Below are 278,286 nucleotides of genomic sequence, written 5' to 3'. Positions count from 1 at the left end.
AAGCCAGTAAAATGATACTGTTTTTTTTTTTACCCTCTTCAGCCCCCCCTGGTTATCACTTCTGGCCATGTCATGTAGGCTTTGTATGCTCCTTCCAACAATTTGTCTATCATCACCTGAAGTCCCCTCCACCTTCTGTAATTCGCACTTAACATCTGGAGCACTCAAGGTAGTCACTGGGATTTTCAGCTGACAACCGATGAATATCATAAATTATGCCCACATTTCCTGTTTAGGGAGGGCAATCTGCAACGCAGTGACAATAATATATTGAAAACCTTTAAGGTACAGACCAAGGACCTTCCTTCCTTTTAGTAGCATTGCCTACCAGATGCCCCTCCTCCGTTATTAAAAAGACATCCAGCATGGCTTGAAGGTCTGCCTAGTTAGTGGACAGAACCAATGCAGAATATTTGTGTGGGGTGTCAGTGTAAAAGCCCAGTCGGTCCTCCCATGCATAAAGATCAGATGTGGAGAAGGGGGTATAAACAAGGACCATATTAGTGTCCCCCCTCCCAACAGCTACCTGCCCTGTGAGGGAGTAGATCCCCTCATGGGTGGTGGAGCAGAAGCTAAAGCAGGAAAAGGCGGTGCCGTGGAAGGTCACCACAGCCCACAGTCTCTAAGCACCTGCTTATTCACATGTAAGGTCCAGAAAAACAAAAAACAAAACAAAAGAGCATATGAAGTGTGATGATCATGATCCATGCCTCTTTAAGCACAGTCTCCATGATTTCAAAAACTCCCAAATTTATGGATTCCCCTGTGGGCCAAACAGTGGGTATGTCCTGGTGACAGAGCGCATTGTACTTAATCAGAGTTTCAATTTCATATCCCGATGGGTTTTAAGCTTACCAAAGTTCCTTATGATACAGTCAAGAGGGCTGAGGACACATCCCTTCCTTTTATTCATTCTAACTGGTCAACGGTGGGAAATAATTCAAGGAAACAGACACATGTTTACACATACACACACACTCCCCAAGCAAGCCGGTGCAACAAAGTAATGCATATCCGTGTGTCCTACCTTATCTTCAGCCCTCCTGAGTATGCAGGAACCAAGTAAAAGGCAACCAAAAAGAAGAAGAAAAAACTGGTTCCTGTTAAAACCACAATAATGAGTCAAGAAGGGAGGCGCCTCCAAGAAATCCTGGAGTGCGCTCGGTGCCTTCCCCCTTCCTGAGCCTCCCTAGGACCAACCAAGCACCTCTCCTGCCTGGTTCGCCAAAAATGATATGCAGGTTCTGAGGTTTTGCTGGTAAAAAATACAGGAAACGAGAAGTTGCCTTCAAGCTTTACATTTTTATTCAGCTGAACAAAAAGACGGGCTCCTCTAAATGAGAGCAGCTCCGAAAGACAAGAAATCCTTGTATTTATTCTTTCTGGTTACATAAGCAAGCCATCCAGCAAAGCTGACATGCATATAGGAGCCGTGGCCAGGGGGGCTTTTGCCCAGTTACGGCCTTATCTGGACCGAGATGCCCTATGCACAGTCACCCATGTGCTCGTGACCTCCCGGCTAGACTACTGCAATGCTCTCTACATGGGGCTGCCCCTGAGGACTACTCGGAGGCTTCAGCTGGTGCAGAATGCAGCCGCGCGAGTTGTGATGGGAGTCTCCCGATACTCCCATGTAACACCTCTTCTCCGCAAGCTGCATTGGCTTCCAGTTGCCCTCCGGGTGAGATTCAAGGTGCTAGTGATGACCTATAAAGCCCTAAATGGCATGGGCCCGGATTATCTAAGGGAGCACTTGCTGCCAGCGTCAATTTCCCATCGTCCTGTGCGCTCCCACAGGGAGGGCCTCCTCAGGGTACCGCCGGTCAAGGATTGCCGACGGGCGATCCACAGGGGGAGGGTGTTCTCTGTGGGCGCACCTGCCCTATGGAATCAACTGCCAATGGAACTCCGGACTGCCCCCGACCTTCGTTCATTTCGCCGGGACCTAAAAACCTGGCTCTTTGAGCTATCTGGTCTGGACTGAGGGGTTTAATGTTTTTAAATTGTGATTTTAATTTTTGTGGCTAGACTTAATTTAATTTATTTTAATTTTATATTGGATTGTTTTTAAATTTTGCCTTGTAAACCGCCCTGAGTCCTTTGGGAATAGGGCGGTATATAAACCGAATAAATAAATAAATAAATAAATAAATAAATAAATAAATAAATAAATAAATAAATAAATAAATATGATAAAGATTTCACCCAGTAAGTCTAGCATACAGAAGTAACAAACATGTTCCCTTTTGGGTGTTTCCCTAAAGATATCGTATGTTCTTGGGTGGGTTAGGACATTGGGTATTTTCCTTGCTAGCCTTTCATGACCCTCCATCCAGGACTTTGCAAGACCCCAAAGACAGTAGGGCCATCTGCACATTCACAATTGATATTTCCGACACTGTCCCCTAATTCCGGGTCAACAAGTTCAGTTTGAACTGCTAGTTTAGCGTCTTTGATAGAATAAAAATCATCATGCTGGATGATATACAGTGGGACAAAAAAGTATTTAGTCAGCCACCAATTGTGCAAGTTCTCCCACTTAAAAAGATGAGAGAGGCCTGTAATTTTCATCATAGGTATACCTCAACTATGAGAGACAAAATGGGGGGAAAGAATCCAGGAAATCACATTGTAGGATTTCTAATGAATTAATTCGTACATTCCTCGGTAAAATAAGTATTTGGTCACCTACAAACAAGCAAGATTTCTGGCTCTCACAGACCTGTAACTTCTTCTTTAAGAGGCTCCTCTGTCCTCCACTCGTTACCTGTATGAATGGCACCTGGTTGAACTTGTTATCAGTATAAAAGACACCAGTCCACAACCTCAAACAGTCACACTCCAAACTCCACTATGGCCAAGACCAAAGAGCTGTCGAAGGACACCAGAAACAAAATTGTAGACCTGCACCATGCAGGGAAGACTGAATTTGCAATAGGCAAGCAGCTTGGTGTGAAGAAATCAACTGTGGGAGCAATTATTAGAAAATGGAAGACATACAAGACCACTGATAATCTCCCTCGTTCTGGGGCTCCACGCAAGATCTCACCCTGTGGGGTCAAAATGATCACAAGAACGGTGAGCAAAAATCCCAGAACCACACGGGAGGACCTAGTGAATGACCTGCAGAGAGCTGGGACCAAAGTAACAAAGGCTACCATCAGTAACACACTATGTTGCCAGGGACTCAAATCCTGCAGTACCAGACGTGTTCCCCTGCTTAAGCCAGTACATGTTCGGGCCCGTCTGGAGTTTGCTAAAGAGCATTTGGATGATCCAGAACAGGATTGGGAGAATGTCATATGGTCAGATGAAACCAAAGTAGAACTTTTTGGTAAAAACTCAACTCGGCGTGTTTGGAGGAGAAAGAATGCTGAGTTGCATCCAAAGAACACCATACCTACTGTGAAGCATGGGGGTGGAAACATCATGCTTTCGGGCTATTTTTCTGCAAAGGGACCAGGACGACTGATTCATGTAAAGGAAAGAATGAATGGGGCCATGTAGCATGAGATTTTGAGTGAAAACCTCCTTCCATCAGCAAAGGCATTGAAGATGAAATGTGGCTGGGTCTTTCAGCATGACAATGATCCCAAACACACCGCCCGGGCAACAACGGAGTGGCTTCGTAAGAAGCATTTCAAGATCCTGGAGCGGCCTAGCCAGTCTCCAGATCTCAACCCCATAGAAAACCTTTGGAGGGCATTGAAAGTCCGTGTTGCCCAGCGACAGCCCCAAAACATCACTGCTCTAGAGGAGATCTGCATGGAGGAATGGACCAAAATACCAGCAACAGTGTGTGCAAACCCTGTGAAGACTTACAGAAAACGTTTGACCTCTGTCATTGCCAACAAAGGGTATATAAGAAAGTATTGAGATGAACTTTTGTTATTGACCAAATATTTATTTTCCACCATAAGTTGCAAATAAATTCGTTAGAAATCCTACAATGTGATTTCCTGGATTCTTTCCCCCCATTTTGTCTCTCATAGTTGAGGTATACAGTACCTATGATGAAAATTACAGGCCTCTCTCATCTTTTTAAGTGGGAGAACTTGCACAATTGGTGGCTGACTAAATACTTTTTTGTCCCACTGTAACTGCAGCTAAATCCTTTATTCAGGTATTATTAGATTGTTTTCAAAGGAGATAAAGTCTAGAAAAACCAAAGCAGATTGTATTCATTCTGTGAGTAGATTCTTATAGTGAGATGTCATATCTTCAGAATGCTGAAACCCACAAAATTATATGTCAATATTATCCATAGATTTCAAAGGACAATACCATGTGTCATGATAGAATATACTTTGTTAGATATTAATAAACAGATTTAAAAATCCAATGATTCTATGTTTCAGTACCCAAGGTTGTTCAAGTACAGGTTCATAGTGTGTTTTGTTCCATATATAATTTGTATCAGAATGTACTGCAATCAGCTTGTGTTTTCTGTATACCTCATCCAGTATTTTTTTATCTTTTAGAGGATATAGCCATGTTTTGCAGTGAAACAGTCAATGCTTCATGGTAACCTTTCCAAAATGTGATTTAAGCATACAGCACTTTATTAGGGGGTATGGCTCATAAGACAATACCTGCACTGAAACATGAATTTTTATGATGTGTAGGAATTGCATTAAAAAAGTACTGCTTCAAGCCAGTTATACATTTCCTAAAAATATTGCAAATATGTAATATTCAAACAGATATCCAGAATTTGTTGTATTTCCAGGGAACTAGAAAGACAAAAGAGATTGCAAAATCCTGTATTTACATTGCTGAGTGTTAAATAGAAAAAGATAAATAGAAAAGGCAAATAGAAAGGCAGTTTTGAAACTTTGTATGAAACTATGGTGACTTTCATGGGTGTATGTTTATATTGGAACCAAGAAACCTTGTTGAAAGTGGCAGGCTCTTAACACTAAATATAATAAATGTAGTTTGAAAGAAAAAAAAAGAAAGAGAATGCAACTAACAGCAAAATCAGTATGAAGAATTTTACAGTTTTGTGAAAAGTTTCTTTGAGAAACTTTGAGTAACTTTTCACTTCACACCTCCACTGACATTTTTGTAAACTCTCCACCCCCAGTCATTTTAATATATTTGAAACTTTTATATATCCAAATTGCAGTACAGCCAAATCAGTGAAAGTAAGACAAGCTAGCTTTTTCTATTTAATCTCGCAAGCAGCAACATAACAAATTTCCTGTTCTAACCCCAATTCTATAATTGTTTCCCTCTTTTCTCTTAGCCGGGTGCTAGACATTTAATTATTAATATATATCCCTCCCTTATGCCTAAACCTGCACCCAACTCTGGGAGTGAAGTGTTTGAAGGGTTATAAAATTTGCCCAGGAAAAGCAATTTCTTGATCAATCACATCCATGGATTGCATACAGTACTTCCCCGCAACTCAGATTCGCTGTAATGCCCTTGGGGGGTTAGTCTCCAAAACTGTTAGGACCATTTTAATATATCGTTATTAATTATAAGAGTCCTGACAATTTTCTTGGTGATCTCATTTTTTTGGAATTTTCCTCACAGCAGCATAGCCAGCAACAAAGTCTTTAATCATTTATTCAGTAAATTATTAACTGACTGATTTACTTGTATGCTACCCATTCCCACAGGCTCTAGGCAGTTCACAATACAAACATATAAACACTACCCTAGATATCCCCAAATACATTTAAGCGAAAAATAATTAAAAAACTAACCATCAAAAAATACATGCATTTGCAACCTCACCTTCAAATCACAGATTACTTTCCTTCTGTGCAAGACTGAACAGGTAAATCTCAAAGTTTTTCTGAAGCCTCGGAGACATGATGCTGACTGAATTTCTACTAGGAGGAAGCTATAAAGAGTGAGGACAGCTACTGAAAATGTATGCTTCCAGGACTCCCTCAAGTGATTAGAAATGGGCAGTGCTTTTTTTGTAAAAGAAAAAGGTGCCGGAACTCACACATGTCATACAACCTGCCTTGCCTACCCTTACAAGGTTCCATCCAAAAAAGGTGCCGGAACTCCGTTCTGAGCGTTCTATGACAAAAGAAGCCCTGGAGATGGGATATGGAGGTGGTTGACCCTATTTGATCTGATTAGATAGGCAGATGAATACAGGAGAAATTGGCCCCTAAAAACAGTCATTTATGGTCTTAAATATGACAATCAACACCTTGAATCATCTCAGAAACCAACTGGTAACCAGTACAGTTTCCAAAGCAGTGAGTTACACGGCTTGGGACTTTTCATTCTGCAATCACTGTAATTTCTTCATGTTCCTCAAGACAGCTCCATGTAGCTTGCCTTACACATGGGAAATTATTAGGGCCTGGGTAACTGTGAGCAGGGCTTTGTAGTTCAGGAAGGGTAACAATTGGTGCACAAGATGTTACTATGCAAATCCCTCCTGGCTACTGTTGCTATTTGCATTTCAAGCAGGATCTGTGAGTCTAGGAGACCTCCCAAATTGCAGACTTCCTCTGAAGGGGGAACTATAAGTCTTCAGAGTCAAAGATGAAATTTTCCAGGAATTGTTAGGCTCCCAAACTCCCCAATCACTTCATTTTGGAAAGATCCAATCCCTTGACTTGTGATGTTATGCTAGATAGCATTCACTCTTTCTTATTAATTATATAGGATTCAGATGTTTCTGGTGGAAAAAAAGTTTACTAAAGGAAAACAACATATAACATTTAAACAGATAGAAAGAGAACTAATACAGGTAGTCCTCCACTTACAACCATTTGTTTAGTGACTGTTCAAAGTTACAACGGCACTAAAAAAAGTGACTTATGATCATTTTTCACTTCTGACCATGGCGGCATCCTCATGGTCATGTGATTTGCACTCAGATGCTTGACAACTGGTTCATATTTATGATGGTTGCAATGTCCCAGGGTCACCTTTTGTGACTTTCTGACAAGCAAAGTCATTGGGAAAGCCAGATTCATTTAACATCGGAGTTATAACAATTGCAGTGATTCACTTAACAAATGTGGCAAGAAAAGTTGTAAAGTGGAGCAAAACTCAACAAATTTCTCACTTAGCAACACAACTTTGGGGCTCAATTGTGGTCGGATGTCGAGGACTACTTGTGTAGGGTTCTAAACAATATAGTAGGAAAGAAAAAAGAACAAAAGGAAGGAAGGATAACCAAGAAAAGATATTTTCAGAAATTAGAGAAACATATTTACCTGGGAATCAACTCTACTGAATTCAATGAGATTTATAGTTGAGAATATGTGCAGAAGTGGGTTGATGATGATGATGATGATGTCCATTCAGCATATCCAATTCTTGGTGATTCTATGGGCCAGCTCTCTCCATGTCTTCTGATCTTGCACTACTTCTTTGAGTTATTCTATGCTCTGGCTGGTTCACCTTTGATGGTGAGAAATGGGTTACAAATACTCAAAATGAAAGAGGAAGAAAAAGCACATGGTGAAGCAAATGAGAGAGGAAAAAAATAATAAGAAGATGAAGCAAGAACAAGAGGTGGCAAGTTCTGCAATTCTGACAATGGCTCATCTTGCTTCTGTAAACAGAAGTGTACCAGGCACCTGGCAAGTGGGACAACTGGCATGGGCAGGGAGGAGTGGCTGTAGACATGGATGAACAGAAATTTTAACAATTACTTCTCTCAACGTTCATACTGTATCTACCAGTTGGGTTTGACACAGTAAGGTAAATTATAATCATTGTTTACTAATAAACCAGTTTCTTCACTAAAGCAAAAAATGATGGTTTACCAAGCAATTGAATAGGTTACACAGCATACTAAACTAAAACTAAGTAAACCATAAATAAATAAAGGGGGAGAAATCAATGTCTTGGTAAACCTGCAACAATGTGTATTTGTCTCCAGATTGCATTACTATTCTGTGCTCATATATTAAGTGCAATGTCTTTCCACGTTGACAAGTCAAATTATTCATTATACCAAGAACAGTTTAAATTAATATCAGAGATCCAAGCTTCAACTTGAGGTTCACTCCAGGCTTTGAATGGCACATCAGAGTTCACACACTGAAAATGGGTGGAGACATTAGAACTTCAAAGACTGAAAAAGGATGCCTTAACATCTGCAAATCTTAATGTAACCATTTCCCCTTAACTCCTTCAATTCTTAAAAATGCAAAAGGACCACTGAATTTTGGCCCACACATTTTGAGAAAGCTGTGAAGTCACCAAGGGATGCTGGGGCGTAGGCATATTTCCTTGCTTGTATTTCAGATTTGGTCACCTAACGTCAGCACTGCTAACATTGGATGTTTTTGCATTGACAACAGATGGAAATGTAGCTATCTTTTCCCTTTTGCTATTAGAGTCAGATGATGCAGGGAGGGGGGATGTGAATGAGAGTCCAGCTAGACATAACAACACTAAACCTAGCGTGAGAATCAAGGTTATTGAGCCCAGAGTTGATAAAGAATTGGTGAGCTGGAGAGGAAGCCTGTGCTTCAAGCTAATTGGGGAATGTGATTTATGACTGTTAATTGGAGGAGGGAATTGTGCTTTGATACTATGTGCCCAGGGGAGGGGAATTCAGTTTTTGGCTTTGATTATGTAGTGGCTGATATTATGCTACTTGAATAAAAGGTCCTTCAAGGTAAACAGTGCCTCAAAGTTCTTTTGAAGAGTTTCATCTGTCGGAACCATGACACCAAAACTGACATATAAATTAATCAGCTAGCATTCAAAGACTTTTGGTAGAGTTTTTAGCATGAGTAGGCAAATCGTAGGAAATGCAACTAACTGTGGACCAACTGATGAATAATGAGAAGTACTCTGTAGTAGGAGTTGCTTGTCTCCTATTCTTAAGAATATAAGATTTCTTTCCATTTTTTTCTTAACATGTTCAGTTAGCAGTCTCCTCTCCTCATCTCCCTTCCCTTCCCTTCCTATCAATTAGACAGTTCCTCTTACATCCAGATTCCCCCTTCCTTTTCCCTCCTCCTGCTGGGAAGAGAAAAGGAAGTAGATAGTTGTGTACACTTGAGTGAGCCTGTGTGTAGAATGGATTGAGTGTGAAAGAGACAGTAGCATCTGCAGGAAATGTTTTTTAAAAAGTTAAGATGGTGGCCATAATATTACCATAAAAGCAGACACTCCCAGAGAGAAAGAATAACTAGTATATTTTGATAGGAATCAGTTACTGGGATAGCTAACATCCCTCATCTTACACACAGCTAGTTATATTTATTTTAATCAGTAGTTATTTAATATTAGTGGGCAATTGTCCAGGCCCTGTCCTTTTTTACATTGCTCATATAGTTGTTGTGAAATGAATTAAAAATAAATAGTTCACATAAACACATACTTATATGCATGTAAATATAGAATAATACATGTATTGGGGGGGTGGAATCTTTAAGAATTTGTTGCATCTGGAATATGTAATCCTAGATTGAAAGACCACTGAACTCTCACTTCTTGGTATCAAGAGAGATGTGTAATAAAATTAACGAATTTTAAACATTGGCAGTCATAAAAGTCAGATCCTATATTGTACCGTGAAGCACAATCTTATGTAAGTCCTAGATTTATACAATGCCTGGAAAAGAGCTTGTGAATGGACGAGTTCTGGCTAGCATATTAGAATACATTTCTAAGGGGTAATCCGTTTATTATTTTCCATTACTTTTAACAATGTTACATTTAGCACCTAAAGGATGGACCAATTTATTATTGTATAACATTTTGTGATTATAGAGTGCTTTGTCAGATAATACAGTACAGCAGACATGTCAAACACAAGGCCCGGAGGCCAGATCCAGCCCGTGAAGTGGTTTCATGCGGCCCACGAAGCCATCCTGGAAACAGTGAGGGAACAGTCCCCACTGCCTTGGCCCTGGCCCAGAGACTCTCCTTCTGCCAGAGACCCTCAGATCTGTCCCATTCCTGCACAGGCCCCCATAGGCACCCTAAATGCGAACGATGTAGAGCTGGCCATGCCCACCCAGTAAGCCATATGCACTTTAGCCACGCCCACCCAGTAGGCCACACCCACCCAGGCCACACCCACCCAGCCCCCTGAGGGCAACCGCAATGCTGATGCGGCCCTCAATGAAATTGAGTTTGACACCCCTGCAGTACAGTATAATCCCCATGAAGTGGACTACATTAAAGCTTGTGCAAAATTTCTGTTAGTTTTTATAGTGTTGTAAGTTTATTTATTCATTAACATACATCAACAGTAGTACAGCAAAATGCTTTCACAAATCAACCTTTTTTTATCCTGCTATCACTTCTATTGCCCCTTGGGATTTTATATATTTATAATGCAATGGCCATTAGCTAAAAGGAAGAACAATTCTAGTAACATTTCTACAGGCAGTTTACAAGGCAAATTAAATTCACATTCTTCCTATTGCCTGAATGTTCTGTAATGCATTTACAAAGCCTGTTAATAGTAATGTACATTTAAAAAGCAATTTTCTAGTTTTTCTTTAGCATGAAAGAGAACATATTTTAGTGTGTCCAAAAGCCTAAATAAACACTTAACTGGGGAAAAGTGAAGTGTTATAATTCTATACTTTCAATAGCCTGATAAAATCTATTGATAGCAAAATTATTCCAGAAGATTCTTCAGGAAAAACTCAATCTTACATAGATGCACATCACAATGCACTAATTAGTGTGCAGCTTGTTAATGAGACAAATTGAAAAAAGGTTTGCAATATACTCACTTGTGCTGAAAGCTGCACTTCCTAAATGGAGACCTCATGCCAACAAATAGTATTTTTGTTTCTATGAATGTTTAAGCCCTTTCTTATTTATTTGCCTTTTCTTAGTAAAAATCTTAATCTTCCCCAGCCATAGGCTACAATTTACAGATTCTGGTAAGACGGAGGAGAAAATTTGCAAAAAGATTTAACAGTCTAACTGATCTGTTTTTTTCCTTTTTGAAAATGTGCATTCTCTTCCTAAAACAGATCAGCTTAAGCAATAAAAAAGGAAATGTGTTTGAAACATACTGTAATTAGAAGTGGTTTCCTGTAGCTGTTTGCAGATGTGACACAACAAGTAGATGCTCTGTGATTAAGTTGTTGGTTGACCATGACACAGTTTGTTGTTATTAATTTGGCAATTGTATTCCTTTTGCAAATGAGGCCATAAAATTTGGCTACAGCACGAAGAATCTGCCCATACTGCTGTTTTTGTATTACATTCTTCAGGGACATCATTCACTGAAGTTTAGTAATGAGAGTTAGATTTCTCGCCATTGTTGATCTTTTCTTGAAATAGTAAGTTATGCTAGATGACTTTTCAGGGCCTTTTCCAACTTCTGGTATAAGGGACTTTCTATTACTCAGGTCAGCAGAAAACCATACCCACAATACTGTCTCTGTTTCCAGACCCTACCCTGCATTGATTGTGAGTCCTGATTTTGATGTCCTGATTTTGTGTGTGCAATGTGTGGTAGGCAAACTGATAGGCTGAGTCCTTCAACTTTCTTCAGCACATCATTAACAGTTGTCCTGTTAAGAGATTTTTCTCAGAATCATTTATAGTATAGTTTTTTTAGCTTCTTATAAATTGTATTTAAAATTAGAGATTATTATTATTTTTTATGTTATTGCAGTATGCATGTGAGGATGCAAATACTCAGGTAAGAGTCAAATAAATAAAGTCACAATCATCAATTTTATGCATATGTACATACATGCCCATTACATCATGTCAAGTATAGATTGCAAGTAAAAATAATGTCAAAGAAATTAATGGTATGAGTTTTTAAAAAAAGAAAACAAATCTGGTTTACACCCAAACCAGTCACTATATCTCTCCATACATGTCTGCAAACCATTTTTACTTCTATCATGTACGTATACTACTTCATATGCTGCCTTTTGTTCATTAAAATTCCCACTTCTCTCTTTTTGAGGAACTAAATAGCTCCCTCCAATCATAATCTTTTGTTCTCCCTCTTTACCCATTTACTCTTCCTTTGATTTTGTTTTTCTGTTTTGTTTTGTTTTGCAATTGATCCTAATTCATTTCCTCTATATGTCTGAACTATTTCAGTGTACTCCTTTTATATTGCTTACTCATTGGCATTCTGGTTTTTAAATTTTAGTTTTATTTATTAAATTTCAGTAACATTAAAATTGCGGGTCAAATCCCGGGTCGGCCACATGACCACGGAGACGTCCTCGGACAAACGCTGGCTTTTTGGATTTGAAACGGAGATGAGCACCGTCCCCTAGAGTTGGAAACGACTAGCACGCATGTGCGGGGGAACCTTTACCCTTACCTAATATTAAAATTACATAGTAGTTTGTATTCATGTTGCTATTTAGAATTAGCATTCCTGCTTGCATCTCATTCAGAAACACTTTACTACCCTAGTATAATTTATGTAAATGAAAGGAGAAATATATGGGTTCCATAAACAGTTATATTAAGGTTATTTCTCTTTTTCTTTTTCAGTGTATGACCACTTCCCAGTTCTATTTTTGAGAATATTTCCTTTTTATACTGGAAACAACACAGCAAAGATATATATGAAAAAACCAAGATCAAAGCAGAGTAGCATTCAAAAAATATTTGTATGGGGAAGGGGATAAATAAAAATAGGATTCTTCTATTATATTAACAACTTATGACTTACCAAAATACTGTTATAAAGGAGGACAGAGATAATTTTTGACAATGAATTTGAACAAAAATAAAAAATTCAAAGACATGAAATAAATAGTATATAGTTCTGCCCTTTTCAGTGTCAACATTTTGTAATCTTATCAGTGAAGTAGACATTGATAAGAGAAATAATTATGAGCTATATTCAGTTCAGAAACAAGGAACAAAATTGTTATTGAAGATGGAATATCACATTATCAGTAAATAGAAGTACTATAATATAAAGCACCATTAAGACATTTGGAGTACTGTATTTATTTTAGTAACATAATAGCAACTAAAGGAATTCTGCATTAATAGCATTATTTTGCATTATTAGAAACAGTTTTGGAGATTTAAAAGAACTGTTGTTAACTTGGGGAAAATGAAATTTCAGTATACCATATTTATTCTAAGACTTTATTATGAATAGTAGAAGAACGCATCTAACTGGAAAATTTAAAAGACTTTAAAATTTAAAAGTTTATGTATTATTTTCTTTCTCTAATAAACAATGTTTTTAAGAAAGGATTGGGTGGGTTTGCAGAAACTGAAATATATTTTGTGATTTCTATTTTTTGATATATTTTAGATGCAAGTAAGTTTCTCCCATTCTTATTCATCCTTTAGTAGGAGTCCTTATGGAATACATTGCACATGCAGATTTACAAACAGTCAAATCAGACATAACATGATTATTTTACTTCAAAAACTAAAGGTGCTTTTTCAAAAGGCAACTGGACTTTGTTTTTCTTTAAAATGAAGACATTTCTTGTATAAGAAGCGAAATGTCTTCAAGGAAAAACAAAGTCCACTTGCCTTTTGAAAAAGCACCTTTGGGACAACCATGATCTGGATGACTGAGAATCTCCATAGACATCCTAAAGCATTATTTCTGAAAATGTTTCCCTTCATGTTTCATGAATACAGGGAAGAGAAGAATAAAGAAACACTATACATTTGCATTTTTTCTCATGTATTTCTGACATTTAGAAATATGCAGTAGGCATAGGCATTATCTTCTTATGACATGTTTGATATTTAGAAATAAACAATAGACACAGGCATTATCTTCTTATGACATGTTTGATTAATTTCTTCTCTTTATCTCTTATTATTGTGAATTATATTATTATATATACTGATAAATTTTGGAACAGTGAAGTCTTTTTGCTTAAATCATTCTCTAGTCTAAGAGATGGATGACAGAGGCATTTGAAAGGTACCCACGTACCGCTTGCATTCATGCACGAACAGTGACAGCAAGAAATTGCACTATTCCCACAGGTATGTTTGATGAGTTCATCAAAAAGCTCTTGCAGTTCAGGTATCGTTTTTTTAAAAAAAATTCAATGGACTTCTTGCCAATGACTTGTGGAGGAGATGTTTGTCCTCTGTATGACATTTCAGTGCCAAAGAATTGTATTTAATTCCAATAAGTGTTTCTGAACAACTATTGACTGCAGATTAATGCGCGTGTTTTGAGAGGACAGGAGGCCCTTTTACAGTAGAGTGGATTGTACTTTGCGTGAATTAGATGTATTCTTATTCAGGTAGTATATAAACAAATGACACCGGGAAGACGCCTTTTCTGTGAGGGTATCCTTCAATCCTGCCATGCTGAAAAAATAAAAGAAAAGCCAAGACTTTTAACAGACAGCAGGAACAGTGCACAATAATTAGAAGCTCCTTAGGAAGATATACATGCTTATCAGTATTTCTGATTCCATCATTTTCCACATATCGGAATAGAGATATATTGGATCAGGGGTCCCCAACCTAGTGGACCATGAGGAAATTGCAAACGGGCCGTGGAAAAGGCCAGTGAGCCCATGAGCACACGCACATATCCTCACTTGACCGAGCAGAGGGCAAGTGCGTACATGTGTGCTTCATTTGTGTGAGCGACAGGTGCACATGCACATCGCTCATGCAAATGGAGCTGTTTGCGCATGTGCTGCCGGCTGCTCACTCAGAACCATCCCCTCTCCTCCTCCCCCCCCCCACTGGTCCACAAACCCGGAAACATTGGGGAACTCTGCATTAGATGGGATGAGTCTGTACCTAAGATTTTAATGTTATTTTGAGCTCCATTGTACCTTTTTTTTTGTAGCAGACCAAGAATTCTGAATACTGCCAGGCAACGAAATCTATTTAACATTTTTAGTTTCTCACAAGGGTTCTAATATAACATTATTCTAAGGCATAACTGAAAATTAATATAATTGTTGGAAGACTTTTTGAAAATACAGTACACCATCTAAAATAGATGCTAAATACTCAGAATATTCCATTGCCTGTTGGTGCCTGATATACACCAGCCATGCTATCCATTGCCAAAAATAGGCCCAATGACTTAGTAGGAAAATTCTTATAGGCTCCTTCACAGAGTCTTTGTCCCAAACCTGAAACAGGTCTTATGGGATGTGTTCCGTGCTCAATAAGGAATTCCCAATAATAATAATAGAGAATCAAATTGACACTTACCCACCAGTTGGAATCCTCTTGTCCTTCTACTATAATGATTTCTCCAGCCTTGAAAGTGAGCTCATCTTCATGGTCAGCCTGACAATCATAAAGGGCTCTGACACGATGTAGACAGGATGTATTCTGCCATAAGCAAACAGTTTACCATAACCAAAAAGCTTAAGTGTGTGGATATTGTATATCACACAGAATTGCAAAAGCTAATCATAAGGCAAATAAAAAGAAGAAATATTCAGAACAGTAAATATCTTTGGGTTTTTAAAGATAATTTATATATTTCTGCATGTGTCTCATGCATCCATGAAATTCCATGGATTTTTATTGATACCGGTTTATGAAATGAAATCTCAATCCTATTGTGAAGAAGACCTAAATATGTAAAATGAGACCATCACACAATGAATTACCTAATTGCTAAATATTTCAGTGCACATAATCATACACTGTGGTATTATCTATTTTTTAACTGAAGTATTGAACAGTTAATTGCCCCCAAGCCTGTCTGAATATGGGTTCGTATATATTTAGATAGTATCTAGGATATTTTGTATCAGAAGAAGATAGTTACCTTAGTCCATAAATGTGTATTCTAAGCAAAAATAACCTCAGGATATTAAGTTTAAGAACATACCATGTATCCCCTTTTTGGTAGTGGTGGAGGAATGTCATCTGATGACTCAGGAGATTGAGAAGAAGACCAGTGGTTCTCTCTTGAGTTTTGGTTTGGCTCAGAAGTAATCTTCATTCCTTCTGAGGCAGCTGCAATGTAAAAAGATATGTCATTTTCATTTTTTGGACAATCTAAGTAATTATGCAGAATGCATGTTGGTGTATTTAATGCTGTGCAATTTTCACTCTAATTCAATACTATTTGTACAGCATATGCTTCCCATACAATATAGGACACATAATGGATCACTTCTGAAAGAGTGGATTCTTCTGAAAGGAGAAAAGAGAATGAACAGTTTATCCACTCCTGAATTATAGAACCAGTGTTGTTGGTTGAACATCCTGGTGCCCTTAACAGTTGCTGTATCATTGCTGAGTTCCTGATAAATAGAAAGATATTGTTTGCAAACAACAGAAAATCATAACTTTCTTCCATTCTTCACTGGTCAGGTTCTTGCTTGTGTTCGGTTCTAGGCATATTTAAATAAAGATTGAGAGAAACTGGAGCAGCTTTAAGGAAGGGGAGAGAGGGGAGGAGGAGGAAGGAGAGGGAGAAAGAGAGAGGGGGCAATGTATATTGGGATGTATTAGGATGTCGCCCAGAAATGGGCACTTGAAGCTTGACAGAATGCAAGATTAAATTTTAGTTGCCTCATTTTATGGTAAGCTTATTTGTCACAATGTATGAACCTAATGCCAGTATCTATTCCCTTCGTGATAGTGTGCTCTGTAATATAAAGTTATAACTTTACATTTTCTGGGAGGATCAGAGCCCACATTTATTCTTTCTCTCTGAAGTTTGCTGTTTGTGCCAAAAAAGCTGATACTTGTTATGATGAGAAGACATAATTCTAGAATATTTTGAGACCATAAATCAATCATAGTTGAAAACCAGTTCTAGTGGCCCAAAAGTGAGTAGCTGGCAGGAGAACTAATTCTGAAGAAGATGGGATGCAAACCAGTCCCATGAACCTCAAATAACCACAAGCTACTTAGGATGCTGGCAGATACAGAATATAATAAATCAGACTGGAGAAAGCAAAAACACACTTTGTGCTGGAGGATTTATTGTGGCTTTATGCAGATCAGATATTTGCAGTGGCTTGCCCACCAGACTCTATAGTGTAATGATCCAAAGGCATTCATAGTTTGCAGCCCATCCCTCCAGGAGCAAATTACATGCATCCAAACAACACAGGAAATAGAACTACCCAGTAGACCAGGACTTTTCAACCGGTGGTACCACCGGTGGTACATTGATACTTGGCAGGTGATATGCGGCCCTGCCCAGGCTAGCCAAGTGTAGTGGGGGAGGGAATGAGCCAAAGCGGTGCAGTGCAGGATTTGCCATGAGAGTCCTCAGGAGCTGCAGGGCTGGGGTGAGACAAAGTCCCCAGGATCAGCACTTCTGGCTCACTGGGAAGAGAAAGGAAGAGGGGGGCAGAGACAGGAAGGGATATAAAAGGAGGCAGTTTTGGCGGGAGAGGGAGAGGAAAAAAGGTGCTGGAGAAAGAGGCAGAAGAGAAAAGGCTTTTGTCAGAGAAGTGGTGTGTGTGTGTGTGTGTGTGTGAGAGAGAGAGAGAGAGAGAGAGAGAGAGAGAGGAGGGGAAAATGGTTTTTGGAGAGGTGTGTGCATGATAATGGGGAGGATTTTGGAGGGACATGTGCGTGAGAATGGGGAGGATTTTGGAGAGGCATGTGTGTGAGAATAAGGAGGATTTTGGAGGGACGTGTGCGTGAGAAAGAGAGAAAAGGCTTTTTGTGAGAGAAGCCGTGAGGAGAAAGGGAGAAGAGAAAAGAAGAGAAAGAGAGAGATGTGAATGAGAAAGAGGGAGGGAGGGAAGGAGCCTAACCCTAAGCCCCTCCAACAGAGACCCCTGGATCCCCCCCACAGGTGCCCCCAACCTGAATGATGTAGAATTGGCCACACAGCTCCACTCCCCCCACCAACAGTAACCACAATGCTGATGTGGCCCTCAATGAAATCAAGTTTGACACCCCAGATATAAAAGGATATGGGAAGGAGAGGAGAGGATATAAAAGGAGAAGGGGTGAGAAATTTGTTAAATGAGATTTGCCCCATTTTATGACTTTTCTTGCCACATTTGTTACATGAATCACTGTAGTTGTTAAATTAGTAACGTGGTTGTTAAGTGAATCTGCTTTCCCCATTGACTTTGCTTGTCAAAAGGTTGCAAATGGGGATCATGTGATCCCAGGACACTGCAACCATCATAAATATGAATCAGTTGCCAATGCAAATGTAAATCATGTGACCCTGGGGATGCTGCAATGGTCATAAGTGTGAAAAATTGTCATAAATCACTTTTTCCAATGCCGTTGTAACTTCAAACAGTCACTAAGCAAACTGTTGTAAGTCAAGGACTCCCTGTACTTTATCACTTTTTTCCTCTTTTTTCGGTCATCAGGTTTGTGACACCTTGCTAGGCGACTGGTGGTACTTGAATATTGCCATATTCTAAAAGTGGTACAATTGGTGAAAAGGTTGAAAAGTCCTGCTCTAGACTACCAACTTCAGGGCAAGGGCCATTAATAGATAAAGGAGCAATTCAATAATTCTAAGTGAAACCTCTATGCTTATCCCCTCCAATATTTAACCTATATTAACTGAGCATGCATCCTCATTAGAATAGGAGGTCAATGTCATATTTCTATTAGCCCCAGTTAGGACACAGATGCCTCCCTGTTTATCTCAGTGAAACAGCAGTATGATTAATTGTACATATCTCTGGGCAGCTTGTGATAAAACTAATGAGTGTATGAAAGGGACAAGTGTATTGATAATTTGGAATCACTACTGTAGTACCTAGGGACGCGGTGGCTCAGTGGATTAGGACGCTGAGCTTGTCGATCAGAAGGTCGGCAGTTTGGCGGGTCGAATCCCGAGTGCCGCATAACAGAGTGAGCGCCTGTTACTCGTCCCAGCTTCTGCCAACCTAGCAGTTCGAAAGCACGTAAAAATGCAAGTAGAAAAATAGGGACCACTCCGGTGGGAAGGTAACAGTGTTCCGTGTGCCTTTGGCGTCTAGTCATGCCGGCCACATGACCACGGAGACGTCCTCGGACAAGCGCTGGCTCTTCGGCTTTGAAACGGAGATGAGCACCAGCCCCTAGAGTTGGAAACGACTAGCACACATGTGCGGGGGAACCTTTACCTTTACCTTTACCTGGCCATTTCCTATTGACCTCTGAAGTTGATGTGCTACATAGATTTTAATATGTATTTTGAGCAGACTCTTCCAGTACTGAAGAAAATGACCAAGGAGAAACAGAACAGCACTTTTCAGTATCTTTAGAGATTTCACAAAGAGGATAACAGTCTGTTATTCTTAAATGGGAGAACTTGGAATAGTGATTTTGCTTAAGACAAATACTGTCTGAATGTGATAAAAATGTCCAGTTTGATAGTGTTTACCTAGATTCCTCTTCACTGAACACATTCAAGAATAACTGTGCAGCCATTTCCCAAGATTGCTATAATTTGGATTGTTGTATAGAGCTATGGTCTTCCCAGTTGCAATGTATGGCAATGAAAGTTGGACCATAAGAAAGGTTGAGCACCAAAGAATTGAGGAGAAGACTCCTGCGAGTCCCTTGGACTGCAAGGCGATCAAACCGGTCAGTCCTAGAGGAGATCAACCCTGACTGCTCTTTAGAAGGCCAGATCCTAAAGTTGAAACTCAAATACTTTGGCCACCTAATGAGAAGGAAGGACTCACTGGAGAAGAGCCTAATGCTGGGAAAGATTGAGGGCAAATGAAGAAGGGGATGACAGAGAATGAGGTGGCTGGATGGAGTCACTGAAGCAGTAGGCATGAGCTTAAAGGGACCCTGGAAGATGGTAGAGGACAGGAAGGCCTGGAGGAACGTTGTCCATGGGGTCACAATGAGTCAGACACGACTTCGCAGCTAACAACACATAGAGCATTGGTTCATAGCCAAAATGGTTTCTTTTGAGCCACAGAAGTATGCTATAAAAGGTGTCTCTTCCAACACAGATTAGCGTAGGCAACCTTTGTCATCCTGTAGACCAGTGTTTCTCAATCTTGGCAATTTTATGTGGATTGACAGCCAGAAATCCCAGCTGAAGTCCACATATCTTAAAGTTCCTGAGGTTAAGAAAGTTGTTGGACACCATAATCTCAGTGTCCTCATAGCTGGTGGGCCTCAAGAGATATTACAGTGATTGTTTTGCTTTTATTGTTTTGGGGATTGCTGGTTTTAAAGATGGGAATGACTTTATACAAGAAATCAAAAGTATTTATTGTGACTGAAAGAAATCAGATTTGAAGTGCAAAATGTGTTTTGGTAGGAATATGTAGCATCTGTCAGAATGCTTTAAAGCAGTTAAATTACCTTTATATGGCAGCAGCCACTTTATCCCAGGAAAAAAACGTTCATTGATATGTTCCACCTGTAACTACTCAATTTCCAAATCAGAGATTTTGATCAAAATTAGTTATCAAATAAATAGTTTATAACATTATTATTTTTGGATAAACTGTGAAGTAGGTGACCTTCTGTGTTTAAATAATTTGATAAATATTTCTGAGCTTGGATGGGAAAACTTTTCCCTATTAAATTCTACCTGCTAGCTTTGCAGAGTTTATAGCATTCATATAATTGCACTTTCGATAGCACTTATTTTCATAATGATAAAACTTGAAAAAAGTATTTTTTTCCCCATCTTCCTCCCCCACCCAACTATTGCAGGCAGTTATGTAAATTGACTTTTTTTCACAACTGAAATGCCTCTCTGAAGAAAGAGATAACAATTCTCAGTTACAACTAAATAGTATATTTAAAAGAAACTCTCTTACCTTGCTGCCAGGAATCCACCCCTTCAGAGAGTTCAGATGGCTGAGAACTGAGGGAAATAATGTAGGTGGAGAGGAAGAGGGAGAGGAAAATTATATACATGCATACATACATATGTACATATGTTGAATAATCCTCTACTTATTACTTGCTACTGAACGTCTCTAAATGATTGCCTCTGTCTAAATATTCCCAGTCTAGTGCAAAGTAGCTTAAATTTGCATTCACAAAATACCCGTAAGAGATTTCCAAAGTCCCAGCTGGTAAAAAAAAAAGATCAGTGATAATGACTATTTTGGCCAGAGTAACTTTTATATTCCCGTTAACTCATGCACAAACAACGTAAGACTCTTAGTCTCTATTCAAAACTAGGATGTATCCTCAGAGCAAACCCAGCTTCAGGCAGGTAGCATTATTATTCAGTTCTGCATATCACATGTACACAATTACCTCAAACTCCTAGGAGAAGCTCCTTCTGGAGAGTAGCGACTTGGAAGTGAGAAAGATCTAGAATCTAATAAAAAAATAGAATCAAAGCTATTTTTCTCTGTTATGAAGTGAACTTTGTCTAATGAGTCAGAAACATAGTAAAACCAGTGTCAAAAGCATAAGGAATCAGTTATCTGAATCAGTATATATATCAGAGTAGATTTTCCACTTGAGAAGTGATTCAGTAGGCTCTCTTACCATCAGAAGGACTGTGATTCAGTGGTGTAGAGGGCAGAGGCTCTGAGGAGGTCCGCTTATGCCTAATGGTCAGAGGAGGCGGCACAGCTCTTTTAGCCGCTGTATCTACAGGATAGACAGAGTTGCTGGTTGGGGGTGATGGAGGAGAGAAGCTGGGGGCTCAGAAACAAATTCAATTACAGCAATATTAATAAACTGTAAGATGCAAATAAGGAGAATAGGTTAATCATATCCTCAGATTCATCTACTGTATTTATATTAAAGCATAAGTGTGTGGTTTTACAAAGATTGCATTAAATATTAAAATAGATTAGTACTATTAGTACTATTACTATTAGTACTATTAGTACTAAAATAGATTAGTACTAATCTATTTTAAATATTAAAATAGATTATATATTAATATAATATATATATATATATATATATATATATATATATATATATATATATATATATATATATATATATATATATATATATATATATATATATATATATATATATATATATATATATATATATATATATATATATATATATATATATATATATATATATATATATATATATATATATATATATATATATATATATATATAAAATTTTTAAAATGGTATAATTTCAAGACTAAACAAAAGTGTACCAAAAAACCATTGTCTTGCCTCTGGGGGTATTACGTGGTGGCAATGGAGGGCCTGGACAGGCAGAAGTGGGAGGTGATGCTGTTGCGGCAGATCTACAGCCATGTGGTATGGCATATAAGTCATGGCACTTGTCCTGGGATGCTGGACTGGTTCCTCTGAAAAAGTCAGCTGGATTCTTCCATGACTGAGAGGCTGGCCCAGGAAGATTGTAGCAGCTTTGTGGGCGATGAAAGCGATCTTTTTTCACCAGCCAGGGCTGAAACATACAAGCAGACTACATTACTGGAAAAGTGAAGTTAAAGATAGTATTCTTTATATTTGTATATTTGGAAAACTGCTACATTTATCATCACATTTGGGACCATTGTATTAGGAAAAATATCCTCTTTAAAATGGTGACTTAAATACATAGTAACAGGTAGTCTATCTGGAGCACAACGTTTGGATGAAAATCTGTGAGTGGCATCTTAACCACAGAATGAAATATGCTTAAGGCCCCTGATATTCAATAACAAAAATAATGCAAGACTATGGCCTTAGAATATCAAAATAGTTTAAGAAATTAGGCAGGACCTCATTGATTTTATTCAGTGACTGTGATAAATATCTGTGTAGTTTTCATGGAATTGGTATCAGAAAATATATCCAATAAAAGGTCAGTAATCTGTTAATAAGGTACCAAATCCATACCATACCAATTAAATAATAATAGTTACACATTTCAGCCTGACCAGAAGTGATGAGATCTTACCTTTTCATCTAGTTCATCATCACTTTCAAATATCTCCTCTTGGCCTGGCTGCCACTCATATTCAACATGGGCACGCATATTGAACTGATTATTTTCAGCCTGCAATAGCTGGAAGATACAGAACATCTCTGCTCATAATGATATTGCGTGGGGAAAATTCCAAGCATTTCTAACGCCACTGGACTAACATCTGTTTTCTTTGGTATTTGGGACTTTCAATGGAAATTAGGAAGCAGCAGAAAACAAAGGGAAGGAATGTTTAGATATGTAATCACACTACTATAAAATACTGTGCTATGTACTCAGAATAGTCTTACGTAGAACAATTGTTCTGCTTTTTCAGTTTTAGCTCAATTCAGTAGAAGAGAAGGTGTTTTGAAATTTCAAAGAAGAATTTCACAGAAATTCTCAAGGTGATTTTTATTTTGCATTTGTTAGATAAAATCAAAGGATATAAGTGAATACCCTTTCAATCATCTCTCTATCAGTGGTTCAGCCTTCCTTCCTTCCACTTCCATTCAGTCCCAAAGATAGACATCATAAGTGAACTCTTTCCACTGAGCTTTTTCAGATTGTATTGGTAGACAGAAAGCTACAGCTGTAGTCCTAGAAGAAACACTTTCTACAGTATTATGTCCAGCTCCATTGCATAAGGCCAATGTTTCTCAGCCTCAGCAATTTTAAGATGTGTGGATGTTAACTCCCACAATTCTCTGATGCCTGGGGAATTCTGGAATTTGAAATCCACATATCTTGAGGTTGGTGAGATTAGAAACACTGGCTTAGGCAATATCACCTTGTGGGACTTCAGAGACATGCTTTCTCTATTGCTGCCTTTACAACAGCATCCCCTGATAGTTGATTGGCCCTGATTTTGCCTATCTTTCAAAATGCATTGAAGACTTGGGTTTTCCCCCAGACATTAAGTTAGGGAATGTTTAAAAAGTAATTCTTAAATACTCAAAACTAAGCTAAACAAGAATAAGAACAAAAACTGAAAAATCTCACAGGGAAAAATAGATTTAGAAATCAAAAGACTAACTTCAGCACAGGATGAATTCGGGGCTGAGGACTGAATATTTTGAGATTTCAACCACATCATTTCTGAACTATGAAAACCTACCTATTATAGCTGATTTTAAAAAATAGTGTGTGGGGGGGATGGGGGGGCAGCGGGGAAAGCTGCATATGATATTGGGCTTGTATCCAAACCATGGCATTTCAGTTCTTTCCTTAATATTATGAACAAAATTATAATGTGTAAGAAGGCATTGCATGGTTTGTCTATGATTAAGAAATCTTAATAGAGCTTTCTATTAAGATAATAGAGGTTATCTTAATAGAGGTTACTAGATGCCTAGCAAGGGGAAGATATGTCTCTTTTTGTCTTCATGTTCTTTGTCTTTTATATATTTGTGTGTGTGTGTGTATGTGAATACACACCTAACTTTTCACTAATTCTCACTAATTCAAAAGAAAAAGAAACACATTCCACAGGCTTTTGTTTGCAAGTGAGTAGAATCTGTTATTCTATCCTCTTTATACAAAGATCATGCACATAAATCATATAAAAACAGAAACACTTTAATTGAAGTAGTTGTGGTTATGACTCAATATATTTCAGCTTTTATTTTTACTTAACATGGTTCTGCTGTTATAATTTACAGTTAAGTGCTATGCTAAATAAAGCTGAACACCTATTAGAGAAGAGAAGAGATTCTGATAAAAGCTGCGGGAAAAAGATACATGTACAGCAGAGCTGTAATAGCTTCAGCATACTTTGCATTTTGAAAACATACTGCCTATAGCTATGTCTGGAGCACATTATCCAGACACCACTTGTCAAGGTCTTGGGACAACGCTAGACATATGTGTTGAACCTGCTGTTTCTTACCAGATCTTCACATGTAGTGTGATTCAGTAGCCTAGCAATATCAAGGGCTGTCTCTCCAGCTTCATTAGCTGTTGGAGAATATTAGATGTCACCAAATGAATAATAATTAAATAAATTGTCCACTTATATAAATCATATTGTCAACCACAGAAGGGACCTCAGAATGACATTTAAAGATTGTGGGTACATTATTTGTATTTCCAGTTTGAAACTTTTTTTCTAACAAAGGGTTGTTTTCACACCGTGATTGTTTAGCATGGCTGAAATATTACTTTTTTTAATCATCATCTATGCAAAGAAAGAACAGCAGTGCAAGACTGCAGGTAGGTCAAAAAAGTCAATATGGAAGCCACAACCAAGCAAGCAAAGCCCTGCTCATTTTTCTATGTATTATGCTCACAAAAAAACGGTGAGGCTTCAATCACATGGATGTGGCCCTCATATTAACTTTTTGACTCCCTCCGTGGAGAGCTCCCTGAAAGAGAAAGATCTGCAAAAGACAGAAAAAAGCAATATATAAAACACTGATGCAATGCTCTGACAACTGCCTCATCTAGAGCCTTTGTGAAAAGCATTTTTAAAAGGGTTTTCTACTCTGGATTAAGCAAGTAATGAATGTGGAAGGAATCAGGAAGTATGAGTAAAGTTCCCCTAACAGGAAAATATGTGGTGTAGGAAAATTCATGTTTGAGCATCCTTATACCGGGGCTTGAGCCATACTGAAACACTATACTACTGTATGATTTTGATGATTCAGGTGAAGTGAAGAACAGCATAAAAAAATTCAGTATTAGGCATTGTATTAACTCAGAGTATTGTGATGGTAATGCATTTTACTTTCTTTTGTTTTTAATTAAACTTTGTTGTGTTAGAATAAGACCTCTGGTGCCGAAAGGTTGCTGGAAATGAACCAGTTAGACCGCAGTATATAAAGTTGCTGTTTTAAACACAGTTTTTAAAATATTAATTCTTAAGTTATTCTCCAAGTTACATATGGAACATAAGAGCTAACACTATGTAAATTTAAATATTATATACAATAAGATACAAAACATGCAATTAAAGCTGTTCTGTTATTTTCACAACTACAGTCATTATACTATAGAAGGATGTATGTCATTTGAGAATAAAATCTTGCCAAAATGACTGGTTGGGGTTTAACATTTTAATATTTAGTATTAAGAAGTGTCAAATTAATATTTGTCTTAGCTGGAAGAGCAAACAAGATTTATTTGTTGTATCTAAGATATATGACTCCTTGCAGCTCAAGGAAGGCATAATTACAAGATTAGCTAGACATCAGCTTATGAACGCACTGCTAAATTATGGTTAATCAATATTAAACATGAAACCTAATTTCTTTCTATAGTTGCATCAAAGAAGGAAAGGGGAAGTGAATTACTCATGACTGCAGAGAAGATAGATTTGTTTTATCACAATAAATTGTAAAATGTAGTGAAACTGTAAGCTTCTGCTAAATGAATGTACTAAGGGCAAAACATTACAGTGCTATTCTCCAGCAGTAAAGTATGCCAAGCCAGCATAAAACATGCTGCTCTCGTTGCCAATTTCTATTCTGCCACAGAAGGAGGCTGCAACTGGTCCTCTTGTCACTACTGATTTAATGTGGCCTGTTAAGGAAAGTGATTGGTGGGTTCCCATGGCTTTGTTTCCCATCTCACTAATCATTGCCTCTGGATAGAGGGGGGAAAATATCACCCATTACTATGCCTGCAAGGACTGTAGTTGTCAGAGCTGGAAAGAAAACAGCCTGAAGCCAGATAAGACCATTATCAAACCCCTTTGCAGATGCCTTCTACATCTGAGGTCATAACGTGAATGGCACAAATGTCCAAAACCAAGTAAAGGCAGGATAAATTGATGCAGGACTTCAACACTATATCTGATGTGTATCAGCTACTACATATAAGTATCTAGATTTGGTAGTAGCTGATTTTCTTTGTTAATTTTCTTATCAATTATAAAAGCAATTTGCCTATTCAAGCTTTGTCCTTGGCTCTTGTGCTTATGCTCATGAGTGTAAGTTTTTGTTGCTAGGATGAGATTTACTGCCTTGTCCTGGGTAAATTGCTGGCACCTATTGGCTTAGGCGAGTGTTGGCAGATGCCTGGGACAGCATGTTTAGCTGCCAATCAAGTTACTAACTGTTGGGTTTGACAGATATGAAGATACACCTAAAATAACATGTCCAATCACTGTAGGATGTTATTTTCTCCCATGGTTCTATGGAATTTAGTAATTATTGTTGTTTAAGAGCACTTGCCTATAAAGTTGCCAAGAGTTGGAGATGACTGAATGGGTAAAACTAACTATTCTTAAATGGCTTGCAATTAAATACTGTGTACTGAAAAAGACTAACCCAATGCAGTAACATCAATGGGAATGGGTTAAATGTTCAGGTATGCAGTATTAAAATCAAATTTACAGTGATACAAATATTCAAGTATGTTTTCTTAAACTGAACATCCATCCATTACTACTAAGTAAACCTACAATTAAAAAACTACAGAAGAGACAGAGAAAGGAAAAATAAATATAGTACAGAGTATAAAATACAGCAGCATTATAATCTTCACTACAGATTTTGTAGCACTACAGTGAAATTGACATTTTGCCTTCTCATTCAGAACACTCATTTTATTTCATGATCACTTACTGATTGTGATGTTGGCTTTTGCTCGCAGAAGAAGTTTTATGCATTCAGGTTTATTATGAAGGCTACAATAATGAAGGGGAGTATTTCCCTTGGATGTCTGTTTCAGCAGGCTCTCACTAGAAGAGAGAAATTATTCATCATACAAAAATCCTCCACTTATGGAACCACATTTATTGATTGATTGATTGATTAACTGATCAAATTTATTTGGCATCCATCTCACTGATCAGGGCGACTCTGAGTGACGTACGATGATAAAACACACAGACATTCAATTATTATAAATATAAAAATGGATTAAAGCTACAAAAATTAAAACAAACTAAAAAAACAAGGATTTGGAGGGGAGAGGTAAGGGTGCCTTCTCCATTAGTGTGCCAGCCACCTCCAGCCAACAGCTTCTACTTCAGGACCCCATGCGAATTGACAGAACCAGGTTTTAAGGCTTTTCCTGAAAGCTAAAAGAGAGGGGGCAGATCTTACCTCCTGTGACAAGATGTTCGAAAGGGCAAGAGCTGTGGCAGAAAATGCTCTTCTCCTGGATCCCAGCAGCCAAAATTCCTTGGTTGATGGGATCCGCAGTAGGCCCCTTCTGCTAGCATGAGTGGAGCAGGTCATTCCCAGTGGGGAAAGATGGTTCTGCAGATATCTTAGACCCGTGCAATAAAGACTTTTAAAGGTAGTAACCAACTTGAATTGCACCCAGAAGCCAATTGGGAGCCAGTGCAGCTCATGTAACAGTGGTGTTACCTGGGCCACCTTAGGGACTTCCAAAACTGTCTGTGCTGCTGCATTCTGGACCAATTATAGCTTCTGAATATTCCTCAAGCATACCCCCATGTAGAGCATGTTGCAATAATCCAAATGGGAAATGACCAGGGCATGAGTGACTGAACGCAAGGCCTCGCAATCCAATAAAGGGCACAATTGATGCACCACATGAAGTTGTGTGAAACATCTCCTAGCCACGATTGCCACCTGCTTTTTGAGCAGGAGTCGTGAATCTAGAAAAAAACCCAAGTTGTGCACCAGATCTGTCTGTGGTAGTGCCATCCCATCCAGAACTAAAAATGATAAATGTCTGGATCCAGAGGCTCCGTATACCCATATCCAGTCCATCTTACCAGGGTTCAGTTGAAGCCTATTGTCCCCCACCCATGCTCCCACAGCTTGAGGCACCATGAAAGAGCATCCACAGCATCATTTGGGTCACCAGGGGCAGAGATGTAAAGTTGTGTATCATCAGCATATTGATGATATCTCCCCCCCCCCATGATATCGAATGATCTATCCTATATGGAGTATGTCAATTTTTGTTCCACTGAAGTGAAGAAAACCCAGAGCTAATAGCTCAGAATCTATTAGTACTCTCACTTTATTTGGTGTGCATGTGAAAAAAAAACCACAAGAACATTTGCTATTTACTAATTCTGTTAGGCCTATCAAATCAACTCACCTATTCTGCACCAGGAAATCTACAATATGCAAAGAGGTTCGGTCACTAACTAGGACTGCCAGATGAAGAAGTGTCTCTCTAGATTCCTTTGAAACAAGAAACAAGCTGATTATTTAAGAAAATGGATTGCCATGATAATTCATGAGGAACTAGCATCATAGGAATGATTTCTTCAATTTCTGCTAATTTACAATCGAAAAAACATCAGAAGAAAGTTTATGGAATTACTTGCCTAAACTTAGATTACAAATTGGTCTCTGATCAAAGTGCAAATGAACAACCCATGGGTGGCTAATAGTTTACTGGAGAATCGGGCCGCATAATCCTGTCTATGAAATGAATTCCTCCCAACTGTTCCTATTGTCAGTATCCATTTTTTAAAACTTTAGCGTTAACATTAAAAGGTCCCCTCAGGTGGAAGCAGAATCACAGAACTTTCCTGTGAAATCTTAATATTTAGGCTATAATTACTATTAGTAAAGAAGGGCTATTTGTTTATTTTATTAATTACATTTAAGGGAAAATGTAGGGCACTGACAAAATGAGAGGCCAACAGAGACAGTGGTGGAAAGAAATATGTCAGCATTATCCTTCATGGTGGCCTCCAAATGAATAGGAAATTGGAATCTATCAGCACTACTGACAACAGGAATAACAATCCAACACATCTTGAGGACACCAAATAGTAGAAAATGGATATATAAAAAAACCTGTGTCAAATTGTATCAAGTTTTTTTCCACTGACATTCAGTAGATTTTGACTCAAATAAAGGAAAGGAAAGTTAATGAGTTTCCTTACTGAGCAAGCTATTGCCATGAAGAAAAAGACCAGAACATTATTGCTGAATCACTTTAGGTCAGACATGTCAAACACAAGGCCCGGGGGCCGGATCCGTCCCGCGAAGTGGTTTCATGCGGCCCACGAAGCCATCCTGGAAACAGCGAGGGAACGGCCCCCACTGCCTTGGCCCTGGCCCAGAGACCCTCCTTCTGCCAGAGACCCTTAGATCTGTCCCACTCCTGCCCAGGCCCCCATAGGCACCCTTGATGCGAACAATGTAGAGCTGGCCATGCCCACCCAGTAGGCCATATGCACTCTAGCCACGCCCACCCAGTAGGCCATGCCCACCCTGACCACACCCACCCGGCCCCCTGAGGGCAACTGCAATGCTGATGCGGCCCTCAATGAAATTGAGTTTGACACCCCTGCTTTAGGTAGATTATCTTTCCTAGCACATAGTACAAAAACCAATTTTTTCTTATACTCTTCAATAAAAAGAGTGTATTGCATGTTCCACATTTTGGTATTAATGTACCATCTCTGCTAAAGTGTCCATATATCCCTCAGCTTTTAACAGGAAGAAGTCTCACCTGGCTAGATTCCAAAACAGGCTCACTTAAATCCATTTTTTCTGCATATGCCTGTAGCAAAATAAATATATCCTTCTCTTTGACAGCATTCTCCAAATTCTTGAGCTTGGCAACTGGACTCCTCATGATCCTTGGAACAACATACTTCCTATCAACATACTTTGAAATTATGAAATGTTTCCGATGAGTCCTATATTGGTACATGGAAAGACAGAAACGACAGATTTAAAAGGTGCATGATAATGATCTGCTAGCTGAAACAATGAACTCTCTTCCAATAAGCAGAGAAGTGCAAATCATAAGGCTCCAAAAGAAAGAGAAAATGGAAGAAAGACATCCTTTACCGGTTCCATTGTACTTAACAGATTACCTTTTAGGGTAGGGGGAAAAAAGAATTTATGATTTAATTTATTTGTTAAATGTATTTGCTGCCCATCTTACTGTGAGGCTACTCTGGGCACCTTACAAACAGTAAAGCAGAAATGAAAATGATAAAAATGTAAAGATAACAAAAACAAAGCAATGAAAAATAAACAATAAAAGGAGAATAATATGAATTTAAAAGGTGGATAGAGGGGGAGTAGAAAGCATGGGGGGGAATGGGCCAGCTAATTAGTCTAGTAGCCACCTATAAATTACTTAAATAACACAATAAATAACTTTGTATTGAAATTGGTCTTGCAATTTCTCAAAATATTTATTTTCCCTTGCAAAATTCAGTGGCACCTCAGTACTCGTCCAGGATTCCTTCTGGGAGGCACGATGACTACTAAAAACAACCAGTACTGAGCAAATCACGTGACTTATGTGATCGTTTATTTCAGCCAGAAGGAATAGCGAGTCATGAGGCAGCTGACGCCAGCAAGTTCTACCTTGTGCATCAAATACCGGGAAAAAGAGGAGTACTGGGACAAGGTTTTTGCTTCAAAACGCATCAAGAACTGAATTTGATGAGTTTTGAAGCACTCAAGTACTGAGATATGACTGTACTACTAACCATTTTATTAACAAAAGCCTGGGCAGCTTTCAACAATGGTATAAACATTCCCAAACCATAAATCCATTAAAAAACCTTCCTGTACCCTCAAACCAAACACTTCTCCATACATCAAAGTTGAATTCTTCATCTGCATCCTCAGAATATTTGGAGGGTTTTAAAAATAGTTTATTGTTGGAGAAAATTAATATAATGCTGTTGTTGATTTTTGCTTTCCATGGCAATCAAGCAGAAATCAAGGAGCTAGTACAGGGAAAACCAGACCTTCACCAACAGTGGCATGCAAGCTATTTTATATAAAACCCAATCATGAAAGGTCTACAGGCAAACTACCAAGCTCAGATAACACCAAGGACTTCAAGTCTACTCACAATAAAATCACCCTGTCCTATTATTTTTTCTTCTTCTATATAACCAGTCACAATTGTTAAAAAAATATATTTTATAGGGAAAAAAGATTAGTGCCTATAAACCTTGTTGTATTCTCAGAAGCAAATGAAAATCACTACAGGATACTGGACTTCATGGTCCTTTAATCTGATCTAACAGGGAACTTCTTATAATGATAAAGTAATTACAATTGCTGAAATTTCAGTTGCTTTTATTTTTATTTTCCAATTTACTTTTAAATTGCCAAATTTCACACTGACTGTAACCACTTGTTCAACCCTATATTCTGAGCTTTTTAAAGTTTGTTTTATGGAATTGTGATAATTCTGCCCCGCCCCATCCCCTTCTCATGATCATAAAAAAATGAATGTTCCTTACATTGCACTGTCCTTTGTTGGCTTTGAAGATGAATTGGGAAGGTTAGCTTCTAATATGTCATTAAATCGTGAGTTTCCAATATTTTTAGCCAACTACAAAAGAAATAAGAATATAAAAAGGATTTTATAACATAGTGAAACATATCAAATCTATTCCAATGCTATACTTGTGAAAAAATGGTGATGGTGCAAAACAAAATTGGTTCTTACCAGAAGCTCTGAGGTGGCCAGCTTGTCCAAGGTTAATGATTGGATGCGGGAGTGATGAACACCCATCTCCCGGTGAATCCCAGAACATTCAATGCAAATTAAGATCCCCAAATTAATGGAGAGCCATGCTGGATCTATGCAAGGAGGAAGCATAGGGATATAGCGTTATCTTGCTGGAAATAATGAATAATACAGGAAATGTTCCCATTTTTTGACATTGTGAAGGTACAGTGTTTCCTAAAATATTAATAGTAGAGATAAACCATTTGCTATAGAATAATTTGTTTCAAAACAAAAAAATAAAATAAGGGGAAACAAAGTCTATAGTCAAATTTAACAGCCTCTGTGCAAGGAAGAGGGCAGATGTTTTACTTAAAAAGGGGGGGGAGGCAAACCCTCTTTGGAGAATTAAGGTTTAAACATGTTTGCGTTTCTTTGCACTCTTGTGAGGTCCCCCTTTCTTGAGGAGAAATCTCATTCTCATTTGTTTCTGTGTTTTGGCAGCAGTGAGATCTACTGCCAAAACATACGTAGTTGTTTCTCATGGGCTGTGTCAGAACTCTCTCATCTTGGGAAATGATGCAATGCCATTTTTTAAAATTCTTATATTGGTCTGCTGGACAAAGCAATTAATGGTTTGTGGTTTTTCCCAATTTTTTAAGGACAGGTAGCAGTGAAGACAACTGTAGTTAGCTTCAAACTGAAGACTTGAGATACCGGTATATGGTGGAGAATCAGAAGCTATTTTTGTGTGAAGCCTAGCACAGACCTCCTAGGCATCCACAGCTAGGCATCCACAGCTAGTGCAATGACAGAAAATGATAGCACATGTACAGTGAGGCTGTAATGCATTTTTTTCGTATTCTGCCCCCTGCTAGCAGCAAATATTTAACTCCTGTTTTGTAACTTTGCCCCTGTTACAGATTCCTATATATATAAAGCATAAAGTGTTAATACCACACTTGGAATACTGCATCCAGTTTTGGTCAACACAATGTAAAAACGATATTGAGACTCTAGAAAGAGTACAGGAAAGAGCAACAAAGATGATCAGGGGACTGGAGGCTACACCATATAAGGAATGGTTGCTGGATTTGGGTATGTCTAGTTTACTGAAGAGAAGGACGAGGGGTGACATGATAGTAGTGTTCCAATATCTCAGAGGCTGCCACAAAGAAGAGGGAGTCAAGCTATTCTCCAAAGCGCCCGAAGGCAGGACAAGAAGCAATGGATGGAAACTAACCAAGGAAAGAAGCAACCTAGAGCTAAGGAGAAACTTCTCGACAGAACAATTAATCAGTGGGACAACCTGTGACTGCTCCAACACTGGAAGTTTTTAAGAAGAGACTGGACATCCATTTGTCTGAAATGGCATAGGGTTTTCTGCCTGAGCAGGGGGTTGGACTAGATAACCTCCAAGTTCCCTTCCAACTTTATTATTATTATTATTATTATTATTATTATTATTATTATTATTATTATTATTATTATTATTATTATTATTATTATTATTATTATTATTATTATTATTATTATTATTACCAAATGAACACAATAGACAAATAGGGAAAAAACAATTAACTGGATGGGTGAGAAATCTGCTTTCAAATCACCTATTACTCAAGCCTTCCCCACTCTGGTGTCTTTCAGGTATGTTGGATTACTTTTCTAAAATTCCCTGCTGGCACAACCAGCAGGTATGTGATTGGAAATAGTGAGAATTGTTGACTAGATTGAAGTGGACTGGTTAAGAAGACTGCCTTATTTCAGTTCCTGGAGAAGACATACACACACCACACACCCTATATATTGTATAAGAAGGGCTATATCACTCCTTTCTACAATTTAACATAATCATTTGCTGAGATCTTAAATTGTTTCTCAGAGATATAGCGAGAAGTAGCAGCAATCTCTTTTTGTACCTGGTGTTGAGCAATCACAGCACACATTGTTTCCTGGCATGTGCTTTATTTCCTCAATGATTGTTCCAGTCAGATTCTCCATGTTGTATCCGTCCTTGTGAGTTTGTTTGAAGGCCATATTCAAAGCTTCTTCTTTACTGTTACTCAAAACAGAGATCCATCTGTAATATAGAAGGACAGTGTCATTAGATAAATGAATGCCTTCATCCTGTTTGTTAGAGCACCACAGATTAAGGGGATCTATAAAATTTTACTGTGTACACCACTTCCTTCACATTAAACAATGGAGAAAGATAAAAATGGAGTCTGCATAATTGACATTGATGATTGTACACTTCCCTGACATGGGAAAAAGATATATAGTCTTATGCTCTCCACTTATTCATTTCATGCATCTATGAAGGGCAGAGTTTTCAAAAGCCAAATTAAATATGTTGCCATAAAACACACTAAAAGGTAGATTTCAAAAACTCCCCATCTTTTAAAGATTTTGTCCTTGTAAATGGTATTGATCTTTGTCACATTTTATTGTACTGTGAATTTTATAGGAGTCTTTGGCAGGAAGTTATCTGGCCTATTTTAAGCAAGAAATATTTCTGAATATGTTAAAAATTTACTTGCAAACAAAAATCCTAAAATTACAGAAGCCATGGACAGATTTTTGTTATAAAACCAAGATTTTTAGTAACACCTCAGTGACTTGGGGTTTTAAGTGTATTATGTAATTTTTAAAAATATTATACGTCTTGGTGGAGCCAAGAGCCTTGGTGGAGCAGTGGGCTGATGCCTCCTTAAGTAACACCAGCTGCCTGCAATTATTGCAGGTTCGCATCCCACCAGGCTCAAGGTTGACTCAGCCTTCCATCCTTCCGAGGTAGGTAAAATGAGGACCCAGATTGTTGGGGGCAATTTTATTTATTTATTTATTTTATTTATTTATTTGCATTTATATACCGCCCTATTCCCTGAGGACTCAGGGCGGTTTACAGGGAATTAAAAATCCACCATACAAAAGTTAAAAAACCAATTAAAAGATATTAAATTACCCTGTATACATTAAAACCCGAATTAAAAATTTCTCCTCAGCCTGGGCCTGAGAGCTCAAAGAGCCAGGTCTTCAGGCCCCGGCGGAATGATCGGAGGTCGGGGGCAGTCCTCAGCTCCACCGGCAGCTGGTTCCAGAGGGCAGGCGCTCCCACAGAGAAGGCCCTATCCCTGGGTGTCACCCGCCGGCAATCTCTCACCGGCGGCACCCTGAGCAGACCCTCCCTGTGGGAGCGCACTGGGCGAAGGGCGTTTGATGCCGGCAGCAGGTGTTCCCTCAAATAGCCCGGACCCAGGCCATGTAGGGCTTTATAGGTAATAACCAGCACCTTGAATTTCACCCGGAGGGCAACCGGAAGCCAATGCAGCTCGCGGAGTAGAGGTGTCACATGGGAGTATCGGGAAACCCCCATTACAACTCGCGCGGCCGCATTCTGCACCAGTTGAAGCCTCCGAGTGGTCTTCAAGGGCAGCCCCATGTAGAGAGCGTTACAGTAGTCCAAACGGGAGGTCACAAGCGCATGAGTAACTGTGCGTAGGGCGTCTCGGTCCAGATAGGGACGCAACTGGCGCACCAGGCGAACCTGTGCAAAAGCCCCCCTGGTCACGGCTCCTATGTGGTCTTCAAAATTGAGCCGTGAATCCAGGAGGACGCCCAAGTTGCGAGCCCTATCAACGGGGGGTAACACCTCACCCCCCATCGTTAGAGGTGGAATAACTTGGTTAACCCGAGATGCCGATATGCACAGCCACTCAGTCTTGGCGGGATTGAGACGAAGCCTGTTTCTCCCCATCCAGACCTGAACCGCCTCCAGGCACCGGGACATCACGGAGAGGGCATCGCTGGGTTGGTTCGGGGTGGAAAGAAAAAGTTGGGTATCATCAGCGTACTGGTGATACCCCACCCCGAAACCACGAATGATCTCGCCCAGCGGCTTCATATAGATGTTGAACAGGAGAGGTGAGAGGACCGACCCCTGAGGAACTCCACAAATGAGAGACCTCGGGGTGGATCTCTGCCCTCCTGTCAACACCGACTGCGAGCGGCCCTGGAGGTAGGAGGAGAACCACCGTAAAACGGTGCCTCCCACTCCCAACCCCCTGAGACGCCGCAGCAGGATACCATGGTCGATGGTATCGAAAGCCGCTGAGAGATCTAATAGGACCAGGACAGAGGAACAACCCCTGTCCCTAGCCCTCCAGAGATCATTCACCAGCGCGACCAATGCCGTCTCCGTGCTGTATCCGGGCCTGAAGCCCGATTGGTACGGGTCCAGATAATCAGTTTCCTCCAGGAACAGAGGGAGCTGATGCGCCACCACACTCTCAACAACCTTCGCCAGAAAGCGAAGGTTGGAGACTGGACGATAGTTGTTTAAAACAGCCGGGTCCAAAGCAGGCTTCTTGAGAAGGGGCCTCACCACCGCCTCCTTCAAGGCGGCAGGGAAGACACCCTCCTTCAAAGAAGCAGTTATTACTGCATGGAACCAGCCTCGTGTTCCCTCCCGAGCCGCATAAGCTAGCCAGGAGGGGCACGGATCCAACAAACAGGTGGTGGTGCTCAGTCTCCCCATGATCCTGTCCACATCATCAGGGGAAACAGGGTCGAACTCAGTCCAGATAACATGCTCAAGACCGCCTGATTCCTCCACGTCAGACTCTGCCCAGTCAGAGTCCAAGCCGGTCCGGATCAGAGCGATTTTGTCCGCCAGATGATGACTAAACTCCTCGGCTCGTCCCTGCAAGGGATCCTCTCTCACCTCCTGGTTAAGGAGGGAGCGAGTCACCCTAAACAGGGCGGCCGGGCGATTATCTGCGGACGCGATAAGGGAGGCAAAGTAGTTAGACTTTGCCGTCCTTATCGCCGCAAGATAAGACCTTATAAAGGTTCTTAACTGCAATCGGTCGGATTCGGATCGGCTGGATCTCCAACCGCTCTCTAGACCTCGTCTCCGACGCTTCATCTCCCGGAGCTCCACAGAGAACCATGGGGCCCAACGGGATCTGCGCCGAGTCAGAGGTCGCGAGGGTACAACGCAGTCGAGTGCCCTGGTGGCAGCCGTTTCCCAGGCCTCCACCAGAGCATCGACTGGGCTGTGGGTAAGGGTGATAGGTATAGGCCCAAGCGCCCTCTGGAACCGGTCCGGGTCCATTAGGCGCCTGGGGCGGAACCACCTGGTCGGTTCCGCCGCCCAGCGGCGGGGGATGGCATGACGGAAAACCAGCCTCAGGAGGTGATGATCTGACCATGACAGAGGGGTGATGGATGGAGAACCCCCTCCCAGATCATCCAACCACTGTCCAGACAGGAACACCAGGTCGAGAGTATGATCCCCCTCGTGAGTAGGGCCCTCAATAACCTGGGTCAGGCCCATGGCTGTCATGGAGGCCATGAACTCCCGAGCTAACTCCGACGACCCCCCCAGTGATGGCAGGTTGAAGTCACCCAGGACTATAAGCCTGGGGAACTCCACCGCCAACCCTGAGAGGGTGTCGAGCAGCTCAGGCAGGGCTGTTGCCACACAGCTGGGCGCCAGGTATGTGAGCAACAAGCCCAACTGAACCCGAGGACCACATCTCAAGAGGAGGGATTCACTCCCGGCCATCTGGACAATGGTGGCCTCCCGGGGACACAAAGTCTCCCGAATAACCACTGCCACCCCACCACCCCTGCCCTGAGCCCGCGGCTGGTGCAGCACCCGGAAACCCGGCGGGCATATCTCGGTGAGAGGCACCCCTCCCTCCGAGCCCAGCCAAGTTTCCGTGATGCACGCTAGATCCGCACGTTCCTCCTCGATCAGATCACGGATGAGGGGAGCTTTGTTAACTACGGATCTAGCGTTAAAATAGACCAACCTGAGCTCAGGGGCCTGATCACCCTCATCCCCGGGTAGGAGGGCGCTAACCGGAGGGTCGGAGCGCGCCACCGCTCGGAGATAGCGGGGGCGCGATCCCAGATGTTGATATGGCCCTCCGCGCAAACACCTGCTGCCATTCCCTATCGCCGTGGGGATTTGAAGCCCCACCCCCACATTCCCAGAACCAGCAGCCACCTCCCCCGACCCCGTCCCGTCAGGACCTCTAACAGGACCAGACTGAGTGCCGGTTAAAGATTCCCTCCCTACCCCCCCCTCCCTCCCCCTCCCTAACCTCTTAAAATTAAGCTGACTTTGTAATAATGCCGCTTGGGTGTGTGTGTGAAAGCCCTAATAAGCAGGCATATACATAGAATGAAGGCTATTGCTAAGCACATTGATTTGTGCTTAGATTGTAAGCCGCCCTGAGTCTTCGGAGAAGGGCGGGATATAAATGGGATTAAAATAAAATAAAATAAAATAAATAAAAATCTTAAACAGTTTTATCTAATGCTAAATTTTAGATTATATTTGAAACCTACTATTTGGACTTTTTGTGGCTATTTGGTGGCTGGACACCATCAAAGCTAATATCAGCCAGAGCATAAAATAATTGGAAGAAGTTGTGTAAGATCAGATAATGTGGAGAGAGCTGGTCCATAGAATAGCTGAGAATTGGACACAATTGAACAGATGCTATCTTTTCAGCCTTATGGCTATAAATAAATTGAAATTGAAAGAACAAAAATAAGACTTTCAATTAGTAGGAAAAGAATAATAAAATCTTACATTTAAAAGGGACCAGTCAGGCCCTTGAGATAAAACTTTCTTCAGCACAGAGATAAAAAAATCTATTCAGATTTTCTTTGAAGAAATTTATTTATTTATTTATTTATTTTATTGGATTTATATACCAAATCCAGTGAAGAGGCACTTATTTTTCCTCCCTGGTACTTACATATGACATTCTTGTTCATCCTCTGCCAGGAAGTGATATGTCCGATTATCTGAAAAGAAACCCCCCCACAAAAACAGAATAACAGAATTGTACTTGAATATTAGCAAACCAGAAAATGACAGAGATAAAGCTATCATATCCCATATGCAAATTTGGAAACAACTGAATATTAGTAAAGAAATATAAAAAATAAAGCAACTGGAGTCATTAACAAAAAATATTGTAGGATGACAGCCATGGTAGCCACGATAGTAAAAAATCAGGAAGGGTCTGGTAATACTTTTTCACAATTAAAAATATATATTAATGAACTTTAGCTCACTTTATCAGATGTATGTATGATTTAAATTGGAATGGGGAGAGGGAAGAGAAGACAGGGTGGTTACCCAGATTCAGGTTACTTGTGAGATAAATTACAAGTACCTAATAATCATTACATCAGCATCAAGCAACCAGGTGAATTCTAGATACTTTGGGCAGCAATTCCCCTAATCCCTTATCATTGGCATGTTTACTGAGACTGGTGGGAAATAAAATCAAATATCTGGATGATACTTAGTTAACAACTCCAGTCTAAGATGAATTTAACAGAACTCACGTGAAATAAGATCAAAACATTTCTTGTCATCTGCATTTGGTTTAACTTGACAAGTGAGCAAATTCAGCTTCACCGGAAGACGATTTAACTAATTAGCCATAGAAAAAGAAAATGAACATCAGTTTCAATAGCATTTAATTAGTATCCTAAGCAGTATTATTTGGGTTAAATCCTGATGTTACAGAGCTGTTGTTACTACTTCATAAAGAGGATCAGGTGAAGTGTGTTGGAATATAACAAGAAAAAGAGAGAAAATCTCTATGTGTGATGTGTACAGAGTGTCCGGAAAGAAAAATTTGGGAAAGAAGTTGAATATGCAGAGCAATTGTCACTTCCTAGTTGGAAAGGGAGAGGAAAGGTCCTCAGGAGGCAGCCCTGAAAAAAAGGGAAATAAGGACCCAAAGGGATGAGAACTCTCAAGATCTAAGAATGGGAAGGAGAGATCCAGCTGGCGGCAGCTTCATCCAAACCTCAAGAGGGGAAGGAAGGGTTTCTGGGGAAAGACTGAGCAGAAGACCAATGGAGAAGCAATAAGTGTTAGGCTGAACAGTTCCAGGAGGAGGAAAATACTGTAAAGGTCTCAAGTAAGGTTGCAAATGACACACTACTAAAACTGGGCAAAACCCTGATTGGCCACATCCTCCATCTGCTGATCCATGAGTCCAGGCAGACCCAACTTGTGGGCCGGCCTTTTCAGGGCCTCCAAAAACAAAATAAGGGCATAGAGGAAGTCCAATGTATAAACAGTGCAGTGTATGCCTCCCAGCATACACAAAGGACAGCACAGCAGGAGGCTGATGGTGCAGATCAGCAGAGGGGCTGGACAGCTCTGAGCGATGACTGCTCACTCAGGATAAGCCTAATCACTTAAGCTGTTGACAGCCCCAGGCATGGTCAGCCTGGTGGGAAGCCAGGATCTACACCCATTGTCACCTGCACTGGCAGGAAGCCCAGGTTTGAACTGATTGGATGCCATCCACCTGGGCAGGTACAAATAGACGCCAGGCTTCCCTGTTTCCCCAGTTCGTTCTGTTCAGAATAAACTCATCTTTACCCCAGCTCTGTGTCCTTCTCTATGTGAAGCACGCGACTTTACAAACAGTAGCTCCATTTTGTTAAGAGTTTTGTTTTAAGAGAAACACCCCGATACTGGAAGTAAAATGCATACTGTACTGTGTGAAATGGTAAGATAGCCATTCCTGACTGTGCACTTTCTCTTCTGCCAGACTTTCCTTAAGCTGAAATATAAAAATAGCATATTTTTATTTAAAAGTTAAAAGATAACATTTTAAATTATTGGAGAACTAACCAGTTACATATACAGTATTAATTCCAACCCCATGGCATAAGAATACCATTAGATGGTCAGATCAAACAAAAGGCATTCATGTTTGGAACATAACTATAATTTAAATGAACTTAAAAGTATTCATGGAAATAATGTTTTCCACTATTTCCTTTCTTCCTAATGAAGCCATCTGCATCTCTACAGGGTCTGTCTGGAAAGAGGCCTTCTTCAGCTCTGCAGAGCATGGAATTGCTTAGAGAAAAGGGTGGACCTTCTACCATTGGGCTGAGATATTATAATAAAAGGATTTATTTAGTTCCCTTGTACTTTCTCTTTCTACTCAGGCAAAGTAGAAAGGACAGACAGCCCATTTTAAAAACAAAGCAATATATACAAAATGACATTATTACGGTATATTAGTAGAAAGAAATTAAGTCAATAAGCATATTCTGGATACTGAGAATGCATTCCAAAATCTGGGAGCAAAGCAGGAGGTCCTGTCTCCCGCTATGCCAGAAAGACGGCAGCTACAAAAAGGCCCATCTTACAAATCAATGAGTCAGATGGGTTCATTGTAGGAGAGGAAGACTTAAGATTTAATTTAATTTAATTTAATTTAATAATATTTCTATACCGCCCTTCTCCCGAAGGACTCAGGGCGGTGAACAGGGCAAGAATAAAAATACAGGATTACAAAAGTTAAAACAAGATTAAATAAATGCCCATATACTAAAATACATCTTAAAAACCCAATAAAATAACAATAACAACCCCCCCAATCCCCTCATCAGGTCAGGCCAGCTTGTTCAAAAAAGTATGTTTACTTTTTAAGCTAGTTAGGCCTTGAAATGTACTTTGGGCCATCAGATATCCGAACAGGCAAGGGAGGACATGGGCAATTGGAAAGGAGGGCACGCTAACTGTTTAACTTTCTTGGCACCCACACTCAAAATTACAGTGAAAAACTGCAATTTTTTTTACTTAGGTCTAGATGCATATGAAATCATATTTTTGTAATATTTTTACAACAAATTTTAATTTCCATAACATCTGCTAGCAATAACATAGAATCTGCAGTGATGCCCCATTCAGATTTCACAGAGAAATGTATGATGAGTCGTGTGATCTACAGACTAGAGCGATCATCGATTTGAAGTCAGTTGCTGACTTCGGGAAATAAATAATGTAATTCTAGACAGATAGATAGATAGGGAAATAAATAATGTAATTCTAGACAGACAGATAGATAGATAGATAGATAGGGACGCGGTGGCTCAGTGGGTTAGGACGCTGAGCTTGTCGATCAGAAGGTTGGCAGTTTGGCGGGTCGAATCCCGAGTGTCGCGTAACAGAGTGAGCGCCTGTTACTCGTCCCAGCTTCTGCCAACCTAGCAGTTCGAAAGCACGTAAAAATGCAAGTAGAAAAATAGGGACCACTCCGGTGGGAAGGTAACAGCGTTCTGTGCGCCTTTGGCGTCTAGTCATGCCGGCCACATGACCACAGAGACGTCCTCGGACAAGCGCTGGCTCTTCGGCTTTGAAATGGAGATGAGCACCGGCCCCTAGAGTTGGAAACGACTAGCACACATGTGCGGGGGAAACTTTACCTTTTTAGACTTTTGAATCTACCAATAATCAAGGTAAAGAAAGAAGCAAACAATTTACAAAGTCACAATATATGAAAATTTGAATGACTATGGCTGTGAAACAATCCAAAATAATAATTAAAAAATCAAAAGATTAAAAAAGGCAGACAATATTTTATTTTAAAGCTATGCCTGCTGGAGAAAAAAACATGCGGCCAAGAAGGACACATCCTCCTTTTTGCCAGACATCTGGTAACCCCAAATATACCCAATAAACAACTTTAATAATTTCAACACCAAAAGTTTGCCTGAAAAACAATTGATGTTTTCTTTTCAGTAATTCATACTCTGCTTTCAAAATACAATATTTCCAAGGCAACTTACAAGAGAAATAGTCACAGCCCTGCATTCAACAGAGAAAATCAGGCAGCAATTAAATAGTTCTATTGCTTTAAGTTTTATTGTTTTTAAATTATATTTGCAGTTGCCAAGGATGAAATCATTGCATTACTTACCCATCACTTTTCTTAAAGAGGCTCCCAGATCTCTCTGTGCCATACTGCTTATTTCCCTGGAGCTGATGCATGCTATACCTCATTGGCTTGCTCATAGAATTCTGCTAGAAAACAAATATACATTTTTAAAATGTAATTATATACACCAATAAGCAAGGATGTCAAAAATTCAACGTCCATTAGAATATGATCTCAAAATTAGAAATGTTGAGTTGGAAGTAGTTAGATGGACATTGATTCCACCTTTCTGCTCAATCCAATACGGAGCTATAGAATCCCTCACAATCATCCAGCCATTGAGTAAGGAGAATCCACCATATTGCAAAATACTCTTAAAATATAACCTTTGCTTCCTTGCCATTTTCACCCATTGATTCTTGGTCTGCTCTCTAGATCAACAGATAATGTAATCCATTTGCTGCACAAATCCTTTCAACTATTCAATCATATGATGTATCTTCTTTTTTCCCACTGATTCATATTTTTTAAAATTGCTTTGGGCACAAGTTCAGAACATTTACTTAGAAAATGCTAAGCCCGCAATAGCAATGAATTATCTGCAGAAATACTGTTGAAGCATAGAAAGATCAATCTAGTATAGTGTTTCTGAACCTTAGCAACTTTAAGAACTGTAGAATTGGATTTTTGGAAGTTGAAATCCATACATTTTAAAGTTAACAAGGTTAAGAAACACTGATTTGATATAATGGCCTGATTTTGCTGGCATCCAACTTTTCTTTTGGTCAGAACTCCTCCAACGTTAGCAGATGAAATTTGAAAACAGTTATTATCCTTGCCAAATATTTTTTGTCCCTGTGATAGGCTACCTTGGCACCTTTTCTTACTAATAACCTTCCTCTTAAAACAATGTAATGGGCATTATATTTCATGTCAAAGCACAAAATATCATTGGGCCCAGAAGACTTTGTGAAATTCTATACTAAATTTTGGAATAAACATATTGGATGAGGGGCTTTTTTGAATTTCCCCATGGAAAGAAAAATTTTTCAACATTTTCTCATGAGCACAACTTTCCCTTAGGTGGGACAGCACAACTGCTGCTACTACTATTATTTTTTAAAAAAAGGCTTGTGGGAGTAGCTCCTTCATATTGTCTTCCTTTGAGATTTAATTGAAGGGAGGATAAAGCACATAGGAGAGAAAAGTGTACAATGAATACAAGAGACATGACCCCATCCATCCATCCATCCATCCATCCATCCATCCATCCATCCATCCATCCATCCATCCATCCATCCATCTATCTATCTATCTATCTATCTATCTATCTATCTATCTATCTATCTATCTATCTATCTATCTATCTATCTATCTATCTATCTATCTATCTATCTATCTATCCATCTATCTCTATCTCTATCTCTATCTCTATCTCTATCTCTATCTCTATCTCTATCTATCCAGCTCCCTTGTAATTAAATAAATACAGAAACACTCCACCTGTATTTCCTGAAGCTCTCTTCTCCTTTGAAGGAATTTTGAAACCAAATTCGCTTCCATAAAACTGAAGAATTGACAGAAGCAAAGACAGATTGGCAGAAACTGTGCTCATACACATGGTAACTTGCCTTTCCCCCAATTAATTCTTCCTTTTAGTCCTTAGCAAAAGATTTCTAAGAATATTTCATCAGGTACCTGCTGGTCTTTATAGCAAAATTGGTTATACTGTCCCTAGTTTTACCTCTCTGGGCTCCAACTGCAGTGCTACTTTGAGCTGATCCCGAAGGGAACACAACTGTTTCTTCTCCTCCTCCTGCTTTGACTTCATCTAAAAAGCATCACAAAAACATTCCACCAAACAGATCAGTTGTTTTTGTGTTTGCTGCAAAATACCTTCAGTTGGCATTTCCAATCTCCAGGGAGTCTCCAGCCAACATTATTAATAGCAATTTTAACACCAGTTAAGTTAATGAATTTAATCACAACACCATTTGTTTCAGGTCTGACTGGTACGTGTTCAGATGCTTGCAATTTGAAATTATGTATACTTCTCTTCGATTCTTCTTCATTGTCACATATACTTGAAAGGGATTAATTTAAAATTAAAGTGAGATGTTCAGACTACACAACACAGCATATAAAATCTGACCAGAAGGAAAAGGAAGTTTATTTATTAGTTATTAAATTTATATGCCACCCACCTCCCCAATAAGGTGACTCTGGGCAGCTTACAAATTATAAAAAGATGAATAGAAAAACAAATTAAAATTTTAAAACTACACAAAAAATTAAAACCAAGGAGATGGACATCAGGGAGATGAGGTCTTACTCCATCAACCAACTCTTCCAGCACCTAAGCCAATTGGCAAAACCAAGCTTTAATACCCGTCTGAAAGGCCACAAGGTCTTTCCATGGAACCATTTTATCTTTTCTGCTGAACTTAATTATTAAGTTGGAAATTTTATTATGGTTGTGCCCTGCAAACCATCCAATTAGTATTTGAAAACATATGCACTTCCTTAAAGATATATTCAAGAAACAGGTTTAGGGTAGAGGACTTTTTGGAACCCTCAGCCTGTTGCTGAAAGTTTGCCTCACCTGTTTTCAGGCACAATCAAGTCCACACATATAGTGTTCCAAGCTAACTACTTTATTTTATTCCACTTATAATGCAGGACTCTCGCTAGTCTGCTTGCTTTCTCTTGGGAACACATTGATAAGGTACATGGAACTTAGAGGGGAGGTTAGAGTTAGGTATTTTGTAGCTGAGTAACAACTCAAGGCTAACTCCCAACTTGTTTCCCCCCTCCTTGACTGGCTGGCTGTTTCCCAACATCAGTGTTGCATATCTGCATGGTATAACATGGTACATGTAGTACAAAACTCTACATATTTAGCATGGCCACTCTGGAACATGAGTGACATGCTAGAGGCTGCACAAAATGGATGCATTAGGACAGAAGTTAGATTTTATTTCATTTTATATTAAAAATAAACATAACCAATCATAATTGTTCAGTAATTCTCTTCTTCTCGGTGGCTTCTGTAAGTTCTTTGAATTTAAAGTTACAAGCTAGAATCCCTTTACACATGTGAAACCTCCAAGTTTTTACTGTGGAGGGTGCATGCTCAGGACTTCAGGTTTTGTGAAACTGTTCTAATGCAGCTTGCATGAGAATGAAAAGCCAGAAGGAGAATGAAAACCCGCTTCAGGCTAAGTTGGTCAAGCTCTTTCCTACACTATTTACAAGGGAAGAAGGATTTTAGAAGTGTAAGCTTTTGTTTTTATTATGTTGTCTAGAACAATTTTCTCAACCTCAGCAACTTTAAGATGTGTGGACTTCAACTGCCAGAATTCCCCATCCAAACTGCTATTAATATTAGTTATATTATGTTCAAACAAACTAGCTTCAAAATATGATTTCTGGAGATGGCTTGTTAAATACAAACCTTAGTAATGCCAAATACAACAAAGAATCTGGTTAAGTAAAAGTAGAGTGAAAACTGTGAACTTCTCTTTGGAAAGTGTGTGTAAGCTTAAGACTTGATAGGACTTGAGTCTGTTTATGTATTTCACGCTGTCTTTTAACCTGATATAAAATTTTGGCCTATCAATTTCATATTATATACTCACACTCTGAAGCTCAGGAGTTAGTTTCTCTATAAATTGCTTGTGCTTCTCTGTTGCCTTTAAACATTTCTGGAAGAAACTGATGGAGAAATACAAAAATACAATGAAACAAAAGTAAAGAATTATTTGTTCAGTTCACACCATAAGACACTTTCACATCCATACTATTTTCAGTGAAGTCTTTCCACAATCATCATCACAATTGCTAACCTCAATATGTTGTAAATGATGCTTCAGCGGCAGAAAGAAGACGGGAAGGGGGAGGAGATGAGGATACCTTCCCATCAGTGGGTGAGTAAAGCAAGATTGGGTAACTGATTGTTCCAGAAGGTCTCCAATGCTGCAAGATTGGGTAACTGATTGTTCCAGAAGGTCTCCAATGCTCAAGTGAAACTATTTAATTTGTTGCTATGTTGCATGCACTATAGAGCTAGTAAGAAATCAAGTCAACGCCAGATGCAGCCATGAGAATGATGAGGTCCAGGTTCTGAATTGCTGTAAGGACCTCATCTGGAAGAGTCCTTTTCAACCTCAGTACCCAAGTATAGCTACTAGCCTGAATGGCTTTAAGGCTAGAAATGTATCTCTTCAGAGCTTTCAAGATGGTGGCTGAAAAATCTATGGACATATTTCTGTTGCCTTACCTGTGTTTTATTGGATTACTTCAATTGTTACACATTCTTGTTGGTGGAGGGACAGTTTTTACATGAAACAGAATGAAATGATAGAATAGGCAAGGCCATTTGAAACTGGAGGTGGGGAAGCACACTTTCAAATGTTTCATTTTGTTAACACTGCATGCATAGTAGGCAAAGCCCTATTGACCTATGTACATATCCATCATACAATTTCCTTTCAGGAGAAGCAACATTGCTACTTTTTATGAGTGACATTACAATTTTTATTATTGTTTGCAGCATTGAAATATAGTATCCCCCACATTCTTTTTGAAATGGACACTGCATTCCACTCCTCTACTGTCTTCACAACTCATTTTGAAACTGATGGAAATTCAAACAGAGCAACTGGTTACGCTGAATTTTGAGTGGATGCCCTTTGCAATTGTTCTGGCATAGTTTTAAAATAATTGCTCTATTTAATGCAGTAGTAAAAACAAAAGGTAAACATTTTAAAATTAAAATATGTATTTGTATCCTGTTTTTCATTTGTGTTAATCCCAAACAATTTACAGCACTACCCCTTCCCTCCCAGAAGGTAGAAAAATTAACAGGGATGGCAAAAGCCAACATAAAAATAGGAGTTATGAGGAGGGCCTAACCTGGCAGTTTTGCAACTTGCTATATTCTGTGTTTCAGAGTTCAGACAATTATAAGAAAAGAATTGGAAATGAAGCTTTGCAAGGATAAGATTACTTACCTGTAAAAGAGTAAAATGTACACTATAGAATAAAATATATTTATGCCATAGAGTCACATTAACAAAAGTTCATGCAACAAGAAATTTGTATTCAAACTGCCCTAATATTTTTGCTTCCAAGAGAATTGTGAAGAATGAAAAGGTAGAAAATGGATGGCACTTACTTGAACTGGGAGTTGCAGTGATTGATGTTATTCTGCAGCAAGTCAACTCCTTTCTTGGTTTTAAGCTCGTTCACTTTAATTAGGTACTGGAGGGAAAGGTTACATAGCTGACTTTTTAAGCTACATTCTCATTTGTTTGCTTAGCCCTCCTCTGTTCTTGAGTGCTAAGTTACACTTTGCAGTTCTTTTTATATTACGCACAGAGTATATAATAATCTTTGCTTTACATAAACTCAAAAACAATTGTACTTGGATTGAGGTAATTTAAATTTATTTTTATGGTTTGTCTTTTAAATTCTATGAAAGGCAAAATTTACATAGCTATTTACACTAACTAAACCAAATGTTACATTTATATTTTTCCAAGTATAAGATACACTTATTTCTAATAGCTTGCAGCAAAAAAGTTAATTGCTACATAGTGGTAATTATGGTACTATGGTAGAATTAAGATCTGAATAATTATAACTGAATTTTACCAAATAGTGGAAATATTATATATTCTCAGAGACTGAATGATGCTTTAAAAATGAAGGTCCTAATATTAGAGGAATCATCTTGAAGGATATGTATCAACCAATTAAAAACAAACATAATTTATTGGAAAAAATTAAGAGTTGGATCCAGATTCTCCTAAATGAACTGGAGAGATTCCTTCAATTTGAAGAGGAGATTAGGCACAAAACAGGCAGTGATTTTGCCACTTCGCTTCTTCGTTGCAACTCTATATTAGCTCTCCTGCTTTTTGAGGCCCACTACAGATGGTCCTCACTATATGACCACAATTGAACCCAGAAATATGGTCACACATTGTGGAGGTTATTGAGTAAGATGCCCACATGATTGGCTTGCTTAATGACCACAACTCTAGCTCTCCCCACGGTGGTCATTAAGTGACTGCAGTTCATTAAGTGGAGCATGGGGTGCCTCAGGGAGGGAGACCTGGCACAGACCAGATCCACAGTATAGCACCTCCTGAGCTCATCCACTTGCTCATCCATTTGCCAGGGTCTCCCTAGTTTCCTGAGGGTCTCCTTGCAAACTTCCCATGCCCTTGGGTCTCTTCCCCCCGAATCACGTCTCAGTTCACTTACCTTTTCTAAGATTATCTTTTGGAAAAAGAACCATCCAATTTGCTATGCAGCTTTCCTATACTATATAGAGGCCAGATGGTGCTGTCCTGGAAGGGGGCACCAGTTTGGAGGAAGGCACAATTCTCACAACCCAAGAATTTTGTTTCTGGGATGGCACCATTAGGTATAGTATAGGTATAATATAGCAAGGCCACATGGCAGATAGGCCATTTCTCTTTCCTACAGGCAATCTTTGGAAAAAATAAATGAAGTAAGAAGCAAGAGAGCGAGAAGAGCCAAGGATGTGGGACCCAGTGGAGATATGAGCCCATTCCCATCTGGCACTGAAGATATTACCTCATTGGGTACTGAAACATCCAAAACTCCCAACCTCTGAAAGCACCAAGGATTCCACAGGATGGAGTTAATAGATTCTCAACCATTTCAGAGGTATCGTGCTTAGGATCCTGCCTAAGCTGAAAGAAAGACAGGCTCAGGACCTCCTTTCTGAGAAGAAACCTCACCATCTGCCTGCCTTACCTCACACATGTGTAACTGGAACATCCTTCGCTCTTTTTCCATCTCCTCAGCAATCTCTCCTCCAGCAACCTCTGTCCTCACCATTCCGTACTGTTTTGCCAGTTCACGCTTTTCTTTCTCTATCTTTGCACTCAAGTAGAGAAAAAGCAATGTTAGGTAAGTGCTTTGATAAAATCAGCTCAAAATAAAGTAGGGTTAGTTTTGTAAAGAAGATAATATCAAAACAACTTACAGTTTGCTTTCATAGTCCTTCCAAGCTTTTTCAAAAGGCTTTTTAAAATCCTATTGAGAGATGAAGCAACACTTTAATGCTGCATTTTGTCTTTTGTTCTATTTTTCTACCCCCAAATAATTTTACATTGCTAAACTGTTCTGTTAGCATGTGTGTATTTGTGTGTCAAGCATTTCAATTTACCTTCAGTTATTATCAGATCAATCTGATTCTACTTTTCTGAATATTGCTAAATACAGTTATACTGTTTGTATAATAATCTTTAATAATGCAGAAAATTAGCTATTGAAATTAATCTGTTTAACATTATAGTGTTTAAGTCATAATTCCCCTTTATATAATACTTTACAGTATACTATATCATTATGCTTCTTTAGGCACAATATTAATACTAAATAAAGTTTTGTTTCAACTGATCAGTTACTAAAATAGACATTTGAAATGATTAATCCTCAACTTGTCTGTACTCATCAGACCTAATTAGTACCTCTCTGGTACTCTCTGATAGAAGCAACACCTTCTTGATCCTTTCAACTTGGACTATCAGGGATAAAATCTGAGGCTACATACTTGCAAAAGCTCCTGCGCTATGGTTCCTTCTTCTAACTGTGGTATTGGAAACAATATACAGAAAAAGAGCCATTACATTTCCAAAGAGTTTGAAAACAAATAAAATAAATATATTTTCAAAAAAAGTTTTTAGTGTGTGGCATCATAGAGAGTGAATTCTTTCAGCTTTTCCATCTCCTAATTCTCTTTTCCAGAGAGCTATATTAAAGTGTTATCCACCAGTAGTTGAACTGACATAAAAGTAAGCTGGAATGCATTGTTCTGCCCCAATCATTAATCAGCTCCAAAGCAATCTTCAATGGATCCTGCCCCAACTGGCAGCAGCAATGAAGTTGGTGATAGGTACCATCTTTATACACTTATTGCAGAAAGTAAGGAGGGAGATTAGTGGATTCCTCTAACATTACTTCCCCTCCAACCTGTTGGATGGAAAAAAGAAGTGCAGGTAGATGCTAACAGAGTAGGTTTATCTACTTATTGGGTTCCCCAACTAATAGTATGCAAGTATAGAAAGATGCATAGCATGAAAAAGGAACCCATATCTTGCTCAGCAAAATGCTTGCTCCACACCTCTGGCCTAAAGTATAAAAAGAAGCTGGGCAGATCCCAAGCTGAAGACTGCATTAGCATCCCATTGATGAGATATGCTAGATTGTATTCACAGCCCAGCAGAGCAGAGAAATGCTACTTTAAAACTGAAACAGCTAAGGACAACTTTAAGCAGCCTCTACTGGGGATGAGTGTGGAAGAAAAACTTCAAAGCTGCCAATGTGAGTTTTCCTTCCTTGTGGTTTTGTATCCCCTGGGATTTTCTGAAAATAAATGACCACACTTGTGCTGCAGAGAGATAAAAGAAAAATGCTGAATGGAAGTAGAAGAAAGAAAGTTGAGTCAAAGCTGAAAAAGCAGCCAGCTGGGCCTGGAGGAGGTGAAACGGAACATAGGTTTGGTGGAGTGAGCAATGAAATGCTGAAGCTGATAACTGGAGTGAGAAGTAACGGAGCCTAACAGCCTCACAAGCTTCTATTGATGCAGACTGCTATAGCCAGCCAGCAGCAAGTAATTGTTTCCCACCCCACACCGATAAGGACCAAGACACTGAAAGGTAACTCAGTAAAAAAATAAATAAATTATCAAGCAACTCCAATCTGCAACAAGACCTATGGAGGTATGGGGCTGGAGGGTGGAGAAAATATAGGATTCTCAATCCCTACAGGAAAGGGCTAGAGAAAAAAAATGTGTTTAATGGTATGTGGGAATGACCTTGGGAGACAGAGGGAAGAGCCAGGTCAGATATGAGGCAGCTCAGCCTGCAAAAGGAATGTGGGTGAAGCTGAAGGGACCCTCCTTACCCTCCTTAAATATGAGATGGGAAGCATTCAGACACATGGTCTGTGGGTTCTACAATACTTTAAATGTAAACCTGCCACAATGAGACAATGGCAAATTCATGAAGATGGGACAGAAGGTAATAAACAGTTATTAATGCACATTTGTGTTGCTATTAGACCATAAGGAAAACCCTTATAGTCACATTCAGCAGTATTGGATATGCTACTTCCTTTCTCTTTCTCCCTATTGTGCCAACATCTAATCTTCAGTCTGGTTTGCTAGCATCTTTGAGTGTTCCCATTAACAAGTATCAAATTCCATCTTATGTTGCTGAATTATCCATTTGGTGAAACAATTGAAATAAATGAGAATTGCCTGCCTGCAGCAACAAGCCCCCATTGCAATATCATTGGATTGCAAGGAAGCTCATCAAAATTAGGCTACAGTTTCTTTTAATAATCCCCCTTATTTCTGCCACACAAATTGCTTTTATATAGGCATAAGGCAAGAAATGCAGCCTACTAGCTGCTCTGTTTAAAATGAAAGTTAATGCAATACACCAATGTATAGTCTTGGAAGTGGTATGTAAATGCTGAAAAAGTCATTTTTCATTGCACTGAAGTAGTAAAAGACTACAAATATTCTCCTGTTTGTTGAGTTGATTGCTTGAGATCATGCAGGCCTGAACAAAAAACTTAAGTTTAAAAGTAATTTTAATTTATTGACATACTAGCTGCTCTGAGAAGGTCCATTCTTTCCAGCCCAATTGTGTGTCTTAAAAATGAACTTAATCTCTTGACATTTTCAAATTATTCATAGAAAACAACTTTAGTTCTGCTTATTTAGGAATTATGCAGTTTTTCCTATCACTTCCTCACAAATGAAATTGATAACACTACAGCGTTGATACCACCTCAGAAAACAAAAACAAAAACACTGTTCACAACTGCCCAAAAGAATTATCAGAAAAATAGTCTGTGTAAAAGGCTTTGCAATAAAATAACTTCAGGGTGAGGAATTTGAGCGTGTATTATTGTCATTCATAAATGAAATAGTATGAAAAGAGCTGTCCCTAATAAGGAGTGTTTCCTTCAACATAGAAACTACAGAGTGACTCCTTTAAAGATCATGAAATCACATTTTGAAAATTAACAGATGACTGGCTTTAATACACATTCTACAATCTAATTCCAGCATCAACTCACCCCTTTGAAATCTCCCTTGACCAGTGAATCCAGAGAAAAATGAATGTTGTGATAGAGGCTCAGCAACTGAAAAACAAAGTTTATTATGTAATTGGCACATAATAAGTGCTCTTTCCTAATGAAAGAAGAGAACATTGAAAACTTGTAATAGCTTAAATTATGCAGTATAGTATGGGCTATTATGTGGAATGCTTTCAGACAGCCAATGTTTATAGACATTAATAAGAGTCGAGCAGCTGTTCTCTTATAATGTCTGGTCCCCATAACTCTATTTATGAGGCAGGGCAGGTGATATAAGAACCTCCCCTAAAAGCAAACAGATCCAGCAGTACTGCAGGAATTCAAAAACAATGATAGAAGCAGGTAATGCCGGTCCCAGAGCAATATTATGTATAACATTCAGAAATCTCATCTATAGCAGGTCTAAACTTGCTGTTTTGCAAAAAAAAACAAAACACAAAGTCCTACTACTCTTCTGAGAGAGCAGTCATTCTGAATCCAAACAGCTGATTGTTCACGGCTGTAGATAACTGGTATGGTATGAAATGAGAAGAAGCAATTGATAATAATTGAACTTTACCCTTGCTTAGCAAAGGGATGGCAGTGCTGGCAATAAAGGGTCATGACAAGCAGCATCTAGAAGAACCTTGTGGAACAAACAAAATGGGATGTGCCTGCTACCCCAGTATTACAATCAATGGCCACATGAAACCCCTACTGAGCAGAAACACCAGAAAACTTTTAACACCCTCATCAGGCACAGAACTAGCAATGCGCAGCTGGCAAACTCCGCTATTTTTCCTGGATCAAATATTTTATGCAGTGTAAACCAGTCTTCTTTAAGGACGGCTCCATGCTCTTTCAAAAGAGTACTAAATCAGTGCATATAGAGAGCCTGTGTAAGATGAAACAAGCACTTCAGAATGGATTGATCAGCACTTGAGGGCAGATGCCTCTGCAGAAGCCAATTATCCTGTCTCTTCTGCAGCCAGGCTAACAAAACCAATAGAAAGTCAGCTGATCCTCAACCTAGATTACATCAGCAGCCAAGTGGTTGGTGTAGTATGAAAGATTTTTTCTTCTTCCATTCAATCATATCTAATTCTTGGAAACTATCTGGACAAGTCCCTGCAGTTTTCTTCAGAAGCAGTTTGTCATTGCTTCTTTCCTAGGGCTGAGAGGAAATGACTGCCCCAAAGTCACCCAGCTGGCACTAGAACCCAAGCTACCATTAGAAACCACAGTCTCCTGGTTTCTACTCTGATGTCTTATTGTTACAGCTACACCAAATTAGCTTTCATGACAGATTATAATGCAAAAATTGGATCATGAGAACATTACTTCAAAGCTGGAACAGCTAAAGGTGCCTTTAAGCGTCTATCCTCTGGGCTGGAATTAAGATAAAGGGAAAGTCTTGAGGGCATATCTTTAAAACCAGGACTGAGTTGCAGTCCAATGGAACTTTAGGATAAAAAACTGGTAGGAATTGTGGAATAATCTTAAAGTACATTGCAGTTAGAATTCTCAAACATTTGTCCCCAACCTTACTCCTATCTCAGGCTCCCCAAATGCTGAGCATGGGCTTTGGTCCACACACAAAAAAAATGACTACTGATATACGGAAAGCATCAAAATGTTCTGCTGCCCCCTCTGATTAATAAATGGATTAAGCACATTTTCCATTTTTATAACTAGGAGATTATTTAATCATGTGAATTTCTTGACACCTGTAGTCAGATTTTGCACAGGTCAGGGAAATTTCAACTGATTTCCTAAAATGAAATTAATACAAACGGTCATGACAAAGAACAGGAAAGTCCTTTCCGTAGCCCTCCAGATGCTGTCGGACAACAATGCCCAGCAAACCCAACAGTAGGGCATCGGAACACTTTCCCCAGAAAATGGGAGGTCAGATGAATGGGGCAGTACCAGACTCTTGATGGCTTCTAGCAGCTCTTGTGAAAATGAAGCAAAGGTGGCAAAAGCTTCAGACAGCTTTTCATCTCCAGTGTTGTGATAGTTTCCTGAAAATTTCTCCAGGGCAGCAATATGAGCTTCTAAGTGGCTAATGAGATCTGCAGAAATAAAAAGGTATTTGAATGTTCTTGCACATCTTTTTCTGAGGCAAGCAAAGCTGTATTATAAAAGGAATCTGAAAACATTGGCAGGAAGCCATTTCATTTATTTTAATGGCCCTAAAACCAACATGAATACAAATAGCATTGGCACACTGTGGAAATTAGGATATGGCAATGTACTTTGAGAAGAACATAGAATGCCGCATGAAGGTAAGGACCTCAGATAACTAATCTGAGGTTTGTTAAGATTGCACAGCGGAAGAGAATATGTGGTCTTCTAGTTCTTGGGTCCTCCTGTCCATGCTGGTAAGGGCAGATAAGGGCTGGAGTTCCATGCCAAATGAGGAATGACAGATTGCAAATGGTAAGCCTTTACAAGGAAGACTGCTTTATAATAAGATACGATCCCTCAGTCTTTTCTCATCTGGAGCTAATGATTTCCAAATGTATCCTGAATGGGAAATTTATCTACAAGAGGTATCCAAAGAAAAGAAAGGAGGTGTAATGACAAAGGGGTCACAGAGAGATAGCTGGTCAGGAGTGAAGGAAGCACTTTTGGAATATATTTTCTCTTTGAGAAATTGATGTCACCATGGTAATGTCCATGATTATGCTGTTTGTTTTTTGAATCAATTTGTTCACAAAAGTACTTGTCTGATCTAATTTCTTTCACGGAATATTACAGTTTGGCTGGATTCACACTGTGGGATGTCTGCAGGGGAGCAGGACAGCAAGTGATACCACAGTGTTATGGCATCGTCATGCAAATAATGCAAATTATATAATTTCTGTCCGTTGTAGACATGTGATGCCTATGATTGTATAAATAAAGTTTGATTCTGGTTAATTGTAGTCTATCAATCTGGCCATTCTGACTCCTAAGCCATGGTTTATGGTTAATGTGCAAAACAGGATATATGGTTTATTTAATAATCCTTAGTTAAAACAAACTGTTGCACAGTGTAATGTGTGAATCCAGCTTTTTTCTTGCATACACAGATTATTAAGCAGAGTGCATATATTTAGTCTGCTGCACCCAAATGTCTGTTCATGTGTAAAAAAGTAGTACACAACATCAGTGAACAGCCAATTTCCATGGGGTTTAACAAAATTGCCTGTAGTGGGCAGCATTTGCATCTACAGCTTGACATGGAATTCTAGAGTGTCTGTCTGCAGGGAAACCAGCTTTTCATGGATTAAATGAAAAGGATTTAATATAAAGGAGAGTTGCTTAGTGCTAGGCATGTACTGAATTGAACAAGTATATTTGTCAGGTAGCCGTCCTGTGCATCCTACCTGAAAATGGCAGTTTGTGCAATACATTTACTGAGTGTGATCATAACAATCAACTTTTCTTTCTTTGCATGACATGGACTTGGCTTATAGATCATGTTGCCTAATTTGTGGTTCATTGTAAGCTGCCTCCCCTCCTTCCCCCCTTTTTTGGTTCCTTTGAGGAAGTATTGACATCCTGGACAAGTCCCTGCAGTTTTCTTGGCAAAGCCTTTCAGAAATGTTTTGCCATTGCCTGCTTTTTAGAGCTGAGAGGGAATGACTAGGCCAGGGGTCAGCAACCTGAAATAGTGAAAGAGCCACTCAGAACCGTTTCCCTCACAAAAGGAAAAACTGGGAGCCTCAAAAAATGTGTGCACGTGTGCGTACATGCGCGCATGCGCAGAACAAGGTTTGACTGAAGAGTGGAGCCAAGGCGAGATATGCACCTACCCTGCATATTTGAATTGATTGGTTGAAATTTTTTAGTCCCCCTTTTTTTTTTTGGACTGCACATGGCAGAGGACTGGGAGCCGCAGGAGATGGCTGAAAGAGCCGCATGCGGCTCCGGAGCCGCAGGTTGCAGACCTGTGGACTAGGCCAAGGTCCCCCCCAGCTGGCTTCGTGCCTAAGCTGGAACTAGAACTCAGAGTCTCCCAGGTTCTTGCCTGATGCCTTTACCACTACACCAAACTAGTTCTCTAAACAGCTTTACTAAATTCACCATTCTTGCTAAAGTTTAGTAGGATCTATTTCTGGATACCTGTATTTTTAAGAATTAAGAGAAGGAAGTAAATGAATTAGTCCTTTTTTTAAAAAAAAACTCCTTAAAGATATAAAGATACAGAAATATTCTGGCCCACCAGATTTGGCTCCCTTGGCTACGTTCTATTTCTTGTTGCAGTCTGACCTTGTCCAGTCGTGTGCTTTGCTTTGACTGATTTCCTCATTTTTTGCAGAACGGTTCGATCTGAATCCAAATCCTAAAAGCATTGAAAAAGAAAGACTAAACATATGTTCTCTTTTGCCCACAACCACAGCAATTGGGAAAAGTATGTTATTGCAGAGTTACCAACATACTATTACTTTAATTTTGCAGTTCATTAGGATTAGCTTTTATAGCAAATCATAAGGACACTAAAATGGTCACAGGCTTGGAATGAACTTATTATACAAAGGTTATGGTTATATCCTAGCATCATGATATCAGACACAACTTTATAAGTGGTGGCATTTGCATGATGACATCATATTGCATATATTGTCATCCCCTCCCCACAAAACCTATGTTCACAGAAGCTTTTAAGACAACAATGATGCAGGCTGTTTCTGGAAGATTTCAGTGGTTTTGTTCAGATTTATTACAATCTACTATTTAAACTTACCTTCATAACTAACCTATTTGGATTACTGCAATATACACTATGCAGTATGCCCTTGATGACCACCCAGAAGTTATAACTGGTCCAGAATGCAGTGACATGAACTGTATTGGGCGCCCTGAGGCTTGCCTGTTCCATGAGTTGCATTGGCTCTCAATTTTCTTCCAGGGTCAATCCAAGGTGCTGATATCGTTAAAGCGCTATATAGCTTGGGACAAAATTACCTGCAGGACTGCCTTGCTTGCCATAAACATTCCCATCTTGTGGGTCCTTGGAAGCTTGCCTTTTCTGTTGCAAGCCTTACGCTATGGTACTCCTTCCTCTCAGATCAAGCTGCTCCTATCCTTTTATCCCTCTGGAGAGCTTTCAAGACTTGACTATATTGCAAGCACTGGAATAGGGTGAGGTGAGATGAGAATGTGGGGCTGTAGTGCCAGGTTTTTCTGTTTTATTATTTTCAGCGTTATGTATTTATTGGATGCAAGCCACCCAGAGTTGGTTTTAAGATGGGCAGCTATACAAATGCTGTAAATAAATAAAATACTGTTCAGATTTTTGCAGATCATCCAATGCTGGAATTTTCTCCCCTACACCCCAAGATAAGAATAACCTCATCAGTTCTCAGCTTGTGAAGGTCCTTCGAGATCTGGTTTTGCCAGCAGACCTGGGGATGTCAGGGGACAGATGAACTAGTGAGGTGGCTCCATTGCTATTAATGTCCCTTCGTCTAAAAAAACTATACAAACTACTAAAACAAGTATAATGTTTTTAATACTTGTTAATGAAAATGATTTTAGATATTTATTATTTTAGTTTGTTGTAAACGTCCCAGAATAACTTGCTTGTGAAGTGGCTGATAATATAAATTATGTAAATAAATAAATACACTCAAATACATACAGTATACTGGAAAGCATGGTGAAGATTGCTAGCCATTTATTACCCTTTTTGTGTGGAATGAAGATAGAGAGGTTTGTCACTGTACAGCTGGTGGAAGTTCAAGGTGTGAACTAACTAGACAAGGTTTTTTTATTTTATTTTTCTATTGGTCAAACGGACAAAACTGAAATCATTACCTATATGATATACAATGCAATCATATACAATATACAGATGGAGTACTATGGAAAAGTACTATGCAACCAGCACAAATAAGACTTACTGCTTCTTGTGGCTTAAGATTACACATTCTTTACCAAATTAAACCTTAAACTAAAGAAAATAAATAAAATAGACCAAAATAAAAGCTCAGCAATGTTTCACATGTGACAAATGTGAAAAATATCTTTAATAGAATAGTTATTACAGAGTGCCTCGCAGAACTCTACACTGAAAACTGACACATAATTAAAAATGAAGCAAACAAAAAATATTCAGAAATGCAAAAAGTAAAAGAAAAACGACAGTCTGCTGACGTGCTGAATGGCAACAGAGACAGGAAAATTTGTGCAGCTAAACTCTAAAATTCGGCAGATGCCTTAGTGGAAGCCTGGGAAAGGGCAGCCACGGAGGCACTTGACCGAGTTGTACCCCTGCGGCCCCTGACCCGGCGCAGATCCCAGCGAGCCCCATGGTTCACCGCGGAGCTCCGGGAGATGAAGCGTCGGAGACGGGGCCTAGAGAGCCGTTGGAGATCCAGTCGATCTGAATCCGACCGGTTGCGACTAAGAATCCTCACCAGGTCTTATCTCGCAGCGATGAGGGTGGCGAGATCCAATTATTTTTCCACCCTCATCGCATCCGCAGATAATCGCCCGGCTGCTCTGTTCAGAGTGACTCGCTCCCTTCTGAACCAAGAGGTGAGAGAGGAACCCTTACAGGGTCGAGCCGAGGAATTCGGCCAATATCTGTTGGATAAAATCACTCGGATTCGAACCGGCCTGGACTCCAACTGGGCAGACTCTGAGGAACAGGACATGGACAGTCTTGTCGACGTCATCTGGGAGGAATTTGATCCTGTGACTCCAAGGGAAGTGGACAGGATTATGAAGAGGTTGAGCTCCTCCACATGCTTACTGGACCCATGCCCTTCCTGGCTGGCTTATGCAGCCCGAGAGGGGACACGAGGCTGGTTTCAGGCGGTCATCTCTGCTTCTCTGAGTGAGGGTTGTCGCGTCGTCGGCACCTAGCCTCAACGCTCTTTTATCATATTACCACACCCTAACCCCACCCCTTCAAAGCAAACCGGCATCCGCCCGCCTCCCCATAAATGCCCCACCCTTCACCGTGCATAGCCACCACCCATCGCGTGCACTGCTGCAGCCCGTCAAGCCCCCTCCCAGGTGAGTTCTGTCCTTCCGCAGTGACTCCAGGAACAACCCGACGTCAGCTAGCTCCCGGGCATGCTCGCCATACAGGTCAGCCGCCCATGCCGCGGCCTCTCCCTGCAAGCTTGCTGTGATAGCCACCACCATGGCCCATTGGGAGGTATAGGCTGCACCGTACTGGTCCAGGTGGTGAATGGTGTGGCTTAGGAACATGGCAAGCCGGTCAGGGTGGCCGTCGTACGTAACCGGCAGCGGTGGAGGGCCCCAGATCACCCCCGGGCCCCAGGGGCCCCCCTGGGCCCTGGGCCCCCTTGTACCTGGCGCTTGGTGCCGCCCGCTCCATGGCCGTGCGGAAGCCCCGGCCGTTGTTGCCCACCTGGTGGCCTCTGCCTGGTCTGACACCCCGGGGCGTTGTCGTTCGGCCTGAACAGCTCCCATCTCCGTCAGCCGTGATGGCGGGCCCCGAAACCTTGGGCCTGCCAGGCGGGAACTGGGCTGGCCCGACTGGCCGGGTGTCAGCCTCTGTAGTGGCCACCGCCGCGACTCCTGAGCCGGTCCCGCAGGTGACCAAGGTGCAGTGTCCTGAAGGCCGAACTCCCCAAAACGGTCCCGCAACACGTCCATCGTGTAGGCCCCTGGGGCCGTCGAGTAGCTCCACTCCTCACCTTCCTCCTCCGTCAACCGCCGTTCCCTCCAAGCCGACACACCAGCCCGTGGACGGCCCTCACCACGGTCTTGGTCCCAACGCTCCGAGGAAGGGCTTTGCCACCCTCCCCCACTTTGAGCCAGAGACCCCACCTCCCAACTGTCACCGACTTCAGCCGAGGCTATAACCCCCTTGGTCTTCGGCCGCACTGCTGGCCCCTCCGGCTCGCCAGGATCAGGGGGAGTTGCAACTGCAGCCCCGACAGCCCCTTCCTCTTTGGCTGCCAGATCAAGCCCCGATGGATCCTCTGCCATGCCCAAAGCGTGGGTAACAGCAGTAGGTATCCTAGAAGAACGCTGACTTACTGTCGCGTCGTCCTCTCCCAGGAAACAAAAGCACTTCGAAAGGAACGAGTAACAAGGTTTATTCTTCTCCAAAGCAAACCGCGGTAAAGTCAGCGTTGAGGCACCTAGCCTCAACGCTCTTTTATCATATTACCACACCCTAACCCCACCCCTTCAAAGCAAACCGGCATCCGCCCGCCTCCCCATAAATGCCCCACCCTTCACCGTGCATAGCCACCACCCATCGCGTGCACTGCTGCAGCCCGTCAAGCCCCCTCCCAGGTGAGTTCTGTCCTTCCGCTCCCTCACGCGCCCCAGTCCGTGCTGGCGTTGCGGACGTTAATCCCCCCCCGAGTCCAGTAACAGAGGGTGGCAAAACGGGCACAGCCACACACCCCTCCACAGTCTGCTGGGGCGAGTCCAATTGCTGGGGCGAGTCCAACTGTCTGCTTGGTTCAGCCCGTTGCTGCCCGGGCGCCATCCGCAGTTCAGTGTCCAGCTGCCGGGAAGCATACGTCAGCGCCAGACCGGTGGGCGCCCGGCGCCGTCCCCGCTGACGAGGCGAGCGCGCGCCCGCCGGCCGTCTGGGAGCGGGCGCACCGATCAGCTGAGCGCCGGCCAGCTGCTCGGCGGGATTGCGGCGGCGCGCTCCGCGGCGTCCGGGCGAAGCCATGCCCTCCAAACGAGCGTCCGGGGCCCGGGGAAGGTGCCGTCCGGGCGCGCCGATCAGCTGGGCACCGGCCAGCTGCTCGGCGGGGCTGCGGCGGCGTGCTCTGCAAGAACCAGGCGAGGGTCCGGAGTCCGGCCGTGAGAAAGCGGGCGCGCTGCTCAGCTGGGAACCGGTCAGCTGCTCAGCGGGGCTGCGGCGGCACGCTGCGGCGGCAGACGAAGCCACGCCCACCATCCGGGAGTCCGGGGCTCAACGGAGGCGATGTCGAGGCCCGAGCGGACGGGAGGCCGGCGGGGCTTGACAAGGGTCACTTCCCCGCCTCCTTGAAGGAGGCGGTGGTGAGACCTCTCCTCAAGAAGCCCACCTTAGACCCAGCTTCATTGAATAACTTTCGTCCAGTCTCCAACCTTCGCTTCCTTGCGAAGGTTGTTGAGAGTGTGGTGGCGCATCAGCTTCCTCAGGTCCTGGAGGAAGCGGATTATCTAGACCCGTGCCAATCGGGCTTCAGGCCGGGCTACAGCACGGAGACGGCATTGGTCGCTCTGATGAATGATCTCTGGAGGGCCCGGGACAGGGGCCATTCCTCTGTCCTAGTCTTATTAGACCTTTCGGCGGCTTTCGATACCATCGACCATGGTATCTTGCTGCGGCGCCTCAGGGGATTGGGAGTGGGAGGCACGGTTCTGCGGTGGTTCTCCTTTCTCCTGGGACGCTCGCAGTCGGTGTTGGCAGGAGGACAGAGGTCGACTCCGAGGCCTCTCGTTTGTGGAGTCCCTCTGGGGTCGGTTCTCTCGCCTCTCCTGTTCAACATCTACATGAAACCGCTAGGTGAGATCATTCGTGGTTTTGGAGTAGGGTACCATCAGTATGCTGATGACACCCAGCTTTTCATCTCAACTCCAAACAGCATCAGTGATGCCCTCGACGTGATGTCCCGTTGCCTGGAAGCGGTCTGGGAATGGATGGGGAGGAACAGGCTTCAACTCAACCCGGACAAGACTGAATGGCTGTACATACTGGCATGCCAGGATACTCAGAACGTTCCATCCCTTAACATCGGGGATGAGTTATTACCCCCTGTTAATAGGGCCCGCAACCTGGGTGTCCTCCTAGACTCACAGCTATCCTTGGAAGACCACATAGGAGCTGTGGCCAAGGGGGCCTTCACTCGGGTTCGACTGGTGCGCCAACTACGACCTTATCTGGACCTGGATGCCTTACGTACAGTCACCCATGCACTTGTGACCTCCCGCCTTGACTACTGTAACGCTCTCTACATGGGGCTGCCCTTGAGAGCCACTCGGAAGCTTCAACTAGTGCAGAGTGCAGCTGCACGAACACTTTTGGGGGCCTCCTGATACTCCCATATCACACCTCTCCTCCGTGAGCTGCACTGGCTTCCGGTTGCCTCCCGAGTGAAATTCAAGGTGCTAACAAAGCCCTACATAGCATGGGTCCGGATTACCTACGGGAGCACCTTCTGCCAACGTCAACACCTCTCCGTCCTGTGCGCTCCCACAGAGAGGGCCTCCTCAGGGTGCCACCGCTCAAAGAATGACGGCTGGTGGCCCCCAGGGGGAGGGCATTCTCAGTGGGTGCGCCAACCCTCTGGAACTGCTTGCCTACCGAAATCCGGATGGCCCCCGACCTTCGCACCTTCCGGCGCGACTTAAAAACTTACCTGTTCCAGCAGTCCGGCCTGGCCTGATAGCTCTTGGGGTTTCATTTGTTTTTACTATCGTTTTTTACTATTGTTTAACTGTATACCTACCTTACTCTGTACACCGCCCCGAGTCCCTCGGGAGAAGGGCGGTATATAAAAACAAACAAACAAACAAACAAATAAATAAATAAATAAATAAATAAATAAATAAATAAATTTTAGATAAAACAGGGAGACACAAAGAGTTCTGTCTGAATAACCAATTCAAAGAAATTAAGTACAAAAAAATAGAAAAATAGATGGATAAAAAATAGTTTAAAAAAATAAGAAAATTACAAAAATCAAAGGGATATAGAAAGGAAAATATAAAGAGGTGGCACAACCATAGAGAAAAAATGAACAAAAGAGATTGTCAGAGCAGAAATTCATGAAAAGATTTTATCACAGAACTACAATCAGACATTCTGGAAAATAAAGTTAACTGGGCCCTACAAAATATTGCTAATAACAGGCCAGCAGGAACTGATGACATTCTAGCAGAATTATTTAAAATCTGACAAGATGATGAAATTAAAGTTCTACGTGCAGATATGGAATGCAGTGTCCAAAGGATTGGGAATATCAATGTATTTCCCAGTATCAAAAATTAACAGTGCTAACACACTAAAGTAGTAAGATAATGCCAGATGAAATAATGTCAGAATGCTAATTAGAAGCACTAATAATGAAGATAAACCTTTGGACTTATAATGTGAACTTCACCAACATTTCCTTTTCCTGATGCTACAAGGTTTTTTCCTCCAAACTATTAATATTCTTCAATGGTTTCCTGCTACCAATTTTAAATTCAATGTTACATCCTGTCCCTAACTCTTAAAGGACTTTTGATAGCTTTCAGGATCTGCTCAGCTCTTTACAAAACTTAACTAGCTGTCCATTTCTAGAACCTTCTTCACAATAAGTGTGGTTATTGGGAAATCAAAATGAAAGATGTGCAACACATTTTAAAAGAGGAAATGAAAAAGTAAGAGACAGAAATGGTTCTAAAAATTATAATCAACAAATATTTATTGCAAATGATCTCTTCCGTAGCTGTATAAAAGGTACCCCACCTTATTGTTTTAAAAATATAAATTTTGCATGTGTCAGTTGTTTTCTTAGAATGAAGCCTCATTTATTTTCATGTGATTCATTCCAACATAATATTGTGAGAAGACCATAAATTGTATATAAACAGTTGTTGAAGTGCTGACACAGGATGAGAGTAATAACTCAAGAAACATGCAGAATTCACTACGCCAAAGAGGCATATCAACCTCTTTCAGATTGTGCCCATAGGAACTCTGCAGTTATTAGATAGGACTAATTCATGGTATATTCACCAATGTTAAGGCTCAGAGAAATTTTGTGCCACTGTAAAGTCCTGTGATGGTCTGGCTCTAAAGAGCATAGCTGTACTTATGGCATTTTAGGGAGTAACACATTTATTATGGTCAAACTCTTTTTGTCAGCTTGGCTGGAAAGTTTTAAATGGATTGTCAACCGCTGTGAGCATCTGGATGTATGGATGTCATTCATACTTTAAAATAGAAATATAATATTAGATTTTTCACTTTTTCAGGAACTTAATTTTTAATTAACAATTGCATTTTATTATGTAAACTGCTTCGAGCTTCTGCTTTTGAAAGAGTAAAGTTCACATTATTTCACAAATAATAATTGGTTACATGTTAATAGGATGTGGTGAAATTTCCTGATTCTTGTTTACCAAACACCCCTCCCCCCAATAAATCCTCAGCAACTAATTCAATCCAGTTGTGTTGGCTTAAATCCTCTTTGCCTGCTCCTCCCTTACCTCCTCTAAGCTGCAAACTGTGTTCCTGCATTTGCCCATGTGGCTAGCAAAGGAGGAGGTTGTTGGAGAACTCAGGTCCTCTTGGGTTTGGGAGATGAAGTCTTGGACAGAAATCAGGTCCGGCATTCTTGTGTCTGAGGCGGGTGGACGTAGCAAAGAAGGACACAGCCTTGGGCTATCCAGCAAAGTCAAAGAGGTGGAATATCAGGCCACAGAAAAAAGGGGAACAGGATTGAGAGGAAGCAGCTAAGGGTAGCTGAGAAGACCACAAACCTCTGAAAAGCAGAGCAGCAGCTTGCTCACTCTCCTTCTGTAATTCTGCTTTCCTGTCCAAGTTATGCACAGAGACAATAGTACTTAAAGAAGTGCTCAGGCTGGTGCACTTTTCTACCACCCAGTAATTGCCTATCTTGTGACTTTCCTGGGCTGTAGAGTGACTTGGAGAGGAGCGTTTGGCCACCAATTCTCTGAGTATTTAGGAAAACGGCAAAAATGCCTTTCTTCTGCCAAGCTTTTAAATTTTATTTTTTTGTATTTTTAAAATATTCAACAATCTCAAATATTTTCATAAACAGAAAGAGTATACATTCATAATAAATAAATAAATAAAATTATGTTAAAAATACTTTTTTCACTGTTAATTTTTTTGAAAATTCCTGGATGCTGATTACTATTTGTACAAAGAAATACATATGGCAGACAAAAAAGGCACAAAGGATAATGTAATTTTGGTTCGGCACTGGACTTTCCAAATATTCAAAACCAAATCGAAGCTATCTCCCACTGAACTCCAAATAGTTTTCTAGTACTGTTTGTAGTCTGATCATTGAAAGGAATTTTGTGTTCATATGTGTTCAAATCACTTCATTTAGTGTAGTACTAGTTGCCTACATATTGCTTATGACACACTTTGGCACATATTTAGGAGCCAGTTGGTCCTTTGGAAACGAAAGATTAGTCAATAACATGATTTGCAGAGCAACCAGAGTTCCTAAAAGTTTAGTGTTGATAGCTATAAACTGATTTTTGATACCTTATTTTTTTTTACAAATTCTGCAATATTGCATTGCAGATTCCCCACTTACTGTGCTGTGACTCATACAACAAAAATCTGCAGCAGAATACAGTGTACTCATTTCATGTAATTGTTTATCAAAGTGCACTGGCTCCTTATAAGCTTTCGGGTGCAATTTCAGATGCTGACTATCTCCTAAAAGACCCTTTATGGCACAGCTCCTGGGACAGCCTGACTCTAATTATCCCTGCTCAGCCCAGGAGCTCCAGCTGAGTGGACACATTTTGAGTAGTGTTTTGGTAGTAGGCTGATTACCCAGAATAAGGACCAAACTAAAAGTAGAGAACTTCCTTGGAGCTTAGAACAAATGATGGGGAACAATTTCTCCAGTCTTTTGGTTATAAAACCAATGCTTTCTTTGGCCATGTCCACCATAGCAGCCATTTCACGAATAGATGACCCACATACTCCATATTATGAAAGCACTTCAATATGCTCTCACAATTGCCCAAATATCCAAAGCCCATACAAGTTACTTTACTTAATAGAATCTAAGGTACTGAAAAGCTATATAACCCTACTAATTATCTTTCCCGTTTATGAGTGTTTCTTATGAAGATGAATGTGGTTTGGTATTCCAGCAGTCTAAGTGGTCTATTCCACAAACAGCAGTACATCTCTACCTCTCTCAAACTGGATATTATGTTATTACCTATTTGGTAGGCATGGTTGGAGAGAGAAAATCACTCTGATTGATTATCTAAAAAAGTTAGTATAGTTTGCACCTGCAAAACCTTTGTGCACTTCCATTGCAAAACTCACAAAGGATTTGATACACTTAATTCTTCTAAAGATTCAACTAGACCTTAATAGTTTTTTGTGTCCTCAATGCACCACCATAGGATTTTATTCAGTGTGGTACAACACAACCCAGGATATAGTAAGTATATGAGGAAACAAAGGTATAAATGTAATTAAGTTGATCGAATCATTTTCTAAAGTTTTTCCCCCCATGGTTAAAATTGGTCTATTTGCATGGTACAGTACACAGTGTATTTTTCCTATGTACTGTTATATAAACACAAAATACTAACAATGACAAGTGATATTTTTTCTATCAATAAAGTGCGTCCCACTACTGCTTACCATCTCTTGCTCTATAATATTGGGATTTTTTTCTCCATAGCATGTGTTTTGACTAATTGAAATTCATTTTCCCACAGACATTTGATCTGGGAACACAAACAGCACCAGCATAAAACTGTTAGTCTTCTTTGTATGACTAAGTTTAGTGCTTCTACATCTCCTCTACTTTCTTTTATTTATTTTATCCATAAATATTTTTCAATAAAACTTTATCTTTAGAACTATTGATGGGTAAAAAATGTATTTCAAAGACTGTTATGAATCCTATATGTGAGCAGGCTGTCTGCTCAGATAGAGGCAGCATTTCTTTTCCACTGGCAGATGCATTTTTAAAATGCTGTACAAATAATTAGGCAGCTATATTCCATGTTCTTTAAGATCTTTGATAGAAAGTCACTGTTATCTCCCTTCTGTTCCTTTTGTTAAATCCTTATTTGCTGGGGAGGAAGAGTAATTCTTTAGCCATTTATTATCTTCTCACTGATGTATCCAGGCATTGTGTAGAGAATAAGAACCAAGAATATGGTCACAATTGCAATGATCAGCAATGCAATGATGTACTTCTTGTACCGTTTCCAAATGAAGAAGACGAATGTTTTTATGGGGTTCACAAACCAGTTGAAGGATGTTTTGGGACGACTGGAGGAGAAAGAACATGTTTTAGATAGGTGTGTGTGTGGGGGGGTGAAGCTAAGGAAGGATTCAAATGCTAAAATTTAAAATATACAAACCACATGCTCTGTATCTGATGTAACATGGGTGACTATATAAATGTATTAAAGAAATAAAATTTGACTCCCACTGAGTGTACAGATGCTTGGATTCTCATAAGGAGGCACCTTCTCAAGCATAAAATTTCACTATTCATCATCCTATCTTCTTTAAAGGAAGCCCAGAAGCAAAACACAAGGACAACAACTGTAACATTCTGTTAGCCAAGAGTGAGTGATATTCAGAGAAAAATTGCTTCTCATTCTGGAGGCAGGATATAGTCATCACAAGTATAGTTCATGAATAGCCTTATTCTCCTTAAGCCAGTGGTGGTGAACCTATGGCATGTGTGCCAGAGGTGGCACTCAGACACCTCTCTGTGGGCACATGCGCCATGCCCTGGAGATCACAACCGTCCATCTTCAATCAGCCGCCCGCTAACTTAGATGCATCCCAGCATGGCTTGTTTCTCTCCCACCCACCCCCGTCCCATCCTTCCTGGCCTCGCATGCTCTCCTTTTCCTGTGCATGACCCACTGCATCGCCTCCTCAGCTGTCGGCCATCCATCCAGCTCAAAGGTGGCTTCTCTGAACCACTGGCAGTGGGCTGCAGAGCCCCAGAGTGTGCTGGTCTAGGAGCCAGCAGGCTGTGGCTGCTAATGGACACTGTTGGCCCCCATGCACTCACTGGCCTCTGTGTGCAGGGGCCAATGGTGTCAGGCAGCAGCCCCCTGGTCCCTGCCTCACCTTGCCCTACAACAATGGCACCCCCGCCCTGCCTTGTCTTGTCTCACCTCACCCTGCAGGACAAGCCTCCTGCCCACTGCCCCACCTGCCAGAGTCCCCCTGGATCTCCCCCAACCTTGCCCGGCCCACACAGGCGTCCCTCCCCACGAGCAACATCGAGGTGACCACGCCTACCTTGGCCCCACCCAACCAGTCTGCCATGTCCACTACAGCCACGCCCACCCATTGGGCCACGCCCACCTGGCACCTGGCGATAAATAAGTGGGTTTTGGGTTGCAGTTTGGGCACTCGGTCTCTAAAAGGTTCGCCATCACTGCCTTAAGCCAATGTTCTTTGCTTTAGCCTCATAATCTGAAAAACTAAAGATCTTTCAAACCATGTTGCCAATTTTTAGCTGAATATGTTCCAGTTCAATTACATAAAGAGGCAATTTTAGCAGTATGATAATTTTGGATATAAATTGATTCTTGGTAAATTTAGGCTCTCTTTCTCTTACTACTTTCCAGCTATCTGGACCTGGAAATGATAGTAAAAAAATAAGAAAATACAGTGGAAAACAGAGTTTCAGGACATTTAACTGGAAGTGGGCCACATTCATATAAAATTATCCTAACTTTACATTCAGCCAACTGCTCATACAAATAAACAGGAGGATTCTAGAGCAGGGGTTCCCAACCTATGGGCCGCAGCCCAGGACTGGGCTGTGGGCTCTTGGTCAGCAGGCCACGGAAATGGCTGGCCGTTGTGTGCACATGTGGGTGTGCATTCCCCACCACTCATGCTAGAGCCCACGGCCCCATTTGCGATGTGCGCAGGCACAAACGGGGACACTAGTGTGGAGCGGGTGTCCGCAACCCTTTTTTTTTAATCGCATTTATATCCCGCCCTTCTCCGAAGACTCAGGGCGGCTTACAATCTAAGCACAAATCAATGTGCTTAGCAATTTTCACATGTGCCGCTAGCCGAGGTGGGTTGCACGGCCCTGTTTGCGCATGTGCAAATGGGCTGCTAGCTGCCATAGGGGGTGTGAAGCATGCGCATGGCACCAGCGCATACCTCATGCCACGAACAGGGCTGCTAGTGCCGTGCCAGTGTGCGTGGCCCCGTGCACCCACGCACCAATTTTGAAGCTGTTCCGCGAGCCTGGAAAGGTTGGAGGCCTCTGTTCTAGAGAACCCTTTACTATATCACTGTCACCATTCTGAGTGGGAGAGCAAGGGCAGATATGGTTGGATCTATGACTGGGGCATTTGTATGATAATTAGCAAACATTTATCAGCACTTACTTGGGTTTTTCCAAAGGTTCTGGCTCCTTTCTCCCCAGACCAACGGGATTTTTTTCAGCTTCCTCTATAGTCAACAACTGAAATTCAGCTTCTACTTTTCCCTGGAAAAAAGGCACCCTATGAAATAGCAGCTGACATTTTCAAGTGTTTGCTTATTAAAGAAAATACAATGTAACGAAACAAAACTTTTCCTCCAAGAAACACAATTTCCAGAACAGTGGTGGGATTCAAATAGGTGAACAACCAGTTCTCTGTGTGGATGCTGTTTCTGGAAGTCCGTTCTGGGCCCGGGGAACAAAAAATTAGCTACCGGTTCTGCCGAAGCGGTGCGAACTGGCTGAATCCCACCACTGAGTTGAAAGCAAATTAAACATAAAATTAATCAATCAAATTCAAGAGTAAAAATCCATGTCTGTAGAATCAGTCATCAGAGAAATGGCAGAAGTCAGTTGATCGTCTTTAAGGACAACTGCTCTGATACCTAGAAAAGGTGGTGGCTTCTGATAATATAGGAGGCACACATTATTTTATGTTCTGTGTTTTATGTTATGTGTGACAACATATCTTTCTTTAAACACATTTCCTAGCAAGATAAAGATATTTTGACTGCGCTCAGAGTAGCGCAGATCCCATTTAATTCTAGATTGGGATCTTCTTGTAGGGTCACATCTATCCACCTATTTCCTCTGCCCAGGGCATGGGGTTGGCAAGAAGTTTTTCGGATTATGAAGTTCATCTTTTTAAATTTCCTGTCTCTGGAGACTGGTTTGTTCTTTTCCCTGAAGCAAAACAAATTGGCATCAGCCCTTTGAAGTTTTTCTTTTTCTTTTGAATTCTTCTTTTACCCTGCCAGGTTTTGGTTTTATACTGATAGCCAACACAAATATATAAGTTCCAAAATATAGTCTAATGAAATTCAAAGCTTTTTTCGTAATATCTGGAAACTGAAGATGGATTCACCCTGGTGACTTTCTGTAAAAGGCAATTTCAAAAGAAAGCATCACAACTGTCAGAAAAGTAGGGTCTGCCAGATTCATCTCAGATAAAGAGGGAAGTAGGAATAAGAAGACCAGGAAAATAGACATGTTTTAAAGGAATGGGAACCCTAAAATAAAAACTGGGTTTGAGACCGCACATTTATATCTTAGCCTTTCAGGCACCACTTCAATATTGCTGCATGTTTTCTTACAGTTAAGATGAAGATGTTCCCACTAGGATCTGAAAACTCAACATCTTCTGGCTTAACTGATCTCCTCCATTTCTTCTTCTTCTTCTTCTTCTGCTTAGCCTCCCTCTCTTCCCTTTCAATGTCTTCCTGACTTTTCAATTTAATGAAGGGCCACCACCCTTTCATTCGTTTGTTTCGGAAGATAGAAAACCGTGGCACGGCCTTTTCCTTGGCCATCTTGATAGTGCACTGCTCTGAACTCTTGGCAGCTCTCACCATATCATTCAGCTTTAACTCAATGGCTCCTAGAAAGGTGCAAAAAGCAGAGAATCTCAGGCACTCACCCACTTATATAATATGCAATAATATATGCAATAATATAATATATGCAATAATTGCTAAACCGGTAAGAATTGGGTGTTTTAAAATTGTTCTGGGAATTATATTAATTTTGATCACAGTTAGCATGGCATCAAATCTTGATAGCCTGAAACATTATTGCAGAAATTACAATATGACATCTTAATGTCATCTTGTTGAATCCTGCTCAAGGCAGGACCTTCTAACCATCAGCCTCCCGATAGCATGGCATAAGTAGAAAGATGCTTGTAAGATGTTTTGACCAAGTCACATACAGAAAAAGAGGGCACAGCAATCTGGCTTGAGAAAAAAAAAAGTGAACCTCCTTTTCTTCAAACTTCCTCTTAAAGATAGTACAAGAGGTCTATATTCTGAGGCTGAATAAATATTCTTTAATCAATTCTTGAACAAAGTCCATCTACTACTAATCTTATGGAACTATCATTTGATACAATTATGCACCATTATCACAGATGGCTAAATCTGGTGCTACTGATGAAATACAGACTGTAGGTAGATATAATAACTGCAGCACGTGACCTAACCCAATTGATCAGGCTGATCACTGGGTTCTCCTGGGAAAGAAGAAATATAAAATGGCTTCCTTTTCTAATCTTCTCCGATTTTGTTGTTTTACTGTATCCCTGCATAACTCTCATAGCTGGTGAAGTTCATTTCAGGGAACTTCCCACCTTCAAGCTTCACTCAGTTTGTTACTCAGAGCAGAGAATAAACTCATTTATAACCTTGTTTGATTAAAGATGCTGCAGAAAACTTGCAGTTGCCAACTATATATACACACAATGTACCAACCCACATTGGACTTAGCTTTATAGAATCTATCTGTGGTCTTCATCTTTGCACTCCCAATGGACTATCTGGTTTCAGGTTTCATCTGTCCTTGGTTCTTCTAGCTCTGATACCCACAGCTCTACACTGGCAACACAAAACATTCTGACCTCTTTGTAAAGCAGTTCCTGATGTTCATATAGATCTTCCTATTTAGCTAAGAAAACCTACCCAGGGATACCAGAAATTGTTTAAACTTAAGGGACCCTCAACTGAAGCTTGTTTGGATATATCCAAATAGTTACCCTGGTAATAGTAGCAAAGTGGCTTGCCATTTTCTTCTTCCACAATGTTTCTTGACTTTTTAGCCTATTCTGTTTCCCTGGAATTTCTGGTGATCACCCAGAAAGAATTAATTAGACCTAATCTTGCTTGGCTTCTTGGCAGAGGCATCTGGTATTTTACTTGCTAAATAATTAGGCAAGTAATACAGGTCTTCCTCAACTTACAACAACTCATTTGGTGACCATTGAAAGTTACAAGGACACCAAACAAAGGAACTTGCAACTCACACTGACAACTGTTGTAACATTCCCATAGTCCTGTGATTAAAATTCAGGCACTTGGCAATCAGCATGCATTTACGATAGTTGTAGCATCCCAGGATCATAGCACTGAGACCTTCGCAGCCAGCTTCAGATGAGCAAATTCAATGGGGAAAGCCAGTTTCATTTAAGGACTGCATGATTCACTTAACAACCGCAGTGCTTTGCTTAACAACTATGGCAAAAGAACATAAAAGCTGGCATGATTCACTGAACAACCTCCTTAGTTAGCAGTGGAAATTCTGATCCGAATTGTGGTTGTAAGTTAAGGACTGTCTGTAAATAAATGTGACTGAGAGCCAAAGAGACTTGATCAATGCTTCTGAACTCATAAACTCACCCTGACATTCTAGAGCAGGGGTCTTCAAACTTGGCCCTTTTATGACTTGTGGACTTCAACTCCCAGAATTCCTCAGCCAGTGTGCCTGGCCAAGGAATTCTGGGAGATGAGGTCCACAGGTCATAAAAGGGCCAAGTTTGAAGACCCCTGTTCTAGAGTCTAGACCTTATATTGTAATATCTTGGTAACCACTGGGTGGTGCTGTATATTCATTTTTCTCCTTTACTGCTTTTGCTACCTATAGCTGCATAAAACATTCAAAACTGAACAAGGAGAAGAGGCTCTTGCTAAATTGTCCCTGGCATTCTGGGACATGTCCTCTAAATAATAGTGGGAATTGAAATAGTTGTTTTTCCTGTTTCTGGCTCCCTTTTTATTTCATATTAACCAGCTTAGTAGAAGAACAGAACACCTTTAAGTAGCAGATCAATTTCGTATAATTGCAAACAAAATTATATAAGATCTTTTTCTCTTAAATTTTCTCCTATTTGCATGCACTAAAACAAGCTAACATTATCAAGAGAATATGGATAAAGATCAGAGAAAATCCTTTTTATGTTGAAATCAATACATGAAACCATTCTTTCAGCATGTAACAAAATAAGAAGCAACATAAAGGAACAAGATGCCAGCTTAGATATACAAACCCAGATCTTGACTACAACCAAAGAACTAACAATGCAGCAAGTGACAGGAGAAGTGGAACAACTAAATACTAAGACAGAAGACCCAACTGACCAACAGATCCTGCCAACGGGAAAATTAGAAAAGAGAGTGATAACACTGAAAATGGAAAAAACTTTTTACATAAATCAGAAGAAATTTGAGGAAAAGGAAGAAGAACAGACTGAATGGAAGATAAATTTATCAGGACAATTGTGGAAAATTGGAGTAATAGAGAGGAGATTAAATGAATATAATTGGGCTAGTCCTTCCCATAAAACTGTAATTAAATGGTCTTTCTTATTTCAAATAATGTATATAACAATAGAGGGAGAACTGTTAGCAAAGGAAAAAAGCCAGAGTAAGGCTGAAAGAAACTAGGGTTTTGATCTAGTAGAGGGGATTTTATGCTATTGATTAGTGGGTTGAATATGGTGGAAAATACATAATTTTTAGAAAATAAAGTAACATTATAATTGAATAGGTAAGATGTGTAATAAATTTAATAGACTTTTAGTTTAATATGGTGAAAAATAGATAACTTTTAGAAAACAGAATAAGATTATATGCAAATAGACAAGATGTGTATTTAGAATTTTAGATTTTGTTAGAAAAAAGGGGAAAAAGTAGAAGTTGAGATAAGGGAAACGCTAAAGCTTGGAAATTATAATAAACCAAATGTTAACTTGAATAATGAGGGGAAATTAAAGCCTGGGGGAGAAAAAAGCAAAAACAGGACATTGATGGTATATAAGGATTGAATGCAAACCCAATTAAGATATGTATAAGCTAAAAACTATTGATAAATGTAACAAAGATGGTTTTACTTAGTTGATAACAATAAGAACTATATTAGCTCAATATGAGAGAGTAAATATTAAGGGAAAAAGAGAGGAAATATTTGACGTTGTAACTTGAGATTTGTGCTAAAGATTTATGTATGTTATTGAATTATTGACTACCTGGCCACCACGTTGCTTTTTAAATGTTTAATTGTAAAATTAGAAAACTAATAAAATTTTACACACACACACACACACACACACACACACACACACACAAACTAACATTCAAATTCTGTACATTTATTTATTTATTTATTTATTTATTTTATTTTATTCGATTTATTTTAGAAGAATACCTAGGAAATCATTTGCTGAAATCCTGTCGTAGTCCCAGACCTGAAGGACTAGGACAGCTGGTTCACGGAATTCTGACTCCTCCAGAGAAAAAATAGAATCCTTCTTTTTATAAGTTATCTCTTTCTCAGTTGGAAGATAATCAAAGTGGAACACAAACCGCCAGTTGAAGTTGCCTTCCCCCGTCAAAGAATTAAAATGAACATCTGTTTCTTGCTTGTCTTTCTCCAGTCCTTTGATCCAGCTGCAGGAGAAATTTTCATTAGCATCTAGCAACATTTTAACATAAGGATGATTCAGAATACAGGTAGTCCTCGACTTACAACAGTTCTTTTAGTGACAGTTCAAAGTTACGGCACTGAAAAAGGTGACTTATGAGCATTTTTCACACTATCTTTGTAGTGTTTCCCATGATCATGTGATCAAAATTCAGATGCTTGGCAACTGGTTCATACTTATGACAGTTGCTGTGTCCCAGGCTCATGTAATCACCTTTTGCAACCTTTGGACAAGCAAAATTAATAGGGAAGCCAGATTCAGTTAACAGCCATGTTAATAACTTATCAACTGCAGTGATTCACTTAACAACTGTGGCAAGAAAGGTCGTAAAATGGGGGGGGGGAATTCACTTAATAAATGTCTCATTTAACAATGGAAAAGTTAGGTTCAATTGTAGTCATAAGTCAAAGACTACCTGTACATCCTAAATAAGGTAACAGTGGAGGAAGGAATGGAGATTTGCTCATTCAAGCCCAAAGGTTAGATGTCTCAGCTGCACCCTCACTAGCCTCCATCACATTATAAATGTCCACATTTTTATATACAGGTAGTCCTCGACTTACAACCATTTGTTTAGTGACCATTCAAAGTTATAGCGACCCTGAAAATAAGTGATTTATGACTGGTTTTCACACTAAAACCATTGCAGCATCTCCATGGTCACATGGAGTCATGTGATTTGTAACCTTCCCAGCTGGCTTCCGACAAGCAAAGTCATTGAGGTAGCTGGATTCACTTAACAACCGCATGATTTATTTAAAAACTGCGGTCATTCTCTTAACAACTGTGGCAAAAATGGCCCTAAAATGGGGGATAATTCAGTTAACAACTATCTTGTTTTGCATTTTCATATGTAAGTTTGAAGAAAAGCAGCAGCAGCCTTATTTAGGTGCCCCAAGCCAAAGTCTATATCAGTAGAGTAATATTTGCTACAAACATGAAAAATCATGCTAAACTGATTAACTCCCAAATAGCAAAAGAAAATCCAAAAATATATTAAGCTCCAATTCGCACACTTAATGAAATGGAAAGAATGGCCCAGGGACAGATTTCTGGTTGTTTTAACCTATCCCAGCAAATGCACCTTTTGACATATATGTCACTGGAAATTTCTCCTGTTATTGGATTGACATCATCAAGAATCACATCATCTGTATTCCAGATAATAACACGTAGTTCATAACTGGGAAAGAAGGAAAAAACCAAAGAGAATAATTATTTTCTTGCAAATCCTGAGTAATTGGTTGGTTGATCTGTTAATTAATTGCAAAGATGCATACAAGATGGGTGGTAGTGAAGACCCTTGCTAGTGGCCTTGGTACAAACAAACCCTTAGAGCAATTGCAGATTCTCTGAATTTGGTTTTATGCTAAAATAGCACGAATTCAATATGATTTCCATGGTTTCCATAATAGAATTACAGATTCTTCTTGTATACCATTGAGTTAGTCTAAATTTGGCTCTAGCCAGTCTCTTCATTAATATCTAGGCAAGCTACAGCTTCATTAATATCTAGGCAAGCTACATTCCTCTTGATTTATTATACATACATTACTTTCCATTCTTAACAGCATATTACCCACAAGTGTGCACTTTTCCACTTGAAACGCATCCAGATGAAATTAACTGTACTGATTCTATTATTCTGCAAACCTTTTTCCAGAATATTAAATGCACTTTTCATTCATATGCAATGTGATGCAATTTGCCATTAGAAAGTAGATAAAAGGTTAGATGTTTGCAGCATCAGAGAATTTCAAATTACAGATCTTTTCCCAGTGCACAATATACACAACAAATTCTATAAAGATAAAATAAGTACTGATTCACATTCCTGTTCATAGAGGTCCCCCCCCCACCTGATTGGCAGTCGTGGTTTGATGTTGACAGGTGGTGGTGCAGGGACATCATTTGGAAACATGTCGATCCACATGTGGAGAGAACCCTGGAGAAATAAGAACAACAAAAAGTCACTTGATAAAGTTCTCTCCTTTGTTGGTCAATAGCCTAAGTTGCTTGGTATTATTCCGTGCATCTGTATTTTTACACTGCAACTTGGGATGTGTTGTCTAGGCAACTAAACAGCATTTTTCATTCATCCTTTCATTTATGCCCAGGAGAGTCAGGTCAGGTCCAAGAACATTAATCCTTGTTTCCCCAACATTTTTCATGTTCCTTGCTCACACCTGCCCTGAAAAATGGAAGATGAATTCAGCAGAAAGTTGTACCAGGAATATACTTGCTGGTTGGAACAGAATTCTTCCTTCAACCCCAGTTCATCCCTTTGCAAAGTAGGGAAGAACTGGAGATTCTCAGTATGACTTTGGGGCATCTGCTAGCCCTGAATCAGTCTTGTCAAGTTGTGTAAAAAAAAGAAAAAAACAGTTTGTAGATATCAAACCAAGCTGGCTAAATAACATCCTGTTTGGGGAATGTCCAGAAAGATTGAATCAGAAGGAATTGTCCCCTCCCCATTTCCTCTAAATTCAGGACTAAAACAGATCGGGTAACTGAAATCACAACAGACTAAAAAGATTAGAAAAATATTTACAAAGATGCTCCTGGAGGAAAGAAATCAGCATAATACCTCTTTGTTTGTTGGTTTCATTTCTATTTTTCTGGTTCTATATTTGTACAAACCATTCCATTGACCCAAATGCAGATATTTTCCTAGATTCACATGTGAAAAGAAATAAGTCACTCTATAATTTGGTTCAAAATAAATTAAAACAGGCCAATTTTTGCAAGTTATGTGAAGTGTAATCAGGCTCTAAGTATAGTCCAGTGGTGGCAAACCTATAGCACGCATGCTAGAAGTGGCATTGAGAGCCCTCTCTGTGGGCACGCATGCCATCGCCCCAGCCGTGCCTCCCCCATGGCCGCCTCCTTACCAGCAGCCCCACGGAGGAGAGTCATCCCCGGGTGCGCAGCAGGGACAAGACTCTGCCCTCACACCCCGTCACATGCAGATGATGCTGCGGGGCACAGTGGAGGGCATGGCCACCATGGCGCTGCTGGGCCACCTGGGTGATCGGCTGGCCGTGGAGGCAGTGGGCGGATGGGGCGGAGTGGGAGGTGGGGAGGGGGCGGTTTTGGGGTACTTGGTCTCTAAAAGCTTCACCATCATTGGTATAGGGCAGGGGTAGGCAACCTCGGCTCTTTTATGACTCATGGACTTCAACTCCCAGAATTCCTGAGCCAGCTTTGCTGGCTCAGGAATTCTGGGAGTTGAAGTCCATGAGTCATAAAAGAGCCGAGGTTGCCTACCCCTGGTATAGGGGCTAACAACAATAAGGATCCAGCCTTCTTTCAATGAAGGGTTGAAGAAATTTCAATATCTTGAAATGTTTCCAGACAAAATATTTATGAGTAGGAGTATAAGCAAATGCTTATAAGCAAATGCCAAAACCAAGCAAAACCAGCATTATGAAATAGATTGAGCACCTAAACATCTTTGATTGGTCTCAAAAATTTAACTCAGGCTTAGTTTGTGATTGGATTGGACAGCCTGAAGAAATCTAAGAGCTGTCAGAAAGGTAGCAAAATTGGGGGAAAAAACCATCCAGGAAGAAGATAATGGCAAACCATTTTCATAATTATGCCTAGAAAACTATAGTGTTATATCTATAAAGTCACCAGGAACTGAGTTTGACTTGGCCAGAGTAACCTGTGGCTATGATTGTGCTAGAGCAGCCTTCTGTCCACAGAGGGTTATTATGGGAGTTGAAATATCTTATATATATATATAAGTTATGTTATCTTAGAGAGGACCTTGCTAAATAGCAGACCATGCATGTGTTCCTACAAATATTTTGCAGGCAATGGCTGTTATGCTACAGATAACAACAACAACAACAACAACAACAATAATGTTGGAAGGGACCTTGGAGGTCATCTAGTCCAACCCCCTGCCCAGCCAGGAAACCCTCTACCATTTCAGACAAATGGCTGTCCAGTCTCTTCTTAAAGTTACATATGTAAATGTTGCATGCAAAATATAACAATGCTATTGTATATCAACTTTCTGCTTTTACCTGGAGTATGCCAGGGTTTTCTAGATTGTAAATGGATCGAACTTCCACGTGTTCTGGTACTAATTTGCATCCATACTCGGGCATTTCATCCCAGTGTTGAAGAACATACAAAGCCTTGTGCTCATCATAGGCAGACCAGGTTTCATCATTACTTTCTTTGTTGTCTTTTGCCAAGGCTTCTGAAATATAACAAAATACAGATCCCATCAAGACTGGATTTAATCCAGTAATTTATGTATGAGATTTCTAATCATCCACTCATTTTCAATTTCTAATTTTGTATCCATAGTAGTGCCACTGAATTTGGAAAACTATCTCAGTTGTTGGGAGTTGATATTTTAATATTTTCCTGCTGAAAGATTTAGAATGTGTGATCTCTCTCTCTCACACACTACACACCCAAATATATCTACATATATCTGGATAAATATATTCAAATATATACATATAAAAATATGTGGATGGGTGAGTTTTCAAATAAAAAGAGGTTCAACTGATTTGAGGATAGTCTGAAATATGTTTAGGATAGTACTCTTTAGGAAAATAGGTGTGTGAATCATAATACTTGATAACTGTTGTAAGCATGAACGTCTTTGCTTAAAAATAGCTTAATGCATATGGTATAGTTAATGCAGTGCTCACTTGATGCCCACAACTGGGACTAGAACGTCTGTCACTAAGCAGCAGGATCATTAAGTGAATCATGCTCAATTTTATCACCTTTATACTGCGGCCAATAAGCAAATCCTGTGTCCCCCTTTGACTTTCTTGTCAGAAGCCCTCTGGGAATGTCACAAATGACCCTGGGAGGCTGCAATCATCCAAAATACATGCCAATTGCCTGGAATTTGATCACATGACTGTGGGGCATTGCAATAGTCATACCTGCGATGCCTGATCATAAATCACTTTTTTCTGTGCCACTGTATTTTCAAATGGCCATTAAACAAATGGCTGTAAGTCAAAGACTACCTGTAAATTCAAAGTCTCTAAATTTACATAGTAAACCAAATCCCCAGACAAACAGCTTTGTGGCTTTGGGTGTTGTCTGAAGCAGAGACACTCTCTCAGTTGAAACCTAGCTTCACTTGATTATAACAGAATTAACAGAGATCACTTACTTAAATTCCCCAAAGAAAGTGACAAAATATGACAAAATTAAAGATAGGTATAGCTATATAGACATGCCTTCTGCAGCAGAATAAGTTGGGAGCATGGTCCCAATTAGAAAAGACTGTGGTACTAGTTGAAGTCAAATATACTTCTTGAGGACACTAGGTGATAGAAATTAAGGTCCTGCATAAATAATCAGGATTACACGGAAATGGATGCTCAGCTTTGGAAATAAATCTCCAGCAACCTTGAAATAAAAAATTATATCAGAGGTATGTACCATTACCTTCAGGAAAAGCTTCAGGGGGAATTTTAAAAATCTTGTTATTTACTTTGACTTCCTCTGCCCTGTATTCAGCTGAGGGGAGTGCATTCTTCTTGCATAAACTTTCCAAGATATGCGTGGGTTTGAAAGCATCTCGCCATATATTGTAGCCTTCTCTGTAACAAATGATTAAATATAGGTGTGTTGCATTTTATTTATTTATTTATTTATTTATTTTATTACATTTATATACCGCCCTTTCCCGAGGGACTCAGGGCGGTTTACAGGGTAATTAAAAACCAAAAATACAAAAGTTAAAAACCAAATTTAAAAAAGATTAAATTTATCCCTGTATAAATAAAACCCCAATTAAAATAAATTAGTCCTCAGCCTGGGCCAGAGAGCTCGAAGAGCCAGGTCTTCAGGCCCCAGCGGAACGAACAAGTTTAGACTAGATATGAATCTGGTTTATTAGTGCCGGCGTTCCGATAGGGCAGAAAGCATTGTGTCTTAAGCTCTGTTGACAAAGCTACAGAATACTAATAAAATGAGGGAGAGATTCAGTCATCTTGGCTGTTCCTATAATACCTACGTGTCATATTGTGAGGCCACTCCACAATTGGCTCTGTGATTGCTATAGAATCGGTTCTCCAAGTCAATTTTGGTCTCCCCAATTAAATCATCAGATCCAACCAAATCATGGTCAAATATTGATACAGTGAGTTCTGATTCTATAGGAAAGGATATTGAAAGCTCCAGTATTCTAAAGATGAGATAGAAAGAAAAAAATATAATTGACAGATAGCAAATAAAGACAGAACATAACAAAATAGCTTCTGTACAACAATCATTTTATTGCTTGCTATAGCAGCATTTCCTTTAACTTGTATTTGTGAACATAAATGCTAAAATTAAAGGAGTACTGGCTGGATGCATCCTTTGGCAGATTGATAAAGACCATTCTTTCATTTTAAAGTCCCCGGTCCACCTTCCTTCTTTATCTTGTATGGCCAGGTAAGTATCAGACCCTTGAAATTGTTTCTTTTTACTAACAGATTACTTTCTTTTACTCCTATTTTCATGAACATATTCTCTCTTTCTCTTTACAACAAACAGGTACATTCTTCTGAAATAGAGAACATCTTGTGGTAAGACAAGAATCAATTTAGAGAAGATATAACTGATACAAGATAAAAACATATCCTTACTCTCCAAAAACTGGATTGAGCTGTTTTGGGATATATCGGTCCTTGGTGTCTTTTTGTTGTTTGCCAATCTTTACCACAAGGTAAGGATCTGCTTTGCCATTGGGATCTGCTGGTGTCAAATTAGTTGCCTAAAGAAACAGCATCATGTGATATAATGACAGAATACAAAAGCACAGAACAAAAAGAATTCTACAAATTGGTGTGGAAATTGGTGTGGAATCAATATAATGGAATTTCATGCAATTTGTGGTAAACCTATATCTTCCCATCTGAAAAAAAGACTTAGATTGCTTACAAATGAATTTTTCCTGATGCAATCACCTTGGAGAGTTCATGGTTTATAAACAGTAACTTCCATATTTAATTCTCCTATATTTTCCCAATACTGGGTCTATTTTCCTAACAGCAAAACAATCTGCAAGGGAGGGGCAACAACATCACTAGGAATTTTTTATTTGAAAATACCCAACCTGTGAATGTCAGAAGAAAGTTCTGTAATAATATTTTACTTTTCAATTTATGAAAGAATAGCACTTAAGAGCACAATAAATAAGTAATGGTCAGGTTTGAAATAATGACAGAATCAATAACAGAAACAGATTGTGCTTTGGAAATCAACCTGTCTGCAATGTACCTCAAGAAAGATTAGAATCCTAAATCAGGAATCTGTATTTCTGTATATGAAGTCAAAATACTTACTTTGACAATATAAATTCTGACAAGAACCTTGATGGGTCTATTTCTGGGGATGCCTTGGGAGATCTTATGCTCTGGACCTGCCTCTTCAGCTCGATAAACATAGAATGAACCCTGCAGTGGAGTTGGGAAGAATGTGCTGTTTATACAATATTTTTCTAGTAATTTATATTCTGAAAAGCCCTATTGATGAAAAGAAGCTATTCACTTCCCCTAGCAGAATATATCTAACTTTTAATTAATTAATATTCATTTATTAAATATAGCTGCTATTTGACTCCAACCCAGTCTCAACAATTCCCGGTGCAATAATATATAAGCAACAAAAAACAAAATATTAACCTGAACAAGTATAAAAGTGCAAAATACTTACAATAAAGCAATCCTAACAACAATGTAGATACAAACACCTATCCTACCCCAAGGCCAGAATAAATAGCCAGTTTTTCAAGACCTTCTAGAACAGACATGTCAAACACAAGGCCCGGGGGCCAGATCAGGCCCGCAAAGTGGTTTCATGTGGCCCGCGAAGCCATCCTGGAAACAGCCCCGGCCCAGAGACCCTCCTTCTGCCAGAGACCCCCAGATCTGTCCCACTCCTGCCCAGGCCCCCAAAGGCACCCTTGATGCGAATGATGTAGAGCTGGCCATGCCCACCCAGTAGGCCAAACGCACTCTAGCCACGCCCACCCAGTAGGCCACACCCACCCAGTAGGCCACGCCCACCCGGCCCCTTGAGGGCAACTGCAATGCTGATGCGGCCCTCAATGAAATTGAGTTTGACACCCCTGTTCTAGAACATCATCCATGTAGGAACCATACAGACCTCAGGAGGAACCTCATTTCAGAGGCCAGAGAACACACACTTCCTGCATCCTGAAACATGACACTATTTAATCAAGAGTGACCTGGAAAATGCCCACTTTGCCAGTTCATACCAGATTGGTAGAAACTGTGGAAGACAGGCCGTACCTTTTTAGATAATAACCCAACACCTTGAATCACACTCAAAAGTACACTGGCAACCACTGCAGCTCATGGAGCAATGATGCTATGGAAGCCCATCATATTCTGAACCAGTTGAAACTTTGGAGTGAATGTGCTGCAATAATAGATTGTGTTAAAACAGACTTTCTTTCAGATCAGCAGTCATATTCCCAAATTAGGATTTGGATCCAATATTTATCTCCTGCCAAAGAAAGTTCACCATTTGTAAAAAAAGGGGAAAAAAAGATATCTCCATGCTGTAGCAACAGAAAGCTGGGTCAAGAACTATGGAAAGCACATAGCAAAGCTACTGGGTGATCATTCCATTAAAGTCAATAAAGCTTACATTTTATAAGGGAATGAGTAAGACTGAATTGTAACACATTGACGCGCCCCTATGCCAAACAAATTAGTACTAATAGGAATAAAATCATTATCATTATTACTGTGGAACAAAATCAAATAGTATTAGTGAATATGATTCAATGGGGTTCCTACCTTGTATTTCCCAACAAATTTTTCTTCCTCATTCCCATCTTCATCTTCATTAACCTTTCCACGATGAAGTGGAAAAATACATAACCAGTCCTCAAAATTGCCAAACTCATTCTCTAGTTCTGAACTATAAATCTGGAATAAAATGTGCACTATGGTAATTGAACATAATCTGAATTAGAACAGAACAGAAAACTGTACCAACTGCAAACAAAGACAATTTTTGTAGTGACAGATTCAATGTTTGATATTTTTTTTGCTATTTATCCTGTTCCTTTTTGTGTTCTATATTGTTCCTATTGTGTTCAAAATTCATATTATCAGTCAGATATGGGTTGTAATTCTATTTCAACAGATAACATTTTCACAGACAGGTAATGTAGATAATACTATAAAGGAAGGCTAGGCAACTTTCTGTCCCAAAGATACAACCAACTCCCCCTAATTCATTTTCTGCAGTTCTTGGAACTTTTTCTGATCACTGTTGATTGAAAACTGGTAGTAAGCTTTCTGCCGAGAAAACAAACTCTAAAACAGATTCAATATCATTTAAACAAGTTTAAATGCAATGGAACTTTGTAAAAAAAACCCACAAAATCTTGGTCATACATGCAAAGCTCTGCTATTTCTATATCATTCCCCTGCCCACCTTTATCCTCACGTTTTCCCACAAAGTGTAACTCCAATCATCAACATGTTTCCCATCACAGCTTCTTTCTATCCATTACCATCCTAATGTGTTAGACTTTGGTTGCTCTTGATTGCACAGTCATGACCAATGATGTCCAGTATTTATGGTCCAATATATTTGGAAGAGACTGACTCATGGGTGGCTGTTATACAAAGGATGATGATAATATGATGTATCTTAGAAGAACCTTTGGAGATGATTCCTAAATTATGGTGCGCCAGTTGCGACCCTATCTGGACCGGGATGCCTTGCGTACAGTCACTCATGCGCTCGTGACCTCTCGTCTAGACTACTGTAATGCTCTCTACATGGGGCTGCCCTTGAAGTCCACTCGGAGGCTCCAACTGGTGCAGAATGCAGCCGCGCGAGTTGTGCTGGGAGTCTCCCGATACTCCCATGTTACACCTTTGCTCCGCGAGCTGCATTGGCTGCCGGTTGTCCTCCGGGTGAGATTCAAGGTGTTGGTAATGACCTACAAAGCCCTACATGGCATAGGTCTGGATTACCTACGGCAACACCTGCGGCCGGCGTCAACTTCCCTCCGTCCAGTGTGCTCCCACAGAGAGGGCCTCCTCAGGGTGCCTCCGATCAAAGAATGTCGATTGATGGCCCCCAGGGGGAGGGCGTTCTCTGTGGGCGCGCCAGACCTGTGGAACCGCTTGCTGGTTGAGCTCCGGATGGCCCCCGACCTTTGCTCCTTCCGGCGCAATCTAAAAACGTATCTATTTGAGCAATCTGACCTGGTTTGATGGGTTAGGGTTGGGGTTTTAATATGTTTTTAATTACTGTTTTAAACTTGGGCATTATATTTAATCGTTTTTTAACTTTTGTATTCTGTTTTTATATTTATTGCCCTGTACACCGCCCTGAGTCCTTCGGGAGAAGGGCGGTATAAAAATATAATAAATATAAATAAATATAAATATAATTACTGGGAAAGATAGAACAGTATGGAGAAATGGCAGGACTAAAAATAAGTAGAGAAAAAACTAAAGTAATAGTCAAGAATCTCACAAATAAACAAAAAAGAGCAAATGTCAGAAAAAACAGAATTACAGATAGTGAAAAAGGTTAAATATTTGGATATACATTTATCGGCAAGATGTTCAACAATAAAAGAAGATAACTATACAAAATTATTGAATCAAATAAAATTGGACTTGGAAAAATGGAAAAATCTGCAATTGTCAATACTAGGAAGAATTGCTACAGTGAAAATGAATGTATTGCTGAAAATTCTATTTCTATTCCAAACAATTCCGATAAAACTTGAGAAAAAATTCTTTCAAGATTTAAATTCATTAATTCTGAAATTTTTTTGGCAAGGAAAGAAAGCTAGAATTAAGATGAAAACGTTAGAAGATGCTAAGGAAAATGGAGGATTTGGGCTACTGGAATGGGCTTTGTACTATCAAGCATCTGTTTAACTTGGGTAAAAGAATGGATAACTAACTCTTAGAAACAAAAGGTTGTTATATTTGGAGGGGCATGATTTACGATTGGGGTGGCACGCTTTTTTATGGTATGGGAAAAATAGAATTCATAAGTATTTCCAAAATCACTGTATAAGAAATGCATTGTTAATAGTATGGGGAAAAATTAAAAGTAGAATATACCTGAAAATTCCAGGGTGGTTGTCAACCATGGAAGCATTTGTACATCGAAATTTGGTGGATTTTGAAAAAATCTGGACATATGGAGATATTCTAAATGCTGAAGGGAATTTAAAATCTAAACAAGAACTGGAAAATCAAGAAGCAACGGATGGAAACTAGTCAAGGAGAGAAGCAACCTAGAAATAAGGAGAAACTTCCTGACAGTTAGAACAATTAACCAGTGGAACAACAACAGAGGTGGTGAATGCTCCAACACTGGAGGTTTTTAAGAAGAGACTGGACAGCCATTTGCCTGAAATGGTATAAGGTTTCCTGCCTGAGCAGGGGGTTGGACTAGATGACCTCCAAGGTCCCTTCCAACTTTATTATTATTATCAGGGTATCAACTTGTTGTGGTGGGCAGATTTACAAATGCAAACTAGATATGAAAAAGACGTTAAACTGTATGGATTTTATAAAGAACAAACAGCATTTCTTAAGACTTTGTTAACTTCAGATGAGAAACTAATTAAGAAAATGTATAATTTTTTATTAATACTGGAAATGGAGAGCGAAGAAGTTAAAGAAACAATGATAAGATGGACAAAATTTTTTGGATACAATATAGAATTAGAAAAATGGCAAAATTTATGGGAAAGAAATTATAAAGTGACAATGTCAACTTCTTATAAAGAAAATTTATATAAAATGTTTTATAGATGGCATTTGCCACCAGCAAGATTAACAAAAATGTTTAAAAATATGTCAGATAGATGTTGGAAATGTAAACATAACTCAGGCACGTATTATCATGTTTGGTGGACATGTGACAAAGCAAAGAATTATTGGAAAAAGATACATACTTGGTTAGAAAAGATGTTGGGAGAATACGTAGACTTTAAGCCTGAACTTTTTTTACTAGGTATAATGCCAGAAAAGATTAACAAACAAAGCCTATATTTGATTTTACACATCACAACAGTGGCAAGAATAATATTTGCGCAATATGGAGAAAATGAAGGAATACCACCAGATGAAGAAATAATTAAAAAAATGCTGGAATGCAGAGATGGACAGATTAACTATGAGACTGAAAGAAAAAGAAGAAACAGAATATTATCAAACATGGGACTTTACCAATGGTTAGAGGAAAGAATAAAGGATTAGGAATTAAATATGTATTAACATTTTTAAACTCAGACAGCACGTTGGTTGAAAAAATTATTATTGTATGTAAAGAAAAATTAATAAAATCTTATAAAAATGATGTATCTAGCCTGACTATAACAACTGAACTTGGTATCCTATACTCAATTAAGCAGAAGAAAAATTTTAAGAAAAATTTGATAAAAACCCATGGTTGGAGACTAGATAACTGTAATGAGTTGATTACTTGTTCTCATGTCTTTTGTTGTCTTATTTAAGACCTAGTGATGGATGTAGTATATAAAAATTGTAAAATAAAGAAAGAAAATAAAGATATATTGTGTTGGCAGTCCATTTGATATTTTCATTCACAGCTTTATTTTTCAAAGATGCATTTTTATTAAAGCAATGTGCAACTTAAAGAATCACATTGATGATTGTGTTTTGTCAGCCAGAATCCATTATTATGTAGAAATATTTGTACACTTATTTTTCAATGTGAAGAATGTATCTGTAGTATCATCTTAAATTACTATGATTATTTAGTATGCACACACTTCAAGAAGCCAGTCTCTATGCAAAAGAATAATATGGGCACAATCTAATATCAAAAAAGTCAATATTTTGAATATTGCAATTTCCCAGAAGGACATATTGTTATGACTAAAGAACACCTGTATGAAATAGGTGAGCTACCATTTATCAAGACGTTCAAATCTATCATCTCTTGCCTGAATCAAGATTACAGATTTTTAGCTCATTACAAGCATTAATTAATCAAATACAATGATGCTTGTTTTATGAATAGCCACTATCATGACCTTACTTTATATTCTTTTTTTACATTTCATTTTCCTCTAACTTGACTGCTGACAATATCTCCAATTTTTGTAACCGAACTTTAGAATGCTATTGCATGAATTGGATTCAAGATCACATGAACGTATGTCATAATATGGTTTTTTTGTCTGTAAGGTGCCATAGTTATCTTGGGGCTTCTGTTTAATAGAAGAGTTGCATACTATTTAAAGAAGCAAAGGCAGGGCTTTTTTTGTCATGGAACACTCAGAACGGAGTTCCGGCACCTTTTTTGGATGGAACCTTGTAGGGTAGGCAAGGCAGGTTGTATGACATGTGTGAGTTCCGGTACCTTTTCCTTTTACAAAAAAAAGCACTGAGCAAAGGTATGGACAGTAGGACACAGCAACCAGCTACCTCTCTGCTCAGCCTGTTTTACTTGGCTTTTAGCTTTAAAGTAGAAAGACAAAGAGAATAGACAACATGAACCCTGAACAAATGATCGTAACAAATTATGTCTCTGGCATAACATGATTAAATACATTTCTTCATCTGTTCATCCCTCAAGACTTTGCCATGTGTAAGGAATCCACGTGAAGAAACTAGAACTGCTTCAGTACATATACTAAATTTAGCTAAATTTGTATGTTATGTCAGTTTCTTATTATTTTTTTTACAAAGACTTACTTTTAATGTTGCTATAAGTTTCCTTTTTGGACGAACTGGCTCAGCTTCAACAACTATTTCATCTTCTACATCCTCATCAAGAGAAGCAGCATTCAGATTCCCTCCATCTAAAGAAGATACTGAGAAATTAGATTGGTGTTCTTCTCAGCTCACAGTATTAGTTGCTGGCTGCAATGATTCTGAGTAGTTGGGTAAAGTTAATGACTTATTTTTTTGTTTTCTTTACTGCGTCCATTTTACTTCTATTTAGAATAGTGATCTCTTCCAACAGTTAAGAGCAAAACCTACCACCACCACCCCAATTTTATTTATGGCACAATGAGTTGGCCACATTTTCTTTTTCTTCTCACAGAGAGAATTTAATGTTGGTACAGCAGGAGCCTGTTTGAATAGTCAGAATCAGATGACACCACAAGTACTTGGCACTTTAGAGAAAGCAGAAACTTTGGGATAAGGATCTGAGGTAGCAGGAGATCAACCACTGACTTGGTGTTTAGTTACAATCTCTGTTCATTTTATTGATGTGTACAAAGACAGTGTTGATCTCTTTCTGGTAAAGAAAACTGAAACTTCAAATAGGTAACAATCTGGAGAAAATTTGTCACTAGTATTCCCCTGCCCTGGTGCTTGCTGGGCCAATATAATCCCTCCTGTGTATGCTAGTTATGGAAGACGAAAGGTGTAATTTAAGACATTGTGAAGATACGGAGTTAAGGAACGCTGTTCTATAGCATGACTAGCTCACCTGCATCATTTGCATCATCCTCTTCTTCATCACTAAGAGACTGCAAAAGAGAATGGCTTTTAACTGAGTTATAACAGATGTCAATCAGAGTTACCATTTTATGGTCTTAATAAATTTCTTAGTTTTCTGATGTGAACTTTACAGTAAAATGCAAGAAATTCAGCACTCGAAACACTGATTATTTAAAACCCATCGTGGATAAGGATATTCAGCACTCTTCCTCTAATTTTAAATTATTTTGTGTGAGACCCTTTTCCTCTTACCTGTTCTACAGAGTTCTTATTATGAGTAACAGTGCAAGGTTTTCATAGAGTTTGAAAAAAACAATGCTGGCAGTGCAATCCTACACAGTAATTGTCACATTGAGAATTAATCCTAGGTTTATTGATAAGAGATTGCAGCCCATCTCTATTTGGAAAATCAGTTAATGCATTGAAGAGCAAAGACAGAAATATGGGAATGGTTAAAAAAAAGAAATTCATAATCTAAATTAAATCAACAGGCAGCTATTTTACCTATTTTAGCAGCTTTTACTGTTTAAACAGCCCCTTTTCCTTCTAGCACCCGAACTTTACACTTTTATAATCAATAAGTTAAAAGGGACAGGTTATCTAACTCAGTCACATATCTCATTATAATACAATATAAATTATACTGTTGGGTCCATGATTACCTGTTTATTTAATTCCTTTAATGATTCATAGTACTTGGACCACCAATCCAGTTCTTCCTTCTCAGGCTTTTCCTCCTCAAATTCTTCCTCTTTTGGTACCAATTTATCAATAGGAATTTTTTTCAGTGGAGCCTGAATATAAATGACATAAATTCCATCTATTATGTGGAAATGTAGAACAATCTTGTTGGACCTCTCCAACAACTGCTAGAAGATTACTTCACAATATCCATATATAAACACTGAATCATTATCTCATCATTACTATCAAGGTAAGAAGGTCATTAAGAAGGTGGTCAGCCTGCGGCTCCAAAGGGTCCTGAATGGAAGTAGATTATCTGGATCTCTTTCAAACTAAGATGCAACACTGAGAGAGCTTTGATTGTGCTTGCTCTTGACTTCTGGTGGGCTGAGAATAGGGACAGTGCATCCATCCTAGTCCTCCTTGATCTCTTGTCAGCATTGAGGAGTTGGAAGGTGGGGGACTTTCTAGATGGGTTCTTTCTCCAGAGCTGGTTGTAGTCAGTGTTTGGGGGGAAATGGTCTAGTCCAAAACCCTTGCTTTGTGTATACCTCAAGGCTCTACTCTCTACCTTCTCCTGTTTAATATGTATATTAGATAGTAAAGCTGTTGGAGGAATGAACTTTTGGCATGCGGTGCAGTATCTTAGCATGCTGGTAACACTTAATTGCCCATCATGGCCCCAATCATCCAAGTGAAGCAGTTTGGAGGTCTTGGGGATCTGATAGGAAAGAACAGATTTCAGCTCCACCATTCCAAGAAAAAGTAGCTGTGAATTTGGGGCTCAATTGGGGAAATGAATTGATCCTTGAATCTGGATGAAGTTGCATTGCCTCACTTGGATTCATTCTGCAATCTGGAGGTCCTTTGCACAATTTTGCCTTGGGTGCTTCTTCCTGAATCTGGCGGTGGGAGGTTCCTGATCACTGTCACTCAGAAGTGTTTTGGAAGTTACTAGACATGTCATCCAGCTGAATTCATGCCTAAATCAGAATTAGAACTCATAGCTTCCTGATTTCTAGACTGATGCCTTAAACATTACCCCAAACAGGCTCTTAAAATATTTTAGGTTCCCTTTTTATTTGTTTGCTTTCCTGAATTTCCCATTTATATTTCCTTCTTTGCCATTTAATTGGTGCCATCATATCAATATTTTTTCTAAAGCATCCATGTATGTATTATACAACCAACATTACGGAATCTCTTGTTAGAGTAAACCTGAAGCTTTGCTGCACTCACCTTGACAAGCTTGAGGGGGTTAGCTTTATTTCCTAGGTCTCCAGCAGCTGCACCAATATTTATTACAGTCTGCCCAGCAGTTGCACCAATATTTATTACAGTCTGCCCAGCAGCTGCACCAAGGTTCATTACCTTTTGGGAGATATTTGGTTTATCTGATGCTTTCCTTTCTGAAATAAAAGATATTAACCATGTGTATAATGCAAATACATGCTTTTATTTCTAGGGGCGACAAGTCAGGACATTTCTTTATACAGGTAATCCTCAATTTACAAGGGAGCCCGAAATTTCTGTTGTTAAGTGAAACATTTGTCAAGTGAATTTTGCCCCATTTAATGACTTTTCTTGCCACAGTTATTAAGTGAATCACTGTAGTTGTTAAGTTACTGACATGGCTGTTAGGTGAATCTGGCTTCCCCATTGACTTCGCTTGTCAGAAGGTCGCAAAAGGGGATCATATTACCCCAGGACACTGCAATTGTCATAAATATGAGTCAGTTGCCAAGTGTCTGAATTTTGATCACATGATCATGGGGATACTGCAACAGTTGTAAGTGTGAAAATGGTCATACATCACATATTCAGTGCCATTGTTACTTTGAATGGTCACTAAATAAACTGTTGTAAGTTGAGGACTATCTGTATTAACTGACAAAAATAATTTACAAAGCAGATACTATACTCTACATATCATGAATCCCAATGCATTACACTCTATTTCATTTCATTGGATGATGTACTAAAAACTCTAAAAACTCACTCTTGGGAGGATTATCTGTTTCCTCTTCCAGTTCATCTACTTCTTTAGGAGCAAATTTCATAATATGAGAAACTATGTGAGTTCCCACGAGGACAGAGCGTCCAAAGGCTCTCTTCTCCACCACAAAGATACTGAGAGGCGGATGTAAGTATACCTGTTCTGGAAGTTCCTATTAAAAAAAAGAAAGTCAACCAAATGAATTTCAGAACAATCCATAGTATTTCTAAGATAAGTGGATTATTATGATGTTTCACTGAATTTCCAGTGTTACAATAACAGAAGTACACATTTCTTTTCTTGATCAGATATCCAGTAATTCAATATGCAGATTGCCATTGGCCATTTCCACTGAAAATCAGCTATATGCTGTAGGATTCTCAATGGTTATAAAGAGAAGAAAAGAGTATTTAACAAAAAGATATGCATGTGGATGCTGTATAAAAGATAATGGTCCTTCCTGTAATGGCAACGTGGAAGACCATTGAGGAGTTTAGTGACATATTTTGATTTCTCCTTTTTATTGAGAAAAGTCTAGCAGTTTAGAGCTCATTCTGAGCTAACCTGCTCACTTTGTTACTCTTGTTTACTGAATAAAGGAGAAGGGGGGAAAGTTCGGCAAAACATCTCCTAGATCAGATTTGTACAATTCTAACTTGATTAGTTCTATTACAATTATCTTAACTTTTGGAATCTGCCTCCTAATTATCACTTACCACATTAACAAATTTAACAAGTTCATTGAAATTGGGGTTCTCTTTGTAAGTTGTGATCACTTCTGATTCCACTTTCTTTCCAGCACATTCAATTATCACCTGTGGTTGGTCAACCTCAAATAGATTCACACGTTTCAGATCTCTCAGGCCCCAAAACAAGATCTAAGAGAGAAGCAAATACTGTAAATGTCTTAGGTTAGAATAAGGCCAAGCATTCTCCTTCTCTAAAGGAAGTTTTAAGTCACACTGAATTGTGTGACAGTTGTATCCCAAATTAACAAACTCTTCTCTGCTTATAGCATTGTGAGAAACAAGGCTCACATTCAAATTGTTGGAAATAACAAAGTTTTAATAACAAAGCGTTTGCAAAGGCTGGTGGATCTCAAAGCTGCAAGCAAAAGACCACACCTACTTCAGATCTCCGCAGTTTAAATACATCCTTTCCTGGCCACACAGTCCCTCCTTTCCAGGCCCACCTAATAGACCCAGGCCAGTGATACATTCCGCCTATAAGGTGCCATCACACTTAAATGTTTAAAGTTAGTTAAGCCCTTTTTGTCTCCCAAACTTGCTGAACCCTCAGCCCCTTCATTTATCACTTCTTTGATATTCCCTTATCAGTTCTCCTGTTTATCTGTACAATGCAGTGCCTGGTATATATCTCAAGCCAGAAGCTGTGTATGTCATTGCCTAGCAGAGTTCATGCATTGATTAAACATGGCTGTGCTTTGGTTGTGTAATAATGTGGCTATACTTTAAAATACTAACTCTACATAGTTATCATTTATAAACTAATGTCCTAGTCTACATTATGGGAAATTACAACTTATTATGTTATATCTCACAATATACTCAATTTAAATTACTGTGGGTTAATCTACATATTGAAAATTCTGATTTAGAAAAATAATGTAAACTTCATAAATCTATACATTGCTAAATTTTTATCTGTTTGATACTTTGTAACTTTCAATTGGGCAAAATTGTGCATCATAGAGCAACAATTTTTAAATCAACATACTTCAAATTTACAGAATGCATCCAAAATCTGGGATCCATGACTACTGTGGGATTGAAATTTGGCAAAGCTGTGGCCATGTTATGCCACCACCTTCCACATGCACTTCCCAGAAACCCATATGTTGTGTGGTGCAAGGAAAGATGGGAAGAGCCTTGCCACACACTCCTTCCTGCCTCCCTCTGGGCCCTGCACCCAATTGGCTAGAGCATGGGTGTCAAACACACTGTGTCACGTGACGTGTCATGACGTATCCCAACTTTTTTTGCATTGCCGGAGCTGGGGTGGGCATGGCCTCTGTATGATGCAACTGGCCCACGGGCCAGCAGCTTGACACCCCTGGGCTAGAGGCAAGGCCCATTGGGCATGCAGCCATCGGCTGCTTTGGAACTGAGGCTGAAATTTGAAATCTCTTAATGGTGATAGTTAATGAGGAAAAAATGAGGGAGTGACTCCAATGCCTACTGGTAAGGTAGGAGTGGCTGAGAGGCACTAGCAGTTGATGGATGAACCCTCTTTCTCCCTGGAGGGAGCATGTGCTCTTGGGCACATGCCAGAATGGAGAGAGGAGTTGCAGTTTTACTCATTCCCTTTGCTTCCTTTCTCCCCAGCAAAGTGGCAGGCAGTTCTGTGAAGAGGAGGAGGAGGAGGAGGATTGTGAGGGAAGGGGAAATGCCAGAAACCTATTTTATGTTTGGAAAGAAGAATGACCCAATGTGTCATGGGTTGTATATTAATTGTACAATTTCAGCAAAATACCTCAGTCTAGGCTACTTCTCTCGATGGACTCACTTTATGATTCTCAAAAGTTAAAAAAAAACTTAAAAAAGCAAAAATTGTTGAACAGATATATTAATTTATAGCTTCTTAGTTTCTTAATCTAATTTCTGCATACACAAACATAATTAGCTGTAACATAAGTCTTGTTATTACCCATACAATTTATTTGCCATTATTTTGGCACATGGATAAAGGTATTTATTTATTTATTTATGGCATACAGCACGTGGATTGCTGATAAAAGTATATGGTAATACTAACAAAGAATTTCATTTTCCGTCCCCTTATCTGGATAGTCACTTTAAACAGGTTGGTTATATTCAATAATTATTTCCATGGAATATCTTTTAGAAAATATTTTTACCTCTATGCGAAATTCTTTAAGGATTGGGCGGATTCCCTCAGGAATAATGAATCGTCCAGAACGGGGATCCCCCAAATAGTCTGGCTCTTTGGGGTCTACATCATTAGGCACTGATGGCTAGAAAATAAAGTTCAAAGCAATTTTAAAAAAATCTTTGTGAGCATGTATAAATATGGTTGTTGCCAAAAGATCTAAGCAAGCCCAATCCTATAGCCTCCATACTTTGTATGAGTTACCAAAAAAATGAGAGGGTTTTTTAAATTATTAATGGCAGTTTTTTAAATTAATAAGCTATAGCATTTTCTGAAATAGTAATCAAACATTTCATAGCTCTTATGTCACAGAAAACTATGATTAACTAAAGAGTCTTTGATTTGTTTGCTAATTTACACAAAGAGAGGAATGATGAAGCTGTACTGGTATAAAACAATATCATTTATGCGTTACTTTATTAGTGAGAAATGCCATCATTGAAGCATGATATTTATTTGATAATTGCTATCAAAATCAGTTACCTTTCTAAAATGGAACTATCACATGATATTTTTCTGAAAGTGATACTTTCTTACCCAGAAATATTTCCTAATTGCACACTGGTTGTGCTAAAGAGATGAAAAGGCACTTACTACATAGTAACTTGTTTTCATTCACTATTTTATTGAGTAATTTTACAGATTGTAAATTATGATCTAGCTTTTAAATCTTAAGCATAACCTTCCCCACCACTACCATATCCTGCTACAAAATGAAAATCTATCTTATTAAGAAAACATGGCAGATGTAGGTCTACTTGTTATGCTCAATGTACTGCTAGAAATATACATTACTGAACATGCATCTTGTGTCTAGTAGGGATATTTTCAACCTATTCCTGTTTCCAAGTTCAGCAAACTCTAGAATTTATGGACTAATGAATGTCCATTAAATCAAAATGTAAATTAAATGGCTAATTTTAAAAATGCACAAAATGAATGGATTTGTTAATTGAGGTTCATGAAATCAATATCTATCAATCGGTGATGGCAATACAAACACATACCTCTAAGTAACCACTATAATCCAGTTCAATCAGTTCAAATACAGCAATTAATTCCCCAGCTGATTTATGGCCCTTATAAATATCAAAAAATTGGAGAGAAGGTTTGCTGTAAGGCTCATCCACCAGCTTCACCTGTGGGGTAACAAAGGCTCGACCAAGGAACTCTGGTGAGCCCTATAGAAAAAAGCAAGCATCAGATCAGTATTATACATGCACATTATTTTGGGATCACTAAAGCTTACTACCAAAGGATTCAAGGGCATTTTACTCAGATGACAAGTGTTCTATCCCTAACGGTATCAGATTCATTACTTCTAAATTATGTCTTTGCTTATAAATTTCATTAAGAACTGTGTTTTTCAATCTCAACCATTTTAAAATATGTGGATTTCAACTCCCAGAATTCTTTAGCCAGCTTGGGAATTGAAGTTTGCACGTCTTATACTTGCTGGGGTTGAGAAACACAGATGTAGAATATTCTTGTAACTGAGCACCACCCTAGCAAAAGTTGCTGTTGCTTGAAGGAGTCCATTCTTAAAGCAACTCTTACAGCACTTGCAACACTTCTTTTCAGACTTTTATAGGAACCCAGCAAGACGTTTGGCTCATTTAAAGAATAGCAGAGAGATGTAGCACTTATATGAAGTCTGGAGACTAATTTCCAAACCATTTTTGAAACATGCAAAGCCTAATAATTTTGATGACTGACTAGACAGAGTAGTCCAGGGGCAGTACAGTGGCTCAGCAGTTAAGATGCTGGGCTTGTCCGCTAGAAAGTCAGCAGCCCAGTTCGAGACTCAAGAGCCATGCAACAGGGTAAGCTGCTGTCCTTGCCCCAGCTCCTGCCAACCTAGTTGTTTGAAAGCATGCAAATGCAAGCAGATGAAGAGGTACCACTTGGATGGGAAGGTAACAGCATTTGTGAAATCAGGCTGGCCAAATGATTGTGGAAATGTCTTCAGACAGAACTGGCTCCATGGTCTTGAAAAGGAGATGAGTACTGCCCCCTACAGTCGGCCAATGACTTAGTGGAGCAAAATCCACAGGGACTCTTACCTTTTACTTTACCTCCTAGATAGTAGTCCATTCCTGTTTTTATTGCTACCCCTATTTACCTTTGCTGTGCGGATGGGAAAAAGGCAGTGATTTCTAAAAAGCTTGGAACATTGATTTCAACAGGGATCAGAGAGAGTTTCTGAATTTTAAAACTCAATAAAGAAAGGTGAAGCTTTATGGCATCTTCACTTCCATAGAGGGGGGCAAAAGCCAAAAAGCCAAGAATGGGGACAATAGGAGAGTTCCTGCACTGGAAATTTGCACCCCTTCCACATCTAGTTAATACAGGTAGCCCTCGATTTATGACCACAATTGAGCTCAAAATTTATGTTGCTAAATGAGACGTTTGTTAAGTGAGTTTGCCCCATTTTATGACTTTTCTTGCCACAGTTGTTAAGTGAATCATTGCAGTTGTTAAGTTAGTAACACAGTTGCTAAGTAAATCTGGCTTTCTCATTGACTTTGCTTGTCAGAGGGTTGCAAAAGTTCATCACATGATCCCAGGACACTGCAACCGTCATAAATATGAATCAGTTGCCAAGCATTGAAATTTTTTTCAGTGTCGTTGTAACTTTGAACAGTCACTAAATGAACTGTTGTAAATCAAGGACTACCTGCATTGCAAAACATTTATAGCATTTCCTCCTACATCACAGCTGAGCCAGAAATTAACTGACTTATCTGCCAAAAAGATCTAAAGTACACCAACATCATGAGACTGATGCAAATATCATGTGTAGAGCTTCCCTTAGCTATGCAATTTTCTTCAATCAAGGTAAGTCATCTGGAAATGACAGTCTGCAGAATCAAAGGTTCTTAAGGATACTGCATCTACCAGTGAGTTACTACACGGTGGCTCAAGAAAAAGTACTTCCAATACAATCTCTCAGGTTATGAAGTTTTCAGGCCAATGATTGCCAATGAATCTTCTAAGCTCTTGGTATGAGTTTAAGACAAGTCTGTTTATGCAGGTACTTCATTAAACTGATGGTGCTAGGCTTTCTGATTTAGTTCAATATTGTTCTCTAATGCTTTTAATCATGTTTTTAATTCAAACATTGCTTTAATTTATTGTAAACTTTTGAAAATTGTTCTCTACTTTGAAATCTCTTTTTAGCAATAAGAAGCAGATTTAAAGGTTTATAAAGAAAAAGTACTCTTACAAATTTATTGTGGTCAAAAATATTGACAATAGCTATTGGAGTCTCTGTCTTCAAGTCCTCTTTCTTTCCATCAATTACAAGCTGATCATACAGAAGTAATTCATTCCACATTGGGCTGAGTGTTTCTTCCAATACCTGAATTAATAAATATTGAGGTTATTGACAGTGACAGAAGGAGCTGATGAGTGCTGTTTTTCATCCTATTGCACAATTGGCCAGACATACACGCTATTCTGGTAGTATCATAAGTTCAGGCTGGGACAATAACAATAAATAGCTTTTCCTACAGTTTCTGTTTGCATGAAAAGCATCATGGCATCTTATCTGAAAAAGCAGAGATAATCTGTTGATGACTCATACTCCAAAGGAAAGGAAAGGAAAGGAAAGGAAGACAATAGTCTGCCAACTTTAGACATTGCCAGCCAATGACACTGATACTCCCCATAACTATTTAAAACTAATGTAGATACAGTAAAATATACAATTATGTCTTATCTCCAGCATTTTTTTTAGAATTTGGAAGCAATCTGAAGCATCTATGAGGGAACATTTACACTACACTAGTGATATTTCTGCTCTCTAAACTTCAAACAGTTGAACAGTGATTTTCTTCATAGTTGTCAACCTTGAACCACTAAGAACATCATATTTCTCCCTCAAACCTAAGCCAATAGGAGAGTGCAAAGAATGCATCAATTCAGTCCCCTGCCTTCCACCCATGCCTTCATGAAAGAAAGAAAGAAAGAAAGAAAGAAAGAAAGAAAGAAAGAAAGAAAGAAAGAAAGAAAGAAAGGAAGGAAGGAAGGAAGGAAGGAAGGAAGGAAGGAAGGAAGGAAGGAAGGAAGGAAGGAAGGAAGGAAGGAAGGAAGGAAGGGTAATGTATTGGCCTTTTGTATATGTTGTAAGTGTTTGCTCTTGTTGCACTGATTGCTAACTGCTTGCATTCAATTGCTAAGTGCTAGTTCATGTGTATTTGGTTGCTAGCCAGCCCAGACTGGTTGTCTCCAGCCGGCTAAGTAGGTCTTTGGGCGGGAAACCTATGCTTCAAACCTATTGGTCACCGCCTACCGGCCAACTGTATAAATAGCTGCATAGCAGCTCCCTTGTTGCTTCTGTTCTGACCTTCAATAAAGCATGTTGCTGTTTTGAACCTTCCGTCTCGCTCAATGCCTGCAAGAACCGGCTACACAACAGAAAGAAAGAAAGACTAGAAAATTTCAACATCGGAATTTCCAAAACCCTTAAGGCCTCTGGCCTATATTTAAAAGACCTACAAAACCTAATAGCTACAATTCTATGAGAATGGAGTAGAATATTCTGGATCTGGGGGCTGAAAGAAGCAAATGTTGCCACTAATGTTGTAATGTTTTGCACACAAACTCTGCAGAATTTCAGTGCTTTTAAGAGGAATCACTTTCAACACAACTGATCTGAAAATAAGTTGGCTCAGCTACTGAAGATGTGACTAATTTGGATTGCATGGATTCAGAGCTGATTTTGAAGTGATGCAAACATCACATATGGAAATATCCTAGGTTTAAGCAGTGACAAAAAAGAACATAGCCTTTTCTTCGCTGCCTATTTTTTCCCCACTAATATTCATTCCCAATTGATTTACTTCTGCCTGGAGGAAAAAAATAATGTCTGCCTTTCCCCTTTCCCTTACTAAAAAAAAGTCTGAAGTGGGGCAAGAGTAATGGAGACTGAAATTTGAAATACTTTGTGGAGAAAATATTAAGTAAGGTTAAGTGCTGCAACAGCTGCCAAACTAAACAAGCAAGAATCACATGGTTTCAAAAACACGTATGATACTAGTAAAGAGTAATCAACAAAAAGTTATTCTTGAAAACTGAAACTAAATTCCCAGCTAGATTTACAGTGAATTATTTAAGGTAAGTCTCTCTGAAACACTTCCTTCCCACACCTCTCACATCTAGGTGTGCTGCTTCTTCTAGAGTAAAATGCTCTTCTCCCCCATTCCTTCCCAGTCTTTCCCCAAGTTCTTCCAATTTAAACTCTGCTCAAGTTAGTATCACATTTTTGAAAAGGTAAAATTAAAAATTCATACAACTGGAAAGATCTTATGGATAATTTTCTCCAGTGTGGACCCATTCAATCATTTGAGACTCTTCTAACAGAGCTACAGTATGGCATGAACCATGGAAATATAATACAAATATATTAATGAATTATATGAGATGTAGTGGTGAAAGTGTGGGACTAGGACTGGAAACCCCTAGGTTTCTGCTCTTACTCAGCCCAACGTATCTCACAGTGCTCTTCTTGGGAGAAAAATAAGGGGGAGCACTACGTACACCCTCTTCAGCACCTGAAGGAAGGGCAAGGAATAAACGTAACAAAGAAATAAATAAATGTAATGGTTCAGGTGTTCAACCAAGACCAGGGAGATCCTGTTCAAAATCATTTGTGGTCATAAGAATCACTGGGTGATTTGGGACCAGTCATTATTTCTCAGCCCACCTCCAGGAGGAAAAAAAATGGGAGGAGGAACATAACAGCAGTTTGATAAACTGAAGATTAGGCAGAGCAGAAATTCATTTAGCTTGGGAATAAGGATACCTGTAGAGGAATTTAAAAAGTCAAGAGAGCATGTAAAAAAGGAGTGGGGCTTCAATCACATGGTCATAGCTTCCATCTTGACATTTTGGACAATCCTGCCCCACCCCCATGGATGCCCCTGGGATTAATGTCATAAATAAGTAAAAATGTCAGAAATCAGGGAGCCACTGTGGATGTTGTTGCAAAACATGATTTAAATATTTGGTGAGCGGATAGGGGCAGGATCAGTACAGACATTTATAGGGGGAGGGGGACGGAAAATGTTGCCATTTCAGTATTTACTGTATCTGCAGTTTATTCACAATGTCTGCAAATATTCTTACCGTTGTAGATTGGCACTGTGTTGAAAACACCACTCTTGCAAACGGATCTGAAAGGCCATTTTCATCAGCAGAAAGAATTCCCCTTGCCTGATACAAATGAGCTCGAAGCTGAAAGTAACTGAAGTCTGAGGGGGGGGGATGGGAAGAAAGAGAGAGAGAGAGATATTTTCCGTAGTAATAAGCTATATTAATTTAATTTTACTTTTTACTTTTGTATGTTGTATTTTATCGTCCTGTACACCACCCTGAGTCCTTTGGGAGAAGGGCGGTATAGAAATTTAATAAATAAATAAATAAATAAATAAATAAATAAATAAATAAATAAATAAATAAATAAATAAATGTGATACCCACAGATTTCAATTATGGCTGTCTTGAGAATTACAGGTACTTCTCTAACTAGTTTATACCAAGGTGGGAATAAAATGATGTATTGCCATGTTAGATAGGAATAACTATAATAACTACTATACAGGTGGTTCTTGTTTAGTCACTGCCTTGCAACAGTGATGAAAAATAATTTTATGATCAATTGCCATATTTATGACCTTTGCAGATCTGTAAAGCAAAAGAAAGCTGAAATAAGATCATAAGCACAGCTCTGTCTCATTTAGTGACCACTTCACTTAATGATCAAGTTGCCTGTCTCAGTTGTAGTCACTAAATGAGAACTACCTGTATTTGCTTATTTATTCACTAAATAAAAATAGTCTCTGCATTCTCCCAAAATGTATTTTAGATTTTCTGCTCCAGCTTACAGCTATTCAAACACTAACCACATCTAATCATGCTTAGGGTTTTTAATCAAGGTCAGCTAGGCAGTGCCATCTGCTAATTAGGATATGATTCTGAATTGGGTATAATTGAATCATTCAATAGTTTCCAGTGCAATAGAATGAACTTTCTGTTGAGAAAGTGTTCAGAAAAATAATTCTTACAAAAGTGACTATACAGAAACACAACAGACAGCACATTTAGGGAACACTGCTCTAAGAGCTAAAATTATAGATTTAGTGGAGACATCCATAAGTAGCTCTGAAATTTAAGATTAACCCTGGATTCCTAGACCATGTTTTGTTGAGCAAGTTCTAGTAGCCTAATTTATCTGTAAATGATACTAGTACACAATAGGTAAAGGTAAAGGTTCCCCCGCACATGTGTGCTAATCGTTTCCAACTCTAGGGGCCGGTGCTCATCTCCGTTTCAAAGCCGAAGAGCCAGCGCTTGTCCGAGGACGTCTCTGTGGTCATGTGGCCGGCATGACTAGACGCCAAAGGGGCACGGAACGCTGTTACCTTCCCACCGTAGGTAACGCTGTTACCTTCCCACCTATTTTTCTACTTGCATTTTTACGTGCTTTCGAACTGCTAGGTTGGCAGAAGCTGGGACGAGTAATAGGCGCTCACTCTGTTACGCGGCACTCGGGATTCGACCCGCCAACTGCCTACCATCTGATCGACAAGCTCAGCATCCTAACCCACTGAGCCACCACGTCCCTATATACAATAGACCAAGCCAAAACCAAATATTACCATTCTTCCTAAAATGATGAACAAATAAATAATGTCTCTCATTATTTGTATTAGAAAAAAATCATCTGAATCAACTCTGTTTCCAGGGTTCTCCAAGCATTAAACTCACCATCTCTGCTGAGTTGGATGGGTGGGAAGTATTTTGGAATGCTTGCAAGTTTCTGTGTTTTGTCATAGATGTGTTTGAATTCTTCTGGAAGTTCTGCAGTACTGTTCTTCACATACTTAGTTATTCCAAGCCACATATAGATTTCCAGTTTTGCAAAGATCTCTTCAGTGCGTGACCCTGGAACCTTTAAGCCCAAACAATGTCACTACCTTGATGTTGCTCGATTAATATTCACTATTTATCCTGCTCATTCTTAAACTTACACTCACCACCCTAAGCTTTAATTACTTGTGTCCTCATAAGGTGTCCTTTTTTTAGATGGGCCAAGCTGTGCTCTGATCTCCCCAATTATCTCTAATTTTATTTATTTATTTTTATTTTATTTTAATTCCATTTATATCCCGCCCTTCTCCGAAGACTCAGGGCGGCTTACAAGCTTAGCAGTAGCCTTCATTCTATGTATATGCCTGCTTATTAGGGCTTTCATACACCCCCCCAAGCGGCATTATTACAAAGTCAGCTTAGTTGCCCCCAACAATCTGGGTCCTCATTTTACCTACCTCGGAAGGATGGAAGGCTGAGTCAACCTTGAGCCTGGTGGGATGCGAACCTGCACTAATTGCAGGCAGCTGGTGTTACTTAAGGAGGCATTAGCCCACCCATAATGATAAATGTTATGTTTATTACTTTTTAAGGGATGCTAATCTTACACTAACAAATCAGGTGGTCAAATATCTTCATCAAGTCATATAATCACAAAAGTTAACTATATATGTTACTTTATTTTCTTATTGTTTTTCCCCTGATAATGAATTCTTGAATTGAACTATTTTTCTATTTCTATTATAAAGGCTGGTTAAAGACCATAATAAAGATATTTGATTTGATTTGATTATTTATCCTGCTCTTTTTTTTTAACTAAATAGGTTTAATGATGAATAATAACGATTAGTTCATCAGCTAATGATGAAATGAATAATGTCTACCTTTAGAAAGACAGTTTGGATCTTTGCACAGTCCTTGCCTTTTTCCTCTTCTACCACTGCATAAAGGATATTCTGTGCAGGGATCCTTGAATAGGCAACACGCTTGTTGTTGCTAAACATCCAGATCAGGACATCAGGAATAGAACACTGAGGCTGAAGAAGATGACAAAATCAGCACAAAACAAAAGTTTTTCATTTGTTGAATAAACAAGAAAGTTTATTGTGCAAACTACTCTTTGTATATTCACAGAGACAGTAAAGACTTCTAAACACTCTAAATATGTTTTTCTAGAAAAAGAGATAATGTAAAGGAAAAGTTGTAGGAGTCATTGAATTGTAGTAGGTAATAATCTGGGAACAAAAGATTTCTAGAAAGTACTGGAATCTAAGCTTGCAGTACTGTAATTTCAAAACCTGATTAGACCACCCAGATGTGTAAAACTTACCAGGGTTCTTTTCATTTTCAAGACTCCCAAAAGGAAAATTTGAATTCCCCCTTTTTAAACATATATTTGGAAATTCTAGCACATTCTAGGAAATTACCCCTCTCCTTTACAGCAACAGAACTTCACCTCTATTTCCTGTTTCTTGAACCCTAAAGCTATAAATACAAAACTGACTGCTCAGCTGTGTTTATATCTTTCATTCTGCAATTGTGTACCTCTTTAGCCAGGAAGCGCAACTTTGACAGGATTATCTTTGTCTCATTTACTTTCTCCTTGATGTTGAGCTTAGTCAGTCGCTTCCTTATGCGGAGTCCCTGTTTTGCATAGAGTATCTGAATGCAACACAAAGAGGTCATTTTAAAAATGTATCATGCTAAGTTAATCCGCAAAGAAAAGGTCTAAAGACAGACAACAGCATTAAAGGACCCAGATAACTTCAACAATGAAAAGCATAGCAGTACAAAATTTTAAAAAGGCTTTGAAATTATTTTATTAACATTATTATTTTTATCATTTCAAACACTTCGAACATATTGCTGAAAAATGTTCCTTCCCCCTTTGTTGAAAAAAAACCCTACAATTCCAATATTAACCCACAAAACGTGTCAAGCAATCCATTACTACAAATTGGATGTAGATTTCTTCTTCCACAGATGTAGCATATTTTTTTAGGCAGCCCCCTTGCCAGAAAAAAACATAATTCTTCATAACTAGGTAAGTTACAACATGGGCTATTGCCAAGAAAAATATATTTTCGCATACAGGAACTGATCTAGAGCCAAATTAATAATTGAGACAATAAATAATTTGTCTTATGTATACCAACTGTAATCATTGTAATCAAATGTGATAAAATAAACCAAAAATTTAAATATTAGCTCTTAACTAATCTGTTAACATCAGGAAAGTAATATCTTCATCTAATTAGTTATTTATCAACATAGGGAATCAAACTGAGTTCTCATCCTCTTTTTGAAATAAATATCAGGCATGTAAAAAAAGGTAGGGCTTCAATAGCATAGTTGTGGCCACCATTTTGACTTTTCTGACCCTCTTCCAGATACTCTGAAAACCAATATTCTAACAGACCTCTGGAGTTCTACGTTCAATGTCACACTCAGCATTCAGAGTTTGTTCCTGTGATGTAGCATCATCTCTTTAGAGCAGACTTTCTTAACCTGGTACCTTCCAAATATGTGATGTCTCCATACAACTGCAGGACAGTAAATCAGGCTGATTTACAACACTAACATAGTCTGGCTACCTAACTTACAATGTTTTGTGGGAGAGATTTCATCCGACATCGATCAAGGTTATTTGGACGTGTCATTGGTTTTTTGTCCACATTAAGAGAATACTGTCTGAAATTAGAGACACTGTTAAGTTTTAATGTATGAGAACATACATTGCATGAATTTAAAATAATTAGAAATCAGCACAATTTATGACTCTCTGCAGTTAAAAGAAATCAGTGTACACTGAAATTACATTTTAATGATTGAATTGAGAGCAAGGAATGTCCTTTTTATCCCAAAGTATATTATATGAAATACAAACAGAAATGACATTTTTATACAACTGAGAAATTAAGAGTCACTTTGGTGTAGCAGTTAAGGTCCTGGACTAGAAATAAAGAGATCATGACTTCTCTCTTAGATATGGGAATTGTCTAGGTTACCCCAGGGGCTAATCATTCTTTCTCAGTCCAAATTACCTTCCAGAGCACTGGTAGAATGAGAGGAAGGAGAAAACTGAACAAGTCCAGGAAGATGAATCAAAATAGTTTAAACAAGATAAAGGTAGCAAATCTATTATAAATCTATCTGCTAGGTTTTGTGTAATGTGTTATAAGCCACAGAGCCAATGTGCACATTATACTATTTGTGTCATATGCAAATCAACATTATTATGCAAATGATGTAAATTGCAGCAGAATTAGAGCTCATGTGTATGAAGTCCATGAATCAAGTAAACTGGAGTTCCACTGTACTTTCAGTATTATAAAATAGTACCCAGAACTACACACGAGCTTTTTAAAATGCATGTTAATGTCTTGTAAGCTCAAATCTAGCTCTGAACAATTTTACCTAGAAATATCCCTTGGAAGTTCTGAAACTGTTAAGTCATGGGCTCTGGTGAGCAGGAATGATGACACAAGACTGAGTACAGGGAAACTCATTCTTTTATTCTTGCTGGAACTGTACTGAAGCTTGGGCCACACCCAGCCACAATATATAGCCTAGGCCCTAGGTGGCAGCCAATAGGTTTGAACCCACGCTTGCCGCCTGGGACTGACCAATTGCAGGACCAGAGACGGCCTGTCTGGGTTGCTGGAGAGCCGTTAGCTCCTCCAGCAATGCACGTGGTGTAATACCACAAGCCCAATACATAACAGAAACTATCAGGTTTTTTCTTCATTAAGAATTAATATGTGAACTTAAAAAAGTATCGGGACCTATAAGTTATACTTCAGAATATAAACATGAATATGCTTCAAAATATGGCTAATGGAGTAGAGAACAGTCCACCTCCTCCCTGTGCACACTTTACTCCCTTCCTCTCCATTCTGCTTACTTTTAGTTTTAGTTTAATTGAATTTTTAAATTTAAGATCTTTCTTGTTGTAATGTTTTATACTGCATTTTTTATTCAATGTCTGTAAGCGTTCCAGAATCACCATTGGCGTGATGAGAGGCATATGTTTGATAAATAAAATTAACATGTGTGGAAGCTGCCATTTTTATAATAAAGTGTCTTGTGGCAAATCTGAATTTCTAGAGTGGATCTAGACATAACGTACAAACTTGCATGTAGTAAAAAGGCAGTAGAAGTTTACTGACCTACATCCAGCAACAAATTCCTCCAAAACCTGACGAAGCCTCTCATCTGCTTTTGATCTTGGTCTCCTCAAGAGTTTCTCTACATCTTCTAGTCCATGCCCCTATGTCAGCAAAGAAGCTAGACTCACTTAACACACTTAATCATAAACCCAAGTTAACAAAACTCAACAGCTATTTTGAATAAAAAGACACAGCCAAATTGCATCTCAGCTTAATATGATGGGTCCTTTAAACAGATCATGCTAACACAATGGATGGATTCCTCCAATGTACTCAAGCATGAACTTTATCCATAAGTTGTACAGTCCTATTTCTCTGTGATGTGAGGATTTTTAAAAAACCACATGGAACTGATCTATAAAATTATCTAAAACAGTTATTACTAAACAAGTTTTGATCAAATGTACAGTTATAAACATCTATTTTCCTAAACCACTTATTTCAATATGAAAAACCAGGAAGATACTTATATTATGCTCTGCATATTGTGCAATGTTAGATCAGTTCATACAGAATTTACAAAAATCACTTTTCTAAAATATATTTATAATTAAAGTATTGCTAAACTAACCCAGAACTATATAATTTACAATAGCAGTTAAAACATTGAACCAGCATAAATCAATGCATTCAATAAAACAGCAAGTTACCATATCAATTCAATACATAAATGCTAAATAAGGTAGAAAAAATGGTACTTAAAGATGGAACAGGGTTTATATCTAATTTTCACAGGAGGGAGCTGCAAGAATGAGGGCATAATATATACCCTGCACCAGAAGGGTTATGTCACCCAGAAGCAACAAGAATGATCATTCTGCAAAGAAATCAAGAAGATTTTCTTATTATGATTCATGATTTAGCTCTACCCAAACAATTATGTATGCTTCCAGGAAATCAGTTATGTGGGGGAAAAGCAGCAGGTTTGGACAGTATTTCCAGGCAAAGTGATACGTTACCAAACGCTCTGCTATTTTGACAATCCAGTTGGAATTATAGAGTCTCCAGGTGTAGTCTTCCCAGTAGCTCCATACATAAACACAGGGCTTCTCATGCAGCATTGGAAGGCAGCTGTAAGAGCTAACAGCAGGATGCAGAAAATGCTTAAACTTGTACAAACAACTAATATTTGTCTGCCTGCTAGAGTTTCCTTGATTAGGGGTTATGAGCTGCCAAATCTTTATTTTACTCAGCAAAGCTGCTGCCCAGACCTAGTAACCCGATTATTGGTAAAAAGCCCAGTAGGGAAGCTACATAGAACAAAGAACTGCTATTTCTTAAACATAAACATAAATCCTGTAGGAGAGAGGAAGAGTGTGTTCCCATTACATGAACCGGACACAGATTCATGGGTGGGCAATTTTTTCAGCCCTAAGAGCTATCCTCCCTGACCATAAAACACTCTCTCCAATGGGGTTGCAGGGGCCTAGGACCCCTGACTCATCAGTGGAAGCAAAGAAGCCTCTTTGCTTCCATCTGATGACTCTTTTGGGTAACTGCCAATGGCTGGCACAAAATATCTAACAAGAGCTATATGGAATGCTGCATAAACACACCTTAGTCACATATATGTAGCTTCTCTTATACACATTGACATACACGTATCTTTCTCAATCCATAGTCCTCTTTCTCCCAGTGATCCACTACAGATTGTTCATTTCCTACTGTGAGTAGCTGTAAGAAATGAACAACTTGATCCCTGCCATTTAATTGCCAGGTGGGAACTTGGTTGCTTAATTTTTCCACCATTCATGGCAACAGGAAAACGTGCATGCCTGCTGATCATTGCCAAGGCTGTGGCTTTGGCTGCTGAAGGCCTTATACAGCTTCTGAGCTATAAACTGTTTGATTATGAAAATGAAATGACTATCAAGAACTGAGATTCAAACTGGCTCCTAAAAACCAGGTAAATTTTGTGTATCTTGAAGATGCAATATAAGTTACTCTATAGAGAAAGAGCAAATTCCAATGTTAAAAATAGATCTTCTGGTCATGAATGAGCACTAAGGTTTATACCTTGGTTTCTTTGCAAATGGAATTAATAGTACAAATTAATTAAAATAAGTAAATTCAAATGACATAAAACTATTGAGGAATTACCTGTCATATTCAGTGGGTTCTGGTCTTTGGTTCACAGTCATAGACTTATCAAGCAAAATTGTTGTTGGAGGCATGACTTCAACATCCAGCTCTTCATCTGAAAGAGGATCTAGCAAAGGCTGTTTTTCTTCAGTCTTTTCTCCCTTCTCTCCTTTCACAGATATCTTAGTAGTAACTTCTTCAATTTTCCCATAGTTCCCTTGAAGTTAAACATGTTTATTCTTTGTTATTGTAGCACATTTAATATGTTTAGTTATATCAGAATTTTTGTTTGATTTGGACATAAGGATAACATGTAATCTACAGTTCACAATATCATCTATCTATCTATCTATCTATCTATCTATCTATCTATCTATCTATCTATCTATCTATCTATCATCTATCATCTATGAATTTAAGTAATGTATAAGCTTCCAATTCCGTAAACTGGTTTAGGCCATTTATGAAAATATAAAATTAAAACCATTTAGTCAAGATTGTTTTTAAAAATCCTAAAAATCCTTGGTAAAAAAAATTAACAATTCCTGAACAATATAAACCCTATTTCAGAAAAGAGAATAACTATTAGTATTACATTATCTAGTTATTTTGTAAAAAAAAACAACCTGAGAGCATAGATAGACTATTAGGAAATTGAAGTCCTGCAGACAGTTTAAGCCTAAGTCCTACAAGCTGTTGTGTCAGATTTCCTCACTCAGACTTGGCAGAAGATACCTGGACGCTTGATATGACATGGCTAGAAAAGCATCTTTATTCAATTAGCGTGAAGCTACCAACTTTGTCTTTGTTTAAGCACTCTAAAAGAATATCATGATCCATGGTATCAAAAGCTATACAAGTTCTAAGGATATCAACTGATACATTCCATCTCTCTCCTAGCATACATCAGGTTGATGAAGGCCATCTTTAAGCCAAATCTGGTCTGAATTTAGACCAATAATGTGTTTCCTCTTTTTTCTAACTCAGACAAGGAAATCTAACATATTTATATTTTTTTAGCTGTTTGAAGAGCAATTGTGAGAGACTATTATCTATTGTAAGTCGCCCAATGAGGAACTCCTGAGCTATTTTATGGTTGCTAATTCTTAGACTTAGACAAACCCACAGCTCAGCTGCAAACTAAACAAGAATAAAAACCTTACTTTCTTAAAGTCAAATAAAGCTATGGACTAATAAAAAGAACTGGAAGCTTTCTCACAGAGCTCAGTCTAAATAGAAAAATAATATCATATGACGCTCTTCCCAGCAGGTGCCACCTAAGAAATGTGAAATCTGAACTTCCTGAAGGCAAGGAGTTTGACCACGTTCACTGAACATAATAGTACAGCAGTTCTGGGCCTATGCATCTGGAGTTGTAGAGTTCTAGTAAAGCAGGGGTATTCAAACTTGGCCCTTTTATGACTTGTGGACTTCAACTCCCAGAATTCTTCAGCCAGGCATGCTGGCTGAGGAATTCTGGGAGTTGAAGTCCACAAGTCATAAAAGGACCAAGTTTGAAGATCCCTTATGGTAAAGGATGGAAGAGAAGAATGCATGGCAGAGGGATGAAAAAGAGAAAATGTTTTACATTAAAAAGAACTGAAGCTTCTGTCACTTACCTATAGAGATTTCAAACTTTACAGGTTTGGTTCCTACTGAGGGATCCATCATAGTCACTTCAAAAAATGATGCAAAGAGAAGGAATTCTTCTTTCACTCCTAGGGCATTCTGAAGAAAAAGTTTTCAGTTCCCTTCTTTATGATAATACAAAATATTGCTTCACAGATTAATTCAAACTGCATTTTTTTAATTTAATGTGTTTACACACACACACATACACACATGATGCCATTTAGTCTTGGCAGTACTCTAGCATAACACAAACTTGCATTAATATTTGTCTAAAAAGGATGGGAGCTGAAAGCTGAATTTTGCTTAAAGGAGTGTGTTGTGTCTAAATATATTGGGATTAGTAGAACACAGATAATATTCCAGATTTTAAAATAAAATAATTTTTAGAATGTTTAAAAGGTAAATGGTGTTTTCTTCCTATTTCATTTTTTTATTCATACCTTGCCTTCCCTTTTATGCAAGTGGATGCTTTGATCAGGAAAAGCAATGATAATTATTTTAATCCCTTTCATCCCAAAGTTTCTCTATGCTGAATTTCAACTACCTCAAATCACTTTTAATTTCTTCCTTTCATTTAAAAAAATCAGGATGTTGATCATAGTAACACATAGAGACCTTAGCTGAAAGTCACAAACATTCTGTTATCAAAAAAAAAATCACCTCTATACATAGAAAGGAAATAGGATTAGATAGACAGGAGTCTCTTTATGGGCATAGCTGTGCAAACTAACTACATAAGTATTTTATTTTTAAAAGGCTTCACTGGAGCTTTAAACAGAGATTTACAACTAGCTGACTTCTGACCTATTTTATGATCCCTTGCTGGAGTTTTACAACTTTTTTTTTACAACAACCTCTTATTGTTGCAATAGATTTGATAGTATTCAACTAGGGGGGATAAAAAGGGGAGTTGTTCTTTATCCTTTTAAATTTGAATTTTTAATGTCCTTGTCTAGTTTTGTCTATATTAACTTTTTTTGTTTTTGATTTTGTACTTTAATCTTCTGAGTAAAAAAAAATTGAAGTAAAAAAAGATCAGTGGCACAAGTCTTTAAACAATTACTCCATCTTTAAAAATACGCATAAGTCTTAGGAGGAGGGGAGAATAAGAAATAGAGAACACTCTAAACGTTCAGTGACAGATTACAAATTGCCTAATGTTTTTCTCTAAAAAGAATTTCATCTTTTTAATTTAGATCACATTGTTTTATAATATTTAAAATTTATTACAGTTATTTGTATTCATTCAAGGGACACGGTGGCTCAGTGGGTTAGGATGCTGAGCTTGTTGATCAAAAGGTCGGCAGTTTGGTGGGTCGAATCCCGAGTGCCGCGTAGCAGAGTGAGCGCCTGTTACTTGTCCCAGCTTCTGCCAACCTAGCAGTTCTAAAGCACGTAAAAATGCAAGTAGAAAAATAGGGACCACTACGGTGGGAAGGTAACAGCGTTCCGTGCCCCTTTGGCGTCTAGTCATGCCGGCCACATGACCACGGAGACGTCCTCGGACAAGCGCTGGCTCTTTGGCTTTGAAACGGAGATGAGCACCGGCCCCTAGAGTCGGAAACGACTAGCACGCATGTGCAGGGGAACCTTTACCTTTACCTTATTCATTCATATTTGTATTCATTCATTTACTATTTAAAGTTTAATATTGTAGGTGTTAAATGGGGGAAATAATGTTTTAGCCATCATTTATTAAACACCAAATATAGAGAAGGCTTCATATAAGATAATTTCACTCTCCTATGATTTCTGTGATTACCGAGACTCACCTCTGGGAGAGGATGGAGGTCCTCTACCTCCACAATCACTTCACTTGGCTGTTCAGCCTCCTCAGTGGTACTAATATCAGCCTGGCTTTGATGATGCTCCTTGACAGAAGTTCTGGACTTCTCTTTGGCCTTTTTGCTCTTCTTCTTCAACTTGAGTTTGCTTAAGGCACCTTTAAGAATTTCTGCTGGCTTCTTTTCCGCTGCCTGGATAGTACTGAAAATCTCTACTGTAATGGCCATAAGAAGGCGTCCACGATAGAAGATGCCTTCACCTAGACCTTCATTGAGATCTTTGTGTATATCTCTCAAGGCTGAATTCTGGGATGAACCATATAAATTTATCCAAGTTGGTCCAAAGGTGGGGTTAAAGCCTGGTGGGAAGAAAATGTGTTTTTGAATATACCAGCATTTGGTTCAGATTTGCACTTTTACAGGACTATTTTGACAATGAAGTATATGTCATGCTTCCTTGGTGATCTGTCATAACCAGATAGTCCCTGACTTATAACTATTTACTTAATGATGATTCAACATTATGGCCACACTGAAAAAAGTGATTTATGACTGGTCCTTGCACTTATGACCATCACAACGTTCCTGAACTCAAATAATCAAAACCCAGGTGCTTGACAATTGACATGTATTTATAATAAAAGTCCTGGAGTCACATGATTGTCATTTCCAACCTTCCCATGAAGCTCCCAACAAGCAAAGTCAATGGAAAAAGTCAGATTCACTTAATGACCATGTGATTCATTTAATGACCATAGCAATTCACTTAACTGCAGCTAAAAAGTTCATAAATTTGGGCACAAGTCACTTAACTGGCACTTAGCAATGGAAATTCTGGTTCCAATTATGGTCATAAATTGAGGACCTAAAGAGATATTTGCATTGCTATTATCACACAGAAATTCAGACGACTAGTTGTGGCTATATCCCTCAGCCTGGTGTCAACCAGTAGAGGTAGATATTTCCTAGCTATGTCTCACCACACACAGAAGTAGACAGAGATACTGTATATAATAATTTCTCAGCTGAATTATAGTTAAAGAAAATATGCCCCATCCTTCCAATAATTTTCCAGGCTGTATTACTATACTGAATCAAGGATACAATAAGAAAATGTAATATAAAACTTTTATAAAACCTCCGTTGCCCATTTATGGCTAGGTTAGGCATCTATCTCAAACGTTCACTGGAAAGATATATTAAGCTGATGTGCAAAAGTGATAAAGCTTGCTTGGTAATTGGAATTCCTATTGACAAACATTGAGTTCCTTTTGTGAACCATTTAAGTAAAACCTTTTGTTTAAAGTTTTCTTCTATTTTATATATAATTAGCCTATAATTAGCCTATATAGTCAAAACAGTCCTACAGAGTATTTTGTACATCTTGTGCCATGGCTATAACACTTGGTATTGCCCCAAATCATTGCTTTTTTGTAAATGTATAAATTAATGTAAATGTATTAAATTAATGCGCCAAAGAATTGAAGCCTTTGAACTATGATGCTGGAGAAGACTCCTGCAAGTCCCTTGGACTGCAAGGCGATCAAACCGGTCAGTCCTAGAGGAGATCAACCCTGACTGCTCTTTAGAAGGCCAGATCCTGAAGCTAAAACTCAAATACTTTGGCCACCTAATGAGAAGGAAGGACTCACTGGAGAAGAGCCTAATGCTGGGAAATATTGAGGGCAATAGAAGAAGGGGACGACAGAAGATGAGGTGGCTGGATGGAGTCACTGAAGCAGTAGGCGTGAGCTTAAAGGGACTCCAGAAGATGGTAGAGGACAGGAAGGCCTGGAGGAACGTTGTCCGTGGGGTCGTGATGGGTCGGACACGACTTCGCAACTAACAACAACAAATAAATTAATGTATAAATTAATTTTTATAATTAATTTTTAATTAAATTAAATAGATAAATAGGGCAATAGACAAAAGGTAAAGACCATCATCTATCAGCTAGGATGTTCTAAGGAGCTGTAGCTCAACTGAAAAATCTCTGCTTTCCAAATGAAATGTTTGCTTCTTCTATCCTTGACTTCTCCAGCATTAAGGCTGGAAAGAATCTTGCCTGATACCTTGGAGAGATTTCTAGTCAGCTAAAACAGCAGTTCTGATAACAAAGTGCTGGATAGAGCTATGGTCTGATATAAGGCAATGTCTCTGACAAACTCACCATTTCTCCCAGGATCAGATATTTGTTGCAGATCGATGAAATGTGTAGCAAGGGCAACATCTCCAATGTTTGCATCATCCAGTAGCTGGACTTTTATTTTTCGAACAAGAGGTGGAAACATCTCAATGAATGTTATTTGTTCATTCCAAACTGGTTCTGTAGTGCTACTTTCAACTGATGTTTCTCCCTAAATGAGAGAACATTACAAGAATAGAACCAAAGATCACAGTTGGTGACAAAGCAGTATTAGAAGAGTGAGGGAGCACAGAATTGTTCAGACCAGCCTTCCCATTCCCTGACCTCATTCAGATGTCTTGAGATTGCAACTCCCTGAATTCCCATCTAGGATAAATGCCCCATTTACCCATCTTTTAAATAAACGATTAGCTCCAAACATTGTCACCTTTCCTTAAAGGGGAACTGTTCTATGGCCATATCTAGATTATTGTAAACTTAAGTTTAGTGCTTATGCACTAAATCAGAACTATATAAACAAAGTAATGCACATCTGAAAAACATTTTTCCTTAAAGAGTCTTGCACTGCGTTTATGTCCCTATATGCATCTAATTAGTATATAGCACAATCAACCATAATCATGCTTATTATTCCTCTTGTTTTCGTGAAGTTGCCTTGCTTTGTAATCTATTATAAGTCATTGACTGGCAGTGGGTGGAATGGAGGCATTAGAGGCAGTATAGGAATTGACAATGGGAACAACATTTTTGCCTAACTCAGATAAGGTAAAGTAAAGTAAAGGTAAAGGAGTCCCTGTGGATTTTACTCTGCTACTTGTTGCCGACTGTAGGGGGCGGTGCTCATCTCCATTTCAAGACCATTGAGCCAGTGCTGACTGAAGACATTTCTGCAATCATGTGACCAGCATGACATCACTGAGTACTGTTACCTTCCCACTGAAGTGATACCTATTTATCTACTCGCAGTTGCATGCTTTCAAACTGCTAGGTTGGCAGGAGCTGGTGCAAGGACAGGAGCTCACCCAATTGTGTTGATGCTCAGGTCTTGAAATTGGGCTGCTAGCTTTCCCACTTAGAAGTCCAATGTCTTAACCACTGAGGCACCGCACTGCTCTCAGATAAGGACAGATAACATTTTAACTCAGTAGTAGGAAAAGCCTTATGTCCCCTGTTACACTGTCAGCAAATCTTACAGTGGGATTCTATTAATTGCATATTGTAAGACTAAGAGGCTGGAACAAAATAAGGCATTAGGGGAAATTGCCTAAGCATACATTAGAGAAGCTTTGGAATTGATTCCACAACCAGCAATTAGAAGAATCCTGACTGGGTCATATTGTTTCCTAAGTTCTTAATGATCTGTTCTTAAGTTCTATATGACCTATTCAAAAAGCTGAATGGATCAGTCTATTTCATGAATCTTTCAATAATAAAATATGCAGAAAAAAAATTACCTGCTGTCCAGAAAAAGAAATTTGCACATAAGGATCAATGAAGACTTTCTTCTCACTCACAATTTTTGAAAAGCCACCCATGATTCCTGCACTCATACTGGGCAAACCCTCTGCCTTGTATATTTTGATGCAGAATTTGGCCCAGGGTCTCTCAGCTGGTACTTTTTTAGGAAGCAATAAGTTCCTGAAAAGAAGTTATTTAATCAATTAGAAGGATAATCCTTTGATTAACTAAGGATACAAATTCTGGACAATAAAATCAGAACAACAGTTCATTCCCTCAGTTATCTGCTTTTCAATTAACCAACAAACTTACTTTACTACACAGCAAGGTACACAGCCACCTTTGCCTAGCTGCTAAACAAGGTTAGACTCAGTTAGTACTTGGATGAGAGACTACCAAAAAATTAACAGAGTTTGAAACTGGACCAGCAAGTTAAAAAAAATCCCCAAAGAAACACATTCTAGAAGAAAAAAAAATTCTACATCATTCCATGAAAATAACATGAATATGTCCATGAGCTCAACAGAAAATAAACTTGGAGCCTCTCAAAATATATTTTTTTTGCAAGCAACATATGCCTGATTATTTTTAATATAATACAATCATATCTCCCTTTTCAGAAAAGGAGGCAACTGTATCATCACTCCTTGGATTAAAATGAGAGAAACTAAGAAGTCCACACTGCAGCCAGAATGAGCTGTCTTTCTTACTGCTTCCAACTATTGCTGAAGCTGAGTTTAAAGATTCAAGTCTAATCTGCAGTGGGTTGGTGCCCAGTCCAAAATATGGCTACTGCAGAACCCGATTGGTTATTCTTCCTACTTCTTGCCTTCCCCATCCATGCAGAGAAGGCAAACTTTTCTTACTAGCCTAGTGTAGGCAAGTGTCTCAATGTCTCCTCCCTCCCCCCCCCTTTTTTTTTCTTAGGATTGTTCTATTCTGTTCTTACCAGACCATCTTATTTGTCTCTTGAGAAACCTATATGCGGGTCAAGAAGCAACAGTGAGAACTGGACAAGATCCCAAATGTAAAAGAGGACAGACAACAATTTTAGAGGGAGAAAGAAAGAGGAGACCTGAAATTCGCTGTGTTAGAATGCTCATATCCTTTCTTGTGCTAAACAATAGAATTTATAAATAAAGCAAACTTCCCAAGTTTGTGATTAAGCACTGCACTTCTAGATCTTTTCTTTACCCATAAGAGTCAGAAAACTGTCCTCTTACCACTAACTCCATAAGACAACATTCTATACACCTTTCACCACCACAGACTTACTTTTCAATGTCTTCATTCTGACTGCTGGATAAGGTGGGAAAGGAACCCATTACATCCCCCCGAGCCATGACAGAAATGTTGCACTTTACAAAGCCTTTTATTCCTGCTCTGGTGTCCTTTGGGTCATTAATCACAGCCCACTTCTGGTAGAACCTATGGTCTAAATGCATAAAGAGAAAACAATTGAATCACAATTTCTCTGGATCTAATTTAGATTATTAGGAGTTTGAGTCAGAAGGTTAGATGAGCTCTGCTTTTGTTGATGTACTTTTTTGTGACTGGGTTTATTGTTTATCCTTGACTGCCTCATTGGTTATATGTTGTGCGATTTTATGTTTTTAATCCCTATACACTACCCAGAGCTATTAGTATGGGATGGGTGGCCACATAATTCATATAAATATATAAACAAACCGTAATGCCTACAAATTCTAAATCTAGACTATCAGTGTCTTGAACAAAGGACCCCGAAGAAAACTAAAACTGATCGATTGACATAATACTTAGTGAGCATAGGCCAGTTATTCCTTCCCAGAAATTAGCACAGCTCTTCAGATTGCTTATAAAGAAAGCTATAACACAGAGCACGTAAACTTTTACTGAAAGATTGCCATGAGCATCATATGGCTCCAATCCCAACCTGGCATTGATCTAATATATTGAAAAACTTTAGGAGTACTAATCCCCAATGACACCAGATTTTAGAAGATAAACAATTAGGCAATGTGAAGTATCAAGTGATCAGAATATGGGCAGGGTGTGAAAGGGAAACAAATTAATTGCTAATATATTTTAGTGCAAGCTGTGTAAATTTCACAAACATGATTTGATCAACCTCATATAGCAAAATGTCTTCAACCAGCCCTGAAAATATTGGCCAGATTTAATGACCCAATTCAATTTTTCTCAGCTGAAAATCTTGATCATGGACCTTCTTGAAGTACTGGGAGAACTAATTTTTAATTTTCATTTTTAGACATTGTTGGAAGTGAATAATACTTATCACGAACAAATCCATTTCAAACAGATTGATTAACTTTTGATCAACCCACAATGAAAGGCTAGAACACGTTATGGCAGGGGTGTCAAACTGCCGGCCCCTGGGTCAGATGCATCAAAGCGAAACCGCACCCACCCCATTGCCAGCAATGGCAAAAAAGTCATGATACATCGTGACACGTCACGTGACGTTGCAAGTTTAACAACCCTGCATTATGGACCCAAAGCAGGTAATTCAAAGCAATGGCAAAAGAGAACTAAGAAGCACTTTTAGCAGCCTCATGGTACAGTACCTGGCTGATTGTATACAGTCTCAAGATCTATCTTGAAAGTGCCTATGAGAGTGCCCAGGAAGGGAATCTTCTTTGAATGGAAGACCTGTACATGAATATAAAGGTATTTCTCAGTTCTAAGTCATATGGCAGATAAGCCATATCTGCCACTGAAGCCAACTATTGCCAAGAAAAGCCTAGCATTTGGCTTGAGAATAGGGGGGATACTGAACAGTTGATAACTGGGTTTAAAACAAGTAGCAATCATAGCCCAGTTAAAAGGTATTAATGAAATTGAAACAAATTCCACAAATTAGTTTCTACAAGACAATAAGTCAAAGTTCTTTATCTCAGTAACATCACTTGCCAAGTATTTCTTTTCATAATTGCATGTTTAATTGAATTACGGTAGTTTATAAACTAGAATGTCAAACGTCTGACTAATAATACATTTCTTGTAAGAGAAACGCACAAAGTAAAGATTATACATCTCTAATGGCTGCCTATGTGACAAAATATGACATGATTAGCTCTCATAGATCTGTGACAAAGAATAGCTGCAACTTTAGAAGAATAAATGAGAAACTGTATTTTTACTTTATTGCTCACTTCATGATATGATGTAAGGCCATTGGTCATCTACCCTCATCTTGCTTCTACCCCATAGCTAGTAGCTAGTATACTTACAGAAATCTCTATCAGTCTGTGGAATAGAATATCTCTTGGTTCATGAAAATCAAAAGTAAAATACTGGAAGAAAATGGAAAAAATATAAATATTACATTTCGTGTAAAAATTAAGTTCTACCTTATGCCAAGCATCATATATAATACTATGCAGGATGTTTTCAACAAGAAGCTATGTAAGAAAAGAGCTTCCTTATAGGTCCCAATATTTCTTAATGGAAGATCCTTTTCTATAGGGCTTTAAGATTAATTTACCTATTAACAAAGCCAAACTGCAGATCATCCCAGGGTATAGAATGTGCTTTTAGATGAAACAAGATTCCAACTAATTGTTAGGAAACCTGCCTAAAAGTAAGAATCCTTGGAGACTGGAATCTATTTCTGAAATAGATTAGGTATTCTTGTTTATCAGATGTGTTCAAACAGATCTTCCTTTGCCATTTCTCAGGAATATTTTAAATAGGGTTCCTGAATCAAGCAAGGAGTTGAGTTGAGATTTAATGGTTTAAATCAGCAGTTTTCAGTGGAGTCATATGGCTCTTTGGGGGCGGGGGGGCTGCCTTACGCTACTGCATTTCATGTCTCTAGGAATTTTCTGTGCTACTACATGAATATGTTTGCAGTGAATTGTTTTGTTAGCTACTATGACTTTTCTATATAGTGTATCTATCTATCTATCATCTATTATCTTAGTTATAGTTATATTATCTGATAGATTAATAAACAGTGCATATGGTAAAACACATTTCTTCAACAGGGAGATCAAAGAGGTAAATGAGGGTCAGAAGAGGATGATGAGCAAGAAAAGATTGAGGAGCCCTGGCCTAACAGTCCTTCAAACTTTATAATTCTATATATCGCTCATGTACACAAGATATTTGCCTCGTATACTATGATAAACTATAATTTTATTTATTAATTACTATGTCTTCAAATTGCTTAATAACACAAGTACATCTGACTACAATACATAGAACAACTTGTACATGGTTTTCATGTCAATCTGGTAAGTTTTATAATATGTTATAGAACTGCATCAAAAATGAACTCTAAAGCTAAAACAAGTTTGTGGTAAGCAGTTGGCTATATAACTGTGCTCACATGCATAAGATTGATACATCTGAGAATAGAATTATGTACGCTTGCTTCTAGTTGCATACCTCATTGTAAAAAGGACAGTTGGTGGATTTCTGTGTTGCTGTGTGTCTTTTTTCACCTCCAATTTTCACTACCACAAAAGGGTCAATATTAACTCCAACCAACTTCTGAGCTTCAATTATGTTGATGCCAATCTAGGGAGACAATATATTTCCTAGAATTAGTCTAGATATATCAGTATAAAGTGAGAGGAATTTTTTTTAATTTAAAAAGTTTTACAATACATTTTATCTTTAACAAACAAAAACAAAAAAAGGAAAAAAACCCCTCCCAACCCCCTCCCCTCCCACCCTCTTCCCCGTCCCCAACCCTCCCCAACCCCTCCCTCCCTTTCCCCTCCCCCCCACTTCCCAGAGCAGAGTACAGGGTATGAAAATACAAACAATCATAATCTAACTTACGCAAACAATCCTAAACTATTTAAACTATCGAGCTTTAACTCATATAGATAAACTCCAAACATATATATATATATATCATATCAATGATTATTCAAATACAAAATAATACTTTTCAATCTAATACCCAATAAAAACAATCACAAATAAAACAATTTATATCAATTGTCTAAAGCTATTCTTCTTTCCAAGTAAGCTTTAAATTCATATTATCCTAATATATTATACAACTTAAAATACCATAGATTACTTTCCAAACTTAAATTTTTTTTATATAATATTACCTACTCCAATGTTACCCATAACAATATTACAAATTAGCTTCAATCACAAATAAAACAATTTATATCAGTTTTATAAAACTATTCTTCTATCCAACTAAACTTTAACATACTAAAACCAGGTTTATACAACCTTCCCTTCTCCTAATATATTATACTACTTAAAATACCATACATTACCTTCCAGGCTTAAAATTTTTCATCCAAATAACAAATCATAGCCTACAGAATATCAATAAACACTACTGCAAATCTTCCCAATTAAATTTTTATAATCATCTTAACACTAAAGCAACACAAAATATTACATAATTATATTATAAGGGTGAAAAATATATCCCCAAATATTTAATCCTTCTAGCAATTCCAATTCCCATAATCCTTAAAGTGAGAGGAATTAAATCAACTACTTGTTGATGTGTAAAAATTAATCAATGTTTCCTTTTACTTTCAGATTTGCTGGAATGATTGCTCAATCATTAATGGAAGTTATAAACAAATACATGGTTTTCAAAATCAGGTACGAAATAAGAGTTATAGAGCATTCTTTTGAATGATTTATTGGCAGAGATTCCAAGAGGTCAACTATTCATATGTGTCTGTCAGGCTTTCTGTCCACCTGATTTTAATTCTTCAATGAAAAATGCTATATTCAATAAATAAAACAAAAATACTACTAAGCTCTAGTGTCATCTTTATTGACAAGCATGGCTCTGGATTGCACAAACTTCTTTCATAAAAAACAGCCCTGTGCATTCTTTGGATGTCTGCTTACTTGGCAGAAAAAAAGACAAGATAAACTGGACTAACAAGGGACATCATTGAGGACTACAGGAAGAGCAAGAAGCAACTTCTCAAATTTCCCTTTTGGTAACTGGGTTGTTTATAACCTGCTAGGCCCATCAGAGCAACTATTGTGAAGTAGGGATACTTCTATCCAAGATAGCCATTTTATGTGAATGCCAGAGCTTCCTCTCATAATTTCAAATGCATCCCACTGGTTCAAAATGGCTAGAAATTCAAAAATCACAGTAAAAGTGGCAAATACATCACCTGGAAGTTCTGTGGTCTAGGAGATGCATAGAGATCCCCCTTGGAGAAAACCCTAGAACGGCTAAAATGAAACATCCAACATTAATTACATTATCTTATCTGTCATTTTACTTGAACTGTTATTTTTGTTTTCAAATGCAGAGTGCATTGGAATAAAAAGATAAAAATAATGAATAAATAGCTACATACTCAAATCTATAAATGCAGACATTTCCCCAATATTATAGCTTGTGAAAGTCTATTGAAGAACTAAATTAATGTCATTAATTATGCTCAAAACACAGTTATTAATTTGTTTCAGCAGGATAATGACAGTAAATCAACATTTAATTTTAAACGTAATCAGATGCTTTTACTTTGAAAAAAGATGGTATTTAAATTTAATTTTACATTTCCATTAATATATATAACAGTGCTATTACATTCAAACTACATGATGTGTCAAAACACTGCATTCTAGTAGCTAAAGCCATGAATTTCGTTTTGTTCAAACACAAGCTCATTGAGTAATCTGCCCAGAGCAGATTAATTTTATAGGATTGTTGTAATGGTAAACATGGGGATAATGTATGTTGGTGTAATCCACTAAATAAAAATTGCTTTAGGTGTTCCTGATGTTTTAGTTTCCTGTGTACAATGGTACTTTGGTGCTCAATTGCTTTGAAACTCATCAAAGTTGGTACTCAAAGCATTTTGACGCAAAAGAATTGTTCCAGTAATCATCATTTGGTACTCAACGCACAAGCTAGAATTTGTCAGTGACAGCTGCCTTGTGACTCACTACATTATTCCCTATGGAAAAAATTTACTTGCTATTCATTGTTTTTGGTACTCATCAAGCCTCTTGAAACCAATTAATGGGGAGTACCAAGGTACCACTGTACTGCACTTAGACATATGCACATACTAAATAAAAAAATCCTTATGCTGGAAAGAATGTTGAAAACTGCTTTGAAACTTCAGGGATTTTAGCAACATACAAGTCTAGGTAAGTAAATAAATATATCTACTACCATTTCTGCTTGTGATGATGGCATGATTACTTGTGACTATTTTTCTGAAAACTGAAAAGACAACTTTATACCTGCTCTGCAGCAACAGATTGTCACTACATGTTGTTGTTAACAATTTTCCAAACCTCCCTCCTTAATTTTTTGTTATTATGATTATTATTGTTGAAATTACTAATATTGTGACATGTATGCATAATTGTTCAGATCATTAGCTTAATATCTTAAAATAAAACATTTTTAAAATAAGTTGTGTCAGGTACTGCTAGTTAATGCTAATGCTAATTTACAAATAGAATATTTGTAGCAAATGTTTGAACAATCATAACTTTGGTCAAAGGAAAAAATAAGGAAGCAGTAGACAAACTGTGACCCATTGGGTCATCCTTTCAGGGATATTTCCATTCCTAAACAGAGAAAAAGAATGATTACAGACAGGCAAAGAAGGGAGGATCAGAAATCATTCTGTTTGGCTGATCCACTAAACTGTCTGCCACTTTGCTAAGGAGAGAGGGAACAAGGAGAACCACGGATGGCAAAGAAAATTGCACCTCTACTCCCCATCCCTGTATGTCCCCAAGGGCCCCCCCCCTGGTCTCGGGAGGAAGAAGCCTCACCTGTTGACGGCCAGCACCCCCCAGCCAGGCCTATTTTACAAGGACACATCCAAGTGGCTCCCTCATCCTTTCCTTGCTGCCCATTGCCATTAAGGGATTTCACCTTGGTTCCAAAGCAGTCTATTGTCACTTGCCTGCCAGGTCTTGCTATTGGTTGGTTGGGTGCAGGAGGCCAGAGGTAGGTAGGAAAGAGGGTAGGTTTCTGGGAAGAGCAGGCAGAAGGTGTAGTGGTGGTGAAGCAGCCACAACCTCCCAAAATTTCATTCCCATGGAACCCATGGGTCCCAGCATTTTGTAAGTTACTCCATTTAAGTTATTTTGGTTCAATAATTGTTGTCATACACCTTCCAATTTTGCCCAATTGAAGGTTAGGAACACAAGAGTTTTAGTATTGCACAGATATAAATGCTAATAATAAACCCAAATGATGCACACATGCTATTTTGGAAAGGAATGTTTGGCTAAGTATTAGCCTTCCCCTTTCTGGTACCCTCTAGCCACCTTTGAGCTAAACATGCTAGTTGTCTTCCAGAGCTTTCCTCCAGCCCTAAGGGAAGCAGAATTGTCTAACCACATACTTGCATTGGTATCATTGCTGATGAGTCTACTGCCACAATAATGAGGCCAAGGAGCAGGGCTCTCCTGACAGAGTAATGTGGGAGAAGCTATGAAAACCAAGTGTTGGTTTCCCTTGTCTTTGTTTACCCACCCACCCCCATGACATCCTCTGGTAGGCAATCACCTACCAAGCACTTTCTTTAATGTGCAATGTCTGGAGAGAAGTCAACTTTTAACAGATGGCAGTAAAGCACTGTAGAACGGTATATAAGTCTAAATGTTATTGCTACTGCTATATGTACCATCTCTTGAACTCCTGGATGGAAGATGGAATAAGAAATAAAGAAATCTTTGCACCACAGTTAGAGCAGCTTTAGGATTCTTGATATTGCAATTTAATATATCTGGAATATATTAATATATCAGGTTGAAGTCTGTTTTCTTCTGAGAAGAAATTGAAGCACTACCTACTCATGGTTGAAAAATACCTCTTTACAGAGCTGAAGACAATCCCAGAGAACTCCATATCAGATACATCGTAGTAATCGTCTTCCTCATCATCCATCTCCAGACCTTTGACAAGTGTCCTGCCCAGCATTGCAGCCTTCCTATCCAGGTCAGCAGCTCGTTTTGCATCAGCCACCCTATAGCCCACACCAGAAGTTAAGAATTACAAGGCTGGCATGCTGATCACAATTCTTTTATCTTCAGAGAATATGTGTACAATTTGAGATGAAGAACATTACATACCGTTCTCCTTTACTCCCTTGTTACTGTATTTTTATTAGTGTTATTTCTACTACTACTACTGGTTTAATCTTTATAAGATGAATCACTTACTTAGGAAAACAGCACATTTAATTCTTTACTAAGTAATAATAATGCACATAATTGTCTCTGAAACTTTGATTTCAGTGAACTAGATTAAATTATAAAGACCCGAAAGGAGGTGAGCAAGACATGAGTGACATCCCAGTCCAGGAAAGGGTGCAATTGATGCACAACCCAAAGTTGTGCTAAGGCTGTCCTAGCCATGGCTGCCACAGGAATTGCAAGTCTTCCAAATTGGCCATTAGTTCTGTTTGAGTTTGTACCAGCTCATGAAGAACTAAAGATAGACAGCCCCCAGTACCAGAGGACCTTAATATCCAAAGCCACTCAATCTTGCTAAGGTTGAAGCCTATTGCTCAATCAGGGTTGGAGATATAAAGCTGGGTATCACACTTACCATTAAATGACCTCACTCAGTTGCTTTATATGGAAACCCTCCACCATTACCGCCCCACACTATCCTGTATTTTGTAAACCATAAGCACTACTGAGTTGATCACTGAGATTTATTTGAAATATGAGTACAAAGCAGACTAATATTACATGAATGCAGTACTACAATTTGAGAGGCAGTTTGATATACCATTTAAGGCACCAGATGAGAAACAGAAGACCATGAATTCTAGTCTCACCTTAACCACAAAGCTAGCTGTATGACCTTGGGCCAGTTAATTTGCACTCAACATATCATTTCCAAAAAGCTTGCTAAGGAGGCAAAAGTGATTCAAAAGCACAAAAAGTGGGTGGGGGAACACAACTTGAAATATTGTAGCATCACATGGATTGTATACACTTCCATACATTTATTGCAGCAGCAATATACAGTATCAGACTAGTAGCATCTATGGAGAATATGCTACTTACTCTAAATCTTCAAATCCTGGGTTGCGAATTATAATCTCAGAACTGTAATAAAGGAAAATAAAACATGAGTAGTGCAAAGCAAACAAATGTTGGCTGTTGAAATTCATTACTAATATAACTTTTTTAATTAAAAAAACACCTTTCCCCTACAAATCATCCAGTTTGGAAATTAAAGTTCTATATAGTAGTCAGCTGTCATTGTACATCTCCCAGTTCACTCAGTCTAGTTTAAAACACATCCAAGATTGACCTGAGATTTTGGCTATTTGCAAATACACCTGGATCCATCTTGAAAGCTATGTGGCAATTGTTATCATTAGTTGGATTCGCCAGTAACAAGTCTATCTTATTTTTTATTTGTCACACTTACCTTATTAGACTGTGGGACTATATCTTAATTTCAGCAGTGTTCTATGACTTTCTGATTAGAAAGCTATTTAGGTGCGGGATAGATTTTTTTAGTTTAAAAAATAATACTATTATCATTTAGAATATTAAAAATGAATATATTGTGTCTTAGTACAGATTCCAGTACCTGTCTTTCATCTGATAGACAAAATCTTCCTCAACCCATGTCCCTGCAGCACCATCCGGAGGTTGATATCTCAAATCCAATTCAATATATATCTACAGAAGAAAAGTAAAACTTAAGACTAAACTGGTATAACTCCCAAATATTTGGAGGATTTTTTTTGTTCAAAAAGTGTAAGCTGCTTTTTGTACAAAAAGCTTAGGTCACTCTTTCCTCCTTTCATCTTGAAAAAACCAAACCAAAACAAGGACATTTCCCTACAAAAAAGACCCACTCTTAGCTACTGCCCAGCTACCGGTTTGCATGCATTTGTCTAATAATTTGCAAAAGCTGTCTCCTGCTTGCTAGTTAGCTAAGGGAATCGTTGAGTGGTAAAACTGAGTTCTGAAACAATTACAGAATATTTCATTATTTAGCCACCTGACTTTGTAACCTAATCAATACAATATCACCAAGATTATCTGTGAATTTCTTTAAGTTCTTCTAAGCCCATGCTTGTGTCCTGTAGCTACCTTTGCATTTTGTTGCCCTGTTTTTCAATTGTGTTTGATTTTTCCCAAGTTCCAATAATTCTTGTCTTGATATTATATGTTCAAAACATTAAACTTTAAACTTTACTATGAACGCTTCTGATGAATAATTTAGGTTTATTTAATCTTGTATGAATTATGTGTTCTTTTTTGCAGTCCAAAATATTATCATTGTCTCCAATACCCACAATTTAAAGACATTTATTTTTCTTCACTCAACTTCACTTCAAATTCTTTTCTGCTTGCTGACATAATCGTTATTTGTTTGTTTGTTTTAATATTGTACAGCAGACCGGATTTCAACACCCTTCTTTCAACCAAGTAATTACTCAAAACTTTCACACCCTCAGCCATCAAAGTAATATAATTAGCACATCTGAGATGCATTTTTTATTTCTTTTAATCCAGTGTTCCACATGATATCTTTTCCATTTAAGATAAATAGGATGGTAATATAAACTTTGGCACATGCCTTTCTCAATTCTGAACCATTTAATTACACCATATCTCATTCTAATTCCAACTCCCTTTAATTGTTAACCTCACTTTGTTTCCATTATTCATTTAGACTCTGCCTCAAAAGTTTCATGATTGTATAATATCAGCATGTACGAAAAATATGTTAACTATTACCCCACGCTGGAAGTTTTAGGAACCGACTTTGTCAATTAGCATGGGGAAGTCTAAAAGAATGATGCAGGCCTGGGAATGGCTGGTGACCTAAGGATATTTCTGCTGTCTTGTTAACCAATTAGCTCTGAATTTTTAGTCTGATTTAGTTTTACTTGTAAGTTTTAACTTTTTTAGCTCTGTTTTATTGTTTTATTTATTTATTTATTTATTTATTTATTTATTGTTTGCTTGTTTGTTTGTTTGTTCAATTTCTATAATCACCCTACTCAGCCAAGTGACTCTGGATGGCTTACAATTCTAAAACATTCTTCAACAATTCAACAGAACAACTCCTGGGAACTTCAGTGATTGTCAGAAGGCTTCCAGGTTTAATCAAAGTTGTTGGCCACCACATGTCAGGTCCTTTGTGCTTTAAGATCCTTTTTATCTTCTAGTCCAGGTAGATTCTGCCTGGCCAGACTTCAACATGGAGAGAGGAGTGCCCACAAGACAGAAAAAATATGTTGAAAAATGTATTTCATTCAACCTGAAGCCTGGGGAGGGAGGGAGGGAGGGAGGGGAGGTTTTCCAAGGGTGGCCAGGAACTGGAGTTGGCGATGAATTATTGTGTGATGACTGCGGATACGTTCAGCAACAGAAAGTTACTGAAATATTTCTGTGGTAGTGTGCTGTGTGTTAAAAGGCCGGTTTGAGATGCTTGTGTCATATCACTGTGCATTTTAAATGTTATAATATTAATCAAATTAGTTACCCCAGTAATGCTATGGTTTTTGTCAACAAGAGCCTCTCTGATGTTTAGTCGTCCAGACATTACCAGCTGCTGAAGGCTGATGACTAAGGTGCCAAGTAATCTACAAAAATGAAACCAAGATAAAAGGCAAAAAAGCTTAACAGACAGAATTGTAAGCATATAATGGTGTTCCGGTAGATTCAGTTACATAAAAATAAATCATAAGCTGCTTGTTGTGCACTTAGATAAATTAAGAAAGCTGCCCTTGCGTTTCAGAGAGGAATTATGTGCTGTGAATATATCAGACAAGAGACCATGAAGGTATTTCTCTCCCATCTTTCTCTTTTGATCTGGTTTGTACCAAGCAAATCTTATTATGGGGTAGCAAGATATGTAAACACAGATTATGTTGAAATAGTAATTGGATAACGCCATAGTCCTTTTCTTTCTCTTTTTATACATAACAAATCCTTAAAAGCATAACTTTTTATATCACGCACTGAAAAAGGTCATCTGGAAGAAGAAAAGTTAAGCATAAAAACATTAAATGGGAGAAACTCAAGCAGTTGGTTATTTTACAATTACTTGACTGATCTCTTGAAGATACAACAGGGAAAAGTGTATCTACTAAAAAATGGGATATAATTTTGGTATAGCATGAATGAATGATTCAGGTTCAAGTGACTGTAAAGGGATACATAGCAGAAAGATTTTCCCAGTGAGTTAGGAACCTACCTGTTACTGAATACTTTACTGCAGTTGTAAACTTTAACTATCAACATTTCTTCCATAATGAATTTTCCATAATGTGGCCAGCGAAAGAGCTAAAACATGAAATAATGCCAAAATTAATACCCAAGGTTTCTGAAAAATCCCTTTTCCATCTGTTCATGTCCAATCTCAACAGATGACAGAAAATGTGGGAGTTTATGTCATGATACAATTCATTTATCTTTCTAATTACAAAATTTTGAGGCAATCTCACATTGGATTGTGGATATTTAGGTTTTCCAGATGCTGATGGAACTCCCATCAACCCCCACCATCATCATGCTGCCAAGAGTTTTTGAAAATTCAACAGCAAGTTGCAAGATCATAAGCTGTATTCACCCATAATGAGACATAGTTTGTAGTATCTGGTGTACTTCAGATTCACTGAAGCTACAGCATGGTCTTTGAACTATACTGACTTACAATAATTGAGAAATTATGCAATAACATAGTTTAACAAACTCTTTTTCAACAGTTTTTGATTTTTCAGTTAATAATACAACCCTGCTTTCACCAGATTGCAGTACTTCTTACTCTGGAGAAACCTGGGCAGTGTAATGCAAAGATACTCTTCACACACACACACACACACACTAACGAACTTACTATGATTCAAAATTAAGTCTTACTGTTGAGTGTGATACTTCCTTACCTCTCCAAAGATTGCTTCCTGGCCACAGCGTATCTTCTTTGTTTTCTGGGTAAATCCTTGGAGGGGAGGAATACAAACTTTGTCAAACATATGAAACACTGGGTATGAATTTTCTTTGAAGGAGCGTACCATATATCCTTAAAAGAAAGCCATATTCAAAAATCTGGATTTTTTAAAATAGCCAGATGTTATCCAATGGGACTCAAATGCAATTTGGAGATTGCACAGTGCAGTGTGCTGTCTTTAGTAGCTATCCAGGTCCTCATGTTCAATCATTGCAGGAAGGGATATATAGAATCTATCAGAATAATATATATGTTCTACCATCCTTTAAGCTCTCAGAGCAGAGAAATACACATGCCCTCATGTATGGATTTTACATAATTTCTACTACCACTCCATGGCAACTAGTTATCTGAAGATTGTAGTATTTTTTTCTTTCATTCCATTGCCTTTGTTTATAGACTCCAAAATAATATGTATGCCTTTTCTCTTTTATCCCCTAACAGCAGCGTGAGAGAGATTCATTTGAGCAGTGGAGAATCATCTACAGATGTATTGCAAACATTGTGGATGAAGAGCATTTGAAAGTGAATTTTCCCAACATAAACGTAGCTCTCATTTACCCAGTCTGGTGCCTCCAATTTGTTAAAGTGTGGCTCTCAAACAAAATATTCAGAATTTTAGAATTATAATCCCAATACACTTGAAGGAATTCAAGTTTGGGGAAATTAAACTATTATACCACATTGCAGAATATAGAACGTGCCTCTGTGCAATATCTGCTATGTTCAAAATACACATACAGAAATCAACAAAAGTCTCATGTTTTCCAATTCATTATCTTAGGAACTTAAGAGGAAAAAACAAAATGGGGAGAGAAATGATGCACTGAGAGATGAGATAAGTGAGTGTATCCTTGGGCTGCATAACTATTCAAGATGAAGTATGCTTAAGGTCACATTCTAAAACAAGTAATGGCTGGTCAAGACAACATATACATTAAGTTCACTTTACAATATTTATATTACATAAAGTATAGCTAATATTATTTTTCAGTTGGATATTTAATAATGTACTCTCAATTTATATTAAACCAGTTGTTTTGGTAATAGCTTTTGCATGTTTCTTGAGTTTTCATGCAATCTGACACCTCAAAATGCATAGTTCTACAGTAGGAACAACATGCATGTATATTTGGATTCTGAGAGGTTTTATAGGTTACAGAAACAGAACAAACAATCATGGAGACAATTGCCATTCCACACCAGTCACTTACAGCATTTTCTAGATCAGTGTTTCTAAACCTTTACAATTCTGGCCTCAACTGTCAGAATTAATCAGTCAGCATGGATGAATGGGGGACTCTGGGAGTTGAAGTCCATATATACTAAAGCTGCTAAAATTGAGAATATTTACTCAATATTTACTCTAGTAAATATGGCAGTGCAGTGGAAAATAAAAAAGAACACCAGAACATTATCAGTTACTGACTCACCATCAATGGAGGATTAAATGAAAAAGGAGGAAATAACTACTGACAAAATGGCTATTAGACATTTCCATTGAAAAGTAAATGGCTTGTGTAGTATATAATCCAGAGTGGCAAAATATTGATCAGAACCTGGGGTGAAAATATGAAATATCTAAATAGGTTAAAGAAACCTTTTAAGATTATTGTACCTTATATATTTATATTTATTTTTTCTACAGAATTAGTCTTGTAGGAAACACCTATTTACATTAAATTCAGAATTCCAATACTGTTTTGAAAATGGTTTATTCTTCTCTCTCCAGTGTCAAATACTGCCAGTTTAAGTTCTTAGGAGTAGAATTCTATACAAATCTATTCAGAAATAAAATTGATTTTAACTGAACCTACTCCCACACAAATGATTGTGCCCACTCTTAATATATATTCCATGTTCTGGAGTTTGCTTCCATATTTTCTGGAAGCAGAGCTTCAGATGGATGTGAAATTTAAGATAAAGTTCCAAATTTCAGGTAGATACATGATAGATATTGAAAGAGATAGATTATATACAGTATATATTGACTAAACAAAGGAACTTAGGAGAGAAGGTTCTGTTCCTTAAAGATCAAAATCTATAGAATCAACCAAAATGACAGAAATGTGTGTGAAGGTTTTCAAGTTCTCCTATAAAGTTTATCCAGGAATTGATTTTAGATTTCCCCCCCTTAATTATCTGTGATTCTTCTTCATTTAAATTGAATTTTTCTTTGGCATTTCCTTTTACTAATGCTTCCTCCCTCCAATCATGTTGAATATATAGCGTGCCTTTTATAGGATGGTATTCTGACAAAGTGTATTCTAACAGTAATTTTTAAACTTTAAATTTTAATAAATGTTCCTCTTTAAACAACTGTAAGACCTCATTGTTATTGTTGATTTAAGCAGCTACTCCTGAATATGTTCTGCTTGTGGCAGTACAAACATAATTTTGTGCATATTCCTAAAAGGAAAGACAAATGTTCACATAAAGAATAACTGGCAGGTTTGTGTATTTTTCCATGTTGTATAACAAGTCCCACAAACTCTGCATCATTAGGAAACAATTATATTACAGAGCTATATTCTAGCTTTCTCTAGGACATAATCTTAAGCCATTGTATTATGTCTTCACTCTTCCCAAAAAACCCCTGTGCATCTCCTTCCACCCACCCCAGGCTTCCCCCACTCCCTCTCCTCCGCACCTCGAAAGCTGATGTGCACCTGCCTCTCCCCAGTCCCTGGCAGCTGGGAGACCCTCTTGATGCTGACACTCAGAGCCATGGTGCTCTGAGGGCTTGGCTCTGTGCAGGACTGATGGCCAGGACTGATGGCCTCTGTGTGATGGCCGCTGCCAGAGCAGAGCTCCACCTGTCTCTTTAGTGAGTCAGGCCTGGGGACTTGCCAAGCAGGTTTGGCTGAGCAGACCCCACCCGCAAGCCACACATTGTCCAATAATAGTAGCTCTGGGCCACACTGGCAGTTAACTAAATGTCTGCACCCCCCAAATCAGGAAAACTGCTTTAAGAGAAACCCAGTTCTTAATAAATGCAGTTGATTACCAGCCAAAAAAGCAGGTACAGATTCCAGTGTTAAAATAAAAAGAATAATAATATGCTTGGTCCTTTAAAAAAAAGCACCTTGTAATATATGTGTTAGTTGTAGTGACTTTTTACCTAGTTATCAACAAACATTTTTTATAATTGGTTGCATTCCTAAACAGGAGTGGAACCTAGAACTGGGTCGTTTCTCATCCCAGCATCCTCCAGCCGTGTTAGGACGGGTCCCAGAACAATCATCCCGCACACAGCCTGGGAATTCTGAGAAGTGTCATCCCAAACATTTGGAAGGTATCACAAGGGGAAAGAATGTTTTTTAACAATCTTATGTTGAGAATAGTCATTAACAGTCTGGCTGCCTGGTTAGACAAATTACAGAGGTTCCTCTCTCCATCCCTAGTCTCTCAGACATACCTTGTCATTTTTCTGAGCAGGAGGAGACACTTTCCAAAATAGCAGCTCACATTTCTCATAGTTTTTTCATTTTCTAAGAATTCCTTTTGCCTATCATTCCTTGGTGCTCTCTGAGCTTGATTGTTGTCTTGCAGATGTTTCATTACTCAAAATCCTTTTGTCTATACTTGGGAGTCAGGAAGCATTCTTACAAAAAATATTAATTTTTAAAAAAAAACAGTTTCCCATCAATTTTTACAGTGACACCTAAAGACTTCCAAGTTAAGCTAAACAAATCTACAAATCTACAAATTCTTCTGAGAATGAGGAAACTTTGTATGACTCTTCCAATCTCATGCGATTTGGGCTATTCAGAGGAAGGTACCTGGACAGTTGCCTATCCCTAGTGTTCAAGTAAAAAAAAAAGGTATAGAACTGGCTAGAAAAATAATGGAACCAGTGGAATATCAAGTAGGATATAATGCGTCTTTTACATTTCAGGAATTCAGGAATTTTTTAAGTGCTGAAGTGTATAATAATTTAAAAAGAAGCTGTACATGACAGTATAATTAAATTATGCTGGAATTGGGTATGTCTAGTTCAGACATGTCAAACACAAGGCCCGGGGGCCGGATCCAGCCCGCGAAGTGGTTTCATGTGGCTCGCAAAGCCATCCTGGAAACAGTGAGGGAACGGCCCCCACTGCCTTGGCCCTGGCCCAGAGACCCTCCTTCTGCCAGAGACCCTCAGATCTGTCCCACTCCTGCCCAGGCCCCCATAGGCACCCTTGATGGGAACGATGTAGAGCTGGCCACGCCCACCCAGTAGGCCATACACACTCTAGCCACGCCCACCTAGTAGGCCACGCCCACCCTGGCCATACCCACCCAGCCCCCTGAGAGCAACTGCAATGCTGATGCGGCCCTCAATGAAATTGAGTTTGACACCCCTGGTCTAGTTTAACGAAGAGAAGGATGAGGGGAGACATTATAGCAGTGTTCCAATATCTCAGGGCTGCCACAAAGAAGAGGGAGTCAAGCTATTCTTCAAAGCAGCTGAAGGCAGGACAAGAAACTAATGAAGGAGAGAAACAACCTAGAACTAAGGAGAAACTTTCTGACAGAACAATTAACTAGTGGAACTAGTTAACTAGTGCCTCCAGAAGCAGTGAATGCTCCAACACTGGATGTTTTTAAGTAGAGACTGGACAGCCATTTGTCTGAAATGTATAGGGTTTCCTGCCTGAGCGGGGGGTTGGACTAGATGATCTCCAAGGTCCCTTCCAACACTATTATTATTGTTATTATAAATTAGAGAGCACTGTAATGGATGCTATAATCAGTTTTATTTTTAAAAAATATTGTTCTTTAATGAAAGCTATACAGTCAGTTAAAGACGTGCAGCCTCTACACTGAAATTAATATCATGCACAGTACAGAGAAGAAGGTATTCTATGGCAGTTGTGCAAAATATTCATAAGAGATACTGTAAGGTTTGTTAATAGCAGTGAAGCATTCCTCCTCAAAGGGTTAAAGCAGCTATGCCCATAGGAGGATCTGTTTAGCTGTTTCAAAAGTGGGTCCCAGTTGTCTTCCCATGCTTTGCATGCACAGTCAACATTTTTCCTGGGACCACCAATGAGTGAAGTGGCTATGCAGGGAGACCCACTCTCAGACAGGACACTCTTAGAAGCATCTATACAAGCCCATCAGAAGACATAGCTGCTTTAATACCCTGAGAAATAGAGTACTTTGCTTGCACTAATACTGTTTGCAAAGCACCTCTAATGTTTTTCACAACCTTATTTTCCATGTTTTTATCATTATATCATGGTTAGTCGAAGTCTAGAAGAACTCTGATACTTAACACTTAATTATGTCCATATAACAAGATTCATTTGATTAGCTGAAATCATGATAATATCAATTTGATATAAACTGACCTTTCTTAAGATCCTGTATGGACTACTGAACATGACATTGCATTTTCCTTGAAGCAATTTGTTTTATATATCCACATATTTAAATACTTAAAAATTGATTTCCACTATATGTGCAAAAGCATGTTTTTTGTCCAACAAGACTATACAAAATTGAGTAAGTTCAGGAGAGATATTGAAAGGAGGTAAGAGTTTTTCTAGGTTAGACCAAAAAAGTGGTTTGATTTAGAGCTTTGATACTCAAAGAGTGTCTGCCCAGCTACTTCTTAGAAACCTAGAAAAAAAATCAAAGTAACAGCCTTTGTCAGATGTGCTTTGTTTAGTGGGATTTTGCTTGCCTAAAAGGGTGATTCCATTTAATAATTTTAAGTAGCTTGTTGACAATTATTCTCCACAAATTCAGCTCACCTCATTTTTAAACATTAATTGCCATCACATCTTGTGGGAGTAGATGAGGTGCTAGGTTAAGTTTATTCATATTTTTTGTTCCATTCAACCATGTCTAATTCTTGAACACTGTCTGAATGAGTCCCTGCAGTTTTCTTGGCAAGGTTTTTCAAAAGTGGTTTGCCACTGTCTCCTTCTTAGGTTGAAAGAAAGTGACTTGCTCAGGTTTACTCAGCTGTCTTTGTGCCTAAGGTAGGACTAGAACTCAGGGTCTCCTGGTTTCTATCCTGGTATCTTAACCACGAGATCAAACTGGTTTTCTTATTCACATCGCTATAGCTCAATTGTGAACTTTTTCCATTCTAATACTCTTTATTAGAACTTAAAACATTTGAAGGAGTGAAAAAAAGCCTTCTGAACTTATTTGGAAAATTATTTGAAGGAATCACTTGCTATTTATGAAAGTATTTGAGCAATTCTTTTGCTAAAAAAAACACCAAGGTAGTGATTAGAGCTGCACAATTGAAGCCCCTTTTCTTGTACACACATATAACATTGATATATGTACAAAAGGGGTGGGACCTTGACTGCCCTATTGACATTTTGTCTCCTCCCACCCCCAATTCCTGCAATGTCATTGCAACCAATAACTGAATATTATGCCAAAGTCATCACACTTGATTGGAAAATCCAGTGAGTTTAATAGCTCCTATGCTTACTGGAGACAGGTAAAACAACTAGCAGAGATTTTATAGCAGAAATATGCTGTGGAACTACATTCTAACCACTCCCCAAATCACCATGAGCCTTATGCCAAAAGAAAAGCTACATGTGTCATATCAAAAGCACGCAACAATAATCAACAACTGATTGACTAATTTGAATGTAATGCTACATAGGCTTGTCACCTTTTGGAACAGCCTTTAGCAAATTGTATTTCATACGGTTTAAACCTTTCAATTGAGAACCACCAGAGGGTAGTAAAATGCTTATACAGTACTTAATTGTACAGAGAAAACCAATTTTGATTTGTAGGACTAATAAGATACAAGTCAGATCCTTCTTGATAGATACAATGTGTTATAGGTATATCCACTTGCAATTCTTTTTAGACACTATTTCTATTTCCCCCAGCAAGTGCTGCTCTGCTGCCTTATTGGAGTAAGGATGTTCTGGGAGGAATAAGCGAAGAATGTCTGCAGTGTGTGCCAAGAGTATATTATCCCAGCAAGATCATCCAAGGCATTAAGGCTACCCAACTGCCCAGCTAAAGCAAGCAGACACTTATAATGGGCAGCAGTAACACAGGGAATGGCTGGAAGTGGAAGATCTCGAGTGACACAAGTAAAGGCATCATACTGTACAGAAAAAGGCAATAGTAAACCATTACAATATTTACAAAAAAACCACATGAACGTAAGGCTGTATGCCCTTCCTTTATTTGTTTAACTTATATGCTAAATAAATATTGAGGGATGGATTGGAGAAAAGTGTACATCAATAGCCTGGTTTACTGTATGCTTATGATATTGTTCTGATAGCCAAAATGTAAATGATCTGCAAGCTCCAACAATTAAAGTTAAGAAGTACGGTCAAGAAATGGGACCAAGATTAAATATAAAGGAGGCCAAACTCATAAAAACAGGTACAGCAACTAGACTTAGAATGAAGATACAGTTCCTCCAAAAATGGCATGCTGAGCAGTGGGGCATTTTTTTTTCTTCCTGTGACAAACAACTGATTTTGTTGCCAAAGCTGGTTCTTTAGTGGCATGGTTCCCAGATTTGAATAGGAACAACTAGGAATGACCTAAGATGATCCTCAGATGACCATGGGATGACCTGGGAAGAGGAATCTCCATGGTTGCAATTCTTGATAGAAATATCCCAAGGGCTTGGGTCTCCATCTTTTCCTTTCAGCTTTGCTTTTTTTTTTAAAGCACACCTCAGTTTTAACTGCACATTTTTGAAGTTTACTGTTTCTTTTTAACTTTCATTTTTAACTGTTAATCAACTGGTTGAATGCTGACTTATTCTAAACCCTTGCTGAATTTTAATGTGTATTTTATGCATCTTTTTACTGCTTTATTTTGGATTTGTGAATCACCTTTGCTTTCACTGTATGAAAATTGATAGCAAGAGGACTCTCCTCTGGGTAGTGAATGTGATTTGATTTGAGTTACATTTATATCAGATTTTTACTGCAAGGATTTTGTATTCTACATTTTTAAAAGCTCTGGTCTTATTTGTTTTAAACTGTAATGGGAACTTCCCTTTTTTTCTATTAACTTTTTACCAAGGGAAATATCTTTTTTTTCTAAAGTCATTCTGTCACAGTACATCTATTGAGAGGGACTGTTTACATTTTGTTGTATAAGCTCTTAAGAACTTTCTTAAGAAGACTGATGGAGATTGGGGAATGGATTTATATCCAATTAGAAAGCAATTGTCAAGAGACGCTGAGTTTCAAATTATAGCAAGATTCTTTGGACAACAAATGCTGCAGATATTTACAAGAGATTTATGACTTTGGGGAATAAGATGTAATTGTTGGGAAAGATCCCAGTAAAAATTTTAAGAAAACATTTTATCATTAAGAATCAATCGGGGATATTTGATGTAATGATGTGGTAGTTTATGGTAGATCAGAAGCCATTCTACAAGATACATACAATGACAGATTTTTAACAGTAAACTTCTTAAGTTTAACTTTGCTGTTGGCTTCACCTGTTAATTATTTTTGTTATACAGTAGATGCCAGGTCAAATCGGTTGGGTAAACAGTTGTAGAAGTTCATAAATTGTGGGCCTGTAGCACAAGAGGGGCACTATTCTTGAAATGTATTTAGCAGTATTCATCTGGGGGGGCAATCTATGTGTGGTTTTTTTTAATGCATTTTAATGTCGTTATCTTTGTTTTTGATTTTTTCCCCTTTTTGGAGTTTTTATTTTAACTTTGTGAATAACACAATTTTTTTAAAAAAAGATACTGAAGGGTTAAGACAGCTTCTGCCTTTTAGGATTAATGTTAAAGAATCAGCAGCTAAACACTAAACTGTAGGTAGATTATCAATTCACACTTTAGAAAAGACAGATGCCAAACTATGTCTATACCTACAAATTATGCAGGCAATATTTTTTTTCTCTGCACTCTATGGAAGTGAAAGTTGAATAACTGAGGCAGAATTATTGAGACTTTTGAAGTTTGGGTTTAGAGAAGGCTCCTGAGAATATCATTGGCAGCCAAGAAAACAACTAAATGGGTCATCTAGTTCTCACTTCAAGCATAAATGACCAGCTTGATCTTAGACATATTAAGCAAAGAAGTGTGAGCACACACAACCTCCCCAGCCCACTCCACTGACGAAGGATTCAACTGTTACTGTTGTGGAAGTAAACTGATCTGTCGGTTTGTGTGTGTGTAAACTGAAGAATCTTGGGCTTTACAGTAGGTGACAAAATATCTTGGAAAAACACTGAAATAGTTGTCTTGAAGGCTTGAAAATGGCTCACATCAAATTTCTCACTGTCAGGAGAACAGATTCTTTAGCCTGGCACATGTTGGGAGTCCAATGTCTAGAATTTGTCATCACTATGGCCTTTGACTATGTTAGCTAAAGATTCAAAGAGCATTCAAGATTCATTTATACTAATGCTCAAATATACAGTCATGGCCAAAATTGTTGGCACCCCAGAAATTTTTCCAGAAAATCAAGTATTTCTCACAGAAAAGTATTGCAGGAACACATGTTTTGCTATACACAGGTTTATTCCCTTTGTGTGTATTGGAACACAACAAAAAAAGGGAAGAAAAAAAGCAAATTGGACATAATGTCAAACAAAACTCCAAAAATGGGCTGGACAAAATTATTGGCACCCTTTCAAAATTGTGGGTAAACGAGATTGTTTCAAGCATGTGATGCTCTTTGAAACTCACCTGGGGCAAGTAACAGGTGTGGGTAATATAAAAATCACACCTGAAAGCAGATAAAAAGGAGAGAAGTTCACTTAGTCTTTGCATTGTGTGTGTGTCTGTGTGTGCCACACTAAGCATGGACAACAGAAAGAGAAGACAACTGTCTGAGGACTTGAGAACCAAAATTGTGGACAAATATCAACAATCTCAAGGTTACAAGTCCATCTCCAGAGATCTAGATTTGCCTTTGTCCACAGTGCGCAACATTATCAAGACGTTTGCAACCCATGACACTGTAGCGAATCTCCCTGGTCGTGGATGGAAGAGAAAAATTGATGAAAGGTTGCAACGCAGGATAGTCCGGATGGTGGATAAGCAGCCCCAAACAAGTTCCAAAGGAATGCAAGCTGTCCTGCAGGCTCAGGGAGCATCAATGTCAGCGCGAACTATCCGTCAACATTTAAATGAAATGAAACGCTATGGCAGGAGACCCAGGAGGACCCCACTGCTGACACAGAGACATAAAAAAGCAAGATTACAGTTTGCCAAAATGTACTTGAGTAAGCCAAAATCCTTCTGGGAAAACGTCTTGTGGACAGATGAGACCAAGATAGAGCTTTTTGGTAAAGCACATCATTCTACTGTTTACCGAAAACAGAATGAGGCCTACAAAGAAAAGAACACAGTACCTACAGTGAAATATGGTGGAGGTTCAATGATGTTTTGGGGTTGTTTTGCTGACTCTGGCACTGGGTGCCTTGAATGTGTGCAAGGCATCATGAAATCTGAGGATTACCAAAGGATTTTGGGTCACACTGTAGAGCCCAGCGTCAGAAAGCTGGGTTTGCGTCCGAGATCTTGGGTCTTCCAGCAGGACAATGCCCCCAAACATACGTCAAAACGCACCCAGAAACGGATGGCAAGGAAGCGCTGGAGAGTTCTGAAGTGGCCAGCAACGAGTCCAGATCTGAATCCCATTGAACACCTGTGGAGAGATCTTAAAATTGCTGTTGGGAAAAGGCACCCTTCCAATAAGGGAGACCTGGAGCAGTTTGCAAAGGAACAGTGGTCCAAAATTCCGGGTGAGAGGTGTAAGAAGCTTATTGATGGTTATAGGAAGCGACTGATTTCAGTTATTTTTCCAAAGGGTGTGCAACCAAATATTAAGTTAAGGGTGCCAATAATTTTGTCCGGCCCATTTTTGGAGTTTTGTTTGACATTATGTCCAATTTGCATTTTTTTCCTCCCTTTTTTGTTGTGTTCCAATACACACAAAGGGAATAAACCTGTGTATAGCAAAACATGTGTTCCTGCAATACTTTTCTGTGAGAAATACTTGATTTTCTGGAAAAATTTCTGCCGTGCCAACAATTTCAGCCATGACTGTACATATTTTCCTATTGATTATATTAGGTATCTCCCCAAGTTCCCCATGTAATTCATTGAAAACTGGTTTCAGGCACATCCAAGAAGTTTGATTCAAACAAGAGGCTTAAGATTTATAAGGAGATTTAATACAGAATGGAATTCTTACATTAGAAACATTATTTCCATTAAACATTTAATCAAACAGTGCAATAGAAGATTGTCCAAACAGGCAATTTTCAAAAAGGCTGGACATATCTTTTAAAAATGTGGCTTAAACATTTTAAATAGTAGTTTGGAATAGTGGTTAAAGTGCTGGCCTAGAAACCAGGTGACTGTGAATTCTAGTTCGGCCTTAGGCATGAAATCCAGCTGCATGACCTTGTGCCAGGCAATCTCTCTTAGTCCAACTCACCTTACAGGGTTGCTGTTATGAGGAAAATAAAAAGTAGCGTTGTATATATTCTCTGCTTTGAGATATTTATAAAAGTAATAAAGGCAGAATAAAAAAATATAAAGGGTACAAATTCCTTCTAATATTCCTCCAAATACAAAAGAACTATATTCTATTTCTGACAAATATTTGAATACAAATAAGTATTAAAAGTTGCTGAGTGCTTTTCAACTACAGTGTAAGGTTGTATTATTTATTTTACCATCTTAGAAATCAACTGTTATCATCCTGGTATGAATATAGGGTAGGCCCTGGAAATTGAATCCAAATTCCTGTTGAATGAGAACATCCAAAAGCAGAAAGGATGTAATCAATTCAAAGTGGTTCCCTAAAATTTAAATCTGTTATGTGTATCCTGCATTCTATCATGACAGAGAACAAGACTAAATCTGTCTAAAAAATACAGCAAAAGCAATTTTTCTCAAGGGTTGAAAATGGACACAATATTATTACTATAGAGTTAATTTCTACTGAGATGTAATATGATAAATATAATGTGATTAAACCGGTAGTCTTCATGACCGCAATTGGGGCTAAGCAAGGTGGTTATTAAGTGAGTTGCACCTAATATTATCACCTTTATTGACACAATTGTTGGGTGAATCACTATGGCTACTAAGTGAATCATGCAGTTGTTAAACGAATCCAGCTTCCTCCATTTACTCTGCTTGTTCGAAGCCAGATGAGAAAGTGATCACATGATTCCAGGACACTGTAACTATTGTAAATGCATCACAAATGCCAAACACCCAAATTTTGATCATGTGACGATGGGGATGCTGCAATGATCCTAAGTGCAAGGATCAATCATAGATCACTTTTTCATTGCTGTTATAACTTTGAATGGTGGCCATACAAATGGTTGTAAATCAAGAACTACCTGTAGTTAAAGTATCTTTGCTTGATGTATTCATTAACAAAGCAGTTCTACTTAGATCAAGCTGCAAATTCAGCATTAGACAAGTTATTTCATTATCTAAGCACAGACTTAATTTCCTTATATTTGGATTTGTAAATAATATTTGATATTGTTAAATTTGTTCAAACACATGTTCCTTTAGATCAATAAGATTTGAACTTTCTTTTAAAAAGCTTTCATATTCCAAAGTTATAGAAAATATGAAATAAACTTTCCAAAACTATAGCTGAAAGTATTTAATGTAAACGAGTATTGCTGTAAGTAAAAGCATCTAAGGCTTCTGCAACTTAGGGTTAGAGTTAGGGTTCCAATTCTTACTTGTCACTTCTCTACTACTATCAGTGAAATACATGAATGAAATATACTTTAAACATAATTTGAAATATAAGAACCAAAATGCCCTTAAGAAACATATCTGAAGTAAACAGCATTATTTAAAACATTAAACAATGATCTGTATTCAGTTTTGGTAATGTATAGTACAATTCCTTTATAAAGAAAATAGTTTTAATAGTTCTCATTTCATAAAGACCCACAAAAATTAAGGCAATGCTATAACAGTGCAAGAAGATTTGTCTTTCTACAGATGAGAAACTGTCTAGGAATATATAATAAATGATGTATACAATATATTTTATCATTATATATTATAATATATATTGTGTATTATACACACACACACACATATTTCTATACCAGTGAAAAGGTTCACAGCAGCTAGATGTTCATAGCATTCTAAATTAGAGAAAAAAATCATGCATGTCAACTATTTTTTAAAGTGAATTTCTGATAGATGCAACATATCAGAAGTTCCTGTAATCAGATTATCTTGCATCAAACATAGGCTTGTGCTAAAAAATAATATAGTTTTGAGGTTACAACTTCTGCATGATCACAGGGACCATCAACCATTTAGTAGCCTAGTAAGTATCATCACCTTTCCAAAACCACTGCTAAGATCTACGCAGGTTATATAATTTTAACAGAAAAAATACACCGTAAAGCTTTAATCTTGTTCTAAACCCAAGTTTCTTCAATTTGATTCCATGTTGTACAAAGTGTATGCAGATATACAGAATACAAACTGATAAGCAAATCCTACGATTTGAGATAGCCACTAGATTCTTAATAATAGGCATGAGAGTTCCTATATATTTATTTCCTATACGTGCACAGTTCCTATACATTTTCTGCATGCAACATGAGCAATATATGCAGAACCACAGAAATGTTTTTGAGTGCAGTGTTACTACATGCCAGAAGATAAATGCTTTTATTAAAAAAACCTTTTGTCTGCAGCATTATTTTCTTGACTGTGTATTTAAGTAATAAAAATATTCTCTGCTTTATGGTTGCTTTTGTGAAGGCAATTTTAGAGGAGTCAGGCCGGCTTTCTTGAAGTAGGAGACTAGTTGTCTAGGGATTTCAGCCAATACTGCCTGGGAAAGGGCCTCTTGAGGAGCCTATGGAAAAGAAAATGTATTATGTAAAGACAAGAATGTTACACAGACATAAAAACGTATTATTTTCCATATTTAGGTAAAGGTAAAGGTTCCCCCGCACATGCGTGCTAGTCGTTTCCGACTCTAAGGGCCGGTGCTCATCTCCGTTTCAAAGCCGAAGAGCCAGCGTTTGTCCGAGGACGTCTCCGTGGTCATGTGGCCGGCATGACTAGCACGGAATGCTGTTACCTTCCCACCGTAGTGGTCCCTATTTGTCTACTTGCATTTTTACGTGCTTTCAAACTGCTAGGTTGGCAGAAGCTGGGACGAGTAATAGGTGCTCACTCTGTTACGCGGCACTCGGGATTCGACCCGCGAAACTGCCGACCTTCCGATCGACAAGTTCAGCGTCCTAACCCACTGAGCCACCGCGTCCCTTCTTTCCATATTTATGTTCTCCAATATAAGAAGACACTTAACAGAGAACATAGATAAAAACAGGAAATACCGTAAAAGAATAAGCGATGGAGAAATGCCCAGTTTTGATACTGCTATCCAGAATTAGTAAAACTGAGTCATTTCAATTAAAAAACAGATTAATTATGCAATTCCAAAACTATAGTTTGCCTCAAACATCTTTTACATTTTACCATATCAGCATATGAAAATTTTTATATTTCTTAAAATAATTAGTTAAGAAAGCACAAAAAGAATATATCTTGCCTCCCATACATTTTGTCACACCCTTGTGAATGTGGAGCACGTTGTTTTTTAATCCAAAGACTTAAAAGACAGAGTTTAAGCAGAATTCAAAACTAAATCTGAACAACACTGATATACATGCAACGTTTTACCTAACTAGACACTAACCCATACAGTAGTAGTGAAAAAGAATAATCAATACAGATGAGAAGCCCAAATTTCTGATCCAAATTTATGCTGTTAAATATGGCTAAGAAATGGGCAGAATTAAATCTGTTACAAACTTCTGCCTCTGGAAAAAAAGTATCTGGTGCTAAAAAAAACTCAGTAACTTCTAGAACTCTGAGCAATTACATCAGATCAGAGCTCCAGATGTTGATATTATCCAGAGTATGTTCAAATTAACCTATTAAAACATACCAAGTTAAGCCTATATTTCTTGATATAAAATGTCTCACACAATAATTTATAATTTATTCACAATCAACATAGTTGTTTGTAACTGGAGTGGAGAAACTTGTGACCTTCCAGATAATGGGGGGCTTCCAATTCTAATTTACTGCAGAGTTTAATAATTTATTAATGGATCAATTTAACCTCCAAGGGTCATGTTCTTTAGTAACTGCTAGAGTAACATCCTGAAAGCAAAATGGTTGAAGCAGCATACAAGAACATGTAATAAATAAATAAATTTGGAACTTACGTTTTGGAACTGTCTAAAAGGCACAAACTGGACAATATCTCGTGCAACTGGCTCCCCTGCCAACGACTTCAGGACACCATCATCCCCATCTAAAAATTCCATGGCTTTGAACTCAGCACTGCCAACGCCAATAATAATGATAGACATGGGCAGCTTGGAGGCATTTACAATGGCTTGCCTAGTTTGGTCCAGATCAGTTATCTCCCCATCTGTGATTATCAGTAAAACGTAATATTGCTGCAAAAAAAATAGATGAATAAAAATTAAATAAATATAACAAGTATGCAGTGTTGAAGTGTGACTGAAATGCAATACAATATGGATATGATAACCTCATAAAGCATATATACTAAAGTGGATTGAAAAGAACAAATGCAATTATTTTTAAATATCAGCTCTGATCTCAAAGAGTTATTTTCAGGTTTTGCTTCGTTTAATTTATTTTAGGAAACTGTCAAAGAACTGCCTATACCTGTTGAGTATACCTGTGAGTATTAATCTGTTCATTGAGATATTCAGTAGTAGTTCCTATTTTATGGATTTTTTTTTCTAAAACAGAGGAAAGGGAGTCTCAGAGGTATCAAACTCATGACCCAAGAAACAGTTACAACCATGTTTTCTGCAGCCAACCTATGGTTCACCCATTCATCCTACTTTGCCTTGAACAATCTGCCTTCACGCAGTCACTCACTTGCCTCCAGTGCCTTGTTCACAAGCCTTCCAAGAAAGCCTGAAGGCCTTTGGCGGATATTGGAGACAAATGGACATGGATCCTGAATGCACACAGATATCAATCACCCTGTTTTCTTCTCTCTGGATCTGTCTTCCTCAGGCCTGAAGAGCAAGAATGGTGAAAAAGCAAATGGAGACTGAGCTGAGCTGCTTGGCACTGGCACTCAATTAGTGCATAAGGATTCGTATATAATCTTGCAGAAAAAATGCAGAAATGGGCAGGAGAAAATAAAGAGTTAGGAAGCTTTCTGTGGAAGAGGCAGGTAGGTGAACAGTTGTTCCTACAAGAGGAGGGTTGAGAAAAGCCTTTTTAGGAAACGAGCTGTAATAATTGGCTGAGATTTCTGCCAAGGACAGGAGCAAAAGGCATATATGTTTAATCAGAGGCTGTGGAGGAAGAACAGATGTGACTTCTTTGAAAACTGAAGCTTCTCTTCAAATGATCTGTCTTCTCTGGACAGTCTGAAGGCTTTTAATGTTGTGGAATTAAAGTAGCCAGCACTGAGCTTACTGAAAGTTGCAATTCATCATCATCTGGATGGCCATACAGAAGATTAAGGAATGAAACATAATTATTATTATTTATTTATTTTAATTCCATTTATATCCCGCCCTTCTCCGAAGACTCAGGTCGGCTTACAAGCCTAGCAGTAGCCTTCATTCTATGTATATGCCTGCTTATTAGGGCTTTCACACACCCCCAAGCGGCATTATTACAAAGTCAGCTTAATTGCCCCCAACAATCTGGGTCCTCATTTTACCTACCTCGGAAGGATGGAAGGCTGAGTCAACCTTGAGCCTGGTGGGACTCGAACCTGCACTAATTGCAGGCAGCTGGTGTTACTTAAGGAGGCATTAGCCCACTGCTCCACCAAGGCAAGTAACATGCAAGTAACGTCTGTATCAAAGAATGAAATATTTTTGGTGTGGTGGCCCTCACATAATGTGATCCTTTTGAAGCACTTGTGATTAACTTGAATTTGAGTCGCCTAGATTAAATGAAAAGTAAATGTGTAAAACAAAACAGCATCAAGCCAACTCACAGAAGCAGTCCTTTCTTGAGCTGAATGAGCAGCAAATCTAGCAACGTGATTTATAATTGGAGAGAAGTTTGTTGGACCGTAGAGACGAATCTGAGGCAAAGCCTGTCGGTAGGCATCTATGATTCCTTGGATTCCTAAAACAAAGAAACAGCAGAATTAATTAAAAACTTTGGATAAAGTATTATATGCATCTTTCAAATGTTTCAATATGAAGAGCACCTAGGAATAATGTACAGATAAAGAAATGGGAATAGCAGTCTACTTGAATCAGTTTGGTTATTTATTTATAAGTAGTCCTTGAGTTATAAAGCAATTGGGATTGGTAATTCCTATCACTAAGGCAGGGGTTCCCAACCGGGGGTGCTCACACCCCCTGGGTGTGCGAGACAATATTCCAGGGGGTGCGAAAACTTGGGTTTTCAAAATTATAGTGTATATGCATAATTCATTGCCCTTATTTTGAACTTTTGTAACGGGTGCAAGAATATATCAGGAACGTTCTAGGGGTGCAGGTTATAGAAAAGGTTGGGAACCGCTGCATTAAGCAATGCATGACATCATGTGACCGTGTTGCTTAGGAAAGGCAATTCTGGCAGCGCTGGTTGCAGTCATTAAATGAAGCCTGTGCAGTTAAGCAAGAACTTTACATGATCACAATTTCTGATTTCCTGTCAGCTTCCTATTGATGTTGCTTGTGGGAAGGCAGCAGGGAACATCAGAAATTCTGTTCACATGGCCAAAGCTCACTGTGATGTAATCAAGAGACAGGTGCCTGATCGCAATCATATGACCGTGGGGAAACTGGATCAACCAGAACTCCAAGTACTTGTCATAAGTCAGCCTCATTCAGTGCCGTCGTAAGTTTGAATGGTCACTGAACAAATGGTTACAACCTGAGGACTATCTGTATTCTCATTTCACTCACCCAGATTAGCATGGTGGTAAAAATACCAAATATTTAATCTTTTAAGAGGAAAGTGAAGGTAAGAAAAATATTAACAGTAATATACTGTACTATGAGGTTGTGGTGGTTATCTTGCCTAGAGGAATGTTACTAAAAACATGCCATTCAAAATTAAAAATTAAGTTCTTACCTAAAGTTTTTAGGTCATTTTTTTAAAAAAAACTCCAATCCAAAGTATATAGTTTAACAGACTTCAGATAGTTTTAATTTTATTTCTAGATATTTTATCCTTCTTTATGGTGAAACTGTTAACAGAATGGCCTTTATACCTTTGTTTATGACAACATCATTTTAAAAAAAAGTTAACTTCCAAAAATCCCAAAACGTGAGGTATAAAAGAACTTAAGATGCTCTGAGAGGAAATTTCAGCATCTTGCTATATAATAAAAAGGATTCTTTCACAGATACCAGCCATACTTCAGATGGCAAAGTGATTTAGAAAAGCCCTCCAACGATTAGATTTGATAAGATTAAAAGAGACAAGATATATATGTTGCAAAAGAGCAACACAAAAAAGCAGTTTTGACCATCATAAAAATGATCTTCAATAACACTTCAAAAATTTCAATAAAAGCATCAATAAATGCTTCAGGGAAGCTGAGTAACTTTGGACCAATCACTCTCTCTAAGTCCAACCCACCTCACAGAGTTGTTGTGAGAGGAGAAAGGTGTGTTGCATGTGTTTGTCATATTGAGTTATTTGCAAAAATAATAGTGGGATATAAACTAACAACAAGTTCATTTTGCCTCATAAAGAATTCCAGAAAATTTGAAAGATTTTGTTTTTGGGTAAAAGTTATTGCATTAAAATGGGTTAGACTGAAATCAATACATATATCACATACATCCAATATTAAGTTATTTAATAAAATCCAAGTGTAATTTTTTTTATTTCATTTTTTCATAAAGAATGAAAAAAAGATAGGTAATGAGTTAAAAACAAACTATTTCTTGGCTAAGGAGTATAATAAACTGCAGCTGTTTGTAACTTCCACCCTAAGCAATGCAAGCTCCTGTCTTATTTCTTCTAAACTAATTTTTGGTCCCCCATTTACACTAAGGTTTAAACCCAAACTGAATGTTATAGTAAAGTTCATTATAAACTGAAATCATAATACTATTTACACTCTTTTAAATGGTGAATAAAGATTTCTAAAATTTAGATCTTTAGTTATGCTACAGTAATGATGAGGGCCAAATACCGATTGTTCTCAAAATTGTCGATGTTCCTTTTATAATTTTAATGAAAGGTCCTTTGCATCTTTTTGTTCTTTCTCTTATAAAATATGCTATTTTTATAAGAAAAATAAATGATTACCTTGGCAATAAGGGTTTGCAGGATTAAAGTTCAATGCAAATTCATGAGAAACCTGAGAAGACAGACATATTAAGACATGGGATCAAAGGCAACTAAAAATGTGTAACGGTGATTAAAGTGAGAAGCCCACCTGCCAATCTGGAGGAACTTGAGCTCCAAATCCAAAGGCAGGAAACATCTTATCACTGAAAAACAAACCAAATAAACACAAAAATATTCAGATATTTTTTATTTTAACTGCAGGTTGAACAAAATAAATCACATTTAACACTAACTTGACCAAAGCTAGCTGTAGTTAGCATGATCTTTTCTAAAGTGGTAATGTTCAGAAAGCTAGGTTATGAGTTCAAGTCTCTTTTAAACTGAATGGTGTTCTAATATTTTTTATCATACAAATAATAGCAGTTCTTTAAATACGCTTCACTCATAATTTTTATAATAGAATGTTAAACGCACAGTGTTATTTTATGGGACAGTGGATTAACAGTTTCCACCCAAAAGGAACTAATAAAAATGTCAAAGGCACAGTAGACAATGAATTAATTTTAGTATCAAAACATGTTGGCAGCAACTTCCAGTTCCATGAAATAAACTACCGGTTCAAAGGAAATACAGTTTATAACAATGGACCTTTTGGAATCTTTCTTGGCCTTAATAAGTAAATAAGCTAAAGATGGTAAGTTTAACATACGTGTCATAATCTTGGACAACACCACCCACACACCAGATAGCAGTGAGATATTCATTTATCCCATTTGGACTAATATAGTGAAGAGAATCTGGTGACTTTGGATTTCCATTGGAACCAGTAAAATCTATCCCCACCTGATAGAATAAGAAATATAAATTAAATATTAGATAATATAAGAAACAGATTTCTACTCATTAACTTTGAGTTCAGGAAAACCCAGCTACAACTACAGAATATTGCTAAAATGGCTTCTCAAAAGTCAAAGGCAAATTAAGATGAGTTACTAACTTCAATACAGGTCAGACCTACTCTTCACTGTATTTAATAATTGTGGTTAATTATTGAGTAATTAAAAAGTACAAAAAAGTAAATTTAATTTTATTAAATACATAAAGCAAATTTAGTAAATCATAGTAATTTCTATCTTTATTTTTTAAAAAGCATCTTAGCAAACGTTAGCATGCAAATTACTATTTAGAACAATATAAATGCTGGAGCTTACATTTAATCTAGAAATCAAATACATGAGTTGATACTCACAGTGAAATTAATTTGGCAACCACCCATGATATAATCCAGGAATGAATATTCTGTTTCAATCTGTGAAAAATAAAACCATTGCAACATTATTATTTTTACCTTATAATGACAGAAAAGTCAACTGCATGAAATGAAATTATTCATACCTTGCAGGATTTCAATCTAATAATGCCAGAGTTTTTGTAACTCTTCTTTTTTCTTTTTTTTTCAGGGTGAATACATTCAAATTCAACCTATATGAAAAGCATACATACAAAATCAAGCTTATTAATCAATGTAATCAAGACTAATGCTTTAAGATGAATTAGGAATAATTCCTTTGGTAAATCCAAATTAATTTGGGGGGGAAAAATAAAGATAACCAGGAAGAATTACTATATTATTCTTTCTTGACTTGTATCAAACATTATGACAGTGGAAAAGTACAAATGATAAAATCATTATATGAGCACAAGACCTAAGCCCTTCAGAAAGTGCAAAGTTACAACTGCCAGCTTACAAGTGGCCATGCTTCCATGGGTTGCTGGAAATTGTAATTCAGCATCAGCTTGAATCCCCCAGATTTTCCACACTGCGTAACTAATACTTATTAATGAAGACATTAAATAACTAGCTGAAATAACTAGCACAAGTGAAGTCAGAATATTGAATTTGACACTTCTGAAAGAATGAAAGAAATTTTGTACTAGTGAGGCACAGTGAGATCCAGTTATACAGAATATGCTAAAGGTGCATCTTGTAACAATTTAAATCAAAAAGGAATTAATTTAAATATGTATTTTGCACTGTGATATAAAGGCTTCAAAAATTCCTCCAACTTTATCATTCGTCATTTAGGATCTATAATAAAACTATCTGCCTAACCAGTGGATTCTTGTTCCAAAATACAGGTACATTATGAAGCACAGTGTTTTGTTTTACAATACTCTTATTTCAATGGAAAAGAAAAATAAAGGATTTTTATCTGACACAGAATTTTCCTGAGATACAGAATATTGAATTGTTGGAAAGCAAATAAATGTCAAAAATAACAAATCATGTGCATTTAAACTAAATTTCAGTGGAGAATTTCTACAGTTATCTTCTCAGTTTGTGAATTCTTTGGGAGAGAAGTCGAATAGAGTCAAAGAATTAAATAGTGGACTCCCAAATGGGACAGCAGAAAACTAAGAATTATTGGGAAGTTAGTCACTGGAAAATTAAATCTATATTATAAATTACTCGTTTATTATGCTATCTTTCAATCCAGCATGGAGCAGAACAATTGCATTCAACTAGAGAAAATTTACTTATATTACTGCTAAGACCAACTCAGCCATATAGCTGCCTTCCTAAGCCTTCCAGTTTTGATTCATAAGCACCAGAATGTTATCTTCATGGTAGGTTCAAAAGAAAGAAAAATATAGCTGTAACACGTATATAACTTGTTTTTTCCTCCATAAACACACAAAGATACATCTGCACAAAAATATTGGGAGAATGAAAATACTATTTTATTATCCTTCCTGGGGGGAAAATACAAAAATTAAACAAATCAAATAATGTAAAATTAAAAGCTCACCGGAGAACTGTCACCTGCCTTCTGTAGCTGGGACAGGGTACTTTCAAAACTGCCTATTAAATCATGTGACCCATCACTATCATAATCATAACAGTGCACCTGAAAGGAAAGAAACAGAGGGCAATAGACAAGGAGAATGACTGCTGCTCACCACTTGATCTCTCACTTCCAACAGCTTTGAGACGTTGCATATGAATTCCCCTATCAAGTCTGAACTGGTGTTGTCATCCATATCACTAACTGTAACCTAATAGTAAGAAAGAAACCTCAAAATGAGTCCTCAAGGACAACTATGTAATATAATAGTTAGGTGTTCAATATGCAATGGAAAGACAACTCAGATGCAAAGTAGATTTTAAAAAATATGCATCAATGATCCAAAGATAAGACAACTCAATTACAGAAGACAAGCATTCTGAGAAAGAGAAACCTTAAGTGCCTTATATGCCAGCATAAACAGTCTTTCCTCATCTGATGCCCTTCAGATATGTTGATATACACTTCTCAGAATACTGCTAGCAGAAAATGTCTGGGAGTTGCAGTTTTAATAAATCTGGATCATATCAGATTGGGAAAGGCTGGCATAGGCAAAATAAGGTCAAGATGAGTTTAAAACAGAACTTAAATATAAGATAACCAACAAGAAGTAGGTGCATGAATTATACAAAATATGACAAGACTAAACCACACAGTTCTTCTCTATTTTATGAGGTTTCATGAGAACATCCATTCATGCGGAAACTGCAAGGCTCATTCTAAAAGAAATCAAGCAAAATATGACCTGAATGCTCATGTTAAATTAAATATTCAGCATAAAATACAAAAATCTGGAAATCACAGATACTGTTTTGTATCAGGGCTTAAAAAATATTTGAATAATGCTGATATTTTTAAGGAAAACTTGACTTTCATCTTGTTGTTCTTGCTCATCTGTGATACACTAACAATACAGGGCTACATTTTATGTGTGGTGTTTATGAATATGTTGTAAATATTGTATAATGTGTTAATATTAAATATATTTGCTTGTAATAAACTTTTAATGACAGATATTTGGACTAAAGCTTGTAATGAAAATATCACAGACCAGAAATAAAGAGGCCTAGGAACCAAAACTTAAAAGCAAAATCCTTTAAGACAGTCACACTGACAGAAAAGAGCAGAGACTTTTCACTAGATACAAAAGGGGAAAGTATTCTTTGCTATTACTTTAATAACAAAGCAAAATGCAAAGGTATTAAGATATTTTTCTGGCAAGGAAAAAGTGATGCATCTCAATTATTATTATTATTATTATTATTATTATTATTATTATTATTATTATTATTATTATTATTATTATTATTATTATTATTATTATTATTATTATTATTATTATTTGGATTTATATACCGCCCTTTCCCGAAGGACTCAGGACGGTTTACAGGATATTTAAAAGAAAAACCAATACAAAAGTTAAAAACAATTAATCCCTGAGAGAAAAATAAAAACCCCAGTTAAAGTTAAAAATTATTGTGGCTCCGAGCGCCCTGCAGCTCTACCTTAAGCAGAGCCGACCTCTGGCCCGCTTAACCGAGGCCAGGTTCCCAGGCACGGCTAACCTGCCACACGCGGCTGAGTCAACAAAGAAGGGGGCGCTTGGCGGGGAAAGAACAGCGGGAAAAGCCAACGGAAAGAAAATCCGAAGGCCCAAAGGGGCAAGAAGCGCGCCTTCCGAGACCCCGCGGCCGCCCAGCTTACGACGGGCACGTACCCTCCCCGGAGGCCCCGGGGCGCCGTCCTCCTGCGCAGCCCGGGGTTGGCAGCGGGGAGGCAGACGCCGCTCCTCGCTCCACACACGGCGGCGCCTCGAAAAGCGTGCGCCGCGTGTAGCGCCAGGAGCCTCTCCCTGACACGCCAGGCGCCGCACGCTCCCGCCCGTTCCCGCCCCTCCCCCTCCGGGGCTTCGAGAACGACGCTCACGGCCGACGGGAAAGCGGGTGTCAATTTTCTCAGCTGGCAGCCTTTTCAGGCAGTTTACAGCAACATCTGCATCAGAATTGCATTTTTATCATATAATTCATCAACAATCATTCATTGTGATTTAATCTCTTTGCTAGCCTTTATCTAGTACCCAAAACATACAGCCCTCCTTACACTAATCATCTGCTTACTAGATTCCAAGCCTATGGACAATTATATTTTCCTCTGAATAAAGTGGAAGACAAAATCTCTGGAGGACCTATAAAATAATAATAGTGATCTGTAAACATCCAAGTGGTAAACATAATAATAGTGATCTGTAAACATCCAGCTTTTAATAAGTAAGCAATAAATATTTTGGAATATAAGATTTAGTTTTAATGGCTGTTACAATGGTAAGATTGGGAAAGCATAAAAATGCAACTATCTTATTCACCAAAAAAATAATATTAACTCCAATATCCCTATAGATAGTAATGTAGAAACTACATTGCTGGTTTCATTGGGTAGTCACTGCATTTTCCAGATCCTGAGTTATTAATATTTCAAAATTTACTGAATAATAGAGTTGTGCTATTAACATCTGCAAAATGACTGTACAGCCATAAATAAGAGCAAAATTCCTCTGTTAACCTTTAAAGAAAGCTAATCTATTAATAATCAGAGACAGATCATACAGGAAAATCTACTGTTGTTGTTAGTTGCGAAGTCGTGTCCGACCCATCGCAACCCCATGGACAACGTTCCTCCAGGCCTTCCTGTCCTCTACCATCTTCTGGAGTCCATTTAGGCTCACGCCTACTGCTTCAGTGACTCCATCCAGCCACCTCACTCTGTCATCCCCTTCTTCTCTTGCCCTCAACCTTTCCCAGCATTAGGCTCTTCTCCAGTGAGTCCTTCCTTCTCATTAGGTGGCCAAAGTATTTGAGTTTCAACTTCAGGATCTGGCCTTCTAAAGAGCAGTCAGGGTTGATCTCCTTTAGGACTGACCGGTTTGATTGCCTTGCAGTCCAAGGGACTCGCAGGAGTCTTCTCCAGCACCAAAGTTCAAAGGCTTCAATTCTTTGGCGCTCAGCCTTTCTTATGGTCCAACTTTCACAGCCATACATTGCAACTGGGAAGACCATAGCCTTGACTATACGCACTTTTGTTGACAGGGTGATATCTCTGTTTTTTAGTGTGCTGTCTAGATTTGCCATGGCTTTCCTCCCCAGGAGCATGCGTCTTTTAATTTCTTGGCTGCAGTCCCCATCTGTGGTGATCTTGGAGCCCAGGAAAATAAAATCTGTCACTACCTCCATTTCTTCCTCATCTATTTGCCAGGAATTGAGAGGGCCAGATGTCATGATCTTGGTTTTCTTAATGTTAAGTTTCAAGCCAACTTTTGCAATTTCCTTCTTCATCTGCAACAAGAGGTTCTTTAGTACCTCTTCACTTTCTGCCATTAGAGTGGTATCATCTGCATATCTTAGGTTGTAAATATTTCTCCCAGCAATCTTAATTCCAACTTTTGATTCATCTAGCCCTGCCTTTCTCATGATGTGCTCTGCATATAAGTTAAATAGGCAGGGCGACAGTATACAGCCTTGCCAGACTCCTTTCCCAATTTTGAACCAATCAGTGGTTCCGTGTCCAGTTCTCACTGTTGCTTCTTGACCCACATATAGGTTTCTCAAGAGACAAATAAAATGGTCTGGTACTCCCATCTCTTTAAGAACTTGCCACAGTTTGTTGTGATCCACACAATCAAATGCTTTAGCATAGTCAATGAAGCAGAATTAGATGTTTTTCTGGAACTCCCTAGCTTTCTCCATGTTCCAGCGTATGTTGGCAATTTGATCTCTAGTTCCTCGGCCTCTTCAAAATCCTGCCTGTACTTCTGTAGTTCTCGATCCACATACTGCTGGAGTCTAGCTTGTAGGATTTTAAGCATAACTTTACTAGCATGTGAAATGAGTGCAATGGTGCAATAGTTTGAACATTCTTTGGCACTGCCTTTCTTTGGAATTGGAATGTAAACTGATCTTTTCCAATCCTGTGGCCACTGTTGAGTTTTCCAAATTTGCTGGCAAATTGAGTGTAGCACTTTTACTGCATCGTCTTTTAAGATTTTGAATAGATCAGCTGGAATACTGTCACCTCCACTAGCTTTGTTGTTGCTCAGCTTTCCTAAGGCCCACTTCACTTCACATTCTAGGATGTCTGGCTCGAGGTCAATGACCACCTCATCATGGTTATCAGGGAAGTTAAGCTCATTCTTGTATAGTTCTTCTGTGTAATTTTGCCACCTCTTCTTAATCTCTTCTGTCTCTTTTAGGTTCCTGCCATTTTGGTCCTTTATCATGCCCATTTTTGCATGAAATGTTCCCTTCATCTCTCCAATTTTCATGAAGAGATATCTGGTCCTCCCTATTCTATTGTTTTCTTCTATTTCTTTTGTTTTCTACTAGGTAGTCACTAAGAGTTGATACCAATTTGATGGCATTCATTCAATCAATCTACTACTACTACTAACAATAGCAGGATATGGTTGCTTTGGATTGTGGTAGGATATAATAGTTTTGTGTTTCATGATTAATATAAAATTAAGAAAAAGGCCCTTTTCCATTTATGAAGCAACCATCTAAGAATAAATGATATGGAACACTTGAAATAAGTAACAACTGAGAATATCTTAACGACAACTACTTTTCCTTGTCTGTTATCTTCTATCAAGAAGCCTTAACTAAACAGGAGAAACTGCATACCTCTTAACTTTTTTCTATAGGAGGACAAACAAAGAACATGCTGTTGCAAGGAGGAAATACTATACAAAAGAGATTTTAGTTCAGGGTCATTACCCATTCAAAAGGAAGAAGGAGCTCACTGTATTTTTTTTTAGTGTGAGCTTATCTTAGCATAGGATAGCTATGTATTTCTAATCCATCAGTTTCTTATTTCATTCAACCTTCTCATTCCTACTCTTCTGAATTTTTTCATATTTTTGAAACTTTTCTCCCAACAGAGGAAGAAATCATTATAGTTTAATTATTTCAACTTATGTTAATGTGTTAATTATAAACCCATTATGATTCATAATGCTGTATTAATATCTATTAGTAGCAGTCTTAAAAGATTTCTTCTATATAAAATGTCAGTTCCTATCCTGAAGTTTTTTTACATTCAACCCTGGGTTGTGAAAGTTGAGTGGTGGTATTTAAAATTTAAGTTAAAATCAAACAAGTTGAAATGTCATATTAATGTCAGAGAGACAGGCCGAGCCAGGAGGAGAAGTCAAAAATTAATCTAGAATCCCTATGTAAGCGTAAGAGAATGAAATCTAAAGCACCCATCCCCGCCCCATGGTGTTGAATCTTATCTATCCTAGCCCAGGTACAAACCGTCATTCTAAAAACATTCCTGTATATAGGCTTGAGCAATAAAACAGCTAGTTGAATTATTCATGTGTGGATCTGATGGATCTGATTGTTTGCACCTAACAAGTAATGACTAGGCCATTAGGTGACTTTTTTATGAACATCAGCAAAATAAATATATTAGGCAGTTTCATGCACCAATCTGAAATATAATTTTAAAAAGTGATTAATTATGAGAAGTTTTGTAATCACTGTATTCTAGAATGTTTTGACATGAGCATGCTGGTTTTATAAATCTTATGCCAAAAACCCCCAATAGGTATTTCTGGTACATTCAGGTCATGTTTTTATATCTTACCATAATCAACAATATGTCACACTTACTTTGCAAAATGCAAGCTCATACTTTATATCTTCATAATCTTGGTCTTCAAGAAAAATACATTTCTTAAGTGTAAATACTAAATAACAATAGCATAATTTTTAAATATACAGGTTATCCTCATTTAGCAATTGCCTTGGACAACGATTGTTTGCAGTATAACTGTGATGAAAAAATAACTTTGTAACCAATGCCCATATCTGCAACTTCACAGAAGCTCTGTCAAACGTTTAGTCACTAAATATTAATGTTGTTCTGTGACTGAGTTGTTTTTCTTTCCACTCACTCTTGCAGAGAGATTAACTAACAAGCTATCTTTCCACAGCACAACTGTCCTAATCTCATCCCTCCCACTGCTGCCTGATACTGACAAGACCCTAATCAGTTTCACACTAAAAAGTTTTTGTTTGCTTCCTAAGTAGCTCTTGCTTACAGACATAAAAGGACTGCTGTGTGCCTGCTTGTTCTCTTGTAATCCCTTTCACTGCAATGAATCTAAATACAAACATTAATTCACTTTTTGTTAATTATCCCAGTAGTGCATGTGAGCATTCATACAGAGGGAGAGAGAAAAAAAGAGGGGGAGTGAACTGCTATAGAATTTGCCCTTTCATTTATTTTCCTCATCAGTTGATACTCAGAAACCTTCCCTACGTTTGGGCTCACCTAGCTTTTTAGAGTTGTTTCCTTCTGATACTGTATTATCAAAGGAAAGCTGAAATAAAATTATAAGTGCAGGTCACAGTCATGTGATTTTCATTTAATGAAACTTTGCTTAATGACTGAGTTACAGGAACCAATTGCAGTCACTAAATGAGGACTACCTATATTTTTGCTGTTCAGCATAGATCTATTACACATACTACAATCAAAAGCATCGGGGAGAGAAGGGGAATTGTATCAAGTAATTTATGAAACTATTTCAGAAAAATAAACAGATGAAGGTGGAGAGAGAAGCAGTTTGCTTTATAAATAATAAGCCAATTAAATCCTCATACATAAATAAGTTTTAATTTTAACTCATCTAAACATCAGGCATCATATCAGAACAAAAAAATGAGTTGAATAAAATGAGTTCTTAACTTGTCTGAAATTAATCATTGTCCTCACCTTGATTTGCCTGTTGAAGTCACCGCTACAAAATGTTTGCAAAGGTACGCTGAACTTTTTCCAGGAAGGATTTAAATTGTTCTTAATTACCTAAAATATTATTTTAAATAGTTATAATCAATGTATATTATGAAAGCACATGTTTACTCATATTTTTATATCTCTGCAAAGATTTTTTTGGTCATGATCACATTTGTTCAAGACAACCACAATGTTACCTTATACTCTTGAACTTTTTTCTGAAGTAACAATTGTATTTGTTGTAAGCCTCCACGTGCGATGGGTGGCATATAAGTTGAATGAATGAATGAATGAATGAAATAAAGTTAGCATTCCTTAAATTAATGAATTTGATTCATTTCCTAAGTCCTATTTAAACACATTTTCAATATGTGCTTCAATTAATATTTCAGTTCCATCATGGATGAAAGTTTAAGTTGGCTAGGCCTACAAGATTCCTAGAGCCAGTTTGTGAAGCCTTCTTCTATCAACATCCCAATTGACTTGTTTGTTGTTATCCAATGATTAACAGAGTCCAAAAAATTACAGGCAGAAATCTACTTTGCCTTTGAAAAGCTGTTCCTGATGGCTAGTATAGAATTAAGTGAAATGAGAGGCATTACCCAAATCAATGAAATATCTTTTTATGAGGTAGGAACTCTGCTTGCACAAAGTGCTTATGTCTAACCTCTGCAAATAAAGAGTTCAGTTTTGTAGCTGAATAACTTTAAGGGCTGACTTAATATTTTGGAAATAGCCTGCCCCAAACTGTCCAAACTTTACCTGGAATCTATACGGTAGACACTTTTTTCTTTTCTTTTAAAACAGCAGAGATTGCTTGTCTAGAATACTTATGCATCATTTCCAAAGTTTCTTTGCACTTACAATTTGACTGAAACTTATCCCTTTCCTTCCCATACCCAAGCGCTCCTGCTGGCCCTTGCATTGTCCAACAATGGCCAAGAATCCCTGTCCCCATAATCTCACCTTGCACCAAAGAGTGCAAGTGAGATAACCAAAGATGGTAGAGGTCACTTTGATCTGAGAACGGGCCCTATTATCACTGAATGTGATACTCGCTTTCCCCTCCCTGAGAGGCATTTTATATAAATGCACGCCCCCAGGACTTTTACTCTTCCTTCCCCTTTTTGTTGTCATAATTCCATCATTTGCAAGAGACTGAATCTTCAGAATAATAAAACAAGTCTGAAGCTGTGCAGAAACTTTTGAAGGAAGACATGGTAATTAGAGAAACCCATCCTACTTCACGGAAAACAAAAATCTGTCCAAATCAATCTTATTTATCCAATTTGAAACACCACCCAACTTTAACCATAGGTCTGTAACTCCCCATTAATATGTAACTCTTAATGAACGAAGGTGGAATCGCTGGAAATCTTACCTCTGATCGGTATACAAGTTGCCATTTTCCACTATCACTCTGTTTATAGAATTCCAAAAATGGGTCTGATTTGCCTAAAAAGTCCTGTATTGGGAAAATATTTTTTATACAGACATAGGAAAACTAAAATGTTTCATCTAAAGCAATGTATAGATAGTCCTTGACTTACAACAGTTCATTTAGTAACCATCTGAAGTTACAAAGGCCCCCCAAAAAGTGACTTATTATTGTTGTTGTTTTTTGTTGTTCTTGTTGCAGCATCCCCACGGTCATGTGATCAAAATTCAGATGCTTGGCAACTGACTCATATTTATGACAGTTGCAGCATCCTGGGAAATATGATCTCCTTTTGCAACTTTCTGACAAGAAAGTCAATGGAACGCCAGATTCAGTTAACAACCATGTAACTAACGTAACAGTTGTAGTGATTCACTTAACAACTGTGGCAAGAAAGTTCGTAAAATAGGGCAAAATTCACTTAACAACTGTCTCGTTTATCAACAGAAAATTTAGGCTCAATTGTGTTCATTAGTCAAGGACTATCTCTACTCTTCCAATTATTTCTATGATATACAAAATCTATGGTAAAATATAAAAAAACCGTTCACAGATTCAATGAAATACTCCTAATTTCTGACTTGTAATGGTCATTTTCTTTTACAGATTTCAATGCTTTTCTCATTTAAGAGCCTGAAAATATTATATGGTTATACCTTGGGAATATGGTTAATGTAATTTGCACTAAATGCAAGTTAACTAGAGTTACAACTATTATTCTTTTGTAGGAAACCTATAGACTGAGGTAGCCATCTATATTTACCTACAATATTCATCAATGAATCATGAAATTTCCTATCAACAGTTTCAGTCAATTGTCAATTCTTTCTTTGTCTGACTTTGAATTGCAGAAGCTCGTGTTTGTAACATCTAGCCTAATTATTTGCTCATTATTTTTACTTTTCCTTGCCTCTGGACTTTTGCTTGATTTCTTGTTTGAAAGAGGAAACCTTAAATATTCTTTTGCTCTACTTTGATTGATCCCACTTAAAATATTACTCGAGTATGGATATTAAAATTTGTAATGGATTTTGGAATTGGAACATAGTTATGATGGCTTTTTATGCCGTTTAGGAGTTAATTCTTTTCAAGAAAACATTAAGAAAATTAAGCTTATGTTATATTTTAGTAGACTCAATGTACATTTTTTCTTGCTTCATCTGTCTTCTTCCACATCTTAATTATTTCAATCTATCTATCTAGGGGATATTCAAGCATGGGACAAATCTTTATTTCCTGTGTCGGCCTAACCTGAAGACCATCGACAGGCAGTAGTCACACTGGTGACAGCTCATATTTGTGTAATTTTTTTTAAATTGCTAACAAAGAATTAAGGGAGACTGATATGCATTTCAAACTTATTAGTTTTCATCAGTCAGCCATACCCCTTCTGAGAGAGAATATATATATATATATATATATATATATATATATATATATATATATATATATATATATATATATATATATGTAGGTCTAGAGTCTCGGGTTTCTTCCCGCGTTCCTTTCATCTTCAGAAAGTTGTGGCGACGTTTCGACGAAATCCCATCCGTCATCATCAGGCCGGAGTATTCCTCCTGCTGCTTTCAGGAGCAATGCGTGGTCTGTCTGTTCCTTTCCTTCTAACTGCCGGTGGGGCTGTGTTCCGACTGGGTGGAGGCGTGGCTGCTTTCTGATTGGGTGGGGGTGTCTTCCGACTGGGTGGAGGCGTGGTTGTCTTCTGATTGAGAGGAGGCGTGGCTGTCTTCTGATTGGGTGGATGTGTGGTTGTCTTCCGATTGGTTGGAGGCGTGGCTGTCTTCTGATTGGGTGGGGTGTGTTCTGAATGGGTGGGGTTTTTTGTTGTGTCGTAATATCCTGAGTGTTGTGATTTGGTGTCTTGAGGAGTGGGCTGTGTAGTGGCCTCCAGAGCTTTGGCTTGGCTCCGAGTTCGAGGACCCGCCATGTATCTCTGGTATGGGTCAGTCAGGTTCGTGTGTGCGTTCTTCTGCTTGGGTGATAGCACTTTTGCTTGACTTGTTCTATCTTCTGTGTGGGAGAGTTTTTGTTCTGGGTGTGGATGAGTCTTGCTGGGGCTGGTGGCATTTGGGGTTGTTTGTTGGTTTTTTAAATCCTTGTTTGCTGAAATTCGTTTGTCTATCAATGCTGGTTTCCAAATGGCATGTAGGCGGGAGGTGTCGTCTCGCTTGTTCATACTGTCTGGGTGTTTTTCTATTTCAATGGCTTCTCTGATTATTCTGCTATTGAGATGTTCTATTTTGGCGATTGTTTTTGTACCTTCAAAATTGATGTTGTGTCCCGTAGTGTTTATGTGTTGTACTAGTGAAGATGTGCGATCTTTCTTCTGTACTGAGTTCTTATGTTCTTCTACACGTACCTCTATTCTTCTGTTAGTCTGTCCGATGTATGTTGCTGGACAGGAGGCGCATGGGATTTGGTATATGCCCTGGTTTTCCAGTTCTATTTTGTCTTTGGGATTTCTCAGGATGGTTGATATCTTTCTGTCAGTGTTAAATGCGGTTTTGATGTTATGTTTGCGTAGTACTTTACTGATTTTGTCGGTTGTTCCTTTTATGTAGGGCAAGATGGCTCGTCCGTTGTTCTGTTCTTCTTCTTGGATGTTTTTCTGTTTCGGAGTCCGCTGCTGAATTATATTGGTGATTTTGTTTTTTTGGAACTTGTTTGCTGTCAATATGTCTGTCAGGGTGTGTAGTTCTGTTTGTATATGTGTTTCATCTGCAAGGCGTCTGGTTCTTGTTATTAGTGTTTTGGCTACTGAATTTATTTGTGCTGGGTGATGATGTGATTGCGCATTGAGGTAACGGTTGGTGTGTGTTTTCTTTCGGTAGACTGTGTGTCCTAGGGTTCCGTTTTGTTTTTTGTATATAAGTACTGCCTAATATGCAATCAGCCCAGGTTCGAATCTCAGAAGGGTATAGCTGACTGATGAAGACTAAAGAGTCAGAAATGCATTTCAGTTTCCCTTTAATTCTTTGTTAGTAATTTACACAAATATATGAACTGTCCGGTGTGACTACAGCCTGTTCGATGGCCTTCAAGATAGGCTGAAAACAGGAAATAAAGATTTGCCCCATGTTTGGGGCCTAGCAAGGTAATCTAAATAGTTAACATTTGAAACATATATATATATATATATATATATATATATATATATATATATATATATATATATATATATATATATATATATATATATATATATATATATATATATATATATATATATATATATATATATATATATATATATATATATATACATATACATATACACATATATATATATACATATATATATATACACACACACACACACACAGAGAGAGAGAGAGAGAGAGAGAGAGAGAGAGAGAGAGAGAGAGAGAGAGAGAGAGAACAATACCAGATAGATGGCTTTTCTATTAAAAAAACACACATAATTGTAAATTATGACAGAACTGTTCTATTCTTGCTGTAATGTTTAGCACAGTTCATCCTGAACTTTCCATAAGTATTGAAGCACCCAGTGCTGATTGTTCTTGGTGAGTTGCTGCTTGTTAACTGGAAGTCTACAGAAGGAAGCTACCTCATGCTAGAGGCACTAGGGTACTAGATATGTAACACTTATGCCCACTGAATTCAGTTTCCACTTTGCTTTAGTTATTTAGGGAAGGAAAAACTTAGCTGGAAGTGCCCAAGGACTCCTGGGAGTGCCTTTTGCCTATACTGCTGACAATGTCCTGTACCACATAAAGGGAAGGATACTGATACATAGTAAGCCAGCAGCACGGTAGGAGGCCTCTTTTAGTAAAACACTAATAGTATTGGAATAATATATGATAGAAGTACTGCATACATACAGCCTCAAACACTAAGTCTAGGTCTGTTGCCCCACTTCCACGTTCAAAGAATGAGACTTATCGATTGCCTCCTCTGAAAAAAAAAAGCAGAAAAGCTCTGGTGGAAAAATAGGGGGTTGTTTCCAACTTTCACAACTGGTGAATCGATGTAGATGAATTAAGTTCTAAGATAAGGGATTTTGACTCACTAAGTTCTGGAGGTTCATTCCTGGACAGAAGTGTAGACTGAAGCTTTGGGATTAAGGTGATTTCAAAATTAGAGCATGATTGAACTACTAGAATTATGTTTTTACACTTCTTTTTACCTTTTTGTCTAAATTCCGAGCTTCAACATCAATAGAAACAACTCTGGTATCTTTAATCTCTTCTGCACAAATCTGCAGGTTGAAGGAAATGTTTTAGTAATCTTGGAAGACACCCTATTATTGTAAAATATTTATTTAAAAATTAAGTTTGATAAAAAAAAATTATAAACCACAATGATTACATCGTATTAGGATAACTGAAGGGAAAAATGCTTGAGATATATTAAACTCTAGAAGAAACAGATGTCTAACTTAACCCATATATTCACAACAAATTATAACTGAATTTTCCTTTTACCATAATAGTGCCTTTTCCTGCAGGCTTTCCTTTCTTCAACATTAAAGGCTGAACAAGTATTTTACTTGATACAACCTAAAATATAAATAGCATACATTATTCAGATTATACAAGAAAAATATGAAAATGTGCCTAATAATTATTTATATTGTAAAAGTCTGAATCATTAATCCCAATAAAAGATTACACTGCATGGTTATTTTATAAGAAAGCGCTTCTTGGGGTCCCTAGTGGGAGGTATGAGTAATTTAGAAGGACAGTCACATTTTTTATTTAAAACACTTATTTAGGCTGGGACAGTCAACATGGGAGAACTGTCAAAATTAACTCTTGGCTGTGTTCATTTTAATTGTGCAAGCTAGTAACTGGTACTACAAAATTTGAGGACCTCTGTGACATATAAATTTAAATCTTATTGTTAAAATAAGTGGTGTATTTCTTAGCTGACTCCATAATTTGACTTATTCATGGGAGATATATCCAAATACATTTAGCACTTTAGCAGTTTTGTGGCATAGCAAATTTTGGGAATTTTTTGAGATCAAACAATTTTTACTTATAAAATTACTCTTCTTATGAATGCAATCCTCCAGGTGAAATAGAAATAATTGGCTGTACAGTTGTTTAAGGATTCTGGCAGACAGCATCCAAGAAACCCAGGAAATCTCCTTCTTCTCAACAAGAATAACAAAACAGAAGAACAGTAATTTGCTATCTCTTTTTTAACTTAAACTACAGCTTCTGAACTTTAATATCTCCTTTCATTTATTCACTACCAAAAAAGAATCTAAAACTTTACTTAACATTTTATATAGTAATGATCATAGTTGTTTACAGTACCTGACCCAGGGTACATTCAGCACCTCCAAGATAATCATCATCACTTAAGTCATATGACTTATTATCAATATCATATATACCAAATTTCAGCTTTTGAACTTTCTCAAAATAATAATCAATTAGCAGCTTTTTCGAAAATTGAGGATTCTGGCAATTCTTTATTTTTTCAGTTCGATCCAACTAGGACAACAAAAAGAAAGAAAAAGGTCTGCTTAACACACAATGCAGTGTGAACAAAATAGATTCATATATAGCATTCCCCCAGGCTTCATTTCACTTTGGGAGATCAGTAGTAAGAGGCAAGTTGACATCCAAGGAAGCTTCTCTGCTTTTTTTCTAAGCAAAAATGTGCAGAAAAACATGATGCTCTTCTTCTATACATAATTAGAAAGCATACCTCACCAGCAATAATGAATACTATGGATTTTTATACACCACTCACCCCCAAACTTTTAATCTTTAGGTGAAAATAGCATTTTATATAATCAAATTAACAGAACTATGTGTAATTATATTGGGCCATTATAAAAACTTATGCTATGGAACAGAAATATTTTGAATAGGACCAACTTGTGATTGAACAAAATGCTGAGTTTTCCTATTCTATTTCAAGGTAAAAAAGATAAAGGAGTCCCTGCAAATTTTACTCTGCTAGTCATTGGCTGACTGTAGGGGGCAGTGCTCATCTCCATTTCAAAACCATTGAGCCAGTGCTGTCTGAAGACATTTCCATGGTCACGTGGCCAGCAGGACATCACAAAATGCTGTTACCTTCCCACTGAAGTGATACCTATTCATCTACTCGCATTTGCATGCTTTCAAACTGTTAGGTTGGCAGGAGCTGGGGCGAGGACGGGAGCTCACCCCATCATGTGGTGCTTGGGTCTCGAACCTGGGCTGCTGGCTTTCCAGCTGACAAGCCCAGCATTTTAACTGCTGAGCCACCACCCCACCCCATTCTATTACAAACAAGATATTAAATATAAAAGAATATAAAAGAAAAAGAAAAAAGAAAGAAAAAGATAAAACATAGTCTTTGAGATATTGTGTCCAGTATTTTTCTACAAAATGCTGAGAAAGGTAAAAGGAAAGCAAAAAAATACAACCAGTAGCAAGGTGAATGGATTCTATTAAAACTTATTTCGGTATACAGTTAGGTTTGAGAAGATCTAAACAGCCTGGCTAGGGTCAGATCATCCTGGAGAAGGTTTATTTATGTAATTGCTAAAAATAAAGTTCTTGCAACATGCTATATCCAAATGCTGCTTCAAATAATTAAAAGGAATTAATTAAGTGCAATAATAATACTTTCAATATTACAAAGAAAATGTATTTTATCTGTAGACAGATAAAGCCACTGTGTATGCATTCCAAAAAAATGAGTAAGAGTTCCTTTCTCATTACAGTCTATTTCTTTTTCCCATTTCAAACTATTCAATAACAGGAAGCAAAATTATTTAATAATAAATAAATTTTAAAATTCAATGGGTTATGCTAAATAACTAAAAATTCAATGTAATAATAAAAATCATTTTGAGATCATTTAATTGTGTTTATGGTTTTTTATGGGAATTGAAATTCAGTGGATTTACCATAAAATTTGCCAAAAATAATTCCTTGGAATTGTTTCCACTGAAGTTAATTTAATCATATTTAAAACCAATCTATATCAAAAAGCTTTACCTACATCTAGTAATTTTATTACCATCAAAAATTCCTTACTTCAGTCCACTGATCACCACCAACATTTTGAAGCAAGACACACAGAGGATCAGATTTTGAGCCAACATCCTTATCAATCAGGTTGTCACAGGAAATGGACAGTTCCACCTTGGTCACGCAGTGAGCCATCTATAAACAGATTGAAAACAAAATAATGAATAGTCATTAAATGATAAATTCGGTGTACTACGTATATGGAATCTAGATTGATTTATATATCAATATATCTGCTGATAGTGTTCTTCGTTAGTTCTATATTGGTTTCTTATTGTTACTATTCTTTTAGCATTTAAACCAATCAAAGAATGGAACACAAATGTTAACAAAGCTGAATGAATTTGGCTGAATACCAACCAAGTCTTTTTCACCACACGTATTTATACTATTATGAAAACAATCATGCAGTAACAATATTTAGCAAGATACCTAATCTGTTGTTTAATATTGTTTCATACTATTCCTTTAAAACAATACAAAACAGTAGATTCCACTTACATTTACTTTTTTAAGTCACAGAAAAAGATAAAAAGTTCAGAGAACAAAACTCCTAAGTTTTTCTTCCTAATGTAAATAATTTCAAAAGCAAAAGAGAACTAAACGATAGCAACCATGTCAGCAGTCCCATACAACGCCAAAAAAATACTCATTGCTGCAGAGTGCCAAATGTATAATTATATCAATAATGAATGATATGTTATAATCTATTCAGTTTCTGTTGTTACAGTTCTGTTACTCCACTCCCAGATTCTCAAAATACTGATACAACATCAGTTTCAGACACATTAGACTGGGTAAACCAGTATAAAGCAGACTGCCTCTTGAATACATGGACACCAAAAATATAAATGCAAGTATGCTTTGTCTACGTTGAGTCCTAAATCTGAACAAACACAGAACGGATAATATCAAACAGTTTCTGCATACTTAAAAAAATAGAAATTTCAGCAATTCAAATATTAATATATACAGCTAGATATTCTTTTCAGTTGGAGAGACAGACAACAGTAGTCTCCAAATAAAAACTGTGTAACACATTGTCACACATGTTTTATTGGTGGCATTTCAATTGTTGTTTACAATAACCTTATATTGACAAATAACTGAAAAAAGCATTTAAAAAGTTAAGTTTATCACTTACTTTGAAAATACATATTTAATTTTAAAAATCCTATTGCTAGTTAATTGTGCACTTCAATATCTAATACAATAACAGCAAAAACCAAAGAATTTAGAAAACTGATTTGATATCTGTAAACTATGCAAGCATCCCATTCCTCTCTAACGCAAGAAAAAAATTTAAGCCAATGAATATTATTTTCAAACACTAAAGCATCGAACTACACTAACAAGCACACAGTGGTAGATATGAACATTCAACTGCTTTATGTAGTTCCCAAAGAACAGTGTGAACGGTAAACTTAAATATCAACCAGTTTATATAACAGAGCCTGAACTAACATGCTAACAATACTTTGTACTAGCATGAAGAAAAAATATTTGTTTTCTTAGGCAGTGCAAAATCATATTGCAGTGGAAGTCAGAGCAAACAAGAAACACCCTGTCACATCCAGAAATTTAAAATTCAGCAGTTTTAAGATTTAGCTTTACAAATTAAAAGCTTGTTATTTTAATGCATGGTTTCCCGCTATAGTTCAGTCAGTCTACTTCTTCTTGCCAATTGGGTACATTCCTACTCTGCCACTTTCCACCATTTCATTGGATGCTAGTTTACTAATCCATTGCCAATTTTAAATTATGATATTTGGCTATTCTGTCCTCCTTACATATTTTTAATTTTTTTTCCTTTTCTGTGAATTCTCTTCTCTCTAATCATTTTCTTTGACCTTTGCTTTGAGTTCCTTGCCTATTTCTGTCCTACCTTCAGTCAACTTTCTCTTGTGACTGCTGATTATAACTAATTTTCACACAGCAGGCTACCATTGTTAGTGGTACTTGCTGCTTACATGAGATCCTCTGAGGACAGTATGACTTTTTACCTAGGACAGTGGCCCCCAACCTTTTGGGCACCAGGGACCAGTTCTGTGGAGACAGATTTTTCCCCAGATCAGAGGGGGCGTGGTTTCTCATGCTGCCTGCTTATCGCAAATGGGGCTTCACTTGTTTGCACGGCCCAGTTGCTGGCATGCTGCGGACCCATGCTGGTGCACAGACCAGAGGTTGGGAACCCGTAACTTAGATAGTTAGCATCTGGGACAGAGTTCAACCTGTTTCTTTCCATGGTTTTTGAGTCACATCATTATCAACTCACTTTTGGATGTTATTCACTAAAAGCATCAATGGAATGGATCCCACTTCTTGTTACATAGTCAACAACAAATAACAAGACAGGGACCAAAAATGAAAAACAAAACAAAACCCAGCTGCTGGGTAGATCTGCCCCTAGACTTAGGTTCCCTAGAATCACCATATGACACCACTGCATTCATAGTCTGCAACGTTTTGACTGTAACCAAGCTAGTATTCCTATAAAGAAATTCAACTGTCAGCATTTCTTGCTGCAGGCTTTGTTTCCTGAGCAACCATAATGTCCATGAACATTCTATGCTGAATCAGTTTATTATCAAAAGCTTTGCTGCCACAAACATGATGTAATTCAGATCAAACCAGATAAACATTAATTTATGACAGTAATTATCAGACATGCAAATATGGAAAAACAAGATTGAAGAAAGGGCAGCAGCCATCAGTGGAATACACATTTCCTCCATACTTACAAGCAAGCACTGTTGTTATTTACTGAGTAACAAATTTCTAACAGTAGAGTCTTTGTTGCTTTTTGAGCTTTAGTTGTGTCAGGACCCACCCCAAACCACGTCTTAGGAAGACAAAATTCTTGGAGTCAAGTCTATTCCAAAAAGAATCTTTACTATGACATGCTTGGTTGTAGGCAATGAGACAGGACTTAATATTATTCCACGAACTAACCCTTATATAGAGTTCCCGGTTTAACCCCCCTTAACCCCATTTGGTCAGTCCCCCATCCTTTCTCTCGTATCATCCCTCTCGTGGGAAAAAGGAACTTAGGACCGTTCATGTTTATTGCTCTCTTCCGTGACACAAGCCAGATGCTAGCCCTCCCTTTTGTTTCCCCAGTTCAAAAGGCTTCTCCTTTCCTTTGAAATGCCTAATACCGGTTCAATACACATCCATTCTCTTCTCTTCGGGAGATGGCAGAATCCATGGAATAATGTTTTAAACATACATTTATGAATATGATATAAATGGATTCTGACAAGTTGCTTGTTTGTAGATGTTTCATTACTAGATTAGGTAATATCTTCAGTGCTAGAAGGGAGTGGGGTTTACTCTCCCTTCTAGCACCAAAGATGTTACCTAGTCTGCTAGTGAAACATCTGCAACCGAACAACCAAGCTGAGAGCAACAAGGACTTCAGAACAACCTTGAGTTACATATATTCATGTCAAATGAAACTTCTGACATACTTTTATGGACTGCTGTGCATTCCTAATTCTCTCTATCCACACTATGAAATCAATAACATATGTTTACATTTACAACAAAGCATATATTATAGTATTACCCTACAATAGTGTGGTAACATCATCAAGTCCATGATTATTGTTTCTTGCAATAGAATTTGCTACATATTGAGAATGGAGGAAGCTATAGCATTAATAGGGACAACACTTGAACATGAGAAAAAGAAAAGCAAAGATCAGGCAGGATGCCAAAAGTGAGAGAAACAGAGTAACATAAGGGAGGCATTGAGGAAGCAGAAAATACAATAATCAGTGCTGGCTTTTCATTTGAAAGGATCCTTTCATTGCTCTCCCACCTCATCTGTATCAATGTGTTTACCTGCAATTGCAATGCTGCTGACTTGACACTGATACTTTAATTTATGGCACCATTTGTCCAAGAGCATTTGTCAAGAGAACACAGGAAATTAAGATATTGAAAGTAAATCACCTGGTAGTTTTGTCAAAGTGATCTTGCAAATACAGAACATCATGGTAAGGCCTACAAAATGTGTATACCTCTGCATCTCAGTATGTATATATCTGGACCACGGAAAAACAAATATTAGATGGAATGTTGTTATAAAATCACAGCATATTGAAAAGGTGAAAAACTCACTCAAGCAAAGCTTGACTTCTGGTGGCTGCACAGATGCAAAATGTAGTTTTCTTTGGTAACTATACAGAAGTGGCTTGCCACTGCCTTCTGGAAAATTTGCTCAGTTTCTTAGGCTAGTCCCAAGGTTTCCCAATAGTCTTTCCATTCAAGTATTAATCAGTACTGGGTTGGGGGGGGAGCGCCAACCCTATGGAATCAGCTCCCCCCTGAGCTTCGGATGGCCCAAAACCTCCAATCCTTTCGCCGCGGCCTCAAAACACACCTGTTCCACCAGGCTGACCTAGACTGACAGGCATTTTAATTAATTTATATTTAGTATTTTTAATTCATTTTTTAAATTCTCTAATTTTTTATTGCACTGATGTTCTCAATTTCATTTTATCTTGATTTATGTACTTATTATATGTTCTGTTGTTAGCCGCCCTGAGTCCTTCGGGAGATAGGGCGGGATATAAATCCCATCAATAAATAAATAAATAAAATAAATAAATAAATATTAATTTATTCTGTAGGTCTCAAAGCCCAATGGCTCAACTTACATTTTACAGTATTTACATTTCTGAGGAAATGTTATCCTGCACCTCCTGATGGGAGTAGATTGAGTGATGTTTGCCTCATGTTCAACTAACCATTAAAATACTCACCATCATCCTTTCAGGAAACATTTGTCTTTGGGATTATCAATACTGCCAACCTATTTTGATTGTAAGGGATGGGAAAGGAGGTGTATATTTAAGCTTCTAATGGGCCCATCCTTACCAAAATGTTTTTCATTTGCCCTGTTAATATAATATTCTCCAACCTGAACATCTCTAGATGTAATCCTGGACACTCCAAGAGCAGTTCAAGATGTTCAAGATGTTCAAGATGTTCAAGAGCAGTTCAAGTTGAAAAAGATTTTACTAATATGCTAATCAGAATATGCAACATTACTCCAAGAGAGATTTAAGTAAATGAGCAAGCAAATGAGAAGCTGTTTTGGCCTGGCTGCTCCTATACATGTAAACTGCAAACAGTATAAAGAGAACTAAAGAAACATAAAAGCCTGCATAAAGTTATATGATTTTACACATTTCACGACCCAGAGAGATTTACTCTGGATGTGTGAAGAGTTTACATTCAAGGCAGTTACTGTAAAAGTTATGGCATCTAAAAGCTACTTCATCATCGTCATTCAGTTGTGTCCAACACCCACCCCCTCGCCACCTTATGGATCAGCGTTTTCCATGCCTCTCTGTCTTGCATCACCTCCTTCAGATCCACCATGGTCATTCCCAAAGCTATTTACATTTGACCATGATTCAAATAGTTCAAAATAAGTTCTCTAAGCTATGCATTGCATGGAATCTTACTGTGTATTCACATTAATTCCTGAAGACTGACATACATGTGACCTTCAGTGTGCCTTAGAAAGATTAAAATTCAGAAGACACCTCATCTTCTCGTTTCCTATAGCCTCATGCTTTGATTTTGTGCATCATCATCACTACAAACATTAACATCTCAATTTGTACCTACACCTTGACCATAATGGAGCCCAGAATTCCCATCATAAGTCATGATAGAGATAAGCCAAGGCATCAATAGGAGTGGACCTAATTTTAAAACTTTTGCAGTGGTCATTAATGAATCAATAATTCCTATGAGTGTTCTTTGCTGCAAATCAGCCAAAAACTGCAAAAGAATTGCAGTCACATGACCAAGGAACATTGCAACTGGCTACAAAAATGAATTACCGGTAGTTGCCAAGAGTCCAAAATGTGGAGTGGGGGTGTGCAGCCATCGGAACTCCAAAACTGGATCATAATTAGTTTTTTTTTGGGGGGGAATATAACTTTGAATGGCCACTAAGCAACTGGTAATTAACCAAGAACTACCTGTATTCATGTAAATATACAAGGCTTAACGGGACCACTAAGTATGTGTGCAACTGGAGCATCACAACCAATCCTATACCTATCTGTAAAAAAATTCCTATTGCATCCAGTATCTCTCAGATAAAAATGCACAGAATTGTAACTTAAATCACTTATTTTTATGCTGCCACATCCTCTAGACATCATCTCTCACTACCATGCTATTCTAACCCTTAAAACTCTCAAATGTGTTTTTAAAAAAAGCCACATAAGCTAGAACATGAATACTATTACTAGACTACAGGGATGTCACATATTGTTTCCCAGAAATATAGGGATAAGATTGAACTAGTTCTTGGGGATGACATAATTTATGTTCAGCCACAGGACCATCCCAATAATCCAGGGCAAAACATTAGGATTTGATTTATATAATGTTTAGGAACTCAATGCGGAAAAAGTATGTGTATAGAAAATAGTATCTGAACTAGAAAAAAAATGGCTGTAATCATTTAGATTGGGTATTCCATTGCCAAGTCACAATTACATTAATATTCTGCTTTCTCAATAGTTTTCTAGGGATAATAATCATTTGGATTATTTGCATGATTAGTATACACATCCCGGCATTGCTTTTCATTATAGTCATGATTGTAGCTTCATCAATTATATACTGGAAAACAGAGCAGACTACTTGGTGCTCCCAAACAGACTCCAAAACAATTATGCAAAATAACCTGTTGTTTCATGTTGTAACTTGAATTTTAGAAGAGGTTGGTTTTTTTAATATTAAACCTTTTTAAGATAGTAGGCTGCAATCTCTTAATTCATGCTTGATCTGGTCAGATCTTCCTTCCTCCCGCCCACAAGTGATATAAACACAATTACATCACATATGTTTTGAGATATGCTCTTCAGTACTATGTTGGAAAGTCTGGTGTGAATGGAAAGTAATTTCAGATATTTGAAGAGGTATTCCCTATGAGTAATAAATTAGCAGGGTGGGTCAAATGCTGAGCTAAAAAAAATTTCTTGTGAATAAAATGATTCTATTTTATAGTGGAATAAGGACACAAAGAGTTTTCTGATCAGTAGTTTAAAAACTAAGTTCTTTTTTATATTTAAGAATATCACTGTCTCCCATAATTATGTTTCTAGCCACTATTTCTATGTCTCAATCAATTAATAGAAAGAAGAAAAATGATCGAAAAAAGGAAATTTGACACAGGAAACCACAATTTTGTGCAAGAAAAATAAGCACTGTTATGGCATGCTATTCTATACAGCAACTATGGAACAGATTCTTTCTTAGCTCATAGGTACAGGACAGTTTTAATACAAAGAAATGGGCAAATTGTCAGTTCCCTATTCTATATTGAAACTCCACACAATATATTATTACAATGTGATTAGGGTTTTCCAAATGAATCTTAAGAGTTTGTTAATTGTATGAAGACTAGATTATTTCTATACAAGGAGCTTGAGACTTCTGCAGATGGGATTGCAGTTATATAATACATTATCAGGAAAATAGGATGATAAATTGTTGATGACAGAATAAACCAATATATTTTTAAAACATCCTTTGTAAGTTTTAAAATTTAGAAATATGGGCAGACTCCATCATCACACAAGCAACAAGCTTGTTGATGACAGAATAAACCAATATATTTTTAAAACATCCTTTGTAAGTTTTAAAATTTAGAAATATGGGCAGACTCCATCATCACACAAGCAACAAGCTATTTCTGCACCCACGGTCTTTCCGGTATTATCTAGACATATATAGTTTAAGCAGTAGGATGTTTCCTGAACAGGAGATAGAAAAAAATGTTTACACTTTTTTTCCCATCCTGTGCTGCTATCATACAAATGACACATATTGGAAAAGGTGCATTCTATAAAGTTTGGGATCCCCAACATGGCAGTTGCAATCAAGACTTATTCCTCAGTGTACAGTATATCAAGCCCCTGCTTCACTTTGAGTTATATTTTAAGCAAAAGTAAAAATGAAGTTGGCATACTATACTGCAAAGCAAAACTCCAGTATTCATTTTTCTTTAAAAATATTTTTGAATTTCACGCTGCATCCTGTTATTCAAAAACGACTGGCTGCAAATATACTCACCTGTCAGGGGGAAAGAAACCCTGGGATTTATCAGCAGATACTGGGAGTCAAAAAAGGCAGGAGAGTCTATAATGAATGTATAATAAATTGGTATTTCATTACCAGCAACAGCACTGTTAGCCATTTAGGGCAGTCAAGTCTACCATGACAGCAATTTCTTGACTGCTAAAATTTGTTTTCAGAAAACAAATAAGCCCATTTATTGGAGGGCTTGGCTATAATTTATGTTAGAATAGCACATATTTATGGAATTTAACCAACATACTTAAAAATGTTGGAAAGTACTAAGTAATCAATGCATTAGGCAATTTGTATGCCCATTTCTAACTGTTCCGCTTTTCTTAATTACAAAAATCTTAAGGGTACTTGGCTATATTCCCCATATAGTTTTACATACTTATTTGAACCCAAGATTTAAATCCTTATTTGCATCTGGAAGAGATCTAGTGAATTGAAGATGTCTCTAGAAAAAGTGAATATGACATGGGAAAGACCAAGGAACTGGTGAGTAGACCAGTTCCTTGGAACCTTTCTGGAAAAGGAGAGGACAGACTCCATAAGTAGACTTCAAGGCAACAGATTTCCATGAGTTTGAACACTGGGAGACTAAGACAGGGGTGTCAAACTGCTGGCCCGCGGGCCGGAGCATCACGGAGAAACTGCGCCCATCCCATTTTCGGCAATGGGAAAAAGTTCCGATATGTCGCGCGACGTCACATGACATCGCGAGTTTGACATGCCTGGACTAAGAGATCAGCTACCCTGCTCACAACCATGACTGTGCCTTTTGAAGGATAGTAAGTTTCCTAGTCTCATCTTCTATAGGTAATTCTTGAATTACAATTATAATTTAGTGATTGTTCAAAGTTACAGCATACTGAAAAAGTGACATGACCAGTTTTCACCTTTATGACCGTCGCAGCATCCCCATGGACAATCAAAATTTGGGTGCTTCACAACCGGCATGTATTAATGACAGTTGTACTGTCCCAGGTCATGTGATCACCATTTGTAACCTTCCTGGCCAGCTTCCAACAAGCAATCAGGGAAGCCAGATTTACTTAATGCATGATTCACTTAATAACTGCAGTGATTTCCTTAACAATCATAAAATGGGACAAAACTGTCTTGCTTAGCAACAGAAATGTTGGGCTCTGTTGTGATTGTAAGTCAAGGACTACCTTTAATCGTTTTACAACACTATTAACCATCGTAAAATTATTTAAGGCCTTCAAAATGACGTTTGAAAAGTAATTGGATGAGATTACCTTCAACTCTGAACAAAAGAAAGAATTATAAGATTAACAATTAAAGAATTTGAAATAAATGGGGGGAAAGATTTTGGATTAAGGGTCAGATAAATTGGGAATACTGAATTTTACATATGTTTTTGAAATTAATTATAAAAAATAATTTATTCTGGCTATTCTAGCTATTGTGAATTACAACGAAAATAAGTTATTTTATTATTTTTGAAACTGTACACTGGAGGAGACTAAAGATTCTTCGCAGAAGGGGGAAAAAAGTCTTTTCTTGATGTCTGTTAATACTGGGATTTACAAAATGACACAAAATGTTGTAAGACTAAAAACATTAAAGCAGATTTTTGAAGAATGAAGCCAGAACTTAGTAACAACAATATCAACAATGTCAGCAATGATATCTGCTTCTATGGACAGACTATGTCCAAAATATGTTAATGAAGGAATGACTGATGTGGAATAAATTTATCTGGCAACACAGAATAAGTACCAAAAACTACAAATGACAGGTCAATGGGTGTTTGAAACTTACGCTATAAAAAGGTCTTTTAGTTACCATGTTCTAAACTATCTCAACTTTTTGTATTCTGACATATTAAGCAAAGAATCGTTTGGGAGCCCTGTGTTTTTGTTCACCTCTGTTTAATATTTACTATATATATTTGTGTATAAGGCCATCTGCAGATAAGCTGACCCTCAAATTTTTAACCAAAATGCCATGAAAAATGAGCCACCCATGGATAAGCTACAACATGAAAACATTTTTCATGGTTTTTTCATAAAATTTCAAGGGTCAGTTTATCCATGGATGGGCTTACCTACAAGCATAGATACTGATACTTCTAAAAAAGTATAGTACTGCTATATATATTTGCTGATAAGCTCATTCATGGAAAAGCAAAACTGACTTTTGGGGGCATTATTTTGGTACCAAAAATTCTCAGCTTATCCACACACACATAGTAGGTTGGTTGTATTAAGTGAATAAAATGTATTAAGGGGATAAAATGTATGAAACTTCAGTTCCTTTAAACCTTTTTGAGGGTTTAGTTACATATAAATACAGTAATGCTACTGAATTGTTTCACCTCAGAAATGGTGATTTTTCTGAAATAAGTGCATTGCTTCCAATGAATTTAACAAATCCAGCATACTTGGATTCTTTCTTTCTCATCTGTTGTTCATTACATTAATCAGAAATTTCATTGTCTTTATTCAACTTCATTTGATTTTTAAAATGTTGGTTTATATATAAAATGTATTTCCTGTATTGCATTTATTTTCCAAAATTAAAAAGCAGGAAAGGCATAGTAATTCCAAGTTTCCTATACATTCATGTATCATCAGAATATAAGATCTATCAATGAGATTATTACCCACATTGATATAACAGTGAAAACGCTTACTTATCTCAAGATACTTCAATCCATAATTTTATTTTACAGAAATTTGAGTCTTTAAATTTCCAGTATGTGAGATGTATAAAATATGGACAGCAGCCTTATTTAGCAAAACAAGGCACTATTGTAGATTCTCTCCAGTATACCTGAGTGAAACTGCCATGAGATAAGTAACTTCCAAATAAATATACAACAGATATATTGTTGGATTTCTCAGAGATATGAAAAATGGAATATTTACATTAACTGGATTCTGTTCAAGCCTTTCCTTAACTACACCCTATTGTAGGATTTCTTTTAGATCAACCAGGTTAACTGCCACCTGCTGGGCATCCTACAATTAATATTTCTTACTAAACTCCTTATGCCTTTTCTCAATTCTGATTTTCAATTAGATTTCTAAAAATGACCAGTTTTACTTCTCACATAATTTACAGCAAATCCAGTTATGTATTTGTAATGAATTTAATATTTTATATTTTTTCCTTGATAACTTTAGAATGAATTTTAATTTGCCTGTTACTAATACATAATAACATCAAGAACACACTGTAAATAGTGAGATAATTAAACTTCCATCATTGTGCTCTTACATGGTGTGTGCGTGTGTATGTTATATTTAAATATCCTTCACTCGCTTGTGTTGGAAAGAGACTGGCTGAGCCACAGGGAGGAGTCAAACAGGGAATTAGTCTAGAATTGTTACACAAGCACAAAGGGAGGTCCATTTCTTCCCATCCCCCAAATGCTGTTGAATCTTATGTAGTTTGATTCAGGTGCAGGCCGCAAGTCAGGAAGATTCCTGTGAAATAGGCATGAACAATAAAATTACTAACCAAACTCTTCACATGTGGATCTGGTTGTTTGCACCTAAGATTTGGTTACATTTATGTGTTTTATTTGAAAGATTTACATAAGGTACTGTTATTCTTCTGATCTTTCAAACTTTTTTATTTTCTGTTATTCCCAAACTTTTATAGGACAAGTATGGAACATATTACATTTTTACATGTTACATATGTAGCTCTATAATTAATTTATAGTTTAATAATTAATTTTAATATAATTAGAGTTGTGTAATTAATATTAGGTAATTACATATCTCCAAGAGAATGGGGCAGGGAAGATATTAAGATATTCCCCGTGTAAAAAACTATTCTACATAAGATACATTAATATACACTGCTATAAATCCACTTTTATTATCTAGTAATATTTAACTTGTTTTCTATATTGGAGATAAGTCTTCATTTAAAAATAAGCATCTATTACTGTATTGTAAAATTTAATATATGAGATTGTTAACTGAGGATCTTGACTGCAGCCAAGCATTAGCCATTTAGCTTGGCATTATTTTTGGATAATAAAACCAAAAGCCTGAACTGAATATATGCATATCTCAGCTGAATTTGGAAAGAAACAGGTCTGTTTATTTCAGTAAGACAACTATAATGCTTGTGCAATGTTCCAAAACTCATCAATTCTACATTTTTATTCTCCACAAACAAGGAATGCAGCAGTATACTAGAATGAAGGCAACAAAATTGAGAACTGGAAACAGTATTAACATTACAAAATTGTCATCAAGAGTATTAGAGAGAATACAGTTTTATTGAACATATATGCCAATGTGGGTCCAAAGACATTTATCTAATCCACACCTTCACTGAATGGAACAAGAGAAGCCTTACAACTTTGAATTTCCAATAATAACTGTTTGATAGCTAAGAATTAGATGATGCCAAAATATCTGATATTATTTATTTCTGGCTTATTTCTTCCCACCTAGGAAATGAAACTTTATCGCCCTTAATATCTCATTTTAAACAAGACAGTAAATATATTTTGAACTAAAATAAATGAAAGCTCTTCACTGAGTTGTGGATACTAAGTGGAACACAGGACCTAAAGATACAATACAGCTGCTGTAATTTTTTCCTGAGCACAACACAAAACTATTTGATAGGTTTTCCCTTGTTATGACACTCTAGCTGTAGGTTAAATAATAAATACTGTGAAAAATGTAAAAAAAAGCTATCTTCCCTGCAATTACATGTAAATTATTCATTCACTGTGAAAAGGCTATATATATTGAATATGCATTTCTGGATATTTGAGAACCTTGTCCATTTTTCTCCCTCCTAATCTCCTGCAATAATGTTATTTTTTTGCAAAGCATGTATAAAAAATAGCCTTTAAAAAGTATAAACAGGACATCACCAAAATAAAAGTTCTTGACAAAGAGCTATTTTGCATTTTGATGTTCCCCTAAGAGAGTTTATAAACTGCACATACAAGGTCATAATATATATTGGAACACATACTTTTGCATTAGTCAAGATATTCTGCACCCCATTAAGACTATCAACAAAGAATGCTTTCTAGACACATTCTACATGAGAAATATCTTCAATAAACATCAATATGTTGTTTCTGGGCGGCAATGACATCTTCAGCTTCCACTTGTGAAGGTGAGTATATCCACTTCCATTATTTCTGAAGAAAATGACTGGTGTTCAATTTAGATTCATGTTGAATATTTACTATTTAAAAGCTCAAAGAATATTACATAGGCTCACCTAACTTAAAAAAAAAAAAGTTTAGCATATATTTTCCATAAATTGTGATTCATTTTTACCTGTTTTCTCTGGTCATATTTCAAATACCACACCATATTTTATTTTAGAGCTAACACCTGTAGTATTTCATCATTCTTATACGAATAAAAATTGACATTTCTACAAAAAAAAACCCTCACCTGCCAATTACTTGATGGGAAAGAAACACCTTTTAGATGTTCTTCTAAACAGTTTGTGGTTGGGATGGAAAGCTGCCACTGAAGGCAACACAAGGTAGATCTATATATACTTAAGAAAGGTAAGTAACTAACTTTGTTACTTAGAAGTAGGATAAGGTTGAGGAATACAGAACTAAAGGAAAACAGAAATGCTTATATTAAAGTAAAAGAAACCTTGTATTTTTCAGGTGCAAGACAAATGCAATTTAACGTGTCTGTCCAATACAGATAAAAGTATTGGGTAATTTCTCAGAACTGTAACACAGTTGGCATATACTGTATTAATTCTGTAAAAAGCTTGCAAAAGTAATAGTTGATGAGTTGCATTAGCTCAAATCAATCGGTTCTTTCTTTGTGAGTTAAATTCTAAATGATTTTCCCTTAGCAAGTACAAAATTAAAATGCCATTATTCTTAGCATGTTGTTGCATAGCTTTGCAAAAATTTTATTAGGTATGTCCAATTGCAATGTATTACTTTTGTTGACCAAATTATGACAACTCAGTGGTTGAACACATAATTTCTTTACAGTATCAATAAAACTACACAACTTAAAGATTTGATTAATGCACATGTAGAGGCCATTTTCATTATAACAGTTAATGGAAAGTTATAAGCATCCTTTGGGTTTACATACAGCCATAGAAAATATAAAGGACAACTGGTTACACCTAACAGTTTTGTTTAAAAATGTTCCCAATGGCCAAGGCAGAAATCTTTGCTGGAGTGGCAAAATGTCCCAAGTGACTAGAATGCATAAGTAAGCAATGGCTGTTTGTAGCTGGTCATAACAAAACTTTGAATGTGTAAATTTCTCAACTTTTCTCAGTACAGTTTCAACATATCTTTTATTGTGGCCACTGCTGACTATTCAATATTTTGTTGGGGATAAAATAATATAAAACGCCAACAAATCTTTGGTTTTGTCTAATTTGCATTTTTGACAAATCCAACAATCTTCTAACTTTTTAGATTGCAGTACTTGAAAAGGAATCCAATATCACTACTGTACAGAACATTTAAAACAGGAAACTTACAGGAAAATGGAAAACTACATTCTTTGTTCCTGTTGCAATTCAAATTTCTTCTTCTCAAGGAATATTTATAACTAGTGCTACTGGATTTGCTCTGATCAGTTAGACAATTATTAGAAATCCCTTTATTAATTTTAAATCTGAATAATTTAAACCTATTATAAATTATAGGCCAGTGATTTTATTGGACTTGAGCAAAGTTTAACTGTCCAATTCACAAAATAATTTATGAGGATCACCATATGTACAGATTCAAGTGCCTTAGATGTCTATAAAAATGATATTCCTTTGAAAGAAATTCTCAGAACAAGGTAGCACTTGCAATACAATACAAATAAGAAGAAATGCTTTGTTAAACAGGCAGGCAAGCTAATCTACACAACTGAAAAATACCAATTACCTATCAATCATATACTAGAAGTTTCACCTACCTGAAACTGATTTATATTCAATAAGTACTATCCTCTGGAACCTTTAGGTTAAAAACATCAGAATTTTTTTTGGATGAACTAATATAAAATAACACAATTTTCTAAAACACATCTTACTATTTTTGTAAAATATTTTGTAGTCATATTTATTGTACAATGCGTTTTGGCAGCTCTGTAGTTTAATATTAATGTTAACTGGTTTTCTTTATTCTTTATGCTTCAATGTCTGAAGTGTAGCATTGTACATAAAGTTATAATTATAGTTTTACTGTCATGAATGCAAAAACTTTATTAGAATCTGAATAATTCAATAAAACCCCATGCTAGCTTTCATTGCAATATTTTAATTATTTCTATTGTTTGTAAGCCACCCAGAGTTGCTTTCGGACCAGATGGGCAGCACATAAATCCAATAAATAAATATTTTTAAAGGGTTTGTGATTTCTTAAATTATGTGTTTGTATATATATTTATTTCAACGTTAATAAAATTTATGACAACTGAAATTGTAGGATGGATACGTAAATAAGTATTGCTTCCTAGTTTTAGTTGAGAAACTTTGAAAACCATCATCCCTCATAACTGACATCTTGCTTTGGTTGAAGATATTTTCACTAATGTGCAGTGCATGTCATAAGCTCCTTGACAAAACATAGTAAAGAATACACTAGCACTGACTATATGTCATATTTCTGTGCACAAAAAGTACAGATAATAATGCAAATAATACACAGAAATAATGTAACTGATGGGATGAGACTAATTTAAGATCTTTAGGCAGATATGGTTATAATGTTTAAAGTCCTTGAACTTTATTATTGGGGTGGAGTTTGTGTCTTGCACCTTGACTGTAAACATGACAAGCAAAAACAAGTAAGATTAAAAGTTATTTAAGTTTTAAATGACCATAAATTTGATTTTGGCTTGTCACATATTTCTGCAAGTACTAAAAAAAACCCTATATTTTTCACCTAAGATGTAAATTCAGTACCATCTCCCATTGAAGTCTGACCTCTTCACTAACACTTGGAAGTATAACTAGTCTTACCAACATCAAGAAGAGGGAACTAATTGTTAACACTACTTAACAAAGCTACTCTAATAAATAAGACCTCCCAAACATGTATCACCATTGTTATTTCTTTTAGGTCTTTTGTCACTATCTTGCCCATTGGGAGACCAGGTATTTTCCAGTGATGATGACCTTGGCCACCAACTTCACAATGCTGATCTACACATTATACACAGCTCAAAATACCTCTCATAATTTACCAGTTCTATTTGTTAACCCCAAAGAACTGTCAAAACTGATATAGAAGAAAAAACCTCTCCTTCAATTATCCAGTGGAACAGCTTACCCCCAGAAATCATGGGTGCTCCATCACTGGAGATTTTTAAGAAGAGGCTAGACAGTCACTTGTCTGAGATGGTATAGGTTCTCCTGCTTGAGCAGGGGGCTGGACTAGAAGACCTCCAAGGTCCCTTCCAGATTCTATTCTATTCTATTCTACATACCAATTAAATTAGAGGGTTGTTTCTTAATGAAATAAGAAAAAACTTTTTTCAGCTTTGACGCAATACATATATTCTTTAGACAGAATCACTTATGAAGCAAACACTGTTTCTAGAAGTATTTCTGCATAATTTTTCCTATCTATGTTATAGTTTAGAACGGGTCCCCAACCCCCAGTCCGTGCACCAGTACTGGGCCGCAGCATGCCAGCAACCAGTTCGCACAAACAAAGAAAGCCCAATCCACAGGATGCAGACAGCACACAAAACCACTCCCCCTCCAGTCTGTGGAAAAACCTCTCTCCACGTAACTGGTCCCTAGTGCCCAAAAGGTTGGGGACCTCTGGTTTAGAGCGCCAATTTGGTGTAATGGTTAAGGTACAGGTCTAGAAACCAGGAGACTATGAGTTCCAGATCCCCATTAAGCGTGAAAGCCACTTGATTGACTTTGGACCAATCCTCACTGAGCTCAACCCACCTTTCAGAGTTGCTGTTGTAGAAAAATAAGAAGCAGGAGCAATAAGTACGTGGCTTGAATTATATATAAAAAGTTGAGATAAAAATCTAATAAGAATTCTGTTGTTTTAATGTGTGCATTATTATATAATGAATTGAGTGCCTTACTGTTTAACTGCATATATCACTCCCCTCCCCTCATTATGGCTTTGTAATAATTACAATTGAAGGACTGCCTTAAAATGGTATCTAAAAAGAATTTACAAAATATATTTTCTAAAATGTTTGTAATGATCCAATACTGGGCATGCATTTTAAATCTATTTATGGATAATTGTGTCTGAAGTACCCGAATCCCTACCCCAATAAAAAAACCAGAGACTAATTGCCAGATTTGGATAACATTCCAAAAATAATTTCGATACAGGCAACTCATATTGAAATTTCTGATGTAATAATTGAAACATACAAAGAAACCTTCAACCAGGTCAAAGATAACAAGTGGTGGCTTAATTTCATAACTATTTGGGTTCGCATATTAGATTACAGGTAGTCCTTGACTTACGACAATATGGACCAGAACATTTATTAAATGGTACACTCATTAAGTGAAGCATCATACAATCACACTCAATTTTACAACCTTTTTTTTTGCTGCATTCATTTGCTGCAAATCACCATGGTAATTAAGCAAGCCATTATGTGACCATAACTTGCAACTTTCCCTGCTGGCTTTCCCACTGATTTTGCTTGTCACAAAATCACAAATAGCTAACAAGTGACGGCAGGAAATGGCAGCATTTAAGTATGCAACATTTGCCAGGCGCCCAGTCACTTGACTGTGGGGACAGTGTGACAGTTAAGTTGCAAGAGCTGGTCATGTCACTTTTTTTCAGTGTCATCGTAACTTTGAGCAGTTGCTAAAAAATGGTTGTTGAGTCAAGGGCTATCTGTATATCAGAGATAGATAAACTTTATTAAGCAAACAACAGCTGGGTTCATAAAGACCAAGTCAAAATGATAATTATATTACCTAGTTTGGGTAATGGAACGTCTGCAAGAAAACCGCCAAGCTCAGAGACCACTAAGGACCCTTCCAGTCAAAATCAAAGCACATTAGAAACCAGTCAGCACCTCATGTTTAGAATATATTTAATATGTAGTGAAAGTTAGATTATATTCTAGGTTTCACCAATAGTTTCCAAAACATGACCTAAAAGAAGAGAATCAACTATTGCCAGCTATTTAAAATTGTTTTCTCTCCTTTATGCATCAGTAGTATTACCTGTTTTCTCCTTAAATCCTACATTTGTTATGAAATCTTGGTTCTAAATAAAACTTTCTGTAACTACACATTTAACAGATTGATCATGTCTGTTCCCCACTGGAATGTAATCCATAATCACTTTGGAATAATTCATTTTTCCTTATGTTATTTAGTAAATCATAATGTAAACCATGGGGTAACATTATACATTTTTATTCTATACCAACAAGAATATTTTTAAGTAGAACTATTTTGAAAATGCTATAAACTTCTAATCAAAATTTACAAAATTGTAATAGACCCATATTCATGTGATGCAGCCAATTAATTTTTTTATCTGTTTTAAACCATATTTTAATATACTTTGTTTTCTGCAATTCTTCACGATACAATAAAGTAACAGGATCAGACACATAATATCCATCTGTGCTTGTCAACTGACAGAACAATTAACCAGTGGAACAACCTGCCTCCAGAAGTTATGAATGCTCCAACACTGCAAGTTTCTAATAAGAGATCAGACAACCATTTGTCTGAAATAGTATAGGGCAGGGGTCGGCAACCTCGGCTCTTTTATGACTCGTGGACTTCAACTCCCAGAATTCCTGAGCCAGCATAGCTGGCTCAGGAATTCTGGGAGTTGAAGTCCACGAGTCATAAAAGAGCCGAGGTTGCCGACCCCTGGTATAGGGCATGGGTGTCAAACTCGCCACATCATGTGACGTGTCACTTTTTTGCATTGCTGGAGCTGGGGTGGGTGCGGCCTCCGTATGATGCAACTGGCCCGTGGGCCGGCAGTTTGACACCCCTGGCATAGGGTTTCCTGCCTGAGCAGGGGGTTGGACTAGAAGACCTTCAAGATCCCTTCCAACTCTGTTATTCTAATTCCTAGCTTGCCAAGAGATGCAGTTGAAATCCTAACCCAGTGCCTGGAAGAAGTGCAGGTCTGGATGGGGAGGAACAGATTAAGGGTCAGTCCTGGCAAGTTCTGACCATGGACTATGTCTATTTCCCCCCATTCCCATCTGAAAGTATTCTTTGTTGACTCTCAGATCAGGCTGCATTTCCCTACATGAGACTTGTATGCAATCTGGGGGTCCTCTTGAACTCTTAGCTTCTGCTTATTGAGCAAGTGGAAGCTGTGCCCAAAAGGTCCTTTGAACAGGTATATCTAATATACACCAGCTAAAACTTTCCTGGACCAGGAGACCCTTTAGAGTCATCTGTACCCATATTACCTCATGACTGGATTAAGGTAGCATGCTTTACACGGGGATGCCCTTAAAGACCATTCTGAGGCTATAGCTAGTTTAGAATGCACGGGGAAGACATTGATGGGGACATCATGGTATGTACATTTGACCGAACTACTTTGCAAGCTGCACTGGTTGGCAATTGGCTTCCATGTTTGTTCAATTCAAGGTGCTAATTAAGACCTGTGAAGCACTTCATGTTATTGGGCTTAGCTATCTGAGACTGTTTGTCTTCAAGTTCTCGTTGCCTGTCTGATTTGATCCAACAGGCTAAGTGAACTTTGGATCCTGTTGATTAAAGAATGTCATTCTGAAGGAAAGCATACTCTATTGTATTGCACCATGAAATAATCTCTCCCTCTGCCCCCTCCCCAGAGATTTTGGTGGGTCTCATTGTTATATCATTTAGATAACTGAAAACCTGGCTGTTCTCCCAGGCATACAGGATAGGATAATTGTGGCACCCTTTTTTGTCTTATTATGTTTTGACTTCTTGGTTTGGTTTCTGTTTTTCTGGTCAGCTGTATTTTTATATACTGGTTTGTGATTGGAAGAAAGAGTGGTTTGGAAGTTGGGCGGCCTAGCAAGTAAATTTCCTCCCATTAGCTAATTTACAATAATACTTTTGAAATACATTGGAAAGTTGCCTCCTCTTTATGTAAATTCATTCAATCTTACTATTTTCAACAAGGCTTACTCTTAATTACTACTAACAATTTCAAAGCAAGTAATCTATTTCTGTAAGGGATCATTGCAACTATCAAAATTATCATATTTCTAGTTCCGAAAGTATCAGTTTTATAGTATGCTTGCTCTTTAACAATCAATTCAAAGCAGGTATATATAAAAATGTGTAAAATTAAAACTAGCAAGGAATAGCATTATTCAACTAACACATGGTTGAAAAAAAGTCAAAGTGACAATAAGTTTAATCATTATTATCCTTTGTATACTGATATGTGGTATGTCTCACTTCTATGAGGGTTTGATCTTCTGATGCCCTCTGTTCTTACGTACAGGATATTCTGTCCTTCAATCCAGAAAGTTCCATGAAGTTAATCAAATTAATTTTTTCCAATAAAAATAAACAGAAAAAAAACCATTCAATTCAATTAGATCTATAATGGATCCCAGCACAACAGGAACGTAGCTCTGGAAGGCGGATTCTTCTATTTCCAGCAAGTTTAATTTTTATTTACAATATCCCCATATCATTTCCAAGATTCAAAGAAATGGTTTCTCAAAAATTACTAATGAAGAAAAGGATAAGAAGGTCTACTCCCCATTGCCAGCTTACACAAATTTCCAGGACACTTTTAACCTTACTGAACCTTTAACACAGGTACCAAAGTCCCCTTTATCTTGCATTATGCAGGGAAAAAAACTTTCTGTGGCTGATATCAGGCATTATTATGCCATTAAGATGCAGTCTTTGTTAATCATAACTGGACAGTCTTGTCCATGTGTGAAGGAAAGCTCTGGTTGCTCTCCTAATAAACCAGAAGCATATGTTAGAGTTTATTCTTGATTTCTATTTTCTCTTAAAGATAGAAATGTGTTTATGTTTATATATATAAACATAAACATAAACACATTTTGGATGAATCATACTAGTGTACTATTTTTAATATATTAAAAACTATTGAAACGATGAGATGAGATGTCCAACACCATTCGGAAAGCAATATTAAAGAACTTGTATACAAGAATCTCTCACTATTGCAATATTTTCTAGAATATGCAGAAGAACACTAATAATCCCATCGCTAATACTATGAGAAAGTCATATAATTATTAAAGAAGAAACTGAGCACTTTAATTGCATTTCACACCATGAAAAGCAATGCAGAGATGTAATTTTAAGTATCAAGTAAGTCATACACTATTTTCTTAACCAATTGTTCAATTAAAATATCTAGCTGGAGCCAAAGATACCACTCCACTCACAGCAGAAACTGCAGCTCATGTACGTTTTATGAGTTGTTGAAGTCTTTTTCTTCATGGAGAGGATCTTTTTTGATTCAACCTCTCAATTTTATTGTTCAGTGAGCTGGACCCCCATGTACTGAAAAGAAACAATGAGGCAATTTCTGAATGATTCCTTTGTCTCCTGAAAATCTGTCTTTGGAGACATGGGAACTTACCAGAGACCATGCTCAAGGTGTAGCAAAACAGGAAATCAATGAAACTGTCTCTCGATTCCCTTTCTCCCATAAATAAATGGGGCTTTATTTCTGGAACATCTAATCTGGATTCAACTGAGATTTTTTGCTTCACAGAAAACACTCCCTCCCCCATAATTAACGATTTTCAAAATAAAAAGAAATTTTCATTTCCTAGTCATATCACCAACCAAAAATCTGTATTTTTATTGGCCTTTGCTATTGAAATACACCAAACAATCAAAAATAGATAGCTCAAATCTTCAGAAAGACAGTTTTATTAACAAGAGGCTTAGTACGTTTAACAGTGTAGTACAATCAATCATGTCATTTTTTGCAGGAGTGCACCATCTCAGTTCCTGTCAAAGCAATTTCAAATCCATGAATTACAATAGTAGTAATACAGCCACCTCTTCATTGCAACACCTTCACACAGTGTTTCAAAGAATTACTGAACTGCAAAAATCCTCCCCTGATGTAGCATTCAATAGGCTTTTGCATCCATCTTACACACTGGGTGAATAGAACAGTCGCCACTTGCATTTCTATATCAAAACAGGCTGTGCACTTCAAATGTTCCATCATACACAACTCAAAAGACACTGTTTAACTAGGAACATAATAGCTTTTAAGTTGTTTAAAATACAATGATTTTCAAAGGGTTTTTCAAACAACTTATTTCAATCTTTCTATTTTTAAACTCTAATCATGAATAGTCCAAATTTCTACTTTGATTTTTCTATATAATGGTATCTTTTCTTTCTAAGAAAATCCTACTAAAAAAAACAACACTACATAGAGATTGAAAGTGAAAATATAAGCCATTGTAAAGACTGTAAGAACTCAAATGTACTGGGATATGTTTGCAAAGCTTTAATGTCTTAAGTGATCCATAGTAATTATTCACAAGAGTTCAAGAAGTAATAGTAACACAGATGATTACTAACATTAACACTTCGCATCAGTCCCTTATGTTCATGTATTAAACCAAGAGATTTTATAAGAATGTGATTCAAAAAGATACACAACATACAGTATACAAAAACCAAATGATAAGCATCCTATTCCAACTGTAACATACAATCCTAACAAAACCATCTAATTAAACAATTTTTTTCCAAGTTATGGCATTGCATGGCACCTTCACGTATTCATTTTAATCATACAGTGAATAAAAATGCAGAACGACAACAAGGGTACCTGCACTTGTGGCAAATATCTTATATTCTATATAATCAGTTGCAATAAAAACTAAAATTATTCCACAAAAAAGCTGGAATTTTACGGATTGTTCTCTTCATATATAGGAAAACCACCTATCTCTGTAATTTCACTGTTCATACACCAAGAATCTTTGAAAACAAGCACAAAAACAATCTGTGTATACTTTGACTTTATTCAGTTGCAAAGTAAGACTTTAAAAACAGAAAAATCTTTGACCTGTGTAGACAAAGAAATTCAGTCAGCTTTTAACCAACTCTAGGAATATCTAGTTTCTATTTTACAATGGCTTCAACAGCACCCACTAAGAGATCACTATCTTCATCATGACAATTTTCTTCAACTTTCCTAGCTTTCAAGAAACCAATCTGGACTCCATGATGAATATTTCATGGTCAATTGAGCATTAAAAAACTTTTCTATTGATGAGAATCTTTCTCCATGTATCTGTACTGGCAGAACTGCACATCCACTCTGGTGCATATTTTCTCTTGCAGCAATTGTTCTGTAAACAGTTAAACCAGTGTTCTCATTTTTATCAAAACAAATCTGTAATTTAAACAAATTATGGTTTCTATCTGGAGCTACTATAAAACAGTCTGAATGCGTAAATCACAGCACTAATATCTAGTCTACAAGGATGTTATACTCCAACTAACCTAGAACAAGTTTGACTTTTCGTGAGCCTATTGGTCTGTCATTCAGATCAACAACAGCTGCCATTGCTTCATCACGAGATTCAAATGCAACCATTGCTTCACCGGTAGGCATGCCTTTCTCATTGTATTTTAAACACACTGAACCTGGGATTACTTGATAACCATAGAAAAAATCCAAAATTTCATCCACTGATACAGTAAAGGGCATATTTTGAACTTTAATGACAGTAGGCCCGGGCTTACCAGAGCCAGCTCCAAACCCAGGTGGCCCAGTAATATGCATGTTTCCAGGTCCAGGTCCAAACCCTGGAGGTCCACTTATATGTCCTAGCCCACTACTAAGACCTGGAGGTCCACTACCAAAATTAGGAGGACCAGTTAAATTACCAGGACCATTCCCAAAATTTTGAGGACCTCCTCCAAAACTAGAGGGCCCTGTTAAATTACTAGGCCCACCTCCAAAACCTTGGACATCAATACCTGTACCAGGCAGAACAGGCAAGCCACTGCTTCCAATAGCAGGCATTCCTGGTCTGGAGTCACCAAAACCACCTCCCCCTATTCCTGGTGGTGGAAGAGGAGGACCAAATACATTAGAACCACTGAAATTGCCAGGAAAATGAAAAGGAGGACCACTCTTTGCATCTTTTGAACCACTTATGAAAGAATGTTCATCCCCACCAGCATTCTGTACTCCTGGCATTGCTGTACTCCCTTGCAATGGCATTTTCAACATTTTTTTCCCTTGAGAGGGAGGATTTCTCTCAATTTCTCTCATTTCTTCAAGAGAAATCACTCTCAGCACAACATCCCTCCCATTCAGTTTCTTTCGATGTAGGCGCTCTGACTTACGAGCATCATCTTCAGTTTTGAATTGGACCAGTGCTTGTCCTAATCCTTGTCCATTAGTATCAACAAGTATCTGTATAGAAGTTTCTTCTATGGCCAGCCCCTCAAGAAACTGAAGAATTTCCATTTTGGTAATATTGTAGGGGATATTAGATATGTGTGCACAGAGTTTAGATGGGCTCGTCTCTCCTTCTGCATTTATCATAATTTCTCTCTGATCATAGTTGAAATTCTGTAGTCTTTTCCGAATCATATCTATTTTTTCTAACATAGCTTTTTTAGTTATGGGATGAACTTGAATGAAACGATTTCCTATGTACTGCTTATGATGACACAAAGCTGCTTTGTAGTCAGTTTCATTTCTGAATTCAACAAAACCTTCACCAAGTGCTTTCCCATTGGGTCCATAAGCTATGTAAATACTGTCTTCCACAATATCTAGTTTTTTAAAGAAATCAATTACATGTTTGTTCTCAGATTCAAAGGGAAGACCTTTCAAATACACGCAGAAGCCTTGATCATGAGGAGATCTGGATCTTGATCTTTTCTGTCCATTAGGAGATTTGGACATAGAGAGTGTTTGAGGAGGATGGTTTTGTCCAGAAGGAGCCATAGTTTGCTTGAATGTTATATGACCTCCTGCAGAAACCCACTGTCTCTCTGTTGCTGGACTAACTTCAACGTAACGCTGAATCATCAGCATCCTGTTTCTTTTCAAGGCTTCAAATGTATCTTGAGGAGAGCAAAACTTAACTAGTCCATTTCCATTATTGCGTCCCACATGATCTTTCAGAATATGTACTGCATCCACACGGAGTCCATGGAAAAAATCTTTGACATCAGACTCTGTTGCTGAAAATGGCATTCCATGAACACTGACATACAAATCGTCTGGATTGATAGGAAGAGATTTCACGCTACTTTGAGAATTGATCTGAATAGCATTTATAGGATTCATAAACATTGGATTCAAGTTACTGCTTAAATTCATTGCTGTTCCAGACCCATTCATTCCAGCAGGCAAAGGAGCAACAGGTGGGGGATTCATAGGAGGCATTCCTGATAAAGGAGGCAGAGATGTCATAGGTGGGACAGGAGGCACAGGAGGTATTGGGGGGACAGGAGGCACAGGAGGCAATGTAGGAACAGGAGGTGGAACAGGTATGGGAGGAATAGAAGGCATTGGGGGCAATGATGGCAAAGCTGGAATAGGAGGTATAGGTGGAGGTGGAACTGTGTTCATTGGCGATGCAGTACTAGATATAGTAGAGCTAAAAGTGGGACTTCCAAAAGTAACACCCATATTGGGAGGTGCAGTTCCCATACTAGCTGTGGAAAATGTTGGTATGTTTTTGTTGCTTTCGTGAACTGAAGTAGCTGTAGTTACTACACTAGGAGAAGGGCTGTTAAAATTAGATACTGTAGTAGAAAGAGTCACCCTACTACTTATTCCAGAACTAGGTGGTGGAACAGATCTGCTAGCATTTGCTGGCGGTATATCTAGATTTGCTGTTTCAAAACGCCTACGACTGAGTTCAATCATGTTTTGCATTTCAGTTTTACTGCTTAGCAACAGGGTGACTTTGGACCCTTTAATGGTACCACCTGTGCGCATCATACCAAGCCTTGCATCTTCATCAGTGGCAAAGACGATGAAAGCCTCACCCAGCTCACCCCCTACAATATGCACGCCCCCATCAGGAATGGTCAATCCAGAGAAGAAGTGACGAATGTCCATAGTCCCCGCCACAATTGGGAGACCTTGTAAACGGATGACCACAGCCATGCTGCGCTGAAATACACACACCTGCAGATGAGAAAAGCAACGACTAGGTCAGACTATTCATGACACCACATGTTTAACCTAGAAATTATTACTTTTTAATGTTCCTGAAGGTCTTGAATGAGAATTCTATTTTCTACATCTATTTACATGGTACTTTCTACAAAGACTAATGTAAAAGCAAGATCGTAACAAGTCTTTCAAGTAAACTGCAACATGAAGTGCCAAAGCTGTTAGCATGAATCCAGTCAAGAACTGGCACCAGGGGGAAAAAAAAGAAAAACCCTCCAAGAGAGCATCAAATCAGAACTTTACACAATCCAATCCACAAATTGCATTTGAAGCAGGCTGGAAAAATTATAATCAAAGCTTAATATTTCAGGCCCAAACTATAACAAATAACTCTTTAAAGATAAGTGGGCATTAAAACCACAATTCTAGATAACCGATCACTTTGCATCTTTGCATCCTGCTCACGGCCCCTCTTCATCCCTTGGTAAAGTTTCCTTTTCTCTCATACAGTAATTTCTTTGTGTAAGCTAGAGGATCTGACACTGTATTTGGAGAAAAAACTCTAGAATTCCTAGCCACTATAGAACCTTCTCTTTTTTAGGAATAGGCTACAAACCAGCAGTTCACTCTTATTTCTCAGTCTCTATAAAACCAATGTTAGATCTTTCTACTACTGACAGTATTAAATTATAGCCATCAACATCTCTGATTCAACTAAGTAGCAATAATACAAATATTTCTATAATAAAAGGTCTGGAATATCTATGAATGGATACACTATCAAGAATTACTATTTAACATATGATTTAACATAAAAATCTTCCAAACATTTAAAAAAATGCTGGGATTCCAAGAATCTGCTCTATTAGGATTTTCATTATTTCAAAAATCCCATTTTTAAAAAGTGTTTTCATGAAAGGGATTGCCTTTTGCTCTATCCATCTGCCTGCCTGGTTACTTAATTAAGCAGAAAGGGATCTTTTGAAAGTCCACCTCCAAAACTGTCAAAACGTTTACCCATCCAATACACAGGAGAGAATTCTCTACTACATAGTTCCCTAGCTATAGAATACATTGTCCAAGGAGGTTTGTTCAGGCCATATTACCGCAGAATTTAAGAACAGTGTGAAAACCCATCTTTCATCAAGCTTTTATTTGACTGAGTTTTGATTTTAAATTTGCCTTGTTTTTAATTATTTTGTTTTATAATTTGCATTTCTAATGTACTTTTAATTGCTGCAATTTGCCTTGGATTTTACATAGACAGAAAACAGAGACAAAAAATAAATAAAACTAAAGTCTCCTTATGGTTGCAGAGAACATTTTTTTAACTGAAACCACCAAAAAACTAATAGTTCTAAGAATGAAAGCTCAACCAATGCCTTAGAATTTATAAAAGATAAAATAAGACAGGAAATTAATAAAAGGTCATGCTGCTAGAATCTTCAAAAGAAATTTAGTTTAGTTCTCTTTTAAAACATGTGTATGCATTTGTATCTCTCTATATAGTAAAACTAATGATGTAACAAAGCCATCCATTCATCAATACAGGTAATCCTCGACTTACAACAGTTCATTTAGTGACAGTTCAGTTACAATGTACTAAAAAAATGACTTTTTCATTTTTCACACAACCATTGCAGCATCCCTATGGTCACATAATCAAAATTCAGATGCTTGGCAACTGACTTATATTTATGACAGTTGCAATGTTCCAGGGTCATGTGATCATCTTTTGCGACCTTCTGACAAGCAAAGTCAATGGAGAAGCCAGATTCACATAATAAACATGTAACTAACTTAACAACTACAATGGTTCACTTAACAACTGTGGCATGAAAGTTCGTAAAATGGGGCAAAACGCACTTAACAAATATCTCACTTAGCAAAAGAAATTTTGGGCTCAATTGGGGTCATAAGTTGAGGACTACCTGTATATGATGCACTGAGAAGACACTGAAATTGGGAGTGGTAGGGCTATGATGATCTACAAATTCTGCAGAACATGTAGACACACAATCATTGGCAACATCGTAAATTCTGCTATTAAAAGATTTAATACTCCCATACCTGAAAAATGTATAATAATTAAATAAACTTAATGACAAGACAAAACTGGAAAGGCAATTTTTTGTCACCTTATACAACATAATTGGGGTTCCTTGTATTATGGACAAAAGGTTGTGCCAAATCAGAAGAACTATGCCAGAAGCATTCTTTATTTGGGTGTATTGTACTGTATTCACAACATAAGCTACATCGTATCTGAACCTTACTATGGTTTTCTTCAGGCTACATCAGTGATGGCAAAGCTTTTAGAGACTGAGTGCCCAAACTGCAACCCAAAACCCACTTATGTATCACCAGGTGCTGGGTGGGCGTGGCCCATTGGGTGGGTGTGCCCCATTGGGTGGGCGTACCTGCAGTGGTAACGGCAGACTGGGTGGGACTAAAAAGTTCAATCAATCAATTCCAACTTTGCAAGATCTTTTTTTTCCCGCGAGAAGTTGAAATTGATTGATTCAACCTTTTTTTTTTTGCCCACGGCAGCGGAGGCCTAAAACGAAAAGGTTTTATAAAACCAAGCGGAAGGCCTAGGACTGGGGCAATGGTGCGCGTGCCCACAGAGAAGGCTCTGCATGCCACCTGTGGCGCACGTGCCATAGGTTCGCCACCATGGGGCTAGATCATCAAACCATAGACTCATGTCAGCATATCTGCCTTTTCTAAAAGTTAGTCAGATTCCTGGTGAATGGGTGTGCTACTATCACTGAATGCAGCTCCCAGTTAGTTTCTATGATTAAGTATTTAATTCAATTCTCAAGTACCTCCCATTTTCTTTAACACTAATCAAAATGCCAACTGATACTCTAACAACTTCTGCGGAGGAAAGCCTGCATCTTCTGAATTTTTAAAACAATAGGTATGTGTAACAGTAGTTTTTCATATTTTTGTCAAATTGAAATTGGCAACAGCTCTGGATTTGGTAGCATGCTTTCCTACATGAAAGCTATATGATTATAAAGAGTGACACCAGATGATGCTCACATGGCCACTAACCAGAATGTCAAGCATGTCATATCTACCCAGACTGATAAATTATTTTTGTATTCTGCTTTTACTATTTTTACAAATAACTAGGAAAATGAGCTAGAATGGTGAAGCATATGCTAAACAGAGATACTCCTACCATATATATTTCTTCATCTTTAGCAATGAAGGATATTCTTTGTGAAAATAAAGGGATGAAGAATTAGCAATCTCTTACTTCACACTTGATGATTTAAAACAGGGGTGTCAAACTGCCGGCCCACGGGCCAGACGTGTCATCCAAAGCCACGCCCACCCCACTGCCGGCAATGGCAAAACTATCCCGATATGTTGCGTGACATTGCGAGTTTGACATGTCTGATTTAAAACTTGACTAGAGTATGAACACCTATTGTTTTCAAAAATCAGGAATTACTGGTTCCCCTCTATAAAAACTGTCAAGAGAGGCAGCTTGGGAGGAAGATGATTGGCAAACTATAGCTAATGCCATGTCGTAAGTGCACTATGGGTAATTTTTTTACTTAAAGCTAATGCCAAACCCTACAAATATATTCTAAACCATTTTTTCACCTAATCATTTGATATTTGCTTATTTCCGAAATCATCTAGTATAAAAAATATGTATAAAGATTTTGTAATAATTTTTCCTGCTAGCAAATTCTTTATATGTATTAAAATCACTATTAAAGAAAGCAAATAAAGTCTTCCAAATGCCATAACAGATATTAGTAAAAAATGCATTTCCAAGTTTGCAATGGGAGAAATACTGTATCCAAAAAATATAAGTTACTCAAATGGAAGACAGTTCAAAATCCACACAAACTAGTTAATTATAATATTATATTAATTATAAATTATAATTATTATAATTTAAGGCAAATATGTATAATAAACAAATGAGTTTAAAATTGAGTTCCTATGTAATGGTCACATGTAAATAAATATGCCTAATGCTTTAAAAGTTAAAAACACTAGAAGCAGTCCAATTTTCAATATTAAATGTATTTAATATCAAAAGTGAACATTTAATAGGACATTAGAAAATTACCTATAGTAACATTGATCATTGATCAAACAGGAATAAACGAGAGGTATTTAAATGCTTAGACAGATATGTCTTTGAACCATACATTCAATGTATAACCTACCATGAATAAATTTGTAAGTTAAGTGGTAAAACCAAGTGGTCTACTCAGTCTTTTAGGTGACTTTGTAATAATGCCGCTTGGGGGGTGTGTGAAAGCCCTAACAAGCAGGCATATACATAGAATGAAGGCTACTGCTAAGCTTGTAAGCCGCCCTGAGTCTTCGGAGAAGGGCGGGATATAAATGTAATAAAAATAAATAAATAAATAAATAAATAAATATAATTGCCTTAGCCTTTTCTTGTGTTTTTAAAGACTTAAGGGGTTTATTTTGCATTAACAATCCAATAAATATTCATTTTCCAAAGATTCAGGTATTATCAAACAAATAAATATTCATATCCTACTGATGCTTTTATTCAGTTTTTAAGAGCTATACTGATTATTAAACAAATTACAGGTTTGACGACCTAGCTAAAGCTATTTGCCTTTCTCTCTGTTCATCACCTTAGGTCAAATATAAGGAAAGTCACAACAGCAGGCCAACTATTGTAAAAATATATAAAATATATGTAAGAACTCTACAATACATCTCCAAATACAGGTTTTGGCTGAAGATAAGCTGGAGATTTCTCAAGACTTGAAGAATACTGCTTTGATCCATATAAGTACATCATACTTATGTCCTTTGATATAACACATAAGTTACTCTACATTTCCAATTACTAAGCAAAATGCAATTATCATCTAAGAAAGCAATTATTAAGAGTTATATCCAAAACTTTCTCTGCAACCATAAACAATTTTGAGACCAATGCAGATAGCTGCATCTTTGTAATCAAATAATTCGGTAAAATAAATTTGCTCAAAATTCAGGTAGTTCACGACTTACAACCATTTAGTGACCAAAGTTACAAAGACACTGAAAAAAATAACTTATGACCAGTTTTCACACTTACAACCATTGCCGCATCTCCATGGTCACATGACCAAAATTCAGACTCTTGGTAACTGGCATGTATTTATGACAGCTGCATTATCCCAGGATCATGGGATCAACTATTGTGACCTTCTGACAAGCAAACTCAATGGGGAAGCCAGATTCACTTAACAACCACATTACTAAACTAAGTGCAGTGATTCATTCACCATGGCATGAAAGTTTGTAAAATGGGGCAAAACAACCATCTTGCTTAGGAAAGGAAATTTTTGGTCAGTTGTGGTTGTACGTTGAAGACTACCTGTACTAATAGACATTAGGCACCTTCGTCTATACTTCAAAATTAATACTGGATAGATACGAGACACATAGCTTTAAAAAAATTCACACAACTGTCTTCATAATGATAGTTAAAAAATTTACATCAACTTCAGTCTTTTACTAGTTTTAATATCTTCACTATGCTATTGGCATGCAGTAATATTTTATATTTTGATATCTACTCTACCTTTCAGATAGAGCAAAATAAAAATAAAGGGAACTATGATAAACCAACTTTATAAAGCTCTAATATCTAAAACCACTGGTTTTTTGTCATCGGGTGCCTATTTAGAACAATTTAAAATGTAAAGAAATAAAAGAAAATTCTTCTGAAATACAAAGCATAATGACTGTACATAAACAGCCTCTTCATACTGAAAGTTCAACCAGCACATTCAAGCAGCATATTGCATTCTCCACAGAAACAGCCTGTCCATATATTCAATAAATGTTCTAAAATTCTGTTACTTTAAAGTAAATAAATATAAATATTAAATTGGGACGTCAAGGAGAAAAAATCTGTACTGTTTTGGTGATTGAAATGTTTAAAATCAATGCATATATTCAAAATCACCGCAAAATAATCTTTAATAGTCAAATTGTGCTCATTAATCATAAATATATTTTGAGAGCATCTTACCTGCAAGGTGAGACTTTTTTTTTCCTTAACAAGTAGTAGAAGCCAAGTCAATCCTGTGGGCAACCAATTAAAACCAACTTTTAGACTGCAATAAAGAATAAATGGAGGCAAGAATCAATGCAAGCAACATATAGCTAGAGTTAACAGTCCATTCTGAATTGTGCATTAAAGAAACCTTGGGGGCAAAACCATGATAAAGTACTCCCAACATACAGCAAACCACAAGTTTGAGTATGCCCAAATTAAAACTTCTGTTTATCCCTCACACTAGTTCACAATAACTGCAATTAGTATATATTTTATATCAAAGTAGAAACATAAACATGAAAATAAACTAAAAACCATAACATACTGTTTTCTCTCAAACTTGTATTCTCATTAGATATATAATTTGCCAATACTGGTTTCAAAAAGATGATTATTTTCCCCTATCAAGAAAAACTAGAAGTAATTTCTCATCCAGTTATATAAGAAAAACGTCTGTAAACATACGGTAATAACCACTGAGATCCTGCCACAGTTGCAGAAATCATATTAAATCCTCAATACCATGCATCAACCTTCTCTTCACATATTTTTCTATAAAACTATCACTGACCAATTCAAAGTTACAAAAAATAATATAATCCAATACAAATTAGAAACAGGACAATTCCATTCTCAATGGAGTAGACCAAAATATTATTCCACAATCAAAAAAGTATCAAACATTCAGCAAGTTGTCCATTTTGGCAGTTTAGGAATACCTCCTTTACTACAAGATCTGTAATCTGGCACTCATTAACTACAAAATCTAAAATATCCTATGTAAAGAAAGAAAACTAAACAAACAAACAATAGAATAAAAATGTCATGAATGCCTCAGCAAGTAGTGATGTGAACCAAGGGTATTTAAGCATTACAGAGTGGAACTTTTTAGTGACCTGTATTCCAGTAATTTATCAAGAGTTTAAAACTGGCATAATATAATCACATGATTAATAATTTCCAACAAATTCAAATTAAAGCCTCAAATATTAGCAAGGAAAAAATACATCTCCAACTCTAGAAAACTGAACAGAAAGAATATTCACTGGCTTTCTAACAAGGATGTAAAATATTTGTGTTGGTTCATGAAAGAATATATTGGCACAAATTGTACTTTTGTTCACTTGAAACAAAAATCTGGTTAACTTTTTGCACATAATTTCATTTTCATATAACATTCAGAAGTTGTCCATAAGACATGTTAGAAGCTGCAGTTTACTTGTTGATATTTCTACTACAAAGTTTATACTATTTTGTATAAACTTCATGCATGACTACATATTAAAACCATCAGAATGTGTGGCATGCATGTGTGTGTGTAGAAAAATTAGTATGCTGAAACTTTCTGCAGTCTGTGTCTGATCTTCATTATTCCAATGCTGGTAACTGGGCTAATTATTTTCACAAATCTCACTTCCAACATCTGCACTTGGAATTTTGAAAGTACACATCAAAGTCCTATGGAACTAAGATACTTGTGAAAGTATGACAAAGTAAAATATTCTTAATTACAAAACAGCTTCTCAACATTTTCTTGGATCCTTCGGTTAGACACTATAATTGCTTACCCAACATCTGGGAAGAGAACAGGATAAGAAAACAAAAATAAATTAATTCACACAGCTGAAGTCAGTATTAAAGACAAATGACAGCCAAGCTTTCCAATTCAAGTTAACCGAAATCAAAATACCAAATCTTATTTCTAAAAACGTTTATAAAGCTATTTTATCCATTTGTACTTCAACACATTTAAATTTCTGTGACTTTTTAAAATATCTAGTGAATTCACATCAATTATTGCTTCTGCTTAAGATTTGGGTTTTTTGCATTTATACCATTCTCCAACATGAAAAATAAGTCAACATAATGAAGTATCCAATACAGCTCTATATTATCAAGATTTCAGAACATATGACTAAATTCTATATATAATTACTTTGGCCCTCATCTCTCCAGAACAAATTGATTTATCTCTTTTTCAACAGTTTTTTTTTAAAAAAATCCACGCTGAACATATACACCAAGCCTTATGAAAAAAAATTCCTTTAAATCACTTTAACCAATACTGACATTTAGTTTTACATCCAGGACGGACCAGTTTCAGATTTCGCATTTACGTGATGAAAAAATGCAGTCAATGCATACCTTAAGACCATTCACGATTAAAAAAAAACAAAAACAAATACACACCAATACCGGAACTTGTACGAAATGACACTCATTATCAGTCCGAAAAGATCAAAAAAATAGCAATAGCGTTTTTAGATTAAGCCAAATATCACTACGAATATGCGCAAGAGAGCAATTTTATTCAACTCCAACCCAGAAAGAAGCAGACGTATTGTAGTAGCTGTGATCGTTGCAGCGTTTTCCGCAGCCAAGGCCATCTTGGCTTAAAATCCAACAGCCTCACTTCGCTTCCCTCTCTTTTAACGAGGGGGGCTTGCACTTTTCCTTGGCTGGGCCACATCAAATTAGGCCCGAGGAGGCCCTGGAGAAGCCTGGCTTCACGCAGCCAATTTACGGTAACAGCACTAATACTCACCTACCCCAAAAGAAACGGGGTTACAAAACGACGAGGCCCATAGGCAAATCTTCACTGCCCAGAGCCAGCTCAGCCATTCATAGAAACAACACAAACCTGCGCGCCAAGACTAATATACCATGGGGACGTTACACATCCTCCGAACAAATCGAACCGAGAACCCCACATTATGGATCTAAAGAAGGCAAACGAGGCTCTGAAATTTCCCTCAGGCCTAATTCCCGCCCCCTCCGAGCCGCCGCCTTTGTGCAGCCGCAGTGAAAGAGAGCCATGTTTCGCTTGCAGCCGGGATAGGCAAGCCCGGTCTCCCTCCCGCTCCTCAGCGAGGCAGGAAAGTTCCATGTTCTTACCGAGGAGCCTGTACGGGGGAAAAAAGGGTTAGAGTGAAACCAACTCGCCGCCGAGCCCGGCGCCAGCCACCGAGCAGCGCCACAAAATGGCTGCCCGACCGCACCGCCTTCCTGCCCGTCCCCTGTCGGGAGACAGAGAGGGAAGGAGGGTCTATAATGGGCGGCGCCCCAGGCAAACCAAGGTGATGCGATGAGACTTTTCGGGAGAATTAAAGGCACCGAGGCGTCGCGCTAAGAGCGCCTCCTCAAAAACACTGTTTTCTGCTGGAGTGGTGCAAAGCTGCTAAATGCTCTAAAAATTAACATTTCCTTTGCGCCGAGCGCTTCGGTTACTAACCTTCTTCAAGAAAGGCACGAAGCACCATTTTGCACGGTACCGGTAATTATTCTGTGAACATTAGAACCAAGAGGGCATAAAATACAACACTTAACAGGTACCGATATGTCTTACCCCAGCGATATCGACCCCCGTTATACATAGACACATTCAGCTTTCACGCTGAAGCATGACTCGTTGCATCACGGCCGATTGAATGAGCCGCAATTGCAGGTGCTTTCTTAAGAATGATTTTGTGACTGAGTGCCCCGTCCATTTTCAGTTCTGAAACCCCCGTCCAATCTCTCAGCCCAGTAACCGGGTGCCATCTTTTTTAGCTTTTTGGATCAGCCAACCAAGCTTGGTTCGGTGCTGCCTCCTGCTGCCTTTAGATCGCCTTCTGGATTTGTGAATTTTATGGATCCAGTGGTATTCCCCTAATGCAGGGGTAGGCAACCTCGGCTCTTTTATGACTCATGGACTTCAACTCCCAGAATTCCTGAGTCAGCTATGCTGACTCAGGAATTCTGGGAGTTGAAGTCCATGAGTCATAAAAGAGCCGAGGTTGCCTACCCCTGCCCTAATGGCTTGTTCATTTGGATATAAACCCCCTTTACATGATAACAATAATATATAATTACACCACATCATACACAAATAAATGTTATTTTCTAATAAGATGGGTATTAGACTGTGAACAGTTAGGTAATTTTTGCATTCCGTGTCAGTGTATTAATTTTATTTTTTAATAATCCCAGGTAGCTCACATTAATTGGAACAATCCTTATTTTCTTAAATCCTTTTTTTAATTCCAAAAATCCTTTGGGGTTTTACTTTTGGATTTATTTATTTTTTTTGGTCTGATACATATATGGTTGAACTACTTGTTAATATTGCTTTTTGATGCAATTCCACCAGTTAGCTAGGGCTAAATCTTTGGGCTTTATTGCAACCGTATTTATGCTGAGTCCACAAATTCTAAGGATTAAAATATACAAAAGTTAAAACTTGCAAAACTAATGATATTTGAGAAGCTCCAGGACAGTACACATTTTTTAAATAGACATTTCCAGATTTTAGAAACCATATACATTCATTCACATGGCCTTCTACCTTAAAATCTTAAAGTTGTTGGAAAGATGGTAAGTCTATAATTACAGAAAGCTTGTAATGAAACAGATTTGAATTTTTCAATCACGAGTCAGGCTGTGGCTCAGTGGTTAAAGACACTGAGCTTGTCAGATGGAAAACTGACAGCCCTTTGAGATCCCAGTACTGCAGAAGGGGGTGAGCTGGTTATTTAACCCACCTCCTGTCAACCTAGCAGTTCAAAGTATGCAAATGCAAGTAGATAAATAGGTACCACGTCAGTGGGAAGGTAACAGTGTTCTGTGCACCTTGGTGTATAGTCATGCTGTCACATGACCATGGAAATATCCAGACAACGTTGGCTTCCTCGGCTAAGGAGATCAGCACTGCCCCTTAGAGTCAGACATGACTGGACAGGGGAACCCTTACCTTTACATTAGTTGCTGTTATGGATGACCTGGAATAAGGTCTGGAATAAGGGAGAGGCTGACTATCCTGATCTTGCTGGATCTGTCAACTGTCTTCAATGCCATCAAATGTGTTAACTGGGCTGGAGATGGAATGTGCTGTGCCCCACTGGAAATCCTTTCTGAAGAGCTGATTTCTGTGCTAATTATCAAACCCTTGGTACATAGCTGTACTCTGCTAGCATGTCAACCCTTTGAGGTAGAGACCAGACTACAAAATCAAAGTTATGAATACTAATACTACTTATTATGGAGTTATAATAACAGAATCTTTCAAGTTTGAAAGTGTCTTCCCCCTCTCTGCCTTTAACTATAACAGAACTAGGTAGAGTCAAGTCAGATATTTCCTCAAATTACATTTCTGTTTGGCCTCAGATTTATTTTATTGTTGTCTTGGTTGTAGTTCTTTGTTCCTCAAAATTATTCTCACATCCTATTACATCTGGCCAAGCAGCAGATGGGGATTAAGATATAACTCAGCGCCTGGAGGTAGTTATATTACTGGGACTATAATCTTGTTTATATGTGTTATACAACACAAGATGTAAGACATTATACACTTCTAAACTAAAGAAAACTAGATCTTCATGTAATGTACCCAAAATACAATTTGACGCTTGAGTGAGAATTTGGGGTTTTGTTTTTTTTATCCATTTGTTTATTTTCTTGGCTATCCTATTTTCACAAGTTTCCAACACCAAAATTCAAAAACAGCAATACTTTCTATCCTGCTTCTTCAAAGCCAAGATGTCTCTTCCATAGAGCATCACAAGGAAAGTACTGCCTGCAGTGCTAATTTTTGTAGATATAGGTATGTCGTAACATCTGAACATTTTTTTCCAAGGCTCTCATATCCTATGTATTAATACAAGGCGTATTTGTTATATGCTGCTTCCCTTTACTGATAATCCTAAAAGGAAGAAATTGTCAACACTTGGGTATCTTTGTCTTCATTTAATCTTAGATCCATTTTTCTCTGTGCTTCCTAAATTCATTAGACCTTACAAATGATTTGCATTTTTACATATGAGAGTAGTGTAATCAATATAGTGCTGGTTATTTACATTGTTCTGTCAATTTTAAATGTGCATCTTCTAATCAATCCTGTCCTCAATATGTATTCAGCATGCAGACTGAATTAATGAGACTGTTTTGTCATTATGGAGCCAGTCTGTTTTGCTATATTTCATCCAGACTGTGGCTTCCTATTCTGGATATAGATTTCACAAGAGGACAATGATCTATTTTGGAATTCTCATTTTCGTAAGAATGATCTATAGCTTGAAATGGTCAGTACAATCAAAGACATTCTTTTTTCTCTACTCTTTGGTTTTCTCAATTGTCTAGCATGCATCTGCATAATGTATCTTGTCCCTCAACATTTGTCCCTGAACATTTGGCATCTCTACCATATAGTCCTCTAATCTGCATTGGGTAATTCCATCGTTTTCCTAGGATGTGAAATTAAGAATATTTTATAAGTTTGAATACTTTATTAAATATTTCTTTGGTATTGGTATGTAGATTGACTTCTTCAATCTGTGGGTCAGTGTCATTCTCCAGATTTGGTATACAATTTGGTTGGAATCTTTTTCTGATTCTTCTCTTTCTTGTCATATTTCTACAGACTCCATCAAATTCTGTGGTCTTTTAAATTTATGAATAGTATATTAATCTAATTTCATATCCTAACACCAAAGGTTCTTGTATATAAGCAATATCTTCTAAGATTTTTTTTAGATATTGATTTCTCTACTGTACAAAATTCTTTATTTGATCTTTGAACAGTTATTATCTCTTCATTAGTGTCCTTCAACATACCAATTCAAGGTTAGCATCTCCTCCTGAGAACTTAGCAATGAAGGAATAATTCAATTAGCAGAAACTGATGTTATTTTTCTGCTTCATTTTTGTTTGCTAGGCCATACAGTCCAATTGCTTTTCTTCCCTACTATTTCATCTGTGACATTCCGATTTCCAACCATAAGCAATACATCATACTTATTTGCTAAATATATTTCAGATAGAACATGACCATAAAACTAATCCACTATTTCTTTTTTCCCTGTCACAACATGAATGTAATAACTTGAATGGCACCATAAAAATATCCTGGAATGCAATTAGGATGACTGCTATCCATGTCGCTAGAATATTTCAACTTCCAGAGATAGTGTGGAACAGCATTATTGGAGGAAGAATCGAAGATTCAATCTAAGGCAAATAGAATCTCAGAATGTGAGAGGTACTAGCCTCATCACTTTGCCAAGCAAAAAGGAACAAATATTTTTAATGAATATGAGAAAACAAAAGCAGGCAATTTCCAAACAAATTTGTTCTTTTAACCCAGCACCCTGTTATATTACCTTTAAAAATCAACATGTTGACTGCATGAACTCCTCCTCCTCCTTCTCTTTCGTGGTGGCTAACTTTCATTTGTTTTGTCGGAAGTGTCCATGCTTTGCGCTGGTAACATAGGGTGAGGATGAATATGCTTTGTATGAGATGTTTCTTTGTATTGATCGGTACTGCCTTATATTGTAGGACTGGAGCAAGCTGTCCTAATACTTGGGTTTGCCTTACTGCATCCTATGTTAATCTTTTCGTCCATTTTACCATCTTCTGTGAATGTTGTTTCTAGATATTTGAACTTTGATACATGTTTTATGCTTGTTCCTTCTATTACTATGTTTAGGATATACTTTTTTCTTTAACTGCCATTACTTCTGTTTTCTCTTTGCTGATTCTTGTATTGTTTGTCTGGCATTCTTGGTTCATGGCCATAAGATGTTCTTGCAATTTCTTAGATGTACTTGCTTGTACTTGTCTGCAGAGTAGTTTGTTAACATTATTTCCATTCTTGGGTTTGTCTTCTTTGCTTATGCTGTCAATGTAGGTGATAAACAATAGTAGCGATAGTACACATGCCTGTTTTACTCCGGATATGAAGGGTTGTGATGTTCTTTGGTTTGTTTTGACTACACTTCTGCAATCATTATATAAGCTTTTGCATTCTCCATATTGGGTCAGTGTTTGCCATAAAAGTTTCCTATGAACTCTATCAAATGTTTTCTCTTGGTGTACAAATGCAACAAAAAAATTCTTATTGTATACCATATTCTTTTCTATTAGTTGTTTAAGCACAAAAATTGCATCTGTGCAGCTTCTACATGAAATACATAACTGTATGAAATACATAACATTAATTCTTTCACTTGAATTTTATATAGGAAAATCTACCTATAGATTTACTTAGCTTAGCATGCTCACTGCTATACAACAAGCACTAATGCGTAAGCATAAAATGTAGGATTTAGTAAGGTAAACTTTCTATAAGAAACATTATTCCTGAATGTATATTTCTGAAAAGTAATGTTAATAAAATACATTCAGAATAGCCTCATGATGCTTACAGAAGAAACAAAATCAACCATTTTTCCACAATGATACAATTCAAAAGTCTTATTATACCAAGCTGCAACAAGATCATCTTAAAAGTACCGCAATTTCTTTGGTGTCAGCATATTTTATGTCCATGTATACTTCTTTATGTGAAAGTTTATGCACAAAACAAAACTGCCTTAGAATTAGTTTTCAGGCACTGTATTTAAAAAGAGCATTTGACTGGTTACTCATGGATTGCACACTTGAAACTATATACTTTTTCTCAGGAATGTGCAGAAACATTTAATCCATAGCCATGCAGTCTGATATATAAGTATTTTAATGCTGTGTCCATTTAATGCTTTTCAAATCAATTCCATCCTGTACCATCTCCCACAGTGGGCTGTAAAATAAGAAGAAAAATTAAATTTCAGTGCCTCAGAACTATAAATATTTGTTAAAAGACAAAAATAATATTTTTTACAGCTACTGACAGATACAGCAAAGATACCTGTGATAGATCCAAAACATTGTTACCCTTGTTAGATCTGAATACTACATGTAATACTATTAGTATAATTCTAATGACAAAGCATACATACAGGCCTTAGGTAACAGCCATTTAAATTAGCTATATAGATCTTGTAATTTCACAGCAGACACAACTGAAGGAGATAACAAATAATCTTCTCTTCATAATCTTTATCTAAATTTAATTTTAAGCACATAAAACTGCTATTTTTAATAAAAAATATTTACCTCATTTCTCTTAATCTTTTCACATGTTGTATACATTTATTTACAGTATAATCTACTTCTTCTTCAGTAGTAAAACGTCCAATTCCAAATCTGAAATAAAAAGTAAAACACAAATCAAGCACAAAACATATATACAAAGATGACACACAATTTTCCTTTTATCAAAATAACCCTTACCTTATGGATGAGTGAGCCAAATCTTCATCTGTTCCAATTGCACGCAATACATATGACGGTTCCAAAGATGCAGATGTACAAGCACTAAGAAGAAAATAATATGATACTTGTTTTAATGCAAAGCAAGAGTAGGCATGAAAGCGGCAGGTTACAGTTAGGTATACTCTGAATATACCTTCTTTTAATAAACAAATAAAAAACTTTCTTTTAATCAAACTATTTTGGATAACCTAATGAAAGTGGCATGTTTCTCTGAAAAAAGGATTTATTTTACAAAATCAATGAAAGAATGGAGAATGGAAAAAAAGAAAAAAGAGCCAAATATAAAACAATATAGTCAAGAGCATTACACATGAATTGGATCATTGGAAGTATCTCATGAATTCATTGGCACATTCAAATTATTAAAATAATTGAGAAGAAAAAAGATTTAAGCAAAAAGAATTAGCTGATGGTTTCCGTTCTCAATAGTAAAACCTCATTGCTAGTTTCTCCAGTTTAGCACATATCTACAGTTTTTAAAAAGAAACCTGAAATCTTAACAGCATTTTTAAGTGAAATGAGTGGAAGCCAGTCAATGCCATTCATAATTAAGAAGACGATTCTGAATAGAATGAATACAGATGCAGCCTAGATTTTTAGGCTATATGCTTATTCTGATTTTCTTGTAAAATTCCAATTTCTTTGGAAATTCCAAGCAGTCTTTTCTCTAGAAACAGATTAAGCTGAATCATGTGCCATTTTACATATAAAGTTATACCTTCCAGAAGAGAGTGCCACATCTTTCAGGGCCATCAGCAAGCTTTCCCCTTCCACATACGCAAATGATAAATTGATGCAGCCTGCATTAACACAGCAAGGTCAGATTATTTAATAATCTTAAACTTCCAGTATTTAGAACTATTGTTCTTTACAGGAATTTTATTTTTTATGTCTTCTGAAGTGCCATACAGCAGCTATGAAAATTAATGTGCTTATATATTCAAGCAATCTGTTATGCTGCAGCTGTCATGTTAAGACCCTTAAGAGTCAATCAGTTATGAAGATGGCAAGGAAGATGGCACAGGAAAAAGAAACAAGATTTCCCTTGACTATAAGAGGATTTTTCTCTGCTCTTCATTTCCACACATTGGAGTTATTCTAGCACCCTATTTAAAAGTAATTTTTGGAGATATAAAACAATTAAAATGACGTGCAATCCATAAGTCATTGGACATTACAGAGCAACAGCTAGTTAGTATTAAAGAAAATATCACTACGGAATTATGTTTCAATATCAAATATCCCACAAATTACCACTTGGAGTTATTTAATTCTATTTTCTAATTATATATAAAGTCAACAACTGAATAATGACAAAGGTCAACATTTTGCTAATTATACCTGGATAACGTTGCACTTGGTCTCCATTCATTACAACATCAGGAATTTCTGACATTATTTTTGTGATTAGCCTATCAGCTAATAAGCTAATTCGTTTATGGTCATACTAGAAAAGAAACAAAAACTAATTAATTTATCACATTGGATTTGAACTTTGACCAGTTTACTCTAATTGCCTCATTAATCATTTCTAGTTTTATTAATGAACATGACTAGAAAACAGAACACACCGACACAATCAAAACTTAGAAATAACAACACATACATTTCTTCATCCAAATTCATACACATTAATCATAAAAGTTTTGTTATTATTGTAATATTACTTTAGTATACTCCTTGCTAAATGACAATAATTGGGATTGGAATTTCTTTCACTAAGCAATTCAGTTATAAAGCATGAAGTATGTCACTGCATCACATAGTGACAGCAATTCTCAGTTGCTACTGTTAAACAAGGATTATGGGTCATTCTTTCTTTCTTTATTAAATGTATATACTCCCCAGAGTTGCTTGATAGTAAGATGAGTAGCATATAAACAATCAATTAAATATTTCACATGACCACAAATTGTGACTTTCTGCTAGCTTCCAACATAAACAGTAAATGGAAAAGCTGACAAGAAGTTGCAGGTCCCAGTCACAAGCCATTCCTTAGGTGGTTTGCAAGCAGATCAATGGGTGGGTGGATGAGTTCTACAGAGTATGGATGGGCAGGTAGGTGCTGTAGCCTGGCACAATTGTGGTTGGCAGGGATGTGCATGCTATAGAGTGTGGATAAGTGCACAGGTAGGTGCTATGGCCCAGCATTAACCCCACTGGGTGGAGGATAAGCAAGGGATGCTCTGGGCAGGCAGATGCTACAGAGTACAAGATCCCCAGAATCTCATATTCCAAAGTGGGCATCCTTGAGAAAATGTGATAGGAGTGGGAGCAAATTGCAACATTATCTGCCGGTTTCCCCCTTGACTTTATAGGATGCTGCAATTGTTGTTAAGGGCTAGTCAAATACCAAGCATCCGAATCGGGATTGCGTCACCACAGGGTTGCCACACTGGCCACAACTTCAAGGACTGGTTGTAAGTACCACTCATTCGGCAGTGCCATAACTTTCAATGGTCACTGAATGATTGGTTGTTAACTGAGGACTACCTATATGCCGTTTGCTTCTGCATAATAAAGACTACCCAAAGGGCAATGTAAATATAAATGTTGATTTATTTAGAGCTGCTATGTAAGCAAAACAGAGACACTTATAAAAAAAGGAAGAAATCCAATAGAATTTGCTCAATACTGGTGATTACAAAAACTGCCAAACCTCTTTTCTTACCAGTACCAATACTAAGACTCATAAGAAAAGGCCTGTGAACTAAAATGGGAGGGGTCACAAGACATATAATAGATACATTAAACAAATTAAGACAGTTCAACAAATAATTGAATTTTACTTATTACTAAAACAAATTGCACTGCACATTTTTTTGAAAAAACGCTAAGAGTGAAAAATAGATCAAAATAATTCAATAGGTAAAAGACATATTAAATCCAATTTTAGTTCACTATATGCTGGTAACAATATTGTAGACATTCAATTTAAATCATCATGCTAAGAATATGTCAAAAACAGACAGTCCTAAATATGTTGTGGATAGACTACACAGGTAGTCTTCAACATACAACCATAGTGGAACTTGCTCATTATGATTGTATGTCATGATGGTCATAAAATGGGTCAGTCACATGACTGGCCTGAGTTTACAACTTTTTTGCAGCAGTCATTAAGTGAATGTGGCAATCGTAAATGTGAACCCATTGCTTGCTATGGACACAGTTTTGCTGAAAGCCAGAAGTACACTGCAAATAGCTGTAAATGCAGCCATGTTGCTGCCCAAAGTGTGATCATGTGATCATGGGGGGGCGGGACCGTTGGAATGTTGGATATGGGTCATAAGTCCTTTTCTTTGGGTAGGTTGTAACTTCAAATGGTAAGTGACTAGTTGTAAGTCAAGGACTACCTGTACAGAGAAATTGAATCACAGTTTTTACCTCCATTTCTTGCTGTGCCAATTCACAAGCTGCCCCAAGCCCAACTACTAATGGAGTTGGCACAGTTCCAGAACGTAATCCTCGCTCTTGACCTCCTCCACTCTGTATAGGTTCCACTCTTACTCTTGGTCGCCGCCGGACATAAATTGCACCAACCCCTTATACAGACAAATAATTTTGTTCATTTCAAAATATTTCAGAGGCTTACAAATGCGCAAAATATACTTTTTAATCAGGATTCTTAATTCTACTTAGCAATTCCATCTCTAGCTAGCAGACCTTTTTCTAAACAGTGTCAGAAATCTAAAAGTCAAGTGTATTACTCCATCAATCCATGCGAAATCAAAGGCTGAAGTGCTTATAATTCTGTGCATGATTGGAAAGAAAAGAAAAAAAAGGAAAAGAAAAAAGGAGTGGAAAAACAAAAGCCCGTCTGATATAATATATGTGAATAAGCAGACTAACACAACTTCTGAATTCAAACTGTTACCCTGATTTAGAAAGCTTCATTCTCTTAATACAGTCCTCGACTTACAACCACAATTGAGCCTAAAATGTCTGTTGCTAAGGGAAATATTTAAGTGAATTTTGCCCAATTTTATGACCTTTCCTACCACAGTTGTTAAGTGAATCACTGCAGTAATTCAATTAGTAAGCTAGTTGTTAAGTGAATCTGGCTTCCCCATTGACTTTGCTTGTCAGAAGGTTGCAAAAGGTGATCACATGATCACGAGACACTGCAACTGTCATAAATATGAGTTAGTTGCCAAGCATTTGAATTTTGATCATGTGACCATTGGAATGGAATGGAATGGAATAGACCTTGGAGGTCTTCTAGTCCAAGCCCCTGCTTAGGCAGGAAACCCTATACCATTTCAGACAAATGCTCAAATTCAGGGATGCTGCAATGGTCGTGAAAATTGTAATTTTGAACAGTTGTTAAATGAACTGCTATCAGTTGAGGACTACTTGTATAACAAGACCATAATGCAGAAGATCAAGCTATGCTTGTTGCAGAAATACTGTGCTGCTTAGAAGAAATTCATTTACAATCAAATGCGAATCAGAGTTATAACAAACTGACTTTACTGTATAGCCACTCCACACTGAATTTCATGGCTACAAATCAGTGGGGGAAATTAACACCCAAAATTACAGAGGAGACAAAAAATCTTTAGAAGTTTCAATTTAATTACCATAGGTACAGGTTATGTTTATAAAGTGGCAATATGTTTCAATTATTTAACTTTCAGTCATTGCTAAATACTAAGGCATTGATGCAGCCAAAAGAGCTGAAAATCTAAATACTTCCTAGATTATACAGAATAATTGGATCAATGCTATCTTAAAATAAATAATGCTTCCACATAATTTTAAAATATTTACAAACTTTTCCTGCATAAAAAGCTTAAGTATTATAACAAAGAAAATCCTGCAATTCAATTAAAATAATGCCTCAGTATGTGATTGTCTTTTTCAAAAGAAGTCTTTAAATATTTCTAAAAAAGTAAATAAAGAATAATAAGCTCTTACTTCAGTATTTATCACTCCATAATCTTAGGGAAACTACAATGAAGTACAGTTCAGCAATTAAAACATTCATGCAATAATGACTCTTTCTTGCTTAAATACAGTGACTCAAAATATTAATACCTTTGGGACCATAAATTTTATGGCCACTTATGCTCATTAAATCAATTTTCATATCACTGACATCCAGAGGGATTTTTCCAACTGCCTGTGCAGCATCTGTATGGAAAAAAACTTTATTGGAACTGCAAATGTCACCTGGAATTAAAAAAAACACACACCACAGTATAGTTATTTCTGTCATCTTAAAATAAGTATTTTAAGTATAAAAATATTTTATCTTCAAAGGATAATTTTGAGGATTAATCAAAAGAATTGGTTTTTTTCCTTATATAACTCCTTGATTCAGATTTATAGGAAGTGTTTGTCTCTAATATAGGGAGGTAGGCAGCTCACTAACTAATTCACTTTCTTCAATGTTGTGTTTAGCATCTGCCCTGGAAGAAAAAAGGCTACCAAAAAAAGAAAAAAAAGAAATATCCCCTGGTTGTTTCTAAGTTAACTTCTCCTACCTAGAGTTCACAAACCTCAAACTCTTTCTTGTATTATATAGAGAAGTCAGCCACTAGAGCAGACATGTCAAACTCGTGACGTCACATGACATCGCGCGACGTATTGGAGCTTTTTCCCCATTGCCGGCAATGGGGTGGGCGCGATTTCGTCGTGACGCATCCAGCCCGCGGGCCGGCAGTTTGACACCCCTGCACTAGACAGTAAGGCTATAGACAAATTTTACTTAGTGGCAGAATTCATGACAGAAGCTGGAGGCAATAAACTGATACAGTTTGATGGTCAACTTGTCACCATTCATTGAGCAATGTTCAAAGTTACAATGGTGGTTATGATCAATCCTCAGAATTCCAGCCATTCCAGCATTCCCATAGACACATGATTATGATATGGATGCTTGGCAACCAGCTTGCACTTATGACCAGTTGCAGGGTCCTGTTATCATGTGATGCCCATTTGCAACCTTTCCCTGTCTATGGGGAAAGTCATTCCCAGAAAGTAAATGGGGAAGCCAGGTAGATCGCAAGTTGTTAGGGTAAATCTCCCCACCATGCCACTCACTCAACTCCTCTGTGCTTGTACTGTGCAAGCCACTTACATACTCCTGTGCATCCTTCATGACCCTCTTTGTGCCTTCCTCATACCTCACACATCCCTGTGCACTCTCTCCAACTCTTGTTGCATCTCCCTTGCACGCTCCCCAAACCTCACTGCATTTCCCTTGCAACTTTATGTATCTTCCCCAAGCCTTGTCAAGCCTCCCTTGCACCTTTGCACCCCCTATCTCCTTCCCTACCCAGCAGCACCCACTTACCTGCCACCTGGCCAGCTGCCTAAACATGCTATTTCCTGCTTGTTTCCCTGCTGATTTCGTTGTGAGAAGCTGGCCAGAAGTTGCCTTAGCTAATGGCCACGGGATTAGGTAGGGCTGCATGGATTGTTGCTGCTAAGTGATTTGGTCATGCTTTGTGACTGCATTATTTAAGGACAAAAATTCCAATCCCTTTTGCTGTTGTAAATCAATGACTACCTACTGTGTCTGTAAGTATGTAATAAAATTGTGACTAGTTTTAACCAATTAATCCAGGTTAGCCTATATATGATGAGTCTTCCATTGTTTTACACAGGCCATTATTTGGAGCACAGATCACAATTCATGTCTACGTACCTATATCACTAATTGGTTGTTTCACTCCTATTTCATTATTCACAGTCATTATTGACACTAGGCTTGTATCAGGTTGTATTGCATTTTTCAGTTCCTGGTAAAAATCATAAAAGAGGGAAATAATTACATATATACAAACCAGTTCAAGTTCAAAACAGGTGAAATATAATGGGCTGTAGGCTTACTTTTTCAGAGGTTTTACCAGTGTATAAGGAACAAAATGGAAAAGGCCAGCATATAGCAGAATTCAATATATGGCTAAAGGAGTGGTGTAAAGGAGAAGGCTTTGGTTACATTAATCACAATGTGTGCAGCTGGTCCAATGAAAAAGTGTACAAAAGAGATGGTTTGCATCCATCAAAGAAAGGGACTGAGTTACTTGCTAATAAATTCACAGATTTTCTAGAGAAATATTTAAACTGAACAATGGGGATAGTGAGTTAATTGATACAGAACATTCCTGTCCTCGGTAATCTAAAAATTATATGGTTCTCAGTGCATGTAACATAGATGTGTATGCAGATAAGAATATCAGCCTTGCTGTCAAGCAAAATCAATCTTTTAAATAGTGAATGTCACACCAAGTGCACTAATTAAACAGTTAGTAAGAAAATAGGGGAACTCAGGCACCACACAGGTTCTGTAGAAAGTAAACACAGGGTCAGTCATATAAAGGACTCAAATGTCTATACAAAAATGCACAGAGTATGAGCAATAAACAGGGTGAATTAGAAATTCAGGTAAATGAGGGCAGATATGATATTGTTGCCATTATGGAAACTTGGTGGGATGAAACCCACAAATGGAACACACAGCTAGAAGGATTTAAATTATTTAAAAGAAACAGACCAAATAAAAGAGGAGGTGGAGTTGCTCTCTATATAAGAAATAACTACATCTCTACAGAAATAGAGCACAACAATGATGAAAACTGTCTTGAATGCATTTGGGTAAATATAAAAGGGGGGAAAATGACATTGCCATAGGTGTATACTATAGGCCACCCAACCAAGCAGAGGAAATAGATGAACCTTTTGCTAGTCAGTTAACTAAGGTGTGTAGGAAGCACATCACAATAGTAATGCAGAACTTTAATTACCCTGACATCAACTGGGAGACGAACTCTGCACAAAGTGGAAGATCAAACAATTCCTGACAAACCTAGCAGACAACTTTGTCTCCCAAAACGTAGAGAAGGGAACTAGGGGATCAGCCATATTGGACTTAATTCTCACTAACAGGGATGAAATGATAGAAGGTGTTGAAGCCACAGGAATCTTGAGGGGGAGTGATGATGCAATATTGGAATTCAACATTATGCAAGCACAAGCAATAGAACACAGTCAAACTAGAGTCTTGCATTTTAAGAGAGCTAATTTCAATAAACTTAGAGCTTGGGGAGAATTCCAGGGATGAGAATCCTCAAGGGGCAAACAACCCAAGAAGCTTGGGAAATTTTGAAAAGTGAGATTATAAAAGACCAGTTTAGCACAATACCAACTAAGAAGAAAAATAACAGCTCTCAAAAGAAACCAGCATGGCTGTATAAGGAACTCTCTGATAAATTGAAAGTCAAAAAGGACAAGTATAAAAAGTAGAAAGAGGGGCACATAGCTAAGGCAGAATATCAGCAAATAGCCCAAGCCTGAAAAGATGAAGTGAGGAAAGCTAAGGCTGAAAATGAACTAAGGTTTGCGACCAAAGTCAAAAATAACAAAAAAGCTTCTTTCAACATGTACAAAACAAGAAAAAGATTAAGGAAATGATTGGTCCATTAGTGGGAGAAAGTAGCAAGAAGGTGACAAGCAACAGGGAGAAAGCAGAACTACTTAACTCATCTTTTGCATCTGTTTTTACACAAAAGGAAAAAACAGTCCAACCTATCAAAAACAGTCTTGTAAAAAACAGATTAGAAACATAAGTTAAGGTAGGCAAGAAAATGGTAAGTGAGCACCTGTCCACCCTTGATGAGTTCAAATCACCAGGACCAGTTGGATTACACCCCAAGGTGTAAGGAACTGGCAGATGTGATCTCAGAACCACTGAACTATATTTTTCAGAGATCCTGGAGCAGTGTGGAACTACCAGAGGACTGGAAAAGAGCTGATGTAGTTCCCATCTTTAAAAAAGAGAAAAAAATAGATCCAGGAAACTACAGACCTATCAGCCTGACCTCAATACCTGGGAAGATTCTGGAAAAAGATAATCAAGCAACAAATCAGTGAACACCTAGAGGCAAACAAAGTCATTACCAAAAGCCAACATGGATTTGTCAAAAACAGACAACGCCAGACAAATCTTATTGCATTCTCTAACCAAGTGACAAAATTAGTAGACCAGAGGAATGCTGTGGATATAATTTACTTGGACTTCAGTAAGGCCTTTGATAAAGTAGATCACAACCTACTACTTTGTAAGATAGAAAAATGTGGGTTAGACAGCATCACCACCAGATGGATTCATAGCTGGCTGACAGTCCGTACTCAGCATGTGGTCCTCAATGGAACTGCATCTACATGGAGGGAAGTGTGTAGTGGGCCCAGTGCTCTTCAACATCTTCATCAATGATTTGGATGAGGGGACAGATGGGGAACTCATCAAATTTGGAGATGACACCAAGCTGGCAGAAATAGCCAACACTCCAGAAGATAGGCTTAAGATACAGAAGGATCTTGAGACTTGAACATCGGGTACTATCTAACAAAATGAAATTCAATTGTGAAAAAAGTAAGGTTCTACATTTAGGCAAGAAAAACCAAATGCACAGGTACAATATAGGTGGTACCTTGCTCAATAGTAGTAACTGTGAGAGGGATCTCGGAGTCCTAGTGGGCAATCATTTAAATATGAGCCAGCAGTGTGCTGCAGCTGCCAAAAAAGCCAACACAGTGCTAGGCTGCATTAACAGAGGGATAGAATCAAGATCATGTGAAGTGTTAATACCACTTTACAATGCTTTGGTAAGGCCACACTTGGAATACTGCATCCAGTTTTGGTCACCATGATGTAAAAAAGATGTCGAGACTCTAGAAAGGGTACAGAGAAGAGCAACCAAGATGATTAGGGGGCTGGAGGCTAAAACATATAGAGAACGGTTGCTGGAATTGGGTATGTGTAGTTTAATGAAGAGAAGGGTGAGGGGTGACATGATAGCAGTGTTCCAATATCTCAGGGGCTACCACAAAGAAGAGGGAGTCAAGCTATTCTCCAAAGCACCTGAAAGCAGGACAAGAAGCAACGGATGGAAACTAGTCAAGGAGAGAAGCAACCTAGAACTAAGGAGAAACTTCCTGACAGTTAGAACAATTAACCAGTGGAACAACCTGCCTCCAGAGGTGGTGAATGCTCCAACACTGGAGGTTTTTAAGAAGAGACTGGACAGCCATTTGCCTGAAATGGTATAGGGTTTCCTCCCTGAGCAGGGGGTTGGACTAGATGACCTCCAAGGTCCCTTCCAACTTTAAATTATTATTATTATTATATTGCAGTGGAAGTCAGAGCAAACAAGAAACACCCTGTCACATCCAGAAATTTAAAATTCAGCAGTTTTAAGATTTAGCTTTACAAATTAAAAGCTCGTTATTTTAATGCATGGTACAGAGAAGAGCAACAAAGATGATTAGAGGACTGGAGGCTAAAACATATAAGGAACGGTTGCTGGAATTGAGTATGTTTAGTTTTATGAAGAGAAGGACTAGGGTGACATGATAGCAGTGTTCCAATATCTCAGGCTTGCCAGAAAGAAGGAGTCTAGCTATTCTGCAAAGCACCTGAAGGCAGGAAAAGAAGCAATGGATGGAAACTAATCAAAGAGAAAAGCAACCTAGAACTAAGGAGAAATTTCCTGAGAGTTAGAACAATTAATCAGTGGAACAACCTGCCATTAGAAGCTGTGAAACCTCCTACACTGGAAGTTTTTAAGAAGAGACTGGACAGCAATTTGTCTGAAATGGTATAGGGTTTTCTGCCTGAGCAGAGGGTTAGACTAGAATACCTCCAAAATTCCTTCCAACATCATCATCATCATTATCAGAACTGGCCACTAAAATGTTAAAATAGCTTATTCTAAGTTCATCCTATCAGTTCATGTTTGATATAGCCTTCCATAGCCTTGGGCAATCCAAGGAAAACAAATTATGCATTGTACATATCCTATCTTTCTTATTTGTATTCTCAGATTAGAGAGACAGCGCTATCATTTTATGTCATGCCCTCATAATACAGGCCCCACAATTCCACCACTCCACAAGAGAAAAAGTAACTGTAATGGTTGGTATACCTGATGAATCTCAATATAAATTAAATTAGTCATACATTGCCTCTGAGTGGTCAAGTAATGTCTAAAATCAAGTAAAACAAAATATTTCTTCCCACATTGCAATATTCTACTGCTTGATAGACCTTTTGCTTCTATGGATTTTGTTCAGTTAACAACTATTTTAGAAGCATAACATACGCTACACAGAATTATATTAAAAAAGATAAAAGATGGCTACAAATCTGTGTATTAATATATAAGACCACATGTAGCCCATCAAATCCTGATTACGTTAATTTTTAAAGCTGGAAAGAAATTGCATAAAGGATCTATGTCTTTCAGCAGGATAACTCTCTGAAAGCTGAACAAAATAGAGTAAAGACTCGTATGTAGGAAACAGTAGACAAAATCTGAAAATGACTGGATTAGGTTGGAGGCTAGGGGAAAAAAAATCCCCCCAATGTATTCCTATGGGAGAGGTATTTGTGCAGTGGCTCAGAAGGTTGGTGACTGCTATTCTAACCGCCTTCCCTCCTAGTCATATGACTTAGAACAGAGCATATGTAGACTTCCCAATGCCTCCTAGGGTGCAAATACACAAATACAGAGACAAGACAATAGAAATATACATACCGATACATGCAGAATATTACTTTGTTATACAAATAAAATATATAGACCTCCTATGGCTACCTGGTAAGGATATGGAAACAGGTCAAGAAGCTATTTTCTTCAAGCTTTCCCTACTCTAAAATTATGGTGACTTTATAATTTCTATCTTTAAATGGAATCCCAGGGTCAAAATTCTTGTTGAGGTAAAAAAGCAGCAAGTTTTAACAAACAAACGAATGTTATTTGATACAATCCTATGTATGCACACTCAATAGTTCCATTAAATTGAGTACTGTATGGTCTTAGTATTCTTAGAATTGCACCTTGACAAGTAAACTATTACCATTTAATCAAATTACTTCAATGTGAGAACAAGCTTACTATGTTTTAAATGGCATTTATTAATGTATTTAGATCTACTGGAAATGATTAACAGCCTGAACTTCAGTTCCAACTTTCTACCTTACAAACATTTTGTCTGTTTTTATTGAGGAAATTCTCTGCAGCAAGCTATACTAAGGCTAATGAGGACAGCAAAAAACTGAAACAGCACTCTATTCTTCAGATGTACAAATATTTGAAAGTAAATCATTTACCTTTATATCTATAAGGCCATTTTTCTTAACAGGCAAGTAGGTGATTCGAAAGCCCTCAGCTTCTAGTGCACGACAAGAATCTAGCACACATTTGTGCTCAGTTTGTGTTGTAATTATATGTTTCTTTCTGGATTTATAAAATCTTCCAACACCCTTTTAAATTGATACAAGAAAAAAACAAGATTTTGATCAAAAGTGATGACAAGTGATAGTTTTCCTGAATATTAAATTAGAAATGTAAAATTTTCATTTTCCTTAAGGCTTCAGCCAACTGTCACCAAAAGTTTGAAATTGCCTATTCAGAAATAAATCCTATTGGCATTAATAAGGTTTGTTTCTAATGAAATATGCATGCTACAGTTCTGCACGTATATGGAAGTAATTACACTCAGTATAATTTCAAGTATAACATTATGATTTTGGCTTTAATTTAGTCAAGCAGAATATTGGAGGAGAGCAAATGTTATCCCCATCTTCAACAAGAAGGATCACCAGGAAAATTACAGGTCTGTTAGTATGGTATCTATATTGGGCAAGGTTTTTGAACAGATAATGAGTCTATGAACACTTGGAGAGGCAAACAATGATTAAGCCTCAGCATAGGTTTGTCACAAATAAATCATGCAGTTTAACTTTTTTTTTAACAGAGGTACGTGCTACGTAAATCGGGGGAATGCCACAGACACAGTAAACCTGAACCTTAGTAAAGTCTTTGACATAGTGCCTCATGATAATCCTTAACAAAATGGTAAAATACAGGCAAGATGATAATACTGTTAGATGTACTTGCAGTTAGCTGCAGTGATCATACCCAGAGAGTACTTATTAATGGAGTTCATTAATAGCTTCAATTCAGCCACTGAGTGTCTCTAGTATCAATGATTTATCAATGATTTAGCTGAGAGAAGAGGAGCTTATAAAGGGGAAACTTATAATGTTTGTAGATGAATCAAAGGAATGGCTAATAATTTAAATGAAAGAGAGAAGATTAAAAGAAGATACAGATAGATCTGAGTAATGTATGGAATTAAAAGAATGAAATTTAACAGGGAGACACGTAACACATTGTATCTGGGCAAGAAAAATACAAGGCACAAGTACAAGATGATACTGGCTAGATAGTATATATGTAAAGGGATGCTGGGTATTTTTGCTAACCATAAGTTAAACATCAGATAGCATTAATAAAACAAATGCTATGTTGAGACGTATTAACAAGCTCACAGAATCCAGATGACAGAGAGTATCTGTGATCATTCTGGGCATCACAGTTTAAAAATGATAGTGACAAATTAGAACAAGTTCATAGGAAGGCTAGCAAGATGATGAAAGGCCTGGAAATGAAGCCATATGAGGAATAGTTAAATGAATCACAGAATATTTCATCTACAGAAAAAACAACTTCCAGGCAAACTAAATATATTTTGGAAAGAGCAGAAACAACAATTGTGTTAAAACCTGAACTGGCAATTAGACCAGTTCTTCGGAACCTCTCCAGACAAGGAGAGGAGGGGAGATTGCCCACAGGTTCTCTGGAAGGCTGCTCCCTGTGATAAGATGCAGGCAAGTGGTCTCCTGTGGATTAGAACTCTGGGAGATAAAGGCATCAGCTGCAGCTGAGTTTTTTGAACACCAAGCTTACTAACTTCAGTTTCTAAACACTTTCAGAAATTGTTTATTTACTATCCTAAGGCATAATGTGTATCTGAGACTATGATTTCAAAAATTGGACACTAGAGGGAACTAAAGATTTGAGGCAGAAAAGGAAAAAAAAGTGAAAAATTACCTTTGGTTTTTAGTTATTACAGGAATTTATAAAATGACACAAAATGCTATAACAGTTCAAATATTAGAAGAGATTTTTGAATTAGTAGGTATAATATCAGCAACATCAACTATAAAGTATGCTTCCATTCCAAAAGATGTTGTTTAGAGAAAAGATTATTACATTTATTAGTGACTGCAAACCCATTCTTTTTGCTGAAAAAAGAAAAAAATATTTTTTTAGACTTTTATCCCATCTTTTCTATATGTACAGTTCAAGCTGGAGTACCTATTTATTTATAGTCGAGAAAAAAGATATATGGGTATGTCATTAGTTGCTATTGCTTTATTCAAATACATGTCCTCCTTAGAACTAAAGGGAAACAGAGCAATTGTTTAATTCTCATAGTACTGAGAAATTACTATTTTTATAACATTTTCAATTAATACTGCACTGTATTGGATTTGCCAGTTGGCTTGGGGCTCCAGGGGGGAACCAGCGCAATGGAGGTGGTTGATTGAGTAATAACAAATCCCACCTCCCTTCCCCCACTACACCCCATCCTCCCCATGTGTTTTTGGTTTTAAGGTTTGATTTTGACTTTTTATGTTTTAACTTAGGTGTAACTGAAAGCCGCCCAGAGTTACATACATACATACATATACACATACATAAATTTACCTTAATTGCTATATTGTTTGATTCTGTGGCCCCACTAGTAAAAATAATTTCGCGAGGATCTGCTCCTATTAATGATGCAACTTGCTGGAGGGGAAAAAAGGAATGCACAAATGTAAATTAGAACAGAATTGTTTGGAAAAAATCTGTGACATTTTTCAGAACAAAACTGCTTAACAATACAGTAGAAACAGATGTATTATTTAATTTTAAGAACAAAATAATATTCTCACCTGTCTGGCTTTTTCCATTGCAGTTTCACTTTCCCAACCATATGCATGGGTTCTAGAGTGTGGGTTGCCATAGTAATGCACAAGATAAGGCAGCATGGTATCCAAAACCCTTGGGTCCTAGAACATAAGATATAAAGCAAGCCATTTTACTTTGTTTTTGCTCTTATTTGATTCCCATGAATATCAGGAATATATCCAGTTCTTTTAACAGAGATGCAACACGTAAGTGCATATAGATGCATATATAAAAGGACAGTGTAATAATCCTAATTTAAAAGGGAAAAGATTTTGAGACTGCATGGGATATGGGTATTGCACCTGTCAGTCTCTCCTTAAATCAAGCATGTCCTTTTATAGGACTAGTTTTTTTTTTCTTCCACTCAATCATTGATTCTCAGAAATTGCCTGGACAAGTCCCTGCAGGGTTTTTTTTGCAAGGTTTTTCAAAAGTGATTTCTCATTGTCTCCTTCCTATGACTGTGAAAAAGTGACTAACCCAACATTATGCAGCTGGCGTTCTGCCCATACTAGACTAGAATTCATGACCTCCCGATTTCTAACTTGATCATTACACCAAACTGACTTTCTCATATGAGAATATAGCTTGTTTAAGAAGTTTCTGACAGATGTAATATTAGTAGTCTCTGTGCTCCAAATCATGTTTCCTCTTTGAATTCAGCTTTGATATATAATATTTGTAGATGAGTGTAGGAATCAAACATTACGAATCAGAGTAGGCTACTTGGAGACCTCCAGATATTTTGGATTACAACTATTAACCTCACCATCCTGATTTGTGATGATAATTTTTGTATAAAACATATGGAAGCCACCAAATAGCCAGTGCAACATAGTGATAAAAATCCTGTACAAGGACCTTCAGATTCAAGGCCATTTATAGCAATGGAAACTCTGTTGATTTTGGGATAGCCAAATCCAAACTACCTCACAGAGTTGCCTTTGTGTAAAAGAATAAAGGGAGATTCTTACATAATCCATATTAAACTCTTGGAGTAAAATATGAGAATAGTGTCTATTCCTAAAGAACATTTGAATCCAATGAGACATCCTGCAAATACAGGTTACTTTTATTTTTCCATTAGTAAAGAACAAAATCCCAAACCAGAATTTAGTTGACATACCAGAGGGGTAGTTGCTTGGACATCCATATATAGTGGTCGGAGTAAAGATTCATCAACATGGCCTTTACCTAGCAAAAGACAACAAAACAACCTTAAGAAATGCCCTTTGAAATGGGGGGGGGGGAATGAGAGTGGAAACGATTCTGAATTCCAACTTCTTAAGCTTCTCACTGTATGAGAACCTGCCTCCAAAATGCAAGAGTGCTGCTCAAACGTCACACCCTGCGAGTGTCATATCTTTTTAACTTTATCCTTGCAGAGGATAGCTTAGCCAACAGAACAGAGGAAAACGCCGCACAGCAGGCAGATATCATTAAATCTGAGAAAGAAGATGCCTATATATTATTTATTTATTTATTTATTTATTTATTTATTTATTTAATTTGTATACCGCCCTTCTCCCGAAGGACTCAGGGCGGTGAACAGGGCAATACATATTAAAAGACAAAATACAAAAATTAAAAGATTAAACAAGATGCCCACAAATAAATTAAAACACATTAAAAGCAGGTTAAAACTTTGCTACTTCAAACCCAGATCTGCTGAATTCCAGTCAGGTCAGCCCTTCAAAAGAAGTGAGTTTACCTTGTTGGTGCACAGCCCCCGAAAACTTCCTTCCTTGGAAAACCACCCGCCCTTTCGAGATCCACAATGCCGTCGGCCGTAATATCAGCATCATCCCCTCTTCTCGGTTTTCCCCCCCTGTACGCTCCTAAACTATAACACAACGCAGCTTCAAAGCTCAGCAGCGACTACAATTAACCTTTCACCCTAGTCTGAGGTTGTTTCCTGTTTCGTCATCAGACTGAGCCGGAAGCAGACCGAACGGTAAGAGATCGTCGTTGGAGAGACTTCTCAGGGGTCGAGGTGAGAGACGGCCTCGCCTATAAATGGGCCTAGGATTTTATATCAGGCGGCTCAACGTTTGAAGCGCTTCCGGGTTGATTTTTTTTGCCCCCGTTTCTGAGGAGAGGCCTTTTAAATGTATTTGTTTATTTTACCAAGCTTAATTAAAGCTTAGAGCGACCAAAAACGCTAGGAGCCGGGCGGCATATAAATTTAATATTGTTGTATACACAATAATGTGAAGTCGCAGCTACCAGTGCCTTAGCTGTGTTGGCCTAAATACGCATCAGGTTCTTTACTTAGTTCGGCCTTAATGCTTTATGAACTCAGCCATAGTTATATCTTAGTGTGGTAGCCAGTTGAACCTTTGCCTATAAAACCCTGGTTTTCTATACGTCTTGGCGGTCACTTATATATGTATGGTCGTGGCTTACTATAAGTAACCCAATCACTTTTAAGACATAGCAGTTCAGGAATTCACAGTGAAAGAATACGGAAAAAAGACAGGTTCATAATATGTTAAAACCTCAAGATGTATGGCTACTTAGCAGAAATGTGGTAGGCCGTTGTAGTGCATCTTGCTTTCTTTCCCTTGCAATTATTCACTGTCCCTTTTAAAAGTAGAGGTTTGGAAGTTGATAATTTTTCCTGAGAAAAGAAATTTGCTTGTTTATGGACTGAATATAAACTTAAGAACAAATTTGATGTTCATAATATGTACAAATATCAATGTAATTATACAGTAGGTTGTATCACTATCTTATAAATTGTTTAATCCTGCATATCAGTGTCACATCTGCAGATTTAAAACACATATCTGAATGTTGGAGATAGTAAATTAAAATAATTAAATTAGGCTCCCTGAATCAGTTTACTAGTATTTGCATTCCAACAAATATTAAAAATGTGTTAATCTCTTTATTTAGAAGCTGCTTAAAGTTTTTAATTTATTTTTGCTAAACAGATCTGCTGGAAGGGGTCATTTATAGCATCAAGTTCAATCCGCAGAAATACGTATTAAAGTATCTTTGAAAGATTATCTTTAGTCCTCTTTTTAAATATATATCTAGTGAAGCAGATACTACTTTTCTGGATAATTGGTTTCACTGTTGAACTGTTTTTACTTTTAGGTAATTTCTATTAGTGTTTAAGTGGAAACCATTTTCCTGCAATTTAGATTGATTATTCCAAGTTCTGTGCCTTGGGAAAAAAAGGGAATAGGTCTTGATCTACTTTCCTTCAGTTGTGCTTTCTCAAGACCTAAACATACTTTGTTCCTTTAATCTTTCTAAATAGGTCTTAATTTCTAATCCCCAAATCATTCTTTGAGTTTATAAATCCTTCCTATGATTCCCAGAATTGAAAAAACCATTCTCTAAGAGAGTCTTCCCCTTTATTGATGTCAGTGTTGAATCTGTGATCCCTGGATCCTCCTTTTTCTTCTTTTTGAAGATGGGGACAACAATTGCCATTCCTCAATCATCTACTAGGTCAGGGGTAGGCAACCTCAGCTCTTTTATGACTCATGGACTTCAACTCCCAGAATTCCTGAGTCAGCTAATTCTGGGAGTTGAAGTCCATGAGTCATAAAAGAGCCGAGGTGTATATCTGAGAGTAAATTGCTCCAAAGGGAGCATGGAGCTTGCATGGTTAGGATGCTGGGTTGGAGGTTAGCAAGCCTACGTTCGAGACCAGAGTGCTGTCATGGGGTGGGATTGAGTTCCTGTCATCCACTCTAGCTCCTGCCTGGGATGTGAAAGGAGCCCCCAACTGGGCATCTTCCTGGGCAATGGTGATGTCACTAGCTAATCCTTTCAACACGAAGGGCCTCAGTGCTTCTGTCAGCCTGGCCCCGACTTGCTCCCTAGGAATGATCCCTTAACTCCATAGGTGTTAGAAAAACGGTATTTTTACTAGGGATGTTGAGTGTAGTGTGATCAAGGCAAGCTCTGAAGAAAAACCACACGAAAATCATGTATTGAAAGCCATCTCCAATGTCCCAAACCCTCCCCCCAACAAATTCCTTTCCCAGGGCCAGTGCCCTTGAAGGGAGGAAGATGACTCAGTTTAGCACCTCTGGTTCCTGTCAAGTGTCCATACTCCCGTTTCCCACAAGATTCACACCTCCAGCAATCTTCCCCTCTCAAGTGCCCCCTCCATCCAGTTATGGCAGTTGCTAACAAGCTTCAAAGAAGATGAAGATAGGCTGCTGACAGCGTCTGACACAAGTACAATCCAAAAAAACTGCTCCAAAGGGAATTCATTGAGCAGACTTGAACCCAAAGTCTCTGAACATGGATTCCTTCAGTACTGGGATTCTCAGCAAGTCTTGATTAACAGGTTCCACTCAGAGAATGCAGTCATAGAGATACCTGGACATGACCCATGTAAGGAAACAGCAGCTTGAATTTCACTCAGGAGCTAATTGGCAGCAATGTAACTCCCATAGTAGTGACTTTACGTGAGAATTATTAGCCATGCCAATTGCATACTACACCATTTGAAGCTTCTGAATGGTCTTCAAGGGCAGCCCCATGTAGAGCTTCTTTCTATAATCCAACTGAAAAGTGTTATAGGTGAGTCATTAAAGCAGTGGTTCTTAAACTGGGATAGTTTAAACATACCCTGTAGTCTGCAATTTTTCTGGAAATTTCTTAAAAGAAAAACAGTCCAGTTACCTCTTGAAAAAGCACTTTTGGGACAGCCATGATTTGGGTGACTGAGAATCTACATAGACATTTAGCTATGCACTTTGGGATAAATGCCCTTCGAATGGTACAGAGTATGAACTGATTTCCAGAAAAATTGCAGACTACAGAAACCATTTGCACTTCAGTTTGAGATGCAGACAATACAGAATCATCCCCAAGAGCTTGCGCCTGTGTTCAACAGTGAAGGGACACAGGGCAGAAAACAACCTGCAGAAAGCACAGTTCCACAACACAGTCCTTTCAGCAGTTCCTAAAGGGCTCCACATCCATTTGCACTATTTAGGTGACTCAGGATACCGACAAACCCCCAAGTAGCATCAACGACTCTAAAAGAATGCAAACGACCAACTGTCTGCAAGGAATATAAATCCTTTCATTCAGAGCTGAAGAAGCTTCTCGGATGAGAAGTGAAACATCTTCAAAGAAAAACAAAGTCCAGTTCCTCTTGAAAAAGCACCTTTGGGACTACTGAAGAGAGTTTCTTATTCTCAATCTTCACAGTCGGTGCAGAAGATACCATAATGAAAGGTAGCAAAGGCTGCTAGAGATCCAGCATAACTGGGATATGTGTGTTTCCATATTCTTGTTTATCTCATTATCATACTTATTATCCTACAGATAATCAGGAAAGGAGTCACTAAGAGTCTATGAAGAGTCTACGAATAACAGTTATTTTGAGTTTGTTTCTCATACTCTCCCAGGACTGAGATTGTTTGGGGGTTTTTTTGGCTAACTGTTCCACATTCTCTTGATATGGAGTATCATTTTAACACTGGTTTAGTCTGCTTTAATGGGACAGTATAAATTCATGGAGGAACAGACTGTAAATAGCTTGTACCTTGTAATTTTGATGGCTGCCTATTACTGTCTTTTGTTTTTTGCCTTCAAGTCAGTGTTAACTGCTAATAATTACCTGAACAAGTACCTGCAATTTTCTTGGCAAGATTTTGGAAATGGTTTTCCATTACCTATTTGCTAGGTAATGATTGTCCCAAAGTCACTCACCCAGCTGGCTTTGTACCCAAGGCCAGACTTAAACTCATATCTCCTAGTTTCTAGCTTAATGCTTTTACCAGTATACCAAAATGGCTCTTTACCTTAGACTGAGATATGTCTCGATTATCAGCTGCTAGGGAGAGATGAATGAAGATTAGCTTATTCTAGCATTATTATTAAGCTTCCTGCATCTCATTGTTTACTGGGGAAAACAACGTTAGATTTGATTAACTGTTGATCCAATTTAACAAGTTTTTATGTTCTTAAAATCTTTCCTGAATTTAATTTGATTCTAGGGACTTCGTGCAATTTTGGCAAAAATATGAATGTTTCTCCTTATTCATATTGTACTAATTTTAATTATACGAGATTCTCTGAGGCTCACAGCAAAAACAGCTTTTTGAAATTGGCCAAGGTTGACTGAGTACTACCCTCTGCACTAGTCCTCCGAGTTATTATTTTGGAAGTGTTTTTTTCCAATGATCACGTGCAACCTTAATGTTTTACAATCCTAAACCAAAATATTTTGAAAAAAATTCACAGAGTAGCTATGCATGATATTGTCCTTAATGTCCATAGAGATGCCAAAATTGGCTTTTATCTAAAACACATCTTGAAAATCATGCTGAATAAATTAAGGATAAACAGTTCAGCAAAGGATTGATTAGCATGCTGAAAATGTTTAGTTGATTATTGACATTCCTAGATTTCCAAAGGTTAACTTCCAAATTTCATTAATCATGATTGGGACATATAACTTAATTTTTATATCTGTATTTATTTTGGCACATATTTGTGCACTATTTTATAAACCACAAGAAATAGCTATTTCTTTCTGGTTCTAGGCAACCATTTACAGTATTTTATTAGAAATTGTGGCCTATCCACAATGATTTGTTGTGAAGGTCTGATGGATATAGCCTTGCATATTTGTGTATTTTTATGAGAAATATGAGGCTTAAATTATAAAGATCTAGCTAAAATTCTCATTAAATAGATCACTGATGATTTTAACATGCTTCAAATATTGTTAGCAATACAAATATTCTTTCAAATTGAAAATGGGATTCTCTTAGTGTTTAGAAGCAATACTTATTACATTTGTGCTCAATTTTCTTCCTAGATGCCTGTGACAGTGGGATCATATGGCCAGTCCCAGCCGAGTTGTTTTGACAGAGTAAAAATGGGCTTTATGATGGGCTTCGCTGTTGGCATGGCAGCAGGTGCACTGTTTGGCACGTTTTCTTGTGTCAGGTATGTTAGAAGCAAAATTCCATAGTTTTATGTAGTGTAATTATGACACACTGAATCTTCTTTATGGCAAACAAAGCTGCCAGCTTAGTACAATAGGTATATTAATAGTATATTAATAACTTAATATCTTAAACTTGACATTAAGGTTTGTAGAATATTTGGATGTACTTTTTAAGACTTACTAAATACTCCTAAATCCAGGTCTCATTATGTTTATGAAGTAGTGAATATAATGACTAAAGGAAATCATGAAAAACATACCGTATATACTTGAGTATAAGCCGAATTTTTCAGCCCACTTTTTGGGCTGAAAAATTCCACTTCGGCTTATACTCCAGTCAACAAAAAAACTTACCGAGGACTTGTGCGCGGCCGAGGCTTTGGTGCTTCCGGGATCGCGCGCACCTCTCCCAAGCCACCGCCGTCCGAGACCTGCAGGTCTCCGTTCCTCCGCGCCCTGCCTGCCTGCTTCTTTCAGCTGTCTGCCCATCAGCTGTCCATAGGGATGCTGCAAAGCTCTCCTTCTCTAGGCCTTGGACTCCCTCCTGGCTGAAGAGTAGATGAACCAAGCCAGCAAGGAGACAAAATGTTTCTGCAGCTGTTTTTCCTCTGAAGGTTTTTTTTGTTTTTTTTTTTAAAGTAATCTCCGAAGGTTATGCCAGAAAATGGAGGACGCTGGGTCTTTGCAAGCTTTAGCTGTCCGCCTGGCTGCCTGAAGGCCGCCCTTTTCAGGCAGTCTGACAGACAGCTAAAACTTGCAAAGACCCAGCGTCCTCCATTTTCTGGCACAACTTTTAGGGATTTATTATTATTATTCCTACTACTACTATTACTACTACTACTACTTCAGGAGTAAAAAGTTGCAGAAAAAAATTCTCTCCTTACTAGCTTAGTTCCTCTACTCTTCCATCTGGAGCCAAGGTAAGATTTTAAAAAGGGATATTGGTTGGAAGGCAGAGGGAGAGTTTAGTTTTAGCATCTAAAAAAAAGGGGGGGGGAAATCAGCGAGTACATCCCAACCAGCTTTTTATGTTTTTGTTATTGAAGAAATATGGGGGAGGGGGAGGGGTTCTGGGGTGGGTTGGGGAGGGGATAATATTGTAACTTCAATAAAAATTTTCAATAAAAAAAAAAGAAATATGGCTTTCTGGGGGAAGGTGGGGAGGGCGTTAAGGAAGGAAAGGGTTTTTGGAAGCTCGTCCTGAAGCTGCCTTTTGTGCAAGGGGCCTTTTCTCAAAGCCTAGAGAGGCAGCTTTGTTGCCTCCCCGTAGACAGCTGATGGGCGAACACCAAAAGCTCCAAAAGGCTAGGGAACTAGTCCCAGAACACCTTGGTAGGAGGAAGGGCAGAGGCAGAATTGGGAAAGAGGTAAGACAGGGTTTTCCTTCCCAGATGTTTCTCTTTGGCAAGACAGCCAGCTGTGCTGAAGCCCAGTATCTGGGGGTGGGGGAGACCTGAGGCAGGCGGGCTGGTGCTTGCATTAGGCCTCCCAGGATCCCAGAGGCTTGCAGAGCGCGGATCCAGCCTCCGAGGCATGCAGAACGGCGGATCGGCTTATACTCGAGTCAACAACTTTTCCCAGTTTTTGGGGGTGAAATTGGGGGTCTCGGCTTATACTCGAGTCGGCTTATACTCAAGTATATACGGTAATTTGTAGAGTTTGGTTGTCTGTGGTCTGTCCTTGAAACTATGTTTTGATTAGGGAGGAAGCAAACATCCACATCCAGCAAGCAACTTTGGTGTTCTTTATCCTGACACTTTTTATCTTCTATTGATGATTTTCTTTTACTTATTTTGAAAAATAACTTTCTGTTCAATATTATTTCTTTTTTTAGGATTGGCATGAGAGGACGAGAACTGATGGGTGGCATTGGCAAAACCATGATGCAGAGTGGTGGAACATTTGGGACTTTTATGGCTATTGGCATGGGAATCCGCTGTTAACTTGAATTTCTTTTATTCTTTTTTACCATGAAGACTAATGCCCGTTAGTCCAGATCCTGTTATGTAAAATAAAACTTTGTACCAGGAATAAGATAAAGATATCTCAGCCCTTCTTGATGTATTGATTTGCTATTATTTCTCTGAGCAAGAATTCTCTACAATAAAACCTGGATGTGAACATAAGTAGCATAGTTATGTAGTATAGAAGAACTACATGTCCCAATAATTTCTCTTTTTTGGTTGGGTTGGGTCAAGTTAATATTAACATGGATTTTTACCCTAAATTTGTATACAAGTCCAAAGTACATGGTAAGCAACTTAAATACCATAGCTTCCTAACAGATGTCACATAAGATTTTAGGTATATCATTAACAATGGTTTACTTAACACAATTTTCTGGGTATGCATGACACTGAACTAATTTCACATGATAGATCTATAAAACTTGCAAGGCTGAACATGGCTGGCTGACTGGCTAGCTTGCAATTTAATACAAGATGTGAATATAGTAATTCAGCAGGTAGCACCATAGACTGCTGAAGAAGCTGCAAATATTTAATTTTATTTACCGCTTATAAATTTGAAAGTTAATGTTAACTTTTCTTCAATGTAAAAAATGAAACATCAGTTATAGCACAAAAATAGTGTTTTTATGGCTTGTCTTGCAACTACTATTGTTTAATCAAAAGTTGAGTTGCTTGCCTAGCGTTTTTAATTCCTTTTATTACTGCAGATAGTAAATGCAGTAATCTTGCTCCATGTCCATAGTGTGTGATAGCTGGCAAGATAATATAGCTGCCTGTGTTTAACAGTGGCAGATATAAAATCATTTCAAGCAGCAAATGTAATAGGGAAGCAATACTTTTTCAGGAATTATTCCTGTTCAGTGGAAAACAGAAGAAAAGTGTTGTTACTAAATTCTGCAGATTGGAATGTCTGCATCTTATCTAGAGCTTGGGAAATGAATTTTAGAATATTTATAAAGATACATATATCTTTAAATATTCTAAAATTCATCAGAGATCCATTATGAAAACCAGTTGTGTAGTTCATCTGTGGGCACAAAGGTGGCTCTGCAGTCTCAGTCTGGAAGCATGAATATAAGAATGGAGGCACTGAAGGTCCATTATTATAGTTACTGTGGATGTTATTCTTTGACACCATTGTTTTAAATCAGTTTTTGGTGCGCAAATCCAATGGAGACTTCAAAGCACAGGACTTGCCAGTGGTCGTCAACAGCTGTAGCTTCTAATTCCCTTGGCTGTAATCCATGTGTTCAAGTGGCTAGGTTAGAGTAAAAGAACTGACCAATCCTGCACAGAATCTGACAAGATGCAAGCAAAGAATAGATTGAATAGGACTGGAAATAGGCAATTCTGTTTTAGCTCACTGGAAATGGTGTATGCAGCCAGTCAGTTATCACTGTAAAGAACCTATCACTCCGTTGGAATAGCTGAATCAATTTCACAAATTTCATGGGCATTCATAACATTTCAGGATGATCCTTAAGCCTTCATTGCAATATCAAATGCCTGAAGGCATCACAGAAGTCATCAGGCATCTCCTCCATAGAGATCTGTAGGCATCTCCTTTCATGTCTTGAAACATCTACAAGGCGTTTGGGGTTGGTTCTTTGTAGATCTCAGCAGGAATGGTAACCTGTCCTGTTTGGAGTTCAGCTGCAAGATCACTTTCTTGATCTCATCAGTACAGTGAGGTCTAGGGCAGGAGTCCCCAACCTATGGGCCGGATCACTTTCTTGATCTCAATACAGTGAGGTCTAGGGCAGGAGTCCCCAACCTATGGGCCCGGACCAGGCTGTGGGCTCTTGGCCAGTGGGCCACAGAAATGGCTGGCCAGTCCATCCACGTGCATTCCCTCCCCTCGTGGCTAGCACCTGTAGCCGTTTGCGCATGAGTGCAAATGACACTAGCGTGGGGCGAGTGTCCGTGGTCCATTTGCACATGCATGAACAGACCTACCCACAGCGGGAGTGCATAGCTGTTTGTGCATGTGCACAGTGCCAGTACATATACTTAGAAGGCTCTTAAACTTGTATGTCTTTGAGACAAATAATGGATCATTCTACTAATCTGCACAGGCCTTGGTCTTGTGGTTTTCATCAAATCATGCTTGATATACCTGGATTTTCAGTTCAAGTACTTTTGTTGCAGTCTATGTGATGACATCTTTAAAGTGCATCCACTTTTCAGAATAATTTCCTACAAGTTGTAAATTGCTGGACAGTGCATCTTGGAAATGTTGAACTTATGGTCTTATGGTCTGCTGATGTTGAATGAGTCTCTGACAGTCTTTGGTTGCTTATGATGCAAAGGGACTATGTTTCGATTGAGGAGTGACTAAATCAGCCTGCCGAGCACTCAGCATCTTGCACAGCATGATTGATGGTGATATTTTTTAAGATTGCACTGACATACTATGACTTAATTAAGTATGTGCCAGTGTTAGGACCTGGATGTATCCAAATAGTTTTGTACATCCAGGTTCTAATACTGGCACTTACTTGAATATGTCATAGTCTGCAAGTCTGAACACTGTGTTAGTGATGCACAGGTTGTCCTCAGCACATTTGCTGAGAAGTCAGCCACTGCTATTTAGCTTTCCCGATACATGTCTTCTGTTCCAGTTGTTGTCCGTCCTCATTCTAGTTTTGAAGTCAGCAGAATGACGAAGCTGTCATAAGTAATTTACTAATTATTTATTATTAAATAATTGTTGTAAGACAATAAGGTGTAAGGAAGCAACATTTGTAACTGAATGAAAAGATATTTTAAAATGAAAACAAGATAATGATCACATTTTTAGAAAAAGACATCCCTTTGAAAGAGTTGGGAGTAGGAATATTAAGTTGATTACAGCAAACTCAATGTTCACAGTATTCTTGTATTTACAAAGCTCAAAGCATGGGAACTCTAGACCTCATTCTATCAACTTTTCAGACACTATGACATTCAGGCCCACTATCTGAAGATTATTCTTTATTTCTGGCAAGCATGTGACCTTCAGTAAGCTTATTACTGAGCAATACAAATAGGAGAGATATTTACAAAACTATGGGTATGAGCCAGAAAATAAATAATAATAATCTTAATTGGAAAAACATAGGAAAATCATCTATGTTAGGTAAAAGAAATATGTTAAAGGGGAAGGGTTATGAAAATAGGAATAAAATTCTCATCTCTCTGTCATTACAGCTATTAGTATTTATACCACAAAAAACAAAGCTGTTACAGTATCTGCAATGAGCTGACTGGTGGGTAGTAAGAAAAATGAGACGAGTTCATAACAGCACTGGTATCTATGAGCTCAGGCCAAATTAGTACTGTATACGTCTTAAAATAGTCAGCTATTCATTCTTCTGTCTCTTAGAAAACTTTGTGTTACGTAGTGTGTCTAAATGGTTTTCAAGGCAATGATGTCAATGGTATGCGATAGAAACACTGTTCTAGCAGGAATATTGAATATATAACTGCATGCATTTCTTATACATCTTCAAGCTGGGTAGCCCAACAAACTCAGTATTTTGTAATTTACCACAGCAGTAATTTTGGCGGTAAACCTGTTTAAATACCGTATATACTTGAGTATAAGCCGACTCAAGTATAAGCCGAGACCCCCAATTTCACCCCCCAAAACTGGAAAAAGTTATTGACTCGAGTATAAGCCGATAGGCCGTTCTGCAAGCCTCCGCCGCCGGCGGAGGCTGGATCCGCGCTCTGCAAGCCTCTGCCGCCAGCAGAGGCTCGATCCGCCATTTTGCAAGCCTGAATACACAGGAATACCCTGTGTGGCCGCGGCTCTCGGGGAAGCCCTGGCTGTCCGCTTCCTCGCTCCACGCTGCCATTCGGGGCCCGCGCGTTCCCCGGGCAAATCGCGGCGCCCAGCAGGCGAGGAAACACGCCCGCTCCAGTCGCCCCCCCTTCCCTCAGGAGACGCGAAGCAAGTGACCGCCCGGAGCTTACCGAGGACTTGCGCGCGGCCGAGGCTTCGGTGCTTCCAGGATCGCGCGCACCTCTCCCAAGCCGCCGCCGTCCGGAGACCTGCCGAAGTTTGGGGAGGTTTGGGGAGGTGCGCGCGCACCTCCCCAAACCACCCCAAACGTCGGCAGGTCTCCGGACCTCCGCGCCCTGCCTGCCTGCTTCTTTCCGCTGCGGAAAGAAGCAGGCAGGCAGGGCGCGGAGGTCCGGAGACCTGCCGACGTTTGGGGAGACCTCCCCAAACGTCGGCAGGTCTCCGGACCTCCGCTGCCTGCCTGTTTCTTTCCGCTGCGGAAAGAAGCAGGCAGGCAGGGCGCGGAGGTCCGGAGACCTGCCGACGTTTGGGGAGGCGCGCACCTCCCCAAACCTCCCCAAACGTCGGCAGGTCTCCGGACGGCGGTGGCTTGGGAGAGGTGCGCACGATCCCGGAAGCACCAAAGCACGCACAAGTCCTCGGTAAGTTTTTTTGTTGACTGGAGTATAAGCCGAAGTGGAATTTTTCAGCCCAAAAAGTGGGCTGAAAAATTCGGCTTATACTCAAGTATATACGGTAAATAATTTTATCATGTCCTATGCTATCTATTTACATAATATAGTTTCAATTGCTCATGATCAACTTGTACCAAGAATTGAGCAACAGAATACTACCCACCAAATATGTAAGATATGCACTTTCTTGGATAGAAATGAGATCTGAAAATGATTTTCAGTCCCAAAATAAATTTGGAACAAATAATGCACTTTACTCCATTTTGTTCCCCCAAAATAACTGACATATTCTACAAGGTATGTCAGAAATTTAAATCTGTCAATCTCAAGTATGTTTCAAGTGTTTTTCAAAATGTTCATTTTTCTTATACTGACATCCCATAACTTTTTAAAATCCAAGAGGGTAATTGATTAAAATATGCAATCTTCCTCATGTAATAAACAAAATATAGCAATAGAGCTCAGAAATTTATTATTTTTGTCATGGGCATATCTTATTTTAAACAATATATTGTTTTTAATAAAACTTCTGAATCAGGATTTTTCAACTTTTGACTTTTAGATTCACCAGAACCCTCCTCTTTTAAAACTCAAAACATCTAAATCAAATTCAACTTGGAAATGATATCAATTTACCTGACCAACAACTATAGAAGGAAATAAAGGAAGTCCTCCTCAACTGGCCATAAAAATATGCAGGTTTTTCTCCTATATCTTGAAAACTGTAATTGTTCTTAAAATGCAAGATATTCTTTGACTGGTTCTGTGCAGCAAAAGAAAAGAAAAGCACCAAAGGAGACGTTTCTCAAACTGATACTTGAAAAGTCTAATAAGGAAATATATGTAGGAGATGTTTCTGTTAAGCATAAGGATTGCTCTAAAATTTAACTATACTGCTGATTCATTCTGTAAACACAAATTACAAATCAAGCTTCTGGCTCATCTAAAGAGATTTAATGTTGATTAAAGTCAATCTTCAGTTTTATAAAAAATAATTCTTCTGGAGGCCTTTGAGAGAATTTTATTTGAGTGGTTCTTACAAAGATTGTTGCAATATGAAAGTTGTTTGTTGATAGAAATATTAAGCTGTTTTGTCAAACACACTGAAGTAACCCAAAAATATATTTCAGAGCTCACAGAGCTTAAAAAAGAGCAGAGATTATATGCAACCAGACAAAATATATTCCTGCATTTCCTACTTCAACTTTTAATTAAGTACATTCCCTGCAATCATTGGAACTTTAATCTGGAAATGCAGAGATAGCTTTGTTTGGAATTCTAAACACACCTTACACCTTATTTACAAGAAACTTTTACAGAGACAATCAAAAGTTATCATCTAGAAATAAAATCTTCTAATCCTCTCAATCTTTCCAGCTGTTCAACATTACTTGGGCAGATCAGATGACCGAAAATCATTCAGTAGCCTCTTCAAATTCCATTCCATACAAAACACACCAAATATGTCCAGTTAAATCTGATTTTAACCTTTAGCAGAGCATATTCATTTTAATAAATGTAAAATGCAACTTCTGCAGTAAAAGGAAGGCTCGCAAAACATTAAAAATGTCCTCTCCATCTTTTACAGAAAGAAAACTTTTCTATAACCTATGTCTGTTCCTACACCATACTTTAGCCAAAAGTCTAAATGTACAAGAATTACAAGGCAGAACAAGTAGTCAGCTTTGTTTACAGTGGGAATGCTAATCATAAGAATAATCACAGCATTCCTGCTTATTATATATTTCTTTAAAGATAACAGGAAATGTACACAAAAGGACTTTACATCTTTTTCCTTTTGTTTTCATCTAAATAAAGGTAACTCAAGTCTTCGTTCAAAAATAGCTATGTACAAAACTGACTCAATCCTTCTTCATCGCCGAGTTGGAACCAAGAGCTGGGTTGCAGTCATAGAATCTGGGAAAAGATTATGGTACGTCGGAAGAGGAACATATGCTGCTGTGATCATTTTACCTGTAAAACAAGAAAACAAAGTGTCTTAACATCTAATAGGACAAAGTACAATGCCGATAAAATATAGGAAATAGCTTCCAGCTTTAATTTATTTTAGATAACTCACATTTCATTCCTACAATGAATATCCATCATTCAGTATGACTCAACTACAACCAAAACATATTCAATATGTTTATTACAGTCATAAGACCCAATATGAAACATTTATTTAAAAAGCAATTCCTCAGGAGATAAAATGTCACAGGATAATAAAAGATTTTTATAATGCTTGTAACAATTGGACATTTGGTTCCCATCCATAAAGATCAATCAATTTGCACTAAGTATGGCAAAGATAACGTAGATCACACTGGTCAGTAGGTAATGTTGCTGTGCCCTTTTGTAGAACTCTGGAATTAGCAACCAGATTTCTTGTGTTTCTCCAAGTGTCAGCCAAACGTAAAATGAGAAACATCTGCCTTATCGGCTAAATTTCCTCGGGACAATTTGTCACAAACAAGAAATTGTTTCATTATACAAAATAGGCACGATCAAAGATACTCTTCAAATCAATTCCTTATTACTTTTGTTAACTCCTAAATTTGGAATTTTCAACTTATCACCTGTTAAATTAACCCCTAGCAGAAATCATATCAAGTAATGTTTTATGCTTATTTAAAAAAGTTTTCCTTTGTTTTGAAATGCAACTTCCATTGGCTCCTGACAGTATGTGTCAGTCACTACATGGTTAAGAGTTGAAACCCAAATTTGGGGAATCTACTTTTACATCATTTTAAGAAGCATTCACCAGTTAAGAGCACCTATCGACTCCCACTCCCGACCCAAAGGAGTTGGTCGGCAGATACTGATGGAGGATGGAAGATGCATCTGGAGGAGCAAATTTTCCATCCCTAATCCACGTATTAGTTATATTGTAGCAAAATAGTAAATATTGACTTACCTGCAAACCATCTTCCATGTAATGCATTGACAGCTGCAATTGCTGCAGCTATTGAAGGGCATTTGACATACACGTTGCCCTGAAGTATAAAAAAACAGATTTACTAGACAGCCCATTAACCATTTCCTTAGCAGATTCCTTAATGCCTTCAGTAATGTCACAGCAGACACTATCCCCCTTGTCCTGATGAAGTGTTCACAAAAATCTACTCTACCATCTCAGCCTGGTAAGATCATGTCAACATGAATTGAACTAACATCAGTATGCTCATGTTATCCAGTTATATATTTTCATCCTGGTGAACTAAGCAATGCTGTTGATGTCCTCTCTCTGTATCTGGATGGCAGACAATAGGCTTCCACTTGTTGAATTGTCAAGCTTCAGCAGTTGACCACAGGAAACGTTTTATGATATTTTGTACTATGTCATAATATGCTTTAAAATGATGTAAAACATAAAACATTTTATAAAATTTAAATTTCATGGGAATCATGGGTCCTGGATTTCATAGGTAAGTTAGCCCACATGAGGTAACTTGGTTCAAAATGTTTTGCCCCACAATGCATGGTTTTGCCCAGTTAAAGGTTACAAACGTGAACCTTTAGCCTAGTACAATATAGATTCATTCTACCTAGTAATCTATTTTCTTCAACTAGTTGCTGTTCTCTATTTAAATGCTTAGACAAACATATTTAATTGATCTTATTTGCAAATCAACAGATATTGGCATAGAAATTTTAAGAAAAAAATTAATTGCTTAATTTTTAAAAATAATTTGTGTTAAATCAGTAAAGGTTAAAATAATAGGCAATTTTTTTTGACTAAGGTGAAAGCAAAGAAATATATCTTAGAGTATATCTGTAAGAGATGACCAGGCTGAGCCCGAGACAGGGGTTAAACATCTCATCAATCTTGAGTCCCTTCATGCCCGTAAGAGATCTAAGTCCAGCCTGTCTTGAATTCCATTGATTCTTATCTACCATCTACAAATGAAACTCGAAAAATTAGAATATCGTGCAAAAGTTCATTTATCTCAGTAATGCAACTTAAAAGGGGAAACTAATATATGAGATAGACTCATTACATGCAAAGCAAGATAGTTCAAGCCGTGATTTGTCATAATTGTGATGATTATGGCGTACAGCTCATGAAAACCCCAAATCCACAATCTCAGAAAATTAGAATATTACATGCAATCAATAAAACAAGGAGTGTACATAGAACAATATCGGACCTCTGAAAAGTATAAGCATGCATATATACTCAGTACTTGGTCTGGGCCCCTTTTGCAGCAATTACTGCCTCAATGTGGCGTGGCATGGAAGCTATCAGCCTGTGGCACTGCTGAGGTGTTATGGAAGACCAGGATGCTTCAATAGCGGCCTTCAGCTCTTCTGCATTGTTCGTTCTCATGTCTCTCACCTTTCTCTTGGCAATGCCCCATAGATTCTCTATGGGGTTCAGGTCAGGCAAGTTTGCTTGGCCAATTAAGCACAGTAATCCCACGGTCATTGAACCAGGTTTTGGTGCTTTTGGCAGTGTGGGCAGGTGCCATGTCCTGCTGGAAAATGAAGTCAGCATCCCCATAAAGCTCATCTGCGGAAGGAAGCATGAAGTGCTCCAAAATCTCCTGGTAGATGGCTGCGTTGACCCTGGACTTAATGAAGCACAGTGGACCAACAACAGCAGATGACATGGCTCCCCAAATCAACACAGACTGTGGAAACTTCACACTGGACTTCAAGCATCTTGCAGTGTGTGCCTCTCCATTCTTCCTCCAGACTCTGGGTCCTTGGTTTCCAAATGAGATGCAAAAGTTGCTCATCAGAAAAGAGGACTTTGGACCACTCAGCAACAGACCAGGTCTGTTTTTCTTTAGCCCAGGTAAGACGCTTCTGACGTTGTTTGTTGTTCAGGAGCGGCTTGACAAGAGGAATATGACATTTGAAGCCCATGTCCAGAATCCGTCTGTGTGTGGTGGCTCTTGATGCACTGACTCCAGCCTCAGTCTACTCCTTGTGAAAATCCCAACGCTTTTGAATGGCCTTTTCCTGACAATCCTCTCCAGGCTGCGGTCATCCCTGCTGCTTGTGCACCTTTTTTCTTCCACACTTTTCCCTTCCACATAACGTTCTATTAATGTGCTTTGATACAGCACTTTGGGAACATCCAACTTCTTTTGCAATTACCTTTTGAGGCTTTCCCTCTTTATGGAGGGTGTCAATGATGGTTTTCTGCACAACTGTCAGGTAAGCAATCTTCCCCATGATTGTGATTCCTACTGAACCAGACTGAGAGACCATTTAAAGGCTCAGGAGCCCTTTGCAGGTGTTATGGCTTAATTAGCTGATTACAGTGGGACACTTTGAGCTTAGAATATTGCACCTTTTCACAATATTCTAATTTACTGAGATTATGGATTTGGGGTTTTCACGAGCTGTAAGCCATAATCATCACAGTTATGACAAATCACGGCTTGAACTATCTTGCTTTGCATGTAATGAGTCTATCTCATATATTAGTTTCCCCTTTTAAGTTGCATTACTGAAATAAATGAACTTTTGCACGATATTCTAATTTTTCGAGTTTCACCTGTATTTGCTTTTATCGTTAGTAGTACAGATTCTTGCAGAGAGCATAAGCTTTCACATAAAGGTTTCATATCAACCTTTATATATTCATTTGAATTATCTGGGCTTCCTGATTTTCCCACACTTGACAATATCTCATTTATTTGCTTATTAATCCAATATACAATGACCATTCAATCCCATCTAATAATTTTAACACTAATCTCAGATAAAAAAAATCTGGCCCCAGCATTTTGAATAAACTGAAGTTTGCCAAAACTTGAAAAGAGCAGTACAATACAGAGCTTTTGATTATAGTTTATTGAAGTGATAGGTGAATTAAAGTATAAATAACCATTGTATAGTCTCAACTGTTACTGGCATCCCTGTTAGAAATTGGAAGAAAACACTCCAGGCACTTATGCAACCAAAAGAAATGGACTCTTCTCAAACTAGAAATCAATATTTATGGGTAGGTTGATCCAGACAGTTTTCAACATACTTTATTTTGTTGGTAGTGAACTATCATAAAAATGGTGAAGTTTTTACCATTCCATATAGTACCATAAACTTTATACTGAATTTTCAACATTGTAATATTCATATAATTCTACATCTATGATAGCATTGGGATTGAGTTTAACTTGATAGGAGAGAGAGAGAATTGAGATGCCCAACAGAACATCCAGTTGAATAAAGTTTGATAAGGTTAAAATTGCTAAGAACTGAGAGAACAGGAAATAGTAATTCAGAAGAGGAACGAATATGGGCAAAAGATCAACCTGTGGTTGTCACAGATTAAATAATATGGATAGGTATAGCTGGCTGGCACCTAAAGGTAAATTGCCAGTAAAGGACAGAGTAACAATCAGGAAGACAGCCCTATTAGATGTATATCACCAAGGTACACAACCAATATTCTGGAGTGGTAAAAATTATTTGTGTCCCATGTCAATTTCTTTCAAATTGGGGGATGGAAAAATGTAAATGGGTCTTGGAAGAGAGATTGAGCAGTGAGTTCGATGCTAGAAATTGGGGACAATATGGGCTTGATGAACAACTGGGAATTGGGCCCTACTACAATTCTGGTTTTTAGTTTGTGGAAAGGACTGGAAGATGAGTTGCCTGGGTAAGACTAAGATATGAATGATGATAGAATGTTTTTCTTGTCCCCAGAAAGAAAAATAAGGGGGACTTGTTCTCTCTGAACCCAACTGAGAACCAAGAAGGGGAGAGGGTTGGTTAGGAAGAAAGTAAAGGGGATTATGATGCAATGAGTATGTGTATCTGAGCAACTGTTGAATCACTCTGCAAGACAACATTCCCAGGAAGACTGGAGTATGGTAGAGGCTGCTATGGAACAGAAAATATGGAATGCAAATGACAGCCATAAAAGACATCGTAGTTGATTTGGGGCCAGTGAACTACCAGGAGGTGGTAGGGAGGGAAGGATTGCAGTGGTAATGGACAGGAGGAGAGCTAATCAGATGCATGGAGCAGACCATTACAGGAAAAAGGAGAGTGGAAATTTGAAGGCAATCTCATCCCTGGGCCCCTAGATTGGTCACCAGAACCCTTGGAACCCAGTTGTTGTTGCTTAATGGCAGGTCTGCCTATAACAAATGTATCCGCATCCAAAATTTAATTACTAAGCAGCAGCAACTTAAATATGGATGAGATGGCAGATCTGGCTTATGTTACCAAAAACTGGATGGTGTGCAGGTGTTAAGCTTGTAAGCCGCCCTGAGTCTTCAGAGAAGGGCGGGATATAAATGGAATAAAAATAAAAATAAAAATAAATAAGCCTGGCTAGAATGTGTCCATTTGTGTATTGTGTAAATTATAACTCCCTGACAGGGAAACACGATGGCATTTACACAGGAGACTGCAGATTAATCAGAGAAAAATCATACAAATAAATATAAAGCCCTGTTTGTAAAGTTGGAATTGAGAAATAAACTGAACTACTCTTGTACCATTTACCTGGTATGAGTACAGAGACATACCAGACCATGGTATCCTACTGCGGCGCCTCAGGCGGTTGGGAGTGGGTGGCACTGTTTTACAGCGGTTCTCCTCCTACCTCCTGGGTCGTTCGCAGTCGGTGTTGGCAGGGGGGCAGAGGTCGGCCTCGAGGCCTCTTGTTTGTGGAGTCCCTCAGGGGTCGGTCCTCTCGCCCCTTCTGTTCAACATCTATATGAAGCGCTGGGTGAGATCATTCGTGGTTTTGGGGTGGGGTATCATCAGTACGCTGATGATACCCAGCTTTTTATTTCCACCCCAGATCAACCCGGTGATGCCCTCGATGTGATGTCCAGTTACCTGGAGGCGGTGAGGGTCTGGATGGGGAGGAACAGGCTTCATCTAAATCCCGACAAGACCGAGTGGCTGTACATACCGGCATCTCGGGTTGTCCACTCTATTCCATCTTTATCTATAGGGGGTGAGGCGTTACCCCCCGTAGATAGGGCTCGCAACTTGGGTGTCCTCCTTGACTCACAGCTCAGTTTAGAAGATCATAGAGGAGCTGTGACCAGGGGGGGGGCTTTTGCCCAGGTTCACCTGGTGCGCCAGCTGCGGCCCTATTTGGACCGAGATGCCCTATGCACAGTCACTCATGCGCTTGTGACCTCTTGGATATACTGCAACGCTCTCTACATGGGGCTGCCCTTGAATACCACTCGCAGGCTCCAGCTGGGGCAGAATGCGGCCACGCGAGTTGTGATGGGGGCTCCCCGATACTCCCATGTAACACCTCTGCCCTGCAAGCTGCATTGGCTTCCAGTTGTCTTCCGGGTGAGATTCAAGGTGCTGGTGATGACCTATAAAGCCCTAAATGGCATGGGTCCGGATTATTTACAGCAGACATGTCAAACACAAGGCCCGGGGGCCGGATCCGGCCCGCGAAGTGGTTTCATGTGGCCCGCGAAGCCATCCTGGAAACAGTGAGGGAACAGCCCCCATTTCCTTGGCCCTGGCCCAGAGACCCTCCTTCTGCCAGAGACCGTCAGATCTGTCCCACTCCTGCCCAGGCCCCCATAGGACCCCTTGATGCAAACGATGTAGAGCTGGCCACGCCCACCCAGTAGGCCATACGCACTCTAGCCACGCCCACCCAGTAGGCCACGGCCACCCTGGCCATACCCACTCGGCCCCTTGAGGGCAACCACAATGCTGATTTGGCCCTCAATGAAATTGAGTTTGACACCCCTGATTTACAGGAGTACCTTTTGCCGGTGTTAACTTCCCATCGTCCTGTGCGCTCCCACAGAGAGGGCCTCCTCAGGGTGCCGTCGGTCAGGGAATGTCGACTGGCAGCCCCCAGGAGGAGAGCATTCTTTGTGGGCGCGCCTGCCCTCTGGAATCAGCTCCCTGTTGAGCTCCGGATGGCTCCCGACCTTTGCTCTTTCCGCCGCGACCTGAAGACTTGGCTATTTGAACTTGCCGGCCTGGACTGAGGGACTGGGATTTTAAATTTTAAATCGTGTTTTATTATTTAGGACTACTTGGTTTAATTTATTTTAATTTTTGTATATTATGTGTTGTATATAGTGTTTTAATTGCCCTGTACACCGCCCCGAGTCCTTCGGGAGAGGGGCGGTATATAAATCCAAATAATAATAAATAAATAAACAGGAATTTGGTATAGTGATCTGCTCAACCCTCAATATGGAAATGTTCAACAAAAGGTAGAAAGACATAAATTACAATGAGATTATGTTGATTCCTATCAATCAGGATTCAGGTCTGGATATAAGTTGCTCTTATGAATGACCAGTGGTAGGACCTATATAGAGGAAGTATGATCTCCTGTTAACAGCTGTTGGTACCATCAACTGCGAGCAAGTAGATTTTAAGGCATATGTTGCAGTGGTTCTTCTCTTGAGTGGGTTGTTCCAGTCAGTAAGGAAAGGAAAGATCATACCCCTAGGGCACTCCAAAATGAAGAATCATGGTGTGGGTTTTTATTTAATATATACTATTAACAGTAAATTATCTTTACTATTCAATATTTACATGAAGCTGTTGGTAAAAATTATCCACCAGTATGTGCCTATGGAGATTCTCAGTCATCTATGTCATGGTTGTCCCAAAGGTGCTTTTTCAATAGGCAACTGGACTTTTCCTTGAAGAGGCTTCGCTTCTAATCCAAGATTCTTCAGAGCTGAAGCTTATTGCATGAGAAACAAAACATCTTCAACAAAACACAAAAAAAGTCCAGTTGCCTTTTGAAAAAGCACTTTTGGGATATCCACCCAGTACAGGAGATGCTGTCAGTACTGATGATCCCTAGACATACATCTCTGTTCCAGGCTAGACATTAGATGTGAATAAAATTCTATCCTGGTGCCTGAAAGTAATTAGATACTGGTTGGAAAGAAACAGGCTTAGACTTAGAGTGGCTGTTGATTCAAAAGCTTTGACTCTTCTAGATAAGAGTCATGCTCCATTATTAGAAGTAGACTTGTCATCAATGTTCTCCTGGACTCACAGCTCCTGCTGGCAGATTAAGTGGAAGCCATGGTCAAACCTCTGGATTTATGGCAGCTTTTCCTAAAATTAGAGGTTTCATATCTAGAGTTTTGCAATTCAGTCTACATGGGTTGCCTTTGATGATTATTTAATAGCTACAAATGATTCAAAATGCAGCAGACACATACTGTGTGGCCCAGGCTGTACTTATGCTACCTTTGGGAGAGCTACATTGGTTGCCAAGTAAACTTCCAGATGCAATTCAAGGTGCTAGTTATCACTATAAAACTATACAGGGCTTATAACTCTGTTATCTCTCCATCTGGAAGGCTTTTCCAGATGTAATCAGTGTGTGATTTCACTGTTTCCAATCCTAGGAGGATGTGGCAGTCATAATGATATTTTGTTGTATGTTATTTTATTATATTTGTGTCTTAAATTTTTATTAGAAATGGGAATTGTTTACATATTGAAGTGGCAAAAAGCACAAAGAAAATGTTTGTGTCACTTCATGTTAGAATAACTTGGTCAAATAACAGTGAAAAATGAATCTATATATTGGATATATTAATAGCAAGAACACTTTTATAAAACTTTAAAGGACTTTAGCATAGTGCTATGGATAGATATGGATTTTAAAAATTTACCTGAGTTGAATTTTTGTCTACGTAAATGTGGACAACACCTCCATGCTTGTTACATTCTTCAATCACATCATCTTTAATTTCTGTATCCCAGCCAGCTTCGTCTTCACTGCAGAATAAGTTAAGAAGGCAATAAACCTATGCCTTTATACCAAATAGAGAAAATTTTAGAAAACTACATCAGGTTAACTTACGTTTGGGGATTAAACATATTGGACAGCTGAAAGCATTGTGTTGCAAGTGGTTGTACAGAAGCAGCTGCAGCTAAGACTGAGGAAGAAAACATAGCATGACTTTTCGGGTATTTTTATTTTGGTTTACCTATCAGCTTTAAAAATATATATTATAATATATAATATAATTCTGTTATGAAATGCAGTTCCTCATAAGCAAATGATTTTCATTCTGAATCCACAAGCTAACCATGAAAGGAGTCTATTAACTGAAAAGGCAAAAATAGTTATCAGTGAAGACACTGCCTCCCAAAAGGAATTCTCTAGCCATTCTGCTGTTTTTGTGTGGTCAATTGTTTCTACATTTTCCCATTTACATATATATGGTTCATTTTGAGGGAATGGGTGACTGATGGGTAGCCCATAAAATTCCTCTCCATAATTAGAGGTGGCTTTTAGTAACATAGACAAGCTTTTTCAAAAATTCAGTGAGGATCATGGCCAATCCAAAATGTTTATTTAAGTTAATGAAGTATAAGTCTGCAGACTCGCTTAGTACTATATTAAAGGTTTATATGGCAAAAAGCACCAGTATTAATATAAATAGCAGAATTACAGAATCTACTAAAAGCCCCTTACTCAATCACAAATCTGGGAATGGGACAAGTAAACTCAAGATTCTTCAGTTAGACCTGAAACAGGCCTATCCTATACAAAGCTGTTCTATAATTAAAGATTGAAATTGTTGGTGGAGGATGTTTTCTAATCTGGCAGATTATCCAAAATAATACTTTGGAGCAACAGATTGATATGTCACGTATACCAAAATTATTTTACAATATTCAGTATATCAATTCAGTACTTAACCTCAGATCAGGCAAACAAAATGTTTAAGCAAACTATTGGAAACAAATACTGAATATCTTCCATTCAACTGTTTTATTTCCTCCAAAGAAACTACTGGGTTATTTTCTCCAAGGATTAAGCTTGTCTGTTACCAACAGGCTCAAGTTTATAGTTAAGATTATCCAACTGACAAGTCTTCTAATGGATCAAACTGTCATTAACTTATTTAACTGTATTTAAAATTTCAATTGACTAATTAATAATAAATAAAAGTAATAAGCAAGTAGTTAGATATTTCTGATCTTGGCTTTTTGCTTCAGTTGTGTGTTCTTTCATTTAATGTAGCTGGCATTCTGTCTATGTACTACCAGATATATAAACCAGACAGTTGCTTCTAACCTTTCATGGCTCATTCTTGATGACACGTAAAGATTTCAGTTTATGGCTTTCAGGGTCAAGTGATTGCAGTAATGCACTGGCATATTCTGTTATACTGCTTGTATATTGCAGTGTTACTGTGGAGGTCCATGTGCTGTCTTACAAATGTTTGGTTGTGTTACTGTTTTTCCTGAATATGCCAGTGACTGGGACAATAGGAGGAGGAAGATGTGTTGCATATATTTGCCACTTTTGAGTTATTTGTAAATATTATGAAGGCAAGACACAAATAAATAATTATAAATAAGGCTCTCGCATCTGTAACCTTTAACTGGCAAAATGTTAGAATAAATGCTCTTCCCTTTCCTTATCCAATAGAAGAGAATGTCTGAAATTCTGAGATTACTTCTAATAAATGGCAAGCAAACTAATGGTGACCAGTTCCTAAATGATGTACAATATTCAAATTAAATCTCACCTTCACTTTGCTGAGAAAGTCTTGTCTGTAAATCTGAAAAAGAACATTGGAAAATTTTAATACTATTGCATCTTGAGAAGAGACTTCACACTCAATAGAAAATGTTAACTACAGGTGGTTTTTAGTTATGGCCATTGGCCATTCAGTGATCGTTCAAACTTAAATGGTGCTGAACAAGTAGTAGTCACGACCAGTATCCCTATGGTCATGTGATTGTGATCCAAGCATTGAGTGCCCAGCTCGCATTTAGCAGTGAGCCACAGTCACATAATCACAATTTCTGACATCCCCTGCTAGCTTCCCACAAAGTCAATAGGAAAGTGGGCAGAAAGAAATGGGCAGGAAGTCATGGTCACATGAGGTCTTCAATTAACTACTGTGCAGTCCTTGTTTAATGACAGTAACCAGAACTGCTGTCAAAGGACGTCCCGCTTTACAACTGCATCACTTAGTGACAGCAATTCCAGTCCCACCTGCTGTCCTAGCCTGAAGTAACTTTTTCATTATATAAATTCATGATGTATATCCTGGCAAAAGGAAAACACTTTAGAAAAGGAGTGCCTGCTTCCAAATAAGCAGCACACAAAAATGTTATTTAAAGTTGTATTTTTCTAGAATAACGTCCACATAATACAGGGGTGTCAAACTGCTGGCCCATGGGACGGACACGTCACCAGGTAACCACGCCCACCCCATTGCTAGCAATGGAGAAAAAGCTCCGATACGTCGTGCGACGTCACATAACATTGCGAGTTTGACATATCTGACATAATAATTTAAAAATTAATTTTACCTGCTACAGCACTAAATGCTAATGAGCCACTCATTTGCAGTGCTTGCTGGGCAGCTGGAGGAATCTGTAAACCAGTACCTGGAATAAAAAAACATTTAATCTATTTTTGGATCTACTTTTAACTAGGACCTGCATTTTATAAAATTCTGAGAATAAATGTGACTGTGTTTAAATCCACTAAGAAAATCATATTAATAAACTATTTCATTGAAATACTGAAAAATGTGATACAATGTCAGATACTGAAAGAAGCAAGGATAAAATGCAAACTCATGAACTATTAGGGTTAGGGTTAAAAAGAAGCATATTGTACACATTAATTCACTTACCTTCAGCAAGCCTTGCCATCAACTGAAGACGACCAGTTGTTCCCAAATCGATTCCAGTCCTTTCCAATTCATCACTGTCCAAAAATGAACTGGCACTGGAAGCATCTGTACGTTCAGTCACGTGTCCTACTTTCATTGGCCTACCTGCCAGTTCAAATCCATTTAATTGTTCCAAGGCCTTTTTAGCACATTCTGAGTCTGAAAACTGAAATAAATATATAATTATCATTTGAAGCAATTGCTGCAGCACATTATCTGCATTCAATTTAGATACAAAACTAATAGAGATGGCCTAAACAACACACGAGTATAAAATGGGTGAAAACAGACAAAAACATTTATGTCTGTTCATGCATTTATTACATGTAGTCTTTGCTTGACCACAGCTGGGACTAAACAATGAGATTGTTAAGCGAGACATTACATTACTGTGGCTTTTGATTTCACTGCCGGCTTCTCCATTAATTCTGTGTGCTGGATACCAGCTGTAAAGTGTGCAAATGGTGATCATGATCATGGGGATGCTGCAATAGTTAAGTGCAAGGAATATTCATAAAATTTATTTTTCTGTGCCATCTTGATTTTCAACAGTAGCTAAATAGGATAGTCATTAAGTGAGGACTTCTTATACTAACATTTTTATGCTGTCATATTTCTAAAAGTTCACAGCAGCACGCAGAATTTTTTTTAAAAAAACAACATGGGAGAGATCGTGTAGAATATCCCAGATTAATCTCAATATCATCAATTAAAACAAATTGATGGGTGACAAGAAAGATTTCTGTTCAAGAACATATGCTGCCATTTAAAACATAATGGGCTACACACATATTATGCAATATGAAAGCTACTTATATGCATTGAAATTATTTTCTAGTTATCACTGATAATAGATGCACTATCATGGTAACCAAGTGTCTCCCAGCCCATATATGTTAACTATATAAACTTACAGTAATAAATCCATATCCTTTGGACCTCCCAGTTTCACTGTCCATCATTAGCTGAATGCTTTCAATCTGAAAAAGATAAAAATTAATGTAGGATGAAAGTTAAACAGGGAAAATATGTGCTACCTCCTTCAATATTGCTTTTTATTTTCTAGGAACAGTAAAAGATGGAGAAACTATTTATTTGGAGCCATTTTAGCTATAGCAGGGGTCCCCAACCCCATTATATTAATTACATTAATTGTACAAATACCCAATTCAGTATGCCAATTTTGACCAATAAAACCTAAATCAAACGTTATAAAATTACTTCAATTTACCAGCTTATAAGATCAATTTTTAAAGATCTCAATTTAAAGTTTCAGAAAGTCACCTTTTAAACCTACATGTACAGTATAACTCCAGATTTAATAAGGAAATGTTAATTTTTTAATTTGCACTTATTAAACTTAGACCTATTACTATTTCAGCTTTATATCTCTGAGTTGTTCTGATGTTAAAATTCTATTAATTATATAAAATCAAATTTACAATGTGTTGTTTGGGACTGTTTTGAAGATGTTTCGGAAAGTGCAGCTGATACAGAGTATAGCAGTCTGATTACTAATTGTGGTGACCCAGTACTGTAGGAAAACACCAGCACTGTGGTTGCTTAACTGACCAAATGGGCTTCTGGGCCTAACCTCAAGTACCTGTAATCACTTATAAAAGCCTACATAGTTACTAGGCTATATTCCTTTCCATCTTCCTGTTCAGTTCAAACAATAAGGGAAGATAGGTTCTCTATGTTAGAGGTTAACGGTACTTGGACCACAAGAAAAGTCCATGATTTATAAACATCCCTCTCGCATGGAACATTTGCTTCCCTACTCTCCTATTGTATTTCAACTTTGGGCTCAGACTGTCTTGGCTCTATAATGAGTTTGTATTACATTAAAAATTATGATATTATAAGAGGATTTTTAAGCACACAGATACTTGTTTGTGTTGAATATTAAAGCACAGAAATATTGAACTGAAAAAAATCTTACCCGGCCAAATGGTTCAAAGATTCCACGAAGCATATCTTCAGTTATATTGAAATGTAACGAGCCTACATAGAGTCTCATGGGGCCTGCACTTCCCTTTTGTAAATTATTAGCCATTGCTGCTGCTCTGTTTTTCTCTGCCTAAAAAAATTATATACACAGGAAATACTAGAGATTACTATATACTATGTTTTACTACCATAAAACATTCTTAAGTATATGCAAAATCCAAATCTTTCTCAGTTATATAAACTAGAGAATAAAAACATTTATATTTGAAAGCTATCTGAGAACTAACACAGCTTTTATTTTTCTTTTAAAATTTGGTTCTATTTTCTGCTAAAAATTTTGTCATATAAACAGTCTTTTATTATTTGTTTGGCACCAAAAGTTAAAGAAAAATCATGAAATCTAACTGGAAAGGATTATGTCTTTCATATTGAGAAGTTGGCAGGGTACTGCAAAACTAAACTCACTTTCAGGATAATCCAAAGTTCCTAGAATTTTCCAGCAACCTTTGACACCTTACTTCCACCAAATTAAAAAAAATGTTACTGATCTTTTCATGTTGTCTTCAAAATAAGCCAGGTCCTTGTCTCTTCTAAAGAGACTGGAAACCACTGGTCCTTTCACAATCTTATTTCTCACATAAGCCAGATCTATTGGGTATAATCAGCCAAGGTGGAAAAAGATTAAGAGTATCCGTGATGCAGTAAAAGATCTCCACCAATTTGCATGTATGATGTAATCTAGGATCTGACAAACTATTCCTATCAGTCATAACAGGCAGCTATGGTTTCAATTAAGATTTTGAATAATCATGAAAATAATACTACTATTTTTAATAATGTTGACTATGGATATAGAAACAACACACTAAGCAATATGGTCAACATCTGAGGAATCATTTAGTCTTATCAAATCATGTCTTATCTATTAGCACTAAAAAAATAATTCAAGTCAAACTTACCTGAGATGCTTGTACAATAATTGGCACTCCCAAAACTCGCTGTCCAGTTAATCCAATGGCTAAAGGAACTGAGCTGACATCAACAAATTCTACATAAGCAATTCCTTTTGAACGCCTTGAATTTCTATCTGATATCATGCGTACATCACGGACCTAGAAAAAAAGTGTTGTTTTATACAGTGAAAGCTTTAATGGATTTGTTATGTATATACAACTATACATAAAGTCAAACTACCTGAAATTTTCATATCTGATACAGAATTACTTAGTTTTCTGAGATTTTAACAAGAGATTCCATCCAGATGACTTATATATTTTGCATTATATATGCACAGCAGGGAGCTTCCAAGAACACACTATACTGTATGCATAAAATGGAAGAACCATGTCCACATAGTAAAAAGTAATATTGTAACAGTTACATTATACAAGCTAGTTTATATATAAACTATTTATTTTATATATAAAATAAATATTTTGATACATAGTTTCTCAAGAGGCTGGCATTGGATCCCACTGTTCTGGACAACTTTCACCCAGGCTCCCACTGTCTATTTTTAGGGATTCAGACCCAGATATGGGACAGGAGCTTTTGGATGACCTTTGGCAAGAGCAATATGGGGGCAATGCATCCATTCTAGTTCTTCTTGACCCTCAGCTACCCTTTGACCCTTCGATACCATCAACCATGGCACCCTTTTGTCAGGCACAAAAGATCAAGACCAAAAATGAAGTTCCAATTAAACTGATTTATTGCTAATGATGCCCATGCACAGGAATCTACGATTAGCACTGTCTTGGTACTAGATAAAGGCCAACAGAATTCAGGGAAAGGTGAAGGGTTGTGGCTACACACAGACTTTAGGGTGATTCTACTTTCACTCTGCCACCAGTTTCTGCCATTCCTTCTCCTACACATAGATGTAGGATGCAGTTCTGGGGATGGTTGGTGGTTCAAAGACTCTTCTGCTGGCTTGATAATCTCCTGATCTTTGAATTTTTAACCCAATTTATATTCACTTGCATGTTTTAACCCGTTTTAACTGTTTTAAACTATGCTTTCATTCATGTATTAATATGGCTTTATTATGCTGTTGTAAAGTGCCCAGAGTCACTTAGATGAGATGGGTGATGTAGATATTAATAAATAAAATAATCAAATAAATTAATCAGAACAATCCAGAAGGTATTAAAAGAAGTGTCAAAAATTCTCCATATCACACCTTTCCTACAGTAGAGAAAAATTCTTCTAGGTCTCTTGGCCTAATTCTTGCAGCAAGCTGCATACAGAATACTGTTCGAGCATCCCTTTCCTCTGGAGTAAGATTATCAATAGGCTCTCTGAAAAAAAGAAATTATTATTGATATTATTATCAATATAAACACATTTAAACAAGATAGCTTGACCAGACTTAGTTTTTATATTAAGGTCACCTATATTCAAATGCAGATAAAGATTCATTAAAATCCTTTTATAAGATGGGGGGAAAGTACCCTGTGTTTCAAAAGCACAAGATCTACCGTCCTCCTTTCAGAATCAGGATCATTTCAGTCTTCACTTTTTTTTCCTGAGCAATATATAAATTCTGTCCCAAGGTTTGCATAACTATCTCCCTTGTATTTTCACATGGACTATACTGCAAATGAAGTGAAAAGGACAGAGCTTTCCCAGACATCTTCCTATTTTAGCTTCACTTGAATGCTTTTAACTCTTGCACTGGAATATGGTTATAGCCAATGCTAAGCTCTCATGCCTTCTCTGTTGCAGGACCTGCCTCTGGAATAGCATTTTCATGAAGGTTTGACTTGCCCTGATCCTGCCATCTTAAGACTCTGAAGCCCTAGCTTTCCCCAGGTACTAGTTTATGGAACTATGTGCTCTCTGTGGGAAATGTATTAACATGCTGGTTGATTAGCTCTTTTTGCTTTTATTGTATTGGATATGCTTTAAACTTATATGCTGTTCAGTTGATATGAATGACCTATAAATTTAATAAATATTTAACATGCAAAATATGCATATAAAATGACAAATACAAGCATGGGACAAGGAACTGGATCTAACAAGAAATTTTGGCTCTCTTTAACCCTATGCCTAAAGTGATGTTTGCAGTTTCAGTGGATATATATTTTAAGTATAGGCAACTCACCTATTTACAGCATTATAAAAATACTTTTAACTTGAATGTATTTTAATAAATCTCCCATTCTCAGAAAGTGTTTTCTAAACTGCTTTTCCAAAATGTTCACATATCTGCAAATTAGCAATGCCAGTCTAGAAGAATCCCACTGCCAATTATCTCTACACTCACATTAAGTCTGATTTCCAGCAGTCTTTATAAATTTCGAAAGCAGCTAATTACAAAGACTTTTTAATGACATATCAGTGTAGAATGCAAATGTGTAGGACATTCAATATGCTATGGAAATTTAACATTAAACAAGATTCAAATCCCTACCTTACAGGACTCTTGTCTTTTCTGAAAGGACTTTTGCTCCTAGATCGACGTCTGCTGTAAAAAAAAACACGGAATTATGAAGGGAATAAACATCAATATAAACCATTAAATCCCTCATTAAAGAAAGAAAACAAAACCTTATTTTCATGCTGTGTGGCAAGCCAATTTTTCCTCTCATGGCACTATTGAACTTGGGACCAGAACTAGGATTGAAGAAAAAAGTAGTATTATATACAGCCATTATCATTCTGTTTGACATTTATCATTAAGATATATATTATTAGTATCATAACCATTAAACTGAATGATTGCAAAACTATCACACTGATATAAATATATTACAACTGAATTTTCTAAAATACTCAAGCTAAAAGTTTTACTATTTACCTACAGTTAAAGAAACCTAAAACAATAGTTTCACACAACGTACTAGGGACTTCTGTAACGGCCTCTGAATCGACGTTCTCTGCTTCTTGAACGGCTGCGTCTCCGTTCTTTACTTCTACTGCGCTTTCTTTCTCGACTCTTGCTTTTCTTTCTTTCACGTTCACGGCTTCGTTTGCGGTCCTTGCTTCGGCTTCTCTTCCTATCATGACTACGACTTCTGCTCTTGCTTTTTTTCCTCCTGAATAGGACAGATTTAAAAAATCAGTTATGTTTTCGAAGAGGAAAAAACATTAACATTAGGCCATATGAAGTAAGATTAGGTGGCCTGAAAAATATTTGTCAATTTTAAATAAATATTACATATTTTAATGAAAATAACAACAATCAATTATACAACTACCTGTAAATCTCACAATTAAGAAACATATTTTAAGGTCAAAAGCAAAGCCATTTAGGTGAAAAACATATTTCATACCAAGTGAATATATTGCTGCTTTAATCTTTACAATTCTATTTCCTTACTAGAAGGTTTTCTCAGTCACAAAAGACAAGTTTTAAAAATTACAAATAATTATACCTACCAAGCTCCTTTCTAGGAAATTCAGCTTCATAACTGTGTCTGCATTGTTCATTTAATGACACTGGTTTTTCACTCTACTGCCTGTGTATTGTTAGATATGTTCCAAATGGCCACTGGAGCCATTGGCTTGGATCCAAAGGAGCCCTTCCACTAGAGGAAAGCCTCTTCCACACACAGAAGGGCTGTTTCCAACCTAGCAGAAGAGCATTACGTGAGAAATGTGAACCAAAATTGAGGTATAATTTATATAAATTACTTTAGACCTCCTCATAGCCCACAAATCCATTATAGCTTAGCTTCCATATTCAGTGTCCTCACATTAGAAATACCTCCCCATATATTTTGCTTTAATGGACTGGGAATTTTTTTCCACAAAGAGTTAATCAAACACTACCAATGTTTCTTTGGCTCATAATTATCTAGATCCAAATCAGGTTTTTGAACTCCCACTGTTAAGTATGTTATATAAATGCAGTGTTCTTATTAGCAACATTTTACTAACAAATATTGGTTAATCATTTAACCTCCAAATACTGCTAAATTTGACTTTATGAATACAAACATCAATATGAAAGCAAATTGTATGTTTTATAAACACCTCAATGGAAAGGAGAGAGACACCAGTGGAAAAGCTTGTGGCTGCTCCATCACTGGAGGCTTTTAAGAGGAGACTGGACAGCCACTTGTCTGGAATGGTATAGAGCAGGGGTAGGCAACCTTAGCTCTTTTATGACTCGTGGATTTCAACTCCCAGAATTCCTGAGCCAGGAATTCTGGGAGTTGAAGTCCATGAGTCATAAAAGAGCCAAGGTTGCCTACCCCTGGTATAGGGTCTCCTAGAACAGGGCTTTTTAACCAGTGGTATGGGTACCACCTGTGGTACATTGGCACGTGGCAGGCGGTACACGACCATCCTAGAAAAGTGGTAGCGGAGGAGGGGAAGGAGCTGAACCGGTGGCAGCACCGCACAAGCCTGAGCGAGATATAGCTGGAGCTGCAGGGCTCCTGGAGCTCCTGCAGGCTCCAGCTGGAGCTCGGCACTGATCCTGGCGCTTCCGCTTTTTTTTTTTTTTGGTCATCAAGTTTTGACACCTTGCTAGGCGACTGGTGGTACTCAGATATTGCCATATCCTAAAAGTGGTACAATGGGTGAAAAGGTTGAAAGGCCCTGGACTAGAAGACCTCTAAGGTCTCTCCCAACAGTTATGCTGTTATTTTGCTAAAACTGAATTTATTTTTTTACGTAATTCCTACAAGTCTGACCAAGACGCAAAACAACAGCACAATTCTAAGATCTAGAAATATTGTTCCTATAATCTAAATATTCCATTTTCAGTAGTAGAAAAAAGCTCCCAGTGAACACAAAGTACATTTCCAATTCCAATACACACAGCAGGTAAGATTTAAAAAAAACAATTAATAGAACCATGATACAAGCTCAACCACACACCTGGAATCCAAGGGTCAATAACAAAGCTGGTTTTCAAGGTTTTATAAACACTCAGCCAAATCAGGGCAACTCTGGGACAGGGGTTGGCAATTAATTTTCCCCAAGAGTCCACATGAGAAATTTGGATTGTTGTGGAGCGCCAAACCAATAGGCTGAACTTAATTCTGCTGCAGGCACTCACATGTTGACAGAGGAGGGAGCGCAGAGCCTTGCCTCATCTTGACTGCTGCTCTGACAAATATCGAGTTCTTTCTCTTACCAGCTGACTAAAGGAGCACACTTGGCTTTTTTTCCTGCCTTCTGCGACATGAGTGTTTACACTTATTTTCTAACTTCCAACTGATGCAGCTGTAAAGGGCAGTCAAAGGGCTGGTTGTGGCCCAGGAGCCATAAAATGCCCAGGTCTGTTCTGAGGAAATCTTGTTCTACAGGGTATGGCTTTGTTTCTGGATTTCGCCAGATAACACTTCCTAATGAACTGGACCCAAAGCATCTCTCTCCTGTGAGATCTAACAGAAAAGAAAATACAACAGGGAAGAGCCACTCCTGCATATAACCCAGCTGCAAGCCTTTATAGGTAACTACTACAACCTTCAATTGAAGCCAGAAGCATATTGGCAATTAATGCAGCTTGCAGAGCACATGCTGAATAAGGACCTTTAATTGTCCAGACTGCCTTATTTTGCATCAGATGAACCATGGGTGTCAAACTCGAACGTGTCACGTGACATATCATGATGTGTTGTTTTTTTGCCTTTGCAGAGCAGGGTGGGCATGGCTTGAGCGTCACACATCCGACCCACGGGCCGCCGTTTTGACACCCCAGAGCTGAACCTTCCAAATGCAGCCCCTTGCAGTGGTCCAATTTGGAGGTGACCAAGACGTGAGGGACTGTGAGTAGAGCCTCCTGGCTGAGGAGTGGAACGGACACCAAAACCAAGAGCCACTCTATCTTCCTAAGTCTGAGGTGAAACCTTTATTTCCCCAATCCAGATCAAATATGGTTTGACCAAATAAACTAAGTATTCTGTTCTAAGTCAAACAATTTAGAGCAAAAGTGCTAACAAAAAATAGCACTTCATTTTATTTTAGTACTTTAAAATGTTTATATAAGTAGCCATCGACTTACAACAGTTTATTTAGTGACTATTCAGTTACAATGGCTCTGAAAAAAGTGACTTATAACCATTTTTTACACTTATGACCGTTGCAGTATCTCCATGGTCACGTGACTAAAATTTATGATGGTTGAAGTGTCCTGAGGTCATGTGATCATCTTTTGTAACTTTCTGACAAGCAAAGTCGATGGGGAAAACAGATTCACTTAACTGTGTTACTAACTTAACTGCAATGATTCACTTAACAATTGTAGCTAAAAAGGGCATAAAATGGGACAAAACTCACTTAACAAATGTCTCACTTAACAACATAAATTTTAGGCTCAATTATGGTCATAAGTCAAAGACTACCTGTACTAAATTTCTAAACAATAGTTTAAGTCAATTTCTTCAATATTGACATATACTGTACATAATCTAGTGTGCTAAACATTTCACAAGATTTATTACACCTAAATTATTTAACCCCATGAAAAAGCTTCTACACAAGACATGGGGAACCCAAGTCTCTGAAGCTCCCTGTGACTAATTAACATTGTGAAAGAAATATATCACAGTTTAAAAATAAAAATCATGTAAACACTGTGCAAGATCCCAGATGACTACATGTTGTAATGGGATAATAGCTACTCTGTGGTCCTCAACTCTTTTTAAAAATGATATAGTTCAAACTTTGGGGATTATATTTGGAATTCTGAGATTACATTTTATAAGCACTTTCATACTGCAGTTGCCATAGAATGTGTATTCAATCACAAACCCATATAATAAAAGATGATAAAGCACCAACTTGTATTAATCTATTACTTCATGTTGTCTATGCAGGACCCATAAGCACTCTTTAGTCCTCGACTTACAACCATAATCAGTACTGGAACTTCCATCGCTAACCAATGCAGTCATTAAGTGCATTATGCCCAAATTTACCTGTTGCCATTTCATCCCATGGTGCAGGAAAAGCATTGTCTTGTATTACAAAACTTTTACAGAAAGTGGCTCATTCATCCCTTTCCCTTTGACACTGCCATTTTACAAGAAAAACTAATTCTTTAATTTTGTGTTGCTTAGCCTAATATAAAACCAATCAGTTTTGGGTTTTTTGCAGTACAAAGCCTTGATCCAAATACCTGTGTTTGACTTCCAGCAAGTGAAATAATTATAAAGGAGAAGCCAAGCAAAACTAATATCCTGCCAGATAACAACAAAAAAAATCTTTTAAGTTATGTAGCCAGCAAATTCTCAACCAAAGATTCTGGGTCTTTTATACAATTTATAACATGTATATTCATTGCTTAAACAGAAAGTTTCTATAGGAATATTTTCCCAATGAGGAATTTAAACCAGGATGATACAAACAAGGTTTTAATTTATTGTTTTCATAACTGGTCCTAGGAAAACTGAAGCTTGCTGAAACAACTTCATGACTATATGAAAGTATATATATATATTGGTAAAAGCTTACAAAAACGCTCCCTAGTCTTCTGAGGCCAATGAGCAAACGTGATTTTGATGTTCAGAAATGGCTGCTACAATAGGTGTGACTTGTCACAAACCACAACCTTTATCAGGAAAGCAAACTTTTTTGCTTCCTACCATTCTCTCTAGTTCTTTGCAAATACTGCCAACTCTTATTTTTTTTTCTTTTTTGGGTAGGTAGGGCAAAGCATTGATTGCAGCTACAATTCCTTTTCATTTTTAGAAAGCATGTGGAGACTACTTAGTATTCGAGGTCGGCTTGGAAACCAAAATATTTTGGAGGATGATGCTTTATAGCATGCCAACTTCCTTCCTCACTCCATTTTCTAGGAGCAGTCTCACACATTCTGGCAACACTTGTCTTCAATTTAGTTTTCAGAATTAAAAAAAATCACTACTTTAATTATTGCCTACAATATAGCCATTTCCTATTTCCTATAATATAGGTATTTTAAAGGTCTGATTAAATGATATACAGAAACTACTGCTAAATACCAAAAATATTTAAAAAGAACAGATAATTTAGTGAATATACCTTCAAAGCCTACGAATACACACTATGTAAGTTATAGATAACTTTTGCTTCATGTAAATACATGTTCTGTCTTACCACATTAAAAACAGCTCACGAGACAATTCAATATAAAACATTTAAAACAAAATTTTCTTTAAGACGATTTAAAATATGGGGAAGAAAGTTGGGATAAAGTTTTAATGACCACTTTACAGATTGGAAATATACTACATAATTGCTGAAACTGGAATTGATATTGTTTATCCCTTGAATGGAAAACTTAAAAGGGAGTTCCTGAGAACAAAATAAACAACTAAAACAATTATTTTACTTAATTGATTTTCAAAAACCAACAGAAAAAACTCCTTATGTTTATAAAGTAAATCAAACATGACAGGTTTTTTTAACACCAAACGCAAAGAACAAAAGGCCTTAAGCAAGCAAACACGTTATAAAACCTCTATCTTTAAACTATTGTAAAAATAGTATAAGGTAACATTTAACTTCAGCTCAGTACTGTTATGATCTAATTATACAACTAATGGAACAGAAATATCAATAGTTTATAGCAGGGGTGTCAAACTCAATTTCATTGAGGGCCACATCAGCATTGTGGTTGCCCTCAGGGGGCCGGGTGGGCGTGGCCAGGGTGGGCGTGGCCTACTGGGTGGGCATGGCTAGAGTGTGTATGGCCTACTGGGTGGGCGTGGCCAGCTCTACATCGTTGGCATCAAGGGTGCCTATGGGGGCCTGGGCAGGAGTGGGACAGATCTGAGGGTCTCTGGCAGGAGGAGGGTCTCTGGGCCAGGGCCAAGACAGTGGGGGCCGTTCCCTCACTGTTTCCAGGATGGCTTCGCGGGCCACATGAAACCACTTCGCGGGCCGCATCTGGCCCCCGGGCCTTGTGTTTGACATGCCTGGTTTATAGTATATTAATTTCAACCCTCTTTTGATTTTTCCAAATGAAAAGAAAAAACTTTCCTCCATTCAAAATAAGCAGCAAAGTCACATAAAATCTTCCTGCCAAGATATTTTATAGAGGAATTTTAACTAATCAGTGCTGGTAGAAAAACTGCAAAGAAATACAAGTAGTCCTCGCCTTACAATCATTCAATGGCCATTTGAAATTACAACCTCACTGAAAAAAGTGACTTATAACCAGTTTTCACACATACCACCGTTGAAGCATCTCCATGGTCACGTGATCAAAATTTGGATGCTTGGCAACTGGTTCATATTTATGATGGTTGCAGTGTCCCAGGGACTTGTGATCACCTTTTGCAACTTTCTAACTAAAGTCAATGGGGAAGTGAAATTTACTTAACTGTGTTACCAATTTTAGCAACTGTAGTGATTCACCTAACAACTGTGGCAAGTAAAGTTGTAAAATGGGGCAAACTCAGTAACTGTCTTATCAATAGAAATTCTGGACTCGATTGGGGTCATAAGTTGAGAACTACCTGTACAGCCCAATTATGGTTAGACTTTCTTCTGGCTGGGGAATTCTGGGAGTTGAAGTCCACCTACTAAGCTGCCAAGCTCAAGAAACACTGATTTTGACAGAGGAAAATATATACACAAATCTGCACACGTTCCCCCATTTCAAATAAAATTATAAATTATAGGAATAGGAAATGCTATCATCCACTAGAAAAGACAGTAAAACTAAATAATGTTGGCTGCTCTTTAGATTTAGGCAGATTTCACATGACTAAGTCAAATCAGGGCCTTTTATTAGTTACTCTTTTAGGTGTAATTCAAGCAATGTGCTTTTGTTCTATTCTAAATAAATTTGCAACATAAAAGGAATAAATTCAAACAATTACAGAGGTCAAAGTCTGCAATGGCATTGCCAAATCTATTTTACAATTTATCACCGTTAATTGTATTTTGTTTTCACATATAGAATAAACTTAATTTAAAGCACAAGGTATAAGAACCTGGGATCACATTGGAATACTCTACAAATATTGTGTAGCAGTAGTTAGATTTTTAGCAGTATTTCACCATTACTACAATTACTTTTTCTCTGCCACAAAGCTACTTATCTTTCTGAGCTGACTTTCCCAATGTACATGTTGAACAGCTAAAAATGCATGAGCAATCTAGCTTAACTGCCAAGCTCCAAATAAAAAAACTATGTTTAACAAAAAAAACCTCTAACGAAGATAGGCAAGATATTGGTATTTGAGTTAATGCTTTCAACATTATGAAATAATTAATGTCCCATTTAAACTAATTTATGTATATTTCTCAAAGTGAAGCTTTCCAAAAGAGTAGCTAAAGTGGCCTGCAATAGGAATAAAACAATTAAATGATATTTTGAAGAGTAAAAAACTCTATTATATTCTGAACTTCTACAATTAGAACAACTTACTTTAGCTGGAGATTCACCTACAAAAATTTAGTAAATTGCTTCCCTTCATCTTTAAAGCACAGATTTTTAAAAAAAAAAATGAAGCAACATTTATTCCAATATGGTTATATGGCCTGCAAGAAACATATACAATTGAAGGAGCCTAAGGAAAGAGTAAGGGAGTTACTCTACTATGAAAGTCAGAAGACCATCATAATTTCAAGTTAAAAGTAATTAATATAATCCCATTACCTCAATAAACATTACTAGAAAAGCTCAATTTTCTAAATGGACATTCAGTTGGTGAACTTTATATGCAAGCGCAAAATGTGAATTTGGACTTTTTCAGACAATATTCATATCTACATAATTTTGTAATCATTTAAACTATGTAAAATGTACATATAAATATGTTTGAGTTAAAGAGACAATCATTCCCCTTCAATTAGTTTATGAAATTGAGATGATGTGGTATGTTTTCTACCCTGAAAAGGTGGTCTTTTGTTTTGGAGAGAAAGGGGGACAAATGCTGGGGGAAGAATTATGTGAAGATATTCAAATGTATACAAAACCATTTTCTATTTTTTGTACTATTTTAACCAATCTAAAAAGTGCATTACAAAAACTGAAGAAGGGAGGTTAAGTATCCAAATTATAAATCTAAAATGTGAATGCATTATTAAGCAAAAGAGCCAGCAAATACTTACTTCTTACTTCGCTCTTCATGTCCATTGGCACTGCTCAATTTGTTCTCATCCTAAGCAGGGTTGATAGAAGAACATCATGAGGACGAAGTGGAAACATTTCAAGTGGTCAAAGGGTAATGGGGGCAGGGATAAGAAAATACAAAACAAAAATTTAATACTAAATTTTATATTCAGTGTGGGATGCTACTAATTAAGGTAGACTTTTTAACCACTTTGCTGTTTACATTTAAGTCATACAACTATAAATAGAAAATTTACTATTTAAAAAGAATTTAAATTGTAGAAACTTTCTTACAATGAAATAAAGCCATCCTGCAGTTTCCAGCACTGAAGTGGTTAAAGGATAAAATATAACAAGAAATACCAAGTTTAAAAGCACATTCATATACTATAATCCCTTTTGACCAATACCAAGGCTATATTTCTGCCTAAGCCCCAAGTGACCAAGCTAGCAGCCAGCCACTATCGATTTCCTGTGACCGATGCCATTCCTGAGATCTTCGCCCATTTTCGTTGGAGGGTTGGGACTGTAAGAGCTTGATGCCACCTCTGTCACACATCTCGCCCTGAAGCAAACAGGGATTCACACTGCTTTAGTAATGTCGACTCCCAAGTCATTCATCAAAAATCCAACCAGTCCAGCCTAAATATTTCCTATTTCCAAACCTGTTTACATGGAAAATATCCATGTTAAACTAGCATACAATATACTTAACATTACAATTTATATTCATTTCAAAATTTTACATAAGTACTAATTACATAAAACTAAAACACGAACATTTAAAAGGTTACAACACTTTTCCAAATCTCATATCGAAGAGCTGCACTAAATGTACTCCAAAATCAACTAACAGTTGCTGTTATGTTTATTGTAGTTATCACACCAGTTACACCATGAGTTCAACTGCACATTAAGTTTTAAATGCATATGTATATATAAATTTGTGAAGCCAGTGCTACTGCATGCATAATTTCATAGTTTTATGAAGATCTGGTGAAATCTAAATATACTTGCTCCCTGTTTAGTTCTGAAGCTAGGTACTCAGTACTCAGAAGCGCAGAAAAGGTACATTAAAGATTTCTAAGAAATTACTAGGTAAGAGTACTTTGTCACAATGAACGTAGTTCGAAATATCTTTCGTATCTACTATTATGTGAACTATTCAGGGATCCAAGAATTTTGGAAACAACTTTCACATAACACTTTGATTACCGTCTGGTATTTCTAAAAGATTAATAACCCATCCTTTAAAAAAAAAGCTGTAACTCCTCTTCCATTAATAAGGATTTGCTTGTCATGAACTTAGGGAAAAAGTTATTCTTGGAACCCTGCTGTTTGCCCAAACCTTTGCATTCACCTTGTTGGTCTATCAAAATTGAGGTGGTAGTTTTTAGGAGTGTTTTTGTTTTTGTTTGTTTGTTTGTTTTACCTAGGGGGACCACGGTACAGCGATACGTCACTCAATTACTACCTTATGATTGACAGTTCACACTGGAATCAAAGGTGAATTCATGGGAGTAGAGGTGAGATATCGTTAGGCAAGTCTACAAAGAGAGATAGATGGGCATTTATTCATCACGCTGAAATGAAACTACTGCACAATATAATTACATTAACAGCATTCAGTTACTGGTAAGATACACGTAATGCATGTCCAATAAGATAAATCATGAGGACTCCAGGGATGTTAGTTTATAGTTCAGCAGTAGTTTCATGAATAATGCTAAATGAATATTGCTAAAGAATTTGCTAGCATATCTTCTCACCTTCTTAAAGGGGGCTTCAAGCATTGCTTCAATATCAATATCATCAGCCATTTTTCAGGACACCTAGAAAAAAATAATAAGATCCTTTAGTCAAGAATCTACTTCTGTATTTGTGATCAGTTTATGATTTTGTGGTACCACATTTGCAAAGGATGTTGCTCTAGAAATATACACTAAGTACAGCTAAACTGAACTTATCCATGTGTTTAGTACTTCTTTTTCAAAGAATAAGTCAGTTCTTATCTTAGAAGTACTTCATAAATATGTACTCTACACAAATACTTTTTTAATGAAATGAATTTTTGAATTTAAGGAACCACAAGGTTAGAAAAAAGAATCTAAAAGTAGATTAAGAAAATAGTTTATTCAATATGATTACCAATTTATTAAAAAACCACATCGCATTATCTTAATCCACTATTGAATTTCTCAATGTAGATTTCACAAAATCATTGCTACATGTAGCAATGCAGTGGATACAGATCCTAAACAACCTGTGAAAAATCCCTGTACTGGAAGTAGATAATGATTTTTAAAGTCTGATCAAGTTACTATCTTTAACCACTGGGATTTGTGAAACTGTGCTCCTAATGGTAGTATATGTTCTTCTAAGTAAAGAAAATGGAATGTTCATTACTTTTGGTGAAGTCTAAATGGTTCCTTACTTCAAGAGTCTATTCATCTAAAATACTTCCTTAAAATTTATTTCAAATGTAACTCATGTTGTTCTATTATTGCCTTACCTCCAAGATGTGGGAGAAACATCCCTATGATGGAAAAAAGCTCATTAGAGCTTCAGTTTGGAAGTTCCTCATGAATTAGATGATTTCCTATCCCCCGAAATCTGCCATGAATCATTGACTCCTTGGGTCAAAAATTCGAAACAGATTAGTCAAGCTATTTAATAATCTCTTACATGGAATTAGCTAGAATAGATTCTCAGATGCAAACTGGGCAACACCATAGTGGCAAATGTAAGCTGCCAAGCTTGTCATAACAATTATGACCAAGTACTTAGTGAAATGGGAAAGATTACAAGTGGCAATTACGGTACATAAGATGAAACCAGAAGAAATTTCCAAATACAATGTGCATATTATCTTTTACTACTACATTTTAAGAAAATAGTGTAAAGATAGAATATGTGATGCAATGCATGCTCAGATAGAATATGTGATGCAATGCATGCTCATTACTGAATTCAGGAAATATGAAAAGGACATCTGCCTTCCATTACAGCAACAATTATGTTTCTATTCAGATCTCCTATATACCATACCATTTCAAACTCCTGTAACACCTTCTGTAACAATTAGTAAAAATGGCTGCAATAATTTTTCTGCTTTTTCAAAAAGTAAAAATGCATATGACAATTATTCCAAAGTGATTATAAAATCTGTAGTTTGCTAAGTTATTTGGATGCAAAGCGAGTCACATATTTAAAGAAATGTGGGGACACAAAATGCATTCATTGACATCTCCCAAGAAAATACATGTTTGAGTAAACAAATATATATTTTTCATAAGACTGTATGGCTATTGTGAGACCCATAAAAAGGCACACCAAGCCTTCTTACATTTGAAAATTCATAACTGCTTTGGACCCAAATAGCTGCACATTGCTATAAATTTGCCATTTAAGTCCAGAGAATTTCTCAGGAAAACTTTCAGTAAATGTAGACTCCAATGTAATGAAAGAAATATTAAAGCTGCCTCAATCAATTTCTGTGTCATGATACTCAATTTATAGAACTACTGTGCTCATATATTATCTACCTCTGAAACAAATATCTACCAGAAGATATAACTGCTACTGCTATGTAGAAAGCAGTATCTTCAAAAATCCTGTATTTAAGTATCATCATCCAGAATGTCCCATTAAACATTCACAGCCCTATAGGAAGAGAAAAGAAGCAGTACTATGTAGAAAACATTTCTAAGAATGTCACAGAAATAAAATTAGGGATACACTTTCAAATTATGTCCAAAAATTGATTACATCTGTAGCAAATAACTTCACATTGGTATATTTTTAAAATGATAGTAACAATAAATATAACTACACAAATCAATAAGTTGCAACACAACTTATTAAGAATCCAAAGGTCAAAAACCTGTTGGAAAACTAAACCTAGCAAATACGCCAGCTCATGGTATTTGGATGAAAATATAACTATTTGTAGAAAAATATTGCTTAAGTTTTAATATATATATGTAGCAAATTGTGATCTTTTCATGCTACATTTTAGATTAAAATAAAGTACACCTGCATTTTAAAATATTTTCAACATTGTACTAAGTAATATGGGTAATAAACAGCATGGGATAGGGAAATGTGACTTTAAATAAATGCTACAGAGTTTGACATTGGACAATTTAGCAAACTTATATTAAGGGAAACATATCCTCAAACAAAACAGTATTGGAAGATCTGCAATTTTATATATAGAAAGAATTCACTAAATGCTCCCCCCAAGTATCCGCTAAAGATTTATTCTATTTTTCTTTGCTTGAACATATAAAAGTTCTATAAGGTAATCTGATTAACAGACATTATGAATTACACTTTTAGAGATGTTGAAATAGGCCTACACTACATTACAGTATAAATACTGCCCTATATTACAGAGCAGCTCAAAGATAAATTTAAAAATTTCTCAAGCATTTACGAGAAATATCAGTTATTCATGGAAATATGGGAAGGGGACTGTTAAAAATGCTGGCTTTCAGCATAGTAAAAACAGCACAGCAGGAAAAATATAGCAGTTTAAGACAGCATTAAATAATATGCTCATACAGAATAGTATACGGTAATTTATCCAGTACCATCACCCAAGGTTTTTTTTTAACAAAATGAGTTATAAATAATTTGAACAATAGAATGCATAAGTTTTGAATGCAAGTTTTATAAATTGAATACTTTTGTTTTTGTAGATTTAAAATAATCTAGTCCAGAGTAATAATTCAAATATTCCAGACTATATAACTAAAATTACCCAAGTAAAATTAAAATATATATTTAGTCTCTTAATAAGAATGTCATAGTATTCACTTAAAAGCTTGCTTTCCTAGGTTAAAATATAAATTATGACTTGTATGTTGTTACTGACTGCAGTTTTTGTACTAGATATACACACACATACATATACATACAGAGCACAGATATTTATTTTCCATCTATTAAAAAGATATAGTCATCTGACCACCTAAATCCTAGTTTTGCTTCTTGGCAATCTGGGCATTTAGTATAGAACCTAAATAGTCAATTAAAATAAAACCATATAGATAATGCATTTTCAGAAACAATATCCAGTTCAACAGATCATAATCCACTGTAAGACATAGCACAGCAGTCTACAATTCACACAAGTTCAGGTGTAATTCTCTAAAGAGACCCTGCCCCACACCCAGGATGCAACAAAACCACTTTTGAAACTTTTCTGCATTTCAAAATTAGTTTGTGACTTAACATGAGAGTTAACTACAAATTAAGATCAGATTTTTAAGCAACATCGGGGGTTCTTTTACTAAAAACTGTCTAGTTACATGAAATAGTTTCAAATTGTCAAGCAAAAAATGCGTGCATTTACTTAAAACTATCTACAAACACACATTTTGGGGGAACAAACCACGTGTTCGGACTTCACTTGTGCAGATATATGGAAAGTTCGTTTTGCCCTCCCACCTGAACATCTTCGGCCCAATAACTATTCAAAAAAAAATACCACAGTAATAAACAGACTTTCTACTCTCCTTGCAGTAGTTATTACGATGACTCTTTACTAAGCGCCCTTATTCTCTCAGGTCATCAGCCTTTCGTTAATACACAACAGCACACACTGCGAAGTTTTAAGGCCCTTCCCGCGAGAATATCTAAAGCAATAAAGAAATAGTTAGGAATCTTGTGGCGAAATATATGCCGATCATAATCATGAGACTGAGGAAGAGCGCTACTCCACGAAACCTTCCGCGCGAAAATAAACACAATTTCCAAAACTAAATCATATCATTCGACTTCCCTCGTTTTCTCCCGCCACCCCCGGGCACCACGCAGAGGCCTGCACCACCCCACAGGAACTGGGATTTCCAGTCCGACTAACCAGACTAGAATTAAAATCGAAGACAAAAAGAAATGGGCCCGCCACCGGGAAGGTCCAACGCAGACGCCCTTAAGCCTTGCAGAACCCACGCGATCACTTCCCCAGAATAGTTCATAAAAGAGAGCCGTCGAAAATATGAAAGCTATTACCTGCGCTGCCGGCCTCTCGTTTCTGGCCCAGGTGTTTATGAGGCGGAGGGATACTGCCACGGCCGTCGTTTGCTTTCCTGGGTCTGGATACGCGTGAGGTGAGGGGCGCTGGCCCTTAAACAAAAAAATTATCTCAGCAACAGCAGCAGGCCAAAAGCTAGACTAAGAATGATCTCGAAAAATTAGTACGAGCGAAGCCAAGGAAGCTTCGCAACAAGAACACACAAACTCCGCTTTAGCAAAGGCGACTGCTCCCTGAAATGGCGCCCGCCGCGTCTGAGAGGCTTGTAGGAGGATCTGTGTTGCCGCTACGGGGATGCCCAGACCTTGCTGCACGGGCTCTCGCGAGATTTCCATACAAATCGATTGTGCGTACTACGAAATTCTCGCGAAGAATGCGTGTCTCGCGAGAAAGGTGTTAGAAGAAAGCAATTCAACAGCTCGCAAGAGCAGTAGGTCGTTTATCAAACGGCATCCGAAAGCGATATATTTCCCATGCGTGGTCAAGAATCTCGCGAGAACTTGTGCAATTTTCCTCGTCATAAAAGAAAGCAAAAAATATTAGACTCTACGTAGGAGGTGAAATTGCTTGATTTTACGGATGCCGGTTTAAAAAACTATATGTATTTTAAAAATTGTACGTTCTGAGTTGATTTTCAACGGTTTATTATTTGGAGAATAATGTGATTGTAAATACTGTAAATACATTGCAAATCCGAAATAAGTAATTGTTCATATTAGTGAGACGTTCATGAGATTGCACATCATTCAATTACCTTAGGTAAACACTATAATTAGATATAAATATTTATTTATTTATTTATTTATTTTTATTATATTTTTATACCGCCCTTCTCCCGAAGGACTCAGGGCGATGTACAGGGCAATAAATTTAAAAACAGAATACAAAAGTTAAAAACGATTAAATAAATGCCCAACTTTAAAACAATAATTAAAACGTATTAAAACCAAAACCCTAACCCATCAAACCAGGTCAGATTGCTCAAATAAATACGTTTTTAGATCGCGCCGGAAGGAGCGAAGGCCGGGGGCCATCCGGAGCTCAACCGGCAAGCGGTTCCATAGGTCTGGTGCGCCCACAGAGAACGCCCTCCCCCTGGGGGCCACCAATTGGCATTCTTTGATCGGAGGCACCCTGAGGAGGCCCTCTCTGGGAGCGCACTGGACGGAGGGAGGTTGACGCCGGCCGCAGGTGTTGCTGTAGGTAATCCGGACCCATGCCATGTAGGGCTTTGTAAGTCATTACTAACACCTTGAATCTCACCCGGAATCTCACATTTAAATACAATTTAAAGCCCCTCCATGGATTACTGCCTTGTCGTGGCAAAGGGGCTTGCATAATTCAATGAAGCTATGAGCTATGCCGTGCAGGGCCACCCTACATGGAAAGGTCATAGCAGAGAGTTTTGACAAAACGTGATCCACTGGAGAAGGAAATGTCAACCCACTCCAGTATCTTTGCCATGAAAACCCTATGAACAATACCAAAAGGCAAAACGATATGACGCTGGAAGATGAGCCCCTCAGATCGGAAGGCGTCCAATATGCTACTGGGGAAGAGCAGAGGGCTAGTACTAGTAGCACCAGAAAGAATGAAGCGACTGGGCCAAAACCGAAAGGACGCTCAGCTGTGGATGTGTCTGGTGGTTAAAGGAAAGTCCGATGCTGTAAAGATTTTTCTTCTCCATAGGAACCTGGAATGTAAGATCCATGAATCAAGGAAAGCTGGACGTGGTCAAACGAGATGACAAGACTGAACATCGACATCTTAGGTATCAGCGAACTAAAATGGACAGGAATGCTGGGAAAGATTGAGGGCAATAGAAGAAGGGGACGACAGAGAATGAGGTGGCTGGAAGGAGTCACTGAAGCAGTAGGTGTGAGCTTAAATGGACTCTAGAAGATGGTAGAGGACAGGAAGGCCTGGAGGAACGTTGTCCATAGGGTCACGATGGGTCGGACACAACTTTGCAGCTAACAACAACAACAATTTAAATAAACGGAAACAGTGCATAAAATATTAAAAATAAGTTGTTTACCTGAATAATCTATCCATCGACCTCAAAACTGAACAAGAACAAATTTGGTTTGAGATGATTTGTTATATTCCATCAAATCATTATCAACAATCACATAAATTTTCCTCGTGACTATCCGTTCCCTAGAGACAGACCCTTCAAGTATTCCATCAATATAGCTATCATTGCTGCGGATGAATCCATCCACCTTGTTACTGATGGTCCTCTTTTTCCTAGATTTATAAGTTACAATCTAGATTTATAAGTTACAATATTACTTTGTCTAATGGGTTTGTATATTATGGTTTGAGACTGGCTGTCCTAAAGGTGTTTTTTGTCCTTCCTTGAAGACATTTCGTTTCTCAACCAAGAAGCTTCTTAAATTCAGAACTTCAAGTTCAGAACTGAAGAAGCTTCTTTGATGAGAAGTGAAACATCTTCAAGGAAAGTGGAATCCAGTTGCCTTTTGAAAAAGCACTTTTGGAACAACCAAGACTTGGATGACGGAGAATGTCCATAGATATTTGAGACTGGCTATTTGTGCACTGAGTGGGAACTCTGCATTGATTTGCTCTATGATCTTTTCAAATGCATCCTCCATTGATCCCAGCTCTGCAAGCCTAGATTTGACATTGTCATAGAAACATAGCTTTAAGACCCATGGGAATATTGACGCTATTGGATTAACAGGCAATGAAGTGCCAGATTGCATAGGAAAATATGTTATAAAAATCTGGAAGTAGGCTGTTTTAAACCAAAGTAGACTAGTATCTATTATACACTGCTAAAAGTTTCTGCTGAAAGTTCTAGAGTGGAAGTCAGGAACTCATAATAACCTCATAATAAGCAATTATTGTCACAGTCCAACCCAGAATACTCTGTGCCTTGACTATAGGAACTTGGTTCAATATGTTTTGCTGCCCAAACTGAACTTTGATACCCAGAAGCACAGTTGTGACTTTTAATCTGCACTGAACTTTGACCACATTATTGCTTACTAATTTTTTTGTGTCTTATTCTGTTACTGATCCTAAAATGCTAGACTGCTTTGAAAATACCAGCACAATCCAATATTTCCTGTCCACAAGTAGCATGGTTTGGTTATTATTGTAATCATTTGAAGTGGAAATAGAATTATAAACCAAATTATGGTAGTTTAGTAGCAATAAAAGTATTAGTAATTATTTAAAAACTGTCAGATATTGTTTTTAAAATATATCCCTAATGTGCTCAAATGGTACATTATTTTTGAACATACATACCCATCATACTATTCTCTTTGGACATACAACACCTGGCAGCTTATAGAAACTGAATAATAAATGGTCTGTATGCCTTTCTATTACTCTGTCTTGTTTTTTAAACTTATCTCTTTTTCAGAAACCTATCAATTGACTTTCTCAGTTTCTTCAGTGCTTACAATCTTCTTTCAAATATTATTTTGTAATTTGGGCTTCATTCATTCTCCAATCTACGTAATTAAATCACTTAAAGTATTTTTTTTCATACAGGTCGCTCATTTCTAGATTCAATGCACATTCCTTCTCCAGTCATTCATTCCTGACTTTACTTTTTCTGTTTTTACCATCCTATCCTTTTTAAGTAAGCCATTCCTGCTGTATTTAACTTGTTTTGTGTTCCTCTTGACATACCCAATTCTCACTTCCATATATAAAAAGTACACAGAAGCATGCTCTTACATACAAATATTTTCAGTTATTTGAACAGTTTCGTTCTAACAGATTACATGCTACACCCAATATTTTTACCACATTTGCGCATCTTAAAATGTATCCATATTTTTTTCTATCTATTCAAACACAAAAATTAACCTGGTTGCTCTAATTTTTCCAGTAATCCTTTTTTTTAAAAAAAAATCCCATTTATATTCCGCCCTTCTCCGAAGACTCAGGGCGGCTTACAATCTAAGAAGCACAAATCAATGTGCTTAGCAATAGCCTTCATTCTATGTATATGCCTGCTTATTAGGGCTTTCGCCCCCCCCCCAAGCAGCATTTTTACAAAGTCAGTTTATTGCCCCCAACAATCTGGGTCCTCATATTACCTACCTCAGAAGGATGGAAGGCTGAGTCAACCTTGAGCCTGGTGGGACTCGAACCTGCACTAATTGCAGGCAGCTGGTGTTACTTAAGGAGGCATTTTCCTTGTCCAAAATTCAACAATATAGCAAAATCTGAAAATTAATGTGTCAAAGCCTAATGGGCTTATAAAACTATCAGAAATATCCCTTATATATTTATCCAAGGGGTCATCATACATCCTTTTCTTAATTCTCGCTCACTGAAGAATCATTGCTAAGTACTCCTTTTATTGTCTTGCATGGTTTACTTCTATCATATACTGCTTTTACCATGTTCAGTAACCAAAATTCAAGTTTTTATTCATGCATGCCATTCCATGTTCACTTTTATCATATGTTTTCTCTAAACCAGTAATTATACACTGAACTTAATTTCTCACATGAACATTAGTTGCTAAAGTTCTCATCCTTTTGTGACAAAAATACATATGCTTGCTCAGGCACAGATACATACAGAACTGGTAAAATTAGTTGCCTGCTTCTCTAAAAGTTTATTTAAATGGCTTGGTTCTACTGCACAAATCATACAAAGCTTAAGATTTACGACACAGGAGGACAATGGGGAAAAATAGAGCTTTGGCATTTATATCCTATTATTTAAGTTTATTTTGATCTTCTGTATGAATATGCTATTGTAATACTATTTTGGTCTCTTAACGATGTACTCTGGAAATATGAAATAGTTAACTACTTAAATACAAATTTTAATTTTCTTCTTGTTAATTATCCCAGCTACAAGGTAAGCATTCCAAATTATTTCTCAATTAGCAACTGTTTTGCTGAATGACAGAAATGCCAGGCCCAATTATGGCGGCTAATTGAGGACTACCTGTATTGCAGATAAATAATGAATGGAATGCCATAAGGAACAGTCTTAGCTCCTCTACTCTTCAGTATGTTTGTACATGATTTGATGAAGAGGTTAAATAGGTGGCTCCAATATCAGCAAATGACACAAAATTAGAAAGTTTGGACTTTGATTTGCCTATTAGGATATTAGTTACAAGACAAGAAGACAAATTTAAAACATTCTTGATAAGAATAGTGGCAGGACTAAGCCTGTCAGGTGAAAACTTGGTAATCTTAATCCTCTTCTTCCAGAGGCTTTCTGGATATACATACTATTGTGTAGTGGGTTGTGGACCGCATGGCAATGAGAAGGCAGATGAGTACCGCATGTCAGCTCTTTATTTGTGGTTGGCGCGTACTGGACAAAGGGGGTTACCTGGACCCCTTATATACTTAGCCAGGTGATGCTCTGGCCAATCCATCCATCCGTATCTCCTGCCGAAACCCTTTCAACCAATCCAGCCACAGCATAGTGCCCCCTGGTGATACTTGCAGAGCTGCTGCTCACACCCCATACATAACACCCCTTCCCCCTTAAAGATGACACGTACATATAAAAAAAACCAATCTGCATGCATAATTCAATTCAACACAACATCAACCCAACAGTGACCGGCTCTGGCCTGTTCTGGATTGTTCAAAATCAGCAAGATATGTTGGTGGTCTATGGGTCCTGGTAGACCGTCTTGGCCCTTGCTGGTCTCCTACATCATCATCGGTCAAGGTTGAGCCCTGGTCCCAAGATTCTGCTTGACCCCGTTCCTGGGCTTCCCCATTTTGTTCAATTGTTCTTTGTTGTGATTGGTCACCCCGAACCCCTTCAGGAACCCGCTTCCTGATTTGATCTACATGACGCCTGATATGGCGATTCCCCTCCACCCCAATAATGTAGGACAATGGCCCAGTTCTGTCAACCACCACCCCCGGAATCCAAAGATGACCTGGCCCGTAGTTCCTTGCCCAAACCAAGTCGTTATTGAGAAATTCTCTAGGGACTCTGGGATTCTCAGTCTCAGCACCCACTCTGTCAGGGTGCAGTCTGTCCAATTTGGTGATGAGCCTCCGGCCCCACCGAAGTTCTGCTGGACTCTTGCCTGTGGCCGTGCAGGGTGTGGTGTGTTGCGCTAACAGGAACTGTGCCAACCGTTGATGCCAGTCGCCATTGATGATGCACCGCAGTGCGTCCTTGGTTGTTCTTACCATGTGTTCTGCTAATCTGTTAGACGACAGGTGGAAGGGCGCTGATGTAACATGCCTAATCAAGTTGGCCCTGGTGAATGCCTGGAATTCAGCAGAGGTGAATTGAGGCCCATTGTCTGAGACTAATATGTCTGGAAGGCTGTGTGTGGCAAAGAGCCCCCTGAGCACTTGGATGGTTTTGGCCGAGGTCATGCTAGTGACTGGTACCACTTCTAACCACCTAGAGTGGCTGTCTACCACCACCAAGAACAACTGTCCCTAGAAAGGGCCTGTGTAATCAATGTGCACTCTGAACCATGGAGTGTGTGTCTCTTCCCACTTGAGTACTGGTGCATGAGGCATCTCAGATCTGGACCTTTGACAGTCATAACAACCATTAACTTGTTCGTCAATAGCCTTATCGAGGCCAGGCCACCAGAGATAACTCCTTGCTAATGCTTTCATTCTGACTATTCCTGGATGTCCTTCATGTAATGACTTAATGACCGTGTTTCTGAGTGTTTGGGGAATGATGACCCTACTTCCCCATAAGAGGCAGCCCTTGTGTGCCGACAACTCATGCCTCCTGTTGAAGTAAGGTTGGAATTCGGTTCCTGGAGACCTTTCTTGCCACCCCGTGACTACCCAAGACTGGACTCTGCTTAGGGCTCTGTCTGCTGCTGTTTCAGTGGCTATGCCTTTTGCCTGCAGGGGGCACTCTGGTAGATCTTGAATGGACAGTATCTGGGCTGCTGGTGCTGGATCAGGTTCAGCCTTGTCTAAAGGCAACCTGCTTAGCCCGTCCGCATGGCCCATCTCTTTACCCGGCTTGTGAACTAACTTGCAAGAGTCTGCAGATAAGAAGATGGACCACCTAAGCATTCTGGGTGACAAAATTTGAGGTGTCTGTTTGTCCGTTGTGAACAACCCCAGTAGAGGCTTATGATCTGTGAATATGGTGAATTCCCTGCCATAGAGGTAGTCATGGAATTTCTTGACCCCAGCCACTATGGCCAGGGCTTCCTTATCGATTTGAGTGTAGTTCCTTTCTGCCCTAGACAATGTGCGTGAGTAATATGCAATGGGCACTTGGTC

General features: G+C 37.8%; 7 protein-coding genes across 29 annotated transcripts; 1 reads left to right on the top strand and 6 right to left on the bottom strand.

Moving 5' to 3' along the window:
- Positions 1-11,636: 11,636 nt before the first annotated feature.
- Positions 11,637-67,388, bottom strand: LOC308665400 (arf-GAP with SH3 domain, ANK repeat and PH domain-containing protein 1-like). The gene is made up of 28 exons (XM_081323389.1): positions 65,106-67,388; positions 57,189-57,261; positions 54,858-55,003; positions 52,929-52,994; positions 49,822-49,871; positions 49,590-49,719; positions 47,977-48,062; positions 46,439-46,514; positions 44,545-44,631; positions 42,843-42,946; positions 40,622-40,691; positions 39,454-39,541; positions 38,856-38,904; positions 33,999-34,159; positions 32,077-32,210; positions 31,868-31,959; positions 30,103-30,292; positions 28,732-28,817; positions 27,276-27,391; positions 24,599-24,666; positions 22,705-22,812; positions 21,972-22,209; positions 21,307-21,411; positions 21,070-21,133; positions 20,622-20,668; positions 15,743-15,870; positions 15,112-15,234; positions 11,637-14,244 (listed from the first exon to the last, which is right to left on the bottom strand). The coding sequence occupies exons 1-28, from the start codon at positions 65,229-65,231 to the stop codon at positions 14,170-14,172; spliced, it is 2,886 nt and encodes a 961-aa protein (XP_081179515.1). The 5' UTR covers positions 65,232-67,388; the 3' UTR covers positions 11,637-14,169.
- A 29-nt stretch (positions 67,389-67,417) lies between these two features.
- LOC308665399 (fer-1-like protein 4) lies at positions 67,418-133,201 on the bottom strand (the record flags this gene model as incomplete). The annotated part of the gene is made up of 45 exons (XM_081323388.1): positions 67,418-67,905; positions 70,011-70,111; positions 71,200-71,483; positions 75,077-75,318; positions 76,438-76,536; positions 77,213-77,298; positions 79,388-79,566; positions 80,787-80,941; positions 81,358-81,528; positions 81,974-82,101; positions 82,673-82,783; positions 84,155-84,286; positions 89,069-89,175; positions 89,814-89,853; positions 90,487-90,618; positions 91,748-91,917; positions 92,508-92,676; positions 93,221-93,382; positions 95,383-95,499; positions 96,422-96,595; positions 98,641-98,775; positions 101,544-101,668; positions 103,185-103,368; positions 104,171-104,323; positions 104,832-104,948; positions 105,890-105,973; positions 107,452-107,556; positions 108,415-108,535; positions 109,556-109,754; positions 111,157-111,265; positions 112,942-113,312; positions 115,124-115,310; positions 116,554-116,737; positions 117,833-117,992; positions 119,125-119,209; positions 119,791-119,853; positions 120,950-121,081; positions 122,680-122,740; positions 125,353-125,508; positions 126,560-126,601; positions 127,095-127,186; positions 129,006-129,105; positions 129,720-129,808; positions 130,408-130,463; positions 133,123-133,201. 45 exons carry the CDS (start codon positions 133,199-133,201, stop codon positions 67,725-67,727), a joined length of 6,129 nt encoding a protein of 2,042 aa, XP_081179514.1. The 3' UTR covers positions 67,418-67,724.
- An 8,400-nt stretch (positions 133,202-141,601) lies between these two features.
- On the bottom strand, positions 141,602-203,108 carry CPNE1 (copine 1). 6 transcript variants are annotated; one of them, XM_081323909.1, is made up of 17 exons: positions 202,997-203,108; positions 200,075-200,159; positions 167,838-167,966; positions 166,116-166,295; positions 165,276-165,350; positions 164,978-165,049; positions 160,756-160,839; positions 159,354-159,443; positions 152,544-152,642; positions 151,129-151,215; positions 150,983-151,042; positions 150,443-150,576; positions 149,882-149,936; positions 149,752-149,803; positions 147,470-147,603; positions 145,695-145,931; positions 141,602-144,310 (listed from the first exon to the last, which is right to left on the bottom strand). In XM_081323909.1, exons 3-17 carry the CDS (start codon positions 167,964-167,966, stop codon positions 144,194-144,196), a joined length of 1,605 nt encoding a protein of 534 aa, XP_081180035.1. In that variant the 5' UTR covers positions 200,075-200,159; positions 202,997-203,108; the 3' UTR covers positions 141,602-144,193. The 6 variants fall into 6 exon arrangements, with proteins under 6 accessions (XP_081180035.1, XP_081180037.1, XP_081180038.1 ...); XM_081323911.1 differs by lacking the exon at positions 202,997-203,108 and adding an exon at positions 193,908-194,049 and having other exon boundaries at positions 200,075-200,127; XM_081323912.1 differs by lacking the exons at positions 200,075-200,159; positions 202,997-203,108 and adding exons at positions 171,789-171,880; positions 193,908-193,925.
- On the bottom strand, positions 189,732-194,028 carry RBM12 (RNA binding motif protein 12; the record flags this gene model as incomplete). Its single annotated transcript, XM_081323908.1, has 1 exon — positions 189,732-194,028. The coding sequence occupies one exon, from the start codon at positions 194,026-194,028 to the stop codon at positions 191,389-191,391; it is 2,640 nt and encodes an 879-aa protein (XP_081180034.1). The 3' UTR covers positions 189,732-191,388.
- Positions 203,109-207,141: 4,033 nt separating the features above from the next.
- NFS1 (NFS1 cysteine desulfurase) lies at positions 207,142-225,966 on the bottom strand. Of its 3 annotated transcripts, none has more exons than XM_081322248.1 (13): positions 225,755-225,966; positions 225,170-225,237; positions 224,028-224,144; positions 223,798-223,881; positions 221,352-221,504; positions 215,886-215,979; positions 214,271-214,366; positions 212,618-212,775; positions 210,572-210,677; positions 209,949-210,030; positions 209,189-209,272; positions 209,012-209,101; positions 207,142-208,655 (listed from the first exon to the last, which is right to left on the bottom strand). In XM_081322248.1, exons 1-13 carry the CDS (start codon positions 225,846-225,848, stop codon positions 208,592-208,594), a joined length of 1,290 nt encoding a protein of 429 aa, XP_081178374.1. In that variant the 5' UTR covers positions 225,849-225,966; the 3' UTR covers positions 207,142-208,591. The 3 variants fall into 3 exon arrangements, with proteins under 3 accessions (XP_081178374.1, XP_081178373.1, XP_081178375.1); XM_081322247.1 differs by having other exon boundaries at positions 214,271-214,405; positions 225,755-225,965; XM_081322249.1 differs by lacking the exon at positions 221,352-221,504 and having other exon boundaries at positions 214,271-214,405; positions 225,755-225,965.
- ROMO1 (reactive oxygen species modulator 1) lies at positions 225,828-233,032 on the top strand. 2 transcript variants are annotated; one of them, XM_081322250.1, is made up of 3 exons: positions 225,828-226,036; positions 230,846-230,976; positions 232,812-233,032. In XM_081322250.1, exons 2-3 carry the CDS (start codon positions 230,846-230,848, stop codon positions 232,918-232,920), a joined length of 240 nt encoding a protein of 79 aa, XP_081178376.1. In that variant the 5' UTR covers positions 225,828-226,036; the 3' UTR covers positions 232,921-233,032. The 2 variants fall into 2 exon arrangements, with proteins under 2 accessions (XP_081178376.1, XP_081178377.1); XM_081322251.1 differs by lacking the exon at positions 225,828-226,036 and adding an exon at positions 229,006-229,254.
- Positions 227,977-271,306, bottom strand: RBM39 (RNA binding motif protein 39). 15 transcript variants are annotated; one of them, XR_014025738.1, is made up of 19 exons: positions 271,024-271,305; positions 266,775-266,837; positions 265,005-265,054; positions 256,847-257,041; positions 256,554-256,619; positions 256,417-256,470; positions 255,181-255,298; positions 253,958-254,110; positions 252,991-253,128; positions 251,963-252,028; positions 251,010-251,214; positions 250,681-250,758; positions 249,888-249,920; positions 248,207-248,282; positions 248,016-248,121; positions 240,326-240,404; positions 239,271-239,382; positions 238,045-238,171; positions 227,977-228,575 (listed from the first exon to the last, which is right to left on the bottom strand). XR_014025738.1 is itself a non-coding variant. In XM_081322243.1 (18 exons), exons 2-17 carry the CDS (start codon positions 266,823-266,825, stop codon positions 239,282-239,284), a joined length of 1,569 nt encoding a protein of 522 aa, XP_081178369.1. In that variant the 5' UTR covers positions 266,826-266,837; positions 271,024-271,305; the 3' UTR covers positions 229,840-229,852; positions 239,271-239,281. The 15 variants fall into 15 exon arrangements, 13 of the variants coding, with proteins under 13 accessions (XP_081178369.1, XP_081178368.1, XP_081178362.1 ...); XR_014025737.1 differs by lacking the exon at positions 227,977-228,575 and adding an exon at positions 239,489-239,531 and having other exon boundaries at positions 237,433-238,171; positions 271,024-271,306; XM_081322243.1 differs by lacking the exons at positions 227,977-228,575; positions 238,045-238,171 and adding an exon at positions 229,840-229,852.
- Positions 271,307-278,286: the final 6,980 nt, after the last annotated feature.

Source organism: Vipera berus, assembly GCF_964194415.1.
Source record: "Vipera berus genome assembly, chromosome: 3".
Taxonomy (NCBI): Eukaryota; Metazoa; Chordata; class Lepidosauria; order Squamata; family Viperidae; genus Vipera; species Vipera berus.
The sequence above is the reverse complement of the archived record's forward strand: the minus strand, read 5'-3'. Positions and strand labels throughout refer to the sequence as shown.

Coding starts and splice junctions, on each gene's coding strand:
- RBM39 (XM_081322243.1), bottom strand. CDS start 266,825: ATGGCTGATGATATTGATATTGAAGCAATGCTTGAAGCCCCCTTTAAG. Junction 254,111..255,180: donor TTTTCTCTACTGTAGGAAAG/GTGTGATATGGA, acceptor CTTTTTTTCTAG/GTCCGTGATGTACGCATGAT. Junction 240,405..248,015: donor TAGACAAAAATTCAACTCAG/GTAAATTTTTAA, acceptor TTTATACTTCAG/GGCAACGTGTATGTCAAATG.
- ROMO1 (XM_081322250.1), top strand. CDS start 230,846: ATGCCTGTGACAGTGGGATCATATGGCCAGTCCCAGCCGAGTTGTTTT. Junction 230,977..232,811: donor GGCACGTTTTCTTGTGTCAG/GTATGTTAGAAG, acceptor TTCTTTTTTTAG/GATTGGCATGAGAGGACGAG.
- CPNE1 (XM_081323909.1), bottom strand. CDS start 167,966: ATGGCTCACTGCGTGACCAAGGTGGAACTGTCCATTTCCTGTGACAAC. Junction 159,444..160,755: donor AACTTGTATACCGATCAGAG/GTAAGATTTCCA, acceptor ATAATATTTTAG/GTAATTAAGAACAATTTAAA. Junction 151,216..152,543: donor AGGCAGGTGACAGTTCTCCG/GTGAGCTTTTAA, acceptor CTTTTCATATAG/GTTGAATTTGAATGTATTCA.
- LOC308665400 (XM_081323389.1), bottom strand. CDS start 65,231: ATGCCGGACCTGATTTCTGTCCAAGACTTCATCTCCCAAACCCAAGAG. Junction 32,211..33,998: donor CTGTGATTGCTCAACACCAG/GTACAAAAAGAG, acceptor CTCCTTGCATAG/ATCCAGCATGGCTCTCCATT. Junction 30,293..31,867: donor CCAACAAAGGACAGTGCAAT/GTAAGGAACATT, acceptor GTACCAATATAG/GACTCATCGGAAACATTTCA.
- NFS1 (XM_081322247.1), bottom strand. CDS start 225,848: ATGATGCTGATATTACGGCCGACGGCATTGTGGATCTCGAAAGGGCGG. Junction 224,145..225,169: donor TCCAAGCAACTACCCCTCTG/GTATGTCAACTA, acceptor CTTATGTTCTAG/GACCCAAGGGTTTTGGATAC. Junction 215,980..221,351: donor ATGGCCTTATAGATATAAAG/GTAAATGATTTA, acceptor GATTTTTACCAG/GAACTGAAAAATGCAATACA.